This window comes from Hippopotamus amphibius, chromosome 14, assembly GCF_030028045.1.
Source record: "Hippopotamus amphibius kiboko isolate mHipAmp2 chromosome 14, mHipAmp2.hap2, whole genome shotgun sequence".
Taxonomy (NCBI): Eukaryota; Metazoa; Chordata; class Mammalia; order Artiodactyla; family Hippopotamidae; genus Hippopotamus; species Hippopotamus amphibius.
In genome coordinates this window covers 14411417-14699774 of record NC_080199.1, presented here as the reverse complement: position 1 = coordinate 14699774, position 288358 = coordinate 14411417, and the positions used below count along the sequence as shown (strand labels likewise).

The window sequence follows — 288358 nt, the reverse complement described above, 5'->3', positions numbered from 1 at the left end:
GAAGCTATGTTTTTCTTTAAAGCCAGCAGGCAATTTGTGAACAAGGTCTATTTTAATATGTCAATGTGTTTTATGCACAGTGTTCATTTTGGTTTCTATTCGTTTACTTTCATCGCTTGCCAAACTAGAAACCACTGTATTAAGTTCAAAAGGTACTAAAAGTCCTCACAGGAGACACATATTTCAAGGGCAGATAAGGGTCAAATTAATAATCATTTCTGATAGATATTATTATTTACAGTACCCACCTCCAAGCAATGAAGTTAGTAAACTAATCTTATCAATAAGTATTGTAAAAAGAGATTTATGGTAGAACATACAATCTTCATTGTAAATATACACTAAATTTATTGGCCCACATATATTTTTTCTGAAGGTTCACAATTAAACCTCATTTAATAAGAGTCAGCTGGCACAGCAGACTCAGGGAAACAAATACTGTTTTTCAATGTAATATTTTAAATGGAGCATTAGTTTCAAAACTATTTTTCATCATGTTCAAAGTTGATACTTTTTAATTTAATCCTTTGTACCGTATTCAGGAGTAAGTTTTTCCTTTATTACTAGCACATAACAAGTTCATATTAGGCATGTGACCGAAAAATAGCCACCCTGAATCAGAGCATTTAGAGTAGTAAATTGATAATCCTTCAACACAACTGCAAGACTAAACTTCAGTCTTATGGGACCTTCTGTATATGCTGCTGCAACACAAGACTGTCACTATCTTACAAAGAAGCCCCACCCACAAAACTTCTGACACTTAAAATGACCCAGGGCCAAGACCAAAAGCCATACAAGTGGTTACAAATGAGGCAGATAAAGCACAATCTTCACCCTAATCATTTCAGTCCCAAATCAGGAAACTGACCTCTGCTTAAGTATATCAAGAATAGCTACTGCTGTGTTTCCTTCAGTCTTAAGAGCTATGTTCTCATTTCTAATCTGATGACCTTTCTTAAAAGGGCAGCTCATCTCCCTGTTTCAAGAATAAGAGAATCATCTGAAGTCACTTTAAATCTTGGTTTTCTTATTTTTCTTTTTTTTAAATCCTGTAGCCTCTGAATACACCCATCATTATCCATATTTAGAAGAAAAGGACATTGTTCACCAACAAAGGAAAAAGGATTTAAATCCTGTAAAATCCTCTTTCAGGGGCTCCCAGGGAGCAGTTCCAAGGGATTTAATGATGACTTCAGTGTCAGAAACAAAGGGCCAACTGCACTGGGCTAGAACCCAGTTGTGTTTCTTTACTAGGAACAGCATAGCCACCTCCTCTCTTTGAGTTTTGTTCTCAACAAGAAAAAAAGGGAAAGAAAACCAAGCAATCAGGGAGAGCTCTTAGAGAGACAGCTCTGGTTCACCTTCTTCAACCTAGCGAAGAAAACTCAAGGAATGAAAATATCAAAAGTGCACAGTGGGCTGTTTAAAAAGTACTTAGCTTTTGCTTTGATTTAAAAAAAAATCTATTAAATATAAAAAATGAATCTGTTTAATCATGGTAAAGATGATGGCTGTTTATCTGTGCCAACCATTGGGCTGCAGTCATAAATACTGAATTTGTATGGAATCCCTCTTCAAGAAAAACATTTTCTTTGTGCCAATAGGATAAGGGGCTCTAGGTGTAGAAAATCATTCAAAGAAGTTCTGAAATCCATTTTTCCAGATCCTTCCAGATAAGCAAGCTACTCCCAGAATATAACCACACCTTAGTGTTCTTTCTGGAGAACATACATAACTACTTAAGCTCCTGAGCACAAAGGACGCATACACTTCAGCTATCTGTTCTGTTTAAGGAAATTATCTAGGAAGTACTTTCATTTTTTGTTTGTTCCTGAAATTCTGAGCACAAATTAAGGAGTACCTGCTTATGCCTACAGTATTTGTTCTTGGACGTTCCCCGCAGGACTCCAGGACGGATGGTCTATGCCACCACCCCCCCGCCTCTGGTTGCTATGCAGGTCCTTGCTGCTATCACATCTCCCCCCAATTCTGACCTGCTCATGGTGGGGTCAAGAGTGACAGGGATGAACCTGGGAGAGAGAAAGAGAGACATCCCTGGAAGTCCGCTGCTGCTCCCAGGACCACAGGGAGTCAGGGAAGATGAGGTGGGCCTGGCTCATCTAAGAGGGGGCAACTCAAAGAAGCAACACCGAGACACTCTTTGCAGAGTCTGTACTTAGCTTCCTAGGTTCCCTAAATCGGGATGCTGAGACACAAGCAACATGCTTCTTACTCATTTGGGGGAAGAGGGATGTAAGCTTTCTGCACTTAGACAAGTAACTTCAAGTAACCAAACCAACAGATTTTCTCCACCTCCGCAGCCAGCAAGACATTGTACTGAGAAAGGGCTCTTGGCTGGGGAGGGGTAAGGTTTTGAGTATCTTCCCCTGACACTTGTTAGCCCATGACTCATAAGTGAATAAACTCATTTCTAAACTGATACTGTCCAAATGAGGGGCATAGCTGTAGGAGTAGTATTTTTCAGCTTTGCTCTATACTTATTCACTTTTGTTATGGTTTGGTGAATGAATCCCTTTGAGTGGGATGGTAGAGAAAAATGGGGAAAATATCTGATTAGAACATTATTCAGTTCAACAAACATTTATTGAAAAAAATAAATTTGGAATCTGATAACTTTAAGTTCTGCTTCTACTACTTATTAGGTATTAGATTCAGGGTAAGTTATTAATCTCCTCAGACTCGTTCCCTTACTGGAAAATGGGGTTAGTCTTGCAGGGCTGCCGTGAGAATCTGGAACAACAATGAAGCTCCTGGCATGATGCTAACATGGACCAGGAGCCCAGTCCAAGAGAGGGACAGTGAAGGGTGGTGTTTGTCAAACTACAGGTGCAAGCAATGGATCATGAAATCAATTGTGTGCCTGGCAACCATCATCTTATCTTTTATATGAACTAGAACAGAACTGGTATAATAGAAAATATCAGAGCACAGATCAAGAGAAATATTGTTTTGTGGAATTTTTGTTTCTGTGTGTGCGCGCACGTGTGTGTGTGTGTGTGTGTGTGTGTGTGTGTGTGTGTGTGTGTGTGTGTGTGCAGGCACATGAAATCATGATATGAAGCAGTTCTGTGGACCACAGTCAACAGCCAGTTGAAGTCACTAGCAGAGTAGTTTGCTGTTCAGGCTCTGGAGCTGGGAATCTTTTTCAATTAAATTTGAACCCTGTTACATATTTTGGAAATTAATATCTTGTTAGTCACATAATTTGTGAATATTTTCTCTCATTCCATAGATTGTCTTTTTGTTTTGTTTATGGTTTCCTTTGCTGTGCAAAAACTTTTATGTTTAATTAGGTCCCATTTGTTTATTTTTGCTTTTGTTTCCATTACTCTAGGAGATAAATTCAAGAAAATATTGCTGCAATTTATGTCAAAGAGTGTTCTGCCTATGTTTTCTTTTAGGAGTTTTATAGTATCTTGTCTTACATTTAGATCTTTGATTCATTTCGAGTTTATTTTTGTATATGGTATTAGAGAATGTTCTAATTTCATTCTTTTACATGTAGCTGTCCAGATTTCCCAGCACCATTTATTGAAGAGACTGTCTTTTCTCCATTACATATTCTTGCTTCCTTTGTCTTAGATTAATTGACCTTAAGTGTGTGGGTTTATTTCTGGGTTTTCTATCCTGTTCCATTGTTCTATGTGTCTGGTTTTTGTGACAGTACCATACTGTTTTCATTACTGTAGCTTTGTAGTATAGCATGATTCCTCCAGCTCTGTTCTTCTTTCTCGAGATTGTTTCGGCTATTTGGGGTCTCTTCTGTTTCTACAGGAATAAAAAATTTTTTGTTCTACTTCTATGAAAAATGCCACTGATCATTTGATAGGGATTGCATTGAATCTGTAGATTGCCTTGCGTAGTGTGGTCATTTTAAAAATATTGATGCTTCCAATCCAAGAACACAGTAGATCTTTTCAACTGTTTCTGTTGTCTTCAGTTTTCTTCATCAGAGTCTTATAGTTTTTGGACTACAGGTCTTTTGCCTCCTTAGGTAAGTTTATTCCTAGGTATTTTTTTTTTAATTTTTTGACGGTCAGTGGGATTGTTTCCTTAATTTCTCTTATACTTTGTTTTTCGTGTATATAAATGCAACAGATTTCTGCATGTACAATAGCTCATACAGATCAATATCAAAAAAACAAACAACCCAATTAAAAAATGGGCAGAAGACTTATGTAGACATTTTCCCAAAGAAGACATACAGATGGCCAACAGACACATGAAAAGATACTCAACATCACTAATTATTAGAGAAATGCAAATCAAAATTACAATGAGGTATAACCTCACACTGGTTAGAATGGCAATCATTAAAAAATCTATAAATACTAAATGCTGGAATGGGTGTGGAGAAAACAGTGCCCTCCTACACTGTTCGTGGGAATGTAAACTGGAGCAGCTATTATGGAAAACAGTACGGAGGTTCCTTAAAAAGCTGAAGATAGAGTTACCATATGATCCAGCAATCCCACTCCTGGACATATATCCACAAAAGATGAAAACCCTACTTCAAAAAGACATATGTACCCCAATGCTCACAGAAGCACTACTTACAATAGCCAGGACATAGAAGCAACCTAAACACCCATGGACAGAAGAATGGATAAAGAAGATGTGGTACATGTGCAAGTGCACACACGCACACACACACACACAATGGACTATTACTCAGACATAAAAAAGAATGAAATAAAGTCACTTGCAGCAACGTGGATGGACCTAGAGATTATCATACTAAGTGAAGTAAGTCAGGCAGAGAAAGAGAAATATCACATAAGATCACTTACATGTGGAATCTAAAGAAATGATAGTCAGATGCAATCACTTCTGTGAAATTTAAAAAAATGATGGAAATGAATTTATTTACAAAACAGAAATAAACTCACAGATACGAAAACAGGGGGAGGGAGGGATAAACTAGGAATCTGGAATTAATAGATGCATACTACTATACATAAAATAAACAAAGATCTATGATATAGCACAGGGAACTATATGCAATATCTTACACTAATCTATAACGAAAAGCATCTAAAAAAGAATATATATATACATATATATATAAATAAAACTGAATTACTTTGCTATACACTTGAAACACTATAAATCAACCATATTTCAATTAAAAAAATAGACACACACACAAAAAAACTTGAATCCTGGCTCTGCCCCTTACTTGGTAGGAGGAATAATCTCCCAGTGCCTTGGGTTTTTAATCTGTCAGGTGAGGATAACGACAGAAATGTGAGGATTAAGAGGGGAATGGTAGCAAAAGAGGCTAAAATCTGTTAAGAATTCCACAAATATTAAGAATTATTATTAATACCTGTGTAATTTGTCAAGGCCTACAGCATGCACTAGAGCAACAGAAATGAGAGACACAGGCCCTGTTCGCAAGGAGAGTTAGAAAATAGTCGAGAATGTGGGGAGGGCTGAGAAAAACGCCAGAAGTTTTCGTGAGGGACTGGGTACAGGGCAGTGGTCAGGAAAGAAGCTAGTGGGAGGGGAGCCAGAAATCAAAAGAAAACGAAAGTGATCTTTTCTCCTCTTGTTCTTGGTAGAAAACATTAGATACATTTCTGTGTTTTGCTTTTTCCTCAAAATTCCTATTGTGTACTTTTTTTTCTTTACTCTTTAAGTTTATATAAACAATTTGGTTTCTACTACAAACAATAAATATAAAGAAAATCACCAAGACCACAAACACATAAATAGAAATTAAAGAGCAAAATTGTTCCAGAATGTGTTACTCTTTTTATTTAAATAGAAATAATATCTGAAAGGCCAGTGCCATGATTTTGAAGAATAATGATAGTAACTAGCATTTCCAAGAACCAGGCATGGGCACAAACATTTTCTTACCCAGTTACATCTTCACAACAAATCTGTGCAGCAGTAATTCCTAGACCTGGTTTAAGGATGAGGACACTGAAGCTTGGAAGCTGAGTGACGTCATCAAGTCCCCACGGTCATGTGAGGCAGAGTCACAAAAAATGTGGGTCATGTTGACAATCAGTCTACACTCTTAAACATTCTATCCCTGGCTGCCTCCTCAATGACTTCCTGGTACTTTTACACATTGCAGCGTCTCTCCAGATTCTCTCTCTTTAACCAACGAACATGGTACCTTGGAGACAAAGACATTTAAAGTGGAATACTAAAGTTTCTGTGTTTACAATGGTTGCTGATCTTTATCTACATGGATAGAAAGCTTAGCACTATTTTGTAAGCACACTCTCTGGAGTGTGTACATAGAGCATGGTCAAAAGTAGGGTGGAAACTAACAGAACAGAACCCAAACCTGGTGATGTCAAGGTATGCTTAGTTTTTGCTCAGACGTGCTTCCAAAATATTACCAGCAGAACCAAGAATCATTTAATGTTATTTATTTACAGAGTTCTTTTTCTTTTATGTACACCAGCATACAACTTTTTCCTATTAAGAAGCATTAAAAGCAACACAGGGCACGTTTCAAGGACGTGAAAGGACTTTACAGACATGCCCATTATTTCTGCAAACTAGTCTCATTTGGCCATGGCAGAGATCAAAACATAAAACTTGGGAATCTAAACATTTATTTTCTACTGTAATAACTAAATCATGAATCTAATGGCCAGAGGCAATCTTTAAAAACAGGGATTGTCCATGCTACAAAGTTCCTCCCATTTTTCCTGAAAGGGATATATTTGAAAAAAAATTTTTTTAATTGGGGTAAAATACACATATAATTTTACTACCTTAACTATTTTTAAGTGCACAGTTCAGTGGTATTACATACATTCACATTGCTCTACAGCCATCACCACCATTCAACCACTCATTTGTCAATGGACGCTTGGGTGCCTCCCCTTTTTTTGCTATTGAGAATAATGCTGCTATGAACACGCATGTACAGGTGTCTCTTCAAGATCCTCCCTTTAATTCTTCTGGGTTTATACTCTAAAGCAGAATTCCTGGATCATATGATAATTCTATTTGTAACTTTTCTGAGCAACTACCAACTCGTTTTCCACAGTAGCTGCACCATTTTACATTCATACCAACAATGAACAAGGATTCTAATTTTTCTACATCCTCGCCAAAAAAAATCAGCAAGTCCGTCAAAGCAGAGGGCAGGATGGAAGATGTGAGGCCCAAGGCTGGCAGGTACTGGGCCTACGCTGCCCTTGGCTATATAACTGGATGACAGCAATTGCTCAATAAATATTCATAGAATTTATGGCGAGTGGATGAACCACAAGGAATGACAGGAGCTTCTACTGTGCATATAATCCAATCTCCAAACACTCTCTGAAAGTTATACTTCTTTAAGAAGCAAAGCAAAAGAAAACAGAATCAGAGCCCAAGAAGAGATGGTCAGTTCAGTGCTCCACCATGACAGCAACAACACACTGGGTCTATGTGAAGCACTCCACACGCACTGACCTATTTAGTCCTCACAACAGCTCGAGAGGTTGGTACTGTTAGCTGCCTTGTAAGGGAGAGAAAACTGAGGTGTACAGAGATGGAATTCTGTGTCCTGTGTTCTTACCCACTCTTCTGTACTGTCTCCCTGGTTAAAATCATTTATTAATAGCTGAATTCTAAAAGTTTCTCCAAAGTACCCAAACACTCTGTAATCCTCAAAGCTCCACAGTTTCACAGAAAGTCCTCCAGGGAGATAATCACCTTTGAAAAAGTGGCTTTATTTCCTACAGCAAAATTCCATCTATAGACACTTAAAATTCATGTTTCCCTATAGGAACCTCTCCAGTGCTAAAAAACCATTTATCATTTTGTTCTCAGAATTATGTGGTTATCAGTGGACACAATTATATCACCTGACAAAGTCAGAGTCCAGAAATCTAACTGGGTAAGTTACTAAATCACATGCATGTAAAACAAATGAATGAACAAACAAAGCCTGGTATCTGACAAAAATATCTGTTGAGAATACCTGCTGCTAAAAATATGCTCTACTGGGGGAAAAGGGATCAACCTTTTCATGCAATTTGAAAAAAAAATAATCCAATTAAAAGCAATTAAACATAAGCACCCTTATAGAAAGAACTCGTGAGAATGCTCTGATACGAATACCTGAGATACAACGGACATTTTCTTCCTTAAATCATGAAGTCCAATTCCGGTTGCCTGGATCCCATCAATTTGAATGCCACCTTCAGGTTCTGCCAATCTAAAAAGGGCAGAGATGAGAGAACTTTTTCCAGCTCCTGTTCTTCCCACAATGCTGACCTGTAAAGAGATTCAGGAGGGATAAAGAATTAACAAGATGCAACAAACCTGGGAGAAACCTGTTGCTGCAGATAAATTTTAAAAGTTCTAAAGAGTAGTTTCTTAATCATGGCATTGTTGATATTATGGGCCAGATAACTCATTGTTGGGGGGATGGGGGGGCTATCCTGTATATTGTAGGATGTTTACCAGGAGCCATGGACTCTACCCATTAGATACCAGAAGCACCACCCAAATTGTGGCAACCAAAAATGTCAGACAGAGACAAACAGCCCCTGGTTGAGACCCCCTTGGCCCCAAGAAGAGTTAAAAATAACACAATCCATCTGCTGGCAGTGAAAAGCCAGCAGTCTTCTAAGTGGGCCATAAGATGTCAGCTTTTAAATGTAAATTGATACAGCTGCTGTGGAGAACAGTATGAAGGTTCCTTAAAAAACTAAAAATAGAACTACCATGTGATCTAGCATTCCTACTACTTGGCATATACCCAGAGAAAACCATAATTCAAAAAGATGCATGCACCCCAATGTTCATTGCAGCTATTACAATAGCAAGGTCATGGAAGCAACCTAAATGTCCAACAACAGACAAATGGATAAAGAAGATGTGGTACATATATACAATAGAATATTACTCAGCCATAAAAATGAATGAAATGGGGTCATTTGTAGAGGTGTGGATAGACTTAGAGACTGACATACAGAGTGAAGTAAGTCAGAAAGAGAAAAACAAATGTCGTATATTAACACATATGTGGAATCTGAAAAAAATTGGTATAGAATCTTATTTACAAAGCAGAAATAGAGACATAGATGTAGAGAACAAACATATGGATACCAAGGGGGAAGGGGGGGATGGGATAAATTGGGAAATTGGAATGGACATATATACAACTATTGATACTATGCATAAAATAGATAACTAATGAGAACCTAGTGTATAGCACAGGGAACTCTACTCAGTGCTCTGTGGTGACCTAAATTTGAAGGAAATCCAAAAAACAGGGGATATATGTATACGTATAGCTGATTCACTTTGCTGTACAGTAGAAACTAACACAACATTGTAAAGCAACTATACACCAATAAAAATTTTTTAAAAATTGATTTAAACTTAAAAAAAAGGATTGAAGGGCTGATACATGCTACAACATGTATGAATCTTGAAAAAATCATGCTAAGTGAAAGACACCAGACACCAAAGGTCACATATTGTATGATTACACTTACATGAAATATTCTGGAATAGGTAAATCCATGGTGAGAGAAAGCACATTAGTAGTTGCCAGGGACTGGGCTGGGCTGGGGACTTGGGAATGACTACTTCATGGATACAGAGGGGTAAAAATGTTTTGGGACTAAACAGAGGTGATGGTTATGTCACATTTCAATGTACTAAATTCCACTGACTTTTAAGTATAAAATTTACATAATTTTCTTATGTAAATTTCACCTCCATAAAAATAAGCAAATCACAGAGAAAAAAAAAAGTCACCTTTTTAAATTAGTTTTATTTCTACTGTCAGACCTTGAGAATTACGTGGGTAATTTTACAGAGATGCCAACAAGTCAAGTCAGAAGTATTACATATAAAATAGTAGTACTCACTTTCTCAGGGATCTATTATTTAAGAGGAATTATTCTTAAATAGATTTAGTAGAAAAACTAAATCACTTCCTGATATTAAATATCTTAATTATATTCTATCTTAAAGGGAAACATCTTAAAATTATAAAATGCAGGTCTTAGTGTCTTAAAAGACAACAGCTAGTAGACAAAACACACATGAGTTTAACAACACCACAAAGAACATTTGCTATTTATATAGGACCTTTCATCAGAGCAATTCAAAAGGCATTTTATTTGCAAATTAATACTTACAGTTGCACTTTGGAAAGATACATGCCAAATGTCAATCTATTTATTAAAGCCAAAGCAGAGAAAAAATAAGTGCACTAAAAATAAGACTGAGTCTATCTAATGCAGGTAAAATGATGCTGAGGAATAAAACTGCATTCAGGTATGTGCGCAGAAACTGGCCTTTTTTGCCAACGACCTTGCCCAACTGCAAATTCCCTTATTATTTCATTTCTATTTAGGAATTTGAAACTGATGAAAGGTGTAAGACATGCTTTCAGTCATTTGTAAATTAATTCAGTAAATTTTTAAAACTCATGGCTTTAAACAGAGAAGAACTAAAGCTTTCTGAGCATTGCAATCAGGACGTTCATGCTTGGAACTTTCTGTATTTTCTCATTTGAATCCCTCCTAAGTTCCAAATCTTAGTCTGTAAAATCAATCATGGCATTTCAAAAAAGAATTCATCTTTATAGAGATTAAATGTAAGAAAAATGGGCTCAGCTAATTTTATCTTTGTAGATATTTGGTACCTTATGTTAAACCCTAATGTATATAATATAAATGGGCCAGTCTCTGTATATAGGTAGGTCCTAGTGCACATATAAATGACTCGTGTTCTTTGTACAGGCAGACCTTGAAGATATTTCAGATTTGGTTCCAGACCACCTCAATAATGTGAATATCACAAAATAAAGTAACTCATACAAACTTTTTTGTTTCTCTGTGCATATAAAAGTTATGTTTACACTACCCCGTAGTCTGCTAAGTGTATAATAGCACTATGTATAAAAAACAACGTACATACCATAACTGTCAAGTACTTTATTGCTAAAAGAATGCTAACCATCATCTGAGCCTTTATCGGGAAGTAACATTAAAGAACAATGATCACAGATCAGCATAACAAATATAATAATAATGAAAAGGTTTGAAATGTTATGAGAATTACCAAAATGTGACACAGAAACATGAAGTGAGCAAATGCTGCAGGAAAAATGGTACCAATGTACTTGCTGGACACAGGGTTGCCAAAAGTCTTCAATTGGTAAAAAAAAAAAAAAAAAGAAAGAAAGAACGAAAGAAAAAAATGCACTGTGAAGCACAATAAAGACAGGCATGCCTGTACTTCTGGGTGTTCTCATATATAAATCTACACACAGCAGGACACAGGCGAGAACTGTGTTTATGGGAATGTATGTATGTTCTCATACCATCTGTTCTAATGAAACTGATTCAACTGTGCAAACTGGGACATTTGCAGACTTTGGGTAAATAGGCTGAGATAATCAGGGACACAGAGGGCTGCTCACAGCCAAGAACTCTGAGCTCCAAACTCCAGTGAGTGAGAAAAAGGCAACTCAAAGAAAACCCGGCTCTGGCTATTTCTATAGTTAAGTCATCAAAATTATAGTCTGGAAGTCTTTCCCAGGTCACCAATGGGTTTTACCAATTGCCCATGCAGAGTGTCACCAGTATCAGTAAGTTGACCTTCCTAAATCCAAAGACACTTGGAGAAAGTCTTATTTTAGCTGCTTTGGGACGGCCCCTTTCTGTTTTTCCAACCAGGCCAGGGTGGGTCTCTGACGACCACACCATCTTTTTAGACGTGTGCACCTGGATCTCTCTTCAGACACCAAATTCAACATGATCACCACCCAGTGCCCCACACAAAACAGCCCCTTCCTCTGACTTCCCCACTTCACTCTCATTACTTCTTTCCCAGGCTCATGTGCTCCATCTTACTTCCAGCTTTCCCGGAGCCCAACTTGGTGCCAAGCTCTGAAGACTCTACTCCTGCAATGTTTCATAACTCAGTCTCTCATTTTAAGGCCCACATTCAGCACCTGAGCACCAGGCTGCATTACCTTTTAAAAAATAAAATAAAACAAACTCTTTCCTTGATCATAATTAGTGCCAATGAATTTGAAAAGCAAATAAATACTAGCTATCACCTCAGCACTCTGATAAAACCATTCTTAAGATGTTGATGTTTTTACTTTCTAGACTTGTGTATGTGTTCTTAAAGATACAAATTCATAGATTTAAGCAAAATGAGATTAATATGAACATACTGTTACCTTTTTTCATTTAGTATTTCATAAAAATATTTATTTTAATGGCTACATAATATTACAGTATATGTGATCATTCATTTAGCAAACCTTCTACTGGTGGATATTGAGGCAGCCTCCAATAATTTGCTATTATAAATAACTCTGTGTTAAATATCCTTAAAGCTAAGTCTTTGCAAGCAACCTTGATTATTTCCTTCAGATAAATTCTCAGATGTGGAATTGCTGAGAATCAGGTATGAATATTTTCAGAGGAAGCTATTAAGTCCTGCCAACCTACCCTCCAGAAATATGCTACTATTTTCTATTCTCACCCATTTCCCTGCACATTCAGAAACCTGGGTGCTATAATTTTGTTTTAATTGACAACAGTTTCATTCCAAAAAGCGGAATCACTTTATCCCAACATCTTGCTAGAGGCACAACAGCTACAGGCTCCCTGCCTCCTGCATCTGCCCACCCTGGTCCATGTGTACCCACTTCTCAGGTTAAACTCCCAAAGGATGGCTTGGTGCTCATCACTCCACCCAGGGGAGTCTCTTCTACAAAACTGTCCCCACTAACCTCCCTATCCTTCATCTGCATGAGTCAGCTTCCTTGGGATAACTAGTCAGTTGTGAGGGTTTAACACGAAAATGTGTGTTATACACCTGGTAACTCCCCAGAATGCTCTGCAGGTGCCTACTTCTTCACTCACTGAATCAGGGCATCGTGCCTGTGCTCATGCTGGTCCACCTCCTGAAATGACTTTCACAAGCATTTCCACCTGCTGAAAGCGTAACCACAGGTCATTAAGTCTGTCTCACAGGCCTAATTCCTCAGAAATGCTCTCCCTGTCCCCTCAAGTGGACTTTTCTCAACCCTAACAGATGTTACATCATCTTCTTCTAAACTTCTATAAAAATTGTGACCTCCTTCTATTTTAAAAAGCTAACACAGCCATTTTCTTATTTCTTTAACTGGACAGTATGTGTTGATAACAGGATCTGTACCAGATTTGCCTTTGTATTATTTGTGTTACCTGTGGTGGCCTGAGACAAAGAGGTTTCCATAGGAAGCTGAGATTTTTAACTCAGGCCAGAGAACTTTATGGAAAATCTATTTCTATATTGTTTAGGTATACGATAAACTGGAAAGAGAGACAGACATGGCAGATGGATCCTACAGCCATAAACACAAGCTCAAATGGCCAACATTTCATTCTCATAGGACAGACAACAATTTCTGCAGTGTAAGTGGTCATGGTCATTTGACACCCTATGAAAATGACAACCATCTTTGTCTAAGCATTTACTCTGTGCTGATGCCTGTGCTGGGGGCTGTACGTGTCTTAACCTTGCTTAAGTTGTACAACAACCCTAGACAGTAGGTCATATCACTTTCATTTTGCAAAACAGAAGACTGAGGCGTAACAAGATTAGTCTGCCTGAAATAATAGAGCCCATAAGTCACAGGACGGGGCTCAAGTCCGTGTTTGTTGGCCACTCTTCCATTCTGCTGATGGCCTCCTTATCACCTGGATGGCCTGGCACCTTATTATGTTCCTCTGTGTAGCTAGAAGAAACTGGGGAGAGGTGTACTTGCAGTTAAAGGAACAGGCCTACCAAATAGATTCTATGGCCAGAGAGTTAAAGCATGACATGAGTACGGGTGCAGGTATGAGTGCGACGAGAGGGATGGAATCTCTGAGCAAAAAGGGTACCTGAGCAGGTGGGCTGGCTCTCAGCAGGAAGAACCGGCACCCACAGCTGGGCTGGGAGAGAAACCTGCAGCTAAGTGGGGCACATGGTGCCTGCGAAACAGGCCAAACAGACCTAGTGCCCTGCTTGGGGTAGCGAGGCTCATTTTGGATCCCATCAGTCGGTGAAAGAGCCTCACACACACTGCTACACTGGGCTATATCTGACTCGGAGCCCAGGCAGGGCCGAGCCTGTGGTGAAAGACCTCCAGTCCCCGCAGGAGGCTGGGGGGGGGCGGAGGACAGCAGGATGAAAACTGCCTGTGATGAAGACAGACTCCACTGAAAAGATGCAAATAAATGCATTGGAATCACACAGAGCTGGATTATAATGTAAACGCATGATTTGCAGAATATGAAAGTAAGTAAATCTGTAGGGTACATGGCACAGAACGTTCTAGAGCCTCATGCTCAGTCACAAGAGGGGTTTGGGGGATTCATGAGCTCAATTTCAAACTGTCAAAGGATGTTTCTTGGAAATCACAGGTTACTAGTGAGAAATGGAATCTTTCCTGCCATACCAGTAAACAAAGGGTGCCACCGACCTCAGCAATTGCAGCCCTCCAGCAGGACTGGTGAGCCCTGAGGGAACTCAGGAAGGAAAGAACGCCTGCCAATGAGCATCCATCAGATGGCAGCTACTCCCTGCAGTGCACCCTGTGGGAACTCAGGATGTGAAAACACAGGGTACTGGCTCCAGACAGCTGAGGTGCATACCAAAGGAATGATTCCGGTGAGCCCAGACTCTTGTATCTTCCAACACACAGAAAAGCGCTAAATTCCTTAACTTGAGATATCTGGTTTTCTGTAATTAACAATAATCTTTTAGATGTTCTCAGTTACCGGCCCGTTGTTACGAAACTTCTATATAACCTGGCTCCCCACCTCACCTCCTCGGATCAGTTCTCTCAGAGTTACTTGAGATGCTGCCTCCTGGGCTAAGTCCTAAAAATTTCCACTGAATAAAACATAACTCTCAACTTTTAGGTTGTGAATAATTTTTGAAGTCCACACCAGTCATCAAAAATTGCCCAGTCAAGAGGCCTGGGGGGCCTGAGAGTCTGCATTTCTAAGAAGCTCCCAGGCAGTGCAGGTACTGCTGGCCCTGGCACCACAGTCTGAGTTGCAAGGAATTAGGAAGCTGGCAGGGGAAATGGGACAATTTGGGAGTGAAGGGAGGGTTTCTGAGAAAATACTATGTAAAAAGGGAGAAACTATAGTAAACTAACATTTTTGCTCATTATAGCAAAGTCTAGTTAGCATCTGTAAAAATGTATTAACCAAGTAACAGCTCTCAGCAAGAAAAAAAATAACTAAAATCAATCTATCTCTAGTGCTGGAAAATGCTTTTAAATGGCCCAGTACTCTCTAAAATGATCAGATCAACCACAAAATCATCTAAATGAAAAATGCAGCCTGTGTTCAGAATATAAGCCTAGGGTGCTATTTACCGAAGGATCTATTTATTTTAGTTATTTATTTTTACTTGCTATTTCTTCAATGATTTAGAAACCTGCGTAGTACATACTACACTTTTCAGTTGACTCTAAATTCCAGGAATGGAGACAGCAGAGGAAACAATGGAAAGAGAATAAAGCCCCACTGCTGCTGGGCTGACACACTCCCAAGTCCTCCCCCACAGCAGCCTCTTAATCAAATCCAACACCAAACAGGTGTCCCAGAGTAACAGGCGCTGGGACAGGTGTGCAGGAGAGGAAACCTGGGATGTACACAGATCAAGTGAAATTGAGGCAGGAGATAGATGGGTCCCAAGCCAGGCATTTACAACTGGCCTCCCATTTACATTTCACGGGGCAGGAAAAAGTGGGCTTTAAGCTGGACACGTCCAGCTAGTCTCCTATTTACATTTCCTGAGACAGGAGATAGATGGACTCCAGGTTAGACATTTAAAATCAACCTCCTGTTTGCTCTCCGAAATGGAAGTAACAGCAGAAACAAGGTAAATAGCCAGGCGTTGTCTCCTGTGGACACCTTAAGATAACAGTCATGGCAGGAACAGAGAGGGGCTAAACCTTGTTTGAGTAAAGGATCAAGAGGTCATATATGTCCCATCCTTGGGGCAAAGAAGACATTACACATGCACAGAAAGGCTCCTTGGGGGTCAAAAAGGAGGGGGCACCACCCCATAATATGTCACGCTAAGGCCATCCCGCAGGCCTCTGGGCTGAAATCCATCTTGGAAAAAAGTGGGGCACACATGTTGGGGAGGGTCCTAGGGCAGGGCAGGTGTGCAGAAAGAAACCAGATAATTGGCCAAAGGTAAACAAAGACCAGAAGAACTGCCCTGTATAAATGACTTAACTGCCTCTTTATGGCAGTCCTCCTCATTAGGGAGGATGCCCACACCCTTTCTCTCTGGGTGTGCGTCTCTGCCTTCCTTCTGTCTTAACTAAACAAACAGTTTCTCTGTGTGCTCTCCCACTTGTTGTTGTGCTATGTCTCTAAGAATAAATTTTGTATCTGCTTTTACAGTTTTTGCCTTCATGAGAAATGCATTTTTCACTGGGGGCAAGAGCCAGGCAAAAATAGTTTCTAGCCTCTAGCGCTTGCTGGTCTGGTGGCTAGGATTCCTGGTTTTCACCCAGGCTACCCAGGTTCAATTCCTGGACAGGGAATTAAGATCTCGCTTCAGGCCACCGCTCACTGTTGCCTCTCTGAGGTCAAAATGGCTTCATGACTACGTTGCCCGAGTTTAATCTCCAAACACAGAAATGAAGTTAATGGTGATACTGTGGTTGGACCAAGACACAAGTCAAAAGTCAAGTTACAACAATTATGAATTCAGTCTCCAAATTCAATTCTCCCTCACACATTTTAGAAACTCAGGTAATTCTATGATTTGGGGGGTTTAAGATGGAAGAATACAAATCTGCTATGTCCCTAAGTTGTACTATGGAATTTCTTAGATAATTCATTTCTATGGCTTCGGGGGAATTTTAAGATGTGTGCAAATTAATGGAATTACAATTCTTTGGGAAATCTGAGAAACACATTGTCTGCTAGTAAGTAAACATCACCTACAGAGCTCTCAGGGACAGGATTTCACCTGGTTTTACAGCAGACAGGTAGCTCAGGTAGCTAGGAAAGACCTGAGAAATGGGGCCAGGGGCCAGGTGGCAGGAAATCACGCATCTTATAAACAGCGGGGACCCATGGGCAGACAAAGAAAAGCAGGAACCTCCAAACTGACAGGAAACCACACATTTTGGGTAATAAGTGTCTTCGAGGCAAAGAAAGGTGGGGAAAGGCGGGACCCTCCTGTGTCTAGTGTAACCGCCTGCGCATTACACTCTCATCACAATAAAGTCAGCCTTGCAGATAAGAGGTGTCCATCCTGCACAGAGCCCAGGACACGTCCAATAAAAGCTAAATAAGGACAAAAATCCCTCCTCCCCTCGGGAAGGTGGACCTGGGATGAAAATCAGGGAATGTGATCCCCAAACCTCTCCTTCTCCAGTGACTATTCCACCCCTTCATTTGTATGCCCCTCATAACCGGCTTGCGAAAGAAACCCAGGGCCACAGCTCCTCACCTGTCTGTCCACTCTCCCTCTGAGAGAGTATTCTTGCTTAAATAAACTCTCACTTTAATGTCTTAACTTCCCTGCTTTATCTCTGAATTCTTTTGCAACAGAGAAAGAACCTTAAACTCACAGGGATCACTGGCACAGCAGTCCTCACCTTCCCCCGACCTACAGTGAAACTGGAAATAATTAGGAGCCAGTGTTTTGCCATGTGACTAATGGAAGGGGGTCCCTGGTATCATTTGGGCATTAAGGTGAATATTTATTCTTTAATATCACAAGGCTATTGTTCATTAAGTTATGGCTACAGTCCTCTAGATGGGTCTGTGGTGGAGAGTTTTAAAGAGCAGTTCTTTAAATATGTAACACACTCAGTAATCTGTTGTTTACAGAGTTGTCTTATGCGTGTGTTTTGGTTACTGGTTGCTCACACCTGTGTGTTACTCACTCACCCTCCCAGCCAGCAGTCCCTCAGCACCCTCGCTGTGCCCTGCAAAATGCCAGTTTCCAGGGAACAAAGATGAAAACAAGATGCTCCCTTATCTTAAGAAGCCTCAGGATTCTGTGAGATACCAACCTAAAACTACAAAGCATTCCATAGATGCTATGTCTTTTATTTTAATTGTGGTAAAATACACATAATATAAAATTCACCAGCTTCACTATTTTTAAGTGGACATTTTCGTGTTAAGTTCATTCACATTGTTGTGCAGCCAATCTCCAGAATACGTTTTCCCTTGTAAAGCTGAGCTTCTGCAGTCACTACACAACCGCTCCCCAACCCCTCCCCCAGTCACTGGCGACCACCTTTCTACTCTCTGTCTTTATGAATTTGTCTACTCTAGGAACCTTACATAAGTGGAATCATACAGTATTTGTTCCTGGCTTATTTCATATAGCATGGTGTACTCAAGGTTCATCCATGGGTCAGAATTTTCTTCCCCTTTTAAGGCTGAATAATATTTCATGGTAGAGATACACCACATTTTGTTTATTCATTCACTTTCAACATGGACACTTGGATGCTTCCAACTTTTGGCTGCTGTGAACACAGTTGTACCATAAACCCTATCTTAAAAGGATATAGAAGAAGCTATGGAAGCAAAGAGAGACTTGAAGAGGCAGATGCATTAGAGTTGACTCTGAAAATGAGATTTTCACCAGCTAGATGATGGAGGGGAAGGGTCTCTGAGGTAAAGGGGCAGCATGCACACTGGAAGCAGGAAAGACAAGGTTCTTTGGGAGAATCTACACACGACGCAAGTGCAGGGAGTGTGCGCGTGTCAGAACTCCAGGCTGGAGAGGTACATGAGGGAAGAGCTTCCTACCGGCTTGTCTGTCCTGGTTTAGTCTCTTTAAGACCCTGCCCTAGTCCCGGTCCCACACTGAGTGTGAAAGGAACATTGCCAGCAGTCACGGACGCTGGCAGAACCAGGTCATAAACCTCTCTGCCATCTCTCACGTGGATTTTACCTGCTCCTCTCGATTTGCTTTCATCAACTTTGAGCGAGTTTCGGGGCTCTGCCTCAATCTGGGGGCTCTGGTTTCTCACCCCTGACTGAGTCATAATTCCAGACTCTTCTCTGGGGGATAAAAGTTGGCCACACAGTCTCTATGTGGAGTGCACTTGGGGCTGCACTATGGTTCCAGCAGCAGCTCGCCCAGGCCAGTAAGGATCAGATCTGAGCTTCAGAAAGAAGCACTCTGTGGGTGGGAGGGCATGGAGAGCAAAGCGTGGGTTAGTTTAGAAAAGTCTACAGAAAGGGCCAAGGGACAGAGGAGGAGGTTGCAAACAAAGGGCCCCAAGGGAGGAAGAGAAGATTTCAGAAATACAAAGGAGAAAGGATGGAAAAGACTGAGATATTAAAGAGTTAGGGACAGGGAGCCAGGGTTGACTTCCAAGACTCTGCATTGAATAATCAGGTGTCCCATATCGTATCCTGCGTCAGGGTAAGTTCCAGCCATGGAGCTCAGGGCCCATCAATCACCATGAGGGAACTCACGACACAGGGAAGAAATGCTGGGATCCCCATTCCATGGTCAGTTTCCAAGAAACATTCACCTACAATGTCACTGATCTAATCTGCATGCAAAAGGAACAAAGAGTCCCCTTGACACACTGATGAAGCCAACAGGAGATGCTAAACTTTTAGCTGGATTTTAAAGAGGCAAATGGCTTAAACAAACCTTTTCTCTTGAGTTAATGAGTGTGTCCAGGTCCTTCAATACCAGAGGCTCATCTAAGCTGTACCTGAAGTTTACATTGTAAAAGTAAATATATCCGATGTAGGGCCAGGACGGCGGTGGACGATATTCGTATTGCCAGGGCATTTCTTTCTCAAGGTCTGTATATTCAATCACTCTTTCCACTGAGATCATCTGAAACACATCATGACATAAGTTAGGAATGGAGAGTCTTTTTTTTTAAATTTTCTTCCAGTCAATTGAGATATAATTGACATATAGCACTGTATAAGTTTAAGGTGTATAGCATAATGATTTGACTTCCAAACATCATGAAATGATTATCACAATAAGTTTAGTGAACATCCATCATCTCATATAAAGAACTAAAAAAAAAAGGAAAAATATTTTCCTTGTGATGAGAACTCTTGGAACTTAGAACTCTCTTTACAACTTTCATGTATAACATACAGCGGTGTTAACTATATTTATTATATTGCACACTACATCCTTAGCACTTAATCTCATAACTAGAAGTTTGTACTTTTCAACCACTTTCAACCAGTTCCTTCTCCCCCCATCCCTCGCCCCTGGTAACCACAAATTTAATCTCATTTTCTTTGAGTTCGCTTGTTTTTGAAGTATAATAGACCTACAATACTATGTTAGTTTCTGTTACACAACATAGTGATTCAGTATTTCTGTACATTTCAAAATGATCACCAGGGTAAGTCTAGTTACCATCTGGTCACTATGCAAAGATATTACATAGTTATGGACTATACTCCCCACATGGTACATTTCACACCTGTGACTTAGTTATTTTGCAACTGGAGGTTTATACCTCAATCTCCCTCACCTGTTTCTTTTCTTCTTCCACCCTCCTCCCCTCCGGCAACCACCTGTTTGTTCTTAGTATCTGTGACACCGTTTCTGTTTTGCTATGTTTGTTCATTACATTTTAAGTGAAAATTATTGACTTGCTGTAATTATTTTAAAACCATACAGCACATTAGGAAGCATTCTAATTATTATAAAAGCAAAAGAATAAGTAGCAGAAACAATTCTTTTTGTTGCATAAAAATTTCCAGATGTGTTAATGTGACGATACATAAATTCATTAGTCTGAGCGCCACTATTTTCCCCTTCCCTGGTGGCCAGTTTTGGGAATTTCTTAATAACAGTGGAAGGCTACTAGTGGGTGAATTCAGTAGATAGAGGAATGAACTGGAAGAGAAGTAACAAATTCAAAACTTGAAAACTAGGAGTGAGTATACTTTTTTTTTAAGCTCTTTATTGGAATATAATTGCTTTACACTGTTGTGCCAGTTTTTGCTGTACAACAAAGTGAATCAGCTGTATTTATGCATATATCCCCATATCCCTCCCTCCCGCGACTCCCTCCCACCTTCCCTATCCCACCTCTTTAAGTCCTCACCCGTCCTCAAGTTGATCTCCCTGTTTCATGCAGCGACTTCCCACTAGCTATTTTATATTTGGTAGTGTATATATGTCAATGCTACTCTCTCACTTCGTCCCAGCTTCCCCTTCACCCCCCACCCTGTGTCCTCAAGTCCTTTCTCTACATCTGCATCCTTATTCCTGCCCTGTCACTGGGTTCATCAGTACCACTTTTTAGATTCCATATATAGGAGTTAGCATATGGTATTTGTTTTTCTCTTTCTGGCTTACTTCACTCTGTATGACAGACTCTAGGTCCATCCACCTCACTACAAATACCTCAATTTCATTCCCTTTTATGGCTGAGTAATATTCCATTGTATATATGTGCCACATCTTCTTTATCCATTCATCTGTTGATGGGCATTTAGGTTGCTTCCATGTCCTGGCTATTGGAAATAGTGCTGCAATAAACATTACGGTACATGTTTCTTCTGGGATTATGGTTTTCTCTGGGTATATGCCCAGGAGTGGGATTGCTGGGTCATATGGTAGTTCTATTTTTAGTTTTTTAAGGAACCTCCATAATGTTTTCCAAAGTGGCTGAACCAATTTACATTCCCACCAACAGTGCAGGAGAGTTCCCTTTTTTCCACACCCTCTCCAGCATTTATTGTTTCTAGATGTTTTGATGATGGCCACTCTGACTGGTGTGAGGTGATACCTCATTGTGGCTTTGACTTGCATTTCTCTAATGAGTAGTGATGTTGAGCATCTTTTCATGTGTGTGTTGGCCATCTGTATGTCTTCTTTGGAGAAATGTCTATTTAGGTCTTCTGCCCATTTGTGGATTGGGTTATTTGCTTTTTTGGTATTAAGCTACATGAGCTGCTTGTATATTTTGGAGGTTAATCCTTTGTCAATTGCTTCATTGTCAAATATTTTTTCCCATTCTGAGGGTTGTCTTCTTGTCTTGTTTATGGTTTCTTTTGCTGTGCAAAAGCTTTTAAGTTTCATTAGGTCCCATTTGTTTATTCTTGATTTTATTTCCATGATTCTAGGAGGTGGGAGAAAAAGGATCTTGCTTTGATTTATGTCATAGAGTGTTCTGCCTATGTTTTCCTCTAAGAGTTTTATAGTGTCTGGCCTTACCTTTAGGTCTTTAATCCATTTTGAGCTTTTTTTGTGTATGGTGTTAGGAAGTGTTCTAATTTCATTCTTTTGCATGTAGCTGTCCAATTTTCCCAGCACCACTTATTGAAGAGGCTATCTTTCTTCCATTGTATATGCTTGCCTCCTTTGTCAAACTTAAGGTGCCCATATGTGCGTGGATTTATCTCTGGGTTCTCTATTCTGATCTATATTTCTGGTTTTGTGCCAGTACTATACTGTCTTGATAACTGTAGCCTTCTAGTAAGTTTGAAGTCAGGAAGCTGATTCCTCCAGCTCCATTTTTCCTTCTCAAGATTGCTTTGGCTGTTTGGGGTCTTTTGCGTTTCCATACAAATCGTAAAATTTCTTGCTCTAGGTCTGTGAAAAAATGCCGTTGGTAATTTGATAGAGATTGTGTTGAATCTGTAAGTTGCTTTGGGTAGTATAGTCATTTTCACAATGTTGATTCTTCCAATCCAAGGACATGGTATGTCTGTCCATCTGTTTGTATCATCTTTGATTTCTTTCATCAGTGTATTATAGTTTTCTGCATACAGGTCTTTTGCCTAGGCATTTTATTCTTTTTGTTGCAATGGTGAATGGGATTGCTTCCTTAATCTCTCTTTCTGATCTTTCGTTGTTAGCATATAGGGATGCAAGAGATTTCTGTCCATTAATTTACAGGCCAATATCACTGATAAATATAGATGCAAAAATCCTCAACACAATACTAATAAACAGAATCTAACAACACATTAAAAGCATCATACACCATGATCAAGTGGGGTTTATGCCTGGAATGCAAGGATCCTTCAATATACGCAAATCAATGTGATACATCATATTAACAAACTGAAGGATAACAATCACATGATCACCTCAATAGATGCAGGAAAAGCTTTTGACAAAATTCAACACCCATTTATGATAAAAAAAACTCTCCAGATGGAAGAGAGTCTTTTTTATGAATATTCAGAGAGTGTAAGTGAGATGTTTTGCTTTTTTTATCTTTATATCTGCTTTTATATGGTTAAGAGTATCCCTGGTCTTAAAGGACAGAAGTAGGAGTCTGATGAGGCCTTGATGATTTGCCATCTTCTTGTAACCCTTTCACTTACGGCTACTTCCTTCAACATGATATTAAAACTAAAGGAATTAGAAAACTGAATGGTAAGATTTTATTGATCCACTTTTCACACCTGAATAAAAAGCAAGAGAATTTTGTCAGAGAAAAGAATTCTTATGGACACCAGTCAGCAATGTGTGGCTACAGAAGGGCTGTCTGTTATAGACGAGCAGAACTGGATGGTCATCAAACTTCGTTTTAATTAGTCACTTTCTACTCTACTAGAAGAACAAAATGGAAAGATTTCAGTTTTATTTTTTCCCTTTAGAAGAAGGTACAAATATTCAAAAAAGGAGATAATTTACATACTGATTAAGGCCTCCTAAACAACCATACCTCCACACCTTTGATAGTACATTCTGAGAGGGGAGCTTATTCTACCAGAAAGAAAGGACACCAGCAAATTCAGGTGTTCAACACATATAAGAATAAATGTTAAAATTGGGGGTAGGGAGGAGATATTTATTAATTAAACAGCCAACCTTAAAATATTAAATTCTTCTTTTACCAAACATGAAGAATTACCCATTAAGAAACAAAAATAAATAAGCCCATAAGAAATCAGCTTGTATCTTCTTCAGGGTTTCAGAACCTCCCTCCTACAGAGACATTTATTACATTCGAAGGCAGCTTATGATGAATATAAAACCTGCTGAGGTGACAAATATAAGAATGAGGAAAAGATGTATATTTTTAATTTTACATTAATTTTATTTACTTACTTACTTATTTATTTATTTATTTATTTTTGGCCATGCTGTGCAGCATGCAGAATCTTAATTCCCGGAGCAGGGATGGAACCCACGCCCCCTACAGTGGAAGCACAGAACCTTAACCACTGGACCACCAGGGAAGTCCCTATTTTACATTAACTTTAAACAAACGGAGGAAGGATCTAAAAATACTCTGCTAGCTACAATGTAAAAGTAACAGTTTTAATATTTTACATAAGAATTGCCTTTATGCCGTTTAATGGCAAGCAGACTTGAAAAGGCTAAGAACGTTGAGACAAACATCACCATGTTCTCCACTTCGATGCTTTGCCTGAGGCACCACTGGAACATCCCTGTGAGTGTGAGGGCGAGAGACAGCACCAGGCCAACCTGCCCAGCATCCAAAGCTAAATGAGGAAGAAGAAAGGAAATAAATTTTAAAAAACGAAGAATGGGACTGATTTTATCTTATTGAATATAGTTAATTTACAATGTTGTATTGATTTCTGTTCTACAGCAAAGTAATTTAGTTATACATTCTTTTTTCATATTCTTTTCCATTATGATTTATTACAGGGTATTGAATACAGTTCCCTGTGCTGTACAGTAGGACCTTGTTGTTTATCCATTCTATACACAATAGTTTGCATCTGCTAATCCCAAACTCTCAATCCATCCCTCTTCCACTACCCCTCCCCCTTGGCAACTGCAAGTCTGTACTCTACATTTGTGAGTCCATTTCTGTTCCATAGATAAGTTTGTGTCACATTTTATATTCCACAAATAAGTGATATATATTATTTGCCTTTCTCATTCTGACTTACTCCACTTTGTATGACAATCTCTAGGTCCGTTCATGTTGCTGCAAATGGCATTATTTCATTCTTTTTATGGCTGAGTAATAGTCCATTGTATATATGCATCATATCTTCTTTATCCATTCATCTGTCAGTGGACATTTAGGTTGTTTCCACGTTCTGACTATTGTGAATAGTGTTGCTCTGAATACTGGGGTACATGTATCTTTTTGAATTACAGTTTTGTCTGGATATACGGCCAGAAGTGGGATTGTGGGATCATATGGCAGCTCTATTTTCAGTTTTTTGATGAACCACCATACTGTTTCCATAGTGGCTATACCAACTTATATTCCCACCAACAGTGTAGGGAGGTTCCTTTTTCTCCACACCCTCTCCAGCATTTATTATTTATAGACTTTTTTGATGATGGCATTCTGATCAGTGTGAGGTGATACCTTATTGTAGTTTTGATTTGCATTTCTCTAATAATTAGCAACACTAAGCATCTTTTCATGTGCCTGTTGGCCAATGTATATCTTTGGAGAAATGTCTATTTAGGTCTTCTGCCCATTTTTTGATTGGGTTGTTCATTTTTTTTGTTATTGATTTGTATGAGCTGTTTATACATTAAGCCCTTGTTGGCTGCATCACTTGTAAATATTTTCTTCCAGTCCGCAGGTTGTCTTTTCATTTTGTTTGTGGTTTCCTTTGCTGTACAAAAGCTAATAAGTTTGATTAGGCCCCATTTGTTTATTTTTTCTTTTATTTTTATTTCCTGGGGAGACTGACCTAAGAAAACATTGCTACGATTTATGTCAGAGAATGTTTTGCCTATGTTCTCTTCTAGGAGTTTTACAGTGTCATGTATTATATTTAAGTCTTTAAGCCATTTTAAGTTTATTTTTGTGTGTGGTGTGAGGGTGTGTTCTAACTTCATTGATTTACACAGGGCTATTCAACTTTCTCAACACCATTTGCTGAAGAGACAAGGCAGTCCAGTTCTTAATCCCAAGCCTGGCTGCTTCTGTCACTTTATCAAGAAGGCTCCTTTATAATATTTACATCTCTTGTATATAATGATAGTATTATGTATACTTTTACTGTCTCCTTATTGAAACCATGATACAATGGAAAACAAAAGAAAACCCACTATGAATCCAGAAAGACTATTAAATGGTTTTATTAATTCCAACAGGGTTGACATACACTTCAGAGTATTATACAGGTAAGAAAAAAATGTCATTATTCAGACTCTGGTCATTATGGTTTCAAGCACTACTATGTAACTTCACTTTCTATATCCAGCTGCAGGAAGAAACCACAAAAAACAAGGCAATGGGTCCTAAGAGCCACTGCTTTAAAATATAAAATAGCACTCTCATTGTTTCATTATTAAAGACTGTGATTCAGTGCTGTTACTATGGAGAAATTACAGGTGGTGAATTCATGCCACATAAGCCAACAACTGCTAATCTATTACCCACATAGCAGTGAGGATGGTGTTCTTTCCTGCAGAGAATCTTCTCCCCGCCATGCACCAGGCACCCACAACCAAGAGGTCTGAGTAGACCTAAAGCTGAAACCTAAAACCCTAAGCTAGAGAAAGGGCCTAATGGTAAGCTCGGGTCTCTCCTCCCAATACTCAGACGCTACCAGGAATGTTCACAAGGTCAGCTTGCTATAGCTGTGCAGACCTCAACCCATTCAAAGAAACAAAAAAGAAGAAAAGGTTTCAAAAGACCAAATGACTCCTCTACGTGGGCCATACTATGGAATCACATGCTGCGAAAGCTTTAATACAATTCATTAGGATCAAACAGTATATGATATTAGACAAAGTGGCAAGAGTTTAACTTAATAACTGTTAATGCCACTAGAAATTATAATCATACCACAAATAGTTATTCACATCTGTACTTACTTTCTGCCAGAATCAGGGACACAAAGGCAACAACAGTGACAAAGATGGCGCAGAGGACATCCAGACGCACAGCGAGCCAGCGGGACGTGGTCAGAAGCAGGAACCAAGCCTCTGGATGTGTGCACCGTGATAAGCATCATGAATAAGTAGAAAAAACACGTTAACTGCTTCACATGAGGGAGATCATTTTGCTCAGTTGAGCTACAAAAGATTTTTACACAAGGTAGGACAGCAACATTATACATCCAAGGAGCCTAAAGATTCCAGAAAGCTAGGTTCTGACACAAGACGACGTACGGGACACACAGGAATCAGTCCGGGGCCTTGTGGGAAGCAAGCACTGAAAACCTCAACCCACAGGTTACAAACAGAAATACGATCACAGGGAAGAAGATGGAAACAGTGGTCTCACTGACGCGTTTCCTGCAGTGCTGGGCCTCAGCATGAGGCCCCTCCTCTCACATGTCGACTATTTCCAGTTCTCTGACAGCACAGAGCTCAGCACACACTGTTTGCAGCACCTTCTGCACTTACTACAGGGCCCTGCACAGTGTTTACTCTCAGGAGCCAGTATCTAAATGACCATCCGTTAAAAGGATCTGCATGTGGCTTTCAAAATACCATTTTGTCTTCAAGATACAATACAGACTGGATAGTTGGGCCAGAATTTTATAGACATAGAGGAAGTTCTGAATTTTCTACCAAATAGAAAAAAAAGTCACTGATAAAAAGAATAATACATATCAAGTGGCAACAAATCTAGTAATCAGGAAATTATTTTCCTCAGTTATTTCTGCCACCCTGCATGCTCTGAAAAGAGAGTCGGCAAACTACAGCCTGTAGGCTAAGAACGGTTGTGCATCTGCTTTTGTAAATAAAATTTTATTGGAACACAGCCACGGCCATTTGCTGATGCTTTCATGCTAAAACAGCAAAGTTAAGTGGTTGCAATGGAGACAGGATAGTACACAAAGCCTAAAATATTTACTCTCTGGCTCTTTGCAAAAGGATGTTCATTAACCCTTGCCCTAAAGGGACAGAAATCCGCAGGACACAGTGACAGTCGGACAACGCAAGTCAGTCAGGGTAGAAAAGCAGGGGTGTGATGGGAAGAGGGGAGCACAGAGAGGATGCTGAGAGGAGGGGGCGGGGAAGGCAGGTGAACAGAGGGGAACATGGGGCGGCCCAGAGAGAGGTACAGGCCAGCAAGGCCATCTGAGAGGGAGGTCAGCCTTTAGAACACAGCACATTCCATCCTTTGAAATCATTTCTAGAAACTTACAGACCTGAATGCAAATCCTGGTGTGCATTGAACAGTTCCTGAAACCTCTGTTCGGCTTTGTATGCCCGGATGGTCCAGAGTCCCTGGAAAGAAGATGTGAAGTGGGAAAATACCGGGCTCCGTGCTGGGGAAGCAGAGACAGACAAATGACAGAGAAAGTCAGGGAGGCTGGATGCAAGGAAACCAACTGCCTCCCATGCTCTGTGATCCCATGTCCTGCCAAACGGCACACTCCGGCTTCCTGGTGGGCTGCCTGGGGGAGGAAGGACGATGCCCCTTCTGGAGAGGAACCTCCATGCGAACCCTCAAACTCCTGCTCACACCAAGCTTCACTTTAATGACGTGGAAATGAAAGATTCTCTTTGAACCTATCTTTGACCAAATTCAAATTGGAGCTAGATTTACATACTGAAATTCTTTCTTTCCTTACTCATTCATCAAGGTCCTCCTCAAACATAGCCTCCTCTGAAATTGTTTCCTGACATCCCTTCAGGTGGAAATTATTGTTTATGAATTTTTGAGTCAGTAGCATTGTAAAATTTAATTCTCTGTGTGAGTCCTCACCGCACTGAATTTTGATGAACTATCTGTGTGTTATCTCCACCTTAGATTAGTGACTTAAGGGCTGAGATAAGAGTCAGTATATCCTCCAAACTGGACCAGTGCCAGGCACAGGACAGGGGCGAGATAAGTAAGGTGAACAGACAGTCTGCCATCTCCCTGCAATCTGGGACTTTCCCTGCACCTCCTCCAAGAGCCTCTTTACAGGTCACAGAGACACTGGGTATTGCACTGCCCTTGTGCCCACAGGACCCGAGCAGCCAAGGGGTCTTTGAATAGTCTTGACTTTTGCTCCAGGAACCTGATGGATGTTTTTATAACTGCCCTGCCGGATACCTGTCCTGGCATTTGGAGGCCACTGTGGCATGTGACACTCACGTCACCCTCTTAGAACCTGACAGTGGCCTTAGCAGCCATTCTCTTTTGAGTGACCTCAAGGGGGTTTTGGGTCTTGTGTCACACGACTGACCATGTGTTTCCCTACCATCTTCTCTAGGAGCACACTGACCACAAGCACAAGGGTCGGGCTCCTGCACCTCAGGGAACAGGTGGGCTGCAGGCTGCTGGGCAGGGAGGACCCCTTATGGTTTACATTCCCCACCTTGAATGAGGCTGTGACTTGTTATTTTCATGGGAAGATTGTGAGCCTGTGACCTCTGTCTGAGATGAATGATAACCTGTGCTTTATCAGCAGAAAAAACCCTGGGTATTCAGGGGAAGGTAAGATCACTTATCTTACAGGAGGCTACAGAGACCTTATAAAATGATGGAGAAAAAAATCAAGGGGGAAAAAAACTACAAATTATTTTCAAGGCCTGACTCTTTAGCCCAGCATCTGAATGCCTGTCTGGGTGACAGTTCAGTCAGTACCGATTTGCACACAGGCACTGCAGATGTGGGGGTGGCGGGGAGCTGGGGTACAAATGTGCAAAGACACAGAACCTCCTCTGATGCTTAGTGTCCCTGGTTCTACAAACAGGAAAGGAGCAGGCTTCCTCCTGTGAGACACTGGGGATCAGAGAGGGTGGGAAGCCCTGGGCTGTGGGAGGACAGCCTGGGCTGTGGGCCAGCTCACCATCCACTCAGCCCTGGGGATCTTTCCAAATGGGACATCTGACCAGCAACCTTAACTGTGAGGGGCCCTCACCTGTGATATTGCTTTAAGGAAAAACCCTTCTCTGAACCCAGCCATGATCTAACATTTCCCATGTATCTAATTCAGGCAAAGAGTTTTAAGTGACAGTGTTGATTCTCACCGTCCAGATACATGTTTGTGCTTTCACTCCAGCATCCACACTGTTCTCTCCCTTCATTCTATTCAGTAATCTTTTATCTTTTATTTATTTTATCTTCCTATAACTTTGTACTTTTAAGACAATGAAAACAGACTGGGCTCATGGTCCAAATAAGAAAGGCCGGGAGCTCTGTATAGGACTTTTCTGCACCCCCAGCAGGTGTCCCAACCCACACCCAGAACTCAGTCCATCTGGAAGCAGGGTGCTCACAGGGGCGACACAGGAGGATTCCAGGGCCCATTACCCTGTCAGGAGGGTGCTGAGAACCCAGCTCCAGAGAGCACAGAAAACTCACTAGAACCAGGCTCCATTTTCAGAGCAAATGTTGTGACCTCAACTATTCACCACAGACAAGGCTTCTGAGAAGGAAGTAGACGTGGCTGTTCACCTGGGAGAGTCCTGGAGTGAAACTCTTCAGCTTGGCCTCCCTCACCTGCTTCCTCATAAAGAGATCAAAGCTGCAGCTGATTCTCTCCAGCAGGGATGGAGGACGGGGTTGACTTTAGAAATCTCAGCCTTGAACACCAGGGAACCCATACACCCCCACCACCTACCTCACTTCATGCCCAAGAGTCACAGTGGTCCAGAGGGCAACAGGACCTGTGAAAAGCTACCCTGTCTCTTGCATACCCCACTCAGCACTGAGCAGGATGCCAGGATGAGTGAACTGGAGGATCTGCAAAGAAAATGAACTGGTACAGAGGGAGGGGATGTCAGGCTCTGGCATTATCTTGCCCAGTGAAATATTCTCTTTCCCACAAGGACTGAGCTCGCTGTCCTGAAGCAGACCATGTACCAGCCATGGCGTCACTCCGCAGTCACAGACGCGTGTAACCCTACAGCTCACATGATTAACAGCTGTGTTTTCCACAAACCTGAGGACTTTTGGGGACACACCCCACAAGGACTGCAGATCTTCCCTGGAAGGGGGAGGGCAGGGAACTGTATGCAAGAACCCAGGGTGACAGCCTTGCTGCGGGTTATTTTCATTCATGCTGTGTGAGACCTGCTAGTTCTTACTGTGTTCTTAATTCCCTCATGTTCAATGTTCTGAGCCTTTGGCAGTGGCCAGCTAGTACTTTATAAGCACTGGTTCAAGCAATCCTCATAAGAACCCCAGAGACTGCGGGATTAAGAACACTCACTGCCCAAGATTATGTAAATTAACCCACCTAAGTGGTAGAGCTGAGTGTCAGACCCAACTCTGTCTTATTTCCAAGGCTGGGCTTTTAATCACAGCTGCAGTGTCTCAGAGGGAGGATACTCAGGGTTGAGGATGCCCATGTGTGACTACATGCATTTTTCTTCAGACTTCGTCATTTATGTTTAGAAAACCCCCAAATCTAACTTAGCTAATATCCACTAGCCTTTGCCACTAGTGCACATCTTATTAAGCACCTGAGGTTGAACAAAGTCCCTGGGAATCTGGCATGAGAACCCCTTAAAACAGCAGGGTCTGTGTTTGGAATACACGGAGCACACGTGCTAATCCTCCCTTAGCAATGGCAGACATTGCTAGTTGATCACAGCAGCCTTTCAGACAGAATTTGGACATGGCTTCATCATTCAGGCACTGCCAAATGCACAGAATTGGCTAGAGAAAGGCAACCAAATGCCACCCTGTTTTTATGCACTGCTCTGCAACTGACCATTGCTGTGCTCATTTTTGCAAAACTGTGCCCCCAAAACCCCACTATAATCATCTGTAGATTTGTCATTAAGATGACGAATGTCTGCCTAAGGTTCCAGAGGTAGCTAGGCAGTAGGATCTGAAAATAAACCAGGGCACTTCAGTAGTCCTTTAGAGCACAAGGATGAGCAGGTTTATGCTTCTGGCCTGAGCAATTGGGTGTTCTTTTTGCTGCTGGCTCCAGCAGTGGCCTTATGACATACTATCAGCAGCAGTGTTATTATTACTGGCACAGACCCTGCATCTAGAGGATAACAGAAACAGTTCTAATCAATTGACCACCACATTTGGTTACCTGGGGGAGTGGAGGATGGAGTATCTGGGGATTGAATTTATTGTCTAGCGTGTTGCAGCTTACTAGGATGCAAAAAATCCCAGTATTCCAAATGGATGGTGCAAAAGTTCTCAGACTTCCAGATCAAATATTGAGAAAATCCTGCACAACTTCTTGAAAAAAGCCTCAGGTGGTGCCATTCTCTGCACTTCCATATGGACGGGAAGTGGCCCTTCCCCCAGGCAAAATCTCTGTCAAGTGTTCCTTCTGGAACAACCCCTCTTTGAATGTACCAGAGACCTGCTTTGCAACAAGACTGCTGAATGACTCTACTTCATGGGTGGCCTCAAATCATAAAACATCTGAAGCCTTGTCTACACGGAAGACTGGATGGAGCTCATCATTTCCGCTTCTGCCTCCCCAGGTCCTACCATCCTACTGAGTCACACTGGCAGAACATCACACGTATCTGGACTCTACTGCTCTGCATCCCATTTAAACACCTCAGAAAACCAGATTTCAATGTGGTTTAGCTGGTTCTTCTGATGACTGAAAAATTTTTCTATAGCTTTTATGAAAATGATACCCACTATCTTTTATGCAAATACTCGTACTTAGGATAAATGCCTCTCAAGAGTTTATTAAAAACAAAACACACAGGACTTCCCTGGTGGCACAGTGGTTAAGAATCCCCCTGCCAATGCAGGGGACTTGGGTTTGATCCCTCGTCCCGGAAGATTCCACATGCCACGGAGCAACTAAGCCCGTGCACCACAACTACTGAGCCTGTGCTCTAAAGCCCTCGAGCCACAACTACTGAGCCCACGTGCCAGAACTACTGAAGCCCACTCGCCTAGAGCCCATGCTCTACAACGAGAAGCCACCACAATGAGATGCCCATGCACCACAGCAAAGAGTAGCCCCTGCTGGCCACAACTAGAGAAAGCCCGTGTGCAGCAATGAAGACCAAATGCAGCCAAAAAAATTAATAAAATTTTAAAAAAATAAATAGAAAATAAATAAAAGAAACATTGGTTGAATTTATAAAAAAAAAATACAGCAGTTCTACTCTCCTTGTGATTTTCTGTTAATACTGATGAACTATGTCTCTACATTTATAATGGGATAAGCACTGGATTATTTCATCCTCTGTGATTACCTGTAGAACAGAATGATCAATAATAAAATGTGTTCCCCATTATTCTAAAACTAGGAAGTTGGACGGAGTAATAGACTAAATGTGTACTGAAAGTATCTCCCTCCTGTGTCCTACTAAGGGGATTATTTTCAACATCGTTTACATGAACAGTCTTGGGGAGGGAAGACCACAGTGTGGCATCACACCAAACACTGTGATGATAAAGAACAAACCTGGGGACTTCCCTGATGGTGCAGTGGTTAAGAATCTGCCTGCCAAGGCAGGAGACATGAGTTCAAGCCCTGGTCTGGGAAGATTCCACATGCCGCGGAGCAACTAAGCCCGTGCACCACAACTACTGAGCCTGTGATCTAGAGCCCACAAGCCACAACTATTGAGCCCACATGCCACAACGACTGAAGCCTGCACACCTAGGGCCCGTGCTCTGCAACAAGAGAAGCCACCACAATGAGAAACCTGTGCACCACAACAAAGAGTAGCCCCACTTTCTGCAACTAGAGAAAGCCCAGGCACAGCAAAGAAGACCCAACACAGCCAATAAATAAATAAATAAATGTTTATTTATTTATTTATTTTAAAAAAGAACAAACCTGAAAATATCAATGCTTATCTTTTCAATACATTTAACACCTGCAACTAACTTGACATCTTTGGAGTATGTGAGAGAATGTATTTTTCAAATGTATAGCTTCTGACATATGAGTATATTTCCTGATGACTCCTTTCCTTTTCATAGTCTTTTTCTTTCCCTGTCATTTCTAGTACTCTCAGGGGGAAAAAATCCCCTATTTTCCTTCTACATTAGTTCCAACATGATGAAATATTTTGTTTTTTAGAAAGATGTTTATGGAGTGGCTGCTCTGTTAGGAAGTATGTCGTGAACAAGACGGAAGCAGTCCCTGGACCCATGGTGCTCACATTCGTCCTCCTTGTGCTAAATTACAAAGCTGCCATTGACACACTACAGCTCCATTTGCCTTAAGGGCCACAATGACTCACAGTGGCCATAATATCCAATTACCTACTGCTGACTTAAAGAGAAATTCCAGAAGACAGAGTCTGCAGAATTTCAGGGATCTGGTTAATTATGGCATAAATGGAAGTCCACCTGCACTGCCATCCCCACCCGAGAGCCCCGGTACTCACTTGCACATTCCAGGCGTTTGACAGCTCGTGAGGTCTCTAAGAAATATCGCCGAAGAAAAAAGAAAATGATGCCAAGGAGAATCACTGGTATCACCATCCAAGGAATCACCGCCACCATCACGCCCACCACACCAATCACAAGTAGGAATGTCTGAAATAGCGAAAATACAGAGGCCTCCTTATCAAGGATTCTTTTCAAAGACAAACTTTAATAGGTTGTTTTGTTAGGATTAAACTCCTTTCTTTGAAAGACCTGTTGGAATGGCAGGGAATGCTTTCCCATCCAAGGAAATCAAATTATAGGTGGTCCTCATGATATTCACTGTGTGTGTCAAACATTATAAGAACTTTCTAGGTATCAGTTCTTTTGATACACGCAGTAGCCCTATGAGGCAGGCGCTACTATTTTTCACAGATGAGAATATTTGAGGCTCAGAGGGTAGGACTTGAATCCCAAACTATCAGGAGTCAGTAGGCGTTACTGGAGAGAAGAGCAAGCAGGCATCACAGATGAGGAACCCAGAAGCCTCAGCTACACACATAGGGATAAAGAAATGGTTAATTACAAATTCAGCGTCCAGAAAAGGGGGGAAAAATGCAAATGTTGACCTTTGGAAGTTGAAATTCCTCTTTCTTGGTTTTCTACCCATAGTTAACATTTACTGAGTGCTGACAGTACCGAACTGAATATTCGATACTTCACAGATATTAACTCATTACTCCTCACAATAGCCCTAGCAAATAACAGTATTATCTCATTTTACAGATGGAGACACTGAGGCACAGGGAGAGGAAAAGCAACTTGATCAAAGATTGCAAAGCATTAAGTCACAGAGCTGGGGAGCCCACGTCATGAGCCATTATGACATATTTAAGATTGCCCCCAACATACATTCAATATTCTATCATTATTCTAAGTACTTAAATGTCCATTTCAAAGGCTAATGATTATAACAGCAGCAGATGCCATTTACCAGGTGTTTACTGTATATAAGGTACTGTGCTGAGAGTTCCATGAACAATCACTTAATCATCACATCATTGTGTGAGCTGATTTTATTTTGGGAAATGATCTTGAACCAAAAAGACAGCAGCATAGAAACCCAAGGCATTGGCTGATGCTGATTTAAGTATCCATCTTTATTAGCAAAAGTATGATATCGTGGTGTACAGCTTCAGGTGACAGGAATACAACCAAAACTTAGTGTCTGCCTGCTATGAAAGTGGGGTGAATGGTGGGGATGTGCAGATTCACAGGGCCTCGGCCAAGGACTCTGATTTACAATCGCAAATGGATACAAATCCATGGCGATCTGCACAGGGCACAGAGTGCTGGGAAACACAGGGAAGATATGGGAACACTTTTTAGAGGATTCAAAGGAGAGACAGGCTGAATTTCACAGGCTGGTTTAACAGAGAGAGTGGCATGAATAATTTGCAGGTAGTAATCACAGGTGACCAAGAAGGGAGCTGGGGTGTGAAGGTTGAGATGCTTGTCTGAGTTAACACCTGCTGTTCTGTGTCCTCTCAGCACCAGCGCCTGCATCCCGTGTTCACCAGCCCAGGGCCTTCCCCACCTCGTCACCCAGGGCAGCTGGCCCTGGTGCGTCTCCGAGGGATGGATTAACGGGGTAATGCCTGTACCACAGAGACATGGGTTATCACCTCACAGCTCTTCCAGATCAGTTTTCTCAGAGGATCCTCACAACCACCTTGTGAGTGAGAAAAGCAAGAACTGTCATTTCATTTACAGATAAGAGAACATGAAGCTGGGAGGGTGATTGTCCTAAGTTTTCCTGGGGAGGGACTACTGTCTTTCCTGGAGGGAAACCCAGAGTCAGAGCTGCAGGCAGGAGGAGCCTGGAAAGAGGAGGAAACATCCGGAACTGTGGCTTTCTGGGCAGAAGCCCTTGTGAACCAAACTGCATTATATGGATGTACACCCATGTGCTTTTCCTGATTCTCCCCATCTCTGCCATGGTATCAGCATAAAACTCAGAGTGAAGAGGATGGAATTCTGAAGAAATAAATTCTGATCATACGTGGAGAAAAACTTCTCTATTATACCTACAGCTGAACAATTCCTTACAGCTACTGGATTAATTGATGCATCCCATCCTTATAGAAATTGGTAGAGGACAAAAATAATGTCTAAGCAAAAAGCCAACCATCTGAAGAAGGAAACAGACGATTCTGGTGCACAAAAACACCTCTTCCGTGAAGCCAATCTCATTTCTTCCTCCCAGAATTCTAGGAATTTCACAGAGCTTGGTCCAAGCTACACATACAATTCTCCCTGTTTCTGATTGATTCCAGGATCATACAATGACCCACCCAGAGGGCCAGTGTCTACCTGTCTCACTATGGCACAGATGTGTACACAGCAAAAAGCATGTTGACCCACAAGTAAGTGACCCAAGTCCTGAAGCCCCAAGAAATAAGGGGAATCATGACTTTGGTATGTTTATAACCCATTTGGAGCATACCAGTTGGGAATTCTATCCAAAGTCTAGAATCCACTCGAACAAATACAAACAATTCTCAGGTGATATTCTCACTTGAGAGTACACGGTGACTTTCCACAATTCAGAGTAATTCTTTAGTTTGCAGAGAATGACAACCTAAACCTGGAGGGTAAATCCCATTAGCCCAGTATTGGGTTCTCTGAGATAGGGTTTAGGGCTAATCCTCTTGAATATTAACAGGAAGGGTGAGGCATTCCACTACTCTTAATCTTAGTAAAAACTGGGATATACCAACAACATAAAAGGATGGTGGTGGGGTTTAAATGAGATCATGTATATATATAAAGCGCTTACAAGTTCACGCATAACAAACAGAAAATCCAGCTCCATTATTACCACTCTTCAGTGTGCTCTGGATGCCAGCAGCCAAGGGAGGAGGGGTCGTTTATTAATAGATTTAAGAGCCCAAAGAATCTTAAGAATCTCATAAAGTTGGACCCTGAGAGGCAGCTCATTCTAACCACTGGAACAGCTTAGTACTACCCAAGGACCTATCAGAGCAGGTGCTAGTTTCCTAGATGTAGTAATGATGTCATATGTACCAAAGTGACTGTGGCTTTTCTCTGGTCACAGAGGAAATCACATATGAGGTCTACTTTCTATGAAGATGCACTTTAAAAATACGAGCAACAAACCGCATGCCTACTACAATTTCTGTCCCCTCTGTATTTCCTTCCCAACTCCAGGCTTTCCAAAGATTGATAACCTTAGGGAAATGGAGGCAAGCCACCATTTTTTGAGATGTTTCTTTTATTATTCCATACCCTTTTTCTGTTTCAAGTTTTCCTTCTTCTTAGTGAAGACTTACTGCTCTGAGACTGCTGTGGCTCTGTGGGGCAGAGACGGGGAGAGGGAGAGCTAGGACTCGAGCTCGGAAAGGGAGACTGCGGGGCTCCCCACTCCACCCCACTTTAAAGCTACTGACATCGTAAGTGATTACCAGGTGGAATCACACTACCTAAATTGTTTTTTTTTATGCTGCCTTCCTTTTTCCTTTGCAATGGTGAACAGCTCCAATTTGGGCAGGAACTATAATGTGACTGGACAGGCAACATATCTGGTAGTTATAAGAGTCAGTGTACAGGATGGGGCACAAGCTGGTGACCGCCCCTCTGCTGGGATGTGATCTCTGAGTGACATCGCCTGAGGGGATGGACTGTCCTGCAATGTGGACCCACTACTCAGAATCCAGGGTTTCCATTACCCACACTTCCCATTACTACTATTAAATATTAAATAAATTATCTGAGATTTCACTTAAGGAAATGAGAAGGAATTAGATGCGGAAAAGCATATGGAATACACGCTTTAGAATAAAAATAAAAATGAAAATAATCAAGTATTTTTCAAATGTACCAAGCATGAGCAGATTCACAGAAAATGAGTTTGAACACACTTAGCACTACCTGCGTCCTTTAAAACAAAACTGAACAACCTCCTTCAAGCCCCTTCCCAACCCCACTCTCTCCTGATGACAGAGAGAAAGGATTGGATCCCAGGTGGGAACTCAGCTTCCAGCAGCCCCTCCTACCCCACCACCCACAGTGGCCTTTTCCTCTCATCTGGGATCAAATGTCACCTCCTGGAAGCTCCGCCCACCTCCTGGACCAGGCTCCCTAACTGCCTCCAGCCCCCACGTCCAGTTTGTCTTCTAGGACTTCCTCCATGGCGCTCCCACAATTAGGATTCCAAAGGCAGCAAGGGGTGAATCTCTGTTGTCTCTCCCCCTCCCCCACCTTGTAGGGGTTCAAGGAGACCCATTAGGGGAGGGCTTCATGCCTGACTCACCCCTGTACCTCAGGGCCTCAACTCTAATCCCTGTTTGTTGAAGGGAAGGAGGGAGAGAGGGAATTGCCACCCACCACCACACACACCCCCAACCCACAAACTAAAAACCCAAACAACCCAGCAACACCTCCTCAGACCCTACATTCCAGATGGCCGCTCTCCTGTTTCAGTCAATCTCCTTCCAAGAGTAGCATGCCTTCACTTCAGGTACCTCCAGGCCTCTTCCATTTGCAGCCCTTTGTACTGTAGCCTCCTCCCACCTGAAACCTGCTCCTTGAGTCACCAGATACCTCCTGATTTCCAAATCAACCAACAACTTTCCATGGACTTTCCTTCTCCTTTGCATTGAACAGATCTGTCCTTCCTCGGTTCCCTAACCTATTTCCTCTTCTTTTCCTTGCTTTTCTTCCCTGCTTCTCTTCCTGCTTCCTTGCTCTTTTCTTCTTGTCATTGTGTGTCTCCTCTGCTTCCCTTCTCTCTCTGCTTTCTCTCTGAACATCAAGGCTTCCATAAGCTTCCGATCTTTGCTCCTAAAAATGTTTTCCTTTCTCTGGGCAGTCTTATCCATCTTCACAGATTCAACTACTACCTGCTCAGTGAGGCATATGAAGGCACCACACGCATCCCAGGTCTCTCTCTCAAACACCAGACTTTTACTTCCAATGACCTTTAGGAGCCTCCACCTGAAGGTCGCAAACTTCAAGATAATTGAAGTAAAAGTGGCAGAAATGGGATTGGAAATCAGCGAGACTAGAATTTTCTCTCCTCACACTACTGAGAATGTTTTGTGCTGAAATCAAGTAGCATCTATCCCTGTCCCTCTTTACATCATACAAAAATACGTGATGGATTCTGATTATGACAGCTAACTAACCATGTGCTAAGCACACAGCGGGCCAGCCAGCTTTGGAAACCAGACCTTAGCCTAGCTTGCTGTGGCAAAGAAACAACCTTTCACAAAATCTTAAGGTAATTAACAATCACTGCTTGTTAATTACCTTAAGACATGACACTGCTTTAGTGAAAGACTGCTTCTGGGGATAAATAACAATAGCTAAACCTAGCAGGACACATTTATAAAGTAATTTTGCAGAAGAGAAAAAAAAATTAGACATCTTGGCAGTAAAAGTACTCTGCCTCTGAGTCTCAGCTTACTTCATGCTGGTAAACAGTGGAAGCCTTTGCTCACAGGCTGTGCTATGTGCAGTCAGATATTCACTGCTGCATTTGTGTGACTAACAGAAATGCCCAGAATTGTTTCAGGCATATTATTGATTTTTCTGACATAGCTAATTTTCCAAATTAAGTAGTTTTGGCTTCTTTTTGTTAAACAGCAGCTCCAGAAGAGACCCGAAGTTTTCCCTTAAAGAGCTTCTGAGCACTGAAATAAAAAATGGGGGGCACCAGCCTCAAGCCGTAACTGCACACCCTAACTGCAGCATTTCTGCCTCCTGTTCTTACAATAAGTTCATGTAAACTGGCACTTAGGAAAAGTGAAAAAGGTTCAAACTTACTAAGTATTAGCAACAGCAGCTAGGATTTTAAAATATGTGCAACTTTGATAAATGCCTTCCATTTCCAAAATAAACACTTAGAAATGAAAAAGAAAGTCTCTGCAGCCTGAGTCACTGAAAAGTAGAAATAAACAGAAAAAATATTCCATTTCATGAGGAATGAAACTGAATGAGGAGATGAGAGCTGTGATGACCCAACATCATTCCTCAGAACCTCAAGTTCACAGACAAAACAAAGACTGGATAGAAGGTATTTCTGTGGGATTGTTCGCTTTGGAGGAAAAAAATTAAAAAAGACACCTAAAGACTGAGAGTAATCAACATGTGAAAAGAAAAACTGCCTATAAAAACAAAAAAAGATATTTTCTGAGATGACTTTGATCCCATACTCAAATTATTGGCTTAAACAAACTTGCCTTTAAAGGCTTTGTATCTTCTGTAACTGCTCTCCATTGTCCCTGTCAAAGTATTATTTTCACCTTATTATTACTTATCTTTTCTCTGTAAGTAACCACACCTGGCTTTATCAAAAAAACAAAACAAAACAAAACAATGCAATATATATCTGTCCTTTGTGGTAATACAACGCATAATTTAGTTAATCTAGGCTACCTTTCCTTGAGAGGTGACTGTTTCTCTGTTATGAAATGTGCTCACAGTAAAGGGAAGCCAGGCCAGATGCCTGGAAGGCAGAGGGAGAACCACTTACCAAGTTTGTCGCAGCTTCAAATCAACCTTGATGTGACTGTGTAGCCACTCCTACACCAGGTATTACTCATGTTATTTTGGCCTTCCAACCACAACCGCACCTTTTCTTATAAGCATGGCCTTTTACTTAAGATAACATGACACATCAGGACTTCCCTGGTGGTCAGTGGTAAAGAATCCACCTTACAATGCAGGGGACGTGGATTCGATCCCTGGTCAGGGAACTGAGATCCCACATGCCGAGGGGCAACTACTGAGCTTGCGTGCCTCAGCTAGAGCCCTCATGCCGCAAACTACAGAGCCTACACACCCGGGAGCCTGTGCCACAACTAGAGAAGACAAAACCTTCAGGCCACAACTAAAGAGAAGCCTGCGTGCCACAACTAGAGAAAACCCACACACCACAACTAGAGAAACCCACACACCACAGCAAAAGATCCCACGTGCCTCTATGAAGCTCCCACGTGCTGCAACTAAGACCTGATGCAGCCAAAAATAAATAAATAAATAAATAAATAAATAAATAAATAAATAAATAAATAAACCTTAAAAAAAAATACACACCACCAGGCTTGAAAGGCCCACCCTCAACCCCCATGAAAAGACCTTGAAAAAAATAGGTACTTTGGTTTTCCTGTGAGAACTCTGACATGACTGTTACGTTACCTGGATGAAATCTTGAAATGTCAGGGGTAGCAAGTCATCCATTTGCCCAATGTCGTTGGAGAAACGATTTAAAATCCTTCCTGCAAGAACAGGATATGAGAAATCACTCATTTCCCCAGATAGGCCCTTTAAGAAAAACAACTCATGAACAAATCCAAACAGTTTAAATGTATATATATTTAATATATTACAGATTCATATGAAATAAGCCAATGTGTGCAATAAAGAAAGAGAAAGTAGGATGATACTGAAAGAGAAACAAAAATACCACCAAATGGCAGTAGGCAGTGAGTTGAAATTGGGGGAAAATGGGGGAAAAAATCTTATGGCCAAATCAGGAAGGGCTGGTGGATTTTAGATTGTTCCCTCCTTTTAGGTGCACCCCATCTAAGACTTCATTTCAAGGGCTAAATCAGTAAATAAACAATTGCCAAACCCATATATTAATCCTAATTATTACACTAATTTTGCTTCAGTTATCAGAATTTTGCTAAATGATACTTTTTAAATAAAGGTAACTATAAGCTCTGCATTTATTTTTCCCTCAAGATCATTCACAGCTCCTCACATTTTTGGAAATTATGGATTCTTGTCATTTCCAAGTCATGTGTTTACTACTGGGGTAATAAATCATTACTTTCAGAGGTGTCACTGGGTGTGACAAACACAGACTTATGCTTAAGCATCCAAGAAATATGGAGTGAGGAAAACAGAAATATTCCTTAAAGACTAAAGATCACTTCTTATCATTGATTTTATTTCCTTTCTCGGAATCCATGAAAACAGTATATCCTATAGGCAGCAGAAATGGAATATGAGAACTAATTTCTAATAATAGCTAGTCTTTAATTATTTAATTCAACAAAACTGAAGCAACACACACACACACACACACACACACACACACACAGGCTATTTTGATATAGGCAACTTTTGAGAAATGTGACTATCTACACCCCTGAACTTCTTTTGCAACTGAGGCTTCAGGAAGCCAACCTGAAAACAAAATGTGGAACCTCTACCTGCTCTTCCTGAGCTTTGTCAGAGGTGAGTTCCTTCCTAGGCCCTTCACACCAAGCCATAACTGGACCTTGAATGTCCAGAAGCTGGGGGCTGAGTTTCAGCTGCCAGCATGAATGGGCTCTGCTGTCCTCCTGAGGGCACCTGGCTCACTGAACACACCGGGTGTGCCCAAGCCAAGAGCTGGAGCTGCTGGAGACTTTCGTCCTTGGCTAGGCCAGGCCATTACAGGCTGGGCCTCAATTTTTCTGCCTCAGGCTTAGGAAATACAGACTCCAGAAACTGTCTTTTGGTGACACCTTTGGCAGGCTGGGTGACAAATTTCCTGAACCTCTAAGAACGCCTGCTTTAGAGGGTGATTCTCGGGATTAAATGGGTTCATGCAGGGAAAGAATCCAGTCACAATGCCAGGTGACTTTATAGGTGCTCAAACCACCAAGGTGAGATGATGACTCTGACCCCCAGGTTCTGCAGCATCCTGTCACCTGGGAAAGTCTACCAGACACTGTACGAATGTCCACTTGTTAAAATGCAGATTCTGATTCAGGAGGGTTAGGGAGGAGCTAGAGAGCCTGCATTTCTTCCACACTCCCAGGTGATGCCCTTTCTGCTATTACCCAGACCACACTTGGAGGGGGCAAGAGGTTGGGTTATTATTTAATCCATTGTGCTTTGGGAACATTAAAGTCAGGAGGGTGATTTTTCACATATTCTTAGGGATTTTTGTGGTCTGCCTAGTTCTTTTTTAACTTCTTAAAGTAGTAATGCCAAAATAAGGAAAATATATGTCAAAAAGTGTTAAAAGCATAGTTTAAAATCTTGGGATTTCTTCAATGGAAAAATACAACTTTTTAACATAGGCAGGATTCAGAAGCACTGCAAGGATGATTCAGCTTGGAAAGTGTTGAAAGTAACATTCAAAAAAATTTTAAAGATGAAAAGACTATTCAGAGATAAACAGTATGTTAAAACCATTGCTTTACCATTCGCCAGATGTGGGAATCTTAAGATCTGAGACACCCAGGGCTAGCAAAAAGTGTAAAACAAAGGAAAACAAAACCATGAGAAAAGCCACCTTCCCACAGAGCGAATACAAAAACTGAACTGAATATCAAAGATCATCAAAATAAATAAATAAATAAACTCCTTAAAATGGCCATGCTACCCAAAGCAATCTACACATCTGATGTGATCCCTATCAAATTACCCATGACATTTTTCACAGAAGTAGAGCAAATAATCCAAAAATTTATATGGAACCATAAAAAGACCCAGAATTGCCAAAGCAATCCTGAGGAAAAAGAACAAAGCTGGAGGCATAACCCTCCCAGACTTCAGACAATACTAGAAGTCTACCATAGTCAAAACAGTTCAGTGTTGGTACAAAAACAGACATATGGTTCAATGGAAGAGAATAGAAGCCCAGAAATAAACCCAGACACCTATGGTCAATTAATCTTTGACAAAGGAGGCAAGAATCTACAATGCAGAAAAGACAGTCTCTTCAGCAATTGGTGATCGGAAAGCTGGACAGTCTCACGTAAATTTATGAAGTTAGAACACACCCTCACACCATACACACACACAAAAAATCAAAACAGCTTAAAGACTTAAATATAAGACATGACACCATAAAACCCCTAGAAAAGAACATACGCAAAGCATTCTCTGACATAAATCATAGCAATGTTTTCTTAGGTCAGTATCCCAAGACAGTAGAAATAAAAGCAAAATTAAAGAAATGGGACCTAATCAAACTTACAAGCTTTTGCAAAGTAAAGAAAGCCATAAATCAAACAAAAAGACAATTTACAGACTAGGAGAAAATACTTGCAAATGGTGCAACTGACAAGGGCTTAATGTCCAAAACGTACAAACAGCTTATACAACTCAATAACAAAACAACCAAAAACTCAATCAAAAAATGGGCAGAAGACCGAAACAGACATTTCTCCAAAGACATACATACAGACAAAGACATACAGATGGCCAACAGACACATGAAAAGATACTCAACATCACTGATTATCAGAGAAATGCAAACCAAAAATACAATAAGGTTTCACCTCACACTGGTCAGAATGGCAATCATCAAAAAGTCCACAAGTAATAAATGCTGGAGAAGGTGTGGAGAAAAGGGCACCATCCTACATTGTTAGTGGGAATGTAAATTGATGCAGCTATTATGGAAAACAGTATGGAGGTTCCTTAAAAAATTTAAAAGAGAACTACCATATGATCTAGCAATCCCACTCCTAGGCATATATCTGGAGAAAACCGTAATTCGAAAAGATACACACACCTCAATGTTCACTGCAGAACTATGTGCAATAGCCAGACATGGAAGCAATCTAAATGTCCAGTGACTGATGAATGGATAAAGAAGAAGTGGTATATATACACAATGGAATATTACTTGGCCATAAAAAAAGAGTTAAGTAAAGCCATCTGCAGCAACATGGATAGACTTAGAGATTATCATATTAATTGAAGTAAGTGAGACAAAGAAATATCATATGATATTGCTTATATGTGGAATCTGAAAGACACAAATGAACTTATTGCCAAAAAAGAAAGAGACTCGCAGACATAGAAAACAAACTTATGGTTACCAAAGGGGAAGGGGGTGAGGGGAGGGATAAATTAGGAGGTTGGGATTAACATACACATACTACTAGATGTATAATAGATAACCAACAAATACCTACTGTGTAGCACAGGGAACTATACTCAATATTTTGTAATAACCTGTAGGGGAAGAGAATCTGAAGTGTGTGTATATATATATATATATATATATATATATCTCGATATATAGATATATCTATAGATATATGTCTATATCTATATCTGAATCCTTGTGGCGTACACCTGAAACTAACATGATATGGAAATTAACGGTACTTCAACTTAAAAAAACAAAAATAAATAAATAAAAAGTGGCTCTTACAGAAGAGAGACTAAGATCTGGAACCCATTCAGTGACCATTTTGCTACATGTCAAGGGACACAGGTGGAAAGATTAATTCTGATCACTATGGAGTCCATCAACACTCCAGCCTTCTTCCATTTAGAAACACGTGAGGGCAACTACCAGTTCATGGAGGGCTTTTGTGAATCTGAGTGAAGTCAGATCCGAAATAGGCCAACACTCACAGGAACAATGCTTCCTAAGCTTTAGTCTGTATAGGAATCTCCCAGAGATCTGGTTAAAATGTGTATTCTCAAGAGCACTGGGTGAGGTCTGAGATTCTGGATTTCTAATGACTCCCAGGTGATGCTGATGCTGATGTTCCAGGGACCACACTTTGATTAACAAGGAAGAAACTGAATATTTCTGATGATGTTCCTTTGTCACATACCGGCCCCTGAGAGCTAAAGGATCCCTGCCTTGATTTACCTCTGTGTTTGTTTCAAAAGCACCTTGCATTTGACAGAGACATTTTGTATTTAATGTGTACAATTTGATTTTTTTCTTATTAGTAATGTATATATGGCAATCCCAATCTCCCAATTCATCCCACCCCAACCCCCACTCCCTGCTTTCCCCACTTGGTGTCCATATGTTTGTTCTCTACATCTGTGTCTCTATTTCTGCCTTGCAAGCTGATTGATCTATATCATTTTTCTATATTCCCCATATATGCATTACTATACGATATTTGTTTTTCTCTTTCTGACTTGCTTCACTCTGTATGACAGTCTCTACGTCCATCCATGTCTCTACAAATGTCCCAATTTCATTCCTTTTTACGGCTGAGTAATATTCCATTCTATATATGTACCACATCTTCTTTATCCATTCATCTATTGATGGACATTTAGGTTGCTTCCATGTCCTGCCTATTGTAAATAGTGCTGCAATGAACATTGGGGTGCATGTGTCTTTTTGAATTATGGTTTTCTCTGGGGATATGCCCAGTAGTGGGATTGCTGGGTCATATGGTAATTCTATTTTTAGTTTTTCAAGGAATCCCCATACTGTTCTCCATAGTGGCTGTATCAATTTACATTCCCACCAACAGTGCAAGAGGGTTCCCTTTTCTCCACACCCTCTCCAGCATTTATTGTTTGTAGATTTTCTGATGATGCCCATTCTAACCGGTATGAGGTGATACCTCACTGTAGTTTTGACTTGACTTTCTCTAATAATTAGTGATGTTGAACGGCTTTTCATGTGCCTCCTGGCACATGTCTTCTCTGGAGAAATGCCTATTTAAGTCTTCTGCCCATTTTTTGATTGGTTTGTTTGTGCTTTTTTGCATGAACTCTTTATATATTTTGGAGATTAATCCTTTGTTTATTGCTTCATTTGCAAATATTTGCTCCCACTCTAAGGGTTGTCTTTTCATCTTGCTTATAGTTTCCTTTGCTGTGCAAAAGCTTTTAAGTTTCATTAGGTCCCACTTATTTATTTTTGTTTTTATTTCCATTACTGTAGGGGGTGGGTCAAAAAAGATCTTGCTGTGATTTATGTCAAAGAGTGTTCTTCTTATGTTTTCCTCTAAGAGTTCTATAGTGTGTGGCCTTACATTTAGGTCTTTAATCCATTTTGAATTTATTTTTGTGCATAGTTAGGGAGTGTTCTAATTTCATTCTTTTACATGTAGCTGTCCAGTTTCCCCAGCACCACTTATTGAAGAGGCTGTCTTTTCTCCATTGTATATCCTTGCCTGCCTTGTCACAGATCAGGTGACCATACTTTATCGCTGGGCTTTCTATCCTGTTCCATTGAACTGTATTCCTGTTTTTGTGCCAGTACCATATTGTCTTGACTACTGTAGCTTTGTAGTATAGTCTGAAGTCAGGGAGTCTGATTTGTCCAGCTCCATTTTTTCCCCTTAAGATTGCTTTGGCTATTCGGGGTCTTTTGTGTCTCCATACAATTTTAGGATTTTTTGTTCTAATTCTGTGAAAAATGCCATTGCTAATTTGATAGGGATTTCATTGAATTTGCAGATTGCTTTGGGTAGTCTAGTCATTTTCACAATGTTGATTCTTCCAATCCAAGGACATGGTATATCTCCCCACCTGTCTGTGTTGTCTTTGATTTCTTTCATTAGTGTCTTATAATTTTCTGAGTACAGGTCTTTTACTTCCTTAGTTATGTTTATTCCCAGGTATTTTATTCTTTTTGTTTCAATGGTGAATGGGATTGTTTCCTTAATTTCTCTTTCTGATCTTTCATTGTTAGTGTACAGAAATGCAAGAGATTTCTGTGTGTTGATTTTGTATCCTGCAACTTTACCAGACTCATTGATTAGCTCAAGTAGTTTTCTGGTGGCATCTTTAGCATTTTCTATGCATAGTATCATGTCATCTGCAAACAGTGACAGTTTGACTTCTTTTCCAATTTGAATTCCTTTTATTTCTTTTTCTTCTTGATTGCTGTGGCAAGGACTTCAAAAACTATGTTGAATAGTAGTGGTGAGAGTGGACATCCTTGTCTTGTACCTGATCTTAGAGGGAATGCTTTCAGTTTTTCACCATTGAGAATGATGTTTGCTGTGGGTTTGTCATATATGACCTTTATGATGTTGAGGTATGTTCCCTCTATGCCCACCTTCTGGAGAGTTTTTATCATAAATGGGTGTTTAATTTTGTCAAAAGCGTTTTCTGCCTCTATTGAGATGATCATATGATTTTTATCCTTCAGTTTGTTAATATGGTGTATCACATGGATTGATTTGCATATCTTGAAGAATCCTTGCATTCCAGGGATAAACTCCACTTGATTATGGTGTATGATTCTTTTAATGTGTTGTTGGATTCTGTTTGCGAGTATTTTGTTGAGGATTTTCACATCTAAATTCATTAGTGATACTAGTGTATAATTTTATTTTTTGTACTATCTTTGTCTGGTTTTGCTATCAAGGTGATGGTGGCCTCATAGAATGATTTTAGGAGTGTTCCTTCCTCTGCAATTTTTTGGAAGAGCTTGAGAAGGATGGGTATTAGCTCTTCTCTAAATGCTTGACAGAATTCACCTGTGAAGGCATCTGCTCCTGGACGTTTTTTTGTTGAAAGATTTTTAATCACAGTTTCAATTTCATTACTTGTAATTGGTCTGTTCATATTTTCTATTTCTTCCTGATTCAGTCTTGGAAGATTCTACCTTTCTAAGAATCTGTCCATTCCTTCCAGGTTGTCCATTTTATTGGCATATACTTGCTTGTAGTAGTCTCTTTTGGTGCTTTTTATTTCTGTAGTGTCCACTGTAACTTCTCCTGTTTCATTTCTAATTTTATTGATTTGAGTCCACTCCCTCTTTTGCTTGATGAGTCTTGCTAAAAGTTTATCAATTTTATTTATCTTCTCAAAGAACCAGCTTTTAGTTTTATTGATCTTTGTTATTATTTTCTTTTTTTCTATTTCATTTATTTCTGCTCTGATCTTTATGATTTCTCTCCTTCAACTAACTTTGGGTTTTGTTTGCTCTTCTTTCTCTAGTTTCTTTAGGTGTAAAATTAGATTGTTTACTTGGGATTTTTCTTGTTTCTTGAGGTAGGATTTTATTGCTATAAACTTCCATCTCAGAACTGCTTTTGTTGCATCCCGTAGGTTTTGGATTGTGTTTTCATTGTTATTTGTCTCCAGGTATTTTTTGATTTCCTCTTTGATTTCTTCAGTGATCTCTTGGTTATTTAGCAGCATATTGTTTAGCCTCCACGTGCTTGTGTTTTTTACAGTTTTTTTTTCCTCTAATTGATTTCTAATTTCATACCATTATGGTCAGAAAAGATGCTTCATATGATTTCAATTTTCTTAAATTTACCAAGGCTGGATTTGTGACCCAAGATGTGATCTATCCTGGAGAATGTTCCATGTGCACTTGAAAAGAACATGTAATCTGCTGTTTTTGGATGTAATGTCCTATAGACATCTATTAAATCTAGCTGGTTTATTATGTCATTCAAAGCTTGTGTTTGCTTATTAATTTTCTGTCTGGATGATCTGTCCACTGGTGTAAGTAGGGTGTTAAAGTCCCCCACTATTACTGTGTTACTGTCAATTTCCTCTTTTATAGTTGTTAGCATTTGCCTTATGTATTCAGGTGCTCCTATATTGGGTGCACATATATTTCTAATTGTCATCTCCTCTTCTTGGATTGATCCCTTGATCTTTATGTAGTGTCCTTCCCAGTCTCTTGCAACATTTTTTTATTTTAGTCTATTTTATCTGATATGAGTATCGCTACTCCAGCTTTCTTTTCATTTCCATTTGCATGGAATATCTTTTTTCATCCCCTCACTTCCAGTCTGTATGTGTCCCTAGGTCTGAAGTGGGTCTCTTGTAAACAGCATATATATGGGTTTTGGTTTTGTATCCATTCAGCCTGTCTATATCTTTTGGTTGGAGCATTTAGTCCATTTACATGCAAGGTAATCATCAATATGTATGTTCCTATTATCATTTTCTTAATTAATTGTTTTGTTTTCATTTTTGTAGGTCTTTTTCTTCTCTTGTGTCCCCCACTTAGAGAAGTTCCTTTAGCCTTTGTTGTAGGGCTGGTTTGGTGGTGCTGAATTCTTTTAGCTGTTGCTTGTCTGGAAAGCTTTTGATTTCTCCGTGAAATCTGAATGAGATTCTTGGGGAGTAGAGTATTCTTGGTTGTAGGTTCTTCCCTGTCATCACTTTAAATATATTGTGTCACTCCCTTCTGGCTTGCAGAGTTTCTGCTGAGAAATCAGCTGTTAACCTTACGGGAGTTCCCTTGTATGTTATTTGTCGTTTTTCCCTTGTTGCTTTTAATAATTTTTCTTTAGCTTTTGTCAATTTGACTACTATGTGTCTTGATGTGTTTCTCCTTGGGTTTATCCTGCCTGGGACTTTCTGTGCTTCCTGGATTTGGGTGGCTATTTCCTTTTCCATGTTAGGGAAGTTTTTGACTATAATCTCTTCAAATATTTTCTCAGGTCCTTTCTCTCTCTCTTCTCCTTCTGGGACCCCTATAATGTGGATGTTTGTGCATTAAACATTGTCCCAGAGGTCTCTTAGCCTGTCTTCATTTCTTTTCATTCTTTTTTCTTTATTCTTTTCTGCATCAGTGATTTTCACCATTCTGGCTTCCAGGTTACTTATTCGCTCCTCTGCCTCAGGTAATCTGCTATTGGTTCCTTCTGGTGTATTTTTCATTTCAGTTATTGTATTGCTTATCTTTATTTGTTTGTTCTTCTAGGTCATTGTTAAACTTTTCTTGCAATCTTTTGATCTTTGCATCCAGTCTTTTTTCAAAGTCATAGACCATCTTCACTGTCATTATTCTGAATTCTTTTTCTGGAAGGTTGCCTATCTCCACTTCATTTAGTTGTTTTTCTGGGGTTTTATCTTGCCCCTTCATCTGGTACAAAGTCCTCTGCCTTTTCATTTTCTCTATCTTTCTGTGGCTATGGTTTTTAGTTCCACAAGAAGAAATACTGCTGATACTGCTTGACACTGCTGTCTGCCCTCTTGTGGAGGAAGCTATCGAAGAGGCTTGTGTTTGCTTCCTGATGGGAGGGGCTACTGGTTGGTAGGGCTGGGTATTGCTTTGGTAGGTGAAATGCAGTAAAACTTTAAACTGCTTGTCTGCCAAAAGGTGGGGCTGTATTCCCACCCTGCTGGTTTTTTGGCCTGAGGCCACCCAGCACTGGCGCTTACAGGCTCTTTGGCAGGGCTAATGGCAGACTCCAGGAGGGCTAAAGCCAATGAGCACTTCCCAAAACCCCTGCTGCTAGTGTCCCCACAGTGAGCCATAGCCGCCTCCCACCTCTGCAGACAACCCTCCAACACCAGCAGTTAGGTCTGGTTCAATCTCCTATGGGGTCACTACTCCTTCCCCTGTGTCCCGGTGTGTACATTATTTATTGTGTACCCTCCAAGAGTGGAGTCTCTGTTTCCCCCAGTCTTGTGGCGGTCCCACAATCAAATCCCACTGGCCTTCAAAGTCTAATTCTCTCAGGATTCCTCCTCCCATTTCCAGACCCCCAGGATGGGAAGCCTGACATGGGTCTCAGAACCCTTACTTCAGTGGGTGGACTTCTGTGGTATCACTGTTCTCCAGTTTGTGAGTTGCCCACCCAGCAGTTATGTGATTTGATTTTATCATGATTGTGCCCCTCCTACCATCTCATTGTGGCTTCTCCTTTTTCCCTGGGTGTGGGGTGTCTTTTCTGGTGAGTTCCAGTGGCTTTCTGTCAATGATTGTTCAGCAGTTATTTGTAATTCCAGTGTTCTTGCAACAGGGAGTGAGCACACGTCCTTCTACTCTGCCATCTTGTACCGTCTCTCTTCCTCTTTATTTCTTAAACGCATGTAGTTTATAAGGTAAAACTATCAGGTATGAAATATTTAATGCACATAAGTGCCAAGATTCATCTTCAATGTAGAACTAAACCCCAGGAAAATGTATTAGATGTTTGACAGTTTCAATTTCCTTGATTGACAGACAACAGAACTTGCAAGCTTGGATGGTCTGGTTCTATGAACTGCAGCTTTCAAAGAACCAACGTATGTGGTTTTTCTCTTCATGTACCAGAAACAAAGTCCACCATAAATAATCTATTATAAATTCTACTTTTGAAAAAAAAAATTGTATAGGAAAGGGTTCAATTTAATCTACCACTAAAACTTGGCCCCTAAACCTTTTGGACAAGCTAAGCCTATCTTTGCAGTACTTATTAGGGCTTTTATTTTCTTGGAGGAATGAAGTCCTGCTAATAGATACAGGAGGGGGAGGCAAGATAAACACTAGTGTGCTGGCTGCTCTAAGATGAGTGTCCTCAAAGATTTAAACTTGGTCCCAAATCCTTGAATAATAAATACATCAGTGTCTGCAGAAGTCTACAGGTCTTTAACACAAAAAGCCTGCTTACCTGTGATCAGGAGCACTCAGAGGCTGTGATAACAGAAATTCAGTCCCACTTGATGTTCCTAAATTTATGATTATGGTTTTCACATTAACTGACAAAGTAGAGTGACTTCACAGACATAATAGCATGGGCTCCTGCAATCACTTTCTCACTATGGCTTCATAATGTGACGAGATCTGTATGGACCTCTTCGGGTTACCATCCTGTGCGCCACACAGTGCCTGGACTAAACAACATATAGTGAATAAATCTACACAAGATGTTTCCCTGAACAGACTTATTTAGCCCTCAAAGCACTCTTGTGAAACAAGAAAGGGAGTGATTATTTCCATTGCACAGGAGAGGAAGTTCCCAGACACCATGGTGTCATTATCACTAAGACTCATTAGGCACTGACTGTGTGCTAAGTGCTGTGAATGTACTAACCTGCATAATTCTTACAGAGTCAAGATATTGATAAGTATGTTAATATCACCCTCATGTTACAGATAAAAACTGAGTCACAGAGCAATTAAATAACTAGCACATAAGTATTAATATAACTATAACTGACTATTACCATTAGTAACTAGCACCAGGATTGAACCCAGGCAGCTGGCTCCAGAGTCTACACTTTTAAACCAAGGCAGACAACATCCTGCCTTGAGATTCTCCTGCGCAATAGTATCTACCTACTTCAGCCTTGGTCACACAGCTAGTTGATAGCCAGGCCAAGGCTACTCCTGTCTTCCCTCCAGCCCACATCCCTGCCTTGACAGGTCCTGTCGATCATCACCTGCAAAAACAAAGCCACCCTGGGCCTCACCACAAGTCCAACCAACTGAACAGAGGGGCAAGTATGCTAATACTCTTCATAGGAACCCAGGTCAGGAGGCTACCTTCCAAAGCAAGAAAGGTCAAAGGCTTCAGTTTGGAGGAAGGAACCACTGGGAAACCACCAGGGACACTCATATCAAGAAATTTACCATGGAAGATTCACCTGCCACATACCACAAAGCTGATTAAATGTCAGCAAAATTCCACAGTGAAACTATAGAATAGGGAGTTCCCTGGTGGTACAGTAGTTAAGAATCTTCCTGCCAATGCAGGGGACACTGGTTCGATCCCTGGTCTGGGAAGATCCCACATGCCAAGGAGCAACTAAGCCCGAGCGCCACAAATACTGAGACAGAGTGTTGCACCTACTGAAGCCCACACTCCTAGAGTCTGTGCTCTGTAGCAAGCCACCACACTGAGAAGCCCACGCACCACAACAAAGAGTAGCCCCTGATAGCCACAAATAGAGAAAAGCCCCCACGCAGCAACGAAGACCCAATGCAGCCAAAAAGAAAAGAAAACAAAAACTATGGAGTTAATTTCATTCAAGTTGATTTTTACATTTCACCAATCTTATATTTTAATTAATTTTTAGGTAAACCTCAAAGTATCAGCACATGCCAGAGCTCTATGATCTCAGAAATGGATGGGAAATGAAAGAAAGAAACACACAGCCTGTCTCTTGTAGAGATTCATTGCAAGAAGGTCCTTCCTAGGGGACAACCCAGCTTAACACTATGCAACACAGCCTGCATTTTAGCAACTGGTCAACAACATTGAAAAATGTTTGCATTTAACGTAGGGTGTTTCATATGCCACACAACAAATGGGCTCCTAAATCATTCTGCAAAGTGAACATTTATTTATCTTACCACAGACAGAAATTGGGATAAAAGCTAATACGCTTCTATATTCAGATTTTCTCTGGTAGGAGAAAAATATCAGTAAAGCTTTTTGAAGAAAATGGATCAATACACACAGTGATTTTCTTCCAAGCACCTCCTCCATTTTCAAATATGAAAATGTAATCAGGCACTAAATGCATTAACAGAATATATTTACTGAGAAGCTTGGTGTCTGACTTACCCATTGGATTTCTATTGAAGAATAATACCGGAACTCTCAAAATGGACTTCAACATTTTGTTGTGCAAAGTTTGTGAAGATTTAACAAGGATGTAGAATATCAACACAGATCTTGTGATGCCGAAAAGGATGGTACCTACAGTTAGAACTGAAATAAAGAAACATCACTCAGAGAGTATAAGATCTCTGCCTTTCCGTCAATGATGCTAAAGCACGACAGGCAGTTTATAAAGATATTATGTACTTCATTTTATAAATATAATTTATATATAAATCATACATAGACTATGGAATAAATTTATATATATAATGGATTCTATATGTTTAATAAATTCACAAGATATACTTATACAGAAGAATATAAAAATCACTATGTTCCTCTCGTTAAACAGAAATCACATGGGAAAAAAGGTCAGGTGCAAACTACAATTTCAGACTTTCCCAATTCAATTACAAGTTCTAATAAAAATTCAGAACAAAGAAATTTATAGAAAGTAGTTAACTGATCTTCCTTTCCCATATTTCTTACTATTTACAACATGTCCCATAATCTAAAATTCAGGTATGCTTTGATAACAGCATAAATTAACAGGGAACAGGACAAATGATTTACTACTTCCTTGTAAATGGCAAATTTATATGGAAATTTAATTCCGTGTAAAGTAGCTACTTCCATGCCCAAGTAGCTTTAACGAGTATGAAAATACCATATCAAGCTGAGTAGAAAATCCTTTAAATAATTGGATTGCAAGAAAATACAAGTTATATTTTAACATGAGATAATTAATCTAAATGAGCAACTAATCTCTCACTGTTTTACAGAAACACGAAACATTTGGAAATGAACATAATCACTTAGATTTATATTTTATTAATGACATAAATGAGCACCTACTATGCATACAAATATTAAAATAGCCCTCCTAGCATCTTTTGAACTCACAATGCTAAATAGAGTACAGAAAACTTCTGTAATAAATATTCCATCAAGTACTTTTTTTCCATTAAGTTGACACATCACCATTATTTCAACTCTGAAAGCTGCTCAAATTCCTGAATTCCATCAATAGGCATTTTCCTTCACCCACCTTCCTATATGAATGTATAACAGAATCCCTTCCTCCTTCCTTTAAGTCCTCATTACCTACTGAATGGTAAACTGCTAAGGGATATACGATTCTTAGCAAGTGATCAACATAATAAATAGCAAATTTCAGTGAACGGCTTCTTACAAAGATAACACACTCTAGCTTTGCAGAAAGCTTGTGTGAGGGTTTCCTGTGGGAATATTTAATATTTTAGATAAGGATTTCCTTTAAAAAGTATGTAATGCTACATATACTCCAAGCACTGCTGTGAAAACAGAGAGCTGTGTTAATATTAGCCTGGCATGCTACATGTTAATCACACAGTTGAGGACATAACACTGTGATCTCAAGGTAAGAAACAGAAGGAATGCTAATTCCCAGACACCGGATTTCTCCCTGCTTAGCTTCTCTCTTAAGTAATTAGGGAAGCCCAAGAGATAAGCTGTGTGGCGAAAGGGAGATTGCATATTTGAGAGGTTACAATATTTGGGGACCTTGCTGCCAGAGGATTTCATCCAAGGTCAATAAAAGCCAGAGTTTATGCAGACAGAATAGGAACAATCCAAACCACAGGGTGGGGATCTGTTTCTAATCCTCTTAACCCATTCATATAATGATATAAGATTTAGCTAAGGCAACCTGTTAGAATAAACAATAGCCACATGTTTCCAGTGGCTGATTTCCTGAATGTTTAATCCTGGTTGTGGTGCCCAGGCTTCACAGTGCAGTGGCTTCTCTTGTTGTGGAGCACAGACTCTGGGCACGGACTTCAGTAGTTGTGGCACATGGGTTCAACAGTTGTGGCTAGCAGGCTCTAGAGTGCAGGCTCAGCAGTTGTGGCGCACGGGCTTAGTTGCTCCAGGGCATGCGGGATCTTCCTGGACTAGGGAACGAACCTGAATCCCCTGTACTGGCAGGCAGATTCTTAACCACTGCGCCACCATGGAAGTCCCCTCTTCTAGTAGATTTTTAAAGTAACTATTCTAATTAATTCACAGAGTAAATGCAACTCAGACTCTTCATCTGTAAAGACATTACTGAATTACTCCTGGAAGCCCCAGTTGCTCACACAGGCTCACTGTAAGCACCTCAGTCTCTTGTATAGCAGACTAGATGATTAACTTTACCTGCATGAACTGTAAAGTACCAGGCAGGATCAGGTATCACAATTACGATTCCTGTTCCATACAGAGTATTCTGTCCATTTGCCCTATGGAACAGGGGAGAAAAAATATTATGCTATATATAGAATTTAGATAAATAAAAAAAATTAACCCTGATTTAGGAGATGTGTTTTGTGCTGGAAAATGATTCCCATCTCACAGTGAATCTACGTTATAAAATTCAATTTTTTTTCTTTTTTTGGCTATGTTTGGTCTTAGTTGCTGCACACGGGCTTTTCTCTAGTTGTGGCAAGTGGGGTATACTCTTCATTGCAGTGCACTGGCTTCTCAGTGAGGTGGTTTTTCTTGTTGCAGAGCACGGGCTCTAAGCACTTGGGTTTCAGTAGCGGCAGCACATAGACTCAGTAGTTGCAGCGTGTGGGCTCAGTAGTTGTGGCACACAGGCTCTAAGGCAAGTGGGCTTTCAGTAGTTGTGGCACGAGGGCTTAGTTTCTCCACAGCATGTGGGATTTTCCCGTACTAGGGATCAAACCCATGTCCCCTGCATTGGCAGGTGGATTCTCAACCACTGTGTCACCAGGGAAGTCCCTAAAATTCAATTTGAATCATGACTTTTGTTTCTCAAAATTGTCTGTGAGGAAGCTGCTGAGGGTCAGACATAGGGAGAGACTATGGGAGGGTCACACTCCACCAGCAGGATCTTTAATTTTTCTTCAAGGAAACTATGTGAGGATCAGAAGAGGAGGCTGAACAAATCCCACCTCTACCCCTGATTCTGTGGGAAAGTGAGGCTTCGTGTTGATTTTACAGCACTTTGGGTCAGATCAGGAATCACTCACCAGTATGCAAGCCACCAATCCTGAAGGACGTAGGCAACCTGCAGCAGGAAACAACAATCACTCAAGCACTGACATTACTGACCCCCTCAAACCCCCACTCACTAGAATGTGTGATGGAAAGGCTCTACAAAACAGAGATGGTCCTTCTGGCTCAAGTCTGCGCCAAGTCCCACATTCCAGATAACCATATATCAGAGAAGGGAAGATTACATTTTAAAATCCTTAAAAGACATCCTTTTTTCCCTAGAAGCTCTCTGTCGTGTACACACAACACTAATAACCCTCACTTATTTTGCTCACAGATAATGTGTTTCAATGCAAATCCAAGTAGACTATAAAATACAATAATAACAGTAGAAACGTTGGGATTTTTCAAAGGAAAAAAGCTTGACAGATACTGTGATGGTCAGTTTTCTGTGTCAGCTTGGGCAGGCCAGTCTCCAATGATTCAACCAAACACTCAACTAGCCATTGCTTTGAAGGTATTTTGTAGATGTAGCTCACATCCATCATCAGAATTTAAGTAAAGGAGAGCACCCTCAACAATGTGGTGGGCCTCGTCCAGTCAGTCAAAGGCCTTAAAAGCAAAATGTGAGGATTTCTGGAGAGGGAAGAAATTTTGCCTCAAGACTGAGATTGACAGGTATACATTATTGATACTATGTATAAAATAGACAACTGATGGGAACATACTATATAGCACAGGGAACTCTACCTAATGCACTGTGGTAACCTAAATGGGAGGGAAGTCCAAAAGGAAGGGGATATCTGTATGTGTGTAGCTGATTCATTTTGTTGTGCAGTAGAGGCTAACACAACACTGTAAAGCAACCATAATCCAATAAAAATTAATTTAAAAAAAAAACTGCAGCTTTGGCTTCTGCCTAAGTTTCCAGCCAGCAGGCCTGCCTTTCTGAGTTCAGATTCACCCAGGTAAGACCCCATAATCTCATGAGCCGATTCTTTGACATAAATCTCATAACATACATATTAAAAATAATAAAATAAATACAGTATAAATAGTATGTAAATATCAAGCTGAGGGCACAAACCAAAATAAATGTCCTTATTTACCTGAGCTACAATGTTCACTAGAAAAAGGAAAATGATGATAAACCAGTGAGCACTGGCTGTGAAGTAATCCTTGTACGTCTTAAAACCAACTTTCCCATAGAAACAGTCCTCCAACGGTAGTATGAACTGTATATTCTCAGCCTGAGAGGGAAAAATGACAATGAGAGACAAAATTTTAAATAAGGAATCACCAAATTTCAATAGTTCAACAATGCACTCCACTGCAAAGCTGTGGGAAAACAGACACATCTCATATGCTGGTAGGAGCACACGACGTCCATCTCCCATAGAGAAGGGTGTGGAAATATCTAGCCAAACCACATATGCATTCACCCTGGACCCAGCCATCCTACTCCTAGGAATCTACTAGAAATAAGGAGACATCATTTGCACAAGGTTATCCACTGTTGAGTGGCCTTGCTTAAAGTCAATCATGAGTCTCAGTACAGGCACAACATACCTGATTTAAGTATGAATGCAGAAGCTTGTTCCAAAATAAGACACAAAATGATATGGCGCTAATGTATCCCTCTAGATTATCTGTGTCACTCAATGATGAAAACATAAAATATAGTTGGGGCTCAAAATATTAGCCAAATACAGTAAAGTGAGTTCTCACAGCAAGTTGGAGTCATGTGAGTTTCAATAAGAGGGAGATAGCATATGATGCCAATCTATTTGGTTCCTGAATTTCAGAGAGTGATTCCTGTGTGTGGAATATGAGGGACTGATCTGAATACTTATCAGAATTATCCAGGCTCCTGGGTTTGGATAGTGAGGGTTTGGATATCGAGGAATACCTGTGTATGTTTTTAAGGGATATCTAGTGCATTTCTGCATTTCTATCTGGAGGACTTAGAATGCACTATAGAGACACAGGAGCCAAGGATATCTGCTCTATGTTGGCCACTGGGGATTCAAGGTGTATAAGATGTGGTTCTCGGTCTTGAAGAGTAAGAAAGACAGTAGGATTGTATTGCTATGAACTTCCCTCTTAGAACTGCTTTTGCTGCATCCCATAGGTTTTTGCGTCATTGTGTTCTCATTGTCATTTGTTTCTAGGTATTTTTTTATTTCTTCTTTGATTTCTTCAGTGATCTTTTGGTTATTTAGTAGCATGTTGTTTAGCCTCCATGTGTTTGTTTTTTTACAGTTTTGTTCCTATAATTGATATCTAGTCTTATAGCATTGTAGTCAGAAAATATGCTTGATATGATTTCAATTTTCTTAAATTTATTGAGGCTTGGTTTGTGACCCAAGATGTGATATATCCTGGAGAATGTTCTGTGTGCACTGAGAAGAAAGTGTATTCTGTTGTTTTTGGATGGAAAGTCCTATAAATATCAATTAAGTCCATGTGGTCTAATGTGTCATTTAGAGCTTATGTTTCTTTATTTAATTTCTGTTTGGATGATCTGTCCATTGGTATAAGTGGGGTGTTAAAGTCCCCAGCTATTATTGTAACTATCAATTTCCCCTTTTATGGCTGTTAGCATTTGTCTTATGTATTGGGGTGCTCCTATGTTGGTGCATAGATATTTACAATTGTTATATCTTCTTCTTGGATTAAGCCCTTTATCATTAAGTAATGTCCTTCCTTGTCTCTTGTAATAGTCTTTATTTTAATGTCTATTTTTTCCTGATATGAGTATTGTTGCCCAGCTTTTTTTTGACTTCCATTTGCATGGAATATCTTTTTCCACCCCCTCACTCTCAGTCTGTATGTGTCCTTAGTTCTGAAGTGGGTCTCTTGTAGATGGTATATATATGGGTCTTGCTTTTGTAACCATTCAGCCAGTCTGTGTCCCTTGGTTGGAGCATGTAATCCATTCACATGTAAGGTAGTTATCGATATGCATGTTCCTATTACCATTTTCTTAATTGTTCTGGGTTTGTTTTTGTAATTGTTCTCCTTCTCTTGTGTTTCCTGCCTAGAAAAGTTACTTTAGCATTTGTTGTAAAGCTGGTCTAGTGGTGCTGAATTCTCTTAGTTTTTGCTTCTCTGTAAAGCTTTTAATTTCTCCTTCAAATCTAATGAGATCCTTGCTGGATAGAGTAATCTTGGTAAGCTTTTCCCTTTCATCACTTTAAATATATCCTGCCACTCCCTTCTGGCCTGCAGAGTTTCTGCTGAAAGATCAGCTGTTAACCTTACGGGGGTTCCCTTGTATGTTATTTGTTGCTTTTCCTTTGGTGCTTTTAGTATTTTTTATTTGTATTTAATTTTTGATAGTTTGATTAATATATGTCTCGGTGTGTTTCTCCTTGGGTTTATCCTATATGGTACTCTCTGTGCTTCCTGGACTTTATTGACTATTTCTTTTCCAATGTTAGGGAAGTTTTCCACTATAATCTCTTCAAATATTTTCTCAGACCCTTTCTTTTTCTCTTCTTCTTCTGTGACCCCTATAATTTGAATGTTGGTGCATTAAACCATCATGGCTGTATGCCTTAAATATATACAGTGATGTGTGTCAATTACTTCTCAATAAAAATGGAAAAAAGAAAAGAAATTTAATTGTTTGCCTGAAAAAAAAAGAAAAGAGAGAGAGAGGAAGATGGGAACTAACTCCATAGCGGCTGCCATGTGTCAGGTCCTTTGTACCTGCTACCTCTGGCCTATCACAAACCATCTGACAAGGGGGTCAAAATGCTACCATCAGTCACCTGCAGTGTCAGAACATTCCAACATACAGGAAAAGTCACTGATTAAATTTGGGCTACAGCAGGACTCCGTCTGCTGAGGGGGTCTTTAAATTAAGCCTCTGGATGCATAAGGGAAGCCAGGGGCCACCAGATCAAGTAGGTTGTAACTATGGTAAATTGAAGAGTTCCAATATCACCATGAGTCACATATACCCAGGAATTCATAGCAGTGCACCCACTACTGATCTCCATAAGATTCTTCATCCTACACCCAAAGGGGAAATCCAAGCAGGCTTGCTCCCTTGATGCTTCTTTAATTCTACCAATTCCATGGAATTTGGAAACTTAGGGTCTACAGTGGAAGAAACAAAGATGTGAGCAAAGCAGACTGAAGGTCCATGAGGCCAGCAAAAGTGGACAGACCAGGGCATGTTGCAGGATGAGAAACTCACATCTTGGTCCTCTGGAGCAGCATCTTTCAACAAGGAAGACTGCTGAGACTGAACCGAAGACTTGGAGGAGGTCTGATTCTTCAGAGTGGGAGTTCCTGGAAATGGAGATGGTTCAGCCTCCTCCTTCTCCTTCTTAAAAAAGGAAATGACATCTACACTGGATTTCAGGAACTCAGAATAAGTCCCCTTTTTGACCATTTTGCCCTGTAATAGAGAATATGAGAGGAATGCATTTGCATTTGATAATTCTAATCTAATCTAAATACTAATCAAGAAAAGTTAACTGGTCTTAAATTATGATTTTCATAAGAAAATGATCCTTAGGTCTGGAATTCTGGTTGACATTCTAGTTCAGTTCAGCTTGACACAGAACTGCACACTCTCTGTTTTCTGCCAAACCCTGTGCTAGGTCCTGGGGGATATGAAAGAAATGTGGGCTCATGTGCTAAAAACAGAGACCACTGACATTACTACCGAGGGCTTTTAGGGAAGCAAGAAGTACAGAGGTTGGTAGGAGTATCAGGACAGTCTTTTTAAACAACATGGAAATTGACATAAGCCTCATGTCACAAGCAGAACTGAAGAAAAAATAAAAGTTAATTGGGAAAGATTTTCCAGGAAAAAGTTAAGACTGACACAGAGGTGGGCACAAGCACATCTGCATAGGTAAGAGGCACTCATCAAGTCTTTGCTGACCATTGTCACAGTATTATGTGCCCCACTGGGATGAGACATGTAGGAACCAGCCCCAGACAGAGAACCCATAAGCTGTATCTTCATGGTCTTTCCAACTTCCCCACAAATGCAGGAAGTTCCCAACTAAAAATTCAATATTCTACCTGTTAAATCATTTAAACAAGGAGGCCATGAGACTGGGGTGGCTCTAATGCCTTGGCAACCCATGCCAGCAAACCAAACCTAAGCCAGAATCAATGCACTCAAATCTGAGAAAAAACTTAAGAACAACCAACCACAAGCAGCCAACCAGGCTTCCCCTATTCAGGCAAATGCTTAAGGTAGAGTCAATCTAATCATTTTCTTTGAACACATGTGCCACATCACTGCACAGTTTCCCTCCCTTACAAAGTTACATAAAGTGATGTGCAGATGTCTTCACTATTTTCTGACCCCACGAAATGAGACTCAACTGATCCACCCAGTGTCAAACAAAATATTAGGGAAAATCCCAGGATGTAAAACTAAAGAAAGGAGGGCAGCTCTGGTTAAGGCAGGTCAGGAGGAAGAAGGTGGCCCAGGACCCTAGCTGGTAGCCCTCTCGTCCTATTCCCTGAGGTGGTCCCCTGGGAGAAACCCAATGAGGTCTTTGGGCACCATCTGATACTGCAGAATTAGATAATTATTCAGGATATATTGTGCCTTGTTTCATTTGGGAGACAAGATTCACGCACCTTATTTAATGAAATTACCACTTTCTACTTAGTATCTGTAAGACGCACAAGGAAATGACTAGTGGTACAAAGATGGCAATTTCACTCCGCAGCCAAGCATTGACAATCCTGAAAGGATGAGGGGGCAGAAATCCCCTCTCTGCTGTGAGAGAGGGACCAGATAGACAGTAAGGATGCACTCCAACTCACCCAGGAGTGTTCATCAGTGGACAAATAATAGTTATGATAGTACTAAAATTGAGGATGATGTCCTCAAAAGAAGCAATAAGGGGATCCCAAAGCATCTAGGGACTGGCTAAGTAGGTTATTCTGCCCCCACCCCATTCATTCTGTGCTCATAATACTGCCTATGCTGGGATTGTAAACACTAATATCACCCTCTCTGCACGTGAAATTAACTGCTCTCAAGCTTGAGAAAACTTAGCCCCCCATTCCTAAAGGAGTAGAGAAGAGTTGACATATGGAACTGTTTCTAGAGAGGTAGAGGTTCTGCATTTTAATAATCTTTCTTAGAGTAGAAATTCATCTGATAAGTGAGGGATCTGCCCAAGGGCCTGTTGGAACAGACAAGGGTTAATGACGGAGGTGCTGAGTCACAGAGGCAAACGAGACAAGGAGTGAAGCATCAAACCACCACCAAGTCTGAGAAATTCTCACTAATCTCCACCGCATTCTAGGTGTTATAGGTTTAATGGTGGCCCTCAAAAAGGTATGTTCAAGCCCTAAACATGACACCTGTGAACATGACCTTATTTCGATATAGCATCTTTGCAGATGTAATTAAGTTAAGATGAGGTCATACTGGAGTAGGGTGGCCCTAAATCCAATATGACTGATGTCCTTATGAGAAGAGACTCAGGCAGACACAAGAACAATGGCCACATGACACCAGAGGCAGAGACTACAGTGTTGCAGCTGTCAGCCAAGGAACACCAAGGATGGCCAGCAAACATCAGAAGCTGGAAGGGAGGATTCTCCCCTGGAGCCTTCTGGGAGAGCGTGGCCCTGCCAGCACCTTGATTTAGGACCTGTAGCTTCCAGAACAGTGAGACAAGAGATTTCTGTTGTTTTAAGCCACCCCGTTTGCAATTCTTTGTTATGGCAGCTCTAGAAACTGATACACTAGCCTGAGCCCACATTTTGTCTTTTCAACTTTACTAAGACATCTTATTGCTTCTGCTGTCGCCCCTCCAGTGAACATCAGAGGAATCTTTTAAATCCTGCATCAGACCATATCGCTTCTCTGCTCTGGACCATCCAAGGGCTTCTATCCCACTTCCGGGCCCCTTGCCCACTGCTTGGAGACCTGCTTCCTCCATGTCCCCCTGCTCATTGTCCCCAGACACGCTAGCCTTCCTGCCATTCCTCCAACCTGCCAGGTCAGCTCCTTCCTTAGGAACCCCTGCCTCAGACACCCCTACCCCAGGGATCTGTGTGGCCCCCACCTTCATGTCACTCAGGCCCTGTGAGGCACCACCTCCTAAAGGAGGCAGCCAGGATGTCACCCCCACCTCTCTCTCTCTTTCGTCATATCTGTCCCCATAAGAATGGGGGCCCCATGAAGGCAGGGCCTTGTCCTACTGCTGCACAGGCTCCCACACGTACCAGGCACATAAAAAGGCCTGGGCAGTGAGACCACCAACTGGCTGCACCAGCAGAGTGGGTGTCTCTGACCAGGGATGCTTGGCTACTGAACCTCCCTTCTGGTATTAATGGAAGATGCTCTTTAGGCAAACTGAGCATGATAATCACGTGGATACAAACGGGTCTTAGTATCTCTAATTTCCAAATAATACACTTTGACTTAATTTGTGGAAAGGGAAAACAAAAAATTATAAATAAAATAGCATCATTATCGTTAACAAATTTCATTAGAACAGTGATAATTCAGTAACTCTGCAGTAGGACTTTTATATACGTTAGGGCGTATGTGACTTAGAGTGTAATAGTGACACTTCTACATGTCTCTGGAGTCATCCTCAAAGGCATGGATACCACCTGCTCTGAGAAGAAGGGGGCATAAAACTGAGGAAGAAGAGGATGCTTACCCTGAATCTAAGGAGAGCGACCTGCTGGGTGTCCTGGCCTTAACATACCTGAGCGCTAGCAAGTTCCACAGACTTCTAGAAATCACTTACATCTTTCAATATCAGAATCTGACTTGCATCCTTTAGGAACTGCAACTGATGAGTCACTAAGATTGTGATTTTCTCCTTCAGGGCTTGGCAAATACACCTACAAATGTAAAAGGTACAGGATGCAAAAGCACATTAATGGGGGTGCTCCCAAGTGAAAACACATATTTTGAAAACATAATGAGACAAAAACAACACAGCAATCAAAGATCTGCAGTTTAAATACCAAATAAACAATACAAACTAAATACAAATATGAATCAATGATCCCAAGTAGGTCCTCAAAGTTATCAGCAGCAAACTTGAATCTAGTGCTGCTAAAAAAATTCTAAAAAGCAGTCCAGTGAAAGAGGCAGCAGCTAAGTTGTTTTTTCCAAAAACTCAGCTTAACAATAATTTACGTTTCATAATGAAAAATAATTGAGCAATACTGAGATTCCAAAACTTGACTGAACTAAAACACTATTTTATGGCTATGCGGGAACGGGAGAAGAGGGATCTATGTCATAAAAATGTGTACATTTTTCTTAGTTTTGTAGGTCATTATTTATGATTAATGAGGTACACATTAACAATAAAAAATTAACAGGTTCTTGGTAACATTTTCCAGAGTGAATTTCCTAGACACTTCTTTCCAAATAATGTTAGATATAAAATGAATGCTAGCATGGCCTCCATCAGTCTTTAGAACATTCTCAGTCCCATTCAGGAAGCATTTCATTAGGACTGAATACCTTCCAAATATGAAAATGAAAGAATGGAATGCAAATGGCCCAAATCACAGTGGAAATCAACCAGTAGCTCAAAAGACACACCAATTCTCTATAGCCAAGACCCCTGTATGTCAGGCCATCCAAGATGGTTTTCTTGCTGTCTGTACATTCTCTGCTCCACGGGTGCTGGCTCCACCTACACCTACTCACATGACTGACCTTCCTACTTACTCATCCCAGGCCCCAGCTAAGGACTGTTCTAGCTTTAGATCAGAACTCTCCACTAGACTTGTCAAACGGGTGGTGAGGGGCCTGCCCCTTTGCTGGTTTCCATGGTAACCAACAGGCCAACCTGCCCTCCCCCCAGGAATGAAGACTGCCACCATGTCCTGCCCCAACATGGGCCTCACACAGTGGGGTGTCCCTCCAGGACTTGGCTTCAGACACGGAAGCTCACCCTACCCGTTAAACCATCTGTGTCTCCGTCGCTGACTCCAGGCTCTTTCTTAGGTCTCAGCTGGGCAAGTACAGGCCTTGCAGGCCTGCGGGGTGCAGCCCAACAACCCCCCTCAGTATCCAACCTTAAGTGTGTTTTTACAGGAACCCCTCCAACTGCTCCTACATTGTAAATGCAGACCCCTAGGGACTCAGCCCCAGTCTCACCCCACAAGGGTCTACAACCCTCCAGGGAAGCGAGTAGCCTGTCTGGGGCCCCAGTGACCACAGGCAGAGCTCCAGGCATGTACTCTGGGTGCCTGAGACCCTCGCAGAACAAATCTCAGGAACATGGGCCACAGCTCAGCCTGCTGAGTGAGTCAGATGGAGAGTCTGGAGGCAGCAGACAGCAGCTCAGTCCCTCTCACCAGCCTGACAACGCTGGACGAGCTACCAAACCTCAGTTTCTTCTTCAAAACAAGGCCAATGACGACTCATCCCCACGTTCTGAGAAATCAAACCACCAATTCGCTCAGTAAACATCAGCCCCCTTCTCCACTCCTCCCTAACCCACAAGCAGTCATGTGCTTTGGACTCAGGATAGAAAAGTCCTAAGGGGACACTCTGGACACTGGGTCTTTGATCAGAAGCAAGAAGCCAGGATATAGACACATACACCATCGTTTCATTAAGCCCAAAGAAATCATTTTTCCCTTTGACATGTGTTAGTTCAGCATTTGTACCTAAGTTTCTTGACTAAGTAACCCTCTCTTCAGACTTAGTACTAAAGCTTTCAATGGAATTATTTCTCCTTAATTCATAATTACATGCCAACAGTCCCTGAAGGTGGGTGTAAATCAAATCCAATGGATTTTCATGTCCAAGATGGACCAAGCTGAAAGTTCTAAAATGTTTTCTTCCTAACATCCCACCACAGATGAAGTAATATGAATAATTACAATGAAGTGATCAGCTGATGGCTTTGAATTTTTTCAAAATCATGCTTTTTATTAAAATCTCTAGGAAAATGCTCTATTTTCCAAGTTTTTAGAGTAAGATTTCCAAGTCATGCCATAAAAAACGATGGATTCAGCAACAAGTTGCTTAACTGCTATTCCTATATAAGGGCTGTGTTAATCCTATAATCCCATATTCAATCCTACATGCGGGCTGTGTTAAGAGGGGACACACCCCATGGTAGAGGGAACACAAATAAGAAAGACAGAGTCCCACCTTCATTCATTCAATCAGCAGAGGTTTGTTGAGGAGCCAGGCACTCTCCTAAGTGCCAAGGATACACCTGTAGGCCAAGAAGGCAGACAATACTCTGCACCGTGTACAGGGGGACACACTGAACGTAAAGAAAATGCACCATTGGGCCATGATGTGTGCTCTGAAGGAAAAGCAAGGGAGTTGCTGTCTTAGATGGGGTGACACGGGAACCATGAGACTATCGGGAGGGAACATCCCTGGAAGAAGGCACAGCAGCTGCAGGGATCCTGGGACAGGACATGCTGGGCTAAGGCACCTTCCTGCACTCACAGCTTATGGGGGGTGAGGGAGACTCAAAGGCCAAGTGCAGCCCACTGAGGGCTCTAGGAAGACAGAAGGGCACAGGCTCCCCGTGGAGGAACAGGAGGGAAAGGCAGGGGTCCATCTTTCACTTTCCTTCTTTGCCCTGGTGCACTATTCCCTGGTTCTGGGACAGAGGGAGCAGTATCTACAGACCGACAGGAGTCAGAAAGGACCCACCACAAAGCCAGCACAGCTGGAATACCGAGTGGGTGTGGGAACGAGCTGGAAAGGCTGATGGGGGGCAGACAGCAAAGACGCATGTTCTCAATTTGAGGACCTGGAGCTGCATCCTGAATGTGAGGGGGAGTGTGTGAAGGGCTAGAGCAGGAAGGGTGACCTGTGTAGACAGCAGTGTGGGAATCTGATCAGGACAGACCGAAAGAACTGATGACACAGGAGGTGGCAGTCTGGTGATGTGGGCTGAACCATGATGGGACCCACAGCTGGACGCAGGTGAGACACACCAGTTCACCTAAGGCCTCTGACCTTCTGTAGGGGATAGAATCCACTTAATGTTTGTAACATACAGTTGTAAAACTCGCAGACCTTAATAACCTGGGATATAGATTCATGACTGAACCACAGTGTTAACAGCAAGTAGAAGAGTGATTCATTCACTTTTAATACAAAACACTTCCCATTACTAAGCTTCTACACCACCGCCATCTCTCATAGCATATGGTTCCATCCAATTTTCTAATTTGAGAACATTCTCCAGTTGCTGCTGAGTGATTTCCTAAATTGCATTCGTGCTCCCAGCCCTAAGTTTCCCCAGAGAATGTGGTTCTGATTAGCAAATAACAATCTGAACAAGCTTGCTTCTATGAAGTGCACATCCAAGGTCATTAAACCCAAAAGATGGGAGAGGACTTTATAAGGACCTCCTGTGCTTGAAGAAGAACTTGGAAGAGCTTTTGTGATGAGCACCCTGATACTTGGCAATTAAAACGCCTTCAACTCCCTTCCCCATGACACTGAGGCAATGGCCAACAGAAACTGTTCCTGGAGTGATGGAGAACATGTGCAGACTCACACAAGACGAGGTGACAGTCATTTGCAAGTTCAGGGCGGGGCACTGGGAACAGAGAGGCTGAGCTCACCACGATGCCAGAAGGGTGGGGGTGGGGAATCTCTGTCACAGCACTAGTGCCTGTCACTGAACTCATAACAAGACACAAGGCACTTCTCTAAGGGAAAATTCATCAAGTCATGATCAGGAGAGGGTGCGAAAGGCAGCTCAGATCAGAGAGGGGGAGGCCATGCCTGTTCTGCTCTCTTGTGTCAGCTGTTCTGCTCTCTCATGTTCTGAAAGATTCAGTGTCACTTTACACTTTTTTTACTGTGGTAAAATATACATAACATGAAATTTACCATTTCTAAACATACAGTTCAGTGGTATTAAGTACGGTCACATTGTTGTGCAGCCATCTGCAGAGCTCTTTCATCACCTCAACACTAAGCACAAGTTACATACAAACTTTGATGGAACCCACTCCATGACCTGTGCTTAGTGGTTGTGGAATCCCAGCTCCTAGTATCCAGAGCTCAGAGCTCCTCACACATCTCACTCTCCCACTTCTGACTCCACGGAAGTCTCTTTACTACTTGGGACTTGCTGTGAATTAATTCTGTCCCCCCACAAATTCATATGTTGACACATTAACCGCCAGTACCTTAGAATCTGGTGACAGGGCCTTTAAAGAGGTAACCGTTACCCTTATTTAGGGTGGAACTAATCCAATGTGACTCGTGTCCTTAGAAGAGGAGACTAAGACATAAGGACAGAGACACAGGTGCACATGAACAGGGGAAAGACGAGGTAAGGACACAGAGAGGAGGATGTCATTGGAAGCCAAGGAGAGAGGTCTCAGCAGAAACTGAACCTGCCCACACCTTGATCTTGAACTTTCAGCCTTGAGAACTGTAAGAAACTTAATTTCTGTTTAAGCAACCACCATTCCCAACCATCTGTAACAGCCTGCTATAGACTGCATGTTTCTGTCCTACAAAATTCACATGTTGAAACCTAATCCCACTGTGAATGTACTGGATATGAGAGGCCCTTGGGAGATGATCAGGTCACGAGGGTGGAGCCTTCATGAATAGGATTAGTGTCCTTATAAAAAGGACCCACACTGCTCTGTCACCCCTTCCACTGCGTGAGGACACAAGAATCAAACCCTCATCAGACACCAAATCTGCCAGCGCCTTGACCTTGGACTTTCCTAGCCTCCAGAAGTGGGAGAGATAAATTTCTGTTACTTATAAGCCACCCAGGTTATGATCTCCTGTGAAAGCAGCCTGGACAGACACAGCCCTAGCAAACTAACACAGGACCTGACCACAAGAATTTCCAAATAGATTCTCTCTGCTGTACAACCTGCATCCTCCAGGCGAGGATGTGCCTGCTGTTCTTCTCACAGCCTTGCTTATTCCTCCCTCTACACCTGTGCTTCTACTCTTCCTCTAGACTGAGAATCCCATTCTCAGTCTCCACAAACCCTGCCCAGTCTGCAGGCCCACAGAACACTTCCTGCCAAGCCCAGTGCACAAGGAGCTTCCCAACTTCAATGGAAAAGCCTACAGCTGCCCACTTCTGCTTCCATTTACCACTTACTATCCTGTATTGAAACTCTCTAAACCTCGAACTTTTCCCAGGCATCTGTCTTAACAAGCTCCACATAGAGACAGATTCCTTAGAGGCAGGAATGAGAGCTGCATGTCTTAGTCTCCCTTATTCTGCCCAGGGTGGGTCCCTTCCCTCTCCTGGCTCACTGTCCTCCTTTGTAAACTAAGAGGTTTTGTGCAGCAACATCTATAAGGGCATTGATCTCATTACACACAGGGGGCTTTAATTAGCGCAGCTGGAAGGGCTTGTTGGCTTTAACAAGGGGAACAACAGCAAGGTAACTAACCATAGGGTAGATGTGGATGCTGTTTCACAGAAAGCAAGTTCACGAGGCTTTCAAAAAGGCCAGTCTAGGCTCCATCAGAGACATCGGTCAGTGTGTGTTAGGACACATTACACACAGAAAAGTATCAGAGCTGTTCTGCTTCAGGGGTCTGGTGGCCAAGCAAAAGCCACTGAACAAATTCCAGAAACACAAAATGAGAATCAGGACTTAAGCCAGATTCTAGATTCCTAGTTTCAAATTCAAGTTAACCCCACATCGTGGGTCTAAGTATTAATTCTAGAAAGCATCCATGAAGCAATGTTAAATAACTGAAATCATACTCAGATCTACAATAAGTCATTCTTAAATTCTAGACTTTATTATTTCCAAACCTACTGAATAATAAGCATAAACCAACAAGGTTTTCCACGGAAGCCCTACGTCAGTGCTGAAAACTTCACTTCTGACATGCCTTAAACAAATGATGGAGGAAAAGAACTGGCAGCCAAGTCCCAGGTTACCGAGACCCACCCTCTGATTTAACAACCGTGCATCAACAGAGGATTTTTAAGGCGTTGAAAACACTCTGTGTGATACTATCATGATGGATACTTGTCACTTCAGACTTTGGATGTGTCAGTGAAGGTTCATCAGTTGTAACACATGTAGCGCTCTGGAGAGTAATGTTGGTAATAGGCATGTATGGGGACAGGGGATGTACAGAAAATCTCTGAACTTTTCCCCCAATTTTACCATTTTACTGTGAACTTAAAAGTGATCTAAAAATACAATTAAAAAAGAAAAAAAAAAAACAATATTCAGGAAGTGATCACCTGCATGGTTTACTTTTAAGAACTTAAGTGGTTTACCAAAATGTACCTATCATTCATTTATATGTGAAAAGTCATCATGTGAAATGCATTCACTTATTTGTATAAGAGGTTAAACTTTTCTAGAAACTTTAAACTTTAAAAAAAAAAAAAGTGCATCATTGTTCTTATTCCTGGGGTCTGGGTCCACCCACAGTGTCCGGTTACCAACTGCAAGTAGCAGGGGGACATCTGCCATCTACTCCTCAGCTCCTAAAGCACAGGCTCCACTGGCCTCCACACACTGGAAGCACCTCCTGCATTTTCCTGTCTTGACCTCATCATGATGCAAAATTTCTCTATGATGGATCATCTGCGGAGGGAAGGGAGGGGAGAGAGGGACACCACGGCAGAACAATCTGAGTCTCCTGAAACACAAAGGCTTTCCTGAGCTCTCTTCCCTGATGTCTACAGGGTTCTTAGAAAGCAGAAATGACACAAAACAGGAGCAAACTCACTGTTCGAACAAGTGCCTGCTGACTTCTGCATCTACTGCACTGAGCGGATCGTCCAGGAGGTAGATGTCTGCATCCTGATACACGGCTCTAGGAAATGTAGAGAGATGTCAGAAGAACCCTTCACGCTCTCTGGACGCCAGCTCTGAATCATGACAGCGTCCAACAACTCCATGTTCATTCCATGAGCCCATGGAAAAGGCCAAGACCCTGCCTCACACAGCACCCACCAGGTGAGTGGGCTCTGCATGCTCACCTCCACTAGGAGCCACGGAGGAGGCAGGGGCAGGATGGCAACTGAAACATCATTTACCTTGCGAGGCTGACCCGGGCTTTCTGCCCTCCACTCAGCATGGTTCCTCCATCTCCTATCACAGTTAGATCCCCATCCTTCAGAATTTGAAAATCCTACATGGAGATAGAAAAGGGGGAAAAGAAAAAGATTTCAAATGTGTTCTCCTCCTGCCATCCTAACCTTTTAGCATCAGTTCTTCATACAAGTATTTGACCAACAGCAATAGGCTTATTTCACAGTGGCTAAATTATAACTTTGAACATTAAAAAAAATAAACCTCTTATGGCTTTTCATTCATTGTCATTCTGTAGTTTCTCACAACATTTCTTCATTTGTCCATTAACATATATGTATTGAGGATGGACTATAAGCAGGCATTGTTCTGGGCACAATGAATTCAGCCATGAGGAAACAAAGTTCCTAGAGTTTGTTTCCATGGTGGCAGATGGACAATATGGAAAATTAGCATGAGTGCAAGTACTAAGGACTAGAAGGAAAAGGAAGCCAGCTTAGTAGGATGGAGAGTGAAGGAGGGAAAGTGAGTCTATACTGGGGTCGGGAAGGACTCTGTTCAGAGGGGGTGTGAGCAGATCTGGGGGAGGGGGGAGGGTCCTCCACACAGAGCAATGAGCGAGTACAGAGGCCATGGGGCAGATGCCCACGGTTTTCCAGGACAAGCAAGAGGCCAGGAGAGCTGGTGCCGAGTAAGAATGAGGGGGATGAGGGCAGAGACAGAGCAGGAGGAGCCCTGGTGTCACTCCCAGTAATGGGGGAATGTGGTGGGGAGGACTGACATGGTCTGAGGTTTTTAAGGAATCACTCCCAAACTTTGCACAAATTAGACAGTCAAGGGGAAGGGTGAGGGCTGATACAAGTGAGGAGGCTACTGGAATAATCTAGGTGAGAGATGACGGTGGCCAGGACCAGAGTGATAGCAGTGGGAATGGAGAGACAGGTCACACTCCAGACACATGTGGAAGGTGGAGGCTGTAAGACCTGCTGGCGGGGTGGGTGTGGGTTGTAAGAGAAGAGGAAAACTGTGGGGTTTGGGGCGTGAGGATGGGAAAGAACAGGGTCGCCATTTACTGAGTCGGGGAAGACGGTGGATGCAGGTTTAGGAGACTTCAATTGTGGACAAGCTGAGATGACCTCTCAGTGACGTCACAGTGCAGCTGGATATGCAAGTGTGAAGGACTGTGCTAGAGGCACAGGTGTGAGAGGCGCAGGACCCGGCTGGTGAAGGCACAGGACTTATTTTATCAAGGAATGAGTGTGTCTTAAACTGGACATTTTGCTGATCTCGGCCTCAGCTTCCCACTTTTAGAGAAGGGATAACACCTGACCTGTGTCTTCATTTAAGGCAAATGACACAGTGACAGACAAGATCTATATGAAAAATGACAGCAGAAAAAAGCAGGCTGGATAGGAAAACCAAAGGGAAAGACACAGTGTGCTCGAGGGACACCAAGCAGATCAGCTGAACTAAGCAGGTGCTTGTCTGTGGAAGCAGGAAAAACTCAAACTAAGGACATGAAGTTATGACTTGAGGATCTGCGAATCTATCAAAAGTTAAATTTCAATTTTATTTAAGAGGTAAAGAACAAATCAGTCGATCTTCCCCAGAGTACCTGAGGAAAAAAAAGAAAAGATCACAAGAACATCCCAAAAATGACAAGTTAGCAATCAGATTTAAGTTACATAGTACTATACTAGAAATCTTAGGTTGCCTATAATTGTCACTCAACAGAGCCTGGCATAGACAAGCAGAGTTCGGGGGGAGTCTGTTATCTACTAAACCCCTCAGGCATCAATCTAGGATACACAGCAGTGCCTCTCTGCAGATGAAGCCCTCATTTCTCTGTCTCTACTTCAGCAAATCTGGGGAGAAAGCAAGTGGCACACTGGGGTCTCCATGATAAACAAGGCCTTTGATCTCCATGAGTCTCATTTTCCTCTTCTACAGATTGTGCTGCAGAAACAAGAATCACTAAACTCAAGGATCCTGTGAGAATTAAAACAAGTGTATGAACACCCTGCATGTGTGGGAAAAGGACATGAACTGCTTGTAACTTGCTACTGGTGACTGATGCCTATTTTCTCATGAGACTAACAGTGGGACCCCATTCACAGTGTGAATCACAACATGAAAGCACAACACCACAAGAAGAAAGAGACTGTCTCCGTCATAACCCTCCCTGACAGCCACAAAGACACACAGGCACACACAGGTTCCCTGCACACACAAAGCTTAACTGGGTGCATCAAATGAAAGGCAACAATTGCTCTGTTATGAAAATTCATCATGATTTTACCTTCTTTCTTTCTAATACCATGTCTTCCTTTGCCTTTCAAGGAAAACAGTGAGCTATTTTAACATATGTTCCCAGCCTTACACACACACATGCACACACACAGTTTACTGGGCCTCTGTTTCACTGTTGGCAGTCCTTGAAAACTGTTCTCCTTAGTTTTCATGCTTTGAGTTTATGATTTTCTGACGTTCTTCTCAAAATATAGCACCACATTGTAGCACAGAAATCTTAACCATTTTCTAGAAAAGGCACTTAAATCCACTCTTTCATTTGGCATAGTTAAGGCATAAGAAACAGTCGCTCTCTCCGAGTCTGGTAGCAGGACTTCAAGTGTGTTGTTGACTCTGCAAACTATTTATGGACCAGCCCCAGATGGGAAAAACATCTGAAGTAAAATCCAAGTCAGACTAATTTCCCAGCCACCATTTTCTGATTAGGTTGAAGGGAAAAGCCCAAGTTGAGCACAGATTACAATTCCTCCCACTGACAGGAAGGTGTTCTTATTCATGTTGTTTTCCTCTAAGTTAAATTTAACCAATTTTCACTGAAGAGCAGACATACAAACTAGAGGCAAATTAGGAAATGGCTACACTGATTTGATGCCATCCGTCCAGAAATACATTAAGGGCCCTTCAGCAATGGTAGAGACTTACAGTAGAAACACCACGGAGCAGACTGTTGAAATAGTTAATGAGGACAGGACTTGAGGCCCTGGCAGAGGAGGGCTGGACTCCAGAGTCAAACAGGGGGAGGCCCCTGCCTGTCTTCACAGCTTTTCCTCCATTTGGAATTGCCCTCCTCCCATGGCCTGTCAATATCCTGCCCATCTTTTCAGGCTCAGCCCAAACACTCTCTCCCATGAAACCACCCTGGACTCATCTCTCTTCCTGCTGTTCCTAAGGCTTTGTTTACATCTCTCGTGAAGAACCCGTCTTACTCTGCTCCATCATTTGTACGTGTGCACACAGCTTCTCTCAGCTCCTGGAGGGTGAGCTCTGCGCACCAAGCACTGTTCTGGACCCTGATGCTGATTATCTCTAATCCTCACAACAAGCTGCATGGTAAGTACTGGCCCCATTTCACAGATGAGGAAACTGAGACTAAGTGAGGTTCCATCACTGGTCTGAGGATGGTCAGCTGTCAAACAGAAGGGCTGGAATCTGAACCAAGCTCATGTCAACTCATAGCCTTTTGCTCTTTCACATCATGCTGCCCAAGTAGTCACTGAAGAATATATTTGAAATGAAGGCAATACCAAAATAACTCCAGACTTGAAGGTCTTTACTTAAACATAGAAATATCAATAAACTTATTATTCTATGAGTGTCAAGGCATCTTGAAAAGAAAATGTCCAAGTTGGCAGGAATGCGGTAAATATGAGATGAAAGTACAAGCTTATAGGCACCCAAGAGGAGGGTGTAAATTCAAGTGATCTATGTGGGAAAATATTAAACTAGAATTTATCAATGTGATACTTTTAAATATGTATTGCCTAAAAGCTTGTAAAAGCCTTCAAGTTAAAGATAACATGCAGACAAATGTTACATACTATACTCCTTATGTTATGGTAACAAAATATTTTTATTGTTGATTTATATAATGTACTATGTGTAGAGAACCTATGTAAGTGTCAACTCAGTAATGGAAGTTAAGTACTCAGATACTTTCTTCCTTACATGTCACATTTTATGGATGTGATTTTACCAAAAAGCGGCTGAGCTTATAATTAAGGGCTAATTTATTTTCAAAATCATTCTAACACTTACAGAGTGCTTGTTATGTTCCTAGCAATCCGGTGCTTTAAAATCACTGCTGCATTTCATCCTCAAAATAAACTTATGAGGTTGACAGTATTATTATCTCCATCTTACAGATCAGGCTTATAAGGTTCAGACAATCAGCCAAAACCACATACCTAGTAAAAGAGAAACTGAGACTCCATCCCTGAGCCTTCTGACTCCTGGGCCTTGGAGTTGATGTCATCAGCCTGAATCAATGTAGCCAGATGTGATTACTTCTTATCTCCCTATTTTATGACAGAAATGTTTTTAGCTCAAATAACTGAAATGTTTAATTAGATCTAGTATAATATATCTAGTTGTTACTAACATACGTCATACAATAAATATTGCTTTTTTTTTCCTGCTTTTTCCTCCAGGATTTGGGAGAGGCGGGGGTAGGGAGAACTGTAAGGAGAAATTTTTACTATATTTATATGGATGGATGCATGTAGAGGAAAGATCTATAATAGTGACAATGGCTACCATGTACTGAAACCCTGGCTTGTTTGCATTTCCCAGGCATTGCCTGTAGCCTTTACAGTAAACCCCACCCCTCCCCCCATTTAATAAGAAAGGAAACTGAGACGAATACCTGGAGTTACTACCCAGGACTGTTTCTCTCTAAAGGCCAAGCCTTTTCTACTACACATGCAGTCTCTGTATCTACAGGCCAAAATAATTACAGGACGCCACTATTATCTGTGGCCATCTCATGTCCATCCACTGACACATGGATTTCAAAAGGAGATAAGCAGAGGATCTCCTTACTCATTAAGTGGTTCCCAGGTGTCGTAAAGACCTTGCTGATCTCTTGCTAATCAAAGATGGCATTCCAGAGGAGCAGCAAAACCTGTTGGAAACTCTCTGACCCAATGTTCTCATTTTGCTGCAGAAACGTCAGAGGCCCAGGCAGGTAACAGGACATGTCAAAAGTGACAGCGGGCAAGTGACAAACCAAGGCCAGGACTCCACTCTCTACTACTTTTCTGCCCTGGGCCTCCCTTCCTGCCAAGGAGGAAATGGGCACGAGGGGCCCCAACTCCTTGTCCAACCACGAGGCAGAACAGGACAACAGCCCATGTTTATAAATGTCACATCACGTACAGAAGAATCCCTCTGTACCCCAATCCTGTAGGGGCCCTTCCCACCAGAGTCTGTGCCGCACAGACACCCAAGGGTGGGTGAAGCCCCAGAACACTGCCCACGTTACTGGTCCAATCCCCCCATGTGGCTGCGCAAAGCATCAGCCCCCGGGGGAGAACGCTGAATGGCAGCCACTGTTTGCAGCACCTGCTCTTCTCCAGAGATGCTCAGATGTGGGGGAGAAAGACAGGGCTGAGCTTCACCAGAAAGGCAAGGTCGTGCAAAGAAACAGCCACACACTGGCCTAGGTCTCCGGAGCCTGATCTGGGCATCAGCAACTGGACGTGATTAAGGTAAAGAGGAAATGCTTGAGATCTATTTATTCCACATCCCACCTTCCACCTTCATCCATCACCCCCTTTTTAAAAAGTTCTTCCTTATAAACTTCCTCAGCTGAGAGGCAGCACAGCATTATGGAAAAGGATGGAGTCTAGAGTCCTGCAGAAATGGATCTGAACTTGAGCTGCAAATGTGGAGGAGAGCTCTTTCATCTCTCCAAGCCTGAGTTTTACCAACTATAAAATGAGGATGGGGACATGGAAGGCACTCATAATGAATTAATAACTCATACACCTTTTTATGTGTGTGCATCCATACGTATGAGAGGCAGAAAAATGACTGGCACGTGGCCTCTGAATAAATGGGGGCTCTTGTTCTCCTGTTTGACATTTGCGTACCCTTTCTCTTCTTACATAGTCTACACACCATTTAATAAAAGTCTAGCTCATTCCTGCCAACCTGACATCATTTCTGCAAATACACAATTTCCCATTAACAATGACCCAGGAGAAAGAAATAGAAGCCCATTAAACAATAAAGCAATTCTGTTTTGTCCACATCATCCTAAAATGCTATTCACCTGATACAACCCACGATGTTCAAGCCGTTGTTCAAGCAGAATTACTATTTCCACGGTTTGGAGCCTTCAAGATACCTTTGAAAGTCTGTCCCAGCCTTTTTCTCACGTATAAAAGAAGTCGGATGACCAGACTGCACTGAACAAACCCCTGAGGGAGCCCTTTAATGCTATTATTCACTGATTTTTATAACCCAAGAGAGTAACATACTACTTAGCAGTAATTATATTTTTCTTTCCTTTTGCCAAACTATTTTCTCCTATAAGGTAAGTTCAGCTTTCATCATTTATTCGCTAATTTTATTTAAATACAGTTAAACATTTCATCTTTCCATTTTCTGTGAAACTCAATGCAATTTCTGAAAACAATCTCTCCCCAGTGAAAGGATGCAATGTTAAGAAGAAATTTTAAAGCATTCCATTTTCTTTAAACAAAAATACAGTTAAAACCAAGTGGATTGGGGCTTCCTAGGTGGCGCAGTGGTGAAGAATCCGCCTGCCAATGCAGGGGACGTAGGTTTGAGCCCTGCTCCAGGAAGATCCCACATGGTGCAGAGCAACTAAGCCCATGTGGCACAACTATTGAGCCTGTGTGCCGCAACTACTGAAGCCCATGTGCCTAGAGCCCGTGCTCTGCAACAAGAGAAGCCATGGCAATGAGGAGCCCACGTACCACAATGAAGAGTAGCCCCAGTTCACCGCGACTAGAAAAGCTCGTGTGCAGCAATGAAGACCCAACACAGCCAATAAATAAATAAATAAACAAATTTTTAAAAATAAAAAAATAAATAAAAAAAACAAGTGGAGAGGGAAACCCAGAGACTGAGAGGGACAGAGGAGGCGTCAACCAAGTGCAGGGTACAGACCTTACGTGGAGTCTGATTCAAACAATGGTGAACGAGATTTCTCAGTGAGATGATTAACAACATGTAAACATGGACTAGAAGACTGATAATATTCAGGAATTTGGATTATTTTTCAGGTGAAATAATGTGGTGATTTTTTTCCAAAGGCTTTCCCATGTTTTAGAGGTAACTAATGAAATGTTTACAGATGACCTAATCTGAGGTCTGGGATCTGCTGCAGAATAGTCTCGGCTGGGGGTGGGGCTGGCAGAGCGCAGGGGGAGAGACGCAGCCAGACTGGCCTCCAGCTGCTCCTGGTTGGAGCTGGGGGGCGGCACAGGAGGGTTCATTACACTGTGCACTCTGTTTCTACAAACTTTTCTAACTGTCCATTAAACAAATAAGTTAAAAAGGAATGAAACAACCTGCTCGCCTCCCCCTGCAAAAAAAGCCATTCTGTGAGTGTTTTTATCACATCAGGATCGAAACAGCAGTGTATACGCCTGCACATTTACCCAGAAGATCTGTTTAAAATATTAAGCAACAATCCGAAATCTTTGAAATTAAAGAAAAAGAACTTTCAACAAACCTTGTAGTTTAAACCAGCATTATTATTATTTGAAATTCAAGTATATGCAACTCAGAAGTCATTACTCACCTCCTCCAAAGCACAAGCCTTTATTACTTCTTCATATCGGTCTTCCTCATATTTCTTCCCAAATAAAATATTACTCCGCACAGTTCCTGAAAACACCCAAGGCTGCTGAGAAACATACGCGATCCTCCCATGCACGCTGACCAGCCCCTGGCTCAGGGGCAGCTCCCCCAGCACAGCACTTAACAGCGACGACTGAAACAGACGGCAACACACACATATGAACAGGCAGCACTCAGGACGGAACACGCCCCGCAGCACAGCCGTCCCCACCCTGGGCGCTTGATAAACGATAGAACCCTTTCTTTAGAACAGGATAAAGTACAGCCCCGGCAGATGGGACAAAAAAACTGAAAATAACACTACTGGTCAATGTAAACTAATGGTTGATGAGAAATATTAACAAAATACGAGGGTGAGTCAAAAATTATCTGCACTCCGATTATATTAAAACTTCTGTCAATTCTACAGCCGGAGCACAGGTAATTTTTTACTCTCCCTCATAGCATAACAATCTACTCTGCCCAAGTATCCCCCAAATGAAGTTCTATACTGAGCAAAGACTAATTAAGAATGTTTAACATTCTTAACTAGCAGAACAGCCCCTCAGGATGTGTATTTCTTGTATCCGATGTTTAGTGCAGTTGTTCCTGCATCCGGGTATCCTTTACTTGGCAAACACTTGTTCTTAAAAAAGCTACATGTGAGAAGAATATATCCAAAGATTATTAATTTAAAAAACTCTGAAGTGAGTTGTGTCCAAAGAGCAAAAGCCCATCATAGAGGAAATCATCACCCTCTCATGTACATATCCCATGTTTAGGTCTCTGTACTTTGTTACACAGAACACAGGAGACTAAGTACACGTGCACATGTCCTTCCAATCTCTTACAACACACAGACATGACGTATCTGTGTCCACACCATCAGAGCGCTCACCACCCCGGGCTGAAATAACCTGCCTGTGTGTCTATCTCACCCCAGACCCTGGTTGCCTCTGGAGGCAGGGGTGTCGGGGTCTTGCTCACGTCTGTGTCTTTAACTCTAGCACATGGCTGCACACTCACTACACGTGCACTGATGGGACCAAATCAAGTCACATGAGGAAATGCTCAAAGCTTCCTGGAAGAGCCTTTACAACCTCCAGACTTCCTGGAGGGGCCACTGTGACAGAAAGAAGTCCCCACTGTCTACCATCCATCCCGAACAGCTGTCACATAAATAATTTCCTTCACTGAGACGCCCAAATTCCCGACAAGCACTTCCTAACCGTGCAACATGAAGCACCGAGAAGGAAAACACAATGTGCGTTTATCCAGATTTATTTGGCCATGAAACCTTCTTGCAAAACGAATGTTCCATGGAACACACTTAGAGAAATGCTGTTCTAGAAACACCCAGTTCAAACTGGGTTACACACAGCTCTGGGCTCAACTCTGAGAATTTAGTAGGGGCTGTGGCGTTGCATCCAGCTGCCAAAAGGCATCATAACTTACCTTTCCTGCCCCCACAGGTCCAATCACAGCCAACAGTTCACCGGGTCTGACAGTAAAGGAAAGGCCTTGTAGGGTTGGGGTATTTGATGCCTACAAAGTAAAGTTTATAAAAATGTGCCCATTTCAGTAAAGAAGCATAAATTACTTCGGAAAGTAGAGAAAGCATAATAGTCGTTGATATGCTAACAGAGCTCACATTTGTTCCTTCCTATTTTAAGATACTGTGTCCTGGAGGCCTTTTCATCCAATCCTATCTCTTTGGAGGGAGGGGTGGTGTTGAAACATTTAGTTGCCTTTGGGAAGGCTCTTTCCTTTACTAGAGTTCCATATGGAAACAGCACTAGACACCCACAAAATTTAAGTAGTTGAAGTGCCAAGACACCTGCATGAAATGCAAACTGCCTGATGCACACTAGCTCATTAAAATAATGTACTTAAGAGAATATTAAGTATGGGAGATTTTTAATTTATGTCTTCTTTATGACCCTTGGTTTTAACTGTCTATCTCATTAATCTCCACAAGGTGGCAGCATAACTACATGACGTGCCTGGCCCTTCACTAATAAATAATTCGAAATCACTAATCTCTCCATTTTCATTTGATGAAGAATGAACCTCAGTATTGCTCAGCAAGCAAAGGGGCCCTTCATATGATAAAGTCACTCTTGCTAAATTAACTCATAAATAATGGTCAAAGCTCTAATTGAACAAGAGCTCTAATTTAACACTAACAACAACAAAAAACTGGGGAATAAAGAAATTAATTATGACATCATGGGTCAGAGTGATAAAGCCTCAGTTTTATACATGTTACATGCATTCCCTGTCCTGGCTAAGCAGGGGTAATAAAGTATTTCTACTGTAGGAAAAACAAGAAACATGAAGGTACACGCAACAGCACACAATCCAACACAGGGGAGAAGGACAAAGTACTCATCGTGCCAATCAGGTCATATTCCTGAGAGACTTAAGGGTGTGTTTATGTCTTTACATATCCTAAGTGTTAAGAAAATTCTCAGTAACTGCTAATGTTTTTTAAAAAATCAGTGGTTACACTTGATTAGTAAAATGCCCAAAAGACTAAAAGCACAGAGTCTGGATTAAAAGTCTGGATAATCTTCAAAATGAAAAATCTCTCTGCAAAGAACTGAACTAATTATAAAACATTCACATCTGAAAAAATTACAATTGTTTTTCATCACCAAAAACACCCCCCAGATGTTATAGGAATTACAAATCTATCAATAAGAAGCTAGATTTTAATACATTGAAACATTTTTTAAGCTTCTCCACTCCTTTCTTCTTGTCTGACACTTAGGGTTCCTATTTTACTACTTTTTACTCAGTTACAGCAACAAAACAATGAGCTACATACAAACAGCTCCCTGTCCCCACCCCTCACCGTTTGTCAGAGTCAGACACTGAGCTCCCTCCCCGTTCAGGCTTCAGGATTGGACCCTGACTCAACAAGGATCATCGGCTGAGCCCCCACTCTGTGCCAGACACAGTTCCAAACCCCTGCCCCGTGGAGATGTGGAGGCTCCCACAGGACCACATATATTAAAGCTTAAAGACTGAGACCAAGTCCTATCATTTCATGGATGAGGCCTGGGTCCCTGAGACCTTCCCCCACCTGCCCACCTGGCTGTCCAGTGGAGCAGGTTACAGAGCTCATGTCTACCTCCTACCTCCGAACCCAGAATGCGCTTCATTCAGACTCGGCTTCTCTCCAAAACCCCAATGTCTGTGCCCCTCCCCCTCCTGACAGCCCCTAATTACTAATGACCCCGGCAAGGGGCACAAGCCTTCCATAGGCAAGGCCAGGACAGCAGAATAGGGTGTTCTGTAGTACAACAAAAGTTGCACAGGAGTCTGAGAACAGGTTATTAAGTTCTTGAAAGAAGAACAAAATAGCTCATTTTAAAATGCTGCATAGTTTGGTACAAAAGAAATTTGGTAATGGGTCATACAAGCTTAGCATTCATATAGAGTGGCCTTTATAATGCACTTTTAGTGGTGCTTCCCATAAATGCTTCAAGTGTACTATGATGAGAAATACTCAGCAGGAGGTAAATCTACCGTATTAAAGGTAGGAGAAACTGTCAGGTTAGATGAGGCATCTTGTGTGAGTTTCCATGCGCAAAAGGCACAGGGATGTGATTTTACATATTTGGGGACACACTATTGTTTTCTTGGTGGAGATGGCAGGCACTGAATCAGAAGCAGGTGAACACAATGCAGGTGGCACAACAGAGTCACAGGCATGAAAAGCCAGGATGAGTCTACAGGGTACAGACACTTGCTCTGTGGTCCTCACTCCCTTCAGAAGCCAGGCTCCTGGGCTCTGATCCAGAGAGTGGACACTGGTAGGGCCTCTTCCTCCCTGAGTCCCTCCAGCCCTGGGGTGGGAGCAGCTTCCTGCCATTGCTAACCTCTGGGTTGTGTCACTCACCACTGTCTGGCCCTTCCTGCTTTTCTTTCCCCTCTTTCACCGTCTACATAACTAATTCCAGCCTGGACCTCCCTCTCCCGTGCTGTGGGTTGTTTTCCTGCCTAATCCACACCAATACAGGAGGATGTGCACAGAGGAGTGTGGAACCAGGGGGTGGGGGGAGCATTTCAGTTGTCAGTAGCAGGTGCACTGGGTGTGCAATATTGACAACTTATTGAGAGCGGACCCTGTTGCTTTCTCTGTTTGCCTGAATGTTATAAATAAACCAAGTGTTGGAAAATCGCCAGTTCTGTCAGCTTGCCGCACAGTGCAGCCCTTCAACTGGGAATCACTGGTGCTTACTATGTCTACCTGCTGTCTCCTCCCAGCCCCTGGCTGCCACCAAAGTCACCAGCACCATCCAGAAGCATAGGATTGAGGAGACACCACCCTACCCCACAGCAAAGATCCAGATCATGGCTTTACTCTGTATGTAATGAGATGGTCTGAGAATATCAAGGCAAAAAATGTACCCTGACTCCCCAAAGCCTCTTGTCTATAACAACTGGTTGTGTATTTGTTGGTTAACCCTTTCCATACTGTAGCATTTTGTCTGTCCAATCCTGTAAATTCTAACATTTAATTTCAAAATGTGCTAATACTTTGAAAGTTCTCTTGAAAATAAGACAGAGAGCAACATATCACACGTCTTAGGCTGATTTTATACTTAATCTCCATTAGCTGCAAACCTTAATCCTGATTTTGAGATTTCACATGAAAATTATTTCAGAATTCTTTCACACTTTCTATAAATGACCAAGTCACATTTTACTTGCTACATATAAAACCTCGGAATTCTCCAATAAATCTATGTCAAGTTGTCTATTAGGAGTCACGATCTTGGAATAGAAGACTTATTACCTTCTTCCAAAAAGCAGTGAAATCTTGCACGTGCACTATCGTTTTACCATCTGATGGCACCTCAGGGTTGCAATGTGATATCTCATCAAGTAGTAGAAATGTCTACAGAAAAAGGAAAACAGATTGTTCAAACTACAGGAACAAGGCACAAACAAATATAATTGCTTCCTGGAATTTGCAATAAAAAAATTTTATACAGCCTATGTATCATTTTGCCAACTGTATTTAAAGTGTTGGTTCACATCAGAACATACTAAATAATATATAGAATAATACTATTATTATAGTATACAGTATATGCGATCATATAGTATATATACTATGCAGAGTATTTTATATACATATGTATGTGTGTATATAAGTGATGTATTTATATATAAAGTGTATATAAATATTTTATATGTAAACATATAGATACATAAAGAGTTCCTGGCCATGAGGAAAATTGTAACTTGTTCAACAAGTGTATGGTTCCTCCTTAAGGAGAAAATATGGCTCCAAACTCCAACACTTTTAGAACTTGGACATTTTTATTATTTTACTTTTGTGTTACTAACAACAGGGGAGCTGGTATGAAATGATTCCATAAATATTTACTGAATCCCACCAGGTGCCAAGCACCATGCGACACTGCTAGGAACACAGGGAGGAAGGCCGTTCCCAGGCCTGCAGGAATCAGGGGGCACAGGACAGGCTGGGACACAAGACCAACGGCAGAGACTCTGAACAAAACCCCGGCTCTGCCTGTTCTGGGTCGTGACCTTTACCTGCACACGCAAGTACACTCTGCTTTCCTCCTCACGCGTGTTAAACCCATATCACGGCTCGTCATAACTATCACGTGTCACTGTTCTACAAATAACATGCTCTTATTCAGTTTCTATCTCTTGAAAAATCTTTTACAAGCATCTTTTCACAATCACTGTCTCTACCCCTTAGTCAACGCCCTCTCTCCTCGACAGCAGGAATGGTGGCATCTTCCTTCTTGATGTTTTCCACACCCCTTAGCAGCTATCCAAAGGCATTTAGCTGAATAAACCAAGTCCTGTGAACCACTACAAAGCTAACATAATCGTATACAGGAAAATCCCCTCTTGCCTTGCAAATCCTAGACATAATTCAATGAGAAAAGCTACAGTGGTGCAGACATTGAGTAAACAACTGAGACCACTTCCACAGCCCACCCTGCCTCAAAGAACTGTGAACATGTGGCAGAGACTGTCCTCAAAATCTGCTCTCATTCTTCTGTGGTAACAAACCCTGGATTTTAGCTGGCACGTGGCAGCCTGAAAGGAGGCCTTCTCTCTCCAGCCTCCCGAACAGATAAGTGCAGCCAGGTGACTAGATCCAGGCCAGTGGAAACTGACAACGTCCAGGACCTTCATTCACCCCACGGCCTGAGCCTTGGAGGCTGCCAGCTGAGTCAAGGCCACATGCAGAGGAGTAACAAGAAAGAGTCTGGGTCCCTAACACCATGAGGACCATACTAGCCATGGAGCTTGTTACAGGGAGAAATGTATCCCCACAGAAAGATATGCTAAAGTCCTAACCCGTTACCTCCAAATGGGACTTTATTTGGGAATAAGGTTGTTGCAGATGTAATCAATTAAGGTGAGATCACAGTGGAGCAGGGTGAGCCCTGAATCCAACATGACTGGTGTCCTTGTAAGAAGAGAGATGCAGAGACACACACACAGAAATCAGCTCTCTCATGATGGAGACAGGCTGCAGTGATGGCAGTTACAAGCCAAGGAAGCCAAGGTTTGCTTGCAACCACCAGCAGCTAGAAGAGGTGAGGAAGGCTTCCCACTTACAGGGATTCAGAGGGATCGTGGCCTGCTGATTTCAGACTTCTAGCCTCCAGGACTGAGAAACAATACATTTCTGTGGTTTCAAGCACCTGGTTTGTGGTACTTTGTTACTGCAGCCCCAAGAAACTAATACAAAGCCTTACAAGGATTCTTGCAGGAGAGAGAAACAAACTACCCATGTAAGCAAGTTTAACATGGGTAATTCTAGGACTCACAAGCAAACTGAATCCTAAACAACACAGGGGGCAACAGAAACAAGACTTTCAGGATGTTTGAGAAAGAAAACAACACACAAATACTAACCTAGTACCCTAAGCATCATAAACACCCTTCAAGTCCTTGACATCCTTCTCTATTATGCCCCAAAGTCACAAATGTGATGGCAAAATCCTACTTTAAAAAACTGATAAAAACTGAAAGTGAAAACCTGCTTCTGTGCAGGAAAAGAAGACGGGATCCTTGCATTTCTCTCAAAGACCCGCTGGCAGGAGATGCAATCCTCTCGTTCCCTCCTCCTCTCATCCAGGCTCACTGAGAACCTGAACACTGGGCACGGCTACCCCTACCCGCCCTAAGCCTGTGTGCAGCAGGGGGCAGGATGGACGGACGGTGGTCTGAGGACTCCGCTGCAGGCTTTCTACCACCACAGCCTGAGCTCTCTCTCCACACGGCCTCTCCCATCATCAGCCACGTATCAGCTCTCGCCTGTTCTGTCACAGTTCATCTCTCTCCCAATTCAACTCTCTCCCAATTCTTCTTTCCTCTTGAAACAACATAATTTCAGAATCTCACTATTAATCATTTCAAATACTGACACAACTTTTTTTTTCTGGTTCATTCCCCAGCCCTCCCAACACCACTGAACCTATACCAACTCTACTCCATCCTGATCTCTTCACAATACCTCTGAGAATGTCCACCACACTTAACACCCTCCAGTGACCTAGCAGCACCTAAGTCCACACTCCCCAAGTGGCCTCTGCCTGGACACCCTGAGTATTAATGCCATGCATCCTTCTGGGCCCAACTCAAATGCCAATCTTACTGGGAACCAGTTCAGGACGTCCCTGGATGGCACTGTCCTCCCTACCTCTGAATCCCCATAGGGATGTTAAGTCACGTAGAGGGGAGACACTATGTCATTCCTGCACTTACACAGGCCCAACTCCAACTAAAGACCGAGGCTCGCACAGCGTCGGCCCATCGTGGGCATCAGCTAAGGGAAGGAACAGGCTGTAGGGCTGGTTCAAATCAGTCCAACCACTGACTGCATGGCTACCGCCTTACACAGTCTGAGCTAACACAGCAACAAGCAAAAGGTTATACACGTATGTTATACATCTCGTCTAGACAGAAATTCCAATTTCAGCTTAAGCATGTTACCAAGACAAAAAACTTAATACTCAGTGCGTTCATAGTAGAATAGAAATTCCTCAGTCAGAAAGAAAGAAAGAAAGAAGGAAAGAAAGAAAGAAAGAAAGAAAGAAAGAAAGAAAGAAAGAAAGAAAGAAAGAAAGAAAGAAAGGAAAGGACAGAAAGGAAGGGGAAAGAAAAAGCAAAGGAAAGGAAAAGAAAAAGTTATGCCCTAAGCGAGGGATTAAATCTATTGAGCACTTGTCCACAAATAAGTCTGAGTGGGGAAAGACGTCACGATCTTCCAGGGGTTAAGGGAGACTCCATTCAACATATGACCAGCTTGTGAAGGTGCCAGAAGTGCTGGGTGCATTTTTCTCCAGGACTCAGGCTGATGAAGGAGCTGAAATTAAATTGCTATTAGACCCATGACGTGCAGACCCAGGAAAGGTCATGCACGAAAGTATCAACATCAGAACTGCAGCCAAAAAGACTGACTTCCGAGTGGCTGGGAGCAGAAACCCTAAGCAGTTCTGTGAACTGTATAACCTCAGAGACACATGTCACTGGATGTAAAAGTCACTGAAGACTTTCAGTGCTTTGAAGTTAAGATATTTACAATCCTGTTGGAGTCATTCAATGCCAATACCTTCAGTCCCCTTTCCTTACTAAGAGAAAACTAAAGGGATTCTTGAACCTATAACATCATAATAAATCATTCAGTTTCTGTACATGGAAAAAGGAAATTGAAAAGCACATGTAAACAAGAAGACACAAAACTATGAAGCCCGCGTGTAGGTCTGCCCCGTGGGTAGGGACCATCGCACCCCCTCCAAGGTGGGCAGGGGTGGTGGTTTCCCTCTTACGGCTTCCAGACATGACCTGAGTGGAAATCCTGGGAGATGGCCCGTCCACTCTCCTGAGTGCCAGGCTGCAGAAGGCTGTGGGGCAGCAGGGCTCAACACCACACCGTGTGCTCAACTCTGTGTACCCACCACGCCTCCAGCCCATCTATGGTCAATCTCGCCCAGTTCTGACCACCTGGTCAGTAAACTCAGCTGACCTTTTCCTCCACTCCTGCTGCTATTTTCACCTTATAATTGGGTATGAGAGGCAAGGAAAGGAAGAAAAGTGGACATCTGATCATTGCCTATTACCTGTTAGATAACAGGAAAGGAGGCTGAATCAGGCCAGTGGCTGGTCGGTGGGGTGGGTTTTCGAGGAAACACAGACATTTCAAAAGGCTCTCAGAATTCAAAACTAAGTCCGTGCTCTTCACCTCCCCAGATTTTGCAGCCTGAGAACCCAAAGCAGCCCAAGATCCACCTGTCCCCTCCCTCCATACCCAACTTAAGACCTGCCCTGAGTGGCTCTCAAATCTGGCCAAGTCTCTCTATTTCACCCCAAACCAACTACATCATCTCATCCCTGGACTATGTACTGCATTAGCCTCCTGACCTGTCTCCCTGCCTCTGCTCTGGGTCCCCACCCCACCTCCCTGACCCGCTCCCCAGGCTGCAGCCAGGGTGAGCTCTGAGACTAAAAACCTTAATGTTACCTGTAGAATCCTGTATAGTTCCCTGCTGAGGCCTCCAGTCTCTCTACACTGTAGCCTCAGACATTCTGTTTCCTCAAATGTATGGATCCCCTTCTTGTGCACTAAAAGCCTGTGTCACATCACCATCCCCAGGAAAGTGCAAAGCATCAGCCTCACACCTCCTCCACCCCCACACACATAATTCTCCAGGTAACTTCCTCAGCCTTCCCAGGAAGCAAAACCTCCAAAACTGCACCAGTGACTCTGCCAAAGCACCTCATGGCACCTTGGACTTTTCCTTCCAAGGACTAATGACACAGACACACAAGCGCATCCACGGTGAGTTTCACTATTTGATTCTTTATTAACCCCTCACTTGATGAAACACAAACTCCAAGCAGGAAGGACTTCCCTGCATTTGCTTCCCTGCCTTTGTACACACGCATCGAGCCTGAGCCAGGTGTCAGGTAGGTCCTCAGTTATTTGTGGAGCAAGTGATTGGAAGAATAAACTGAAATTTGATCCCCAAAAGTCTAGCATAAACCAAGAAAGGTTTTTTTTCTTAGTCTTAACAAGATCCTATCATCTTTTATATTTGCTAAAGTGCATGTTGGGTTTGTTTGCCTTTTTCTAAACTAGGGCAATGTCTCCAAAATGTGACTTATTTTCAGGTACACAGGGACACTTACTAAAGACATAGATACCTTGGGCGACCTAGTGAATCAGAAACTCCAAGGTGTGATCATTTAGTTTTAATAAGCACACCAGATGATTCTCATGAACTAGAGGCTGTAGCAACTATATGGGCTGAAGAAGGGTCTATGATCTAAAAGAAAAAAAATATTTCACCAATACTTCCACCCACCAGGAAGCAGTCTGCCACGCTAACACCGACTCTTTTCACCGCTCTCATTCTCAGCCATGTGTCCCACCTTTACTGAAAACAAATACTACCCACAGAGCTCTCAATTCCTAGACCACCTTCCTGCCAGACACTTTACGTACATGAGGGAAAATTTAGGTTTCCTTCCCAAAAGTGCTTTCCTCATCAGGACACAAAGTCAGTGCCAGGAAAATTCAAAGTTCTCCCCAGGTCATAATGTTAATGTCACTGCACACACCTACAAGGGAAGGAATCTCAAGCCCCAGACAGTTCAGTTGCATTTTGGTGGAAAAAAAAATAAAAAACCCTACCTAAGTATTTCAGTACAATTCCCTGAAAACCTTCTGCAGGACCCCTTTCATGCTACACCCCTTGGTGCAACACATAATTCACCAGAGAATCAGAGTTACTGCTTTTCCCACTAAAACCAAGCTTCATGGTTAGGCATTTGCAGGAGCCCAGACATAATGGAGCTGGATGGTTCCTTCAGTTGCACATTTTCTGAGCTCGTGCTATTTGGGAGGAGTATGAAGATGAAGGAGGCACTGTACCCGCCCTTTAGATAAATCTGGAGTTCAGGAAGGGAAAGAAATCCACAAACACACAGCTTAGTGAGGACAAAGTCACATTCAGCAGCTCAGAGGAAGAGATGGGGATTCAAGAGGGTGTGATGGTTAATTTTATGTCAACTTTGCTAAACCACAGTTCCCAGACACTTGCTCAAACACCTATTGCAGTGAAAGCATTTTTCAGATGAGATCAACATTGAAGTCAGTAGACTCTGAGTAAAGCAGATTATCCTCCATCATGTGGGTGGGCCTCATGCAACCAGTCAAAGGCCTTCAGAGAAAAAAGACTGACCAACTCCAAAGAGGAGGGAATTCTGTCTCAACATCACCTTCCGACTAGAGATGCATTTTACCATAAAGCCTCATGGTATTGATCTTTTGTTTCATGACAGCCAGCAAGACAGTCAGACTAAGTTTGTTAACAAAGTATGACTGAGTGTTTCTAATTGTCCACAAGGCCCAAGAGCCCAGCCCAGGAGCCAGGCCAGCAGAGTCTACATGAACCCCAGGCTGTGCAGGGACAGCTCCTCTCTTTAGAGAGCGGGTCCACCAAGTCCAGTCAGGCTGGTCTGAGATACACAGACGGACACACAGAACAAGAGGTAGATTCAGACCTATTCCCACTCTGGATAAGATCCAGCTCCCCTGGGGTGAGACCCCTCCCCAAGATCGGATGTTCCAGGAAGGCCTAACTCCAGTCTGCTCCCTCCCCCTGCATTTCTCCAGCTTCTAGTGCAGGTCGGGCCACCCTGGGCCTCTGTGGGGTCCCAGCCGTTTCCTGTAACTGTTGTTTCAGTCCATCCAGTATTTATTTGATACCCATGATGTGTTCAACATGGCCTGGGCACTAACGAACTACCAGATAGAGTCTGCTGTGAATGGGCTTAGAATACTCCTGGGGAGTCAGGATCACCCCACTTGACTTGAGGCTGGGAGGTGCGGGACTGGCCGTTCACACAAATGGGAGCCCTAGATCAGCATGAACGAAAGTGCTGGGAGAGGGTCATGGGGCTGCTGCAGGCTCAGCAGCATTTGCTTAAATCAAGGACAGAAGAGAAGGCAGCCCAGGGGGCCGAACAGAGTGAATCAAGACCAAAAGGAGGGATGAATGTGGCAGGTCACAGACAGCCTCCCTTCCCTGCCAGAGTGAAGGGTCCTGAGCTGGGGAACAAACAGAGTGGTCAGTGGAGCCAAGATTTTAAAATTTTGATTTTGAAAGAAATAGGGAACTTTTGAAGGTCTTCAGAGTAAGACTAGATGATCAAAACACTTAAGGAGATAGTCCACATGCCAGAAGGTACTAGGAGGGCAATGTAAGATGATCAAAACACTTAAGGAGATAGTCCACATGCCAGAAGGTACTAGGAGGGCAATGTAACAATGGTTTAAAAAACCAGGCTTTGGGCAGAATCCCAGTTCTGTCACTTACAAGCTATATGAGGATGGGTGAGCTATTTCGCCTGATATAGGAACCTGTTTCCTTATCGGTAAAGTGGGGACACTGATGCTTATCCCATTCAATTGTTGTCAGGATTAAATGAGATGACCTGTAAAGGCTTCAGGAGCGCCTGGACCACACAGGGAGCCCTGGCAGCAGCGACTGAAGACAGCGGCTGCGGCAGCAATAACAAAACCCCAGCAGCACGACACACGTGTGAAGCCTCCATCTGGACAAGTTACCATGTGACCTTAGAACATCCCTATGGTCCAAGGATATTCCTAAATGTTCTCTTTCAAGATGCGAGAGCTTCATAAAATAAATTTTACTGAACTGCATGGACTACCCCTTAACAGGGTTGCTAGAAGCTCCCATCAAAAAGAATGATAAACTCAGGAGACCAGAATTGACCCCATATGACTCATCTGTCTTATGGGTCATAGTTTTTTATAGTACAGAAACTTCATGACAAAAAAATTTCAGCTTTTATGGCAAGACTGAGAAATAAAATATAATCACACCCAGAGTTATCTAACTTCACTAGAGATCTATTACTGGCCGTCCATCACTGTGGAGAAGTAGGAACAAAACAGATTAGATTTTTTATAAAGTCCAGACACTCAAGCTCATGCCCAGGCCGGCTCACAGAGCCAGTTTATCATGTGAGACCTATTCATAAACACAGGAATACTCAAGCACCTGCTGTGTGCCAAGCCCTTATCTTGGTGATGTAAATTATTTGCCCCTGGCAATTCAGGGACAGTTAGTTAGGAAAAGGAGGCAGTGAGTATTGTGGGAATCACAGATTTGACAGGCAGAGGGCAGCCAGAGAGAGAGGATTAAGCAGTAAGTGAAAAGAGGACAGGGAGGAAACGGCAGATGCAAAAGGCATGCTCAGACATCAACAAGCAAAGCATCTATAGAGGAAAGAACCCATGTTTAAACACAGAGACCTAAGTGAATCTGAGGCCCTTCTCCTGCCCAAGTTGCAGGGACCTCTCAGCAATGTCTTTCCCTCCCGGCCCAGAGAAGAATCCTATTCACACCAGGACTCAACACAGTCACTACCTAGTCATTCAAGTTAGCACAGGAGATGACATTTGCTTCTTCTGCTTTCAGTCATTTTAATCAGCCTGTAATCATCACTTTATACCAAGAACCCTGTGCCGCAGCTATTTATACCACAGCCCATAAAGGAGCAGGGAACTCATATTCGTAATGCACTCTACCTAAGAAGAGAGGGGAGTATGTAAGATATTTTGGAATGACAATCAGCTTTGGCACTGAGAGAGTTAAACCTCACCTAACAGGAACACAGGGACACCAAATAAAAGGAGACATTTTACATAAAATCCACCTACAACTTCAAAAATTATTTGTCACCAAACCTTGATTCTTCGGATGCTGACGACTGCCTCTGACACCTTCTCCACGGCCATGGGGAAGTAGAGGGTGCCCGTCAACCGCACAGCCTCGTACAGCGTCACCACCACAAACACTTGGCTGGCTGTGATCACATTGCCAAGCAGCTCATTGGTGATGAAGGTGACAAAAACCATGACTTTGCTTACAGCAAAAAATGATGCCAAATTCATTCCTCTAAGGAAGGAACTTCTCAGAATCTTGGAAATTTCTTTCCTGGAAAAGAGAGTAGGAAATAGGTTTTAAAAGAAGCCTTGACATCCAAGACATGAATTCAGTGCCCTGTGTGAGAGGCCCCTTTCTAGGGAGTAGACGCAGATTAAGATAAACCATCCCTCACGTCATGCAGACACTACACAGTGCACACCCGGGGGTCTGCCCGACACAAGGACCACACCCTGCATCACCACCTCACTCTCCAACTAAATGGAGGCTTCATGTCACACTTTTAAACTTTCTGGGTCAATTAGACTGGGTTTGAACATTCATTCAACAAGTATTCATAACCATAAGTCCTGTACTGGGCTCCTCACTGATGACAGAACGTCACAGCCCGTCCCCTCCAGGAGCTCATGAACTCGTGGGGAAGAGACTAAGCAACCCCAAAATTGTGAGACACCAAGACATTAGACAGAGGAGCCAGCGCAGCCCCCACAGAGCACAGAGCAGAGGCGTGTGACTCGGAGCAGGGGAGTCAGGGCAAGTCACACACACGTGGAACCTGAGAAGATGAGCGGGAGTCAGTCAGGCCTGGCGGAGGCCAGAGAAGAAGGAAGATGGGAGTGTCTTCCCAGCAGAGGGAGGGGCCCCCACAAAGGTGCAAGGTGAGAGGTGACAGGGAGCTGCCGGAGAATGCTAAGTACCCCGTGCTGGAGGATAAACACTTTTCAGATATTTAAATGAAAGATGGAAAAAATTCTACAAACATAAAGCAAAGCAAAAAAAAAAACAAAAAGCAAAACAAAGTGTTTTTATGGCTCTATGTGGAATGAATAATACTGATTCGTTTGGCCTGATACAAGTATACCCAATCTCCATAATCTGCCCATTTGTGCTATATTAACATAAATTACTGTTTTCTTTTAAATATCATTGTCTCGAATACTAACATCCTAGAATCAGTGTTTATTTGGGATTTGTGGTATTAAGAAATATTTGGAATTTCATTTTGGTATAAGTAAGCAGCACATATATTTTTTCCTTTAAGAAGATGGTAAATGGAAAAGCAGGTTGAAATTAAATACTCCTCTATTCTACCTAAACTCCCTGCCACATGCAAGGGGGTGGAGTGGATAGTATTTAAGTTCACCATAATGTGCAATCTTGGTAAGACTTCTAAATTCATTCAGTAAAAACAGTAAATAAAAAAGTACAAAAATACGGTTTGATATACATAAAAACATACCTTCTCCAACCAGTAATAAGGTCTGCTAATGACTTCTCCCAAGCATACATTTTTATCATTCTGATGCCAGTTATAACTTCGCTCAGGGTTCTGATCCTGTCGTCTGTGAAAGCTGCGGTCTTACTCCTAAGGGGACAGACGTGAGATAAGCCTTAGTGAGCACAGCCCAGCTTTCCATAGCAGCAGCAGCAGAGGGCACAGGAAGGGACCAGGGGTCAAATGATTCCCTACAGCTCTTCTGTGCTGACAACACAGGCAGGTCCTACTCAAAGCACAAATGGAGAAAAACACTTCAAGTAGGAAGTCAACCATTCAGCCCAATTCAAGAAGTAACTTGGAGAACTTGCAGTATCAGCTCAGGAAGACCTGAAATGAGTCAGATACAAACCGTCTGCCCAAGGAGGTCGTGGTCAGATAGGGAAGGCAGAAAGGAATCTAACAGGAAGACAGTGTCTGTGCTGTAATAAAATAGGAGTAAAGTGCTGGGAGCAGAAAAGAAGGGGCTAGAAATTCCCCTGGGAAAGGAGACAAAGAAAAGCTTCAGAGACCTGGTAGCAATGGGACAGGGCCTCAAAGGATAAGGAACATCTCCCCACAGCCAAGAGAGGAAAGGAAATCCCAAGTAGAGAAAGACACCATGCAAAAAGGCACATGCACACACACACACACACACACACAAAGTCAACTAGCTTCAAACGGCACAACATCTCCATCACCTGACATCCTGGACCATGACCCACCTCCAGCCCTCTCAGGTCTAACTCCTCACCATTAGACCCTTCACCACCAGCCACTTTTCTATCATACGCTGCTGGGAATGTGTGGCTTTATAAACACATAATTAAGATCAACCTTGTCCTTGAGCACTTACATATTAATGGAAACACTGAATTAAAACAAAGACATGAACATACATACCAGAAAATCACTCTAACTTAAGCATAACAAAAACATATGCAGCTACAAATGGTGTTATGAGACAAGTACTATTTAATAAGGTTTAAAAAACGTGGACGTGGGTAAGTTCTGCTTAAGGACACTCTGCCTATTCAGGTGCGGTGCCAGGAGGAGCCAGGGAATGCCGCCACCTTTCCCGCTGCAAGATCAGCCTTCAGCTCAAGGCTGGAGCCTCCACTGGCTAAGCCAGAGGGTCTACAAAACACACAAAGAAGAGATCCGAGAAGGCATTTGTTTTGTTTTTGAACAAAAACATCAAGCAGACCATGGATGTTACCAAATATAGCTTACCTCTTTTTTTTTAATTGAAGTTTAGGGTTGGTAGATGTTACCTGTTTTGTTTTTTGTTTGTTTGTGTTCTAAGCTCTTTATTGGAATATAATTGCTTTACTGTTACCTGTTTTTTAAACCAGTGTGTCTCTTACCAGAGTGATGAAAACAGCTTCCCGATGTAGCTTTGCAAAAGCAGAAGAATCATGAGAACCGCCATCCCAGCAAGACATGATATTCCTGTTTCCATCCAGAGCAGGGCCGTCACTGCGATAGCCTGCAGTGGCCCCACCCACAGAAAGTGCAAGAACATCATTACCTTAAAAGACAAAGACAAAGCCTTCTTAGGACTGTATAAAAACAAAACCAGTAAGGACACAGTATGGAAACAATCTGCTCTGAAGAAACAGACAGGAACCTAAACAGACATGACCTCAGTGGGTTTTACACCTGCTGAAGCAGAAATCCAAGCACCCACCTCAGATGACACTGCTCCAGAGCAGCACAGGGCCAGCTTCAGGGATGCCCAGGGAGAACCAGACCAGCAGCACTGAAGGAAGGCTGTTGATTTTGTTCACCCCGAAGATGAGCTCAGGGCTTCTCCAAATTCTCTCTGCCCCAAAATTCAGCCCCCATCTCCCCTGGGGCTCCCCGGCACCCCAGGAAAGCCTATATTATGGTACCTACCACACTCTCCACTATTTATTTGTGTACTTACCTCCCTGACAGGCTGTGGCTTTTCCAGGGCAGAAACGAAGGCTTACTCATCCCTGAAACTGAGTAGGGGCCTTACTTCATGTTTGATGAATGGATAATTCACAGAGAAGGGGTCTCGCGCAACATAGATCTGACCAACAGCTACAACCCCTGGGTAAAAGGTGATCTATTCACAAGGTAAGTGTCAGAAAAAAAGTGTGGGGGTACAGCAGAGAGCAGGTTGTGTCTGGCTATGTTCCAACCCACTTGGCACTATTTATCGAAGGCTCCCTACGCAGCAGGCACCGTACAGGGCACAGGAAAGAACAATCCCTGCTCACCAGGTGTTCCTCACCCAGAGGAGGAGGAGGACAGTTCAGCCAGCAACACCAACACAGCGTGCCGAGAAGGGCCCCCCCAGGAGGACCCTTAGGGACACTCACCAAGCTGGGCAAGAACACTGCTGTCTATTATTGGAAAAACAGAACTCTCATCTATGGGATAACACACACTATCACATCTAATTTGCACACACACGTAATGAGAGTTCGATAAAACGAACTCTTGTCTTATGTCCTCAACAGAATCCTGGCTGACACCAAACATGGGCACCTGGCATCCCCATAAGCTAAACCCAGTAAGAAGGACAGGAAATGGAAGAGGATCCCTCAGGGGCAGCTTACCTGATCAAACTTGTTCACATCGTTGGACAGCAGGTTGACTATCTGGCCTGTGGTGGTCTTGCCCATGGCCAGGCTACTCAGGCGAAGGGCCTGAAATAAAAGAAGGAAACAGAGAATTGGATTCCTATGGTGATACAGACATAAAATAGACAGACATATAGACATAAAATGACAAGCACTTATATGAGGTACCTAGAGTAGTCAGATTCATAGAGAGAAGCGGCAGGATGGTGGTGGCTGAGGGGAGAAGGGTGTTAGTGCTTAATGGGCGCAGAGGTTCAGTTTGGGAAGAAGAAAAGTTCTGTAGACGAATAGCGGTGATCTTTCCACAACAATGTGAATGTACCTAACGTCACTTAACAGTGCACTCGAAAAGAGTTAAAACGGTACACTTTATGTTGTGTATATTTTACCACAACACTTTTAAAAAATGAGTGATCTAAAGCCAAAAGTAATTTTACCAAAGCTGTGGAAAGGTAAATAAATGACACGTCATTTTTATATACGATACATCCCACAAGATCATTCGACATTACAAACTATGACTATGGATTTAGCAGCCATTCCATTTCCAACCCCCAACCTGGTTTCTCCCAGGACCAGGGATGAGGAGGTGGGGCCTCAGCATAAACCACAAGTGTCCAGAGCTGCTCTGCAGCACCAGCTTTTGCCTGAAGGAATCAGCCCACCTGTAACCTGCAAAGAAGTGTCTTATTTCTGCACCATCCAGGACTCTGGATGCGAGGCTGTGCATGAAGAAATTGTTCTTTCCTACATTTCTGGAATTTCAGCTTATGTCTGTGGTTTAACCCCAGCAGTTCCTGACTTTGTACAGGGACAACTCTTTTAGGCAAAATAAGGCCGGTAAATGAACACCTTGGGAGACGTTTACATTCACAAAAGCAATCATGTCAGGTCAGACTTCCCAAAGGTGACGTTCCAGAATGTTAGTGAGATGAGGAAGAAACACAGGCGGACAATGGCTCCCCTGTGCAGCAAAGCGCAAACTTTCTTTGATGAAACAATCATCTCAAATCTAACTTAAGGTTTTGACAGTGCAGTTCTGGTGAAATTTCCTGCATATTTATGGGAGCTAAGCATGGTTCACATCATTGGACAGCAGATTGACTGTAGCCTGGCCATGGGGAAGACCACCACAGGCCAGGAAAGACAAACATCAAGCTAATTTGTGGGGGAATCTGAGTATCTGTCTCCTAAATGTAGAAGGTGAGACAGAACAACAAAGATGATGATGGATGACAATGAGGACCCCTAACTAGAGGGCACATCACCCAGGAGGAAACCAGGCTCACGGGCTGTGGCCAAAACAGACAGTGAGATGCCATGCCCCTGGGTCCACACAGCCCCGAGATTAACAGGACTCTGCTCAAGGAAAAATGAGGAGAAGACACCTAGAATTTTGCCGAGAAAAGTATTCCCAAGAAAAAGAAGATGTAGATAAGTAGCAATTAGGTAAAAGAAGCAACAATTTCAATTTAAATTGTTTGGTTTTAGCTTTCAATAAGAATTTTATTTATTTTTAATAAAAATTATATATATTTAATATGTGCAAAATGATGTTTGATATAAATATACATTGGGAAATGATTACTATAGGAAAACCAATTACATATCCATCATCACATGTAATTATCCTTTTGTGTGTGTGGTAAGGACACTCAAGATCTACTCTTTCAGTAAATTGCAAGTATAAAATACAGTTAAATAAGAACTAAAAAAAAAAGCAAACAGCCCAAGGCAAAAAGATATCCAGGATCAAGTTTATAAAGAGCCCTTCAGCTCTTGACACTGGTGTATCTGTAGCAGTTCCTTTGGAAAGACACCTGACATCCTTACTCTTTTTACACTAGTTAAGACTGGGGTAAACTCTGGAATAATTTTGCGGCATTTCTCAATACAAAATCACTGAACACATCAAATCAGGTCTTACTAAAAGTGCTATAATGCATACTGAAGAAAAAAAGGAAATATTGTATTAAAAAAATAACTTGAACGAATAGCAACAAATTATCTCCAAAATTACTAAAATCAGCATAAAATTTCAAATTTTACCCAAACACTCAACTATATTCTTTAATACCATTAAAAACAATCATAACTAGAAAACACAGTGAGTGAGTCTGTATTTGGCATGGGTTCCATTTACATTTTTCTTTAGTTAACACAATTATATTCAACATGATTAGATGGGTCATTTAAAAATGTAATCTTTCCCTTTCTCAAAGACATTCTTTGCTCCTAGATCTAATTTTATAGATGCAAACACTGAAGTTCCCTTTTAAGTACAACTTTGCTGTAAAAGAAGGTTTTAATGAACAACAAAATTTCCATAAATACCACTATGAGATTTAGGCATGAAAACATTGAAAAATCAATGTAATACTTTTGATACTTATTTTTAAATTAGATTTCATTACAAATTTAGTGGATATTACACAACCGCCTGTGGATAAAAGTTATCAAAGGCAGCCTTGACCTGGTATCAAAAGAAAACTTTTCATTATATATTGGTAAAGCTTGCATAAACAACAAGAACAAAATCAGCTTGATGCAAATAGCAAGCTCCTCTAGAAAGGTGTAAATGACCCCAGTTACAAAATTTTAATTTACAGAGAAGTTTCCTATATTGCTTCTGATGTTTCAGGGAAGGTACACACTTTGGTACCAAGTGACACTTACCTTGCGATAAATCATATGGCACACGGCTACTCTTAGCCTCATGCCCACACGCTGAATGTGATAGAAGTACAAGTGGTGCAGGATGGCCCAGACCAGCACGCAGGCACTCAGCCCTGCAGCATAGCCGTAGGCTTCGTACAAAGCGGCAGAATCGGTGGGATCGTAGTTTTCAACATAACTAATAATTTTCCCCAAAAACATGGGCTGAACTACTTTGGTGCCTTCCTAAAAGAAAAAAGCCTTAATTAGAAATATAAGCCATACCAGTTTTCCTTAACACAAGTTTTACTTTTATTATTAGCATGTTAAAAAGGCATTTTGACAAAATGCTATATTCATGACTAATCTAAAAAAAATATACACAGATGCACTATCTCCTATAAGACAAGCAGAAAACGCTTTTAACCTTAAGCCAAAATTTTACGTTCAAAGCAATAAAGCCTTAGTACCTTGTGCTCAGTACACTGTGGATGCTCAATAAATATCAAACCCAGAGCTTTAGGACACATGTGGCAAAATACCAAGTGAGTCTTGGCCGAAGATGAATAAGGAAAAAGGTGGCAGGGGAAGGGTAAGAAACTTGCTTCCATTTGAACAAGCCCTGCTGTCCTCTCTCCTCTCAATGTCTTAGCCCAACAGAAGGTCAAGGTGGTTCATGTAAGAGAGGCACGCTCTTGCTATTACCTTCTGCTTTAAGAACCTTTATGAATGGAGACATTGGCACAAAAACATCCAATCTTTCCCAACCAGAAATGCATGTGTTAGTCAATCAAGAGAACAGAGTCCAGCTTCTGTTGGAGTATCACAAATAAACCAGGCTTTCAGCCTGGTTCCCAGGCTCTCAGCCCCATGGGGCACTGTGTCAATATACCTTTACCCACTAGAAGCTAGGATGTTCCTTGGAGTCAAAAATTAAACACAGCAGAGACTTCGCTGGTGGCACAGTGCTTAAGAATCCACCTGCCAATGCAGAGGACAAGGGTTCAATCCCTGGGCTGGGAAGATCCCACGTGCCACGGAGCTATTAAGCCCATGTGCCACAACTACTAAGCCTACACTCTACAGCCCACGAGCCAAAACAACTGAGCCACACGCCACAACTAGTAAAGCCCACATGATCCGCAACAAGAGAAGCTACCGCAATGAGAAGCCCATGCACCTCAATGAAGAGTAGCCCCTGCTCACCGCAACTAGAGAAAGCCAGCGTGCAGCAATGAACACCCAATGCAGCCATAAATAAATAAATAATCTTAAAAAAAAATTCATCTTTAAAAAAAAACTTAAACACAGCAGAAGCCAAGCTAAAAAAATGATATCTTCCACAGTGCTCCATCTGCCATACACTGCAGGTGCTGGTCTGGAAGAAATACTAGCAATCATCTCTTCCCCAAGGCAAAAATTAAAATTCTAAACGAATGAGTTAGGAGACATTGTCGCTTCCTTCCACAACCAGGGACAGAATCCAGCACGGGTGGTGCACAAAGTCTCCACAATTCATGGTGCAGCTCTAGCTCCTCCCCTCGGGGGGCTTTGGGTCTCAGTGCCCAGCCCACTGGGAAGGGGGCAGCCCGGGAAAGGGTGTGCTCTTGGGAGCTCTGGGCAGCTCCAGCCCAGACACAGGGTCCCAGGTTCTGTTCCTCTGGAAGGGGAGAGGCAATGATACTTCCTTAGGAAAGCATTTCTCAGATGTGACCTGGTCAACTTAACAATTATTTGCTGAGCGCCTGTAAAATGTCTTATGCTATTGGGGCTCTGGTCCAAATTTACTTCCTCCAGCCCACAGGGCACATATTCCTTGAGGTTGTAGGATCTTCTTTTGGTCAAGAATCACTCAGCATTTATATCATTTACTGATCACCAACAATGTCCTAACATGGTATAAAATATCTTTCCATTTCAGGGCCATCCGCCCATGACACTATGTTTTAATTGGTTAAAAGAAAAATAATAATCTGCCGGAGGTCCAGTCCTTTAAGTATCTGTCCCTTTAAAGATAAATACAACCACTGAGCTACACCATGTTTCCTAGACAAGACTGATCCTCACACCTTAAACCACTGGCCTCTCTCCCACCCGTCCCGTCCATCTCAGTGCTGATCCGCATACACTGAAAAGCAACGCACTGTGTGTAACACCTTTTACCTCAAGAAATGTAAAAATTCCCAAAACTAAATAGGATTTCCAGTAACACTTTATGATTGCTTTCGTTAAAGAAGGCTCCCGTGCGTCCTTCTCGGCTCTCAGAACTTCTTGGTCCCAGTACCTGCGATGAGAAACAAAGCACAGTAAAGAACAGCCCCGCCACAGGCAAAGGGGGGAGGTGACAGAGGGGAGGAGAAGCCTTTACTACAGGGCGCTGTGTGGCTGCCCCATAAAGCCTGGCTAATTGCTCGCAGGGCTCCTGAAAGATGAGCCCTGCAGACCCTGAAGCAACAGGAAAACACCTTTGAGGGGAAGCGTCCCAGTCTCAAGGAAACAAGTTCCTGCCAAGCTTTGCTGGAGTCACAGCACCATGAGCAGCCCAAGAGGGCAGACAGCCTCCTCCAGGGACACCACCTCCGGGGACAGAGCTCGGCGTCCAGGGCCTGGGCTGCTGGCTCCCCCCACGTCCACAAACGCACAGGAAACACGGGGCCCCCAGCCTCCAAAGGGGACTAAGCCCGGGCTCAGCCTGAGGGGGGTGAGCGTGCAGTGTCAGGGGAAGGAGGCTCCAGAAGAGCCCGGAGGAGGCGAAACCCACTCCAAACCGTGAGCCACACGGAGACGTTCTCACTCCTCCTTCCCCTTCTCCTCTCTGCCTGCTGCTCACCCTTGCAGCTCTTCCCCAAGGTGCCTGGAGCCATCTTCCGGAAGCACTGAGTACATGTCATCTTTTTCTAATTTTCGCTTACGACCAATTTTAAACAAGGGGTTTAGCCACCTGTTAAAAATTAAGAGAAAACGAGAGTGACATACCTCCACGCTACAGAGCATCGTCTAATTAGAATCCTACAGTCATGGGCTTCGTAAAAAAAATATAGAAAGAGATATGGGAAAACAAATTAGATATGTGCTTACACAGAGACACACAGACACACTCCCTAGCTCTATATCCTGAAAGACCCTAGAAGCAATGACACACTGGTAGCAAAGAGGATTCCAGCCCCCTGGATCTTGGGTTTTTTTTTTTTTAATATACACGATTACAATATTTTGTGTGTAAGATGAGAATTTTCAGCAGCTTTCAAATATGCAATACACTATCATTAACTACAGTCACCATACTGGACATTACATCCCCCAAACTTACTTATTTTATAACTGGAAATTTGTGCCTTTTAGCCCCTTTCACCCAGATCTTGACTTTTTAATATCCCTCCTCCCTGATAGGGACCAAGGCTCCTTGAAGCAATGGCTGGTTCCAAGGTTGGGGCAGTGTGTGTCAGCACCTGATAATTAGCTTTTTTAATTGCAACGTACGTGTCTGACATCAAGTTTTGGAGACATCCTCTTCAATGACATCCATCTCCAATGACATCCATCTCCAATGAACGCATGCCAGCTACGCAACTAGATAAAGAGTCAGGCCACCCCACCCACTAATTTCTCATTTTTAGAGAGCTCTGGCTGACCCGATACCAGACCATCTCACTGACTGCTTGCTTCTCCCTTCCCGCAGTTTAATTCCCGCTGTTTTGTTTTAAATTCACCAGTAAAGAGTGAACCCAAGAAATCCTAGCCACCCCACCCTAAACCCCAAAAAGGCAGAACTCCAAGTCCAAGCTTGCTCATGTTCTCTCTCTCTCCCCCAGGACCTCACTGTGTGGCCTCAGGTGTGCCCTGTACCCTCCGGGACATGTGACTGATAAAGTTCCCTGATGGTTGTTGCTGAGACGTGTCTCACAGCCATGAAAACCATAAGAGCCAGTCCAGGCACAGCATGGCTCTAAAGGGGGACTGTCCGTGGGGGCTGCTGTAACTAGGAGGGGCCCAGGTGAGCAGTGCCCCAGGCATTCCCAGCAACAGCATCACTGTCTACAGGCCAAGACCAACAGGCAGAGAAAGTACAAGACAGGTCTGGGACATCTTGCACCATAAAATAAGGAAGTGCTCAAGGAATCATGAGGTTATATAGGAAGGACAAGGAAGCCAGCTTGAATGGCTCTCACTACACAAACCTGGGATACTTTGTATATCAAAATAAATAAATGGCAATGAATCTTAACCCATTAAATAATGAAAGAATCCATGAACCCTTAGTGCTACATAAACGAGAGAAAGGAACGCTCTTACAAACAAATGCAAACAAACATAAAAGGAACAATGGAGTCAGAAAATTATCAATAGAATTGAAACTAGCAGGTGAAAGTGTGATGTAGAACACAATATTTACATAATCTCAAATTATTGCTCTGTAAATTATTTATTATAAAGGGAAAAACCTGTAACTGTACAGAAGATCCTCCACCAAACTCTATTCAAATCCATAATGCATTAATTAAATGATAATAATTAATATGCAGAGACAGCCCAAAGATTAACACCATTTTACTGATTTCGCCAGGGTAAGGAAATTTCCAAGGCCAGACAATATTAACCTGTGAAAGCAGAGATCACATTTCTGTTATTCTGTTATTCCTATCACAATATGTGTACAGAGTTGATGCTCAAAAATTATTTGTTGAATAAATGAATGTCCATGAATCGTTAAAGCTGCAATAAGAGAGACTGAGCTTCAGACTTTGCTAACCCTGGTAGCTTGGCACGTCTAAAAATCCCCGGTCCAGGAGTCAGAAGATTGGATTCTAATCCCAGCAGTGGTACTGAGGACCCAGGGCCTCAAGTGTCCTCTGCTCCACTCCCTCCACTCCAGTTCAGCATCTCTGCGACCCTTAGTATCCCCAGGTCTGAGTTTCCTTCCAAAACAAAAGTATACATCTGTGAGCTTTACCACAGATTCTCAAACCTGTTTCTCAAACAGGTTTAAAACATGTTAGGCCATTTATCCTACAGTTATTCCCTTCAGAAAGTGCTCAGGGAATCACCACTGGGACCTACCAAGATGATGACACCCTGCCCTGAAAGACTCTCTTGAAAATTCTGCTTGCAGAGGAAAGGATGCTCAAAATCAGTCATCCTTAGGGAAATGCAAATCAAAACCACAATGAGATACCACCTCACACATATTAGAAGGGCTACCATAAAAAAAGAAGAAGAAGTGTTGGCAAGGATGTGAAGAAACTGGAACCCTTGCACACTGACAGTGGGACTGTAAACTAGAGCACCACCGAGAACAAATATTTTATGATTCCACTAAAATGAAGGTACTTAGAGCAGCCAAATTCAGAGGAAACAACATGGCCCTGTGGTTGCCAGGGGCTGAGAGGAAGAGAAGTGGGGAGTTACTGTCTGATGACCCTAATGTAGGATGAAAGAGTTCTGGAAATTGGTTGCACAAAAATGTAAATATATTTAACGACACTGAACTGTATGCTTAAAAATGGTCAAGATGGTAAATTTCATGTCGTGTGCATTTTCCACAATTTTAAATACTTAATGAGAAAAATTTGCACATGATGTGCCTCAGTTGGAAATCTTCCTGTGTTGGAGTCTAGACTTTGCCACTTTCTGGTTGTATGACCTTAAACTAGTCACATAACCTCTCAGCATTGGCCTCTGGAAACTGGGGAGAACACGTGGAGATAACACCTCCCTGGGCTGCTGAGGGATCAGCTGAGAGGATCAGTGTTGCTCTGAACACAACAAAGTCCTGCCACACAAAGAGCAGCTGTCACCACAACTGAGCTCAAGTAATCCCACGTGGGCCCCAGTAGAAAGCCTCTGATAACTTTGATAGATGAGGTTACAACAATAGCAGAGCCCACCAGGAAGAAGAAAGACTCCTCTTCTTCCCTGGCAAGGACTCCGCCAGTGAAAAGCAATGGACACTGCGTAACAGCCCTCCCAACTTCCTTTCCCCTCTATAAAAGTGCTCTCCTCCCCTTGCCCTTTGGGGACCTGCATGCGGCTCTCCACAGCTGTAAACCTCGTATTGCAATCCTCCGCTGATCCCAGAAGCCCATCTTTGCTGGAGAAATATCTGAGAGCCTAGTTGTGTCAAGTCAACAGAGGGAAGGGGGTCAACATGACTGGGGGCCCCCTGGAAGACAGAAAGGCAAATTATCCACTTGACCCATCTGTGCGGACACTAGCTGACCAGAGGCCGGACTATAAAGACCCATAAAATCAAGAAAAAACTACAAGAGATAAATATGTTAGGCTGTTTATTTTGCCAGAAGGATATGGTAGTAAATTTGACTACACATTCTGGGATGTTCTACATCTTGCTTGGGGCTGTAGCTATTGCATAAAATTACCAAAACTCATCAAATTAAACACTTAAGGGAAAAAAGACAAGGCCAGAGAAAGAGCCCCAGAAAGCTCACCCAGACTCTATCTACAACATTTGGATTTCTGACTGACGATGAAGAACAAGGAGTTTCACACAAGCGGTATTCTGAAGAAGGTGCAAAGAATCCTGGTTTGAAATTAAACATTTCTACACACTCACGATCAATATTTACTGACGGCCTAACAGGACCAACCTCTCTAAACCATCTCAGCCTGCGGCCAGTTCACATTCCCCCTCATGTCATCAGCTTCTCTAAGAAGACTCTCCAGAGAGTCTGTCTTGACACCAGTGGCAGTTTCCACAACACCACTCCCTTTGCAAGGCTATAGTTTACCGATTGATACGTGGCCAGAGTTGGGGGAGCTACAATTTAACCACTCCCTGATGGGCCACGTGCAACTGGTCCAAGACCCTACTCAAGCCTCATCTCTGGGGACAAGTCCTGCACTAACCCCCACCCTGCAGGCCTCTGGGACGAGGGTGGGAGAGAAATGCTGAGCACACCCCGGGGGCCTGCTGTGCAGGACAGTGGGGACATCGCCAGGGAGAGTCTCAGCAGACTGGACAATCTAGTCCCCAGACTGAACAGTTCATAAACTGTGCCACTGACTTCCAATAACGGGGAAGAAGAAGAATCATTCAATAAATCATGATGGGAATGTGGGCTATTTGAAAAAATGGGACCTATCTTATATCAAACACTTAAACAAAAAATTCTAGCTGCCCTTATTGTTAGAAATGAAATAAGAAAAGAGCTAAAATAAAATGCTTACAGAGATTTAGGGAATGCTAGGATTTTAAAAAAATATTACAAAAGCAATAGGAGAAACAAAAAAGAAAAGCTGAATATTATCAATGATATATAATTTAAACCCTCTAACCTAAAGGACAACTGAAAATCTGAAAAAGTATTATATTGCAAATTATTTCAAAAAATATAAATGCCTCGTAGGAAAAATAATCTAATAGACAATTAATAAGCAATTTAAAGAAAGACAAATAAATGGTCAATAGACATCAAAAAAAGTTCCATCTCTACAAGTGAAATAAATTCAAATTACAACTGTTTGATATTATAACTTTACACCTATAAAAAATGTAATTTGGGTACTCAAAGATGGCAATGAAATAAGCACACAACAGTTGTTAAAAGGGAAAATTGGTTCAAATCTGATGGAAAACAATGCAGCCTTTCACAAGTTATCCTACTTCTGGGAATAAATAAAAAGGAAAGATGCCCCAAAATATATGGTCCTGGGTACGCATCACACCATAATTAGTAATAAACCGTGGTGAACAAAAGTGAAAGACTGCATAAACTGCAATTAAATCTCATGCTTTGAACATTATTTAATGCTATAAATAAATGTTAACCATAGAAAATTAAGAAGGAATCAGGATTCAAAGTTATTTAATTTTATGGAAAAATGTGCACGCTCAGGTGTGCACAAAGATTTCCAGGGGAAAGACTAAGAAACCACCAAATGACTAGCAAGTGTACTTGGCTTATAGAAATAAATCCTTATTCCTTTATTCTTCTTCTATAGTTTTAAATTTCTTACAGAAATAGAAAAACGTATTCTTTTCTAAAATCCACACTAATTATCCACAGCCATAGTGCATGACTTCCCTTAGACCCTAATTCCAGCCTCTGATGTGAGGACTACCTGTGTGTAAGTCAGTAAGCTAATCACTGGCATCAGTCACAAGTTGAGAAAGCAGGTGAAATGTGAGAATAAAAGCAAATACCCAATGAGGAGATGAAAACTCAGTTTTTCTCTACACGGTGGGCCTTGTCTCTGGGCAGCACATCCTGGCTGGGCTCATTTCAGCTTTGCCAGGGCAGCGAGTGGGGGACACAAGGAAATCACTAAGGTACCTCAGACCTTACATACAGGATGGAAATCATGGTCATCAACTAACTTCACAAAGTCTGGACCCTTTTAAAAAGTGAATACTGAAGTAACAATGCCAATGGGAGGAGTGGCTTAAAGCACTAGCCAGCCTCCACCTTCCATCAGAATCACCTGGAGCTCTTGTTTAAACCCCATCCCCAGTGTTTCTAACTTTACAGAATTGGTCTAGAATGAATGCAGGAGAATTCGCATTTCTAACAAGCTGCCAGGTGATGAGGTTGCTGCAGGTCTGAGAGCCATACTTTGAGAACAGCCTCCCTGAAACAAAGATGTTTCACATGCATCATCTCCAACTGCAAGAGCTTTAAGAACTTCCCTTGAGAAACTCCTGCCTGCAAGAACAAAGGTGTGTTTGGAATCACCTTCTCCCTGCATTTAAGAACAAGTATCCCAATTGAAACATCTCAGTACAGTAGTTACATACAGGGCAACACAGGCTCGGGAGCCAGACTGCCTGGTTTGGGATCCAACTCCATCACTTACTAGCTGTGTGATAGTAGGCAACTTACTCAACCTCTCTGCTTTAGTGCCTTCACATGTAAAATAAAAGATAATAGCTCCTTCCACTCCAGCAGGAATACTAGAAATGGGTGTCTACCAAAATCAATGAGAAGTCCTCACCTTCCCATTTCCACGCACATATATTTTGAAAATCCACAGACAGAAGGTGCTTGGAGAGTTCCTTGCCCTGCCTGAAGTTAAGTAGATGTTTGACTACTTCATTAGTATTTACAGTAACCACAACCATATTCCTTCTTCTAGGCCCCTCTTTCCTTAAGAGCCACCAAATGGCCAAGAGATGTAGCTACACACACTGAATACACCACCATCAAAACAAGCATATGAGCTCCCATCTCCTGGGAATCCCCAAGGCCTTCCCATTAAAAAAAAGGAAATGGAATTTTGGAAGGATGAAGGGGTTAGGGTTCAGAAACAAACAATCTAATAATCACTCAAGTACAATTAAAGCCCAAAGGTTCAGGCCCACCTCGTTAGTAGTCCTACCTACTAGATGGAAAACTTTAGTTAAGAATTTCACCTCTTTGAGCCATTTTTCATCTCTGTGTTTGCTCCCAGCTTAGGGACCCTTCAGTGGTTTCAGGACCATAGGACTCCTGGGAAGACCACCTGCATCAAGACCATGCCCTGCTTCTCTAAAGGCTAGAGATCCGGATAAGACTCCAGGGGCTTCAGGGATCCCATCCCCAGAGTGGTCCTCAAAGGTGGAGGCAGAAATATTCACAATAAGGAAAAGGGCTGGTCAAATGCATACTCCAGGCTTGGCTGTGTGTCCCAGGGAAAAGCAAAACAGGTTCAAGAATAATGTCCCCATTCATTAAGTAAAAAACAGTGTTGTTTACACACAAGAAACTGTCACAACTAGGTACCAGGATATACAGTGAGACACACATGGAGAGAGGGAGAGAGAGGGAAACATGGTCATAGACACAGGGACAGAGGCAGCATGGTACAGTTGGAACTCAGCTGTCCCCTAAAGAATATGGGAAAAGGTGGGGACATTATTGAAAGATGGCAACTGGTCCAGAGCACTAATTAGATAAAGGAAGCTGTTCATAAGCTGCTTGTTTGGCGGGTGGGAAGGCACGGGGGAAGGTGCAGCTTTAGTTCAGAACTGTGGGTTCTGAGCAGTACTGGGGGAGCCTGCTAAGGATGGAGTGCGGGGTCCAGGCCTTCTCCCACTGGGCGGTGATTCCCACTGGGCAGCCTTGGTTCTCAGCCTCCCTGCCTCCTGCCCTTGCTGCTCCCGGGCATAGGGAGGTTGGCGGGGCTGCGAGCTGCAAGGCAGGGAGACCCTGCACCCCGCCACCAGTTCCCTCTCCAGGCCCTCTTCCCCACTCCGCAGCCCCGCCGGACGCCAGGGCGCAGGCAGGGACCCTGCGGCCAGCGCGGGGCTGCACCACCGGCTACAAGTAGCCCGGCTCCCAAGGCGCCAGAGGAAAGCGCTCCTCGCCCTGACCCTCCCCTCGGCCCCTGAAAGGCTCAGGCTGCATTAGGCACCGGCCCCCGCACGATGTCGCAGCCCAGGAAGGCGCTCACCAGAAGAACAGGCGCGAGCAGAAGTTTGCGTCCTGCAGCCTGTTGGGCTTCAGCTCCGGGGACACGGGCTGCATCTTGCTCTGGCGGCAGTGCCACTGCAGCTGCTGCTGGAGGTGCCAGCGGGGATGCTGGAGGCTCAGCCACAGCGAGGTCTGCTCCTAGGGAGCCGGAGAACCACCTGCTTCTGGCAGTGGAGCGCCGGTGGCCCGCCGGGTCCTGGACCCCCGCGGCTGCAGGCTCTGCACTTCTGCCACAGGCGCCTGGGGCCTGGAGTCAGGGGCGGTGCGGGGCAGCAGGACGAAGGGGCGGCGAGGCTGGAGGCTGCCAGGGGTCACACGCAGGGGTGAGGCGAGGCCCCAGGCACAGCTGATGAGGCAGGTAGGGGAACTACCCGCGCAAGGCACAGAACCTAGGCGCCCACGTTCCAGCACCTGCTGCAAACTCTACCAAAGGGCGTGCTCTGAGCTCAGACACCCACCCAAAAGATGGAAAAGGGAGGTGCAGACTGTATCAGCCCCGTCTGCTCAGAAACATCCCCTCAGCTGTGGTGAAGACCTGGAGAAAGCTGGCGGAAGGAGATAAGTGCCAGCTCTCCGGCAACCTGCCCACATCAGCACCAAACAAGGGGCTGTGGGAGGTTCTCCAACTGTAACATCCCAGGGCCCTTTGCCGCCTTCCAAGGATAGGCCCCACTCCCCCCACCCCCACCCCCATGCCCTCCGCTTTGTAGAAAAGCTTTAGTCTCCCACACCTCCTCTGAGACACAAAAGGTGGCTCAAGAATTAATGATTGAAAGAATGTGAACATGTAGTAACAAAACAAACAAGAATAAACAATAGATCAGCCATAGCACTCACAGAATCCTTAGTTCTTTCCTGAAGGACATAGAGCACAGTGTCTGATGCACACTCTTGAGTTGTTTTGCAGATGCTAAAACCCCCACCAGATGGAAGAAATTAACTGCATGATGACCATGAGCACGTGGCACCCAGGCCAGCTGGGGCCTGAGAACTGATGTTAACCCTTGTGACACCCCCGAGACCAGGCCATCAACCAGAGAGTGTGCACCAGCTCATCACGAACCCTGCCTCTCTCTCCCTCACCTTGCCTTTAAAAGCCCTTCCCTGAAACCCACTGCGGGGAGGTCCAGACTTTTGAGCATTAGCCACTTGTACTCATTTGGCAACTGTGATAAATGCTACTCTTTTCTTCAACACAACCTGGTGTCAGTGAATTGGCTTTACTGTAAGAAGGTGAGCTGGCCCTCAGTCAATTTGGTAACAGATGGAGATCTAAGAGGCCTTGGGGGGCTATTGAACATGAGCAATAATTTTTCCCCCAAACTGCAGCCTGTCAAGCCATCAGGGAGGCTCGTCAAGGAACTCACTATAGGAGGAGAGCCCTGTATAACTGGTTAGTTGAGCTCATGGTAACTCCTGGCATGAAAACTATAGTCAGTTCGAGAGGTGAGACATGCCTCATCTGCACAATGAACACCCCAAATACCAGGCCCCCGGATTAGCCCATTCAGACCAGAGCAACACATCCTGGGGAAGAGTGGCAGACTGACCTCACTGCATGCCGACAGCGTAGGGCAACTTCAGGTATCTCTAGGTGCCAGTGGACGTGTTTTCACGGTGGGTGGAAGGGTTCCCCACTAGAACTGAAACAGCAGCCTAATTGGCTAAAGTAAAAGAGATAACTCCCAGGTTTGGGATCCCAGGATCCTTACAAAGTGATAATGGCTCCGCAGTCCTATCTCAAGTGACAAAGGGATAACAAGTGCCCTGGGCATAAAATGAACCTTGCACTCAGCCTGCAGACCCCAGTTATCAGGGAAAGTAGAGACAGCCAACCAGACCTTAAAAGTCATCTTAGCCAAGCTATGCCAGGGGACTCAGAAAATTGGATAAAGGCACACCTAATTGCCCTGCTCTGCATGCAGTTAGCCCCAAGAGATAAGTGAAAGTCAAGTGCTTTTGAACTCCTGTATGGTAGACCCACTCTCCAAGCTCAAGAGAAGGGACACTTTAGCCCCTTTGAAATGGAACAACTCAAGCGTGCCCTCCAGGTAGGAGAAACCATGGTAACCAGGAGCTGCCCCCACCCGCAGTCCTGCCCTCCACCCCTTCCAGCCAGAGGACCAGGTGTATCTAAAAACCTGGAAAACCTGCAGGCCCGCAAGACCAGTCACTCCTAACAGGAAGGGACCCCATTTGGCGATGCCAACCATCCATCTGCCCGGAAGCTGCAGGGGGTCACTGTGGGGACATCACACTTGAGTGAAGCGGCCCCTGAGCCCCACCCTCCAGAGAGACAACCTGAGACAATGGATCCCTTGACTATTCGTACGAACCTCTCTCTGACCTGAAGCTTCTCTTCCAAAAAAACAAAAGCATGTTCCCAGAGAGCAGACAATTAATTGCAGGATTCACTGCGCTCACAGGGGAGCTAGTGACCTTGGCCGGGGGAACCATACACAACACCGTCACCATAAAAAAGGCAACAGCCACCTTGGCGATGGTGGCCAATGAGACCCGCCTGGATGTCCAGCCGTGACACAAGTCCGCTGCCTCCCTGGCCGGGATGGTCCTGGGGGACTGAGCTGCCCCGGATCATCCGTTAGCTGCCCGGGGAGGGGTCTGTGCCCCGGGCAACACCTGGAGCTGTTGGCACGTGGAGGCACGTGGCCTAATTGAAGGAGGCGCAGACAGACCACGGGGAGAGCCGCTTGGCTGCACACACCAGGCCGCCTGATCTGGGAACAAATCTGGGGCCGGGGTCACGCGGGCCACCCTCGCGCCGCTGGGTCTGAGCCTCTCCTGGGCCCCTTAATGACCCTCAGAATCTACACACCTGCAGACGGCGGGGGCGCAGGGACAGCGCAGTTAGGGCCCAGGCCCGGGGGCCACAGACGCGTCCACAGGCGGCGGGGGAAGCCCTGCTCCTCCCCCGGGCCTGACGCCCCACACCCGGCAGGAAGCAGCGGCAGGAGCCGCACCTGCGCCCCTCAGCGCCCTCAGGCCCGAGGAGCGGGGCGGAGACAGAGGAGGACGTGGCACCGCAAAGCCCAGCAACATTCCCGGGGAGGAAACACAGAATCTGGTCAGAAAGTCAGTCTTACCTTTTTTTCTCTGTTCCTTTGTGCTTAGTCGAGCTTCACTTGCTCACAGGCCGCCTCCTGCAGGGGCCTCACACCCGGCCCTTCAGCCCGGAGTCCCTGGTGCGAAACGGCTGCGCCGACACCTCAGCTCAGCGGGCCGTGTGCAGAGACGCTGCACCCGGCACTGCGATTCAAGATGGTGGTGAGGGGGCCGTGTGCAGAGACGCTGTGCACAGCACTGCGATCTGGAACCTTGAGCAGCACAGCTGAGCCCGCCCAGCGAGAACCCTGCCCGCTCCCCACTGATACAAACCCTTAATAGCAGCCCTGCTGGTTTCTGGGGGAGAAGACGTGCTCTAGACCATGAGCTCCTATCTCTCCGTGCTTTAATCGTAATAACGCTCTCCTCTCCTCTTGAACCAAACTCTTGTTCTATGGGTTCAAGCAACACAGGCCAGAAAGCCCCTTCGTGGGGTCTAACTTTGGAGGGTCGGTAACAGAATAGGAAGAAATCAAACCCTCTTCTGCCCAGTAACGGTGTGTGACACCTCCTAGAGACCTAGATAAGGGAGAAGCACTGGACTAAGAAAATTATTTGTTTGTTAAATACAAATGTAGTCTGCATTGTTCCCTTGAAATGTGATGTCTACCCTTAGGAGCTTGTGCCTCCCCTCCTGAGAGAATCCAGGTGAGGTTTACAGACCTTCCTGTCCTATCAGGTCAAAGATAAACAGACACTCAGGAACCTCTCAGAGGTGGGATTCTTGAAGGAAATACACTGTGTGGGAGACCCAGGCTCACACTAGACCCAGCAGCCAAAAGTATCAAGTGCCTTCAGACGCCCCCACCCTACTGACCTGAGCCCCAGGAAACACCCCTTTCACTCCCAACTGAGTGACAGACTGGAGACTTGGTGACTGTCCAGGGGAAAGGAGCCTGATTCAGGTGATGAGACCTTCATGGGGATGAGGTTTTCCTGTGAGGATGGGTCTCCTGCAGGAGGCGGGTAGAGATTCACGTGAAGAGAGTGGAAGGAGGGCCCTCAATAAAAAAAACAGGGACAAGAGGAAAAGTGTTGACTCCCACGAAGGGACCTTTGTGCAAAGGGCCCAATTCTTTAAGTGATTTCCCTTTTAGAATCTGGTAAAAGATAAATTGTCAAAACCTTTAGCCACATCCCTTCTGCACTGAAATAAATACCCTTTTGAATTTATTCCAGCCCTTGAGTTACCTACATTAGAATATCCCTGCCCAGTGCAGGGCTGCAGTTCTCAGGAGGCTGACGGGACAGGATGGTGAGAGGGGAGAGGGGAACAGTCTCCCCACCTCCACTCACTGACCTACTGGGGAGAGAGCGTCATCCTGTCATGTGGACCCTGACTCAGAACCTCAGGTCTCGAGCAACAGTCCTGTGAAGGGTGATGGAACCAGGAGGTGAGGGGACAATTCCACACAGTATCAGGGAGCTCTCCTTAGTGCACAGCTCAAGACGCCAGTGAGAATGAATCTGTTTGTCACTACATAAACCACCTGAGACGTAAGTGGCTTAGAACAATGGTCATTTATTTATTACTTAGTACAGCTGTGAGGACTGATTAGGCAGGGTTGTTGCTGGCCTCCCTGGGCTCACTCACAGGCCTGCTGACAGCTGGGGGCCCAGCTGGCACTGGGTGTCCAAGACGGGCCTCCCTTCCACTGTGGGCCTGAACTGGGATGGCTGGAAGGGCTGGGATGGCCTGGTTTCTCTCCCCACGTGGCCTTTCCTCTCAGGCTGCTTACAGCTTGGTGGTCAGGGAGGGAGTCTCTGATGGAGTAACCTCTGAGCTGAGGTCTCCTAAAGGAATAGAAGGCAGCAGTGAGTTGGCAAAAGGGGGAGAGACTGGTAAGAGGGAGGGAAATGATTTACAAGAGGCAATAACATGTGTCAAGACCCTGTGAAGGAGGAGGAAATATGATGCTTTCTAGAAAAAAAAGGAATACAGTTAGTTTGGTCACTGCACAGAATACAAGAAAAGAGGGAGGGTGGGTGTCAGGTTATGCAGGTTCAAGGAACTTAGGATTTTTTTTTTTTTTGGTTAATCTTCATACTAAGAATAATGGGAAATGACTGAAAGATTTTAAGCAATGGGTGTCATGACCCAATTTTCACCTTAAAGAAAGAGCATGATTATGTATTTGAGGTATTGCAGTAGGACTGGAAGCAGACTTTCTCAACCTTAGCACCACTGACATTTGGACTAGATAATTCTTTCTTGGTGGGGAGATCCTGTACATTGCAGGATGAGTAACAGCGTCCCCAACCTCTACTCACTAGATGCCAGTTGTCACCTCCCCCCTTAGTTGCCAGATGTCCTCTGGGGGAGCTGATTCCTGGTTGAGAACCACTGGGCTGGAGTGAATGCATGACTGTCTTCCAGGAGAGAAATACTCATCACCTGGGCTTGAGTGATGGAGGTGGAGCTGAGGTAAGCAGATGGGATTCAAAAGACCAGGAGATGAACTCAGCAGTATTTGGGTGCACAGACCCATCACGACTGTCCACTCCTCAATCCTCTCTCTGCTTCCCTTCTTCAACATTCCACCTGCTCTGAAAAAAGAATCTGGTCTTAGGGAGTTTGGGATTGACATGCACACACGGCTATATTTAAAATGGATAGCCAACAAGGACCTACAGTATACCACAGGGAACTCTGCTCAGTAGTATGTAACAACCTAAATGGGAAAAGAATTTGAAAAGAATAGATACATGTATATGTATAACTGAATTACTTTGCTGTACACCTGAAACTAACACAACATTGTTAATCAACTGTACTCCAATATAAAATAAAAACTTAAGAAAATAAACATAAAGGGAATAAAAAAAAAAAGAATCCAGTCTTGTTTGTGTTGGGAAAAACTCATATAGTCAGATGGCAAAAGGATAATGTTTTTTGCTTTTCATTTTCACTCCTTTGTAGATTATTGATGCAACGCTCATGTAGGGTCAAAGGCTGATCAAGGAGTTGATTGGAGATCAGCAAGGCAGGGCATTTCCAGGCTTATTTTTGAGTGAAGGGAGTCTAGGGATTTGGAGGGCAAACCCTGAGACGTGAAGGCAATAGAGAGAGGGCTCTGGGATGAACCTGCACGAGTCACTGGCAGGAACCTTAGCAGTGAGGCTGCAGGTGTCCCACATCCCAGCCATCAGCCCACCTGTCTGCAGAGGCCAGCGTGTGCTTTCTTATTACAGTAGTGCCCTCCTCTCCCTGATTGTTACTCGATGATTAATAATTCTCTATCCCGTGCCTGCCTGTATGGAAGGATTGTGAAGAATGGTGAATTCCCAACCCCAAACACTTGGAATTCATCTGATAAAAGATCTACAGGTAGAGAGGAGGGGAAATATTGTGTTTTCTGCTCCTATAAAGAAAAAAAATAGAAACTAAAACCTCTTTCAAATCACAGTATTTTTCTGCAGTCAAAAGCACATCCTGAGTAAGGCTTTGATAGATTATCTAAACTATCAGAGTTCATAAGGGTCATCGTTTCATTCACACTCAGCTTGAGAAGTCTGTCCTTTCTCTACTTCTCAGGTGCAAAGGAAATATTCATTTCATTTCCACCCTACCCCCACTCTTTTCTTTCTGACAATGATATACAATCATCTTCTCCTGACCTTGGACTGGAAGTTACACCATCAGCTCCCTTGGTTCTCAGGCCTTCGGACCTGAACCGAATTACACCCCTGGCTTTCCAGGGCCTCCGGTTTTCAGATGGCAGAGTATGGGGCTGCTTAATCAATTTCTCATAATAAATCTCATATATATATGGAAAAAGGAAGGTGAGGTGGCTGGGATTGGGAAGCAAGCTATTTGATTCCAAAGTCTACGTTCCCCACTTCTGCTCTGCTCTGCCTCCACGTCTTCAGTCTTCACTCACTTCCTCGCGTTTGTCATATTGTTTTGGTCCCTTTCAGGCTCACCACCCCGCCAAGGCCCCAGAGCCTGCAGAGCGGCCTGCGCAGCGGCAGCCTTGGTGTCTTACCGGTGCATGGCGCCATCTCGTGGCCAAATTAGGCAACTGTCAGGATCAACATCTCTACTGCATTTGGGATACATCAGCGCTTTATTTGCGGTGACAACGGAGCTCTCTAGTTGTTTTCTGTTTACTTTTCTTTAAGCAGAGTAACATTAAGTCACGTATACTCAAGGAAATTCATGTTCCAATTTTAACTGACTCATGACAGGAGCAAGAAATGCACCTGCCGGGCTTCCCTGGTAGCACAGTGGCTAAGAACCCGCCTGCCAAAGCACGGGACATGGGTTCGATCCCTGGTCCAGGAAGATCCCACATGCCGTGGAGCAACTAAGCCCATGCACCACAACTACTGAACCTGAACTCTAGAGCCCATAAGCCACAACTAATGAGCCCACGTGCGGGAACTATTGTAGCCCGCGCGCCTAGAGCCCATGCTCTGCAACAAGAGAAGCCACTGCACTCAGAAGCCTGCGCATCACAACGAAGAATAGCCCCTGCTCCCCACAATCACAGAAAGCCAACACACAGTAACAAAGACCCAACACAGCCAATACATAAAAATAAAATAAATAATGTCTTAAAAAAAAAAGTGCACGTGCTTCCAAAAATGGAAAAGGGGAGGATGGCAGGAGCAAGAAGGGGTACCAAAGAGCATTTTATTATGAAAAGCAGTACTGATGCCTCTTTTTCCATCATGATTCAAAGAGAGAAGTACAAACGTGCATGAGGTATTCTGATAGCAACCCTTTTCAGAAGTGTATTACATTGTGAAAACGGATCTCTCTCTCCATATATGTATATATATTCCCCACTTCAATAAATGTGACCTATAAGACATTACTTTCAAAGCTCATTGCACATTTACTCATCCTTATGTGTACACCTGACAGGTTCCCTGACTCCTCTGGGGAAGTTATGACCACCTTCCCTGTCTGGGTTGATTTCAGGACAATGTGAAGGTGCTTTGTTTTCCCCAAGCTTCTGCTGCACGACTGTGAATGCTGGGAATTCCTTTGATAGAGTCCAAAGCCTGCCTTTCAAGTACCTTTGCTGTATTCTTTGGCAATAGTCAAAAACAAGAAAAGCAGACGGAAAGGATGAAATGCCTAAGTATGGATAGTGGTAAGCAAGTAGCTTATGAAACATAAGTAAACCTAATAGGATATATTTGATATAACTAATAAGTTGATCATCTGAAAGGCATGCAAAAGTATAATGAAAGGAATATGTAACGGGACAAACAATATTTTTCATAGAAAGATGGAGGGACCAAGTCACCGTGCTTGCCCTAAGATGGCAGCTGTGTCATGCACAGGTCAAGCACACATCGGTGACGCCCAGTGTGTCCCATCTGGTCCCGTATGTGCTCTGCCCAAGAAAAATGAATTAAAGCACCGAGCTGCTCAGCAGTCTAACCAGCAGGCTCCAGCCGTGGCAGGTGTGCACGCTCGAGTCTCTCTGATGGAGCAGGTGGTGTGTTGACGCCCTGCTGTCTTTTCGGCCCCCTTGCTCAGCCTGCAACACTGGTCCTCATATCCCTGCTGCCAGGAGGTGACACAGCAGAAAAAGGGAGAGAGAGAAAAGAGAGACAGGACATATGAAATTTGTATGATCTGGGACTCAGGCAGTGTGGTCCTTGTATCCCCTTCCATCCCATCCTAAGCCTGTGCACCTGTTGGACCATGAGTCTTTCTGATCCATGACCCCTGAGGGAGCCTCAGCGGTGCCCTTGGAGGCTAATATGATATTCAGGTCACTTCCTACACAACAAGTACAGGCAAGGGCTAAGATGTTGAGGAACCAGGATTTCTACGTAGGACAACAATTTATTGGAAAAAGAAGCTGGGGGTTGTCTGGAAGCTGCATTTATGTAGCAAACACTATTCAGTGTGATGGGAGTAAGTGGGGGAGGCTTTAAACCAACAGTCATTGAATTTAAAAACATTTATCCTCGGGAGGAACACACAGACTTAAATCCACACTGACCTACAGATGACAGCAGGTCCCCTGCTGAGAGCAGCTTGCGGTTGGGGGGAAGGAGAGAAGGGAGGGGGCACTGATGATGGAGGAAGCCACCCACGAGGAAGGGACAGGTGAGGATAAGGTGGCCACAGTTGGGCTGGAAAGACCTGGGAGCTGCAAACGTGGTGAGAGTCCTGGTCCACACAGGCCTGGTTCTGCCCAGGCCTCTGGGAGAAACCCTTAGTGTGGGGGAGACAGACACAGAGACACTGGAGAAAGAACCCAGGACCCCAACCTTCCAGGAGAGTAAATCTGCACAAGACTCTGCTCACCTCAGGGAAGCAGGAGGCTGCCCCCTGTGGTCATGAAATGCAGTCTCCACTCCACTGACTGATGCTTCTGAGGACACAGAAGCCTTTCTATGCACAGTTCTCAATGCGCATTGTTAATGCTTCTATGATTTCCTATTCTTTCTCCCCCAACATGTTATTTTGAAAATTTTCAACCAAAGAAGTTGAACATCTGGTGCAAAGAACACACAGACACCCTCATCCCAGTTCATCAGTTATCAACAGCCTCTTGCCACCTGTGCTTACATTTCTGAACCATTTGATAGTACGTTGCCTACATTTGACACTGTGATGTTAGGTTAGAATCATCAGATGTGCTCCAAGCAACAGAAGAATGTTCAGAGTGTAGTGTCAAGAAAAAGTAACAGGGAGAGATATACATTAAAAGAGCAATATATTTTATATAGCACATTTTTATAAATTAATAAAACCTACACATAATACAAACATGTACCTTTTAAAAAGAATACAAAACGAAAGAAGGCACAGTAAACACCAGAGGACAGTGGTTTTGTTAGCTGAGGAGAGGAAACTGGAAATGGAGACGAGGGGTAGGTTAAAGGAATCAAACAAGACAGCAGCTTCATGCAAGAGGTTATGTCATAAATCAAGGTGTATGATGAACTCAACTATCTGCACCTAAAATCAGAAATGAAAGCAAGAAAGGAACAGAGAAAATAGAGAAGAAGAAGAAGATGGAAAGAGGAAGAGAGAGGGAGGGAGGAAAATAACAATAAATGAATTTATCCCAAAGGGGGGAATCCTGGAATTGCAGATTTCTGCAAATTTTGCTGTGCTCCCTAATCTCAATTTATATCTAGGTTCATTTAGAAAGTAGTGTATGTTTTTAGGGAAAAGAGCTCTCCTTAAAAAGAGAGAGAGAGAGAAAGAAAAAGACTGCCTGATAAACCTCTTTCTTAGTACGTTATATCGTATTTTTCTTCTTCACGCTGTGAGTAGATTTCCAGAAAAGATATGCGTGTCTGTACATTTACGATGGAAACCAGCAATTCAGAATGAAAAACCATATATTTTCTTACATCATTCAAATGAAATTTTAAACTAGATTCCTTAAAATGTAGAAACATTCATATTCACCTCTTTTGGTCAATGTCTTGACTCCAGGGCTTACTTAGAGCACTGTCAAACATTCTTCCAAATATGCAATAACTAGCAATAAAAATTAAATAAGCAATTCTGTCTATAAGTAGTTATCCGTCTCTTAGTTTGTCTGTCAGAATTTTATACATTTTGATTTTTTTCAGATGTAAATACATATTCAAGTCTCCTTTCTGACGTAAAGAGTCAGAGGATCAGAAAATGAGTAAGAAAACTGAGAGGAACACTGTGGGTGAGTCTGCAAAGGTTTTTGGCACAAGCACGTTCGTAGTTCACCCTCTAGAGGTAGTTTCTCTGGAAGAATTCAGCCAAACTTTGTTCACTATCTCATTCCTAAGGGATACAAAATCTTAAATGTTTTTGATCTTTTGCAGAGCTTCCTGGAATTCCAAAAGCAAATGCAGGTGCGGGTGAAGGGAAGAATCCATTGTAATTAATCATAGAAAGGGGGGGGAAGGATTAAGTCTGCAAAGACAGAAACATTAAAAATAGCCAGTTTAAATAAATCATGGAACGCTCAACTAGAGGGATGGCAGTAGGGTGCTGTGAGCAGAGCTGGATTTATAGAGTTTTCTTTGTTGGGGGGGAGGTGGCAGAATCTGTGAACTCTTGCAGGCTGATAACTTGTATTATGTCCCACATACTTCCCTCCTAAGTTGGTGTGAAGATTATGACATACTACACGTGGAACACAGAGAAAGTGCTAAACTAATGTCATCTATTGTTGTTATTTTTATTCCCAGAAAGATGAGGATACTGAGATCAGCGTGACCAACCCTTTCGCTTTGCCCAGATGGTCTAGGTTTTAGCACTGAATGTCCTGTGTCCTGTGAATCCCCTCAGCCCCGAATTCAAAAACAGGCCCAGGTTTTCAGCTTTTATTGGGGTTGAAGAGGGTGGAGGAAAGCAACTGAATTCGTATTTTCCACAATCAAACAATGATTTCCTGTCAGAGGCCCAGCATGTCCAGTTTCTACCCTATCTTCCCCTCTCACTGCCACCTGCCTGCAGAAAGGAACTTCTGGTCTTGGGAGACAAGTCAGCACGCTGCCCTGAGGAGGGCTGCCTGCGGCTCTGTCTGGACGTGGTGTTCTCGGCACCACTTGGCAGCTACCAGCAGAGGGCACACTCCTACCTGCTCACTGTCTGTGTTCAGAGTTCCTGTCCTCTCACCCACCTAGAGTTTCTGCTGCCTGTGAAGTCTTATACCTTGCTCTTCCAAGCTTAGATGTGTGCATCCTTTTTCCTCTCCCTTCCTTCCCTCCCTCCTTCCTTCCTCTCTGCTTCCCTCCCTTTCATTTCCATGAATAAAATTGAAAGGAACATGATCTCACAATCACAAATCACAAAGTACATGTTTTAAGCCACCATGAGTTAGAGAGTCAAACTTCTAGGAATTTTAGGAAGAAATATAACTAACCCAACCTTCAAAAACTACAGACATGAGAATAATGAGATACAGAATATAAAATAAGCATCTTTAATTCTTAAAATAAAATATGGCCTTTGAATTATGACTAAAGGACAAGAGATTAGAAAAAAGAAACGGGCAGATTTTGAAAAAGAATAAAATGGAACTTCTAGAATTTATTTTTATAAAGGGAGAGGAATAGAAATTCGATGCTCTAGGTGGGTTAACAGCAGATTACACATAGCTGTAGAACAAAATTAAAAATAGAACATATGTCTGAAAAAAATCCCAGAATGCCACGTGGAGCAATAAAGAGATAAAAAATGTTAAAGAGAGTTTGAGACATCGGACCAACTAAAAACACGGAGTTTATCAGAGCACAGAGGAGAAAAAGAAAGAATACGGACAGAGGCGCTATCTGGAGAGGGAAGGGACTAATGGTTGTCCAGAATTTTATGAAAGATACGAATCATCAGTTTCAAGAAGTTCAGTAAAGCCCAAAGATTTTTTTTTAATCCGCACTTAGAAAATTAGTGAAACTGCCAAAACCAAAGGCAATCTTAAAACCAGCCACAGAGGAAATACATTAACCTACAAATATATGACAAGCCAAACTCTCAATTTCTCAAAAACAACAATGGAAGCCAAATAAAAATGGGATTATATCTTCAAAGTACTGAGTCAAAATGATTGTATAACCCAGCAAAATTCATTTAGTGACGTTTTACATTCAGCTGTAATAATCAGTGAACCATAGCTACATTTCTGAACATAGATAAATTAATTTTACAAACATAATGTGTGAAAAAAATAGGTCACAGAAGAAGCCTACACTATGATTCCATTTATATAAGATTCAGAAGCACCCATGACTAAAGCAATGGGTCAAGTAAGACCTAACTGTTACTGTATAATTTGTACTTTGTAACATCTGGTCCCTGCATGGTTCATTACGCTTCAGGCTAACAGAAAATTAAGCATTAACTATGGTGCAAGGAAAAAAATCTGCGAACTCAAAACCTTTAGAATCCATCTACAGAGTTTCAGTAAATATCCTTGTAGGAAGTTAGAAGGATCATCTTAGGCTACCTATACAATGCCATCGGTAAATCAGACTTTATCCTAAATTCTGGTCCTTCCTCAGGCCACCCGAGCATGAAGTACTGTCACCTACCCGCATTAACTTGCTGCAACAACACTGGTCCAAGCGGGTTGTGTCCGCTGCATGCCTAGACCACGGCAACCATCTGTCTAGACCGTGTCCCTGGAGACGCCTGAGAGACATGTCCCGGGCACAGATCTCAGCTCTGGTGTTCGGCGTCGGGGGCTTTGGTGCTCTCGTCGCTGCCACTGCATCCAATGAGTGGAAAGTAACCACCCGAGCATCCTCGGTGATAACGGCCACTTGGGTTTACCAGGGTCTGTGGATGAACTGCGCAGGTAACGCGTTGGGTTCTTTCCATTGCCGACCACACTTTACTATCTTCAAAGTAGAAGGTAAATATCATAGCTTTGTGTGGGGTGGAAGTAAAATGTTGCTTTTCCCCTCACTGTGTGGAAGTGTCTGCATGTAGTCGACTGTTAACTGAGTGCTTAATCCAAGTGCCAGGATTTTCCTCAGACGGATGGGGTGTATGAATGTTGGCTGAAAGAATTAAATCATGTCTTTTATAAGCCAAATAACTTTGTGGATCTTTTAGAAATACCTAATGTGAATAATCAACTCCAAAGGAAAGGGCAGAAGTGACTGGTATGTTTTAAGACTAGTTTTGATTTGCCTTGTGTCATGGAGATTACCATGCAGATACAGATGGTACACACACGCCATCAGTATACTGTTTTGTTTTTTGGCCTCACCATGAGGTACGTAGGGATCTTAGTTCCACCTCTAGGGATCCAGCCCACACTGGCTGCAGGGGAAGCACAGAGTCTTAACCACTGGACCACCAGGGAAGTCCAGATCATATGTCATCCTAAATCCCTGTACGTCCTCAGGTCATTTTAACATGAAGCTCATCACACATGTGTATATAATCATATGTACGTTCACAGTGATAGAAACATATGAGAAGGTGGACAGTGTTGAGAGAGGTAAGGAGTTTTAGAGGAGTTTCCATATTTTGGGAAAAAATCACATTTAGTGATAAAATAGCAGAGCAAGAAATTTTTTTAAAGTAGTTAAGGGAAATAAAATGCCCAAGAACTTTTTGTTAGTAGGTTTTATCAAAAATATGTCTGTAAAGCTTTCAACATTATGCATGTTAGAAACTATCAGAAGTATATGCATCTTAAAGAGGGAAAAAATTTAAAGGCATTTTCAGTATAATTTACAAGAATACCAAATCACTGGGTTGTACACCTGAAATTAATATAACATTTAAATCAACTATACTTTCACAAAAAGTCATTTTCATACCACAGGATACCTCCGGGGTAACAATTATTTATTATTTGCTTGTATGTCATTATAAGAAACACTACCTGCCTCTGCTTTCTGCCTATTTGATATGTTTGCAAATCAGCCACAAGTTGTAAGTTTATTATATTAAAAATTGCCCCTGGTGTTTTATAGTATATAGACTTTCCACAATTAAATGGCAAAACTGTACCTTGGCCCCAGTAAAGAAAATGAAATAAAATTTTAACTAGGAAGTTACTAAAGCATAATATTTTACGGGATTTTATGTCAAGTATTCACGTCATTAGTCCACAGCGCGTGCCAAGGGATAAAGAGAGGATATTTAGTTAAGCCAGGAGGTTCTAATGACAATCAGGGGAAGTGTTCAAGCTAGGACACCCCAGTTACGCCTCCAAATAACACGGACTTTCCTGAGCACCCATTAGAGGAATCAGTGCTAGTCTCTCTTCAGTTCTAACTTCTAAACGTACTTGGGGATATTTCAAGATTGTTCCTTCTACTATGGAAGGTTTCCCTAGATACAGGGAAAATTGTAAAAGGAGAGAGCGTTGTGGGGACACTGTTGTTATTCCACAGACCTCTTGGTCCGTTCCTACCTTGGGCAGCAAGTGGAAGCTATCTCATGTGGGTAAGTGTATTTCTTTGTTCTTCACTGGGTTCATCCTTTAAAATATATATATATATAGTCTTATTATCCTTTGTTCTGTATTCCTTAATGAAGCCCAATCGTTATGAAAAATAGGCATTCAACCTTAGCCCCAAAGTGGGATGAAGAACGGAGGTAGATTCCTGTTATGATTTCGGCAGCTACTCCCCCAAATGCATCTTAGAAAACATGGAGTAAGAACTTTTGCTTCTAAATAGTGTTGATGGTGGTCCAAATAATCTCCCACCTGCAAAAATGTATCCTCTGGTTTCGGCTTCTCAGTAGTGAAAATAACGTATTCTCTGTCAGCTGTGTACCCTGCACAGGAGAGGGGACTTGGAAAACCTTGTCCACTGACAATGCTTCAATTAGAATTTGTAAAATTCACTTAACCTAATCTCTCCAGTTTCTTCATCCTGAATCAAAATCTTGATCAAAGATACAGGTTACTACAGAAACCCATATCCACCATCAGGAACACGGACTCGTATTTCCCCAAGAAATGGACACTCACCACGTTGGACGTCCTCATTCACACAGAGTCATTGCTGATGGTGCCCGTTGCTTTCCTTTATTCCTATCTGAAAACATCACAGTGGGGATATTCGGAAGCGTTCTATGCCAGTAGGCTCTCAAACATCACAATAATTCCAAACTGAGAAAAAAAACTCAGAAGCCAAAGAGGAATAAAAATGGTTTTATCACATTTTAAAATAATACACTGATGTAAGCCTACATTGTCAATTTAAGACAAATCTTCTTAGATGTAGGCCAGATTAATCCTCCTCTAAGAAAGAAAAACAGAAAATCTTTTTAAGCTGCCAGATTTTTTTCCCTTGCTGTTTACATAACTTCACTGCCAAAGTCATATCTTCATATTGCTAACCTCTTAGATGACCCAGTATGGCTACAGTTTTTTAGGAACTCATTTTAGATTAATAGTGACTACATTCTTAAAAGATTTGATGTAAGCCAGCACCTCTTTGGACAAGGGGCATTTCCAGTTGTGAAAAATATAGGCCCCCTTCGACTATAGTTCTATGGAATCAATTTCAGGAGAACACCGTAGCGACACTTGTAATTCACTCCTCATTGTGGCCTGAAAGCTTCTTGACACAATTTCAAAAGCACTTCACTGTCTTTAGATGCAATATCCACTCTAGGCCGTGTCTTGTGTTTTGTCGTGTTTTGTTTTCCTCTCTTGTCAATGTTAGTAGAGATATTTTAACTGTGAAAGCAAAGCATCTCTCACAGGGAGAGCAGCAGTCATTTCTGGTGGGGAAGGCTGGATCCAGAAAGCATTGCTCCAAGGAGAGACTGAAGCTGGATTGTGGTCACCTTGAGGGCAGGGACCTCACCTGTGATGTTCTCCGTGTGCTCTTGGCACACAGTGGGCTCTGGATACATGTTTGCAAAATGACTGAATGAACAAAATAATGAGAGACAGATGGTTTGTGATGAGGGCAAAATTGTATGCCTAGAGGAAGGCTGGGATGTCATGAATGAAGGAGTGATTTAGGATGGGTACTCAGGCAACAAAAAGGAAGATCCCTGGGTTGCAATTTCAGCAGATGGAGCTTCAAGTTCTGACTCTCTTATTAACTAGTCTCTAGACCTTGACTTTGGTAATTAAATTCTGTGCCTCATTCATAACTTTCTTCCTCCATATATTGAGACAGCTGGATGCCAGCAGTCCCTTACAATCCTTCACCACCTCGCAGTAGAAGTTCACTGAAGAATGATGGCTGTAAAAGTCTCCTCTAACACTATTGCTCCTGAGAATAGTTCTTCTTCTCCCCTGATCCATTATCTTGCTGGCTTCCTGCTTCCGGACAGTATAGAATCTTATCTGCATTTGAGTGGAGATAGGTCTGAATGACCTAAATGACCATGTGACCCCAGTAAAGGTGCCAGGGTTTCAGTGCAATGAAGCTAAAGGCCACTCTGGAAGCTGGAGGTCACAGGATGCTGGCTGCCTATAGGTGTATGGACCTCCTCTCCTCACCTCCCAATCCTTCACCTCTCTCCTCATCCCCTTATCAGCCAGGCCATAAAGATGGGGATAAAGAAATGGCATTTGCTAAAGAAAAGGGGTTTTATGGGTGTTTATTCTCACATAGGGAACAGTTGGGAGCCATCTGATGTTATAATTTTAGATTTCTTCCTGGTTGAAATGTGTGCCTTGGCCCGCAATTAAATAACAGTAGTAAATAAATCTCAAACAACAGTAATATATAAATTAAAACTAATTACAGTATCAGTGAGGGAAATTGACTTGAAAAACATGGATGCTTCAAAAATATTTCAAAAGTAATACATTTGTTAGAGCTCCACACCTTAGAAAGCATTTACCCTTAATCTCAGGACAATTGTCCATTTGCTAAGATTCTGAGTGCTTTCTGAGACTTAATTTTGTCAAATAAACCAAAGGTTAACTTTAGAGGTACTTTCTTGCTGTCTTCCAAATGCATGTAAAGTTATTTAAAAGCGTTTAGAAAAACTCAAGTTCTGTCTCTAGCAATTCTCACCCCAAACGTAAGTGTAAGAAACATTCGATGTGTTCTTATCCCAGCAAAAATGGCATAATTTTATATGTTTACTGACACAATCGATGACCCAAGGTAGGCGAATTGTATTTTCACAGTAGAGTCTGGACAGGAGGAGCCACTATAAAATTTTCTCTGTGCCAAGAGAATTGGACCCACATGCTGAAACATGCCCACGCCTTGTGGTGGTGAGGATGGTCCCAGAGTCAAGGCAGCCCACGACTGCACTTGATCCTAAGTCAGTCTGCTGCAGGTATTGAGAGGTTTTCAGGAAGCCTGTGTCCATCAATAGCTCCTCGTTAGAGACCAGCACCTTATTTATCGTGGTGTCCTTGGCACCCAGCACTGTGGCTGGCTCCTAGCAGACTCTCAATAAAGGTATGTGGAGTGAACAAATGGAAAAAGAAATCATTCACTGAGTTAAATATAGCATTTAATACGTACAGAGGAAATCTGTCGTGTCACCAAGCTCTGGCAAAGAGAGAGGCCCTAGGGAAGTGCTTAGTAGAAGAGCTATGGTTGGTTTTCTTTTTATTTATTTATTTATTATTTTTGGGGGGGTACACCAAGTTCAATCATCTGTTTTTATACACATATCCCCGTATTCCCTCCCTCCCTCTAGTCCCCCCCCCACCCTCCTCGAGTGCCCCTATGGTTGTTTTTTATGATGCGATTCAAGAAGCACTTTTCAAGGAACAGAGTGATTTAGAGCCTTGCTTCTTGAAGCGTGGTCCTCAGATCAGCAGCATGTATATCACTTGGGAGCTGGCTAGACATGCAGAACCTCTAGTCCCACCACAGACCCACAGAATCAGAATCTGCACTTTAACAACACCTCCAGGTGTCTCCTATGCACATTAAAAGGTGAGAAATTCTGCATAGAGTCTGAGTCTTTGAATCTAGGCTTTGAGTCTGATGGACTCACCATTTACTAAGGGCCTTAATCTCCCTGTGCTTCCGTTTTCTTACTTGTTCAATGCTGATGAAACGAGATAACATAGACAAAGTGCCCTATACAATGCCAGACACAGAGCCACGCACCATAAAAGGCAACAATCATTCCTATGAATACAGATTTCGATGCCTGGAGAGCTCACACCTCAACGGTAGGGAGGTGGCCATTACTTCTGCTCCATCTATTTGTTTCCAGCCAGGACTGCAGTAACTGCTTCCTTGAATCCAAAACCCAATAGAAGGATGCCTCTGATCTCTTGTCACATGTCTTATGTCATATTTATAGCAAAATGAAGGCTATTGTGTTCACTGAAATACACTTTATGCTTATCCTACTGGTTAGGATTTGCTGTAGCTCATAAGGCAAGACCACACTGCATCTAGAAGTTAGGTTCTCACCACAGATGTGGGCCTATTCATTGTGTCAGCCTCATGTTGCATCTGCTGGAAATGGGGAGAAAAGGCCCCTCTCGGGCTCCATCGTGGGAGGTAGTGCTTCACCAGACCTAGGATGTGTTTGTATGCTGAGCAGTCTAAAAAGGACAAAGTTTACTCAAATATTCCTGGTCCTGATAACTGGGAAAAACTTTGTGACAGTTTAATATATTGATTTGAATCATATTTGCATTTTACAAAGTGCTTTCACATATATTATCATATGTATCCCAAAGATGGTATTCTATAGTCCCCATTTTACAAAGTAACTAAGGCTCACAGAAGAACGTATTTATAACTTTGTATGGTTCTCTCTAGAAATTTGGGGGAAATGTCCAACATTTTGTACCAGCCCAAAACCTGTGTTTCAATTCTAGCTCTGCCATTAATTTCTTTTTTTCCATTTATTTAATTTTTTATTTTTTGGCTGCATTGGGACTTCATTGCTGCGTGCAGTCTTTCTGTAGTTGCAGAGGATGGGGGCTACTCTTCATTGCAGTGCACGGGCTTCTTATTGCGGTGGCTTCTCTTGTTGTGGAGCACAGGCTATAGGTGCGTGGGCTTCATTAGTTGCGGCGCATGGACTCAATAGTTGTGGCTCGCGGGCTCTAGAGCACAGGCTCAGTAGTTGTGGCACATGCGCTTAGTTGCTCCGAGGCATGTGGGATCCTCCTGGACCAGGGCTCAAACCCGTGTCCCCTGCATTGGCAGGTGGATTCTTAACCACTGAGCCATCAGGGAAGCCTGCCATTAATTTCTTGTGTGACCTTGGATAAGTCACTTAAATTCACTTTGTTTCCCTTTCTTAGCTATAAGATGATGGTGATGATGTCTAGTTACATACTTCAAAAGTTTGTGGGAAGATCAAGAAAAAGAATCCTATCACATGAAATAGAGTAGTATGTGTTTTTAAATATACCTGGACTTTGTTTTAATCAGGGATGGTAAGACACACAGACACGAAATGCTGTCATAAAGGAGGCTGTTTTTACACTCACAGATCCCTAGAAGTAGCAGGCCTGGTTTCCCACACAGGACCAGTTTGGGAAGCACCAGAACTGGTCAGGAGGCAGAAGGACTGAAAGGAAAGCACAGACGAGAGCCTTTATTGAGTTGTCTGGCACCCGGCCCTGGGTTGATTAGGGTGGAGGAATATTGTCTTGATGTGTGAGAGCTTGATAAAGGAGGCATTGGGATGTGGGCTTTGGGTTAGTTGATTTGTCTCTGAAAGCTGCACTTGCGTGTTATCTCTAAGAATCCACTGGCCCTGGGAGGGCGGCCTCCCCCTCTGTTCACCTGACACAGCGAGGCCCGAGACGCCAGAGCATAGAGAATGCAGAAAATGAGGAAATACGGTAAACGCAGTATGAATACGAGATCCTCTGGTGGTGTCTGCACAGGTAGGTCAGCGAGGCAGGTGCTTTGCTATCCCACCTCCCCTTTATGGTTTCTCAGGCTTACCTGATGGTCAGTATTTTCTCGTGGTGAATATTTTGTGCAGAAAAGGTTCGGGTGTGTTTCTCACCAGGTCCACTGCTCCTCTCTCGCTTATCGCATGTCTGGACACACACGCGGCGAGCTGGTGCTCCTGAGTCTCCGCCGCTCGATTCCCTTACTCACAGACTAACTCGCATCCTAAAGGGGAGGAACTCAAAGGACATCTGAGCAAAGAGCATGCTGGGGTTGGTAGTGTTAATGTCCCGCCGCTGTGCATTTTTAGACGATTCCGCAGCACTTCAGAAATGCTCTTAAATAAACTCAGGACAGTTGAGCTGATTCTTGGGAGCCAGCTGGTTTACCACTAAGCTTTGGCCAGGTTTTTGTACACATTACAGGAAAAACGGATGACCAAAAATTGACAATTTGGCAAATGGCTATGATACCATATGACAACTGCAAAAGGAACCCTGTAAGTAGTTAATTCACTTATTCATTAATGAGTTCCTTTCATCAAAGCATTCATTAGATACCCAACACAGAATATAGGTTCTGGGGACTCAGTGAGGAAAGGACAGAGGCCTATCCTCCGTGGGTGTGCTGCTTAGAGGGAGATGATCATTTAACAAAAAATTAGCCCAAAATGATAGCTGTCTGGGGTTAAGTTCAGGGCACAGGCAGACTTCCCAGAAAAGCCAGTGCTTGAACTGTCTTGAAAGATGGGTAGAAATTCATTTCGGGTCACAGGACTCATCCAGCTCTACAACTTATTAACTGCATGACTCCAGGCAAAATGCTTGACATGTGAGCTCCCCCGTCTGTAAAATGGGAGTAATATTATCCACTTCAGAGGGGGGTGGTGAGGATGAAGTGAGTTAACTTGTGTAGAGCCTTCAGAGCAGAGCAGGGCCTGGCACCCACGAGCAAAGACCTCAAGGCAGGAAGGAGCCAAGCGCATCAGGGACCAACAAGCACATTGGAAAGGCTGACACGTGGATGTGCAGGAGGAGGTTAAGATGGGGTGCAGATGCAGATAGCAGGGAACTTGCAAAGGGACCTTGAAGCTCTGTGAGGGGGGTTTAGACTTTGTCTTAGAGGAGCTGGAAAGCCACTGAAACATTTTGAGCAGAGAATATCTGCAGGGACTTGCATTTCAGAAAAATGCTGCAGTATTTCATGTGAGAACCCAGACCACGAGGGCAGCAGTGGGAACAGACAAGGAAGGTACTTAGAGGTAGAGCTGATGAGATCGAGTAACCTGGTGACTCGTGGGGGATGAAGGGGTCATGGATGCTCCAAGGTTCCTGTCCAGAGACTTGTGGACAGTGGAAGCGGAAGCTGCTGCAGAGCAGGTCCCCACCTAAGTTCCATCCCTTCTCCCAGGACGGTATTTTCCAATACATCCCAAGATCTCAAGCAATCAGATTCTCAACTTAATATTTAGCTTTCAAAATCAGTTGGATCGAATCATAGAGAACAGTTTGACTAAATTTCATTTTTTAAAAACTGTGCTTTTTAGATGTTTAATAAAACCAACAGGAAAAGGTAACACATAAAGATTAATGCAATTCAGATTAACCTCTGAATTAGGAGGGTAATTGCTGCCCCCTCTCCCCACGTTCCGTAGTTCAATTGAACTGGGCCAGCCTCCCAGCTTTCCCTGGTTAACCTGGGCTTAGCCTCCCGGCTCTCCCTGCTGTACTCGATTGGGATCAAATATCAGAAAGACAGTTCCTGCTCTTTGACTTACTCTAATCAAGGCTCTCCAGCACTGCCAGATCACACGTGCAGAACAGAGCTTCCTCCAATTTCATTCTGGGCTTTATTCAGCCCATTTAGAGAGCACTCCCTCCGTGCCAGACACCACCTGACGTATAGCCTCCCTTACTCCCCAGAGTGACCCTCCGTGTTGGGCACTATAACCATGCCTGTTCTTCAGGTGAAGTAACTAGAGTTTGCAGAAGTTACGTAACTTGCTCAATGTCATGGTGAAGGTGGTGGCGTGGCAAGGTTCATGCCAGACGGTGTGTGACTCCTGAGCCCAAACACATATCTGAAGGACTCCCTGTGGCTGGTTCCCAGCGAGAGGAATGCGTCACAACAGTCCTGACGTGTCTTTCTTGTCCCCCTGCTTCCATCAGACTGGACTTTGTGCTTAATCTTTTCCCTAGTCTGCGCCTCTGCTCACAGCCTGTAGGGCAAATGCCTTTCTTCATCACCCGCATCTCTCTCCTGCTGCAGACTCCGCCCCCAATACCATCTCCCATGCAGAGCCTTCTTAGTCTCCTAACCAGAGGGACCTTTGTCTCCATTGATCCCCCCATGGCACTTGGTACTTTTCTTTTTGTGATTTTATTTTTCTGGCTTGGATTGTGGTTACTTGTGTACTTGTCCTTCCCCTCCACTAGCTTATAAGCCCCATGAGGACAGGGATTGAACGATTTCTTCCTATTCCTTTCCCAGAAGATAAAAACGCATAAAATCCATGCTCAGTAAGGTATATGTTAAATTAGTGACTTTTCTGTTGGGATGAATGAATGGGAGCAAGCATGGGACCACAGGGCCTGGTTCACCATCCTGGGTACCATTATTGAGTCTCTCTGGATGGTGACCAGGCCCATGTTTTTCCTTCTTGTCCAACAGCACAGCATGATAGAAGTTTTGAAGCATCCAAGTAAACTCATGAAAAGAGAAAGTGTCTAATATGGTGTTTCTTGCTCTAAGGGCATCATGCTGCCTCCTATTGGGAGCCTCTTGCTTTACTAAGAGCTCTAAAACCATCCCTTTAATTATTCTAGAATTTATCTGGGATTTGCTACCAAGCTTACCAATGGCAATTTCTGAAATGCACCCTTTTGAAATTTGGGGCATTTTCTTGACCCCTGCTCTTCTCCCTGTCATTGCCTTCATTCCAAAATCATACCTGGTCCTTTCATTCAGATATTAACATTATGAAAAATCTCAGGCACCATTCACAGTGTCTCCTCTGGGCAGTAGAAAACAGCTTGTATTTGAAAGGGGCAGCTGAGAAAGAATGTGACAATGGCTCCGATTGTTCTGATTATTCAAACAGATTCACTCTTTGAGGACTTTCTATCCCCTGAGTGGTTCTGGGCTGAGTCCTTCTCTTGGTAATTAATGACTCTGACATGTGGATGTGGCTGTTGGCCTTGACCATGAATCATCCAGCCATGCGTGACCACAGTCAGCAGAAAAAAGAGCTCTGCAGCTCCTCATCTGCTGGATGCGGAAGAGGGGCTGGACTGCATGGGCGTCTCTGTGAGGGGTTAGCTTCTGCATGTTATAAGCAACTGGGTGAAAAGTGCAGGGGAAACATGAAGTGCCATTCACTGCCAGCAGACCAGATGACCAGACGTAACCTTCTCGAGATATAGCCTGGTGCCACTCAGGTTATCTGTGTTACAAAACAAGTCTGAGGATGATTGCTTTGGAAATAGTTCTACTTTCATGGGTCTTACTTTATTTTAACGCAAAAGCTTGAGATGAGAAGTAGAAATCATTTTCCAACAATAAGTTATTTCCTTCCTGAATTATTTTTCTATCAGGATTTTCTCTTTGTTTCCCTGTTCTCTGATCACACACACACACACGCCCACCACAACTCAACTGCCCTGCCTTAGCTTCTTAAAATATTTGTGATTATCTTTGATTATTAACTTAATTGACAGGTCTTCTCATTCTATTTAGAAATCTGGATTTTTTCCCCTTAATCAGCCTGCAATCTTTTTTTTTTAACTTTTTAACGTCTTATATCTTGTACTTTTTATTTTATTCTTTTTTCTATGTGTAAAAGTTATGCTCTACACTACATCAGCCTGTGGGAACAAATGCTGTATCTTTACATTTCTGCCCCGATTCAAATGGAATCCAGGCAGAAACTCCAGACTTTTCCAGGCAGGGCCCTCGCCCTAAATATCTCCGAGCTTTCTGGCAATGCTTGTAATGATCACATCTCGGGGGAGAACTCAGATTCAATAGGGCTCAAGTCCCACCACCACCACCACCACCACCACCACCACAACCATCCCTCCACCTCAAACTCCATTAGCCTTTCCTCTAAGCAAACACAAAGGAGAGTAAAAACTATGCTTTCTATGCAACATGGCTTCTAGAAAAGACCGCGAGGCATGCCTCTCCCAACAACGTCACTGTGGATCCGCTCCTCCCACCTACAAATCCAGTGCCCTCATTTCTCCTCAAGCTCATCTTCCACCACTGCTGGCCTCTGTGTCCACCCTGTCTCCTTCTCCCTCCCTCCCTATGTCAACTGCAGAGAGACTTGTTCCAAGGGTCCCAAGATGGTGACACTTTCAATTCACCTATGGGTAGGTGTTTCCCACAAATACACCCACAGTCAGGATGGCCAAGTCAGGATACATTTTAGTGTTGGTGCCACATTGGACCAAGGCCTTGTCCTCCTCTCCAACAATTTAAACAAGATCGATGCTGAGACCACATCACTGTTCGGGTCCCCTCCCTCTCTCCCCACCCTTTTATGGGGTTGATGGCAGGGTGGGAAGGGAAGTGCTGTCCTTTCTACACTCCGGCCTCATCTTAGAGTTTCAGTGGAGATGGTAGTAGAGCAGGTGGTGAGTGAAGATGGAAAAATGGAAGTGGAGTCTGGGGGATGATGTTAGTGTCCTAGTGCCTCTCAGAAAACTTGACTCCCATGAACATTTGTGAATACAAATAGATATTGAGGGCAAAGATGCTGTCCAACTCTATAGGACATGTAATAATTACATGTAATGCAAAAGGACATTTGGGGGCCTAATTCTATCCCCTACTTTGACATAAAGTTTGAATTCCAAGGCTACAAGTCCAGTTAAAGAAAAATGCCCCTTGACAGAAACCCCTGGCTAGTGGACTTTTTCTGCTAGTGAGACTTGACCATTCTCTCTGCAGTTTGCGCTATACTGGCCAGTCCCTGAAGTCACATGAGGAGATGAACATTTCTGTTCTAGAGGCTTTGATGACTCCTGAGCTCCTCCTGTCTTCTTATACAACCTTTTGTGGTTCTCAGAGCCTGCGTCTGATTCTGGATTCCAGAAAACAGACCACAGTGACAGCCTCAGGCAGGCAGTGGCCCCCTTGTTGCTAGAAAGGCACCTCCCTTCTCCCCTTAGAAACCAGTTGGACAAGCAAAGCCAAGAGCCTCCAAGGAAATGGTGCCCTTGAGTTCTTCTGCCTCCAGCCTCCTCTGGTTCTCATCCCCTCCGTGAAGCCTGTGAGAGCTTCCCTGTCTCCCAGGGAATCTGCTTCCATAGCTTCGTGCGACTCTCTTATGGCATTTGTTACTGTTCACTCTGTTTTTTGGTTTTGGACAGTGGTGTGTTGGTAAGTGTTAACAACCAGTGTTCCAAAAAAATCCAAGTATAAGTATAGATATAAAGATATAGATACATATACACATATGCACACACATGCATGTGTAAATACATATGTATGTTTATGAGAGATTTTACTGGTATAAAGAGTATATAGCACACAATCTACAAAGAGTAATAAGATGCACAGTGTTCTTTCTCATAAATTACATGTAGCCAATTGATTCTCAAAGAATGCTTTGATTGATATTTGCTGAATTTTTGTATTCATGGCCAACTAATGGTTGTAGTTGATGAACAGGTATAATTCCTACATGATCGTTGCCTGATATGTAGCAAGTCACATGAAAGCAAAACAATGAAGAAGCATGTTGGTGTATCACTTGATAGTCAACATCTCGAGTAACTTCTTTGCTGTATTGGATAAGAGTTTTGAATCTTGGAGGAATATTTCCTCAAACTTTTCTGTGCTATTCACAATGTAATGGCTTAGACATGACATCCTTTTCAGTTTAATCTGCATTTTAAACATTTTCTACATCATTTTCTAAAATCTAGAAAACAAAAGAATAAGCAAAGTCCCAATTTGTAGCATTCACCAATTTCTGTAGTGTAAATGGTGTAAATACTTCTACCATGGCAATTTCAAGCTACTGATGTTATGTCTTTGAATGAGGAATTGGGAAAATGTGCCCACTAGCACACAATACAGATACAGTCCACCTAAAATCCTCAAGAGCACAGATAATTTAGGAAGTGAGAAGTTTTGAGTACTTATTACCTTTGTTTTCAATGTGATTTATTTAATTGTAAATTTAAATTTTTTTAAATGGCTATGTTTAAAAACAGGCTTAGCAATTGGCTCCCGAGAGCTGGTAGGAGCCAGAGCAAGTCAGCCTTGGCACAGCACTGGTCTTGGACAGATGGGCTCCATCTCCCCTGCTAGACCACAGATCTAGGAGGACAGGCTCCAACCTCCAATTGCCTTTTTTCCCAGCAGCATCTTATATGTATCAAATATGACATGAAGCTACCCAAGACAGAGAGAAAATGTTTCCTCCTTTGGATCCACCTCATAGGTTATTAGACTTTCCCTGTCACTACTTTGTTTCTTACTATAACCTGTACATTTGTTTCATTTTTCCTGTTACATATTAGCTTCTTACAGCTGGGAACTCAGACTTACTCGTGGTCCTGGACTCTTGGGAGTGAGGGCATATAATTAGACCTCCCCATTCGTCGATCTTTTCTATGATGGACAGTTCACCTTTGTCCAGTCATAATTCACCTCACTTAACTATTGTTCTAATTCCCCCCTATCCAGAAACCCTGCTAGTTCTACTTTTCACATTTGATATGCATCAGTTTCTTTCTCTTCTTACCTCTCCTCTGAGTCCCCTCTTGGAACTGAGATTGTATGCTCTTTAAGAGCTCATATATTATCCTTTTCACCTTTATAACACCAGCAAGTAGCAGAGTACTAGGGAAACAAGGCAGATTCAGTGAAAGTTGCTGGATGGATGGATGGATGAAGTCTGTTAGAGGAAAGTCAGGGATCACAAGAGTCACTGATGAAACAAGGAAGTTCCCTTTCTTTGGTCTTTAGCACTGGAGCCAGTATTTCTTTTTCCAGAGCAGGAGAAACATTCATTTCCTCATTCATTCACTCTACAGGTACTAATGGAGCCCCTTCATGTACTATTCATTGTTTACTGGAAACACAATAGAAAACAAAGCAAAGATTCACTAACACCATGGATAAATATAAGCTCAAAATGGAGTAAAGACCTAAATGTAAGACAGGAAACCATAAAATTCCTAGAGGAAAACATAGGCAGAACACTCTCTGACATATATCATAGCAATATTTTTTCAGATCTGTCTCCTAAAGCAAAGGAAATGAAAGCAAAAATAAACAAATGGGACCTAATTAAACTCAAAAGCTTTTGCACAGCAAAGGAAACCATCAACAAAATAAAAAGACAGCCTATTGAATGGGAGAAAATAATTGCAAATGACATGATTGATAAGGGGTTATCATTCAAAATATATAAACAGCTCATAAAACTCAACATTGAAAAAACAAACAATGCAATTAAAAAATGGGCAGAAGAACTGAATAGACATATTTCCAAAGAGTACACGCAGATGGCCAACAGGCACATGAGAAGATGCTCAATATCGCTAACCATCAGGGAAGTGCAAGTCAAAAAGACAATATCACCTCACACCTGTCAACACGGTTATCATCGAAAAGAACACATGCAACAATTGTTGGTGAGGATGTGGGGAAAACAGAACCCTCTACATTGTTGGTGGGAATGTAAATTGGTGTAGACACTAAGGAAAATAGTGTGGAGGTTTCTCAAAAAACTAAAACTAGAACCATATGATCCAGAAATTCTAGACCTGAGTATACATTCAAAAGAAACAAAAACATTAATTTGAAAAGCTACATGCACCCCAATGTTCATAGCAGCGTAATTTACAATTGCCAAGATACAAAACAACCTAAGTGTCCATTAACAGATGAATGGATAAAGAAGTGTGGTATATATATACACATAATGGAATACTAGTCAGCCATAAAAAAAGAATGAAATTTTATCATTTTCAACAACATGGATGGACCTGGAGGGCGTTATGTTAAGTGAAATAAGTCAGACTGAGAAAGACAAATATTACATGACATCACATGCAGAATTTAAAAAATACAGCAAACTAGTGAATATAACAAAAAAGAAACAGACTTACAAATATAGAGAACAAACTAATGGTTACCAAGGGGGAGAGGGAAGCGGGGAGGGGTGATATAGAGGTAGGGGGTTAAAAGATACAAACTATTAGGTATAAAAATAAGCTACAAGGGTGTATTGTACAACACAGGGAATATAGCCAATATTTTATAACTATAAATGGAGTATAACGTTTAAAAATTGTGAATCACTATATTGTACACCTGTAATTTACATAATATTGTACATCGACTGTACTCCAATCAAAAAAAAAAAAAACAAAAAACAAGGCAAACAAAGTCCTTGCTCTTGTGGAGCTTGGGTTCCAGTGAGAGCAGGTGGAAATGGCTGGGGGGTAAAATGCACTGAATGTTTGTGTCTCAAAAAAATTCTTACATTGAAATTCTAACCTCCAATGTGATGGTGTTAAGAGATAGGGCCTTTGGGTGGTTATTAGTGTCTTTATAAAAGGGACCCCAGAGAGCTCTCTCCCTCTCTCCCCACCACATGAGGACACAATGGGGAGTTGACGGTCTGCCACCCAGAAGAGGGTTCTCACCAGAACCTAACCATGCTGGCACCTTGATCTCAGGCTTCCAGCCTTCAGAACCGTGAGAAATACATTTCTGTTGTTTATAACCCTCTAGTCCGTGGTACTTTTTCATAGCAGCCCAAACTGACTAAGACACGGGAGCTTGGGAAATAGCCCTCAAATGCCATACATGTCATAACCATCCTTTCTGGATGACTGGTCATCAGCCTCATCTCCCTCCACCTTCTCAGTAACACTCTATTACTGCATTTCTGTTGCCTTCCATACCTTCTTTCACTGAATTTTGAAGAACTACCGTTTGACCAACAAGGAGCCAAGATTGAGAAATAGATGGATTAAATGGAAATTTTCTCAGTATGTTTCAGAACTACAAGAACATTTGGTCCTACTTGTCAATTAGTTTTTGCTAAAGATCATTCCTTCTAAAGCTACATAGACTCACGCCAATGCTCAAAGAAAAAAGTATGCCTGATACACTGTACTAAAGCTTATTTTCTACAGCCCCTAACGAAAAATCATATTTTAAAAATTCTCTTCCTCTAGCCTACTGACTAGGGGCCCTGGGATTCAATCCAATCAAAACACATCTTATCCAGTGGTGTAGCCTTTTCCCACACGGAATGTTCAACATCTCCTTAAAGGTGCAAGGAAATTGTTCATGGTTATTTCTTTGTGTAGTTTTTGATTGGATTAAAACACCAATATAAATTGAATTTAAACTGTCCAAAGGCAAATTTTTTATAAAAAATAAAACAAATCTAAACTCCTGGGGAATAGAACCAGTGGCTTCTATTTCTCTCTCTATTGCACAGCACTTACCCAGCTCCGTGTCTGGTACAAATAAGAGCTCTGTAAGTTCATTTGTTGGATGAATGAATTAATTTGTTCATGAATAAACATTCTTTATTCATGAATGAACTTGTTTATTCACTCATCACTTTTCTTCCTTCCTTTGCATTTTCTCTCCCATTTTCTTTATTCTTTGAATTTAGTTATAATTTTCATAACATTTTCAATAAGAGAGCTGAATAAATGCATACGGACCCGACTTGAAAAGAGTGATTGAAACAGAGAATCTTTTTTTTTTAATTTTATTTATTTATTTATTATTTTTTGGGGGGTACACCAAGTTCAATCATCTGTTTTTATACACATATCCCCGTATTCCCTCCCTCCCTCGACTTCCCCCCCACCCTCCCGGTCCCAGTCCTCTAAGGCATCTTCCATCCTCGAGTTGGACTCCCTTTGTTATACAACAACTTCCCACTGGCTATCTATTTTACAGTTGGTATTATATATATGTCTGTGCTGCTCTCTCGCTTCGTCTCAGCTTCCCCTTCACCCCCCGCACCCCTCCCCCCAGACAGAGAATCTTTACCAAATTGGACGCCAAATCTCCGTGAGTTGCAAATTAATCCAGGGAAATGTTCTGGATGTTTTGGATGAGGGAATTCTGTGTTAGACAGGTCACACTCTCTTACTAACCTTGGAACTTGTTGAAGGAAGATTCCTCTAATCCAAAACATCCTGCGATTTTTATTTAATTACAAAACAACACATTGTGCAAGTTAAGTTGGACTTTGAGATGACTTAGCAGAAAGTATCTGCTTTGATAATGAAAACAGATGCCGTCTAGAGCAATAAAAATGACTGCAGCAGGCCAAGCAATCAGAGACAGGTCCAAGCAAGATGGAATGGCTTTTATTTAACACGATGTTAGGAACAACAAAATTCTGTGTCATTTGGGGTTAAACTTTAATTTCATATTCTTTAAATATAAACTACATTTGCTATTTGCACACCAAGTAGACCATCTAGCCATCTTTACTCTTTTTCCTTTCGTCTCAAAACACAAGTTATTTTTAGGTTCTGCCAACTCTTCTTTCTGATCTTTTACAACTGTCTGTTTGTTGTCTCCATAAAGATCCCAATTATTTTCAACCTCTGCTCTCCTATCCTGTCCCACTTTGCTCTAAGGAACTTTAAGAAGCAAAGGCAAAGCCTCTCCTTAAGAACATTTGAATATCTATACATCCATCCATCCATCCATCCATCCATCTATCCATCCACCCATTCATCCACCTATCCATTCAACATCCATTAAGCATCTTCTACATGTAAGGCATTTTGCTTGGTTTGTGAGGGCAGATCAAAGAAAACCAAGCTATTGTTTCCATTTTTCAAGAGGAATTTAAACTTGAAGGGTAACTTGAAGCAGAAGGGGGAACAGGAGAAAGATGGAGCTGATACCCATAACTATAAGACACGTAGAGGCCCTACCAGGTCGTAAATATGTGCCGAACAAAACTCATCATGTCCCCCCACAAACCACTTCCTTTTTCAGCCATGTGTGGTCATGGTCCCACAGCTGCTCCTCTGTCTTCAGGTAGCATTTTATTGTCCCCATGTCATGTCCACCTCTGTTGCTGTCATGTATGCATCTGCCCAGTTCTTGAGGAGGATGATACCTGAAACCTGAAATCTGAGGGCAGAGCTGATTCCTAGTCATCGCCTCATCTCTGGAGATGACTCCAGTTTCCAGGGGGAAGGACACTTCTCAAGGCCTTGACTTATACTCAAAACCACTTGACTTTTTTCCTTCACCATTGATCCCCATTCACTCGCATCTCTAAATTACTTGGCTTTCTCGTTGTGTGGTTAAGTCCCAAGAGTTCTGCATTAGAGTTCCTTCCACTCTCCCACATTGCACCTCAGCACCATCAGCAGGACCATTGCCTGACCTATTAGTGGCTTATGAAGCCCAGAGTTCCCCTGGGGTCTGCGTTATTCTAGGGAAAAAGAGAACTTTGAAATGAAACAACTCCAGCTTTATAAATCAAATTCCTGAAGACAACTCTGCTTTTTAAATCAAAGCTAACCATTCCTACCATAATGCAAGTGTTTAAACTCTGTGTACTTCTGTGAGATACAGAAGAGCAGAACCTGCTCGTTAAGGAACACTTTACATGCAGTATTTAAATCCTATTACTAAATAGGCCTTTTTTCCCCCTGCATTTTTATAAAAGGTTTACAAGCATTTTCACACAGTCCATAATACACACAGACAACATTTATCCAAGCCTAGGATTGTGAATTGGGGGGAAAAGCAAGGGATAGGGATGAAAACGAGATGGAGAGACGTTAATAAAATAATCACCACTGAAGGGAAAAGCTGTGAAAGATGCTGGAATGGCAAGAGAGGCTATAGAATACCTTCTCAGTGGAATGCTGGATTATGATCTTTGCAGGGTTGTTTTATCCTGTATAGGTGAGCACCTTTGCCTTTCACTAGGCTATTTTACAGCTCTGTTGAGGTAGAAGTTAACTTGTAGAAAACTGATGGTGATACAAATGATTCCTGTTCACAGCAGTGCAAACGATCTGTGATAGAAAGGAATTTGTCAGGGAGAGACTATAAAAAATGAATTGCAATACCTTACTGATTCCATCAGGAACTAATAACAGTTAATAATAAGTATGTCATGAATTAATAATGGCCATTTATTATTTGCATGAGAATCATGATTTTACCTTTTGTAAAAATTACCCTCTAATGCTTCATCGCTGAGTTGCTTTCAGATTACAATCCCTACGGTCACTTCTGCTTATTTTGTTCATTCAGCCTGTAAAGAAAAGTGTTTAAATTTTATTAATGCTGTAATTGATTTTCTTTGATAATTCTCTGGATATTTTTCAGAAGTGAATAACTTTAAGGAAGGCAAAGGATTTGCTATCAAAGGAAACCGAGAGGCCCAGAATGAGTAGTCAGTAGCATGGAGGGATGGAGATGGTTCTATCACATGTGCTGCTTTTGCACAGGTGGTTGGGAGCCACTCAGGAGATGGAACGAAGGGAAAGGAATCAGGGCTTGATGACTTCTTGGCAGAGGAGTTGGCTCTTAGGCCAGAACACACTAAAGTGTTTAAGGCCTAAGTGCTTAGAAAAGCAGACCAAAAAAAAAAAAAAAGGTAGTTAAGTACCACCTTACTCTAAATAGCAGCTAAGTGCTAAAAAAAAAAAAAAAGAGGGGAAGAATTTGTGAAGGGAGCTGGAAGCAACCAGAAATGGGGAAGAGATAAGCAGCTCTAAGGATTCTGTGATGCTACAATTCAGAGCTTTTAGCCGTTCAGTTCCTGCCAAGGATTTATCTGATTGGAAGGAGAAAGACCACCTATGGGTTCAGGGGTACAAAAGAGAAATACCTGATTTATGCTTGTTCCACTGATCAGAGACTATAAACTGCTTGCCCAGGACTGAGGCCCCTGCAACCTGTTTATTTGGCTGGTTGGTGGCTCTGAAATGTTTTGAAAATAAATGCTTTTAGACAGGGCGTGCCCTCCAATGACAGGCCCCCTCCTCTCTGCAGCAGCCCATAGGGCCTCCCTCAGTTGTTTCACCCACGGAAACATTTGACTAACAATTGTATCTGTAAGCAGGTTTTGAAACCGTTTACACAGATTTAGCCAGAGCCGAAGTCAAGTCAAGCTCTGTCCCTGTATGAACAAAATCACCCTTTGGCAAAGACCCAAAATGCATTCTGAGGACTCACCCTACAAAACCCTCTTTTTTGGCAACACCCGGCCAGTGCTGTCTATTGCCATGTATGTGTTTACTTTAAATGCACCACTGCTAAAGTTGTCCAAATTAAATTTTATTCTGTGACCAATGTTTTCTTCAGTTTTCAAGGTTATTCGAGCAACAAGGCTAGTCCTTAAACAAGAATATGTGTCCCTTTAGCTTGTTGTTATGAAGTCCCCTAGCCTGACATCTATCTAAGCGGCAGACGTGATTGTCCCAAGACAGACCCATGATTTATACCATCTTGGATGTTTTTCATCATGATAAACACTTCCACGGCCCAGGCACTAAATACTTCATAGGTATTACTTTTTAAAATTCTAATCTTACGGTCTTAGAATCCTAACTTCAGATATGACGAAAAACTAAAAGAACCCTGAGACTCATAGTTTAAATGACTGACCTACAATCACAGAGCCAGTGCCAAGTCTAATTCTAAACCCCTTGCCCTAAATCTCCAAGCCACTCAAAGGCCCTTTAATTACAGTACCACAAAAATACCCATGGCCACCTAGCAGGGAATAAGTATACCTGCAGCACCGGAGGAATACACACATCTACCCTTTAAAAGTTTACCCTCTGTAGGCCTTTTAGATCTTAGGTAAATCATTCATGCTGTCCTTGTCCACGATCGAGGCAGATTTAAGAAGACTCTTTCCAATAGATTCAAGAGAACATTTTTTCCCCTTAAATCCACCTTCTAGCCCTGGGATATTTCTTCACTCTCCTTTGTCATCTGCTATGTTGAGCGACTTTCCAGAATAGGTGTTCTCAGGCTGGGGGTCCATGAACTTGGATTTTGTCAAATGCTTTTTCTGCACCTGCTGAAATGATCCTGTGATTTCTGTCACACGCTGTGTTACATTGGTTGATTTTCTGATGTTAAATAATTCTTGCATCTCTGAGATAAATCCCATTTAGTCATTGTCTATAATTATTTTTATTATTTTGCTATTTTTATTGTGCTAAAATATATATCACCTAAAATTTGCCACATTCACATGTATAATTCTTTTCATATGTTGCTGGATTTGACTTGCTTGTAGTTTGTTGAGAATTTTTGTTTACATTGAATATGAATATTGGTCTGTAGTTTTGTTTTTTGTGTGATGTCTTTGTCTGGTTTGGTGTCAGGGTAATATTGGCCTCATAAAATGTGTTTTAAAGTGGTTCCTCTTTTCTATATTTTGGAAGAGTTTGTCTGACATGTAGGACGGAGTTTGATTATGCTGGGCTTTGTTTGTTAGAGTAGGGGGGACCTGCATTTTATCCCACGGGATGAGGAAATGTTGAAACTTACACTATAGAATATGCATTTCAATACAATTGTAAGATTCACTACAAGTAAATATAACAAAATAAATGAGAGCCCTCTTCATGAGATACAGAGAGTTAAAAAACATATTGTACAGGAGGTAAATGAAAATATATTTGCAATAGACAAAGAAGGAACAGGTTTTGATTGGTGCCTTAAAAATATGTCAATGAAGAAGTAAGCATTTGAAAAAAAAAGCATTTACTTGTAAAAAATTTATTATGGAAATAATATACAAAAGTAGAGGAAATAATATAATCAGCTCCCATGGTCTTATCTTCTATCCTTCAATGATTATCAACACATGACAACTTTTGTTTTTTCTATACCCACTCTACTCCTCACCCTTACTCCTTCCCCTGCTGAATTATCTTGAAGCAAGTGTCAGATACCAAAATTATTTTACCCACAAATATTTCAGTCTATATCTGAAAAAATGTGGACTTTAAAAAGCATAGTCACATAAACATCATTGCCACCTCTCCCAATTTACAATATTTCCGTCACACCATCAAATAGCCAAGCAATGTTTTGAATAACCCGCATTTTCTCATAATTTAAAATTTTTTACAGTTGGTTTTTTTTAAATCAATCTCCATATAAGACCCCTATATTCACTGTATTGCATTTGGCTGATATGCCTCTTAAATCTCTTTTAATCTATAGGTTCCCTGACTCTCTCTCTTTTCACATGCAGTTTCTTTGTTGAAGAACAATAGTTTCTATAGATCTGTAGAACATCCCATATTGGTTTTTTGTTTGTTTGTTTATTATATCCCTATGGGGATATATTTCCTTTAAGTTGGTGGTTCCTAATGAAAAAATATACTGAATTTCTTCTATAACTAAATATATTATTGTCAAATAACTGTACCTTACTATCAGAAAACATCATAATATCAGGAGGGAAATCATGCTAAAAAGTAAATTACTGAAAACCATTTGAGATTTCATTGCAGTTTTGGAGTTGTTTCTTTTATCTTTTTCTCCTTGGCACATACTCTACCAGGACTCTACAGTCCAATTACTGTGGTTTAAAAATAGAAGCACTGAAAGAGTTCAGATTCAGCTGACACCCAGAGGGTTTTAGCTAACTTTGAAGGCAGAAGTGATACGCCCTGGAGGTGGTATGACCCCAGTGCTGTAACCAACTATTTATTAACTCAAGCTCCTGCTACTCCAGGAAAGGGCATGCAGATGGTTATATTTAAAACAATTGCTTTAATTTAACCATCTATATTTAGTAGGAGTTAGAATCTTGCTAATTATCAATTACCCAACTGGCTGAGAATTCATTTCACTCGTGAGGCTTTGGTCCTTAGGAGGACAGTACAAAGTCCTAGAGCCATGAAGGGCTGGCGTGTTACTGAACCTTACAGGTCACCTAGTTTAACAACCTCAGTTTGCAGAGGAGGAAACCAAGATCCAGCAGAGTCTAATAACCTGCCTGACATCGCACAGCTAGTTAGCAGCAGGGACAGAACCAGAAACCAACCTATCACCCTTCCATATACTGTGCTGTGCTCCCTTGCTCTCCTTGTGTGAATGCTGAGGCTATTGTTACTTTTGCAATGAGCAAAGAGGCCCAGTAGAAACTTTAACCTCAAGACTCAAGATAATCAATGTTTATGAGAATCTGCGCAGTCATTTGGTAGATATTTGTAATTGACTCTTAGTATATAGCAAGGCAGCCTTTATTGTCTTTTTTTCTCCTATACAGGTGATATATTGAAAGAACATGTATTTGGTAAAATATTAAGACAGGAGACTCTTTCAAACACTTAAGACAATTTTCCCACAATCTTTTATCAAAAAACATTATATTCCTTTAAAATAATTTCTACTGTCCTGATTGTAAATTTTTTCTGTGTTTATCTAATTTAATAAACCACAACCACATACAAGGCACTGGGCTAAAGGGGATTTTCCAGCAACCAGAACTCTCCAAATACGGAACTGGCTGCCTTGTAAGTTAGTGCAGTGGGGAACGGAAGACTGTGAGTCATCATCAGAATTTGCAGAGGGAATTGCTGTAGAAAGAGGTCGAAGGACAGGACTCAATGACATCCAACATCCTTTCTACCTGGGAGTGGATGAGAACCTTGTACACTATAATGTGTGGGATGTCCCTATTAAAGTGGCTTATTTGGGGTGGAAAGTAGCAACCATTTATACAAAGAGATGCAACATGTGTTTCCCTCCAAGTTTAGTTTCCTTTCACAGCCTTGTCCACAGAGACTCAGCATATCAGAGAATCAGCCAGAGGGAGCCCTTAGGGAAAGTCTCCACAGCACGTTTATTCTGGGAGCCTACTACACACACAACAGGACAGGCTTGATGCAAATCACAGCAACTTGTAGTTAGCCACAAACTTCCTGAACTGCCAAGTTCTCTTCTACCTCCTTTCTCCAACTGTCTTCTATTTAAATCATACACCTGTCCTTATTCTGATACCCTCTCCCCACCACACCCGAAGTTTGTTAGCTGCCAAGTTCTTAGTCCAAAGGGAAAAGAGAAGCAAGTGGACATATTTGGGACTTGGAATGTTGTTCCCCTACAGCCTATGTGCTTTCAATGTCACCCAACAAGGACTGAGCCCTACTGTGCGCCAGGCTCCCAAACAGGTACTGGGGGTCTGCGGAGGAGACACAGCTGCTGCTCTTCCAGGCGGGAGGAGGAAGGAGACGAGAAAGGAGCAGACACAGGAGAGTCAGGAGAGGGAGGACAGGAAGGGGGCCTCATCTCACGGAGGAGGAGGAGTCCTGCTGGGCAGAGGGATGTTTCACTTGTGACTGAAAGGAGAGGAAGAGTTGGTCAATGAAAGACTGGAGGGGGGTTTCCAGGCAGCGGGAAGACAGGTCCAAAGGTCTGGAAAGGAGAGGTTGGTGAATTCGAGGAACTGAAAGAGGTGAAGACATGTTGGAGCTCAGCCTGGAGAGAGAGAGAGAACGTCTGGAGATGAAGCAGAGAGGAGGCAGGACTCAGATGGTGGAGCCTGTCCCCGCACCCTCTGGACGGGCTCAGAGTCACTCCCAATTCCTCCTATGGACACAGTCTTCAGTCCTAGAGGAGTCCTTCCCCAGCTTCCTAAATGCCCTATCAGAGGTTTTCACTGAGTAGTTAGAATCCAACCTTTGCTCAGCACCTACTAGGGGCAGGCATGGTACTAGACCTGAGAGAGAAACAGTAATAACAGGCGGCCCTTCCAGTAAGGTGCTCATAACATTTTAAAACATGAAATATTAACCACAAGAAATACATCCAAGTTCCAAGAGAAAAAAAATTAAAGACTAAAAAATTAAAAAATGAAACATTTCATTAACTCCTTTAGACTAAACTTTAAAGTAGAGGGGACACATCACTACAGGTAAAATCAACACTCTAAGGCAATAAATAGGGTTTTAATTCCCTTGACAAAAATTTTTTTAACTGAGGTGTAATTGACACATAACATTACATTAGTTTCAGGTATACAACATAACGATTTGATATTTGGATATATTGCAAAATGACCACCTCCTGGAGGCTAGCTAACATCCGCCACCACTTTTAAGATCTACTCTTAGCAACTTTCAAATACACAACAGTGTTATTAACTGTCATCAGCATGCTGTATGTTACAACCCCATGAATTATTTTATAACTGGAGGTTTATATCTTTATATTCCCTTCAACCATTTCATACCCCCCCGACACACACACACACACACACACACACACACACACACACACACACTTCAACCACCAATTTGTTCTCCATATCTATGAGTTCTGTTCTGTTGGGATTTTTTGGCTCTTTGTTTTGATAAAAATATTTTAAGAGTGTGGATGAGAAACCCGACACCAGGAGCACACAGTGCAGCCTGACTGCACCAACCATGGCGCTTAGCATCCAGGGCTCCCCTGGACTTTGGGTTTCTCCTCGGGACACTCCTGAGACCTTTGTGTGTATTAACAACAGCCTGGGGAGGGAATACAACACAATCCGATGCTACAAAAAGGCCTGAGGGAGAGATGGGCAGCGGGCACCCCAGGCAGCCATGACGCCCAGTGATTCCAAGTGACAGGGACCTGGGGAGAGCTCTTCTCTCAACCAGACACCATCCTGTGACAGCTCAGTCTAGGTTGAACACGAATAGCAAGTTCCCTTCACATCCTATTTCCCGAAGCTCTCATTTTTAAAATTCAGCTGCTCTTGAACTTGAATGTGCATCAGAATCACCTGGAGGGTTTGTGAAACCTGGGCCCCACCCCTGGAGTCTGACTCAGCAGGTCTGGGGAGGGGCTGGAAATCTGCACTTGTGACCAGTTCCCAGGTGATGCTGCTGCTGTTGGTCCAGGGACCACATTTGAGAATCGCTGATGAACTCGTTCCACAAAAACTGCTCAAGGCCTGCTCTGTGCCAGGGTGTTAAGCTTTGGTGGACACAAACCTCTGCCCTCCAGGCGCTCACACAGTGGTGGAGGAAACAGAAACAAAAAGGAAGTAGTGTAACACAGTGCAGTAAAACAAGGCACTAATGCGGTTAGAAGAGGCTGTGATGAGTACGGAGAAGAGGAATGGCCCCATCAGTCCAGCGGAGCTGAGAGCAGGTTAGCCTGGGCTTCCTGCAGGGAGGGGAGTGGATGCGAGACCAGGAAGAAGGAGCCACGTGCACAGAAAGGGCAGGAGGTCCACAGGCAGTGGCCTGTGTCTCAGTGGAACTGGGAGGGAGGGGTAACACTCATAGGAAGTGACCAGGGATGAGGATGGAAGAGGCATCAGAGACTGATATAGGTCCTGAGGGGGGTGAAACCTGATAGGATTTGCCTTTTGGGAGGGACATTCTGCTGGTAGAGGGGATAAAGGTGGGGGTGGGGTGGGGGAAGGGACAGACCTGTCTGGAGACTGTCCAGGGGCACAGATGAGACAATGATGCTGAGTTTGGGGGTGGGGGGGTGATGTGGAGAAGGGATGAGGCTGACAGAACCCAGTGACATCTCAGCATAAATCACAGTCTTGGTGGAGAAGAGGGTTAAGCCTTACAGGTCCCCTGGGTTTTCAGCTTCCACAGGGTGAACTAGATCCTCTCTGCTAAGGGGTCAAGGACACACACACCAGTGCCTCACGCTGTGAGCGGGAAGTACTGGAGTCGCTGGTGTGTCCACAGCTTAGATGGGGCGGCAGCAGCTGAGGGCCAGTGTTTAAGGACCCCCCTGCTCCCCACTCTCACACGCTCTACATATTTGTGGGCACAGGGCTCAGGGAACATCCGAGGGACTGTGGAAGCTCCCTTATGGGAGAAGTGATAGCTGAGAAAGGGGAGCGTCTGGAGCTCAGTAGGGACCAGCCTGCTCTTCGGGGACCTGTAGGAGTTTCCTGGAGCTGCCATGACAAGCTCCATGGACTGGGCGGCTTAAACAGCAGAAATTTGTTCTCTCACAGTCCTGGAGGCCAGAAGTCCAATATTGGGGTGTTACAGGGGCGGTTCCCTCTGAGGCTGTGAGGACAATCCGTTCCCTGCCTCTCTCCTAGTTTCCTGTGATGTGTTGACAATCTCTGGATTTCCTTGGCTTGGAGACACAGCACCACCATCTCTGCCTGCATCTTCACCTGACGTTCTCCCTGTGTCCAAATGTCCCCTTTTCATAAGGACACCAGTCATACAAGCTGGATTAGGATCCGCCCTAGTGACCTCATCTTAATTACATCTGCAGCAACTCAAGGTCACGTTCTGAAGGACTGAGAATGAATTTGGAGGTGGGGGTCATAATTCAACCCATAACTGGAACCACCAGATCTGCTGCCCCAGCTCTGCTGAGTTACTACAACTTGGGAGGAGATGACGTCTGTGGCCCCATCTGATCTTCCAGCCGTTCTCTGAGACAGAATGTTCCTTAACAGGCATTTGGTTAGACATACAGAACTCAAGAGGGAAGTCTGAGGTGGGGATGGACACGTGGAGACTGAGTAACAGACGGGACATGCCAGGGAGTGTGTGAAGGACAAGGCTGGAACCCTGGACAAGGGTGACAAGTAGGAGAGAGGGTAAGGCAGACGCTACCACGTGGATGGAAAGGAGCTCTCGCACATGCAGCTCCTTCGCACCTTACAATGAAATTACGAGACAAATTGAACAGGCTAAGGAAGTCTTGGAGAGGCTGGCAGTTGGTCAAGTTCTCATCACTTGTAGGAGGCAGAGCAGGGTTCTAACTCCAGGTTCAGAACTTTTCTCACCACGTTTGTTCATTCATTCATTCAACAGTCATTGGCGAGCTTTCCGTGTGTGTGCAGGTCTGTGTCCACGCCGTGGCCAGTGTGGTGGGGACCCGAGTGGGATGAGAGGCAGGATGGGGAAGAGCTGGAAACCAGCCGCTCTCCCCATGCGGCAGGGAAGGCGGAAAAGGAGCCCAGAGCAGCTGGAGAACAATCGCAAAGGCGCCCGTGCAGACAGAGGCTGCTCTCCTACAGCCCCTGCCCCGTGTGGTCCCTGCACCAGCAGGGGGGCAGCCCCTGGGAGCTTCCTAGCCATGCAGACCCTGGGCCCCACCTGGACCTCCTGAGTCCAAATCTGCATGTTCACAATCTCCCCAGGTGACCCGTAGGCACGTTTAAATATGGAAAGTGCTGGCCCCACCTACAGACAGACCCGTGGACAGATGGAGGAGAAGAAGTGTGATTATTAGGAAGGCTTCTTGGAGGAGGCCTCTAGCAATGAAAGCAGCTGCCATTTGGGAAGACATGAGATCTCTGGCCTCCAACAGTGGCTCTCACTTGGCTGCAGGGTGGAATCACTGTGCTGCTTTAAACAGTGTTGATTCCTGCCTCCCCTCCCCAGAGAGTCTGATTTAATTAAGGTGAGGCTTCAGCACTGGGATTGTACAGAGCTCCTCTGGTGATTCGAATTTGCAGTCAAGTTTACAAACCACTGGCCTTTGCCATATTTAAGACATGATGAACTGTATCTGGATGAGGAAACAGAGTAAACAGAGATAAGGTGATTCTGCAGGATCAGAAGTGTGTTTTTCTGTGTGTGGAGAGTGGAGTCAACTAGGAGGGTGAGGCTAGGGCCCTCCATCACTCTTTCTCCCTGTGTGGCCTTCCTGGCCCCTCATTCCATGGCCTCTCCACTCTCCTCACCTGGACGCCTGGATTCTGCTGCCCCCTAGTGGTGGATTTTCAGTATGGCACAGCTGTCTCAGGAGGTTTCATACAAGCCCAGCACTAGTTCATCACAAACCTGAGTGTGAGTCCCAAGGTGTGGCTCACTGGGAGGAATATCTGGGAACTGTACACAACGAGCAGCTTGGCAGTAGATTCAGGAGTTGCTCCCGCGCAGGGAAGCTCAGGGAGCTCTAGACCACTGGCCAAGCACAGGGCTGGCTCAGGCTGTGACTGGAGCCTTCCTGTGCTGGGGTTTGAGGAAACTGGTCTCATCACCAGGGACAAGTGCCTATGATATGAAGCATCAGGAAGAGCAGAGATGCAAAGTGACAAGCTTCCCAATAAACAGCAGCCGCCCCTTATTCTGTTCTGTGTGGCAAGGTTGTGTTTTTACTTAATTCTCACATTTAATTACAAAACAAGTGTAGAGGGTGTTAGGATCCCCTTTTTACAGACAAGGAAACAAGGCTACAGAGGTTAATGACCTTGCTCAAGGTCATACAACTCATAAGCGACAGATGCCTCCTCTGCACCCAGGCTGGTGGGACCGCACAGTCTGTCCCAGCTCCTCCCACGTCCCGTGCAGAACCCAGGTCTCACCTGCCCAAAGGTTTGCACAATGTCTTCAGCCTGATTCCCCGGTTGGGTCCACCTGGTCCCTCCAGGCGCCAACAGCCCCTTTGCTCCCTATTTTGCCCTGACTCAGATACTTCTTTCTTGCAGGGCAGCGCCCTGAGAGCCCCACGTTCAGCAGGACATGCTTGCATCGTTCCGGCAGCTTCTCCCTGCAGCCAACTCCCAGGGGTGGGGTCAGGCCAGGTTATGAGGAGAACTAATGAGAGAAGCAGGAAGCAGTGTGAGCTCGTGGTCAGCACCTCCCTCTCTTCTCCCTGACGCTTCCTGCCACTTGGGGCAGCTCTTCTCCACGCTCCCCCATTACAAGTGCTCCTTAACTCTGCTGTGGATCAGAATCACCAGGGGAGCAGTTAGAATGTAGAGTCCTAGACTCCAGCCCCAAGGATTCTGATCCAACAACCCAGTGGATTCTGATGCAGGTGGTCCTTTGAATACATTTTGAAAAGCATTTAACAGACCTGCCACTTACAGTGGGCCCTGAGTCAAGAGTATCAATGAAGCCCATACTATATATCTGAATATTTAAAAGTTATAAATTAAGCTAACAAACTCTCAAGTAAACCTCTGTAACCATCTGGCAGGCTGGGATTCCTGGACCCTGGACCTCCAAGCCAGAAGGTAGAACAGCAGAGGGAGAGCTGCCCCCAACCCCCCAGCCCTCCCCCTGCTCTTCCCACCTCTGGCTCTGACCCTCTTTGTGCCGTGAGGAATCCGCTGCTCAAGCAAGACCCCACCCAGCCTTCAAGTCCAAGCTCAGGCCACCCTCTCCCTGCCCCATAAACAGCTGTATCTTGACCACCTTTTGGACTAGGAGATGGGCCACAGGAAGGAGGCCTGCGTTGGCACAGGGAGCAGGGATTCTAGGGTTTAGGTGCTCAGAGCATGGCCCAGAGGGGAACGGGGACTCCAGATGGATGCACCCCCTTGTCCTCTCTGGCTGCCTGCACCTTAGGGAGGGTGCCACCAGAGGGTGACCTGAGAAGGGCCCTATAAACCAGTGCTTCTCAGACTTTAATGTGAGCAGGACTCACCTGGGATCTGAAGATTCCAAGTCAGTATATCTGGGGTAGAGACCAATATTCCACGTTGCTAACAGCCTCCCAGGCAAAGCCAACATTGCTGGTCCACAGGCCACACTTAGAATAGCAAAGCTCTAGGTCAGGGTGGGTGAAGTTTTTCTCTAAAGGGCCAGGAAGCTCATTTTCAGGCTTTGCCAGCCCTGTGGTCTCTGCAACTCCTGAGCTCTACTGGTGTAGCACAAACTTGGCCTTAGACAAATGCCTTAGTAAATGAGCATGGCTGGGCTCCAATGAAACCTTATTTCTTGACACTGAAATTGGAAATTCATATAATTTTCCTATGAAACAAAATATTCTTCAACCTTTTAAAAATGTAAAAACTGTTCTTAGCTCACAGACCGTAAGAAACAGGTAGTGGGCCAGACTTGGCCCTAAATCTCAGTCTAAAAGATAAGGATGCTTTAACATAACACACCAACATCACAACTAAAAATAATTAGCAATCATTCTTTAATATCATCAGATACTCTTTCAGTGTTTGAATTTCTTTCATAGTAGATTCAGCCCCATTCTTAAATATATTGATATAATCACTGTCTAATCAGTTCTTTTATCCTTTCCCTGTCCCCACAGTAGCTCAGTGTCTTGCATCCCATAGATGTTGTCATACTACATTTCACCAATAGATGGCACTATAATCATGTTTGCTAACTCTGCTTAGTATTTACATATGCAAAACATCAGTTGTATACAATTTACAATTATAGGTGAATATATGATCACAAAAATTGAAACTAGTCTGTTTGCTCTGTGTAACATGTGATAAACCTCAAAACATTCCAATTTCAAGAAAAAAATATTGATGTTAAACAAATTTCAATTAAAAGAGAGAACATGGGAAGCCCATTTCTCTCTATTGAGGTTTATCTTTACTATGTCAAAGTTTTTAGTGTTAAATAATGGAGGCCCTTATGTCTTTATATTCTTCTGCTTAAGAAAAAACCAAATTGATTCTATTCACACAATTGATCTGTGTTAAATACCCATTACAAATGTACTGTCTGAATTATATTGTGTTTCTACCTCTGAATAAAACAATGTCTTTTCCAAACTTGCTCTAGCGTGTTGTGAAGAACAAGGACTCAGAATGTGAGATTTGGATGGAATCTTTAAGGCCATCTAGTCGAGCCAGCTCAACTAACAGCAGACTGAAATCTCAGTGTGAAATCACACAGCAAAGTGATGGTTTTCTGTACAATTTGCCATCTTTCTTCTAGCAATCTCCCCTTCTTCCCTCCATCCCTACCCTGCAATAAGCATAAATATTTAAAATATCTAACTACTCAATAATAATTATTTCATTTTAATGCAAATATCTTATATTTAGGAAACATATGCCAATATTTTTTTTCTTCCTCAGCTGGGTCTTCCATTTGAGCTCACATCTTGTAATTCCCTAGAAAGAAGTTAAGACAACTTCAGGAAATCAGCCTGTATTATATTTCTAAGGGGTAGCATATATGGCTCTTTCCAGCAGATGTCATAGTAGTTCTGAGAGTCATTTGTTATCCTCTTCTCCTGTATTCAAATTAACACAACACTGGAATGTCCTTTCTGTTCTGAAAATCCAAGTCCTCTGTGCAGGGCAGGCCCTAAACTTTCCTCTAGACAGTTCTCACCATATTTACCCCAAGACCACCTTCCTCTTGGTAGGTCTTCCCCGTGTTCTGGACCATCTGGGTTCTTCTCCCCCTGCAGTACCTCTCACTGTCCTCTTGGAAGCAGCCCTCTGCTCTGCCTGCACTGCTTCTCTCCTCTTGGGCTCACCTACCAAGCCTCCCCCTACACAAGCTTCTGGCTCCACTGGGCAGTTACATCCCACCTGGAAACAAGCACGCCATCTCACCTGTAGCCCCTTTCAAGTATGATCTGTGAAGGATTCATAAGTGGGGGGTGTTCCATAGTAAAAAAAAAAAAAAAAAAAAAGTTTGAGAAGCCATTGGTTAAACAAATTTAAATAGCTTTCATCACTGCAGAACTTTTCACAGCCTTTGATTTCCTAACAGACATTTTGGGTCCTTTAAGATAGGGAGTAAGTACAGAGCATTTTCCAAATTGATCTGGTTAAAGAGCCCCCTCCCCTGTATTAATCAGCTCAAGCTGCTATAAAACAAAGTAATGATAACATGGCTTAAACAACAGACATTTATCTCCCACAATTCTGGAGGATGGGAAGTTCAAAATCAAGGTGCTGGCAGTTTTGGTTCCTGGTGAGGTGCCTCTTCCGCCACCTTACTGCTGTGTCCTCACACGGCAGAGGAAGAGGAAACAAGCCTCATCTAAACCTAATTCCCTCCCCAAGGCCCCTCTCCAAAGAGCATCACACTGGGGGTTCGGGCTTCAACGTATGAATTTGAGGGGACACAAACGTTCAGTCCACAACAACACCCCCTTTCATTTTTCTCATTGCCTCGTCTGTAGTGCGTTGTATGGGATAAACCTTGGGACACGTATTCACGGACCGGCGCTGGAGTCAGACAGCCTGACTCAGAAAACAGACCACTCCAATTCAGCCCCAGCTCCCCCGCTTCCTGGCTGTGGGACTTTGTACAAGTTTCTGGATCTCTCCTTCCTCTAGTCTCTTCATCTGATAAAACAGGGTTAACTATGGTTCCCATCTCATAGGGCCATTGTGAGGGTTAAATGAGTCTATACAAAGCAATAAAGTGCAACACAGCGTAAACACCAAAATATGTTAGTTATAATTCTGAAATATTGTCATTGACAAGGAATTGTATAATTGACCAATTTATCGTATGAAGTAGTACTAAGCATATTAATAATTACTAACACATTAAATGGCAATATTTAATTTCTGTTTAGGTTGAATATTACATTTTATCATTGGGGCAGGGTCCAGCCTCTTTAGTTTGTTCTATTTTTTTATTGAAGTATATATAGTTGATGTGCCATACTATATGAGTCACAAGTATACAGTACAGTGATTCACAATTCTTCGAGGTTATACTCCATTTATAGTTATCATAAAATACTGGCTATATTCCCTGTGTTGTACAATATATCCTTATAGTTTATTTTACACCTGATAGTTTATACCTCTCCATCCTCTACCTCTATAGTACCCCTCCCCTCCCCCCTCCCCGCTGGTAACCACTAGTTTATTCCCTAAATCTGCAAGTCTGCTTCTTTTTTGTTATATTTGTTAGTTTGTTGTATTTCTTATATTACACATATAAGTGATATCATACAGTATTTGTCTTTGTCTGAGTTATTTCACTTAGCATAACGCCTTCCAAGTTCATCCATGTTGCTGCAAATGGCAACATTTTGTTCTTTTTTTAGTCAAGCCTCTATTTTAGACTGCAGACTCCTAGGGCAAAGTAGCCCTGAGACAAACAGCAAGAGGAGACCTTGAAAACATGTGCCAGGAATCTGAAGTGGTGTGGCTGGGTTTAAGGGAGAAGGGGCCGCTTGTCTTGGTGCCAAAGCTCCGTGCCAACCACCACAGCCCTGGCAGGAAGCGAGCTGTGATTCTGCAAAGGACAGACCAGCCACACAATGAGGGTGGCAGGCCTGCCCAACACCCTTTGCTCTCAGCTGTAAATAATACTGCTCTTTGCATCATCTTTGAACTGCATAGCAATTTCTCATCCATATCTACCTTACCCAATAATCCTAGGACAGTGAAACTTCAACACAAATAGGTCCCCCTGGAATTTCAAGGATGTGGCGGGGGGGTCCCTTTATATAACAAGGCAAGGGATCAGTGCCATCTGGGAAACCCAAGCGTTTAAAACTTGTTCAACATTTCTGCAGCCAAAGAGTAGTTGCTAAACATTTCTCTCTCAAAAGGAAACAGGCCACTGAATGAATTCTAGACAAAGGAATTCTGAAAAAAATTGAAGAGAAGGGAAGGGATGTCTTGAGAAACTCAGAGTGACATTGAACTTGAATTGAGATGATATTGAACTTGAACATATTCAAAAACCACACAAAGAGAGAAACAGAATAAAGCTGATTTTATAAAGCTAACCAAGAGAAAATTTTACAATCTATTAACTTCTGGATGTAATCAAACAAAAAGCATCAGTTCTTTGTTGGAGATCCTTAGAGCACTCAAAGAGTTATGGAGTCAGGCTGAGAAGTGATCTAAAAGGTCAAACTCATGGTCTGAGGCAAATAGTTCTTTGAAACTCACAACGTAGCTCTCATCTCCTAGCATCGCAGCATCCCCCTGTCCCACCCTGTTATTATTTAATTGAATTCTCACAGGATCCACAATGCCCAACTCCAGATCTTCATTAGATACTCCTCAAGTAGAAGCAGAGGAGAACCCATGCTCGAGGAGGAGAACTGGAACTGTCACTGACAATTGCTGGAGGCTCAGTGCAGACAAGTCTGAGAGTTAGAAACTCCAGGGGTTATATTCATTGCAACACTATTTACAATAGCCAAGACACAGAAGCAACCTAAATGTCCACCGACAGATGGATGGATAAAGAAGATGTGGTATGTGGGATGTTCCTGGAGCAGGGATCAAACCCGTGTCCCCTGCATTGGCAGACGGATTCTTAATCATTGCGGAGGTGGACAGACCTAGAGACTGTCATACAGAGCGAAGTAAGCCAGAAAGAGAAAAACAAATACCATATGCTAACTCATATATATGGAATCTAAAAAAATGGTACTGATGAACCCAGTAACTGGGCAAGAATAAAGATGCAGATGTAGAGAATGGACTTGAGGACACGGGGTTGGGGGGGTGAAGGGGAAGCTGGGACGAAGTGAGAGAGTAGCATAGACATAGATACACTACCAAATGTAAAATAGATAGCTAGTGGGAAGTTGCTGTATAACAAAGGGAGATCAACTCAATGATGGGTGATGCTTTAGAGGGCCAGGACAGGGAGGGCGGGAGGGAGTCACGGGAGGGAGGGGATAAGGGGATATATGTCTAAATACAGCTGATTCACTTTTGTGTACCTCAAAAACTGGTACAGGAGTATAAAGCAATTATATTCCAATAAAGAGCTTAAAAAAAAAAATGTAGTATATGGGACTTCCCTGGAGGTCCAGTGGTTAAGACTTCGCCTTCCAGTGCAGGTGGTGCGGGTTGGATCCCTGGTCAGGAAGCTAAGAACCCAGGTGCCTTGGGGCCCAAAAACTAAAACATAAAACAGAAGCAATATTGTAACAAATTCAATAAAGACTTTAAAAATGGTCCACATCAAAAAAAATCTTAAAAAAAAGATGTGATATATAGATAGATAGATAGATTGATGATGATGATGATGATAGATAGATAGATAGATAGATAGATGATAGATAGATAGATAGATAGATAGATAGATAGATAGATAGATAGACACAATGGAATACTACTCAGCCATAAAAATAGAATGAATAATACGATTTGCAGCAAGCATGGATGGACCTAGAGATTATGATACTAAGTGAAGTATCAGAAATAGAAAGACAAATATAATATAATATCACTTATATGTGGAATCTAAAATACAACAAATGAATTTATATATGAAACAGAAAAAGACAGACATAGAAAACAAACTTGTGGTTGCCAAGGGGGAGAGGGGTGGGGCAGGGAAGGCTTGGGAGTTTGGGATTAGCAGATGCAAACTAGTATATATAGGATGGATAAGCAACAAGGTCCTACTGTACAGCACAAGGAACTGAATTCAATATCCTGTGATAAGCCAGAATGGAAAAGAATGTGAAAAAGAATATATATATATATGTATAACTGAGCCACTTTGCTGTACAGCAGAAATTAACAAAACAATGTAAATCAACTACACTTCATTAAAAAAAAACTCTGGGGGACCCAGTCGTGACAAGGCCTCATTATATATGTAGCAGAGCCGTGGAGCGGCTTGTGGGATCTTAGCTCCCCATCCAGGGGTCGAACCTGCTCCCACAGTACTGAAAGCCGAGAGCCTTAACCACTGGACCGCCAGGGAATTCCCAACCCCGAAATATTTTGAGATTTACCTCCAAGAGGTCGACCAGCTTCCCACAGCACACATTGGAGAAAAATCCTCTTGTGCTTCCAGCAGGGAGAGAGGGAAAGGAATCCTTCTGAAATACGCCAGCGCACTCGGTTCTTCTTAACAAGGCCCACCCTCAGAGGCAGCTGGTTAACCGGCGCCTGACCTGCTGGGGTGGTATCAGAGAGGGCAAAGGAGAGAAGTTTGTTTCGTTAAGATATGCAAGGCCACATACAGGCATCCTTGCACACAGAAAAGGAAAAAACGTTCTGTTTGCCTGTGTTTTAATTCTTGCACAAATCCTCTGCCGGAGACACTAATCACATTTACCAAAATACGGTGTGACCATTACACATTCTTTAAAAGCATCCATTTGCTTATCTGCATAAATTACTGTTGAAGGGACTTCCCTGATGGCACAGTGCTTAAGAATCCTCCTGCCCATGCAGGGGACATGGGTTCAATCCCTGGTCCAGGAAGACCCCACAGGCCACGGAGCAACTAATCCCGAGCACCACAACTACTGAGCCTGCTCTCTAGAGCCCATGAGCCGCGACTACTGAAGCCCGAGTGCCTCGAGCCTGTGCTCCGCAACAAGAGAAGCCACTGCACTGAGAAGCCCAGTCTCGGTCATGAAGAATAGCCCCTGCTCTCGATAACTAGAGACAGCCCACAACCAGCAACAAAGACCCAACACAGCCAAAAATAAATAAATAATAATTTTTAAAAATAAAAATTACTGTTGAATATTATAATGTTGGAAATTCTCACCAATTTCAAGGCACTAAAATGTAAAATCAGATCTTCTGATTCTATTTCTCTGGAAATTTGGCAGAACCCATGAGCCTGATTTTTTTTTTTTGGCCACGTGGCATGTGGGATTTTAGGTCCCCAAGGACCAGGGATCCAACCTGTGGCCCCTGCAGCAGAAGCACGGAGTCTTACCCACCGGGCTGCCAGGGAAGTCCCAGAGCCTATGCGTTTGAAAGGCAGGCACTGCTGTAGTCACACGGTTCATTCATTGCTGAGATGCAGAGCCGTACACAAGGGACATCTCAGATTGAGCCCAGCAAGATTTTGGTTCTTGACTGACCTGTTTCAGTGCTTAGTTATTAGCTCTTATTAGCATACACACCATGGTCTTTGGAAGTTGATTTTGGTTCCAACCCAGGTCAACAGTCCCTTTGTGGCTTATCTGAAGGAGAGTTTTGGCTCCGTGAGCAAAGCCAGGATGGCTGTTGGCAGCAGGAGAAGCAAGTGCGAGAGCTCTCCTCTACGCATTGGATTACTGCCACCACCGTTAAGTGCACCAACGAGGGAGTGGGCACAGCCGACGTTTGCAAAGTGAGGGCGACCTGTGCTAATGCTTGAATGAAACAAAATAGACACGCTTTGTAATCTCGCTTGTGGCAAGGCCCCTTTTTAAAAAGGGACCCAATTAATCGTTGATAAGTTAGGCAGAGGGAATTCAGCCTCACTGCCTGGTGTCTCAAAGGGCCTTCTCTGCTGAGCCAGCCTGGAGGTCTGTGCAGCTGCTGGTGTGTGTGTGTGTGTGTGTGTGTGTGTGTGTCCCTGCAAAATGAAAGGATAATCTCTGTTCTTCCTGCAAGTCCCTCCTATCACATCAACCTTCCCTTTCCAAACACACAATGAATTAGGAGGAGTTTTCTTCAGGAGAGTCAGATCTCAAAAGAACCGCCCACTCTGTGTAGGAAGAACAAAAGGTGGAACTTCATCCTTGAAGACTCAGGCCTGCAGAAGGAAGGGTGTCCCCATGGCTGCTTTCTCCTTCCCATCTGTTCTTTCTCGAGCCCTCTCTCAGTGTCCATCCTATTTCTGAAATCTCAGCTTTTAAACCCCATCTGCTGCCCCTCTCCTCAGGAGACTCTATTCCCTCTGCCTGCGGGGGAAGTTCTGTCTTCTCAGCCCCATTGTCTACAGACCCCAGGGTCTCGAGCTTCAGCCCCTCACTCCTCACTAAGGGTTGCCCGTCTGTGCTCAGTAAAGGGGAAGGTGGGCCTGGTCCTGTTGGTGAGAACAGGAGTCAGCGGGCCAAGACTAGCTCAGTCTCTTTAGCAGCACAAGCCGATTTCTTTACCGTTTTATCCAGAAATAAGAATATCTTCCTAAAGCTAACTTTTTTTTTTTTGAGGCAAAGAAACATTGCTTTCTTTATCAGTTGGCCCTGGGAATTCACATTCCCTTGTCACACCAGATGGCAGGCCTTGAGGCAGCCCTGTGGTCACACTCTCTCCCAGGATCTCCATCTTCCTTCATAACCCAGCAGCGTTTTGCACTCAGACAGTGCAGTGGTCAGACCACGCGGTGCTCAGCAACTTTCTGATGAGACGATCTTCACTCTCACCCTGATGAGAGGCATGGGCTAGGCTCCACCCACCTTATAAAAAGATTGCAGAATGTACCAGGTAAAATCCCCTCCCCTTTTGGGGAGAGTTCCAGTCTACAAACTCAGCCTCCCCTCAAAAGGTGACTTCCCTTCTCTCTCCCTGTCCTCCTCTCACACTGATGTGGGGAGTGGGCTGTCAGGGGGCAACAGAGTTCTTGAGATGGAGTTTTTCATTGGGCTGTGAGGAACAGGGGCAGATCTGAACAGTGAACTGCGAGGACCTAGCTCTTTAGTTTCTCACCGCGACCCTTGGACCCTGATGCTATTCTGTCGCGTGTCCTCGCAAAGCCTCAACAGTGTCAGGATGAGCCCAATGAGCACAACTTTGCATGGAAATTAAACAGAAATATAGAAAGATGTGCTTACCTTTTTTTTTTTAAGTTTATTTATTTATTTATTGGCTGTGTTGGGTCTTCGTTGCTGCGCGCGGGCTTTCTCTAGTTGCGGAGCGTGGGGGCTATACTCTGTTGCAGTGCACAGGCTTCTCATTGCGGTGGCTTCTCTTGTGGGGCACAGGCTCTAAGCATGTGGGCTTCAGCAGTTGTGGCACATGGGCTCAGTAGCTGTGGCACACGGGCTTAGTTGCTCCACGGCATGTGGGATCTTCCCGGACCAGGGCTCGAACCTGTGTCCCCTGCATTGGCAGGCAAATTCTTAGCCACTGCGCCACCAGGGATGTCCCTGCTTGCCTTTTACATCACCTAAGTTTCTCTGCTGGAGAAAAATATTCCATTGATCCAGTTGTGAATTTTAGCTATCATCCTAATTTCCTGCCACCTTCCATGGATAAATGTTTTTGAATTGAGGGAAGAGTGGGGTTGAGGTTAAATTCCACCACCTTAATTCCTACATCCTTTCCTACTACAGTAGGGAGTCTGGGGCAGGGACGAGTGTGTGGTTTTATGAAAGAATAAATCAGTTTGAATCCAGATCAGCCATTGAAAAGGCATGACTATGCATCTGCCATTTGAACCTCTGAGTTTTAGCTTCCTTGTTGGTAATTCTTTTTTTATATATATAAATTTATATATTTATTTATTGGCTGCACTGGGTCTTTGTTGCTGCGCGCTGGCTTTCTCTAGTTGCAGCGAGCGGGAGCTACTCTTCATTGCAGTGCACCGGCTCCTCATTGCGGTGGCGTCTCTTGCTGTGGAGCACAGGCGCTAGGTGCATGGGCTTCAGTAGTTGTGGCACATGGGCTCAGTAGTTGTGGCACACAGGCTTAGTTGCTCCGCAGCATGTGGGATCTTGCCGGCCCAGGGATTGAAGCCGTGTCCCCTGCATTGGCAGGTGGTTTCTTAACCACTGTGCCACCAGGGAAGTCCTGGTAATTCTTTTTATTTCTTACTTTTAGATTTTTAGGGATAAACCTATTTCATAGAGTGGTTGTGAGGAGGACGTGAAAAGGTGTATGTAAAGCATCTGGAACATTCGGAACATCCAAACACGCGTTAGCTTCCTGGCCCCCATTCCCATCCCTCTGCGCCATTCATGTTATTCCTCTGAAGCGACCTGTCCTAAGGCCTCCATTAATGTCCTTGTGGCCAAGTCCAGCCTTTCCTTCACCCTAAATCTCTTCTCTGCATCAGTACTCTCACTAAAGTGATCCGCCATGAAACATTCCATCTTTGTCTTTCCAACCCTTACATTTTGGAGGCAAATACATATTACTCCCCATATCATGTTGCTGCCTGCAACATGCGCAACCCTGCATTCTCAAGCTACCTGCCTTGGCTACAAGGAAAATCAAGTCCACAACTAACAATTACTCAATCCTGTGTCAAGCATCAGCTAAGTGCTGAGCAAAGGGGACACAAGGCCAAAGAGGACGTGGTTCCTGCCATGTAGGAAGGGAAGCAGACAGGTACCCGGCTGTGTGACAGGAAGAGTGATTGAAATATACACAGGTACCATAGGAGCAGAGAGCACAGGAGAGAGACCTGTGAATCAATCTGGGTGTCATAAAAGATTTCCTTGTAGAGGTGATTTTGAGCTGTATTCTGAAGGACGAGTCAGCTAAATAATGAAGTAGGGGGTGGGAGGTGGGAATTCCTGGCTGAAGGCACAGAATGTGCAAATCTCCTGAGGTGGGAACAGCAGGGAAGATCTAAAAAGGTCTGAAGAGCTGGACCAAATGGTGGCTGTGGAAGAATCAGAAGGATGAGACCAGAGGAGTAAATAAACCTTGTTTCACGACGTTGCTGTGTAATAAAGGGAGATCAACTCGATGATGGGTGATACCTTAGAAAGCCAGGACAGGGAGGGTGGGGGGGAGTCACGCAAGGGAGGGGATATGGGGATATATGTCTAAATATAGCTGATTCACTTTGGTGTACCTCAAAAGCTGGTACAAGAGTGTAACGGAATTATATTCCAATAAAGAGCTTAAAAAATAAAATAAACTAAATAAAATAAAATTTTTTTTAAAAAAGCCTTGTTTCATGAGGCCTCGTGGGCTAATGTGAGGAGTTAGAACTTTATCACAAAAATTCTAGAACACTTTTGGAGGAACAGGGAAGTGACATGATCAGAATTGTGCTTTCTAAACATAACTCTAATATGGAGCACAGATTGAAGGATGGGGAGGTTAAGGGCACAGACCCCAGATAATGAGGAAGATTTCATGGGACTCCGGGGAAAAAGCAATGAGGACTTGATGTAAGTCAGTAGCAGTGGCAACTGGAAACAGATCCTAAAGATATTGTCAACTGGATGAGATGTGGCTGGCGAGGGAGATAGAGAAATCAGAGATAATGCCCAAGTTTTCACTTGGGGTAACTGCTCAGATAATGATAAGCAAGCCTTGGACTGTACGAGAAGAGGCGAGTCTTAGGGGAGAGACCGTGAACCTGGTGTTGGACCTGCTAGGTCTGTTCAGCGACGGCAAACATGTAAGGGTAGCACACTGTGTGGCCCGTCAACCACGACCTCTACACACCACAGGGAATCCGGGGACGGAGCCGACATCCTCCTGTGAAAACTGAGTGTAAAGAGATCATTGCTACCTTGACGCAGAGGTGAGAGGAGGAGTGTCTGCAGGCAAGGCCAATGTTCTTTAGGAATTGTTCTGGATCTGCTCCAAAGAGCAGAGAAACAAGCGGTCAGGCCACACAGTGAAGCCTCCGTACTTTCAGCTTCATCGACATGCCAGGAGTGGGGAAGAATATAACCAGATTTAAAAACAAACCGACTTAATTCACATAACACAAAGCTCTAAGCAATTCTACTGTCACCTAAAGATGTAATGTGGGTGATTCCACTCCACTCTGGACACGTCTCTGTCCAGCTCGCTCCCTCACTCTTCTTGAAAGTGGCCTCCTCCACCCTGTCTTTGTCACCACCCCCGCTCCTGACTCCTCACTCCTCTCTCCTGCCCCCTCTCATGGACCTCCTTTCTCCTCCTCACACAACTACCCTAAGAGCTCCCTGACTGTAAAACGCCCACCTTCCAGATGTGCTGGTACGTGTTTAACAGCTGGTGGGTGGGGTGGTCATAAGAGGCTGGTCTGTAGCGTTTGCCAATTTCTGTGCTTGTAAATACTCCCACCTTGGGAGACTGCAGACTTCCGATGGTGTGTTGTCAATGGCCTTGCAAAATTCCCAAAATGTTAACACGGGCAAGCTCTCCTAAGCCTTTGTGAGGGTTCCAGCACACACCCCTCCCCGTCACTTCTGAAATGCAGAAGAGTCATGGCGGATGTGGTAATGTTCCTTCCCTTCCCCTTGGGGGAGAAGCTGGAATGAAATGGAGAGTCTGGCTTGTAAGTGAGGATGTTCTCAGGGGATGAAATTTAAAATTTTCTTTTCTTTTCTTTTTTGGCCGTGCTGCAGGGCATGCAGGGATCTTAGTTCTCTGACCAGGGTTCCAACCCGTGCCCCCTTTGGTGGAAGCGCTGAGTCATAACCACTGGACCACCAGGGAAGTCCCTGAAATGTGAAATATTCTACCTTTGACTTTTGCTTTGACCAATCTTCTCCTTCTCCGTCAACGCGCATATTCACTGTGCTCTTTTTAAAAAAACTTGAGTGATTTTTCCGACCCCTCTGAACACACGTTCGTTTATGAATTTATTCTTTATCTTGCCATTTTGTGGACACGTATTTTGCACAAAGACACTAGTCCGTTGTTCTAGCATCAGAGAATGTTTGTTCTATGTTTTCTCAGACTGATCGTAAACTTCCTAAGGGTAAGGATCTTATCTCTACACAAGATTGATTCTTGAATGTTTGATTGGCTGCTTATTTGTTAAGCCCTGATTTTCCTTATTCTAATCTTTACTAGGCACTACATTTTAAAAATTATGTTCATGGCTTAATATTAAGCCATATGTATAAATCTTTTATATACAATGAAAATTTAACTATTTTTGTAATAACGTAAAGTGTCTGCATAATAAAGAAATCATTCAATGTTGGTAAATTCACAAATTATGTTGTAGAGAAATATAAGTGATAAGATATTCTGGTCCTTTGGAGACTCCCCTCTATTACTGACTGCCTTGCTACCTGAGGCAAGTTATTCAGGCCTCAGGCTTGCAGGTTAAAAAAAAAAAAAAGAAGGTAATAAGAAAACTTTAAGGGTGTTGGAAATGTTATGTCAGCTAAAAAATGTACAGTAGCTGAACTCTAGTGTAAAAGTATTCAATGAATATGATATATTGGTCAAGCATAAGAATTTTATAGAAAATAAAATGTTTTGCACTTCAGGGATCATTTTTTTAAAACTCAGTGATTCTTGGAACAGCTACAAAATTTAGGATTTGACAACCAGTTTTACAAGAACCTGGTCCAATCTTTTCATACATCCAAAAGTCAGTCAACTGTAAGAACCACCAGCAGCATTAAGTGAAGTGAGATACTATAAATACAGATTAGTATCATTTGTCCAAGCCATTGTGGGATTTTCTTTAGCTGAAAAAAAGCAAAACGGATGATAGCATGGCAGAAAACAAAAAGGCAAGAGAAAGAAAGATGCCTGAAACAAGGAGGTCTTTGAAACCTATGTCTGTTTATTAACAGAAACGGTGTTAAGAAACCTGGGTGATGTAAAGGGAACTGGTTTCACAGAAAAGCGTTCCTTTGTGCCAGAGTTTTCTGTGCTAGCAAAGGTGAGAGAGACAGGTGAGGCATCCTCATGGTGTTTCAGACACAGGCCAACAGTAGACTTAGAAAAAGCTGTTTAATGTAAAGATTCACTCTTCCTTCCTTCTTTCCTTCCTTCCTTCCTTCCTTCCTTCCTTCCTTCCTTCCTTCCTTCCTTCCTTCCTTCCTTCCTTCCTTCCTTCTCTCTCTCAATCCCTCTCCCTCCGCCCCCGTGTGTGTGTGTGTGTGTGTGTGTGTGTGTGTGTCCCTCCCTCCCTCTCTTTCTTTCTTTTTTTGATGTAAATGGGAACATGTTTGGCAAACCCACAAAAAAGCTTGGAAGAGAGGCATGGGCAAATGCAGCGGTGGTGAATGTTTTAACTCCCTTGAGGTAGGTGATTTCACCAGAGGACAATAACTCAGTTTCTGCCACAGAAGATGCTGTCCTGGGAATTTCCCAGGGGCCTAGACACCAGGTGCCATCTTCTCTCTGCCACCTCCACCAGCTGTGCTTTCAGGCGAGCTGGGAGGGGGTGCTTCTGTGTCTGGGCTCCATGGGCCTACGGGCTTACTTGGGAAAATGGGCTGAATCAGAGTGTAGAAACTCCAGCTTTCTGCACATAGAAAGCACCTAAAGTTTTTTAACAATATCTGATGCACACTCAATACGTGTTTTCTTATCTCGATTGGGAACTTTCCTACCATTGTAGAATGGCCCTTACAGTTCAAAATCAAGAGCTTCTACATTAGTCATTACTCAATAAATACATGAGTAGCCACTATCTGCCAGGCACTGTGCTGGACATGGACACAGTGTGAAGGAGAAACATCTTACACAACAAAAGGCAAATGTGCCCTACACTGAAGATGGGCTTGTTTTCTAATCAACATAAAGACTAAAAATCATTTCACAAACTCATTCCTCTTCATTCCATATAACACCTTCTACCTCCTCTTACACTCTCAGCCCTTCCTCCCTCCACACCCTCCTTGCCCAACATCCCAGCTCCCTCTTGGCCTTCTGAATTTCAGATTTTTTGTTTTTTTGACGTGGACCATTTTTAAAGTCTTTATTGAATTTGTTTCAATACTGCTTCTATTTTATGGGGTTTTTTTGGTTTTTTAGCCACGAGGCCTGTGGGATCTTAGCTCCCTGACCAGGGATTGAACCCACACCCCCTGCAAGGGAATGCAAAGTCTTAACCACTAGACAGCCAGGGAAGTCCCTGGCCTTCTGAATTTTAAAAGCAGTAAAATACATTTTTTTTTTCTGAAATAAGAAAACCTTTTTAGCTTAAGAAATCTAAGAAAAGGAAAAGGCTTAAAAAAAAAAAACCCTTGTGTGTGAAAAGAGCATTTAACATTAATTCATAAATATTTTTTGAAAACTTATAATTGATAATAATTGGGCTACGGCTGAGAGAGACCCTCCTTCCTAGACCATACATTCTAATCTCTGGAAACCAAGAAACAAATGTACAAATACACAGAGTTTTCAGGTTTCCGTGGGTGCCAATAAGGAAATACGCAGATGTGTGTGATGGAGAAGAACGCAGTGGTGGGCTGGAGCCAGCTCACCCAGCTCACGAGAGCTGATTGTTGCATTTCAGAAGTTTGCCAGGCCAAGGACTTCACATTGGTAGCTTGAAATCGGCTATGGGAGCCGTATTTACACCACAGAAATAAGCAAACCCTAGCAGTCAGGGATTCTTCCTATTCCCCGGAGAGCCGGTTGTTAAACATTTACCAGCACAGCTCTGATAAAAACATAGAGGAATTGGCCTATTTTTTAAATGTAAGGTGCCCTGTCCAAGGAGATAGCATTTAAATGGAGACCTGTGAAGAGTCTGGTTAAGTGTTTCAGACAGAAGTTTCAAGAAGTGCAAGGTAGTAACACAGGTGACCTGAAGGATCTTCTAGGAATTATGAGTAGATGAGGGTGGTTAGAGAGCAGTGAGTGAGGGGGGATAGAGACCAAGAAGAACTATGGATCAGCTAATATGGGGCTTTGTAAATCAAGGCAAAGCGTCTAGCGTTCTTTCAAGAGAAGTGGAAAGCCATGGAAGGGTTTTAAGCAGGTGAGGGGTATATGTGACCTGGTTTGATTTTTATGTTAAAAGGCTCACTTGGGCTATGGTGTGGGGAATGAATTTCAAGGTGATGGATGGGGCAAGCATGGAGGGCATGGCGGTATCTGGGGTGTAAGATGATGTCATATGGTCTCATATGGAGGTGGCACTGAAGACGGAAAAGAGTGGACAGATTTGAGAGAAACTGTAGAGGAAGACCTGGCAAGAGACTTGGCAGCAACTTGCAATCACTAGTATTATCTTTTAAGAAAGAAGAATCTTGCACACAAGAACGGAATGACTACCTCTTGTGGCCTGAATATGAGTCTTTCCGCTGCTAAGAAAGAGCAGCTGGGGTAACTGTGCTGCCTTGGATTAACCTCAGAGCTTGCCTTCTCTCTGTCCCATCACCCAGCCTTATCCTTTCACCTCCACACACTGGGGGAGTGGTAGTTCCAGCTTGGTCGCTTTGGTGGCACCTTGAGGAGCACTGGTCCAGAGGGACAAGTGCCACCTGCTGAAACCCTGGACCCTGACTGGCTTGAGAACAGTTTCCAATCCTCCACTGAATTTGTACTTATTTGGCTCTAAATTGACTTAAAAGTGTACTTCCTGTATGTACCGCTTTCCTGAGAGAAACTCCGTTCTTTTTTTTCTTTTTCCTTTGAAATGTAAGCACCAAAATTAGGTGCTATAAAATCCCCACACTGAGGAAACTTATTTATGAAAATGATGTTTTGTTCCTTGTTCCGATAACCAAAGTTATCGTGGTCCTTGGTGGCCACAATGCAGACAATGGGTCCAATATTGCTATTTGACACACTGTTTTTCTTTTTTTTTATTGAAGTGTGGTTGATTTACAATGATGTTCCAATCTCTGCTGTACAGCAAAGTGACTCAGTTATACACATATATACATTCTGTTTTATATTCTTTTCCGTTGTGGCTTATCACAGGATATTGAATATAGTTCCCTGTGCTCTACATTAGGACCTTGTTGTTTATCCATTCTAAATGTAATAGTTTGCACCTACCAACCCCAAACTCCCAGTCCATCCCTTTTCCTCCCACCCCTTGACAATCACAAATCTTTTCTCTATGTCTGTGAGTCTGTTTCATTCATTTGTGCCATATTTTAGACTCCACTTATAAGTGATATCATATCATATTTGTCTTTCTCTTTCTGACTTACTTCACTGAGTATGATAATCTCTAGTTGCATCCATGTTGCTATAAATGGCATTATTTCATTGTCTTTTATGGCTGAGTAGCATTCCACTGTGTGTGTGTGTGTGTGTGTGTGTGTGTGTGTGTGTGTGTGTGTATAAAATGTAATATACACCACATCTTCTTTATCCATTCATCTGTCAATGGAATGGACATTTAGGTTGTTTCCACGTCTTGGCTATTGTGAATAGTGCTCCTATGAACACAGGGGTGCATGCATCTTTTTGAATTATAGTTTTGTCCGGGTATATGCCCAGGAATGGGATTGCTAGATCATATGGTAGTGTTGCATTGTCTGAGGAGACACACGTGCTGACAAAGGAAGAGACTTTATTGGGAAGGGCGCCTGGGCGGAGAGCAGGAGGGTAAAGGAACCCACGAAGACTGCTCTGCCACGTGTCTCACAGTCTCGGGTTTTATGTGAGGGGGTGGGTTTCCGGGTTGTCTGGCCAATCAGTCTGACTCAGGGTCCTTTCCGGTGGTGCACACATCTCTCAGCCCAGGTGAACCCTGGTGGGGAGATTTCTGGGAGGTGGGTAGGACATGTGGACTGGCATTTCCTTTTGACCTTTCTCGTATTCTTCCAGTTGGTGGTGACCTGTCGTAAAATAACTCATGTAAGTTGTTACTGTCTGCCTGGCCAGGGTGGGCGGTTACAATCTCTGTTTCCCCTAACAGTAGTTCTGTTTTTAGTTTTCTGAGGAACTTCCATACTGTTTTCCATAGTGGCTGCATCAACTTACATTCCCACCAACAGTAACACATTTTTCAAATATTCAACTCACCGGAAGAAAAATATACAAAGGAAGGCCTGGAGTTTGTTGTTTTTGTTGTTTGTTTGTATCGAGTAAGGAGGGGCTGCAGGCTATTTAGGGGAGGATTTTGTTGTGGTGTTTATATAACGCTTTTCCTTTCAGGAATAATAGGAACTGATCTGTCACATAAGTGCATTCCTGATAGCTATTAGCTGGGTAAAATAGCAGGCTCCCAAGCTGCCTTGTTTTTTAAAGTCTTTTTTAAACGAAGATCCATTTTATGACTTTGAGATAATATGAATTAAAATATCCAAATAAATAATTGCTATACATGTATATTGACTAAACAGTGGGAAAGAACTAGAACTTCACAATAATAGATTATTTCTCATCTGTATCATTTGGCCCACAGTATCATGAAAGCTGCACGGTATCACTACATTCTAAATCTTCAGACAGATTAAACAGTATTATAAAAATATAAGAAACAACATGCAAATCCAACCCTCTGAGAACTTTGAAGATCATAGCTTAAAGCAGGAAGGATTCATAGAGAAGGAACAGTAGACTTCAGGCTTGTGTTGACTGGAGGATTTGGATTTAGGCTAGAGAGACATACCTTTAAATGAATGGCTGTGTTAGGAGAGCCCGTTACTTTGTGAAGGCTTTCAAGCCCTTTCTTTTTTTATCTTCCTCTGAAATACAAGAGGATAATGTTTTTACCAAAAATATTTACCAGGAAATGGGAAACTTACGTGATTCCCAAAGAAAACTAATTTCTAAAAACCCTTAAAGCCTCTATTATTAGGCAAATGAATGCTATACAGAGATTCTGTCTCTTTGCCATTCTCAAGGACTTCTTTGGGGCTGGCAACAAAACCTGTCGGGCAGCTAAGAAAATAACTTTGGATCTCTGTGTGTGTGTGTAGAAGGGCACCAAGGGAAAGCCTACCTTCTTGTGGTCTTCATACTTGTGTTATGAACCCATTACTATACAAATTAAGAAATTAATCAGAACTTATGGTGGGATGGGGGGAGATTTTTTTCTGCCAGATAAATGACTAACCATATCTACTAACCACAGGCAATATTTACCTATAGAGTCATTTGTGATGATGTCATTCTCTTGGTTAAAAGATCATTTCCTCCCTCCCTCCCTTCCTCCCTCCCTCCCTTCATTCCCTCCTTTCTTTTTCTCTTCTTTTCTTTCTTGGGTTTTTACTAAGCACTTACTCTTGCACTATGCTAGGAGCTGGAAATACAGACACAAATGAGGCAACGCTTGCCCTCTGGGAACTCCTTCCACAAATAAAAGGAGCGTGAAGGCATAAACACCTATTGACCTTGGGGATCTGGCCATGGGAGAAGACGCAATCAAGGGGAAAAGTTGATAGTTACATTGAATATTAAAAGATTATATACAAAAAATTATCAGTGAGACAAGTGGAGAATAATTGGTCTAGGCAGAAACTAAAATATATGCTATTTTTTCCTGGTAGAGTTATAAATAGGGATCATATTGATAGCTGTGCTAATCTTTCCTGGGAAGATACTGGGAACCTTCGCTTGTACATGTAGGCAGTGTGAACATATCCAATATTAAAAAAAAAAATTTTAAGTCTATATGCTTTCTCTTTTCAAAAGAATTTCAAAGCAGCTTTTAAAAATATGTAATATAAAAGAAAACATGAATAGATGAGGCAAGAAACATAAGGAGAAAATACTAGGAATATGAAATAAAGCTTACAGCCTGCATGCCATGGGTCTGTTACAGTTAGTGGAAGTGGTCAGCAAATAGAGTGTCGAGTATCCTTCTTACCACATGGTGAACCCAATCAGGTACAATGATCACCGTGTCCATAAAACAAAATCAAGCCAGAATTTCTCCCACAAATACATAAAGAGGACTAGAGTGGAGTGTGCTGGTTTTGCTGTCTACACCCATCCACTCTTACTCTGATAACTAAACACAATTCTCCTCTGGGGGAACATCCTCTACTCACCCATGATCTACATGCACCTCTGGATTTGACTCCAACTTCCCCCTTGACCAGAGGTTGAATACGTGACACAGACAAGACCACTGAATGCACTGCATTCCCCTGGCTACAGGGATTGGTTCAGAGATAAGCACATGACCCAGTCAGAGTTAATCAGACCACCTGGACTTCTGGGAAAGAGATTCCTAACTTGCACATGAGAAAGTGTGAGTCCTGGAGATGCTGCTGCTGCTATTTAGAGATCTCAAGAGCAGAGCTTATCCAAGAATGGGGATCAAGATATAGAGAGATGGAAGGAGAGACAGTAAATCCTCCTGACATCATTTGAGCATGGATCAAGATATTCTTGGAGCACATTTAGGCTTTTCAAATCCATGAACCAATCATTTCCAATTTCGCTTTAGCCAGTTTGTGTTGGATTGTTTGTCCTTCGCTTATGTAATGACATTATGTGATGGAGCAGAAAACACTTCCAACAAGATCATTACAGTAAACACAAAGGCTTTGTAAAACTTTCTTGTACCCTCAACACAAGTCAGTTGCAAAATACCAAAGCACAGTAAAGTCGATTCTAAAGGGAACTAAAGCAACATGGTCCCAAATGACGACGCTGACATGAGCCAAGAATATAGATACACTTCATATTCTTTAGAAAATTCTGAATGAATACTCTATCTTGATACCACAATTGTAACATGCAATGAGAGTTTTCTGAGGGGACGCAAGTGTAGCTATTTCAAGTTACCAATTGAGACACAGAGAGTATACTTTGATAATCAATGAACACTCTCTTATTAGACAAGACGTACAGTTGGCCCTCTGTGTTAGTGGATTTTGCACCTGCAGATTCTACCAACCTCAGATCGAGAATATTAAAAAACAATTCTGAAAGTTCTAAAAAGCAAAACTTGAATTTGCTGGGTGTCAACAACTATTTACGTAGCATTTACATTGTATATATAACTATCTATATTGTATTTACACTGTATTAGGTATTATAAGTAATCTAGAGGTGATTTAAAGTATACTGGAGGATGTGCATAGGTTATACGCAAATACTGCATCATTTTATACAAGAATCTTGAGCATCTTTGGGTTCTGGTATCTGTGTGGGTCCTGGAACCAAGCTTCCTCAGATATTGGGACAAATGTATTCCTAGAGTCAGCCTTCCAGAGTTCAAATTCCTTTTCTGTCTCTTATTAGCACTTCAGAAATGTGGGACAAGTAACTGCATTTGTTGGCCTCGGTTTCCTCACCTGAAAAATAGAGATTATTGTATTACCTGCCACAGAGTTGTTGTGAGGACAGAATGAATATGTAATGTGGTTGTAAAGTGGTTAGAATTGTGCCTAGTACATACTTAGCACTCAAAAAAAATGCTTAGAAACCACTATTTTTATTGTTATCACATCCTTACAAGAATCCTTGAGGGCAGCGCCAAGATTTTACTCTAATGCCCAGAAAAACTGATGAGCTAGTTCCCAGAGCTCTGTCATAGATCATATCCCTAGTTATTTACATGGGAACATTTGCAAAACCTAGACTTACCGGTTGCAACCATGACGGAAAAAAGGCCACACGAAGAACGTCTGATTTTCGAGAGTACAACTTCCTGATGACACTGATAAAAGACAGAGCAGCCGCAAAATGGGCCCCAGGTTACACCATCAGGTCGATGTGACCAGAGCTATAGAATTGTTGGGAGATGTTGGTCAGAAAAAATGTTTTCATTTAGGGTGTGATCCTGTATCACATTTCTGACAGTAATTAAGTAACTGAATCAATTGTTGAGGCCTCTGAGAGTACGTGACAGCCACCGCAAAGCCATGTGACATTGGGGGCATTGCTTAATCACCCCAGTCTCCTGTGGGAGGGCTGTCACGGGATCAAAGAGCATAACACATGCCCGGTGCGTAGCACAGAGCCCAGGACCCAATTCAAACTCATCCGAGGTCAGTGTGTCAGCTAGGGATTGAGTTCACTTGCACATAACAGAAAACACAGGTAATGGTGTCTTCAACATCTGGGGTTTGTTTTTCTATCACCAAATAAAGAATCTGAAGGTTGGTGGCCCAAGGCTGGTCCGGAGGCTTAAGAAAACAGGAGCCAGGTCTCTGTGACTCTCTGGGCCTCCCTCTCACGTCTGGTCACAGGATGGTTGCTGTAGCCATTGCATCTACGCTTCAAGTTTTAAGCAGGAACATCAAAGTCTGAGGTCTGTTAGTTTTTTAAAAAGAGGGAGAATTGATATGGCAGTCTTTGCTGCAGGCAGCTATTAATTACCTAGCAGTTTATCACACCAAATCTTCCTAATAGCCATGGAGATAGGTACGGAAGTATTATCGCCATTTTACAAATGTGGAAACTGAGACTATAGAGGTGAAGAAATTTACAAAGGCCATACAGCAGTAAGTGGCAGAAATAGGCTTCTGACTCGGGGTTCCCATTCTCCTAGCTTTTTGTTTGTAACTCTTTCCAGCATACCATACTGCCACAAGGGACATAGGCACATGGATGAGTTTTAAGACAACAAGGGGCTAGTAAGACAATATCATTAGATGTAAATTAAGATAATGTGTTATGAAATACTCTGAGCATCTCAGGGTCTAGGCGAAGAGGAGAGGGAAGGGCAGAACTTAAAGATTAAGATGGGAAGTAAATAAGAATCGTATATGAAAATCATCTATGGAAATCATCTATGAAAATCAGATAGGAAAAACAGATAAAAATCTAAAGCTCAAAGAAAGAGTTGTTCTTATAATCATGACTCTATTTTCCTTCAGCATACAGTTTGAAGAATAGTGTGTGTGTGTGTATGTGTGTGGGCATGAACATGCATTCACGTGTAGAGATGAACATGCTTGAGTGCATCCCCGTGCCTGATAATAGACACAACCATGTTAATAAAATCAGAAATAACACTAGATTAAGTTTTCCAGCTTTCAGCCCATGTACATCAATTTTGTGCAAAATATTCTATATTAAAATAGATTTCCCATATGGTATATAACATGTACATTACATTTGAATGATTTAACTTTCAATATTCAAATAAATATTTTATATGAAATAACCCCATAATAACAGAACTCATTTTTGTGTATTTTAAAAAGAGAACTATCATAATTAGAATTATCATAAAAATTAATCTTACCAGAAATTAAAGTTTAATCAAAGAATTTCTTCACTGACGAAAACAACTAGCCTAATAGAAAGAATGGTGGACATTGTGACCAAAGAGAGCTGCCTGGGTCAAAATCATGGTTCCATTTTTTGTTTCCTCTCAGTTTTCTCATCTGTAAAATGGGGATATTTGCCTTACAATGTTGGTTTGAGAATTAGATTTAATAATGTTTATAAAGTGCTCAACACCATGCCTGGCATATAGAGGATATCCAACATTAGTGAATTTCCCTTTTTCAATAAATGGATTTTAATTTTTCTAATCTTTATTGAATTGGCAAAAAGTCCTCAAATACTGGCATTGAGGTTTTTATGTGGCATTTGTAGGGGAACATTTTCTTTTTCTTTTGGTCATCAGCTGCTGTAGTTGAATTGGACCAGTGCCTGAACTACTGGTCTCTAAGATCAGTGACAACCTAAAGATTTCTCTGATTCTATGATGGGGGCTATGATCTGAAAGTATTTGGGGGCGACATGAAGTACTTATTTGCATACTTCATTCAAAGTCTTTTTTCTTCCGTGGTGCGGCTATATTTCTATCATACCATTTGTGTAAATGAATCGTACATTTTGGTGTCAAATATTTCTTGGTTTTCACATACAATACAGCAGAGAAGGATATCTGCTAAAGGAAGCCAGGAGCTGGGTGAATGAACCATCTGCTAAAGACTAAATTCAAAGATATTGGTAACAAGTAGAATCAAATAGAAATGAACATGATTTTCTTCTCCCAAAGGATGGACTGCCAAACTGAGTGAAGCAAAGTCTGGGGAAAGGAACATGTCCCTGCCAGTCAAGGACGGAGCTCATGGCAGTAGAAACAAGACCAGACACCACAGCAACACCTGAATGAGATTTGACTGCATTCATAGGTCATTTTATTTAATGGGCTGTTGGCAAGAAAAAAAAAGTCCGTTCAGTAAATTGGTAACACCAAATTAAAGAGAGGAATTAACTAGGTCATTAAGACAACACACAAACTGATCTCTAGAGCTAGAATATAGCATGAATTGATGTCTGCAGGAAATTTTAAAAGGCACCAACAGATATGACTGATTGGTGGCCAATTTGGGACATTTCATTTCTTTTTGAAACAAAGCTGCAAACCAAGTTTTTTTGTTTTTTGTTCTTTTTTCATGTAGAACTTCAGGGACATATCGCTGCCCACACTTCGGTTTTTCCTTTTTGTGTGCATATGATTCTGTGGACACCTGCTCTACCTATAAATTTCTAAAGTGAAAAACAAAGTCCTCAAAATAATCAGGAGACGGAAACTCAACAGACGTTATTAAAATCTCTTCGTGCGTTGCTTATGGATTTATTTCTTCAACTAGTAAGTTAGGGGTGCTTTCCTTTTCCATGATTGGGAATGTTTCCATCCGATCTTGGGAAGTATTTCTTCCATGGCAAGTGAGATTTCCAACTAACTGAAGTGAATAAACACGCTTCTTTCAAAAGAATGTGCCATATTACACAGAAAACAGGACTTGAAAGGAATTGTTAGGAACCATTAGCCTTATTAATATGTTATTTTTTGGTACCGTGAAGGGCACTGGAAACGCCAGTCTTTCACAGTAGAATTCTCAGCTTCTAGGTGAGGCTGCCTCCAGGCTGGAATAATTTAGTCACCTGACTTTCCTGTAACTTTTATTATTTTTGGCTTCATGAGGCAGCATTCATGCACAAGTGGTCCTTTTCCATTCCCCAAGAGTCTTTTGTAGGACACTGATAATTTTTTTTCTCTCCCCTCTTCCCTGCATGAAGTGTGCAAAATTCCCTGGTCATATCCCAGGCTCATATACAAATAACAGATATAATTAGGATTCTGATTTTGCTGTTATCTGTTTCAAATACTTTTGGGTTAAACACTGTTATTTCTTGCTTTAGCAAGAGGTAGCTCTCCCTTAAAACTAGCTTATTATATCTGATCATGTGGTACTGTTTTTGATAATTACGGTGAGGAAAACGTTGCAAATTATCCTAGAGTCAAATCCACTATAACTGCAATGGAAGATCACTTGCATTTTCTGAAACACTGTTTGTTATACTTAGAAAAAGATACTAGGAGTGCATAACTTTCATACACTAAAACGTCAGGCCACATTCATATAACGATTTTGAATGTCCATCAACACCCAACTGGAAAATATGTTATTTCTAAGCACTTACATTCTTTTGTTCTTGAAAACTGGAGGGAGGGGGGAGCATCAGAAAGTTTTCACAATGCCCCGTGAGTTATTCAGCTCCACCTCCTGTGCAATGAAAGCCCTGTGGCATTTCCAGAGCAGCTGTTTATTTTGGGAGGTGAAGGATGTTAAAATTCTTTGTGCTTAAACCACAACATTTATGACTGGTATGAGACAAAGACTCAGGGCAGGGTGTAAGTGGTCAGCCAATCCTTACCGGAAGGAAAGAGGCTATTGAATTACCGGAGTCAAGAGCGGGGCAAATCCACCTGAGTTGGCAAGCCTAGCAGAGGTGGCCAAGAAAGACTGACATCCTTCTTCCTTCCAATCTAAAGGAGCAGCATGTTTTTCTCTGTGTTCTCACGTAAAGGAGAGTGTTAATACACTGATTAGAAGCTTTTACACAAAGGGGAATACCTGCTACACGGATGTTCAGTGAAAACACCTTGTATTTCTCATAATATATATTTTTGACTATTCTATCCATATGTTTCACTACATTATTCCCTGAACTCACTATCTTTACAGTATCCCAATTATAATAGGAACTAAGAATTACTTTATTTTTTCTTACTTTCTTCAAGTATAATAATTTCAGACATACAACATAATGATTCAATGTTTGTATATATTGTGACATGATCACCACAGCACATCTAGTTAACATCCATCCCCATACAGTTTTCTTTCTTTTCTTTCCTGCATTTCTTTCTTTAAAAATAGAAAATAAAGGAAATCAGTTATCTAAGTTCACATGCTAAATTCTTAGAAATATCCCTTGCCATTCAGCCACATTAGATCCTAGTAAGAGAAAATGGATCATCTTGATTAAATAATAAAATATGGTGAAATTTAAATTGGGATGTAATAGCGGTAACCTAGTTCTTTATTTTGCATTTTAAGGCCTTCTTCATTTTCAAATAGGGATTCCAATATATTTGATTATCAGTATGAATGTGAAATTCCTGAAAGAGAGAGAATCTGATTCATACTTTATAGTTACAGGGTCTCAATTTTCCTAATAGACTATTTATTAGAAGTCATTACATTCTCCTTATGAAATTCTTATTCAGATTATGGTATGTAGAGGTGAAATAAAGAGATAATCTTTAAGGAAGAAACTTCTGGATATTGATTGCTCAGTATTTACATTTTTTAAAAGATAGTAAATAGATCTACACTTACTCAAGCATTTGATTTTCAACAAAAGCACCAAAGCAATGGAAATTTAAACAAATGGTGCTGAAATAAATGGAGAGTCATGTGAAAAATAAACCTTTCCCCAAACTCACACCAAACACACCAGTATTAATTAGAGGTAGATCATAGGCTTAAATAGAAAAGCTAAAACCATAAGGTTTTAGACAAAAATATAGGAGCACATCTTCATGACTTGGGGTGAGGCAAAGCTGTATCAAATAGCTCACAAAAAATAACTGTAAGAGAGAAGGGGGGATATGTATTATATTACATTATATATTATCTCACATACTAGGCTTCATCAAAATTTAAAACTTCTGCTCATCAAAAGATGACTTTAAGAAAACAGATAAGCCACACACTGAGAGTAAACATTCACTAAACATGTATCTGTCAAAGGGCTGGTATCTAGGCTACATAAAGAATTCCAACCATAGATAAATACACCAATAAAAAATGGTCAAAAGATTTTCACACACTTCACAGAAGAAATGTTTGAAGGGTAATAAGCACACAGGTGTGCTCAATATCATTAGTCATCAGGGAAACGAAAATTAAAACCACATGAGTTATCACTGCATTTCCCCCCCCCCCACACACACTAAAATGGTTAAAATAAAAGACTGGTGATGTCAAATGTTGCCAAAGATGTAGAGCAGCTGGAATTCCCATACATTGTTGGTGGAAATGTAAACAACACTTTGGGGAAAAAAATCAGGTAACTTTTTACAAAACTAAACACATACCTACTCTATAACCCAGTAATTCTGGTCCTAGATATTTACCCATGATAACATATGTTCACAAAAAAACTCATGCAAGAATATTCATGGCACGTTATTTGTAATAACTCAAAACTGGAAACAGCCCAGATGCTCAGCTATGAAAAAAAAAATGGATAAAGAAACTGTGATACCTCCAGATGATGTTCAGAGGAAGGAAGGACGGAAGAAAGGAAGGGAGGAAGGGAGGATAAAACTACTTAAACATACAACAACAGATGAATCTTAAAAATATACTGAATGAAAGAAGCCTTGTATTTACAAAAGAACATATACTATTTGACTCAATTTAGATAAAGTTCTAGAACAGAAAAAACTAATCAATTTTGTGGAAACAAATAAGAAACATGGAGAGGTGGAGATTGACTGGGAAGAGGTGTGAGAGAAGTTTCCGGAGAGAAGGTGGTATTCTATATCTCAGTAGGGGCTTGTTTTGCTTACAAAGATGTATGCAGTGTCAAAAGTCATTACATGTACACTTAAGATGTATGCATTTCATTGTATTTAAATTTTACATCAAAAGAAAAACACCTTTTAATCTCTAGTTAATGATATGCATATTGAAGTATTTAGAAGAAATTGTACTGATGCCTACAATTTACTCTAAAATGCTCCAAAAAAAAAAAAAATATGGATTGAAGGATGGATAGAGGGAGAGAGGGAGAGAGGAATAGGAAAAGAGAGAGAAAAAGAGAGGGAGAAAGGCAAGCAAAATGTAATGGTAGCATCCAGGTAGTGTGTACAATATACAGGTATATTAGTCAGCTTGGGCTGCTTTAACAAAATGCCACAGACTGGGGGGCTTAAAGAACCAAAATTTATTGCCTCACCGTTCTGGAGACTGGAAGTCCAAGATCAGGTGACAGCACAGTTGGTAAGTGTCTGGCGAGGACTCTCCGCTTGGGTTGCAGACGCCTTCTCCGTGTGTCCTCACATGGCAGAGAGACTGCTCTTCCTCTTCTGATAAGGCCACTAATTCTATCAATTAGGGCTCACCATTACAACGTCATTTAACCTTAATTACCCCCTAAGAGCCCTTCCTCCCAATGCAGTCACATTGCAGGTTAGGGCTTTAACAGATAAATTTGGAGGTGGGGGGGAGTCAAGGCTGTGGACAGTCCACGGCAGTGGGTGTTCACTGTAAAAGTCTTTCAACGTTGCTATATATTTATGTATTCTCCTAAGAAAATGTTGAGAAGAAAAAGAAGGTAGATTTTTAAAGGAAAGAACTGGTCATCCAGTGATCTTTAGATATACCACCTTCCCAATACTATTTTGCAGAATTGCTTTCTGCTGAGACACTTTGACAATAAATAAGTGACGAATTTGTTCAATCCATTAAAAGATAATTCAGGTAGGTATTTTTGAGTGTCTTCTAGTAATTGTAGAGGTATAAGAAGATGGAAGGGAAAACCCTTAGGTCAGATAAACTAAGCATTCACTGAGCATTCCCTACCTGCACACACTGAGGGATGAGAAGACACTGAAGACCTAGATCTTACCTGCAGTGCCCATGCTCTCATTGAGCAAAGTTCAGGCCTGGAGGTGATGCGGCTGAAGGGTAAATACCCAAGTGCCCAGCAAAGTCTTCAAGCCCCAGCAGTGCTGGCGGCTAACCCCAGCTTGACTGGTCCCTCCACACTCTCTGGCTGTGACTTCCTTCCCACCACGGGTCCCTACACAGGCTGTTGGCTCCCTTCAGGGCTCTCTGTTCCACCTCATTCATCAAGCCCAGCCCCAGCCCATTTCCTCAGAGATACTTTCTTCCTGACCCAGAGCACAGACCAGGTTTGTTACACGGCTTCAGAGGACAGTAGTCCTTTATTCCAAAAGCACTGATTCAGTTCATAATGCTACGGTCACTGGAGGGATCATTTGAGTACTGTTTGTCTCCTCTACTAGATTTTAAACTCCATGACAAACTATATTTCCTTGTTAATTCCAATCATAGCCCCAGCAATTACCAGCATCTGTTACACAGAAGGTTACACAGGAAAACACATATAGAGTGTTGGTTTTGTTGTTTTTTTCCTCTCTCAATAGGAAAGAAAAAAACCCATACATGGTTATAACCATATAAATCTACTGCCAAGATAGCTTGTTAATAAAATGAATTCAAGAAAATATTTTTTAAAGTTAAAGGAAGGAAAATGTAGAATCGTAGAATCTCAGAATCCTTGTAGGCTGCGAGGGACATTGTAGGTCAATTGGTCCACCCACATTTCACTATATTCCTGTGGAACTTATGAATGTCTTCAGTAAATTTTTTGAAAAAGAACTATTTATGTCAAACTGTTGAAGAATTGAAACCAAAGCAATTCTCAACTCTTCAGAAACATCATTATATAAAGCACTTTGCACAATGCTGATTCACACTAATAACTGTAACAATTATTATTTGTAGTAGCAGTATTATCAGAAAACCTCTAATTCTAGGTCCTCCAGATGGCCATTTTTGCCTTGTGGTCACAAAATCTTTGCCTTGCAGCCCCGTTAGTGCTGTCTTTGCAATGTCTCTCACATCTGTTCTTTCTTCTCCTTTCCCACGGTCTTTAAGACAAAACTGTGTTTATCTTTAATAAGCTGTTGACTGCATTTTAGTGTTCACATTGAAATGTCTTAACAGTCTTTATCCAAAAGAGGGCGCAAATTTCTCATGAAATATGATATTTCACAAAATTTGTTTGCTCCTAGTAGTATTTAAATTTCACAGCTGCTGTAATGTAATGCAGAAAGGTTATTCCAGTGACTTGCATATGAATTAAGTCCTGTTGTGCGAGTGCTAATTAAGAGCCTTTTTCTTCTTCAGAGTAGCTTCAGAGAAGAGCCAGACTATTGCTGAAGTAAAGAAATAAGTTGCAGCTAATGTTTTTCTATTTCGGGTAGCCAAGTCAAATTAAGTAGACATTTTAAAATTAAACATTACATGGGATTAAAAAACAGTTTGCTTACAATCTTCTAATTTTAGGGTGTGTTTCCATCTACCACTGGCTTAAAGAATGACCAGTAAAGCAATATAGTTCAGACCTTGTGTGTGGGTGGGTAATAGGTACTCACAGGGTGTTTTTTGTTTTTGTTTGTTTTTGGTTTTTTTGGCCATAGCTGGAATTGTTCGTATTTTGAACACTTGGTATATATGGCTCTTCTTACATGCAAGAAGCAGTATGCCTGTGAATAGTGGGGACAATGTGATTTCCAATCTCAGCTAGTCCTTCAGGTTGAGTCTCTGTGGTTTGCATACATTTTTTCAGGGGAATGATGTGCCAAAGATGTGCTGAAGTACTTGTGGGCTTCATAAATTCAGGTTATGGAAGTAGAAGGAAAATGCAATGGTGGGAATGTACTACAGGCTCCCTTATTTAACAGACATACATTTAACAAATTCTGTATTTGAAATGTATAGATTAAGCTACCACCTCAATTGTGCACTTGCAAATTTGAAGGTCCTATGCATTTATTAGCCTATTCTTGCTTCTGTAACTGGCTTGGATTCCAAATTCCAGCTTCTCTCTCCATGATCCCTGACAGTCAGGTAATTTACTGGTGCATCATTGCAATGAATGCTGACCCAGGGAAAGCAACACGATTTTGATTGGTTTCCAGCCCCTAAAAATGAAAGCCAATGATGAGTTGAGAATCAATGAAACTTTGTTTGCTAATTGATCAATCACTGGTGGCTATTACTTAGGACCAAAACAACTCCATCCTCTAGTGGCAACATACAAATAGCCCTAAGTGAGAGTAAGAGCTGAATTCACCGTCCCTCTTTTTGCACCAGTCTAAAAGGACATTGCCAAGATTTGCATGCATTTTTGATAGGGAACCAATATGGCAACAGTAATCAAGTATTATTTCCAGTTTTCATTTAATTACAAATCTACAATCCATTGCCAAATTATTTCCAAGACTTATCGATACATGCTCACAACTGTCATACGATCATAGAATGCTACAATCTGATTCATCATGCTGATTTCTGCTTGTGACCGCCCCAAATTTTCCTTCATCATGCACCCCACCCAACCGCAAGGTCAATGTGTGTGTTTACCCTTGAAATTCCCGTGCTGCATCTTATCCAGCTTCCTCCTTATCTGACCATAAGATTCAATCTCCTCTAGGGCACAGCCCGGACCACATTCTCTTTTTTGGATTTTAGGGGCCCATGACTCCTCCTCTTCCTCTGCCCCTGACACAGCCAACAACCTTGTTCTGTTGTACCCCTTATGGCAACACCCAAACCCGCTTAGACTTCCTATAGAATCCATCAAGAAGGCAATTATGAAATACTCATTTAATGATGCCAAACTTTGTTACATTTCTGAAACTTTCTATCGCTCTTCAACAATGAAAAGCAGATCAATCAACCACCAAAAATGTTTGGGGACAGTTATGTGAAAATGGAGGGTACAAAGGCATCTAAGACATGAGTACATCTTACAGCAATAACGGACAAAATGCTAAGGAGCCTGGTGATAGGATTGGTATCGAATCTGTTTTCACAACCAGTATTTCTATGGAGACATTTGGGAATATGCATTGTTTCAATATATCTTCTCTGAAATAATCATTTTCCAGTTGGTACATGACGTTAAAAGGTATGCCACATTCACTGGTGTAAAACTCACATACCGAAATCAATCCGTTTAGAAAACGAATCTGACTTTATAATAAAAGTTTAAAAAAAGATTCAATTAGAAATGTCCAGATGAAAGAAAGCTGTTGCATTATTTAAGAGCATTAATTCTACATAAAGGTAAATGGGTAATAAAAGATGGTTTTATACCTTATGGAAGTTACATTTTCTACCTTCCCAAAATATTGCCATGACAACAGTTACACATTCCAAGCTCCCCCCCTTTTTTTGAGAAAATCTGTGGAACTAAGAAGATGCTTATTAATTTGAACTCAAATGACTATGATTCCTTTGGTTCTTATCCAGCTTCCAAAGGATAATCTTGATCCTTAGGCAAATATTTACCTTTAAGAACTATTTACCACTGAAATCTAGAAGGATGTATATTAAATTACAAAAGAATACTTTCAATTGGTAGTCTAAATGAGATAAGAAACACATGGCAGGGACTTCCTAGGTGGCGCAGTGGTTAAGAATCCACCTGCCAATGCAGGGGACACAGGTTCAAGCCCTGCTCCAGGAAGATCTCACATGCCGCAGAGCAACTAAGCCCGTGTGCCACAATCATTGAGCCTGTGCTGTAGAGCCCATGAGCCACAACTATTGAGCCTGTGTGCCACAACTATTGAAGCCCACATGCCTAGAGCCCATGCTCCACGACAAGAGAAGCCACCGCAATGAGGAGCCTGTGCACCACAATGAAGAGTAGCCCCCGCTCTCCGCAACTAGAGAAAGCCCATGTGCAACAACGAAGATCCAACACAGCCAATAAAATTAATTAATTAATTAAAAAAGAAAAGAAAGAAAAACATGGCATATATGCAGCCTTTGAAAATACCAAAACACACACACACACACACACACACACACAAACCCTAAACAAAAATTAGATGCTGGTTAGTGGCTCCAAGAAATATTAATTTTTAGAGTTGGCTCCCTTTGTTACCTGTAAAAATACGATCACATCTCTAACTTAAGAGCTTGAGAGAAGTGTTATATATGTTGGAAGCTTGCTTCTCCCCACTGACACTGGCCACACCAGTTTACTACCCTATGACACTTTCTTGTTTAGAACTTTAAGAGATAGGCAGCATTTTAAAAGTTTTGCAATGTTGGTATTTAGGCTCTCTAGGACATGTTATGTTTAAGAAAGCTTGTTCACAAAAATGGACATAAGAGTTTCCCTGCAGTTGACAAGTGTGTGATTTGGAACACGATGTGGAGCAGCCCCGTGGCCGGGTGGCCCAGGCCCCACACTGAGAAATCAGCAGCTGTGCATGCTAACCCTGGCTCCGTCATTAACCTGCTGTGGCACCTTCTACAAGTTGCTTAATTCCAGCCATGAAAATAAACATAGGCACCAATGTCCTAGAAAAGATCCAAGGGAATCAGACCGTGTGCACATAAAACCGAAACTCGCCCTGCCTTTCTTTCTAATGCTATTGGGGACGGGGAGTGACCAGGCAGTAGGATACTGTTGTTTGCTTCCAATTAAAAGAGGCAAACATAAGCAAGCAACTGTAACCCGGAGGAAGTGGGGCAGCTGGGGTAAGGATGAACAAAACTTGAGCAAACTTGGGAACTGAAGGGTAAACCTCTGGGGTGGTGAGAAAGATTTCTCAGTGGTTCTAACTCTCTGCTGGTTCCATGTGTGTACAACAACTCCATCATGCTCTTACCACTTTTGTTCTGTGTTTGAACCTTCTTTTCAACCCCATTCTCTTTCTCTGTCTCTCCCATTCCTTCTTGTTTTTTCCTCATCAGCACTGTTTGAAGGGGAGGAGGAAACAATATTCTCCCATGGCATTTTTTATTTCCTCCCTACATTGCTGGAGCTAGGCAGAATTTTATAGACTCTCTTCAATTCCACACACTTCTTAGATGGAAAAATGGGCCCAAGTACATGTAAGTTAACAAAGCAGTGACAGAGATACAACTAGTTACCAGGTCCTTTAAATGCCAGTCCAGTGCTATTTCCATACATCGCACCCAAGTGTAATGCTTAAAAAAACCCCAAACCCCCAAGACTTCCTATGCTGCATTGATCTTCTAGTTTTCATATGTAAAAATGGTATTCTATGTTCATTACTTTACAACCATAGGAATTAGGGGCAGGAGGAGGGTTTGATGGCATTTAAACTCTACTGTTTCATTTATGTACGGCTTATTTGATTTAGAATATGAATGTGTATACTTCAAAGGCAATGTAATTTTGAATTGTAGTCACAAATGTAGTTCATCTTTGACCCTGTTTGGCCAGCAATAATGTTGCCCTAGAAACATGTATGCTGCATTCAGGAAATAATCAAAAAAAGTTATAGTAAAAGTCAGAGTCACGTTCATAACCATCGTAAAAAAAAAGGTCATAATCAATAAAGATCCACGTTCGTCCAGTGATCAGGTAAAGCAAACGCTAGGCTCTGTGGGGGTCTCAAATCCATCCTTTTGAGAAGTCTTCTGCCCTGACACTGAGTCTGCTAGAACTTTCCAGGTGCTGAGGAAAGAAGACTATTGTGATTTTTAAATAGGATTGTGGAGGTGCACACCACTAGAGCCAAGCTGGGCTGTTCCCTAAGCCAGCCAAGGACAAGCATCTTGAACATCAAAATGAATTGGCAGTTAGGAAAAAGGATACAAGAAACTGATGGTCCTAATCTGTGAGTTAAGTTACCTTGTAGCTATTCCTGGCAGATGATAGGTAGTCAACTGGCTTCCAACAGGGCAAAACAAACAAAGGAAAAAACACATTTTGTGATTCCGAACCATCTGTAGAAAAGTTATTCAGTCATAAATATGTTATTTATATATGTATATTAGGTTTTAAAAAACAAAAAAAGAGCAATTATTTGAGGAATAATTTGATCATTTGAAGTATAAAATAAGGCCCTGTTTTTGTTGCAAGATTGTAATTTGAAAGGATATGACTTCGTCATTTAAAAACATAATTTTCTTGAAAAAGCAAATAAAAATTAAACATTGACAGATAGTTTTTGTTATGCTTAACATTCCATTCAATATTTTAAGTATTTAAGTGTTCAGTATTTAAGTATTCCATTCAATATTTTATCCTTTTTGACTAATGAAATTAAATTCAACAACTATTTGTCAAATACCTATAATAGATCCAGTTTTATAGCATCCATGCTTTAATTTATGTGATCCTCTCTGTATTTGTATTAGTATTTGATAAATACTAATTTATCTGAAAATTAGTATGAAATAATGGAATTTTATTATCTGCTTTTCTCCTCTATAGTATATAAACTTTAGTAACTAACAAACACAGTATCATTCAGTTTGATTAAACAAATTACACTGGCTGCTTTATTTAACATGTCAAAAAATTACAATATAATCCTTCATGTAGCATTTTGATTGGGAAAAAAAAACATTGCTTAACTCTAGAGGATTACATACATGGGTGAATTGTGTGGGGAAGTAGTTGTCTTAGGGCAGGTTTGTCAGAAAGATTTATGTTCAAAATCCTAGAGGTGTGGCAGTTATAATTGTAGGCAGATGTAATTGTAATTACATCAACTTTGTTCTTTAGATGTTTTTACTAACTCTTCACAAACCCAAATGAAACATAGAAACAGCTATTGCTTTGAACCACAAAAAGGTGTGTCTATTATTTGTCTACCATATTATCAGCATACAATTCCATTGTTATTTCCTTTCTTTCCATGTTACTATTCAAAAGCCATTTGTAGAAATGACTGCATTAACCTGAAACAAAAAACCTCCTAGTAACATACTTGTAAATATGTTATAGGCACAAATATATCACTGAGGAGAACCTGTATGAAATACAATCGTTTTCAACTTTTAAGTAATCAAACCTTGCTTATAATTCAGATTTTTCTTCAACTCAAATCATTTTTCAAATTCACACGTGTTTGAAGAATAACACACACAAAGTGTTATTCCAATTGATGCACTACTCCAATATACGTTCTATAGTTTAATATACTTTTAAGAAGTCACTTGGGGACTCCAGTCTCCTCATTTGTAAAATGTTGAATTAAATATTTTCCACAGTACTTTCTAACTCCCATTTTCTAGAACTGTAAAACATGTGTACCATACTGTTTTTAAATGACATAAACTAAGACTTATACAGACAGCCCTTGGTATCCGCTGAGTAATTGTGGATTTGTTATTCCGGATGGGTCCCGGAGCCAATTTGCATTTCAGTACAAAGTGAAACAGACATAAATGTGGATGGAAAAGCTGCATCTGAACTACTTGTATAGAAGTCTATTCCGTATGGAATTTAATCACATGACGGTACAGTGGCTGCACATGGTGGGGCTCTGCGTCCACACTCTGCTCCCCCAGCTGCGAGCCCTGGTGTGGGATTGCAGCCACACAGGGGAAAGGGCACCTTTTCTGAATTCATACAAAGGTGCCTTACAGGCCAACAGGAGGCCCTGAAATGTGGTTATTTTTCCCATCTTAAAAAATACAAAATTTAAAAAAAGAACAGCCTTTCATGATCCCACTTTTCTTCCAGCCCCCACGCCATTTCTCTCCTTTCTTTAAAAAGCTACTTCCTCTTACTGTCTGCATTGTTCCCTCCCACCCTGCACTGATCCCGCTCCCATCTGGTTTTTACCCCACCCTCTCCACAAATCAGCCCCGATTAAGGACCTCCGGAACCTCCATGGTCCTTCTTCTTCAGTCTTCCGTGGCTTGCATCCTCAGCAGCCTATGACGTCACTCCATTGCTTCCTCCTTAAACAGCTTCTTCACGTCGCTCCCAGGACTTTCTCTCACCCAGATGGCTGTGCCTTCTCAATCTTTGTTGGTTCCTCCCTATCTCCTAGACTATCTCTTTTCTATCTACACTCCTGCCAGAGGATCTGGCTAGTTTCATGGTTTAAATGCCACCTGACCACAGATGACTCCAAAGTGTACATTTTAGGATTGCACCTCTGCCCTGAACTTGTAGGTTCATTTGTCTGCTTGGCTTCTCCTCCTGGATGTCTGCTGGGCCCCCCAAACTCAACATGTCTAAAACTGAATGAACTCCTGATATTCACCTCAAACTTGGGTCATCTAGAGCTTTCCTCATCTCAGGAAATAACTCCATCCTTCCAGTGGCTGAGGCGAAACCGCTGGTGTCTTCCTTGACTTCTCCTTTTCACTCATACATCTCAGTCAGTCATCAGCAAATCTTGTCAGCTCTGCCCTCAAAATAGATCCCAAAGGCAAAATTTGACCATTTCTTACCATCTCATTTCTAGTCTGGTCAAAGCCACCATCACCACTCAGCTAGACTGTTAAACTCACCTCCCAACAGGTGTCCTTGCTTCTGCACTGACCTCCCTTCAGGCTCTTCTCCGAGTGGTGTTAAAACCCAAGTCTGATATCCCCTCTCTTCACAAAACCTGCCAATGTCATCCCATCGCACTCAGTGTAAAAGCCAGAGTTGTTATGAGAACTTACAGGGCCCTCCACGAGCTGCCCAGACTTATACACACCCCCCCCACACACACACAAGAAGACGCACAGACACAGACACTCAGATACGTACAGACACACGTGGACACACACACGTGGACACACACAGACACCCCATTACCTCTCTGTCCTCATCTCCCACTGCTCACCCCTTTGTTCCCTCTGATGCAGCCACTCCGGCCACCCCAGTGTTGCTCAGACAACTCAAATGTGCTCCCCGTCCAGAAATGCTCTGCCTGAAACTGTTCACGTGGCTAACTCCCTCATGTCCATCAGGTCTTTACCCAAAAGTCATCTTCTTAAGGAGGGCTTCTCTGGCCACTTAACTAAAATTTAACTCACCTACACAGCCTCCCCCCCGACCCCGCGCCCCCCCCCCCCCCCACAGACATGCTTTGTATAACATCCCCCTTCCTTGCTGGCTTATTTTTCCTCTTTAGCATATGTCATCTGCTTTACTAAATCTTTTTCGTACCTTGTATTGGTCTCCTCCAGTAGAATGTCAGCTGTGTTAGGGCAGAGATTCTATGTATTTTATTCACCATGTCTACATTGTGTGGAAGGATGCTTGGAGCACAACAGGCACTCGATAAATGTATTATGACTTGTTTCAATGAATGAATAACGCTGTTTTTGAAATGGGAACAAAACCTGAGTGAACTCTATGGACTGTTTAATCTTCTCATGGCAATGAATCCCAACTTCATACACTGGCTTCTCCAATCTCTTCAAATCCCCAGAAGTCAAAACAACTGCCTGGCTATCACTCTTTCAGGCCACTATTCCCATAATTGGTCATTCCTCCCAGGTTTCAGTGATGTCCAAGGTCTCTGATCACCTCTGTTCTCTCAGTCATTTCCTTAAAGTTACCTCCAGCAAATTCCCTGGCAGCTGGGCTGCCTTCAAGGATATGGTAGAGGAAATGAAAGGCAAAAATCAGTGGGCAAGAAAACTTGCATTTTGGGCACACCTAGCAATTAAAACACCCTGTTTGGTGATGAGGAGACTGTGATTGCAAGTTTCCTTTCCAACACCCAGACAATTTAACTCAAAGGAAAAAAGCAAAGAAGAAGTTGGTCATGTTGACATGACCCAAATGCCTAATGCAGTCACTGTATTTTCCCTTTTCCTCATCAACCCAAGCACAAGAACAACAGCACTAATATTGCTTTTTAGATGCATTAAATCTCCAGTGCTCAGATATATGTGCATATATGTCTGTACATGCAGATGGCTAAAGCAACCCTGCGAAGCAGAAGCTGGTCAGTGGTCCTGCCTCCCCCATCATTCCACACAGACACACAAGCTTATGTTAAAAATCCCTTCACCATTTCCTACCCTTATCACCTTCACTTCCAATCAATGTTTTACAGAGAAAACATTGTCCTTTGTTATTATACTTTTGTCTCCCTTCTACTTTCATCTCTTAGCCTCTATTCCCTTCGCCCTTTGTGTGTGTGATGCACAAACACTCACAAACACACATTCACACGTATACCTGTTTCTCTGACACCTCAGTGCAATATTCCAAATTTCTCTTACCATACCCCTATTTTTCTCTTATAATCAGGTAAGAGGAGAAAAACAAATAGTAATGAACCAAAAAATATTCAGGTAATGACTTATCTTTTAACTCTGGTTATAGTAATGGCTGGAAATTTTTAGTGTTTGTATTTTTAATCTTTAAAAACATGTCTGAATGTCTTCAAAACTTGGATGACTGTGCTATCATTTAAATATAAGAACATGAACATTGGAGATAGATAAACTTGGGTTTTGCAGTAACGTAACAATTATATAGTCAGATAAAACAAGTTTGGAGAGAATATGAGAAAACTAGAACCACCCTGCAGTGCTGTGGGCATGCCATGGGGTACAACCATTCCAGAAACAGCGTGGCAATAACTAGTGGGGAAAAAATTTGCATCCTAACATCTGAATGGGACACTTTTGCTTTGTTTTATTGTGGCACAGCTTTCATTGGCTAATATGGGTCAAAACTTCATCAGAAAACAAAATAAACATAAGAAGCACAGGCCGTGCACGGTAAACAACACACACCACAGAACTCCCCCAGTTCAGGATTGCAAGGTGGAAGGATGGGTGCTCATTAAAGCATTCATAGTGAAGTCAGCTGTGTTAGCACCGAGTGGCTGAAGGTCCAGTATAGGACCCAAAGCATGGAGAAGACCGGAATACACTAATGAACCGTTTAGTGTGTGTGTGTATGTGCGTAGATACATATATATATATACACACACATATCTATATACATACATATGCACATGCATATATACAGCACTAATGTTGCTCTTTACATGCATTAAGTTTCCAATGCTCAGATATATGTGTATATATGTCTGTATACGCAGATGGCTAAAGCCATCTCCACATATGTGTATGTGTGTATGTATACACACATATACATCTTAAGAAAAATGTTCCAGATATAAACCGTGATATAGTGAATTAGCATTGCTCAGGACAATTGTTAAGCAGCATGTTCATGAACTTCAACTCACCTGTTACAAGAAATAGTCCCATAATGAAATTAAATAAGGAAATTAGGTACCCTGTTCAAATACTTGTGATTATAAAAGCCACTCTCCCAAAAAATAAGTACAAAGGATATAGAATTATTTTATTGAATTGTGTGTGTGTGTGTTCATTCTTATGTTCAGTGGATATTCACTGAATACATGAACTACACACTGTTGTCTTGGTAGGAGGCAAATGACTGATGACAAAGGAGTGTAGACTCTAGAACTAAACTGGCCAAGTTGAAACTCTGCCTCCACCACCTTCCAGAACCAGTTACTGCATCTCTCTGTGATTCAATTTCTGCATCTGTACCATGGGAATGAGAATGGTACCTACTTCATAGGGTTGCTATTAAATCAGTGCAGTACTTAGAGTGCAGCACTTGGTACCCAAAAGGTACCCATATATGTTTTAATTAGACAAAAATAGGAGAAAGTCTACATTTTGTAAAAAACTCACAATTAATTATTTGTATATGGGTATGTTTTTGTGAAAATTTTCATCTTTTACCCCTAAAGAATTCATTATAAACTTCCACAAATGTTTCCCATGAAGTGAGCCAAATGGTAAACAGGGGACTCCTGAGTGCTCTGAACCAACTTCTCACCAGCTCTACTCTGAGGCCCAGGGGAGGAGAAAGTCTCTTCATTTGTAACAGGCCCTAGACTGTGGCCTATCCCACTCCTTACACTCAGTGATACAGAAAAGTGAGGGCTGTGAAAACAACTCCACTTCTCCTCAGAGCGCACCCATCTTCCTTTCTCAGTGCTCTCTTATGCCTCCCTTCCGTCCTCCTTCCTCCCATCCCCACCCTGGGGCTTCCCATCTCTATTTTTATCTTTTTACCTCTTGTTCCTTTCCTTTCTCCTTGCCTTTGTTACTCTTATTCTGTCTTTTATTTATTTATTTATTTTTGTTTTTTAAAAATTTTTAATTAATGAATGAATTTATTTATTTTATTGGCTGTGTTGGGTCTTTGTTGCTGCACATGGGCTTTCTCTAGTTGCAGCGAGCGGGGGCTACTCTTCATTGTGGTGTGTGGGCTTCTCATCACGGTGGCCTCTCTTGTTGCAGAGCACGGGCTCTAGGCACGTGGGCTTCAGTAGTTGCGGCACGTGGGCTCAGTAGTTGTGGCTCACGGGCCCTAGAGCACAGGTTCAATAGTTCTGGTGCACGGGTTTAGTTGCTCCGTGGCATGTGGTATCTTTCTGGGGCAGGGATCAAACCCGTGTCCCCTACATTGGCAGGCGGATTCTTACCTACTGCGCCACCTAGGAAGTCCCCCTTATTCTGTCTTGTAGTTGTTCACTCCCTTTTACCTTGAACTATTCTAGTTTTACTTCTCACTTTTGCTGCACTTCCCTTTGAACACCCCCCACCCCTCAATTTCTTCCATCTCAGACTAATCTCATCTTCACTTCCTGGTTTCTCTCCCTCTGCTCTCAGCATCAACCTCTACCATGTTGGGACCCTCCTGAAGACTTTCTGTGTTTTTTATTTTAAGATTTGCAATACAGTTTATCCTTATTTACTTACTGTGTGTCAGTCTAACTCTGACTAATATCACTTTTACGGAAAATGCAATTTCATAACTTTAAAGAGAGGCAAAGGAATGAAAGAGCATGAGTGAACCGGAACAGTACCCACGTTTTATGGAGTATCTACCATGCTCCAGGTCCTTTATGTATATTGTCTCTTATCTTCACAGTAACTTTGAAAATGCTATTATCTATTCCCATTTTATAGTTGAAGAACAGATGCTGAGCGATTAGGTGACCTGCCCAAGGTCACACAGAGATAGAATTTCATCTCACACCTTGATGGCTCCTCCCTCTGCCCTCTGCTCAACATCACCCTGTTTCATAAGTGAATTAAACTACTGCACTTTTTCCTTTTAATTTTTAAAATTTTTGTACAATTCTAAAGGTTACTTTCCATTTACAGTTATTGTAAAATATTGGCTATATTCCCCTTGCTGTACAATACATCCTCGAGCCTATCTTACATCCAGTATCTTGTACCTCCCACTCCCCAACTCCTATATTGTCCCTCCCACCTTCCCACTGGTAACCACTAGTTTTTATGTACTGCACTTTATCATGTTTCTAATGAACAAAAACAAAAAAGAATTGAAAATGAGATTTTTAAAACATTATCTTCATGCACCACCCCACGCAGCCGTACACATACACCCCCCTTAAACACAGCAAAGGGGGGAAAGTAATACCAGGAAGTGGGTCGAAAAGAAAGGGGCAAGGACACCAAGGAAAACTCTTGCCTGTTTTCTCTCCTTGTTGATTCTGTCTGTGATTGGTTGAGTTCATCAGGAGTCATGGGCTCAGAGATTTTCAGAGTTCAAAGTGGTCTTGAAGACCATCCAAAATAACTCCATTTTTCAAATGAGGAAGCTGCTACTCAGAGAAATGAAATGACTTGTCCAAAACACATAGATTTACTTGCTGCCCAACCTGCATGTATAGGTTGAATTAATACCCATAAAATGCATATTAACCAGCAAAATGCAACCAACCTATCTGCAAACCCTAGAAAGTTCCACATCCCAGAGTAAGAATCTTTCCAGGCTGGAGGAGTATTCACCAAGACAGCCGAGAGTTGCTGGGGCCCCAAACTTACCTCTCCAGGTGTTCAAGAGGAATCTAGACAGTCCTAAGATACCTCAGAATGTCACCAAGTGCAAGTTCATGTGCCCAAGGCACAGTGAGGCCAAACAATAGGGAAAGGTCGGAGTTTGGAGCAGAGAAAGGTTTATTGCAGGACTATGCAAGGAGACTGGTGGCTCTTGCCTAAAAAACCTGTGACCTTTCTGAAGGGTTTCAGCAAAGCATTTTTAAAGGCCAGGTGAGGGTGGGGTGTGGGGGTCACAGGATATGTGATCATCTCGTGTACAATTCTCTGATTGGTTAATAGTGAGGTTATAGGGCAATTAACTTTATCAATCCTTAGGTGCCAGTAGGTCTGGGGGCCACCTCATGATCATCAAGTAGTTAATTTATTCCATTTGGTGGTGGTTTTTAGCAACTGAAAAACTCAGGAAATAGGCATGAGATACAATTACCTGGGTACTTCAGAGAGGAGCTACAGCAGAGGTTATGGGGGAGGGGGCCCTGCCCCATTACAAGAATTGGGAATGAGTGTGTCAAAATGAATGTATGAAAGATAAGTTCATAAGATATATGGCATCGGCTTCTGATGCAGTACAGCCTCAGAGGGTACCAGATGTCAAAATAAGCCACTGTTTGTTTCCTTATAATTTGCAAAAAGTTATATATATACACACACACACATATATGATCAATGATGCAACGATGAGCATGTGTTCATTCCGGTAACTACTCCTCTCCCTCTGTAGCTTTCATGCTAAGTAGTTACAAGTATCATTGAGTTATTGTACAGCATTATGATAAACTAACAGTGTTAGGGAAAATGAAGGGAAAAGAATACAGATATGCTATTTTGCTATCTTGGTATCGGTGTTAATGTCTTCCTTCACATGCTGTAATGATAGTTGGCTCCTGGGCAGTTGTTTTTTTAGTTAATACCGTATTTATCAGGACTTTAGTTTCTTCCCACCTAATCAGCAACACGCCACCTCACTGGAATCTAGGAAGGAGCTAATGTATACTGAAACCAAATTTGATGCTTAGAAAATCCTTGAGCTGTTGAAAGGCACACCTGTGTTGTTTGGCAGGTGAGTTGAATCTCAAGTAAAGAATTTCTGCAAATCTCTGGTTCAGTCGACTAAACTGGTTTCACTCCTACTGAACAATGCTGGGCTGAGGGAATCCTCGATTTTTCCTTAATATCCATAACAATGCCAAGGAAATAACTTCCAATGGAAAACTCAGTGGTTTCGGTCTCAAAAGTGGAAAGGCTCAGAATATATTTCAGGACAGTAAATGTCTTTATGTCAAATTTATTATAGATAAATTAGTACTTTTCATATTGGAAAAAAACTATGGTTTTTTGTAAAGGCCAAGTTATTGTTAAATCAGATGTTACTTTGAACAATTTGGAGAAGTAACTTTCTAACTGTATTCACTTTTATATTTAAATTAAGAGTGGTTTGTTATGAATAGTTAATAAAAATTTCAGTGAACTGAATCCTAAAGAAAATAAGGAAGCATTTATCAGTTGAAAGGTACTCTGTAAATGGGTTTGCAGATTAACTGCAAAGGTTATTCGGGACTCTAGAATCTTAAAGTGAAACAGGCCAAATTATCCATTACTTCTTTTTTAAAAAAATCTCTGTTTGGTCTGTTTTCCTTTCCTGGACATTCTTATGTTGTATTATGTGGTTTCTTCTGACTAAACTGGTTTTGAAAAGCTTAAGATATAAGACATTCTAAAGTAAATGCTTGATCCCTTACATAATATTCTTTAGGGATTAAAGAAAATTAACATTTTTCATCCTTTGATCAGGCACTTGTGGGCTCTAAAATGTAACTCTCCATAGTTAATATGCAGTACATGCCAGGGAAGAGAAGTTTGGGGCTGTCAAACCTCATAGAACAGACAAAGGATAAAAGTAAAAGACAATTAAGTCCACAGGCATGATGACCCAAGTCTGTTTCAGCCCGCAAAAGAACTAATAGTGCTGCCATACAGGTCATAATTTATGGGTTGTTTGTGGTACTTTCAACCCTTCTAAGTTGAAGCTGTGTTACAGTCTCTATAGTAAAAGAATATTTCTTTTCTCAAAGTTTTCAACCAAGAGATGAATATTCTTTTTCTCTATAACACACACCATCTGGTTTGCATAACTGACTGTTTATGTACACATACATGCATCTCAACTGATCAGAGCTGTGGTTTCAAACCTGGGTGTACATTAGAAGTTTTAGAAAAATCACTACCAGAGCCACCCCCAGAGATTCTGGTTTAAACTATCTGGTGATGTAGCAGAGAGAGAGTCTTTCTTGCAGCTCCAAGTTATAATTCAGAATTTGTTTCTTCTGAAAGCTATATCGCAATGGTGGGTTTGTGGATATTTTAAGTACAGTTGGTAAAACTACATTATCTGTTAAATAAATTGGTGGGGGGGGGGAACGGTCTGAAACACCAAACCATTCTTCACAGGCCTTTTTATAAAACAAAGTACCTTTGGTTCCAAACAATGGAATTTATAACCAATCTGTTGGTAAATTAGGAGCTGTGTGAGTTTTCAAGGTCATAATACTGGACTTTCTTGTGTCAAAAGTAAGTCAGGGTTTTGTCTTGCAAAAAAAAGAATCAATAATTTTAGTGAGAAACTACCATGAGGAAGACATTAGCAAACAAAGACACTCAAACAAAGCTAGGAAATAAACTACAAAACCAACATTTGTGCAAGTTTTAACTTTAGGATAAACTCCACAGGGAATGTCCTGGTTCATGACTTCTTGTGTTGTCTGAATAGTACATTGGATTAGAAATAAGCAGATGGTTCAGAAAGAAACATAGCATAGAAATAATAGCGGAAATATGCTGGAGGGCAAGAAACCAGACAATAAAAGCACTTTAAAAAGGCAAATCATGCAAAAGAATAGAGGACACTTTGTTGTCAATACTCAAAGGTGATTGATTTGAACAGAAGGGAAGATGAAAAGGATGAGGTTAGGTAGGTTCTTCTCAAACTATTTTTAAGCTTGACACAGCAGGACAAGTTGGGACCAAGAGGAGCACAGTAGTGGAACCATGTCTGCATTCCACCAGGCAAACCATCTTCACCTGTATTGCCATTCACACAAGCCGTGAGATGGCCATGCACACACAAACACACTTCCCAGGAGTTACTGCATGGCCCAAAAGTAGGACTTTCCCTGTGTCGTCTCAGTGCAAATCACAGCAGTTGAATGGATATTAAGACAGCCAGATTTGGGCTCAAAAGAAACAAAAACTTGCTAAAAGGCTGTCAGTTCAAAACAAAACCAGAACACACACCTTCCCATGCACTGGCCCTGAAGTCCAGAAGGTTAGAGCATGGACTGAATATTATCTCTAGAAATAGGATGAGCGTGTTGAGTGCAGAGTATGTCCATACAATCTCCAATGATCCTTCCAAATCTGTTTTTATATATATTTATATATTTTATTTATTTATTGGCTGCATTGAGTCTTCGCTGCTGCACATAGGCTTTCTCTAGTTGCAAAGAGCAGGGGCTACTCTTTGTTGCAGTGCGCAGGCTCCTCATTGCTGTGTCTTCTCTTGCTGCGGAGCATGGGCTCTAGGCACATGGGCTTCAGTAGTTGCAGCACATGGGCTTAATAGTTGTGGCTCACAGGCTCCAGAGCAGAGGCTCAGTAGTTGTGGAGCACGGGCTTAGTTGCTCCGCAGCATGTGGGATCTTCCTGGAGCAGAGATCGAACCTGTGTCCCCTGCATTGGCAGGCAGATTCTTAACCGTTGTGCCATCTAGGAAGCCTCCAAATCTGTTTTGATATTTCTGTAATTCAACCTCGTCTCTTCTTCATAGACATTGAATCACCTCTAATTTCATTCTATACCCATTTGGTTGTTTTTGTTTTGTTTTGTTTTTGTTTTTGTTTTCTTAAGTGACAAAGGAGAATTAAGAAACTTTTCACAATGAACCAAAGTGTCCCTGCATAAAGATAGTGGAGCAGGGTTAGCAACTGGCTTTATTACAGCAGAACTGATTTGGAGGTTTTAGCCCTTGGTTACTTTTGGGAAGAAGTAAATCCTGAAAGTTCATACCACGGACTGCAAGATCTTTAAATGGACAAATAATAAACCCACAATAAAGGCAGAGTGTTCTCTGTCACACATTTTTGCTCAAATGTGTGACCTCTGGAGCCAAAGGTACACCCTGATCTTTAAGTTTGCTTTGAGACAGCAAGGAAGGAATAAGTTTATTCCTCAATTAGGTGCAGAAGTGGAGATGGTGAAAAAGTAAAACAAGATACAGAGCGGCTGCGATAGACCATCAGCTCATAGAAGAGACTCAGAACTGGCAGCTGGAAGAGACCCACAGGAAAAACGTCTTAAATGCACGTCCTACGCACAGTGCATTCTATCAGCAGGCCAGCCTTGTGGCTGGAACAGTCACGACTGCGATTCTAAAGAAGACCCCAATGCAGCCTGTGCTCTCCATAACCTGCTGTCCTGAATTTAGGTTTGTGCCACGCATCTCTTGACCGTGACCTTCCATATACCGCCGGGCCGAAAGGAAGTGCAGAATTTCAGGGCAAGGCCGACTTCAAGCCCAGAACTGCAATGATCCCTCCTTGACAAACCGAACTGGGTCACCCAAAAGAGCGTGGCGTGAAAACCTTTAGAGTTCAGCGGCCCAAGGGCTGCGTTAGCAGGCCGAGCGAGTGCTTTCCGGGCACACAAAAGGCTTTTTCTGCTCTGTTTTTACAAGGTACTCTGGAAGCCAAGCTACTGCCAGTGGGTAGGGCTGGGGAGGGGAAGGGGGATGGACGCAGCAAGTTGTCCACATCCGGCTGCCAGTCTGTCCAACAGGGGAGCCATTCTCCGCCCCGGAGAGGCGGTAGCGGGTAGGGGGAAGCTACAGGGATGCGCAGGCTTGTGTTCCTCCCGACCGCGGGCGGCTGGCCAGCTGGCTCGAGAGAACCCCGGGTGGCTACCGTAAAACCTCCCCGCGAGCCCTCTCGGCCCCAGAGGGCGCATCCTGGGGTCCGCGCGCGCCCTCTAGCGCCGCACCTGCAGGTGGGCGGGGCTGGGCGAGGCGGGATGGGGGCGGGGCTGGGCGACAGGGGCGGGACGGGGCGGGGCTGGGCGGCGGGGGCGGAGCCGCGGGGCCCGGCGCACTGGGGTCGACGCGCGGAGCAGGAGCGCCACAGCGGACGCGGCGGCAGCGGGCGGCATGGCGAGCACGGCGTCGGAGATCATTGCCTTCATGGTCTCCATCTCCGGCTGGGTGCTGGTGTCCTCCACGCTGCCCACCGACTACTGGAAGGTGTCCACCATCGACGGCACGGTCATCACCACCGCCACCTATTGGGCCAACCTGTGGAAGACGTGCGTTACCGACTCCACGGGCGTCTCCAACTGCAAGGACTTCCCCTCTATGCTGGCGCTGGACGGTCTGCATCCCCTCGCCCACCACCCCCCGGCCCCTCGCTCCTCCCCGGCCTTCCGGCGGGGCGCCCGCTAACCCCACGACCCCACGGCCGGACCCCCGGGCCGGACTCCTCCGAAGCCCGGCCCCGCTCTCCCCCTCAGCGCCTGAAGGAGCCGCGGAGGGTCCCCATGGCCCGTCTTCTCCAGACGTCTGTCCCGCGGGGGCGCCTGTCCGAGCCCGGAACCCCGGGGCGGGAGAGGGGGGCACGCAGACAGGCCTGGGTGGGGTGGGTGACTCTCAGGAGACAGGGATGGAGGGAAGCAGCCTTGCCGTCCTGAGAGTTGAGGACAGGGCTGTGGGGCCCTTGTCTCTTTTGGGGGCTGTTAGAGCACGGAGTCACGCAGAGGGGGCTTGTCCTCTCCAGCCAGCACTCCCCAGAAGGGCTAGATTCTGATTTGAAAGGACTTGTCAAAGCGACATCTGCTTGCTCTGAACTCCCTTTAGCCATTTCGTTAGTTCTTTTAAAAGTTGGGGAGAGGGAAGGAAACATATTGCAGGGGAGAACCCCCCCCAAAAAAAAATAATCCCACGCATCTACAAAAGAGTCTTCTGGGCTTTAACTCTTCCTCTAAATTTTAGGACAATAAATAGCCCTAGCCTGTGCCGCAGGGGATAGAGAATCCTGGCCACCAAGAATCTTGTGCGGGAAGCTGAAAAGTTTTGTGTCGCGCCTCCCAAGTCCGCTCTCCGCGTCTCCCTCTTTTTGTGCTTTAGTAGATTGTTTTCTCTGCTGTTCTTTTTAGCGGGGCTCTATACTGTATTGTATCAGAACAACAGGTGTTCACAAGGAAAACTGGCTCATTTTAGTTTCAAGAGGACAGTAGATGACAACCCGGTCACAGTGATTGCCCAAGTTCTAGGCTCCTTTCTTCCAGGATTTTACAGCACATGAGTAGATGGAACCCGGCAGAAACTCGAGAGTCATTTACATTAGTTCTCGATTTGAGGTGTTTTTCTTTTATTACTGCACTGCAAGTTTTTATTTGCGTAGCTGAGTAAATAAAAGACAAGATTTAATTCCCCTAAGATGGTGCTTGCCACGAAAAGCAAACTGTTGCTCAACGGAGATATTTGATGGAAATTCCGTGTAAGGGAATACGTGTCTGGTTTTAAATGAGTGACACCTGGGTCTGCGTCCTGGTGTGTAAAATAAGTAGCTGGAACACTGTTGATTCCCTACAGTTACCGTCGAATTTCCTGTGCACTGCAGAGCATACATCCAGGTAGATGCTTGAACAGGCAGGCTCTTGTGTCTGGGGTTTACATTCAGGAATATGGGATTGACAGTTACTGTCCTAAACACATTCTTCTGTTGTAACTGCGTGGTCACTGAGATAGCCTGCCAGATAGGCATACTTCCTTCTGTAGGACAGTTGGGGGAAAAGAGAGAGGATGGAGAAATGAATACTCCATGAAGATTATTGGGTGCAGAATAGTGAAGCTCTCACCTTATGTGTCTGAGCTGAGGATGGATATCATGGTCTCAGGATTTGGGGGCAGGTGGGGTAGTGAGGAAGGAGAGCATAGCCTTCAACCATCCAGCTCTAGAGAGGAGGCGTGACATTTGTATACAACCCAGCTTGCAAAATGGCCTTCCACGTGTGCTCATGTGTCTAGAAAATGACTTTAAAAGCATAAGCGACATCATCTCTTGTTCTGCATTGTTAAAAATTAATAACATAGCTTTCCAAGTCAGTACATATAGAAGTAACTGTTTTTAATGATTGTGTGGTATTCATTATTCTGAACAAACTGGTTCATTTAACGACTTGTCCATTGTTGGACATTGGACCCTTCCTAGTTTTCATCGTTCTTAGCACTTTACTGAAAATCTTTCTATTTGCCTCTTTGTGCATATGTGTATTTCTGTAGTGTAGATACTGAGAAATAGTATTGTCAGAGCAGTAGAATATTCATTTTATTATTTAGTTTATACTGCCAAGTTAATTCCACCAACAGTGTATAAGAATACCTGTTTCTCCACATTCTCATTCAGTTTTTCATCCAGTTTAATGAATGACATCCTATCATGTTATTATTTTAGTTGGCATTTCCATGATTACTGTGACTTTTGACCATCTTATGTACTTATTGGCCATTTTTTTTCTTTTGTGAGTTGCCTGTCCACATCTTATGCCCATGGCTCTGTTGTTTCCTCTTGGTTTAAATGATTTGTTTTTTTAAGTTCTGGATGTTAGTCCTTGATTTGTTATATATGTTGCAATCTCAGCCCATTGCTTGTCTTTTAATTGTGTGATGTCTTTTCTCATACAAAACATTGAAATGTGTACTATAATCAAATTTAAAAGTCTCTTCCTGCTGGCTTGGCTTAAGAAAGCATCCCCTGTGGCAAAGTGATAAACTTACTTTTCATTATCTCTCAGAATACTATTTTGTGGGGTTCAACTATGCAGCTACATTTTCACATAGAAGTCAATTCTCGCACTTACAAGTGGAACTTCCCAGAGCAGGCCCCTCTGCTTGTTCACGCTCTGCTGTGTATTTTCAGGGCAGCCACATCTGCTGGTTGCTGGTCCTAAGGCAGGTCCTGCCCACAGCGCACTGTATGTGGATTTCCTGGTATTACATGTGAAGCGGAGGGAGAAAGCTGCATTTCCAGGGATTGTGGTGGCCACAGGCCTGACTAGGCCAGTCCTCCCCTTAAACCAAGCAGAAAAACCCAAGAAGGGAGAGTAAAGGCTCACAGCTCTCCCCTGTCTAGTCTTAGGTGGAAGAACATGCCTCTTGGACACAGATGATGGAGTCATTATTTCTGACTTTCCTATGTGAGGTCAACGCTCTAATTCCTCATGGGGTATCATTGTTACCCCACTTTTCCCTGCAAGGAAAAAGCTAAATGTGCAGATTGAAAGTTATGTCATGTTAAGATTTCAACTCTAATTTCTGCTTAGAATCAATCTTAGAGTTATGGAAGGGAAGCTTTGATGTGTTTCTTACCACTCACCAGACATTTAGTTCATTATTCCTCCTGTGAAGTAAGTGCTGTTATCCTTGGGTTTTACAAATGAGAAAACGGGCGTGGAGAGATTAGGTAATCAAGGATACACAGCAGGTAAATAGAAGAACCAGAGCTGAAATTCAGAGTTCATGTCTGCCCCTCATACAACCCTTCTCTCAAAGGATTTGCAAAAAGTACACAAAGCTACTAGCATAAGAAAAGCACATTCTTTTTTTCTTCCTTTAATCAGCAGCTACCAAGTGTGCTGTTAGGGAACTGTCTCCACCAAGTGGATATTTTCATTTTTGCTAGTGGGAAATGGAAAATAAGGTACATTTGGAAAACATTTACCTTTTGAGGGACACCTTGAAGGTTTCCTCCAACAGAATTTATTAAAGTCACAGTATTTTACTAATTGAAAAACTCACGGTTGAACAAGCTGGTGATTTCTCTTTATTGCTAACCCATATTCCTTTCAAAGCACCACTTGAACTGCAGCTGAGAAGTATTTCCAGCCAGGTTTTTTTTAGTATATGCCATCTATTTTTGTTAGTGGGAATGTTTGCCATTTCTTCCAAGGGAGTTAACTATAAATTATACTTCAGAGAACTTCTGAGCAAATATGTTCATGCCTCAGCACTTTAATGTGTTAATTAGCTATTAACAGTGTCAGTAAATTAGACCTGTCAAAAATAATGGCCTCCTTGACTAAGTTTTTACCACCACTTCACTTGAGGGTGTTACTTATAAGTTTTGACCTCCAGAACTGTTCAAAAAGCAAAGCTGTAGAGGTCTGCCTTGCAGAAGATAAACTCTGAGAGGGTTTGTGGGAAGTCACCCAAAACTTGAGTCTGTGGATGTTTTAAGGACTGGTAGCCCCTAATTTGCAGACCTCAGGCTTACCAACAACTTGATTCCATTTATGGCTGACAGTGGAGTTTATCTCCAGGAACTCCAGACCCTGAAGTGCCTTCTTTTGTGCATGTGATGAGTTAGCAATTTATTGCTATTGTTCCCACGCCAGAGAGAGTTACCTTCCCCTCCAAATCAGGGTTCTGGTTGGTTCCCAGGAAGGACCTGAGCTCGTCACAACCTGCTCTGTATCTCTCCTCTTGTGCTGAGAGGGCAGAGTCGGTCCTGCTGCAGGTATCTGTGCTGAGACAGGAGAACTGAGTGAGACACTAAAAAAAAAAATGGTATGAGTCATGGTTAAAGTGTAAAGCCTACTGTTATTTTCCCAGTCATATTAAGAGTTGAATGCATCAGCCTGGGATTCTGACCACTGTGTGCCATCTGGGAAAATGCATTCCACGTTCTAAGGGATCAGATTGTAGACTTAACCTTTTGCAAGGCTTGTGTATTTTCTGTACATAAAGCCTATAAGATGACTAAAGTAAAGGCAAATGATGATGCATAAGGTTCTCTAGAATAGTTTTTTTTTTTTTTACCTGTAGAATAGAGGTTACATCACACACACACTTTCTTGTCTGTTTAGGATTGCAGTAAGCATCAGCTAAAAACCTCAAAACCACAAATTGAAACAAATCTCAAAAAATAATGAGACTACACTGCCATCACCACAGTAGCTCTGGTGGTAAACGATGAGTCACTTGTGGTTATCCTGGAGAACTGTCTAATCTCACAAGGAACTAACAGGCTTCCTCCACCTGTGCTTCTATTGCTCCCTGGGTTCTAGCTGGGGGACCTGAGGGTTGAAGTTTTTTTTGTTTTTGTTTTTTTAAGAACTTTTATTGAGATACAGTTAACAGACAATAAACTGCATATATTTAGAGTGTACAATTTGTTTTTTCTTATTAGTAATGTATATATGGCAATCCCAGTCTCCCAATTCATTCCCCCCCAACCCTCTCTGCTTTCCCCCCTTGGTGTCCATATATTTGTTCTCTACATCTGTGTCTCTATTTCTGCCTTGCAAACCAGTTGATTTGTACCATTTTTCTATATTCTGCGTATATGTGTTAATATATGATATTTGTTTTTCTCTTTCTGATTCACTTCACTCTGTATGACAGTCTTTAGGTCCATCCATGTCTCTACAAATGTCCCAGTTTCATTCCTTTGTACAGCTGAGTAATATTCCGTTGTATATATATACTACATCTTCTTTATCCATTCATCTGTTGATGGACGTTTAGGTTGCTTCCATGTCCTGGCTGTTGTAAACAGTGCTGCAGTGAACATTGAAGTGCATGTGTCTTTTTGAATTATGGTGTTCTCTGGGTAGGGTTGAAGTTTAAAATAGAGCGAGCAGATAGCCCTGCAGCACTAGTATTGCTACCAAATAAGCCTCCATTATCCTGTTTCGCTAAAAGTAAGTTTCTTTTGCTGTTTTTGATAGCCTCCCCATCAGCGAAATTATTTTCTGTCTGGAAGTAGTTTACACTGTAAAATAGAAGATCATTGTCATTGCTTTCTGCATTTATAGGGGCCTAAATTTGTTTACTTAATTAGAGCATCTTCTGAGTACTCTTCAAAATGGATCCTAGGGGTAGGACTAAAACTTAAAATTTTATTCTTTCTCTAAGAAACATAGACTGGAGGCCACCTTCCAGCATTATTCCCTGAATAGAATTATCATAGCCTTAGAATTATTTCTCATAGACTTTGCCTAAACACAATAATAAATGACTTGGTGTATCTTGGCACTTAATGAGTTTTTTCAAACTAAAAAATTTAATGCCAAATGTAAACCTGATATATATGTATGTTCATTTGCTTAACAAATATTTACTTACACCTAGTATGTGCCATCATTATTTGAGATTGAAATAGGGCACTGTTTGAGGCTAAAATGAAAATGAAGACTTGCTAAAAATGTATTAGTTTAAATCCTGTTAATTTAAAATTTGTTAGTGTCTGGACAAAAGCTGGGCTGAAGTTTACCATCACCCTGGCTGTGCAAATAAAAATACGTGACTAAGAAAATGAATGGTTTAGGAGGAATGATCAAACAAACCAACAGAACAAGCTTTCAGGATACTTTGAAAGCATTCATTTATATGCAAACAGTTAATTTCATAATTATAAAATGTTCTTCCAGGAACCAACCAATGCTTATTTAAAACCCAGTGTTATTATGTGTGCCCTGAAAATTTTTTAAAGGTCATGAAAATACATCTTGATTTAGGCTCTCCTCACAGTTCATGATGATATTCCACTTGGTCTCATTTATAATCTTTCATTGATATTAGAAGATGTGACTTTTTGCGAGCTCTGCCCAATTATAAAGTTTACAAAACCATTAAAACATCCATTTTAAAGATCCTGATATTCAAAGGAGTAAGAGGGTTGAGATAGTGGCAGATGAGGTTTCTCAGGGTGAAAGGTAGTATTGCATGGGTTTTGTAGTCAGATCTGGACGGAATCCATTTCAGTCTCTTACTAACTCATCTCTGGCACATTACTTATATGACTGTTTTGTGCCTCGGTTTCTTCATCCATGAATATGGGAATAATAACACTCAGAGATATATCCTGAGGATCATGCATATGCCAGACTGAAAGGTATGTGATATAAAACAGGCACTCCATACAGATTAACTTGCTTTCCTTTCTGGCTTGTCTTAACATGTGTTTTAACCATTATGGTTATTTTTTCGGAAAACAGAACAGTCATTCAGAAGGACAATGTCAAATGAGAGTTTCTCCCTGGACAACCACATGTTTTATGCTAATATAAATGGCCTACTCTAATTGCAGGTTACATCCAGGCATGTAGAGGACTTATGATTGCGGCTGTTAGCCTGGGCTTTTTTGGTTCCATATTTGCCCTGTTTGGAATGAAATGTACCAAAGTCGGAGGCTCAGATAAAGCCAAAGCTAAAATTGCTTGTTTGGCTGGCATTGTATTCATACTGTCAGGTAAATAGTAACTTTCTTCCAAACAAGGTGCTTCAGGATGTTGATGAAACACCAGTAATCATAGTACTTTCCCTCTGATGCTCTTTAGGGCTATGCTCAATGACCGGGTGTTCCCTGTATGCAAACAAAATCACAACGGAATTCTTTGATCCCCTCTTCGTGGAGCAAAAGTAAGTACTCTTCTTAAGTCTGTATGCTTGTGGCTCACAGGAAATGGATGTAAAATCATCTCCTAAATTAAGGTACATAAATTTCCTCCATGGCTTCGGAATGTGAGACATACTAATAAATGATATTTGATGACATCATTCAAGAGCTACATCATTTTATGTGCTGCATTGGCAAAAGATGCATTGAATCACTGCATTAGTGTTACAAAGCATCTTGTCTTTAAATAGCTGAAGGCATAGGGTCTAGAATGCTAAAGGTCACCTATTTTACATCGTAATATTGAAGTCAAGTGGAGAAATGGTGTAAGATGGGGAAGAAAGAAGGAGAAAGTGTGACAACAGAAAATTAAGAGCTTGCCTTGATTGTTGTCCATCCAAAATGATACTTGCCAGATGTCCTGGGCTGGTTTCCATCTCAGACATTGAGATGAACACTGAGACTGTGATCCTGAAGTTTAGAAACATTTAAATGATATTGAGTGAAATATTATTTTTCATTTTTGAATTAGCCTTTTACATTTGTTCTGTTGACTACGACCTTAACAAGTTCCACCTAGTAAACCTTTGTAAAGAAACTGTACATGATGCAGGGTCTTTAAAAAATGCTCTAAGAGTGGCTCAGACACCCAAATGTGACCAGTCTCAGCTGCGGGTGAATGGTTTGGCACTTACAGACCAGTTTGTTTGTTGTTGTTGGTTTTTAACTATGGACTGTTGCTTTTTATAGTTTTCCTAGGCTTATTTCTTTGCATTGGGAAAACCTAAGGAATACCAAATTAGAACTAATAATAGATCAAGTATTTTGTCTTCCGTGAGAATATTCCCACAGACTTCTGTAGGAAGCCGCGTGTGTAGGCATGTGTACTGCTATAAACTGGGCTGGGGATTCTCTTTCAGTCTTCAGATCAAATGTTACAGAATTTTAAGAGAGTCATTATTAAATGGCTGATCGAGGTCCATTACTTTTTTCTGATGGATTTAGAAATCTTTACGAAATGATTTTTCTAGTACTGTCTTTAGTATAGTTTATGCATAAATAGTAAATGCTTGTATAATGAAATATAATGAAAATAATAGCTAACAGGTTTGGAGCCCCTACCATGTATCAAGCAGACCATTGTGAATATTATTTTATTATTTTACTCTTGCAGCTTCCTTATGAAGTAGGTTGTCTCCGTACTCCCTTTTTTAAAATTGGGGAAAGAACTCAAGTAGTATGTGCAAGGGAACTTGGACTAAACTAATAGGCTGATTGAACTATGATTCAAACCAGGCAACCAAACTGTAGCACACTTACTCTAAAATGCATGATATATAATATTCTGCTATTTTGTAATTTTTGTGACAGTATGCCACATATATTTTTCATCAAGGAAGTTTCTTTGGTGCAGTAGTGTTTCTTGTGACGTTCTATTAAATGGAAAACAAAAATGACTGCTTCAGGCCCCAGTAAAATAACATTCACTCCCCTACCTATATTAGAAAAATGTGTGCTGATTTGTAAACGTTGTCCTAATTAATTTTTGATGAGATTTGCACAGATATGCACGACACCAAACTTTGAGATGAAAACCGAGACTGTTCTCCTGAAGATTAGAACCATTTTAATGATATTTAAATGAAATGTCATTTTTCATTGAAATATTATACTTAAATGATACATTTTTATTTCAGGGTTTGGTATCATAAATATACCACAAAATCATATTTCTCATGGTTTATTTTATTAAAGACATTCCTGACTTTTCTGAATTATCTTTCCTACATCACTGTTTTTATTTTCCTGACAATCATTATTCATGTCTTTGTCAGAATCTTAAAAATCATTTTCATCTTTCCTCACAAGGCTGAGTCTAGTATCGTTATCTATATGCACAGTAACTTAAACCTTTTATGAGATTTTGTGTTCTGTGCTTGCTATATGCTCAGTCAGCTAACTCAGTTTAGTACCATTGAAATTTCTTATTGTTTCAGATTTTGGTTAAACTCCGTTCTGTAATTATGGACTCTGAGAGGTTTTCCTCTTTTCTGCATTCTTGGTGCTACATCAAACTATTCCATTCCCTCTATGGATTTCCCAGCATCCTCTTTCTGTCTGTGCCTACTCTCTCACTCTGCTGTTTTCTCATCTGAAAAATCAGGATAATCATAGGGTTGCTGTGAGAGTTAAGAGAATGTGTATGTAACCCTTAGAACTGATTAGAAAAGAGGGAAAACCTTGTATTAGCCATTACTGTATTGTGTTAGCTGGTATTAAGATTGCTTTTTAATTGTGTGTAGTAGTTAAGATGTGGCTTATCTTTATGGATGTCTTTATTAGCTCTTTTCTTCAGTGACTTAAAAATATAACACCTACAATTTGCCAGTTTACCTTAGGTCATTAAAACCACAAGAGCAAGGGTTATGAAAAACATCATGGATTACAAATTGATAATATTTGCAAATAACAGGTCCTTCACACCTGCATATTGCGAACATGTTAGCTCCTTGAGATCAGAGCTCACTCACATTTGCCTCCCCGCAGTGCCTGGCACAAAGAAAGGCCCTCCATGACTTACATACAAGGAATTATCAACGCCTATTGAGAATGGTTAAATATGATCAAGTACTAATTACCCACAATGGTAGAAAAGAGGCATGAAGATGACATGTGACACCTACAGGAGTTCACAGACTTCATTTAAATAAAACTCACTTCTGTAAAAACCAACCAGTCAACTAACTTGCTGTCATCTCTTTTCCTTTTATCAACGCCTCTAGTAGAGGAGAAGGAGGTGAAAATTAGCAAGATTAATAAGCTGCAAATTGGGTATCAACACAAAGTAAACTGATTCCATGGGTCTTAAAATATCATAATTTTTAAAGCGAGATTTAGATTTTGGCATATTCTAGGGGATAGGACTTCCTAAGCTGGCATTTGCTAGAATTTAGTAATCAGTGCCTCTGATGTAGTTTGTGCATGAACGCAGAGAGGAATATGTTGGAGAATCACTGCCAAAGGCAGGGCCAGCCCTGGGGGAGCTGAGATAAGGCCACCACTCCAGGGGGGTTCTGACTATTTCTTTGCTATCTTCATTGAGCTGCATGAGATCCTTGAGGTCAGAAAATACCTGTTTCATCTCTTATTTGCCTAGCACAGTGCCTGGTAAGTGAAATCCTGATCTGTAGAGCTAGTCCTTTCAAGATTAGCAGACTGAGGAAGCCTCTGAGAGGATGGTGCTAGAAGGCAGGCTCACCCTCCTCTTCCCATCCTTATCATGTGTTCCTCTTCCCGCAGCAGCATTTGCTCCCTCCAGTCCTAGACGGCATGGCTGTGGCTCAGGTGCGTGTGTGTTTGGCCCTTAGAAAGGTCAGTGAGGAATAGTTGCTTGCTACATACTCTAGTTTAAATTTCTGGTGAGCAAATACTTGCCCAAAAATGCACTGGAAAACAGTTCAGGCCTCAGAACCTGGTTTTGTTGCTTTTGTTTTTCTTAAGGATTTTCTACCATGTAAATTGAATCTTTGTGGATTTCCAGGACATCGCTACATAAGGCTCACCTTGGTTACCTGAGTTAGAAATAGGTAACCAAATAGGCTCATCCACAGATACCCACCACATTCCTACTATGTGCAGGGAACTCAGTATGTGCTTTATTGATGAGGGAACAAAATGAGTGGCTTCTGATGTATCGTTGGAATAAAGATTGTGGCAGTAGCACTGCAAACAGTAGTAGGCTTTGTGTTCAGTGCCTAATTATTTCTGAAACCCTTACTTTCCCACAGCTTATATGGGAAGATTTTTCTTCCTACCTACAGCCATTTGACAGACTTGCAATCTTTAAAGAGTTTCACCTGACCATGGTTGTGTTCTGCTGTGTTTTCTTTTGTTTTACTTCCTTGCTTTCATTCAAGTTGTGATTATGTTTTATGGCTCCAGGATGAGCTCCTGCAAAGCCTTGAAAACTATTTCTCAACTCTTCCCTTTGGGCTGTTTCAAACCAACTTCCTCCTTTTTATTAAAGCAAAACCTACCAAATAAAAAAAAATCTATCCTCTTGCAAGCTTATGGTCACAAGCACCTCTTGGGGTGATTCACCCTGTCATCGTGTTGAAATATAATTACATTATCCCCACCATGGCTTGTTGTCCAAAGCACTAACTTCCTGAGTGTCTTGCTTTGTTTTTTCTTAGCTAGACTGTTCCAAAGAAGAGTTGATTGGCACAAAGAAACTTCTTTTCAAATCATGCAATGTTGGAGCCCTGAACCAATTTCCTTAATTGAGGAAACAGGACATCGTGATCTTAGATTTATTCTCTTTTAGTCAGTGAGATTTATCATTAACATTTTGGCTCAGATATTCATGTTCGGGTCTATCATACTCCAGTCTTTTTATTTTCAGAGTTTTTAAAACCATGCAGTTATTTATCTCTAGCACTCTTCATTCTGTTAGTTTCTACTTTAGTATCTAAGTTTTACTTTTCACCATTGTGCTTATTTAGTAGTTAGAAATAAACAGCTGTCTACTTCCCAATAAATTATCTCATTCTTGTTATCTGTCAAGTTAAATGGACAATAGACAATTCAAGAAGTACGTTTCTAGGTTACACACATTTTCCTGGGTGAAGTTGAAAGGAATATCGATCTCACTAGATGACCTTGCCTAGATATTTAACTTCTCTCTTCTGTCCTTATTATAATTTAATGAATTATAGATGCCTATTTACTTAAGCATATTCCAGTCCTGAGGTTATTTGGAGAATGAATTAATGTTGGTAAAAGGCTCACAGATTCTCACATAAGGGATTCCATAGAAGTGACAAGGGTTAAGAACAAAACAAAATTTGACTGTTAAATATTAAGAAGGTGTTATTCTTTGATTTCACTTTTCGTGGTAGCACCAGCCACTTCAGATCATCAGGATTGCTCTGATGCTTTTGTTATGCTGGGCAGGACTTTAAAATATACTTGGAAATCAAGTGTTTGGCAACTGTGTTTTGTTCTCACTGACCAGTATATGAAGTCACAATTCCTTCCAGTTTGCCATACTTTCTGGTGACTCACCTTTTACCACCACCACCCCTTTCCCTCTCCTTTTCACATTCCTGCTAACCCCTGCGTATCCTGCAGGACTTGCGTTCTGGGTGAGGTGCCCGCCTGGGGGCTCCCTTTGCCCCTGTTGCTCCTATCATAATCCTACTGGGAGGTAGCACTTGCTTATTGGTCCATCTTCCAAACCAGACTGGGAGCATCTCGAAGCAAAGACCACATCTTGTTGATTTGTGCATCTCTTGTAGGTAGTCCATGCTCTGTGACATTTACAGCCAGGGTGATCAGTCAGCAGTGGTGCACAACTGTCTACATCTCTCCTAGAGTGGAAAGACTGAGCATGCTTGGGGAGATTTGGTTAAAGGAATGGGGAGGGGAGGCAGCATACACACTGGTTAAGAATGAGGACCCTGGGGGACATCCCTGACTGTCCAGCGGTTAAGACACCGTGCTCCCAATCCAGCAGACCTGGGTTTGATTCCTGGTCAGGGAACTAGATCCCACATGCTGCAACTAACCCGGTGCAGCCAAAAAAAAAAAAAAAAGAATGAGGACCCTGGATCTGGGCTTCTTGGGAGGGAACCCAGCTCTGTCATTTATTAGTAGTATAACCTGGAAGAAATTCCTTTCCTTTCTGTGTCCTGTGTTCCTCATCTGTAAAATGGAAAGAATAAGAACTAGGAGGTTATTGTGAATACATTTCAGCTGTTTAGAATGGTACCTAGCATATAGTAAACACACAATAAATACTAGCTATTATTTTTAAGGGTACTAACCCTTAAGCAGAGGATATTAGTGTAGCAGTTCATTATCTTATACGCTGTATTAAGGGTGCCCCAGAGAAGTTTATATCGAAATGTTGGAGCCCAGTGGAAAGGATAATTGTTGTAAAACACTTGACTCTCAGGTGGGAGGCAGGTAAGGGACTTAGCATGAACCCATTTAAAAAAAACAAGGCTTGTGTAATCCCTTCTCTTTATTTCTGATCACCTCCATCACAGCTTTGAGTTAGAGATACACACAGCTGTCAAATGGGTAGATACTCCTGAGACCCTTCTCATGAGAACTCATCCTGTGTTCATCTTTTCAACACTAGGTTTGCTTCTAAACTGTTTTCAGGTCGTCTGCTGAGGATTCTGAAGATCATGCTTTTAATACCTGCGCTTTTTTGCTGTGAATCCATCTGTGTATTCTTCCCATCACAAACAGTTGTGCACACCTACCTCCACACACACAGACTCTTGCTGTTCATGCCCTCAGGTGTCACAGGACAGCCCTGATTGTTTTAGGAATTTCCTGTCTTGGAACACAGCCCCCTCTGCAGTGTCAGCTTATTGAGACTTCAAAGTTTGGGTGAAGACGTTATTGTGCCTACTTTGGGTGTTGTGATACAGCACATCATTTCCCACTTAAAATAAAGGCCCAATAAACCCCCAATTATCCACACGAATGGAGGTCAATGGCATGGACATTGCTCAGTAACAGATTTATTTTTGAATTGAACTGAACTGTGTCATTTGGGGGACGTGAGATATTCCTCTTAAATTATAATTTACTTTGACTAATATTATATTAAGTTAGACTGTGGATGGTTTTTAAAATTTCCATGAGTAATTGGCAAGATTCAGAACCCCTATAAAGACACTCACTGTGCACTTTACACACAGTGCAGAGAAGAAAGGTGGCAGAGAGGTTGAGGCAGGTTTTCGAGATCGATCTCTGCTCAACTCCTGGCCGTGGCCCTTGCTTCTCTGTGATCTTAGGGAAGATGCAGTTACTTCATCTGGATAACAAGGATAGCACCTCCTGCTTCTGAATGTTAGGGGGATTAAAGAAAATAACATATATACGGCACCCCCCACAGCGCACATGGTAGGTGATTAGTAAGTGTTACCTATTCTTAACATATACAGTCTGTAGAATTCGGAACTAACCTAATGATAACTCAACTCACAGAAAGGTAATGCATGCATGTCTGTTATAAACTATAAACACAGAAAAGAATGCATGTCTGTTACAAACACTGAAAAGCAATTTAGAAATGACACACACACATGCAAATCAGTCTTTATTTTGCATTTCCTAAATTTAAGAATTCTCCATGAAGGTTCCATATGCAAGTAGGTGCTTATTATTTAAATTATCCCGTTCTAGCCACCCTTTGTGAGGCACCTGTCACTGTTTCGTAGTCCTCCGGGAAGCCTGGGGTAGGAAATCTTGTGGCATCTTCCACACCATTGAGCGAACTGTTAACTAATGTGAATGGCATAAGGCAGAGGAGACTGCAGCTGCCTTGAGAGATACACGGGTCGGTGGGCACTAAACAGCCTGCTTCTGGTACCTGGGACCCCAAAAGGAGTGTGCAGCATGTGGGGGAAATGTGTGTTTGTAGATAATGCCTGTAGAATGCTTGTTTACATAAAATCCATCCACGCAGTTATAAAGATTTAGGATTATATAAGCCTATGAGTTGAGGAAAGTTTCTTTTTTGATAGTAATCTTTAAAAGATTGGGATACCAATGGAATTCAACTTTAAAATGTTAACATTGATAATATGTAGGTGTACTTCTTAAACTTTTTAAACATATTTAGTTGTTTTAAGGTAACTGGAATGTTTTGGCTGTTACCACCTTTGATTAAAATGAGGAGTAGGATAGTAGGTTTGAAAAAAAACTATCTTTGGTGTCAAAAGACTTGGCTCCTAGCTCTGTGACGTTCAGAAGCTCACTTTTCTTTGGGGATCTTAAAAGGATGAGGATTTTTTCATTTGTTAAACAGTTTTTGTTTTGTGTTTGGAGGAGCTGCACTTTCTTTATTCAAGTCCATTACTACTCTCACCTCTTTTTGTGCTGGATGAAAAGACAGCCTGAGGGAATTCTGAAAAAATTCCATACCCTAGAGCCACTGAGAACACTGTGAGTCAGAGAGAGAGAGAAAACACATCTTTCTGAAATGACAACTGGAAATGCATTGCACTCATTGTTTTTCATATTGATTCCATCTTTTACTTAGCTAAAGTGTGCATAAAAGGGAGAAAGAGTGATGGTTAAGAGCTCGGGGATTAGAATCATAGTTATGGGTTTTAAATCCCGGTTCTACTATTTACTTAGCTGAGGTATGGGGAGGAAGGTAATTTAATCTCCCTCAGCTTCAGTTTTCTAATGTGTAGAATGACATAGGAAGACCTCTCTCTCAGGATTGTAATGAAGATCAAATATGATAATACATGCCAAAAAAACTTAGCACACAAAACAAAATCCTAGTACACTGACCTGACGGTAATAGTAGCTATTGTTATGGTGAACTTTTACTTGAACCACATCCATGTGGATTTGGGAGAACAGGTAATGTTTACTTTGCAGAAGCATGCTCTTCTGCTTCTGTTGTTAAGTTTCATCACACTTTACTGTAATTATTTGCTTAATGTCTGACCATCCCCACTAGACTGTAAGATCCTTGAGAACAGAGCTGTGTTCTCTCATCCACCCTGAAACACATGATTCGCACAATGCCTGGTCTGTCACTTCTGTACTGGTGACCAGGGTAGGCTACATCAGCTCCCCATGGATGGCAAGTCAAGTCGCAACAGGGTTGTGGGTGCAAGAAAGACAGAGATAGTAGTTGAAAATAAGAGGTGTCCCTCAATCCGTTCCCTCAGGATTGCTGTGCAGGTTACAAGGCTAAAATAGGAGGTGAAGTATGAAATGCATCAGAATTTAAGCCAAGTGTGGTTCTAGCCCAGGCTCTCTCAACAGGAAATGAAGACATGAGCAGTAGCTGGGAGCCCCAGGCACAGCAAGGGGAATAAGAATAACATCATCTAGCAATTCAGGGTACATTTTTAATGCCTTAGATTTTTGTAAAAAATAAATTTATTTATCTTTATCTACTGGCTGCATTGAGTCTTTGTTGCTCACAGGCTTTCTGTGGTTGCAGAAAGTAGGGGCTACTCTTCGTTGCGGTGCGTGGGCTTCTCATTGCGGTGGCTTCTCTTGTTGCAGAGCATGGGCTCTAGGCATGCGGGCTTCAGTAGTTTTGGCACGCAGGCTCTAGAGCACAGGCTCGGTAGTTGTGGTGCACAGGCTTAGTTGCTCTGCAGCATGTGGGATCGTCCCAGACCTGCCATGTCCCCTGCATTGGCAGGCGGATTCTTAACCACTGTGCTACCAGGGAAGCCCAGTGCCTTAGATCTTTATGGTTCTTTTTTTGGGGGAAAATCTTAAGTGATTAGCCTGTGTTTTACTTTCTCTGTATAGAAGTAAAAGTTTTCCCTATTGCTTACTAGATCCACATTCAATTATATACATGAATTAAGGTCATAAGGCAGCCTTTATGAGTCCTATCTATTGAGCAGAATGTCTGAGAGACATGCCACAAACAGCGTTCTAATCTGTAAAACAAGGTTCTGTCCTCAGCCTGATGGTCCTGGATCTGTCTGATGCTAAGCAGATCAATAGCCTTTCAGAATAATGAAGAAACTTTGGCGATTGTAACAGCTCAATAAAGAGGCTGCTCTCTGAGTCGGAAAGCTGGTCTAGGGCCCGGAGGATACTGTTAACAAAAGACAGACCTGCAACAGGTCATCTGAAATTTGGATAATCGTCTGAGGTGTTGAAGCCAGCTTCTTTGTGTTACCGAAAATGAAGAAAGATTTCCAGGCAGAGATGGAGTTTCCCGATAATGTCAAAGGAGGCGTGGCCGGAACAACCTTTAGTGGATGTCATGTGGCTCACCCTCTGTCCTGTCTTTCAATAATGCAAGTCCACTTTTGCCAGATCACGTACACTAATGGGTGTGAATTCAAGTCACTGTTGAATAAGTTTGCTATACATGTCTTTCAACATAATGAAGAAGAAAAAGTCTCTGTAAGGGAAAGAACCAAGTCACAAAAGCCCTCACATCCAAATTGTTAAAAATGACTGGTATAGACATGGAGTCTCTTAAAGACTTCAGCTCTAAAATGTTTCTGTTTATTAGATGTTTGTCTCTCACAGAATTCAAAAGAAGTTCAAAAGGAAATGATAATTCTCCTTGGAGTAGAGTCTATATGTAGTGACCTCAAGGAAATCTAAAAATATATTTAAAAACAAATAAGTGATCCAGTTTTTCATATAAGCCAAACTCATGATTTTTAAGTCCCTTCAGAAAGTTTGAGGATACTTAAATGAATCTAAAGACATAGTTCCCAACATTTGAGCTGCCTGGGTAATTTATCCTCTGATGTCTACACATTTGTATGCTCTTTTTAAATGAATTCATAGTGCTGAGTTGTGGTTTGACTTCTACCACCCTAACCCCTAATGGGCCGCGCTATTAATAATTAGAGACTATTTTTAACCATGATACCTGGCACTGGCATCCTATTTTATTTTTATTTTTTTTTTTTTTGGCACACGGGCTTAGTTGCTCCGCGGCATGTGGGATCTTCCTGGAGCTGGGATCAAACCCGTGACCTCTGCATTGGCAGATGGATTCTTAACCACCGCGCCACCTAGGAAGCCCCTGGCATCCTATTTTAGAAAGCTAAATATTTTAAGAAAAATCTCAGACCATTTCTTCCAGGAGTATTTACACTGAGAGTTAAATACTAACGCATAGTTTCAGGAGAGACGGCAGCCTAAGCTCTAGGAGGGGGGAAGAAAGAAAAATAGAAAGTATTGTTAAATTGTAATCCTATAGTCATGTCCTCCAAGTAGAACGTTTCAGGGTGTTCATCCTTTAGTTGTCTCTTCAGTGAAAGGATAGCAGCAGACAGACTCACTGCCAGCTTGCTGTAGGAACTGCAGATGTTTTAAAGAGGTCCAGGGACAGGCACCTACACGTGGGCAGCCCCTCTGCTCGGTTTATTTGTGTAATCTCATCCAAACATCGTACAAGAAGGGCTGATTGTGGAAACCCAGGATATCCTTTTTAGATGTGTAATGTGGTATTTAATGAAGGTATTTTTTATAACACTACCACTTTTACACTCTTGACCTGGCAGTTCTTTTCACCTGTGCCCTTCACTCTTCAGTCCTCTTTTGAACTGGTTTTTGTGCAGACCGAAGGGGTTTTCTCCCACTTACACCAACCTTCTGATTCTGCCACTGCCTCTGATTGGAATAGTTCGAGAAGCTTCTCAGTTCCAAGAGCCTAATCAGTGTTCCAGTGCAAGATGAGGTGCTTACAGCTGTTCCTTCCTTTAGCTCTCACCTTGATTTCCCAGGACAGGCAACACAGGAGTGAGAAAAAGAAAGGATCATAAGGCAGTGTGTATGGTGTACGTCACCCCTTCCCAATTGCGAATGGAGGCTGTGAAATTACCTTAAAAGCCAGATCTGGTAATGGGACCACAAGGCCCTCATCTTGTGTAAATGTTGCTTCCTGTTCCCCTTGGCTGGCGGTCAGAGCCATACAACTACTGCTGCCTGCCCCTGCCCAGATGGGAGGTCAGACGTAGCGCCACAGCTCGTAGAAAATGATGAGGCAAAGCTCAGGACAGGTACAGGTCACTCAGGCCAGCTGCTGTCCACCTCAACCTGACCTTGGCCCTTCACTTAGTTCAGGGAGACAGGCTGACCTTGGCCCTGACTTTTCCCTCTTACTCTCATGTCTTGCTTTTTGTTCTCAGCCCCTCTGGGTTCTGTATGATCAAAACAGACCCTTCCCACTCTGACTTCATTTGACACTGAAAAGTACCATTTGGTAGGGAATGTCATCCATTAGTTTTTGCCTTGTGATGGCGGTCTATGGGATAAAAAGTTTGAGAGTCACTTCTTTATTAACAACAAAAAACAAATTAAAAAAAAAACCCTCTTCTTTAGGAAAAGGATAGGCAGCTATGAAAACACCACAGCCCCTGAGATTTTGGTATAATTTTCTCATTCCTTATTTGTTTCTCTGAAACATACATACATACATATATATATATATATATATATATATATATATATATATATATAAACATACATACAGATATCTATATAAACATACATATATCTATATAAACATACATATATATATATATATATTCCTCCCCTAAAATGATTTCTTCCAGCCCTCCACTGTGATTTCTTTGTTGTTCTCAGTAGCGTTATCTATACCTTTGTATGGTGACCTCTTCAAGGCAGGGGCTGTCTTACTTATCTTTGCATCTGTTCTGGTCATCAGAGTACCATGTCCTGTCACCTAGGAGATGCTTCACAGTGGTCTGTCACTAAATGATAGTTATTTTTTATTCATCCCTCACTAGTTTGTAGTGATAAGCAAGTTGAGGCTGTGTCTCTCACTGGCCTTTCATGGATACTGCAGAGGAAGGAAAACTATTTTTTCCTCTACTTTCCTAGGTTCCCTGCTGGGACCCTATAAATTAGACTGAAAAAAGATAGATTAATAAGAGAAAATCAGAATTTATTAATGTGCATCACACATACACATGGGAGTACCACGTGTTAAGCATAACTTAAAGGGGTGGCTGGAACTTGAGCTTATATAGCATCTTCACAAAAGAACAATACATTTGTAGATAGGTGACAAGACGAAAAGGACTTTGAGCTTCTAGAGGCACAAATTGTGGGAAGGCACGTGATGAGGGAACTAATGGAAGATGAGAGTTAGTGAAGTTTGTTACGTAGGTTGCACTGGTGCCATTGTAGGCTGAGCAGGGTATACAGTGTCTCTGGGAATTGACTTCTGTTCTTCCTGGTAGAGAGAGGAGAGTGCACAGCTTTACAGATTTATGTCCTGCTTTTAGGCAAATGGGGGGAAGGCAGAGAGCTTTCCTTGTATTTGTTTCTTCTCAGTTGCTTCCAGCTCAAAATAATCCTTATGCCAGAGTGGCATATTTGGGGGTGGCATGTTCTGCCACCCTTCAGCACCTTGCACGTGACTGTACACAGCAGGTACTTAATAAACACTAAGTTGAACTGAAACAAAAGCAAAGGCAACTTTCGGTTTTCTAGCTGGAGTCTGCCTAAATAATTTAGTCCACGTGACAGAATAAATAGATGGAAACCTTTGTGAGCTTCAGGCAGAGCCCAGAGGAAAGATGTTGGCAGAGCCAGGAGGCCCCAGCTTGAGCTGACTGCCTCTGCTTTGCCTGCAGGGATGCCTTCATCTTCCTTTTGGGATGTTGGGAAGATATAGTCAAGTGATGGCTATGAAAACGCTTTGAGAAAAGTTTAAAGCATTATATAGATACAGATGTTAGTACTTCCTGTACAAGCTCCAATAGCAAGAACATATTATGAGCATTTAGTAAGTGTTGGCTAGTAGTGTTAAATGCTGTTTACTCCCCAAATAAATAAGCTCTAATACTTGTGTGATATTTCTTCACAGGTATGAATTAGGAGCTGCTCTGTTTATTGGATGGGCAGGAGCCTCACTCTGCATAATTGGTGGTGTCATATTTTGCTTTTCAATATCTGACAACAGCAAAGCACCCAGGTATGAAAAAGAGACAAAAATGACCTCTTAAAAAGTACAGTACTATTCTAAATTGTTACTTGTGGGACAAACTATACATTGTTCATATGATTCTTAGAAACTTCAAAAACCCAGAAGTGGGAAAGGTTGGGAACATATAGTAAATATAATATTTAATATAGGTTATATTGTATTGAATAGACTAAATATAGGCAATTATAGTTAATTTTTAAAAAACAGCTTGACATTCTTACATTCCAAAGCTGTTGCTGTAAGTAGAAGTCCAGGTCTCACTTTGGGGGCATGCTCTTCACTTTGGCCTCATCATAGTTTTCATGTAGGCAGAAATTGCTGATTAAGGTCAGCACAGTCTCCTAGGTTCCAGGAAGATAAGTTTTAAATGAGTTTTGAAGGAGAGTAACTGAACAAATTAAGAAGCCATGAGCTTCTTCTGCAGATTCTCTTGGTCACACCAGCTATTCAGAAATGACATTGAACTATTTCTTGAGGCGAGAGAGAAGGGAAGAAAGCTGAAAGTAATCAGGGAAAGACAAACTTAGCTATGACAGAAATAGGGGGAAAACGGTTTCTTCCCATTTTTGTTTGCCCTGCGTGTAAAAGACAATCTACCAAACTGTGTTTTGCCTTGCAGAATGGGATACGCGTACAATGGGGCCACATCTATCATGTCTTCTCGGACAAAATATCATGGCGGAGAAGGAGATTTTAAAGCCACAAACCCTTCAAAACAGTTTGATAAAAACGCTTACGTTTAAAAAGAGCACTGCCCACAAGCTGTGTCTTGAGCTTGTTATATACATGAACTGTTCTCAAAATGATGCCATCAAGGCCCTCCTGTAATTAACACTCAAACTATTTTTAAAATATGCATTTGAAGAATTTGTTGATTATTGGATGTAAATGTTCTTACATAGTTACATACTAATCATTTTCTGTTGTGGCTTTCTATGAAAAAAAATAAAGAGGCTATTTACAGGATATGTATATATTTTACACATCATAGAACCTGTAATGTATTTAGCACCAGCGATTCCAGTATTTGTAATGTAGCCGTCTTCATCGTTCAGACCTTGCAGTCTTTGTCCCCATTTTTTATGTTTCCTTTTCCTTCATATATTAAACAGAGGTGTATAAGGAGTTGTGTCTTGTAAACAGTATGGGGCGATCTGAGACTGTTCCTCAGGAGATGTCTGGGTTGAGTGGACACGTACTGGCTATGCAGAGCCGAGTTCTGGGTTCTGATACCTGTTAGCACTGTATTTCTCAAAGGCCGCCCCAGGAAGGGCAAACGGGGCCAAGATGCTGTTGCCCATTAGTTGGCACGTCTGCCTGAAATAACTGCTCCGGCTTCTCTGGTACAGAAAACAGATCCTAGGGTGGGGCGTTGGCAAGAGCAGAGCTGGAGACGCTGGTCATGGCCGACTTTGGGGCCAACAGAGGAAAGCCTGGAGCCACGTGGTACCTGCCTCACACAGAAATAATGGACCAAGCTCCGGTGTGTCACTCAGGTCGTGTATGTGGAGCTAACTGGTAATGGAGAGGCAGCGTTTTTCGAGACGTGAGTTGCTCCATTGATCTGACCAAAGACGGTGTCTTATTTCTAGAGCCAGCCCTTTGACCTCGTGCCCGTAAGGGCGATAGTTATCTCAGTCTGCGTGTGCCAGGCGCCGCTCTAAACGCGCTGTGCCCTCACGCCATCCTCACAGCCGCCCTCTGAGGTAAGTACGGTGGGAACCTGAGCTGGCAGAGGATGAAATGAAAGCAGAGAGTTGAGATGACAAAGCCACAGCAAGGGACAAAACCAGGACTTTGAACTGAGGCAGTCTAGGGGAAATACACGGTTTCAGGCTTTGGGTCGGAAGTGGGTATCCGTTGTCATCTGAATCAGACGCTTTCTAATGCTAATCACAGCCTGGGTGACCCGAACATTTCCATTTTCCTCAAGCATGAAAGACTTAAAAAGGAAAATCACATCGTTTGGAAGTGCTCAATGAAAGCAAAAGAAATGAACAAGTTTATTACGTGTGTGTGTGTTTGTGTGTGTGTGTGTGTGTGTGTGTGTGTGTATATATATATATAAATGGGTTTTTTTCCCCCAGACCATGGTAATACTTGAATACCTTTTCCAGGGATACAAATGAACTGAAAGCCATGGAGGGAGGTTAGGTGCTAGAGGCCAGTGTGGGGACAGGGTTTTGTGAGTGTGTGTTTAAAGCAAATTTTTAAATTTCAAAGCTGTACTGGTGAAGATACTATATTTTGATTGTACTGAACTATTCCAGCTTCTGAAGAATTTAGGGAGAGAAGGGGTGAAAGTACAGAACAACTATGTCAGTAGCCAGAAACACATTAGCAGTGTGTCAGTGAGGAGAAATGTAAGGTGATGGTCCAAAGGAAAACGAACAAACCAATTCTAGTGCAACTGAAAATGACAGGGCTGAACAGATAAGGCACCGGCCTTTACAACACAGGTGCATAAATACTGGGTTTATTTAGCAGACATTCATTGTATTTCCCCAACCCTTGCTGTTCAGGAATAGAGACCCGGCAGACCCAGGACTTGGATTTGAGACCTGGTTTAAAGCCTGCTTTTTCACTTTCTAAGTGTATGGCTTTGGCAAGTTATTGTATAACTCTTTCTCATATCTTTAAGAAGATTATAATAACTATGTCTCGAAGCTGTTCTAATTAAATGAACTAATAATGCGTCTTAAAAAAAAAGGGCTCCACAGATGTCTGCGGAGTAAGTGACCGAATGTAGGGACCCGGGTGTCATCTTAGGCGTTGCTGTAGGTTGCTTACCTCTGTCCTTCTACAATGAAGACTTGATTCAGCATTTATTAGGGCTTTTAGAAACATATATAAAGTAGTACATTTGCATAAGATGGCCTTTGTGGGAAGTTTTTAAAAGGGTGAGAGTGGCCCACAAGTAAAAAAGACCCTGGTGGGGCAGAAACAGATAAAACATTGTTGTAACTTTTAGGTCAGTGTGTGACATAGCGGAGCTACCAAGACAAGCTTCAGTCCTCTAGTGAGACAAGCCTAACTCAGATCAGCTCTAATAACTCAGCCACAGGCACAAGGATGGAATGGATGGCTTTACTTGACAGGCTGACAAAATGAAGAAAGATCCAAAACCCAACAAACCATGTAGTTAAAATGTTACTTTTTTTTTTTTTTGGAAACAGAGTACAGATAGTACCACAAAGTATAAAAAAATGCAGAAAACAGTTTGTATGAACTTTTTGACTGCTGACAATGTCATTGTTAAGAATAAAACTAAATTAGTTTTGAGGTATTTTATAATATGGGTTGGGCATTTTAAAAAAGTGGAAAAACTACAGACATGAATTCAGTATTGACTCAATCTGTCCTATTCATAGTACAATAAATTAATCAACATTTAAACTGGCTATGTTTTATTCATAAAATAGCCAAGGTAAAGATGCTGCTGCAGAAATAGTATTTAAAGTTCTAAAGTAAAACAACATGCATATGCTAAAGTCCTTCTGGAAAATGTAGTTATTTAACATAGGCCTAGCTATATTTTTATAACTCTACACTTCTATATGAAAAATAAGCAGTCTACTCTTATGATTTCACTGGTTCCACTAATTCAATTTTAAGGATACTAACAGAACTCTATAATAACACACTTCCAACGTGACAATGTACATAAAAAGATTTAAAAATTTTTTTTAATTCAAACCAAAACCTGCTATAAGTTAAAAAAAATTCACTTAAAAATTAGTTGAAAAAAATACACAAACACTAGAGTACTATTCTGAAGAAAAACGTCATGCTTTCAATTATTTTTAAGCAGCAGCAGTCTTCAACACCTTTATATGCTTCAAAATACTGTTGACACTTTGTTTTTTAATACTGCATTAGGTGCCATTAAAGGGACTCTTGTTCTCTGAGAGCCAGCTTCCCTGTTATCGTGGGAGATGCGGTCCTGTAGCAGCGCTAGAGCCGTGCAGGCCGAGTACTGAAATACTGCGATACTGCAACACTGCTGGCATCTGGAAGGACCTCCTGACGCGTGGGGTGACGGTTACACGTCTGAAGAGTCACTCCAATCAGTCACGGTTACTAAGCTGCTCTTCAGTGTGCTGGATTCATCCTGAGGTCCTGTGGAGGGAGAGAGAGGGGAAGGGAGGGGAGGCCCCAGTGATTAAATGAGCGCGTTGTCCAGCCTGTGCAAAACTCCGTAACTTCGTACCGTGATTCATCACTCACGTCTGCGTGTGCTCGCCAGCCCCCACCCCCAGCTCCCACAAGCTGTGCAGGGGGCTGCGGACAGTCCCACCATGTCTTTGGGGTAGCCTCACAGGGCCCCCGTTAGGAAGCGTCTGCCCAGCCTCTCCTTCCCGGCATTCAGCACGGGGCCTGGAGGCTGGCAGAGGTAAAGAGAGGAGAATAAAATTAACAAGCCAAGGGGGGGATTACGTGGTAAAAACAGGCTTTCTAGAGTAGATGAAGTATGAAGTTGGCTCAAAAGTGCCGTGAGCCACTGCAACAGAGTGCAGAGAATTCCACCTGAGCATGACTCCAGAAATGTTTTCTTTGAGGGGCGTGGGGTCATGGCATGGGGGAGGAGGAAGGAAATGTACTCAGGGCATCCTCTTGGCTCTGTGTCCTTACAGAGTCGCTGTAGCGGAAACATGTCTTTTGCTTTTTCAATGATTAGGATGGATCATGAGACAAAGCACAGAAAACGTATGACAGTGATAGAACAGAAGGCCAGTGTTATGACGGACACGCTGGTGGAGAGAAGAGGCCAAGTGAAGGTAGAGGCAGCAATGGCTCATCTTACAAAGGGAGGTGAGGGGGGCGGCAGGAGATCCTCCTACAAACAGAAAGAGCAAGTATAGAGATGTGCATGTGTTCATTTAAAATTACAGATATGAGGGACTTCCTAGGTGGTGCAGTGGCTAAGAATCCGCCTGCCAATGCAGGGGACACGGGTTCGATCCCTGGTCCGGGAAGATCCCACGTGCCTCAGAGCAACTAAACCTGTGCGCCACAACTATTAAGCCTGCACTTTTAGAGCCCATGAGCCGCAACTATTGAGCCCATGTGCCACAACTACTGAAGCCCACATGCTTAGAGCCCATGCTCTGCAACAAAAGAAGCCTCAGCAATGAGGAGCCCGTGCACCACAACGAAGAGTAGCCCCTGCTCGCAGCAACTAGACAAAGCCCACGTGCAGCAATGAAGACCCAACACAGCCAATAAACAAATAAATAAATTTATAAAAAAAAATAAAATTACAGATATGGGAACAAAAGTACTGAAGAGGGGGCATGAGAGGTGCAGGGAGTGGCGAAGGAGCCAAATCCTCGTGTGTGTTAGCAGGACGTCGACAGGTCCCCTCTAATGTCGATGAGTCTAGAAATAGGGGTCCGAGCCTGTTACTCAGAGGCACAGCTCAGGGGACGCATGGATGCAGAATGGCTGAGAGGTGGCACTGCAGGTGGGAGAGGTGGCGTGGAGAAGAATTATTCTGATTAAAAAAAACATTAGATTTTCTGATTTTAAAAATTAAATGAGAGGTAAGTTACTGGGCTTATTATCCAGACTCTAGCCTGGATGGATAGGAACAATGGCAGTGAATGGTTTCACTGGTCATTCATCCCACTGGTTACAATGCTATAAGAAGAATCTTCCTTGGAAGACAACAGAAATATTTAATATGTAGACAGATGAATACAGGAAGACAGTCAGAAAAAAAGGGGCCTCATTTAGGTATCCGATCAGAAATTTAAATTTCTATGAGGCAAGCATGAAGAGAATATTTGTATGGGCGTTTTCAAAAATACATATTTTAAAAATTTAAAGACTAAGGATTAGGGACTTCCCTGGTGGTGCAGTGATTAAGAATCCTCCTGCCAATGCAGGGGACGTGGGTTCGATCCCTGGTCCGGGAAGATCCCACATGCCATGGAGCAACTAAGCCTGTGTGCCACAGCTACTGAGCCTGCACTCTAGAGTCCGCGAGCCACAACTATTGAGCCCGTGTGCCACAACTACTGAAACCTGAGTGCCTAGAGTCCATGCTCTGCAACAGGAAAAGCCACCGCAATGAGAAGCCCACGCACCACAACAAAGAGTAGCCCCTACTCGCCACAACTAGAGAAAGCTCACGCAGCAATGAAGACCCAATGCAGCCAGTAAATAAATACATAAGTAAAAAATTTTAAAAAGACTATGGATTAGACCTAAAATTAAATTTTAGAAAATTAGTAAATATATACAAATCAGTAAGTTGTTCACATTCAGTCCTTATTAAAATAATGTGAAGAAAGCATTGAGATCTTTGTTATGCCAACAGTGTTTTCATCTGAGACTATATTAGCATAGTTTAATTAGACATTTATAAAGGCTTCTACTAGACACCAAAGCAGCAAACCTTCTCCCTTGGGCCCTTTCAGGTTAGTTGCACCCCAGGCACTTGGCACTTGAGTAGAATTTGATTCGTTCTTCACAGGTGGAGGTTCCTTCTGTTCTCTCCCAATTCTCCCCAGAGATTTCTCTTCCTCTAAGGATGATATGTCCCAGTCGTCATCGTCCACATCTTCACACTGAAAGGAATACGTGGAGAATAGTGAATGTTTCCTAAAGAATCTGTGCGTGTTAGAGCCCCTCCATCACTTCGTTGGCCGGACTGAGCTGCTGACACTAAATGATAAGAAGTTGGGAGCCTCAGAGGATCCCTATCTGGTCATTTGGTCCATCTCTTGAGGGCAACAAAACGGATTTGGAAATCTGTGCTTTGGAAGCAGAGGGAACCACCTCTTTTTTTTGTTCCTTGCTGTGGAAATGTACATTTCCTACTCAGCAATCATGAATTTAGAAAATTCCAGAAATACTACATTGCAGAAGTCAAGTCAGGATGCTCGCCAAGGAGCAGCTATGCTGGCTCTGGGGCTCTTACCTCTGTGATACTAAGACATTTAACTGTGGGAGACATCACATGGCGGCCCTGCAGAAACAGCCCCGACAGAAAGGACAGCGTGTTTCTCCCATTCGAAGAAAGATGCACGGCTCTCTCTTGACTGATGTGACTTTTTGTCATTTTTGGCTTGTGTAACGCAAATGGCACTAACTTATGAAAGTAGTCTGACAAAATACTCTGGATTCCACAGATGACCAGGGGAAGAATGAAATCTAATTTAAGTGAAAAATTAAGAAAAGAGCAACTACTACTGGCAGACCCCGTCAACAGAGATGAGTCCGCCCGGGTCTCCATCCACAAGAGCACTTCCAGTGCCTGGTGTGGGATCTCAGAGTGTGTTAGGGCCTCTCCTCCACTCAGGGAGGGGAGCTCGGCTCTACCCTGTGCTTGGGTCATGGACCTGAAGCATTTCTCCACGGACTCCAGCTCCCAAGGGGGTAAACCCTGAAAGTCCCTATTTCACTTCCAGGTCTTGCCACGGTGGCAGAAAGGTTCCTGGACTCAGATCTGAAGTCCCCAGATTCTAAGTCAGGCACAAGTTTCTGTGAACAAACTACCTAATATCTGCAAGCGTCAAATAATACACAGGAAAGGATTTTGAAAACCTGTAAAACTTGATAAGCACAGGATGTATTATTACCAGTTATCCTTTCAATATCTTTGATTCTCTATGGGATAGAAAGAAACACAATACCGAAAACAAGATAAGGTAAAAATCTCAACCTCTACTATACTAATTACACTTCTTTTACATTTCACTACAAAAAACACAATCATTAAGGTATATTCATTAAAAGATGAATTTGTGTATGTTTAGCAAGTAAAAGTGATTTCACCTTTAGATCTTCTTTTAGTTCTTTTTTGATGAACGCCTCAGCAACATTAATCCAGCCAACTGGCTTATTCACATTTCTGTGATTTGAAACCGTCTTTTCAACTTTTCCAGTTAATGTTTTAATGGAGGTTCCTACAGGACCCATAGAAAATAGGTAAAGTTTAAAAAAAAATTATATCTTCAGTTCCAAAATAACCTTACAAATAATTTGAGAGAGTCTAAGCTTTGCAAATAATTCTCTTAAAAAATCATGATCCTAGACTAGAAGAATAAAATCTTTATTTTAAATCAAAGAAGGATGGTCTCATTCAAATATATGATCAGAAACCTTAATTCCAGTGAAGGCAGCCTGCATGAATGGGATATTCCTATGGTGTTTTCAAAAACAATTATTTTTAAATGATTAGCTATATTTTACATAATTATATAAATACATGGTATATGCAAATTATATACAATAAACTAATTATATCTGACATGTTTAAAATATATAATTTTTAAATTGTAGTAAACAGAATTTCTTTTTAAAAAAAATGTCCTTCAGCCTTACTTCTCCTCAGCAAATCATCAGCAGTTACCGACTTGGACCTTATGTTCTTTTAGGATTGCCTCATATCCAAAAGGCAGCACAGTGCATTAGAACAGTCATTCTCAAGGTTACCCAGTGTTAGGGGCTGAATTGTGTCCCAAATGCATACGTTGAAGTCCTTACCCCCATCACCTCAGAATGCGACCTTATTTGGAGATAAGACCTTTAAAGAGGTAATCAACTTAAGGTGAAGTCATTTGGGTGGACCCTAATCCAATACGACAGGTGTCCTTATAAAAACGGAAAATTTGGACACAGATGCACACACAGAGTAAGTCAGTGAGACGAGACACAGGGAGGATACAGCCGTCTACACGCCAAGGGCAGAGACACAGAGCAGGTCCTCTCCTCACAGCCCTCAGAAAGAACCAACCTTGCCACCTTGACTTTGGCCTTCCAGCTCCTGTGAGACACTGAGTTTCTGCGGTTTAAGCCATGCAGTGTGTGGTATTTCATTACAGCAGCCCTTGTATTTGTTACTAATACACCCAGGCATCCCCACCCACTTCCCTGCCTTCCGCTTGAACATCAGTTACTTGCTAAACCCTGTCCATTTTCCTCAGGCAGCAGCAGATTTTAGATTAGCCCCATCCTTTCCTCGGGCACTTTCTCAGCTCAGACTCCCAGTGCTTTGTGCCTGCGGTTGAGAACCACTGTCCTAGACCAAATTTCCAGAAGGATTTTCAATAATAAAAGCTTACCTGTGGGCTTGGGGGGAATATCAGAGCCCTCAATTTCACTTCCCTCGGTCCAGTCAGTGTCACTTTTGACAGTACTCCTTCCAAAGCTACTCTTGTTGCTTTTAGACGACAGCACAGGAAGTAAGTCGGGGGAGGCATAGGCCTGGATGAGGTCCTCTTCGTCCAGCTCTTCCTCGGAACTGAAGGGAGGGGTCCTAAACAAGTCAACCCAAACAGGGGATGCTGCGTCCATAAGTTTCAGAATTTATGGACAATATGCCCCTTAAAGCTGTGGGAACTTTCGCAAGAGAGCGTACCAAACGCCCATGTGGCCACAGAACAAGATAGCAGCCAGGCCCACAGAAGGGTGAAGAGTCATTTCAAATCCAGACCTGCCAACCGCACGGCATATTTACCAACATGGACTGAAGTTATGACATTACTCCTCTAAGCCCAAATTTGTGTGTTCTTAATATTGGTTTTTACACACCTGAGAAAAATATTTCACAGTGGAAAAAAATAATTTCTGCAATAAAACTATGTCATCTTTTACAATATTATCATTACTTATGGCTTACTTTTACACTGCACCCTACCAAGTACTTTTACATAAATATTCAATCTCATTTATATTATCACATGAATTAACACCCCATTTTAAAGTGAAACAGAAATTCAGAGCGGTATTCACTCATTCTAAAATACTTACTGAGCACCTAAATTCCACACATGTACAGTTACACTACAGCCCATGAAATAAGGCTCTTCCCCTAAGATTATGTATATGGAAAGTGCTTTTGAAGAGTGAAATATTATTTATATTGCCTTTAATATATTTATTCTGTCTCTACTATATACACAAAATGCCTTAATGAAGAGACAAAGCATCAATATATCCAGAATAAGTCAATGATTATGAAATTCAATTATTATAAAATTAGTTTTACTCATAATTAATAACAATAATATACCTACAATTTATTGAGTACCCACATGTGCCAAGCACTGAGGCCGAGCCCTTTTCATATGTTCTCATTTAATTTGTAGAACTATTCTGCGAAAAAGGCAGCATCATCCCTTATTACAGATAAGAAAACTGAGGCTTAAAACAGGTAAGCAAATGAACCAGTGTCACACAGTTAAGGAATGACTGAGCTCAGGTTCTCAGTATCCTAAGAGAGCCTAAGAGAGTCTGTCAACTTCCACAAGGAGCTAGAACAGTAAAATCTCCAGCTACACTAGCATGGATCCAGCCACTAAAAAGCAACATCAGGGACTTCCCTGGCCATCCAGTGGTTAAGACTTCTCCTTCCAATGCAGGGGGTTCGATTCCTGCTTGGGCAACTAGGATCCCACATGCCTTGGGGCCAAAAAACCAAGACATGGAACAGAAAAAACATTGTAACAAATTCAAAAAAGACTTAAAAAATAAATGGTCCGCATCAAAAAAGAAAATCTTTAAAAAAAAAAAAAGGCAACAGCATGCATTTATCAAAAATTAACACTGGGTGGTGGAGGTGGTGGTGGGGAAATAACAGAAGTGACTCAGGTGTGGTCCCACCTGTTAATGGAGGCCACATGGGATAAGTGCTGTTGACTCAGGTAATATCTGATAAAGAAACAAAGATGTAACAAAGGAATCACACATTAAATATGTGTAATAATAATGGCTCTGGTGAACCACAATGAACACACAATGAACATAAAATGAAAGGAATGTTCAGTGAAAAGAATTTTTAAAAAATCACCTCCCCCTGCTCCCTCAGTACTCACGCAATAGTTGAAGACTTTCTGGGAAAATGATCTTCTGGGATATTTTTCTTAACTCTAAAAGCAAGAGAAAAATATTTCTGGCATGAGTAAATAATGTAATTTAAAGTCGATTTCTAAGGAATTGGTGATTTTCGCTTTATTAGAGGGTGAGCGGCAATGAGTCTCCCTGTGCCAACGAGAGACGGGTAGGCCTTCCAAGTGTGATTCTCGGTTGGGTCAAACATTGCTGTGGGCTGAATGTGGCCCCCTACAATTCATATGTTGAAGCCCTAACCCTCAGTGTGATGGTATCTGGAGATGGGGTGATTAGGTTTAGTTAGATGAAGTCATGAGGATGGGGCCCACGTGAAGGAATTGGTGTCCTTGTAAGAAGAGGAGGAGAGACCAGGGCTCTCTTGCTTTCCCCAGCGTGTGAGGACGCAGTGAGAGGGTGGCCCTCTATGAGTCCTGGAAGAACCTGACTATGCCAACACTCTGATCTTGAACTTCCAGCCTCCGGAAGTGTGAGAAAATTAAATTTCTGTTGTTTAAGCCACCCAGCCTATGGTGTTTTGTTATGGCAGCCCAAGCTGACTGAGACAAACATTAATTAAAAAACTTTAGGCTTGAAAATACTCACTTTGGAACAGATGTCCTATCAGTAAAAACAGGTCTTTGTCTAACCAACTGTCTGCTTCTGGGAGGAAGATGTAGTGCTCTGGGTATTTCTCCAGTTGAAAGGGCATCCACTTGAGAAGCACTGTACCTGTCTGGAATAGTAGTGTCATTTGTGAGTCTCCACTGTGTGAAAAGCAGAATAAAATACTACAATACTGTCTATGCTGGCACTGAAATGAACAAGTCTGTCTCAAGGGTCTAGAGTCCACACGGCAGGGGGTTTTTAATGTAAAAACACAATCTAAGACCCAACATTTAACAGTTCAAACAGTAATAGAGTTGTCAATTAAGTGCCAAGGTTTTTGAACCATTTAAAATTATAAAACGGTTGTTCTATTTCACTCCCATCTGCAGAAATGAAATGGCAGTCGGTAACAGGCCTACCTGTAGACAGTAGTGTTCTCTCCTCAATTTTACAGCTGACCTGACGTTCGAGGAATTCACGAATTTGCTGAATGTTAGGTATTTGTCTTTCTCGCTCATGTCTTACGGATTCCACGGTTCTTAGCACTCTATTCAAGTGATCACTTGTAATACCGCGTATATTCTGAAGGAAAAAATTGTTAAGTTAATCAATTATCCTGGGATGTTTTTCATCTCACAGACATTTGTCAGCATTAACCATGCCAACCTTTTGTCCTCCCTGCTGCATGTAAGGTGAGGGATGCCCTGACGTATCAAACACAGTCCTGGCCCCCAAAGGAGCTCACGGGGCAATGAGACACATAAGGTGTATGACTGTACATGACTGGTTAGGGGAACGGGGCCGTGGGAGCTGGGACCGAATGCACGGAAGGCGTGTATGTGATGGATTATGATTGATTACCCAACAGTGCAAGGTGTGTGATAAGGTAATGGGTCCACAAGGGCCAGAGGAATTCAGGGAGAGAAGCTATCAGAGGCCCCAGGGGCCCAAGAAAGCTTATGGTGGAGGCTGGGCTGTGCCCTGAAGGATGGGTGGAGTGAGACAGGTAGAAGAGGGAGTGTTCCAGATGGGTGGGATCGGGAGGGGGAACCTTGTGGGAAAGGCAGGCAATGGGACAGAAACAGTCAAGGTGCCCAGTGGTTAATGCTACAGAGGCCTACGTGAGGAGGGCAGAAAAGGAGACGAACATCCAAATGAAAAGCTTAAGGGTTGGTTATTCCACAGGTAAGAGAAAATCCTCAGAGGTTTTCAATTATGAAAATGCCATAATTTAAGAGGTGATCTGAGAAAATTAATCTGGATTTGAAGGGTATCTAGACAGAAGAAAACCAGTTAAAAAGCTGTTTATTCATTTGTTCAATACCAGAGTCACATGCACACTCCCATCTCCTCCCCTGCCATTCCCTCAATCTTCCCCATCCCAGGAAGCAGCCCCACCGCCCACCCAGCTGCCCAGGACAGAAATCTCCATCATCATATCAACTGCCACCTCCAAGAAGTTTCCTCTGGCCTCAGTTATTCAATCCCCTCTACTTTTCCTTCATTTCACATCCTACAATCTATCATTGTGGATCCACCACCTGTTTGTGTGAGCAGGTGTTCAATGCCTGTCTTCCTATACCCTGTAGCTAGCTGGATGGAAAGACCCAATACTGTACAAATGTCAGTTCTTCCTAAATAGTACACAAAATTTAAGGCAACTTCAATCAGAATCCCCTCAGGGGTTATTCTGGAACTGCAGCAGCTGTTTCTAAAGTTCACTGGAAAACAAAATATGGAAGAACTGCCAAGAAATTTTTGAAGTAAGACTAATGAAAAAGGCATGGCCTGTAACAGATACTAAAGTACAGGACAAAGTTACTAAAATTAAAATAGTATAGTGTTAGCAAAGGAATACAAAAAACAGTTGAAAGGGCAAAACCAATGAAAGTCCAAAAATAAATCCAAATATATGTAAAAATGTCCTTTATGATAAAACTGCTATTTCAAACAAACAAAGAAAGCGTGGATTACTCAACAAAAGATATTGAGACAACTGATCCAACTGGAAATAAAGTTAGATCTGCAACTCACTGTTTCTAAGCTTAATTATTAAAGCCCAGATAGACAAAAAAAATAAACAAAAAAACTATGCAAGCATTAGGAAAAAAAATATAATGTTTTTATAATTTTAGGATAAAAGGAAATGTCCCAAATAAAATATATAACCCCAAAACCATATGCAGACTGGAATTGGAACTCTCACACACTGATAGAGATAGTGTAAATTTTTACACTTTGGAAAATTATTTGGCTACACCTACTAAAACTAAACATGTACGCTCTTAGACACAGCAATTTCATTCCTAAATATACATCCAAGAGAAAGGAATGCCTATGTCCACCAAAAGACATGTACAAGAATGTAATGGCCAAAAAGAGCCAAAAATGGAAAATCTAAATATCCATCAACAGGAGAATAGATAAAATATAGTATATTCATACAATGGAATACTACGCCACAAACTACTGCTAAATGAAACAATAAGTATGAATCTTACAGAAAAAATCATAAGCAAAAGCAGTGACACAAAATACAACATAGTGTAGGATTCCACTCATATGAGGTTCAAGAAGAAACAAAACTAAGTCAGAATAGCCACTACCTCCGGCTGGGGAGCACGGAGTGATATTGACTAAGGAAAGCAAAAGAGAGTCTTCTAGGGTACTGGAAATGCTGGGTCTCTTTCTTGATCTGTGTGGTGGTTACAGATGATACACACCCCACACACCTGTACACACAAATCTGTATATACACATATACGTACACACACATATATTCAGATACACAGAGGTGCATATACATGTGTATATACATGTACATATATACATACATAGGTTTGTGCACATATACACATATGAATATATAATATCCACACAAACGCATACAGAGACCTGCATATACACACTACACACATCTGTGCATATTCCATGCATGCACACATACTTTTGCATACACATACATATATGTACATGTGATAGGTATACACAGACGCACTTAACAGGTATATAAATTCAGGCTGTTCAATTAAGTCTGTGTATTTTACGTATGCAATGAAAAATATAAAAAGCAAAGAGTATGTATAGCAGGATGTACAGAACTATTCAACCTGGCAACAATATGAAATACAATTCATTCACCCATTCATTTTATAAGGGTAGCTTAAGTGCTGATTTTGTAATAGGCAATAATTTGGAGTTAACATCAGAATGGAAGCAGCCCTGCAACTGCCTAGATGCAAACCCTGGCTCCTTCATCACAAACATGTGACCCGAAGCAAGTTACTTCACCTCTCTGTAAAATACAGATGATATTGTCACTTACCTAAGAGATTAGTTTCTATGTTTAAATGAGTTAATAGTTGGAAAAGCTCTCTAAAGGTGCCAGGCACACAGTGAATGCCAGCTAAAGTGTTTAATGAATCATGTCACATTAGCCTCTGGTGTCCATATGTGACAGGACTGACATGCCTTCTTCTATTCTCTGATCCTTTCTTATTTAGAAAACAAAATAAGGAATTCCCTGGTGGTCCAGTGGTTAGGACTCCATGCCTTTTTCACTGCCAAGGGTCTGGGTTCGATCCGTGGTTGGGGAACTAAGATCCTGCGAGCCATGTGCAGCCAAACAAAACAAAACCAAACCAGCAAATATTTCGAAAGTGGGTGAACTTACTGCATTAATCCCCAAGGTCTCCAGTTTCTCCAGCAAACTCTGCTCCAAGACTGTTCTTATTTCCTTAGTGAGGGAAGGGTTATTCTTCAAAGTTTTCCTTAAATGTATCTTGTCATTATTTAATTTCTGTTCATTTTCTCTTCCTGAAATAATGTTTTTATGACGTGTTAAAAAGGAATTAAACAAATACATTACACCTCTAAGCAGAAAATGACAAAATACAACTTCTAAACTGCAAGCAAGCATTTATAATGTTTTAAAGTTTTTGAATATTTTAGTCATTCAGCACAATATATAATGCTTAAGTATTATAGGTTTTAAAACTATCTTAAGTCTGCTTCAAAACTTCAGTATCTTTAAAGACATTTTCTTGAACACTTATTCAAATTACAGCTAGACAAATAATATGAGAAATACGTCTCTAGAGACGCAAAATGGAAAAAGCTTATTTAAAAGTTTAATGTTTTATCCTAAAATTATTTTTACTACTTTCTGAAGAATTCCTCTCTCCTAAATTCAGTTAGAATTTAGGTATCATTTGGTGAAGAAAAAGCCCTATTTCTTTCTTTCTCTTTTTTTTTTTTTTTGGCGCACGGGCTTAGTTGCTCCGTGGCATGTGGGATCTTCCTGGAGCAGGGATCGAACCCGTGTCCTCTGCATTGGCAGGCGGATTCTCAACCACTGCGCCACCTAGGAAGCCCCCTATTTCTTTTAAATAATTAAGTTTTTACATAATAAATGTAGTGGTGGTGGAGTTCACATAAAATTTCAAAATGTGAAGGTTATTATCCCTCTCAAAATACTTACCAAAATGAAAAAGAAATTAGCAGAAGTCTTAGGGAAAGTATATTTTGTTTAAAACAACCAGTAATTACAAACAAAGAAAAAATAACAGGCCAGATTCTCCTAATGTTTCCTTCCTCGTTCCTTTTATTTCCCACAAAGAAGGAAAAAAACATCAATTCTGAGAGGGTATGGAAAAAGGGGCATGATTACATGACCTTGAAGAACTCGGTCCTTATGTCAAAGGGAATTGAAGGCTCAAGGAAAGAGATGCAGTGCCAGGCAGTTCAGACCCTTAGTGAACATCCACAGGCATATCTGGCTGAATGTGACAATGGTACTATCATCATTTTGAAGCCTATTCTCTTAACAAAAGCATTTCACCCAAAGAAAGTGGCACCAAATGCCATTGCCTAGGCCTGGGGCTGCAGGCGGGTCCCCACAGGTACTCCACTCTTCCACGGACTTATCCACCTCGGCAGATGGAATTTTTAGGTTCCAATGGCACGTGGGTTTGCAGAAGATCTTGAACAATATGCCTTTTGGTTAAGAGGTTTTCTAAATACTAGTTCAAGTCCAGTAGTAAAGAATATTTCTGTTAACAGTTTTGCTGAAAGCAAAATTAGTCAAATTACTGTTTGTACCTTAAATAGGAGGGAAAATCTCCATGATGATGCTTTTCTATACTTTGCTACTATGGCTTGGTAAACAGAAATTATGAAATTTTATGTGATTCTATGTGAATAAAAGTCGGAAGTAATCTTAAACTTTATATTCTCAGCATTCATGCTGCTGTTTTCCCACCAATGTTTTTCCAGTATTCTGAAACCACAAAGAAAGAAAGAAAGAAAGAGAGAGAGAGAGAGAGAGAGAGAGAGAAAGAAAGAAAGAAAGAAAGAAAGAAAGAAAGACAGACAGACAGACAGACAGACAGACAGAAAGAAAGAAAGAAAGAAAGAAAGAAAGAAAGAAAGAAAGAAAGAAAGAAAAGAAAGAAAAAGAAAGAAAGAAAGAAAGAAAAGAACACTTCTGTCCTAGGAACTGAATCTGTCAAAACCTAGAGGGCTTAGCCACAGCCATGGCTATCACTGGCTTTGGCTGCTAGTTATCCATCAAGTCTGCAACTGTCTAGGGCTAAAAGTAAAAAGAGGTACCAGGACGGGGCTTCCTAGGTTGCACAGTGGTTAAGAATCCGCCTGCCAATGCAGGGGACACGGATTTGATCCCTGCTCCAGGAAGATCCCACATGCCGCAGAGCAACTAAGCCTGTGCACCACAACTATTGAGCCTGCACTTTAGAGCCTGTGAGCCACAACTATTGAGCCCATGTGCTGCAACTACTGAAGCCCACGTGCCTAGAGCCCATGCTCCACAACAAGAGAAACCACGGCAATGAGGAGCCCGTGCACCACAATGAAGAGTAGCCCCCACTCACCGCAACTAAAGAAAGCCCGTGCACAACAAAAAAGACCCAACACAGCCAATAAAATAAATAAGTAAATAAATTTATTAAAAAAAAAAAAAGAGGTACCAGGAGAGAACCCGGAAGTCATGAAGCTACCACTGAAACAGATGCACCTCCCACCCCAATGAGGCAAAGATAATTCTTAGTCCAGCATCTCAGATATAAGCAGCAACACAGATGCACAGCCTGAAGAGAGGCTCTAGAACATGTGGCCACACGCATGGGTCAAGCAATGCCCAAGTGGATGGCCACAGTCTAGTTGAGTTGCAAGGCTTTTGATAGCAGTAACTGAATTCATTTGCTGGTTGGTTTAGGTTCACCCTCAACCCCGATGACAAGTTCATTTTGATGTCCAAGTTCCCCCAAATGATGGCAGATTAAACATTTCCCTCTGTCCTCAAAATTCCTTTGTAAGTTGATGCTCACTTTGGAAAGCAATTTGTGAATAATTAGAAAACCCTTGATAGGAAGAACTCTTACAAGGCTGGGGCTGGCCGACAGAAGCGAGAGAAAGAAGGTAGAGTGGATAGGAAATAAAATAAGTTTTTATGTAAAGGTGAAATGAATTACTTAAAGACCATCAGAGCTGAAGATTTTAGGTAAAGCACATATTGCTCACCAAGATCAAGACAAAATATTCTAGAGATCAGCATTTCCTCTAATTAAAAATTTTAAAGCATGCCCAAGCAGATGGCCAGGCTAACGCACAAGAGCCCACACATGTGATCAGTTATATCAGACTTCCAACACACCACTTATGGTAAGCAAATCATTACAGCGCAAAGCAAGTAGTCAAAACAAAACAAAAAGCAAAAAAAGCAAAACACAACAGAATTTCTGAGTTGGAAGGGACTTGATCATCTAGTTCTCAATCCCTTCATTATTCACATGAAGTCTCTAAAACCAGAGAGGTAAAGAGACTTCCCCAAAGGCCACCCAGCCAGGCCTGCAAAGGCTGGACCCGTTTGCCTTCCTCCATTACTTTGTTCTTTGCATTAAATTACCGAAAACAGAACTGGACTTTAGTTCCAGCACTGTCACTAATTAAACTCAACGGCCTGGAGCAAGCTCCAAATTCCGCTGTGTTTTAAGTTTCTGAAAAATAAAATCGTCCCTAAGATCCCTCCTGGCCCTCCCATTCTAACATCCTACAGAACAGTAAGATCAAGTCCACCTGGACACAACTGTCAAAAAGTAAGGATGAAGAAATAGTCTCCTATGAGTTACTCCTTGGTAAAAAGCTGCAGTGTTTTTGCAAACCATGGCCAAATTTTAGCTGCACAGGCATTTGTCTGCAAATGTCAGTACAGGCTGAAGAATCTATTGACGGCAACTCATTTGCTGCCAGCGTGCTCACGCCACAGAGGCACTAGAAAGATGCAGTCTCTGGTTTCTGTGACACTGCACTGGGACTTGGCTATTCTCAGCTCTCTCCCATCCCCCACAAGAGCTGTGTCTGAACACGGGGAGGGTGGCAAAGATGATTTCCTTTCCCAACTCAGCTCCCTAAATGTGGCCACAGACAATGATGTTTGCCGTCAAGGATCCCTAACTCGTGCTTTACATCGTCTGGGCAGAAGAATCCTAAAAGAAGCCCAGGCAGAATATGCAGTGGGTGAAACCTGGAACTGAAATGGTGACGATGGACAAATCAGGATTCTTCTTGGAACCCAGCTGACTCGTTTTCAAATGACTGTTAACTATGTGACCTGAGATTCCATTTCAAAATTTTGGACCCCATCTGTGACCCTCCTGACACATCTCATAGATTCTTCGGAGAGTAAGGCATTTTGTGTTCCAGACATCAATAAATGACACTTATGCAGGAGAGAGAAAGCATGTTGCGTGCAAGAAAAATGAAAATACACATCATATAGATGTTATAGATATGCTTGATTTAGTCCCTTCTCAATTTGTGGCCTTGTACAAACAAACTTGGAAAAAGTCTAGAGGACACATAGGAAGTTATAACAAACATTAAGAATTTACATATTAGAATATATAATTTTACTTCTCTTCCTAACAAAAATGACAAAACCAGAGTCCATATAAATATTAACAATTTGCTTTCTTTTAAAGGAGTGAAATATGGTAAAGCATTATTATTACTAAGGAGAAAATTATGATAAACTGTTTAAAATATAATTGCTTTAGGGTAAATCTAGCATTAGAAAATACTCTTAATAATGTAAATAAATGTTCATAAACTTCAAAAATTAGCTGATAGAAAATAATTTTTATTATTACTGCCAAATAAAATGAAGAAGCAGTAATAATTTTAATTATCTCCCCAAATCTGTAATAGCTCCCAAATTCTGCCATTAAGATATTCTGCTCGTAAATATTCCATATTCAGAGCTTAGACATTATGCCTTTCTTGCTACTAAAAACAATTTTTGCAATGGGCACTTTACCTATTCATTTCACAGATTCAGGGCATGAGAAATAACTACTGTGATATGAATATTTTTGTATAATCTGGCACACAACATGCGTGTCGACTTGTCATCTGATCAGAAAATCTCTGCATTGACATAATGGCTTAAATTTTTTGTCAAGTTCCCTGACACAGGAAATTTCTTACTCATATGCTAAGAAACGGTAAAGCAGGAGAAAAAATATAACAGTACATTAGGGGAATAGGATGACAGAATACTACATATAGTAGTAGCTTGAAAATGTAATTCAAACCTAAACGCCTTCCCTAGTTTTAATACACTAGGATAAAAACCACCGAATCATACTTTGAAGGCTTGGGCTTCAGCATCTAAATGTAATTGATGGAGATATAAACCCTGATTAAGCTCTTTGTTACCTTTTTCTTCCTCTGAAAGTTCTTCTATTGGTTCCAGTATGTGCGATGAGAATGCCTGTTCTATTAATGAGGAAAAATAAGAATAGTACAAACAGGACAATAGCAAAGTAAGATTAGTTCCTTTCAAACAATTTTGAAAGACATAGTTCCACAGTATTTTAACCATGCCTAAAATAGCACAAATTTACTGGGAAAAAAATATTAAGGCAGTCAGTTAAAGCTGGTCACTTTTCTATAGTATCTTCCCCTCCTACATATTTTCTGTTAACTCCACTCTCGGGAAATTTTAATTTTAAAGGAGTTAAAATTTCTTGCTCAACAACTTAGTGCCAGACATTATTTTTTTTCTTAAGGCACAAGGACACAACTGCAAAAGATCTTCTTCCCTTATCCCTAAAAATATTTTCCTTATAAAATATCTTGATCAGGTGGCTAAATAGAAAATTACTGAAAATATTTCAATTTCCAAAGATAAAGACATAAAAAGTTCCCAGGGCCCTGGGGTTCCCCCTTCTTGCTAGCCCAGGGCCTTCAAGTGGAAGGACCAGAATGGTGAAAGGGCAAGGGGAGGTCTCCTGGGTCAGCAGCAGGACTAAGACACCTTACACACCTTCGTGTCCCTAAACCACACTTCGAGACCTAGTCCTGCTCCCAGAGAGTCACTGGGGTGGAGCTGTGGACAGATGAGAGATGAAGATGGGCTTTTCCCAATCCCACCCCAGAACAGTGGCCAGGGGAGATGAGGCTCTGGGTGACTTCCCAGGGAAATGTCACTGTGCCCACACAAGGAAACCCGTGGGCAACATAGATAAAGCAAACCCCATCCAATCAACAGAGAGAAAGCTCCTTCATGCAGAAGGTCAGGTTTTGGCTGCAGGTCTGTCTGACCCCAGCAGCCAGGCAATTAGGCATGGAATGAAATGCAACCAAAAGTCTGGCTTATTTAAGAGGTGCCTGGTTCCCTCATCTTCGGCCTGGAGACTGACATGGGGCGCCTGCCCAGAAAGCTCTCCACCTGCTCCCACAAAACGGGGATCATGGGGCTTCCCTGGTGGTGCAGTGGTTGGAAGTCCACCCGCCAATGCAGGAGACATGGGTTTGATCCCTGGGCCAGGAGGATCCCACATGCTGCGGAGTGGCTGGGCCCGTGTGCCACAACTACTGAAGGCCGTGTGCCTAGAGCCTGAGCTCTGCAACAAGAGAAAACACCGCAATGAGAAGCCTGCACACCACAACAAAGAGTGGCCCCCGCTCACCACAACTGGAGGGAGCCCATGTGCAGCAACAAAGACCCAGTGCAGCCAAAATAAGTAAATAAATAATAAAATAAACCTTTAAAAACAAGCAAACCAACCAACCAAAATGGGGGTCATTTCATCCTGCCATCAGACCCCAGGGTGGGTGACTGGGGAGGGTATTAGTGGCCAAAAATGACTGAGTACTCACTGGGTTGCCAGGCACAGATCTAAGTGCTTTGCATGTATTATCTCAGATTTACTACCTCCTACTTTGAAGGTCTGGCTTTTAATTTATTAAAGGGTATAATAAATTAAATAAGTTAATAATAATAATTTAAAGGTACTCTATTTTAGGCATATACCAATACATATACACACACACCTATCAGCAATATAGTAAACATCTCTGACATTGACTGTATGGGAGAAATGCATTTTAAATTACTTTCAAATGAACTTTTGGAACACAGCCTATTAGTAAATACGAATCCACTTTAATTTTGAAACATAAACTTGGCCTCGCAAAGGAGCATGTAATTCTATCCATGTAACACAACTGCTGAACACCAAAAAGGTGCTTCCAAATTTGTTATTCAGCCTCAAGATTTTAAAGTTATACAAATAAAGAAAAAAAATGTGCCACCTATGTGGCAATGGATGTTAACTAGACTTATTGTGATCATTTTGCAACAGATACAAATATCAAATCATTATGCTGTACACCTAAAACTAATACAAATGTTATATGTTAATTATACATCTATAAAATTTTTTTAAATTAAAAAAATAAAGTTATACAAATAGACTATTCTATTAGTTTGAACTGCTGAAAATAGATTTTAGGAGGATAGCTTATTTCATTTTTTTAAGTCACATGGTTTATATTTTTTATACTTTATAAAAATGACAAGAATAAAGTTACAAGGAAAAGTTCTATAAAATCTTATAAAATCACATATGTATATTTATTATTATAGTACAGGCATAATCCTATGGCTTATTTCTCTTGAGTCAGGATTAATTGTCAAGATCTGACATTTCCTGCAATGGTGCAGAAGGCATGCGAGGGGCAGATTCCTGAACCTGGGCTCCTACAATAACAAAGTGTAATAAAAAGTGAAGTCAACCAGACCCCAGCTCCCCAAACAAGCAGGCTGATGTGGGAAGGGAAGGCCGGCCATTCTCATGCTTTATAAGCCACAGGTCCAGCCTCCAAACATCCCAGTTCCCATCCTGAACCGAGAACTCCAGGGTGAGAGCTGAAACTCTCAGAGGCTTGAGTTTCCCCTCCGAACTTGCCAGAGGCTTCCAGAAAAACGCATATGTCAGTCTCCCACCATTTCCTCCAGAAGAAAAACTCCCAGTCTTCACCAGCCCCCTCTCCACTGGCTGACTGTGTTGGACTTCATCACCCCTGCCCTAGAAGCTAACTTCAGCCAGTGCTTGCTCAGCGGCTTCTGCTCCAAAGGCCTTGCCTCATTCTGCGCTTCCTGCAGCCCACTGAAGTGGCCAAGACTCTCCTCCCCATTTGGCAGGCAAGGAAACCTAAGCCTAAGGAAATCACCACGAGTCACCCGTGAATCCAGACTGTCTGCTTCCAAACCCAGGCTCTTGGCCACAAAGCCCCAACGCCTCCCTACTGGTGCTCGCTGGGTTTGTCTGCTGGAATTATCTGAATGGCACTACTGTCTACCCAGTACCTGAGCTTATCGTGTTCTGACCCTTCTCTTGCCTTCTCCCCCCAGTCACTTGCACGGCCTTTCCACCAGTCCCACGGAACAGCTGTCACGTCCACTCCCTCCTGCTCATTACCACAACCCGATTCCTAGGTGAGGGGTCTCTTCGACTGTAAACATCCCCAACTGATCTCCCAGCTCAGATTCTTTGAACACACCAGTCAGGCTAAGCTTCTTGCAGCCCAGCTCCCCAGTCCCGCCACGCCTAGCCTCAGAACATTCGGCAGCTACAAAATGCCACCAGAACAACCCAAACAGCTTCAGCCCAGCACTCAGTGGTTGCCGTGAACAACCTCAACCAGCCTTTGTCCCTCAAATCTCTTCTGCATACTCTACGCTCAGCCAAATCATACATCTGCACCGATAATTCCCATTCAGGGTTTCCTGCCATCTTTTGCCCCTACTTTTTGTTTTGTTTCAGTGGAAAGGAGCCGCCAGTGCCCCCTCCGTGGGGCAACCCACACCATATAACTGATTGCCTCCATCCAGGAAAATTCCAATAGCGCCATCCCAGCTCTAAAGCTCCGGGTCAGACCTGCTGAGCCCTCCACTGAAGCTGCATCTGGGATCAATCTTTAACGCCCAACCCGGCTTCTCTCACAGGTGTTGTCCGAGAACACTGTCCAAATACCACCCGCAAACCTCCACCCCAGAGTCTGTGTCTCAGGGAACCCAACCTCAGCCAGTGAGTAATCATGAGATTTTTCACGGTAAAGGACCTCGCCAAATTTTGAGATGGAACAAAAGGAAAGACAGAGAGGAAGTTGGGCTAATTAATGTTGTGCAATATGTGACCAACCCTCCCCATCCCCCTCACCCCCAAGTACCTGGGGAAGCTGCCATGGCTGGGGGTGAGGGCAGGGCAGTGGGCCCCCGCCAAGCCCCCTCCTTTGCTTCTGCCCATTGAGATGCTCACAAACCAGCTTTGATCCCAATCCAAGGCCTGTGGGCCTCATGCCAGGTCTGGCTGGCATTCAAAACGAGCATTTCAATCGTGGCAGATGCCAGCAAGGGGGCCTGGCTGATCCACGCAGCCCCCACCCAGTCAGGGCAGGGTCCACACAGAACACAATGCTCTAGAACTGCCGGGTTTGTCAGGACCTTGGAATCAGCCCCAGAGAGCATGACATGCCTACTGTGTGCATCCTTTATCAGGTACCAAAAATATAACACAAAGAAAATATGGCCCTCGTGTAAGATGAGATAGGAGGCTAACAATAACAAGGTAGGAGACGAAAGAAACTAAAACACACATTGAGGTACAAAACAGAAATAGCCAACGATGCCTTCTAAAAATCAACACTATTACTGAATAATAGCACAGGGAACTCATCAATACTCTGTAATGGACCTATATGGAAATAGAATCTAAAAAAGACTGGAAAAAAAAATTTACCCTAAACAAGGAGGCAACAGAGAGATTTTAAACCTGACATAAATAATATGAACAGAAAACAATTGCCAGAGATCATGTTGTCATATATTCAATATTAAAGAAAGTTTATCATATATTCAATATTAAAGAAAGTAACAGATAAAATGTATGTTACTGATTCAAAGGAAAAAACCCTGCATGTTGTACACACTTGTAAATAATAACATCTAATATATAGCAAATTTATGCATTTACATATTATAAACACATGCCCAAGGGAACCGATCCACCTGAAATGATCTTAGGAAAAAAAAGAGAGGAAACAAAACACCTCATGAGTCAGTCAGTGAGTAGAAACAATAATTACAAAGGCCATCATATATGAACCACAATATTTATGAAGACAAAAAGAAAGTCCAACTTGACTGACCATGGAGTTAAGTCCTAACTAAAAGACTAAAAAGAAAAGTGGAATGAAGTAATCATTAGATTTGAGAAGCATTTGTAGCTAAGACAGGAAAAAGGTGGTTTCCCCCTCCAATCTTAATATACAGCAGACCACAGGAAAACAATATATTAAAAACATACTATAAAAACTGTTAGCACCTTTGCTGTATAAAAATAAAATATGGCTATAAATATTCACCCTGACTACCAGATCATATTAACAACCATTACCAGCCAGTGGCCTGGTCCAAGAACTGGATCCTGGCAGCAATTTTATCTAGTGGTTCCTACTTTTTTCCTTTGGTTTCTATCACATGTCTTTTCTAGATTTTCCCAACCAATCGCTGAAACTGTTTGTTTAAAAAAGGTGACTTGCTGCCACATTGAAAGTTATAAAAACAATCACATATGCCCTGTGGCATGTGCTGGTTGGCTGGCCTAGTAGAAAGTCACCATCTTACCCAATACCTACTATTTTCCCCCAAATATAAATGATCCAAGTACTTCAGTGTTAAAATCTCTACTTGTGAACCCAGCAATAGATACATTTAATACTTTATGACTTTGGTAGCTATGATCAGATCACAAAACATTACCTGTATAGGCTGCAGTTTTATTAACTGTTTTTCATTCACCAAAATGTTTTGTTTGCATAACTTCCCCCACAGCAGCACTTTCAGTTAATAAGTTATCTGACTCAGAGTAGAAACGGTACATAAAACGCTGAGACTTTGCTGAAACTTACCATGTGCCATTGTTAGACTTGACTTAGCATCCAAAGTCTGTGGGGCTGGGGCGGTCACTGAAAAAGCATAAAAAGGAAAAGCTCACAGGGTTCTGTAACTATAGCGTTAGCAACTGAACATGATGATAACTAAATATTCATCAAATTAGTCAAGGTGAATACACACGGTGAGGGACAAGTGACAAAGATATTACCAACCAACCTAAACCAATTTTTAAACAGCAGCCTTATGGAAATATAATTCACCCTCTTAAAATATACAATTTGGTGGGTTTTAACATAGTCAAAGAGGCAAAGTATTATATACAGGATGCATAAACAACAAGCTCCTACTGTATATCACGGGGAACTACATCCAATATTCTGTGATAAGCCATAATGGGAAAGAATATGAAAAAGAATATATATGTATAACTGAGTCATTCTGCTGCACAGTAGAAATTAAATACAACATTGTAAATCAACTATACTTCAATAAAATTTTAAAAAAAATAGTCACAGAGTTGCACAACCATAACCCCTATCTAATTGTTGAACATTCTCATCACACGCACACCTCCCAAAAATACCTGTATCTCTTAGCCCCATTGCTCCCTCCCTCAGTCCCTGGCAACTACTGATCTACTTTCTCTCTCTGTGGATCTGCCTATTCTGGTCCTTTCATATAAATGGAATCATACAATTAAATATGTGGTCCTCTGGAATCGGCTTCTTTAACTTAGCATCATGTTTTCAAGGTCCATCCATGTTGTAGCGTGTGTCAGCACCGGCATGTATTTTTATGGCTGAATAATGTTCCACTGTATGGAGAGACCACGTTTTATTTTTCTCTTCTTTAGTTGATGGACATTTGGGTTGTTTCTACTTCTTGGCTATTATGAATAATGCTGCTATGAATATTCACGTACAATAAACCAACTGAAAAAACTATCCTAATCAATAAGCTGGAAAGCACTGTGAGAAGGCATTAGTTCAGCCACAGCCTTTGGAGGGGAGTATACCTAGTTCAAGTAAGACTGGACACTCTCTACATTAAAATATCTCAGAATATCAGATTATACAGCCTTTCTTCCAATATTTTACAATTCCTATCTGAGGTTCCTCTCCCAACTATCTGTCTATTAGTTAATGACTTTTCCCCTAGCTTATTAGAATAGATCTCTAATTCTAATCTTATTCTACAGAATACTGGCCACAAACCTCAGCTACCCTATAGGCATACAATTTTGTCTTTACAATGGCTGGTATGAAAGTGTTCAACTCCTAACTGAGGATAAACTGCTAATAATTCTGGAAATATGGCCTTCAAACCCTTTGCAACTTGCTAACCTAGATCCAGGTTTGCTAAACCACAGCCTGAGGGACATACCAGCCCCTGCCAGTCTCTGTAAATAAAGCTTTACTGGAACACATTATTGTTCCAATATTGTGCTAAGTATAATTAAAATACAAACAATAATAACTGAGTGTCTTTTAACTTTTCCATACTTCTCTGAAATCCTTCTACTCTCCCCTCAGCTCTACTCCTGGCATTTAAACTACCCTCTCCTCCTGAGCACCTCTCAACCTCTTCAGCTTCCAGAAGCACCATCAAGAGGCCGAGCAGTTAAAGCACTTAGCACTTTCCAGTTAATTGTGCCAAATTCCTAAACACACTCAACAATGTCCTTTCATCATCACAAGTCCTGGGCCCACAGGAATGGTCACTCGGTGCCCGGCCTGGGTGCATGCCTTCCCCCTAGTATTCAGATCCTGTTCACATCTTTCTTGAATGGAAACAAAAATATTTCAACTGTTTATTATTAACAAAACAATCCATCCATTTCTGAACTGTACAGGTTATGTCTTTTTGGATTCTGACCAAATCCTGACAGCTTCGGAAGACAGCTGTGCTGAGCTGACTTCAAGTGAGCGACTGGCGGGGGTGTCAGGTCAAAACCTGCAGCGCTGAGTCTCAGTGATGCCAAGATGCGGCGGCTCCCACACAGAATCACATCGTCACAGTGTTTTACCTCGGGAAATCCACGAGTACAAACTGGAGCGATGCCAAAGAGTTTTCAGTTGTTCCTTTATTAGGTGAACTGTAAGGTAATAGGTATGGCTAACCAAAACCACCACAAAATCACACAGATATTTACAATAGTGGATTTTAGAACTAGGTCAAAGCCAGGAACCAAAAGAGATCATCATATAATCTCCAAACACACTGATGTTCAAAGAAATGTCTCTAAAAATAATAAGAAGAAGTTATATACGGATTTAGCACTTTAAAAATATCTTTAGAACCCTGAGCCTACTACAGAAACTTACTAGGTACAGTTGGGGCAGTTGGCTTAGATTCAAAAGGTTGCCAGGTTAAAGGATTCCCTGAAATAACAAAAAAAAAAAATTAATAACAAAAATCACAAGCTATGGGTTATATTTCGCTAGTGCATATCCTAATATTTTCCCCAGAAAAATAGTAAATGAAATTTACCAACATGTCGCAACTCACCCAACAAAGATGTTTAACATAAATCTTTCAAAGCTAATTTTTTGCTTAAATTATTTTTCAGTCAAATATTTATGCTAAGTAATTATACAGGTATGCCTCACTACCCGAACTCATACTATTCTAAGAGAAGTTATAGGGAACCATCACCATTCCCAAAGCTTTATCTCAAAACGAGGGAAACAAATGTGTAGGTCAATGTACAGACATACCTCGTTTTATTGCATTTTATTATATTTCGAAGATGCTGCATTTTTTACAAATTGAAGGTCTGTGGCAACCCTGCGTTGTCAGGCGATGGTTAGTATTTTTAGCAATATAGTATATTTTAATTAGGATATGTGCATTTTTTTAGACATAATGCTATTGTACACTTAATAGACTAAAGTATAGTAGAAACATAAGTTTTATATGCACTGTGAAACCAAAAAAATTTCTGTGACTTGCTTCACTGTGATTACTGGCTTTACTGCAGCGGTCTGGAACTGAACCCACAATATTTCCGAGATATGTCCATATCTTCCATGGCCCCAGAAACAGGGAGGAAAACCAGCTCCTATACCCATCCTATACCTATCCCCAGATGGCATCCCTCAAGTAGACAAAGATGCCTTAGTAACCTGAGATGTACAGGAACCAAGACTGGGATCACTCGGAAACCAGGCAGAAGGCAAGCTTTTTGCTGCACTGGGAGACCCTGCACTTCTGGCTCCCAGCCCTGCTTCTAGACTAGCTCTTGAATGATACAGAGATGGGTGGCTATCATTGCTACTGTCAGTAGGTTGTATATTCCACTATGCTTAGAACAAACCCTTAACCCCAGGCTTCCACAATGCAGAATCATGCAGTAAGCCTCTATAGCATTTTAGAATAATTAAGAGTTTAAGATCAATAACGCTAGTCAACACTAATGAGTGCTTAACAGATGCTCTTTATACATGTTCTCCCACCTAATCCTCGTAACAAGCCTATGATGTAATTACTACTAATACTCCAGCTTTAGAGCTGAGGAAACTGGGGCACAGACTACTACTAAGTTCTGGAGGTAGGAGTTGAACCCAGTGCTGCCTCCAGGCCCTGTGCTTTTCATCATAAGTCATCCAGAGGTACCGTTACTGAGCATGTATTACGTGCATAACAATATTCTGATAAAAACGACAGGAGACCATTCAGTGATAGTTCAGGTATTTAAAATTCTTCCATTCTCTGGGTTGTGGTAACAGATCTTGCAAATTAAAATAACTAGAGGAATGTCATTTTAGCACCTGGGAACCATCGCGGCCCAACATTCTTCTGAAGTCCAGGGCATGGTTAGGGAGGCCCACCTTGCCTCTAGCGCTGGGATCCTGGTCCACTTACCTTTGGGTTCACTGACACCGTTTAATGGTTTACTGGTAAACTCTTTAATCTGCGAAGAGAAACAGCCTCTCAGTGATCCACGTCTGAAACTAGACAGGGATGTGCTGAATAATGGACACACACTGTACTCAGTAAATGAACCTTTTCACTAAATCCTCTGAAGACACAGGACGTGTGGACTTTAGTGACGGGGAGACAAATGATTTATAAAAGCAGTATTTGGCTATGGCTGCTTCTTGAAGGAATAACCAAAAGCAATGTTTAGCTACCTTTACATTTATTCTGAATTCTAATTGAATAAACCTGATTGCTCTCCAGTATTTCAAAATACCTTTAAAAATTATTTTATTTACTTTTACAAACAACCACAGGGAAAAAAAATTCTATGTTCTTTATCGTATCCAACTTACAAATGCTCTACAATAACAGCACACATTCTTAGATAAATTGCACTGCTTACAGAAAAACGGTGCCAACATACACCCCCAACCACCTGCTGTCTCTGAGTGATGATGAGCTCGTTCTGCTCCTGGAGCCTCTGCCCCAGCTCTTCTATCCTCTTCTTGTAGAAGACGTTACTTGCATTTAGATCGTCTATCATTGAGGTTCGAAGTTTCTCTATATGTGACAGGAGCTGGAAAAAGCAATGAAGAAAGGCATCCATTGGGAAGCTGCATGTAAATTCCTACTTTCTGCAGGTTGTACGTACGTGCCCTGCCTTCTTGCTGGCCTGTGTTATCTACACAAGGAATAACTCTCCGATCACTGTGTCCTAAGGCCCTGGCTATACAAGGGGCTTCATCTCTGTTCCCAGGAAAGCTCATGGCCCAAGACAGGTGACACTGATAATGTGAACAGCGGAGGGAACCTGAGCTATTACGTGAAATCACTCAGGGAGGAGCAAGGATAGAGGATCAAGGCGTCTCCCTCACAGCAGCTCCGACTCCATGCAGTCCTGTTCCCCAGGCCGGAGAGCCCACTTTAATTATTTTATACACTAAGCAACTAGCACAGCCTCTGGCTCTTAGCAGGTTCTTGATAAATATTTGCTGAGAAATGGGAGGTGGAGGGGTTTGGGGGTAGAGGAGGAGAGGAGGGAGGGAAGGAGGAAGGGATGGATGAAGGGAGGGAACTGAAGGAAGAGAAGCAGAGAAGAGACAGGCCCAAAGATGCACAGATTCGTCGTTATAGACATCAGGGAAGATCAAATACTGGACAAGAATTCAAGAACTTTTTTTTCAATAATTTAAAGAAACATTTTTAAAGCAGTTGCAGAAGTTGCTTAAACAGAGGAGAAAAAACCCTTGGTAAATGGCACTAAGGACATTGCAAGCGGAATGTCTCTGGAAGCGGAGCCAGGGAATTGCAGGTCAAATAAAGGGGGGTAAGTGCGTCTCACAGGAGCACAGAGAGTACTTGCAGCAGCATTTCCTAACTGGAGAGGCTTTTTTTTTTTTTTTAACAGACACTCAACACGTTTTAGAGGCTGCGTTAAGCACATCTTCTTGTTGAATCCACACCACAGCCTCATGGATACATGTTTTGACCCCATTATTCAGATGGGTAAACTCAAGTCTAGAGAGGTAAGTAGCTGACCCAAATGTAGACAACAGGGAAGAGCCCAGACCTAAACTTTCTGGTCTTCAAGGTCAATGCTCCCAAACTTAGTGTCTATGTCATGAAATGTATTAATAAAATTATACTTGCAAAAAATCAGCTTCAGGACTTTAAGTAGTATACGCACTACTATATATAAAACATATATATATATATAAGAACCTGCTGTATAGCACAGAGAACTCTACTCAATACTCTGTAATGGCCTATACGGGAAAAGAATCTAAAAATAAAAAGAGTGGATATGTGTATATGTGTAACTGATTCACTTTGCTGTACACCTGAAACTAACACAACATTGTAGATCAACTATACTCCGATAAAAATTAAAAAAAAGAAAAGAAATAAATCACCAAAACAAAAACTAAAAACAATGTACCTATAAGAATGGCCAAAATTCAGAGCTTGACAACATCAAATGCTGACGAGGATATGGAGCAGCAAGAGCTCTCATCCAGTGCTGGTGGGGATGCAAAATGGTGCAGCCACTTTGGAAGACAGTTTGGCAGTTTCTTATAACACTAAACATACACTTGTCAAATGATCCAGCAACTGTACCCCTTGGTATTTATCCAAAGGAGCCAAAAACTTACGTCCACATGAAAACTGCACATGGATATTTATAGCAGCTTTATTCATAACTGCCAGAGCTTGGAAGCAACCGAGGTGTCCTTCATTAGGTGAAGAGAGAAATAAGCTGTGATCCATCCAAACAATGGAATATCATTCAACATTATAAAGAAATGAGCTACCAAACCATGAAAAGACAACATATTGTATGATTCCAAGTATATAACATTCTGGAAAAGGCAAAATTATGGAGAGAGTAAAAACAAAATAAAAATCCAGGGTTGGGAGAGGGAGGGAGGGAGGAACAGGCAGAGGGCAGAGGATTTTAGGGCAGTGCAACTATTCCCCATGAGACCATAATGATGGCTGCATGTCATTATACATTTGTCAAAACCCGTAGAATGTACAACACAAGACTGAAACTTAATGTAAACTGTGGACTTTGGGTGATACTGACATGTCAGTGTAGGTTCATCAGTTGTCACAAGTGTACCACCCTGGTGCAGGATGTTGATAACGGGGGAGGCTGTGCACAGCGGGGTGGGCAGGCAGTATTTGGAAACTCTGTGTACTTCCTCCTCAACGTTGCTGTGAACCTAAGACTACTCTAAAATAATCTATTTACACTTAACAGACAAACAATAAAAATCACAACAAAAAGTTAATGCTCTCAACACACAGTAGGGTCTTCCCTCTGAAGCGGTCTGTGTTCATATGAGGCCGGATAAACAATAGGTTGAATCAAGTTAAAAACGTTTCCTGAGTAGGGACTAAAAAGAACCCCACATATCCCAGTGGATGCTAAGAATCTCCCTCCTAGGAGGCCACTGTCAAGAAACATCTACACATTTCTAGAGACCGCTGGAAGAGTGCCCCCAAAAGCAGTTTGAGAAATCCTGAGCTGGAGAATAGAAGGAAAAGTCAATAAAAATATTGGTTTAGGTTTAGGATCGTTTAGGAGGTTTAGGATCAACAATACGGGGACTCACTGCAGGGCCCAAGAAAAGGGGACATAAGAAAAACTACAGGATGGCATCATTTTGATACTGGGATTGAGAACTGTCCAGAAAATGTGACAGTCTAAGAAGGGGATAGCCAGGGATTATTTCAAAAAGCTCATGGCAAGGACTTCCCTGGTGGTCCAGTGGCAAGAGTCTGCCTCCCAATGCAGGAGACACAGGTTCCATTCTCGGTTGGGGAACAAGATCCCACATGCCGTGGGGCAATTAAGCCCACGCACCACAACTAGTGAGCCCGTGCGCCTCAACTAGAGAGCCTGCATACCATAAACGACAGAGCCCATGCACCACAACTAGAGAGAGAAAAAAAACCCACACGCCACAACTAGAGAGAAGCCCGTGCACTGCAGTGAAGAGCCCGCAATGCCACAACTAAGACCCAACACAGACACACACACACACACAAAAGCTTGTGTCCCTGGAGCTCATTTCTTGCAACCTTCTACCATTCCAAGTTTTATGCTTTTTTCTCTACCAGCCACATTACCCCATCCTCCTCTGCTTTCACTGCGTGACCATTCTACTACCTCCCGGGCTCTAAGAGTCTTCTGTTGGGTGGAAAAGGGCATGCCATTGTTTATCTGTGGTTCCCTTTGAACTCCTACCAATGTTATTTAAAAACAAAACCAAAAAAAAAAAAGACTGCCAAGAATCTAGGTAAAGCAATAAAAAGTTGGCAAACACAACTTCCCTCAAACAGAGAAATACAATATGTGCATTGGAGGAACAGGAGGCACCAATCATGTGGAATAATTAATGGTTTGGTCTCGGGCACAGATTACTAAACCTGATTGAATTTGCCCCTCTGTTAGGGTTTAAGAGAAATGAAGGAAGACGCAAGCAGCTTCTGAACAAGCAACACCAGCGGACAAGGGGGCAGCGTAGCCTGGCGGTGGCACAGAGACTCCGCGCTCCCAGCACGCGGGGCGAGGCGCCTCACTCAGAGCCAGGCCAGGCTGCCCCTTCCTCCACACTGCCAGCAGTTGGTCTTTCTCTCTATCACCACCCGCAGCGGTCAAGTGGAAACCTCTACAACTCACACTGTATTCCGGCCAGAAGGCCGCTGAAATTCCCACAGCTGCCTGGAACACAAGAGGCTTAAAGGAGCAAGGACTAAAATCACCCCCTGTTAATAAGGAAGCCTGAATTCTGTCCCTAAACCCCAATGCTCTAAACATGCCTTGAAGAATAGAAGTAGACCTTCAAATTATAAGAGCAGTGGTTCCAACCATGGATGCAAAACACAATCGTCTGGGGTTTGGTGGTGCTCTTATCATTGTTTTTTCCAAATGCTGCATGTCCCAGACTTACCTATTGAATCAGACCTCCAGGGGGTAGAGCAGGACACGTGTATTTTCAAAGAGCCTTGGGTCGTTCTGAAGAGTGCCCCTGGTTAGGAACTGCTCCCTTAGAGCATCTTGAAGGAAAGATTCAATGTTCTTATAGAAAAGCAACCACTTTAAGTTGTCAGTGGTTATCCCCTCCCCATCTGGCTAAGTGCCCTAAAGCATGACAGGTGAGCAAGGCATCGAGGCAGACGACCAGGGCCCTGAGGTTAAGAGGACCTGGGTTCAAATATCACGTCACACCAACACACAGCGCTTTCCACCCTGCTCTTCTGAACCCTACAATCAGCACTCCTCCATTCACAAAAAAAAAAAAAAAAAAGGCTGAGTGATCCCCTTGTTGGCCACCTAGCAACCTTCTGCATTCATTCAGCAAATATTTAACAAATGCCAACCACACGTGAGATACACTGTTGGATGCTGGGAATACAATGAAGGAATAAACAGATAGAGCCCTTCCCTCTCAGGGCTAGCGATCTGGTTGAAGAAACCGACAGTAAACAAACTATTTAAAGCAGTGGTCAGAGCTACAGTTGTGATGTGATGAGAATAATAAAGGAAGGGGACCAGCTTCTTGGATGGAGTGGTCTCGGGTGACTTCAGGTCTCTTGAAGGAGGAGAATGAAGTCAGGAGAGATGCTCTCCTACTGGTCTTGAAGAAGTCACAGCCAGGCTGTGAACTGCGGAGCTCAGGGTCTCACTCCCATGGCTGACTGTAAGGAACTGCACATCGTCAGTCACCTGAATGGGCTTGGGAGAGGCCCCGGAGCCCCAGATGAGAACACAGCTCAGCTGACACCTCAAATGCAACTTGTGAAACCCTGAGCAGACAACCCAAGCAAGCTGTGTCTGGACTCCTATCCCATGGAAACGGTGATATAATAAATCTGTGGTAATTTGCCACACAGCAGGGAAAACTAAATCAGAGGGGAAGGAGCCAGCCACCTAAAGAGCAAATGGAAGGACCTCCCAGCAGCGAAAACCATGTCTAAAGGGAGAAAAAGGCCACATGTTCTATAAGTTACCAGAAGGCCATCGCAGCTAAAAAGAGTAGGTTCAGAGAGTGGATCAGGATGAGGTCAAGCAGCCATGCTGTTCTGCCTGCTCTGCAGAGAGCAGATTACAAGAGGGGAAGGTTGGAATTGGGAGACTGGTTATGGGGCCCTTTTAGAAATGGTGGAAGCTCAACGGAGGGTAGAAGCAATAGAAATGTCCAGAAGAACATGGATATGAGATACGTGGCAGGACCTGCCGATAGCCTGGAACTGGGAGTTAAGGGAGAGATGGGAATTGAGGTGTGCATCTCAGTGGACTAGGATGCCATCAACCAAAAGAAAGACACCTCTAGGAAGAAACCCAAGAACTTCATTTTAGACATGTTCCATTTCAGAAGCAGTGGAGATGTCAAGTACAAAGCCGGCTATCTCGTCTGGAGCTCAGAGGGTGGCTTAGGCTGGAGAAAGAAACGTGGGCGTTATGTCTACGCATAGCCCAGACACTATGCCCCTTTAACAAGTTCTCTCTGTCCAGTTCCTGCAGCACCTGAACTATGAGGTAAGTTTCTATTGTTTATAAGCCACCCAGTCTATGCTGTTTGCCTGAAAGGGGATACAAAAGGCTACAAAACACATACAATTTAAAGTGAAAAAAATTAACAGACGTTTTCCTATCTTAAAATCACAAATGAATGTACTTTACAATTTGGGGGCTAATGTAAAAGCATTTTAACACTTAAATTTCTGATGTGCTCCGTGGAAAGGGAACAGGTGTTACAATTAATTTTTGTTTTCATTAAAATGACTTTAATGTGAACTATCCTTGTTTTTACAAGCAGACCTCAGATATGCTGTGCATTCAGTTCCAGACCACAGCAATACAGACAATATTTCAATAACGCGAGTCATATGAATTTTTTGGTTTCCTAGTGCATGTAAAACTTATGTTTACAGTACACTGCGGTCTATTAAGCATACAATAGCATTATGTCTTAAAAAATGCACATATCTTAATTAAAAATACTTAATTGCTAGAAAATGCATCATCTGACAATGCAGGGTTGTCACAAACCTTCAATGTGTAAAAAATGCAATTATCTGCAAAGTGCAATAAAACAAGGTATGTCTGTACTCAAAACTTATTTGGACTGCCACTCTGTAATGTGAAAAAATTAGAAACATATTCAACAATGAAGAAATGATTAACTAACTGATAATAAGATCCATACGATCATGGAGCCATTGAAAAGTCATGATTTTGAAGAATATTTTAAAACACAGGAAAATTTTCATGATATATTAAAATGAAAAATGTATAAATTTATAGATATAAAACATAATTCAAAATTTGTAAGATATATGTATGGGTTTCTATCCTTACAGAAACAACATTTACAGCGTAGAAAAAAGACTGAAAGAAATGATAACAAAGCAGTAGCACTGGTTATCTTTGGTACTGGAATTATTAGTAACTTTAATTTTTGTTATACATTTCTCCACAACTGTTTTAAGTGCACAAATACTACCTTTATTATAAAGAAAAACAAATATTCTTTTCAGAAAGACCCACTTTTTATAGGCCGTTGGTTTCTTAATCTTACCCGGCTCTTCTCTTTCTTGTGTTCTTGATGAAGAGCTTGAACTCGAGCTGTCCACTTGCTTTCCTACAAAACAGTAAAACAAGAGTAATGTAGTGCAACTTTAACAATGACATCTATTCAAAATGGAAGCTTCCTTTTTAGTGAGTACCTATGAAGGCCAGCTATCTGGTAAAATTATAGCAGGCATTTTAAAAGATGAATTCAGTCAAAAATGTTTAAAGACTTAGCACTTGGTTTTCATCTGATACTCTGAGGCAGGGGTCAGCAAACATTTTCTGTTAAGGAACTAATAGAAAATATATCAAGACTCTGGGGCTAGATGACTATAGCAGTAGCCACTACTACTGCAAGTAGGAGAACTTGTAATACGTAATATGCAACTGAACAGCCATAAATGGTAGGTAATAGCGGGGCTGTGTTCCAATAAAACTTACTTTAAAAAAAACAGGTACTAGCTTGTCATCCTAAGAAGCTAAAAGGAAACATCAAGATTTCTGAGTCCATGGGTTCTAAACTGATAGAGCTCACAGAAAGGAGTGAAAAGAAATTTAGGTGGGACCTGAGGATTTCAAAACTGGGTCCCTCAACTAGTGAGAGAGCAGCCTGCTGGGAGCAACCGCCAACAGTTCAGTTCAGGACACAACTCCTGGTCCCCGACCGCGTACCAGGCACCTCGCTGGGCAGCCACCGGCAGGCTGAGAGGGGACTAAGAGACAGGACCTGCCTGCCCTGCCCGGGAGAAAAGTGGACATACAGTGGAGGGTTCCCACATAATGTGCACGTGATCAGGTCCAGCTTGGAGGACTGTGGCAGTGTAAGAACCCAGAGGTCCAGGAGAACACTCCAGAAGAGATGGCATCCCAGCTGAATGAGTAAGTGACAGGGCCTGAAAACCAAAAGGGTCATGACAAAGAAAGCTGCAAAAACAAAAGCAGAACTCAGACTGCGTGGTCCTGGGAACCAGGAGCTCTCTGGTGCTGCTGGAGTGTCAAGGTAAAGCCAAGAATGGTGAGAGACGGCAGAACCAGATCCTCAGGGACTCTGAATGCTGGTTACGGGTTCTAGACTGTTCTGCGAAAGATTTTAGACAGGATGATGTCATGGTCAGCCTGCCTGCAACACAGAAGGTCGATCTGGGGGACAGAGGCAAGACAAGAAGCAGTGGCAGTAGTCCATATTCAAAAACACACTTACTTTTGTCTTTTTAACTTTTGGCTGCACCACGAGGCATGTGGGATCTTAGTCCCCTGACCAGGAATCAAACCTGCACCCCTTGCAGTGGAAGCGTGAAGTCGTAACAGCTGGACCGCCAGGGAAGTCCAAAAACACACTTACTTTTTTTTTTCTTTTTTTTTAAATTTATTTATTATTTTGTGGGGGGTACACCAAGTTCAATCATCTGTTTTTATACACATATCCCCATATCACACTTACTTTTTAAAATGACATAATATTGCTTTTTAAAAAATTCTGAGGGAATTTCCTGGCGGTCCAGTGGTTAGGATTTGGAGCTTTCACTGCCATGGCCTGGGTTCAATCCCCGGTCAGGGAACTAAGATTCCTCAAACTGCGTGGTGCAGCTAAAAAAACAAAAATAAAAAATTCTTAATTCATAAGCTTTAATCTCTATTTGTTTCCTGGCTAAAAAATAAAGAAAAAAGTTCCCCTAAATCAGTGTGACCAAAATAGCCAGGATAAAGGCTGTACCGATTACTGAGGTTCACTTCCAGATGATAGCAATTTATTTGATAAATGTAAAAGATCATCCGTTCGCCAATGCAGCTGTTTGTTTATGCTCTAAAAAAAGAGTCGGTGCTTCAATGTGCTTTTCTATGCCTTTTGAAAATGGGCCTACATCTGAAATACGAAAAATAACCACTAAGGTAATATGAACCAATTCAGATAGGTATTATTCGAGGAGAAATTATACAGTTTTGCCAACTGTTCTGCATCCACAGCTATTAGCCAATCAGTAAGTATCTAATGAACACCTATGATGAATTACACGTGTTAGGAAACAAGCAAAAAAGAATTAGTCACCTTCACCATCGCTGAAAGAGACACTTTTTTTGTAGATGATGCTTACTGTAAATTACTTCACCAATAAAAACCATCACCCACTTTCACATACCTGACTATCAAGAAGCTGCATCACATTTTGGAAATCCTGGGGATGCTGAGGACGTTCTTCTTTAAACTCATGTGCGTCTTTTAATGTGCCTATGTTAGACTTGATCTGCATATTGGACTTCTGGATTTCTGACAATTGCTATGAAATAAAATTCAAAATCACTGGTTCAGATGTTCATACTTTTATATACGACTGAAACAAAGAACAAAATTGGGGAGCACCTGACTGTCCTCCTGGATGGTCATCGTGCCTCTCCTGTTTCCCCTTCCCAGTGGTTTTCCTGTTTCATTTCTTCCAACAAAAGAATATGGACCAGGTGAGAAAGGAAAAGGAAAAAGTTTTTTTTTAATTAATTAATTTATTTATTTTATTTACTTATTGGCTGTGTTGGGTCTTTGTTGCTGCACACGGGCTTTCTCTTGTTGCTGTGAGCGGGGGCTGCTCTTCATTGTGGTGCATGGGCTCCTCATTGTAGTGGCTTCCCTTGCTGTGGAGCACGGGCCCTAGGTGCGTGGGCTTCAATAGTTGCGGCACATGGGCTCAGTAGTTGTGGCTCATGGGCTCTAGAGCACAGGCTCAACGGCTGTGGTGCACAGGTTTAGTTGCTCTGTGGCATGTGGAATCTTCCCAGAGCAGGGCTCAAACCTATGTCCCCTGCATTGGCAGGTGGATTCTTTAACACTGCGCCACCTAGGAAGTCCCAAACCTAACTTTCTAATCTTAGACAATCAGTCTTCAAAACTTTAATGGGCAGGTAACAGTGCCAGAAACAGAGGAACTAGGTGCAGCTGATTCTCAGGATGATTTAGTGAGGAGCCGGCATCATCCAGGGACCACTAGGGACATAAGGTTTTAATTTTAACATTTGCTTGTAGGTTATTCCCAAAGTTACTGGCAGTAAATACCCTTCGAAAAGCACAGACGGTAACATGTTAACTTCAAAGACAAAAGGATGGGGGAGCATTGTCCCCCACTGTTTAAGTCTGGGCTGCACATGGTGACTTCCTTACAAAGACCACAGTATGCAATGGAGGCAGTGGGGTGGGAGGGAAACCTGACAAACACTACCTCAGCCAGGTGATCAAGGTCAACATCAATAGTCACAAACTACGTAGATGGTATATACATACCCTTGATATGATGTGATAGAAACTGTACTTTATCTCTGCGGACTTCTTCCCAAAAACCCACCCACCCTGTCTAACCATGAGAAGGATATCAGGTAAATTCCATTAGAGGGGCATCCTACAATATACCTGACAAGTACACCTCAAAATTGTCAAGGTCATCAAGAACAAGCCTGAGCCTAAGGAAAGAGGACAACTAAATGTACTTAGGTGTTCTGGATAGGATCCCGAAGCAGAAAAAGGATGGTAGGAGACTTCCTAGGTGGCACAGTGGTTAAGAATCCGCCTGCCCACTCTTTACAATAGCCAGGACATGGAAGCAACCTAAATGCCCATCAACAAATGAATGGATACAGAAGATGTGGCATATATATACAATGGAATATTACTCAGCTATAAAAAGGGATGAGATGGAGCTATATGTAATGAGGTGGATAGAACTACAATCTGTCATACAGAGTGAAGTAAGTCAGAAAGAGAAAGACAAATATTGTATGCTAACTCACATATACGGAATCTAAAAATGGTACTGATGAACTCAGTGACAAGAACAGGGAAGCAGATACAGGGAATGGACTGGAGAACTCGAGGTATGGGAGGGGGCGGGGGGTGAAGGGGAAACTGAGAAGAAGCGGGAGAGTAGTACAGACATATATATACTACCAACTGTAAAATAGTCAGTGGGAAGTTGTTGTATAACAAAGGGAGTCCAACTCGAGGATGGAAGATGCCTTAGAGGACTGGGGCAGGGAGGGTGGGGGGGACTCGAGGGGGGGGCGTCAAGGAAGGGAGGGAATATGGGGATATGTGTATAAAAACAGTTGATTGAACCTGGTGTACCCCCCAAAAAAATAAAATAATAATAAAAAAAAAAAAAAAAAAAAGAATCCGCCTGCCAATGCAGGGTACACGGGTTTGATCCCTGCTCCAGGAAGATCCCACATGCCACGGAGCAACTAAGCCCATGTGCCACAACTACTGAGCCTGCGCCCTAGAGCCTGTGTGGTGTGCCGCAACTACTGAAGCCTGCACGCCTAGAGCCTGTGTGGTGTGCCGCAACTACTGAAGCCTGCACGCCTAGAGCCCACGCTTAACAAGAGAAGACGCCACAATGAGGAGCCTGCACACCGCAATGAAGAGTAGCCCCGACTCACGGCAACTAGAGAAAACCCATGCGCAGCAACAAAGACACAACACAGCCAATAAATAATAAGCAAATACATAAATTTATTTTTAAAAAAAGAAAAGATGTTAGGTAAAAGCTAGAGAAATCTGAATGAAGTATGGACTTTGGTTAATACTAACGTATCTGTACTGGTTCATTAATTGTAACAAATGTACCATACTAATTTAAGACATCGGTAATATGGACAACTGTGCTAGGATGGGGGGTTTACATGGAACTTTCTGTACTATTTGCTCAATTTTTCTATACAGCTAAAACTACTCTAAAAAATGAAGTCTGTTATTAATAATAATTTTTAAAACCCTCTATAGTCAAAACAAACAACCCAATGTTCACTGACTGATGAATGGACAAATAAAATATGGTATATCTGTAAAATGAAATATTCAACAATTAAAAAAATAAAATATTGGTACGTACTACAACATGGATGAATCCTGAAAACATTACACTAAGTGAAAAGAAACCACTCACAAAAGATTATATTTTATATGATTCAATTCATATGAAATGTCCAGAACAGGCAGATGCATAGAGACAGAAAATAGAGCTGTGGTTGCCCGGGGTGGGGAGGGAGTGCCAATGGGTAGAAGGTTTCTTCTTTGGGTGATGAAATGTTCTAAAACGACTGTGATGATGGTTCCATAACTCTGTGAACATAGTAAAAACCACTGACCTGTACACTTTAAGTGGGTTGAATTGTGTGGTATGTAAACATCTCAAAAAGGCCGTTTTAAAAAATATATATGAATATTAAAATGGTCCTAGGTGGGGAAAAGTCCAATTCCACAATGATCCTGAGGGCAGGGATAACCACAGAGGGAGTCTCAGGCAAAAGAACCATAATTGGCCAGTTTATCACAAGGAAAAAAAATGAGTGTGGCCTTGATGGAGAAGACATAAAAAGCCAGTCCAATTCGTTAGTATCAAAATCCACTACTGTGAGAAGATGCCAAGGGTATACGTTCAGGAGAGGCCCCTGGAGCAGGGGTGGTAAAAGAAATTACTACTGCCCACAGGTTCTGATGCTTAGAACCAAGAGAGGTGATAGGTGATGGCTGAACCAACAGGGAATTGCCTGAAGGAAGCCCTAGAGAAAAAGACACAATGAGCCACCCAAGTTAATTTCCCCTCAACTTTTTATTTGCAAATTACAACTTATGGAAAAGTTGAAAGAACAGTATAAAGAACATCCATTTCACCTTCACCAGTTGTTCACCTTGTGCCACATTTGCTTTATAAAGATATGACAGCTGGCAAGTTTTTCTGTAAAGAGCCAGATAGCGTCTGACTTTGGGAGACATAAAGTCTTGGTCACAACCACTCAACTCCACGCTCCAGCAAAAAAGCTCCCCAGACAAAGTGTAGAAGAAAGAGCATGGCTGTATTCCAAAAAAACTTCACTTGTGGCCACTGAAAGGTAAATGTCATACAATTTTCATGTGTTGTGAAATATTTTTTCTTTTGACTTTTTTCAACCACTTAAAAGTGTAAAAACCTTTTTTAGCTCGAGGGTCATACAAAATCAAGTGGTCTGTCAGGTTTGGGTCACAGGTCATCGTTTGCCCATCCCTGTGAGAGGGTTCAGGGTGTGTTAGAGAGGAATCTCAGCAATATTCCAAAACTATCCCTCTATTTTAGTTTGTAAACATGTTGGCCCCTAGAGGGGGCTCAAGCACCTTCCTTCGCCTCCTCTGCTTCACAGTGACCAGGGCTGCTCCCACAGAGGAGTCGGGGTTGCACTGAGCCACATCCAGCTCACTCAGATCCCCCGTCCTCCTCACCAGCTAGGCTCGGGGTGAGGAAGGGGCCCAGCAAAGGGCCTCCTTCTGTCTTTCTGGGTCAGCTTCCTTCTCCCACACTGGTGATCTCTGTCAGTCTTTCTGGAAAGTTCTTTTGGAACTTTGGAACTTTCTACAATTCAGGGAGGGAGTTATGGTTTTGGGCTATCTAAACCTAACCAGCTAAGAAAGAGGGACCTTCTTCTCTAATCTGACCAAAATGTACCAAGTGTTCTGCACTGGGGTTTGGGGCCAAAGTTCCCACCCTCAAGGAAACGACTTTTCTGACTTGCTCTGTCTTCCGTGTGCCCCAAGCTCCCCAAGACGCTCAAGGAAGAGGGGTGTCTGGGCCAGGGCACAACAAAAAAGATTCTGGATCCGGGGGCCACACTGCCACTCTAATGACACCTCTCAAGGCCACAACTCTATCAATGCTATGAGGATGCCTACGTTTAATACTTGCATATTCTCAACTTTTTTGTGGGTTTTTTTGGGCGGCACCACAGGGCTTGCAGGATCTTAGTTCCCTAACCAGGGATCAAACCCATGCCCCCTGCAGTGGAAGCTCAGAGTCCTAACCACTGGACCACCAGGGAACTCCCAATACTTACATATTCTAATGCTGAATTCTTAGAAGTCAGTTCCTTAAACTCCTTCATAAACATTTCCTTGACTTTCTCCATTTCATCAACTAGTTTCTCCTTTTCTTCTTCTTTCCATCTATCGAATAACTTCAGAAATTCTTCCTCTTTTGTTTTCTGCAGTTCATATTCCTGAAATTGATTTAATAACATCTTTAAAAGCTCTGATATGAAGCAAGTAAAATTCTGATATGCAGAATTTTAAACAAATGGACATAGCTTCCCCTCAAATGGATCAGCTAGACTTGCAAATTTCAGTTAGACTTTTTCTGTTTGTTTTGTTTTTTTACAAAAACACTGCTTATAACGGTAGGTCTGTGCACAATGATTTTTCCAAACCAAAGGCAGCACATAGCATCCTCTTGTCCTTACATCCTCTAACATATAAACACAGAGGCCCAAAGTCTCAAAAGTTCAATGATCTGTGAACTTGTAGAATAGACGTGCAATCTTACATAAAATGTAAACATATTTTAAAAGTCTATTGAGCATAAGAACTTTTCTTGATACCATACCAATTTGGGTAGAGTAGCCCCATCTCACCCCTAATAAACAAAAATACATTTTTATGTAAGCTAATTCAAGGTCTAGTCCAATCAGCCTTTGATTTCTTGATGACCTTCTGTTGTTTTTTTCCACCTAACTGGGGGCCTGAACAACACTACAAGTAAACTCCACCTAACAAACATGCAGAATACTGAACTCAACAACAACAGAATATACATTCTTGTTAAATGCATGTGGAAGATTCACCAGGATAGACTACATGTTAGGCCAAAAATTATTTTCAATTTTAAAAGGTTGATATCACGCGAAGTATCTCCTCCAACCACAACAGAATGAGGCCAGAAATCACTAACAGAAGGAAAACTGGAAAATTCACAAATATGTGAAAATTAAACAACACACTCCTGAATGCCGAGTGGAACAAAGGAAAAATCAAAAGGGGAATCAAAAATATCTTGAGAAATGAAAATGGAAACACAACATACCAAAACTTATGAGATGCAGCAAAAGTAGTTCTAAAAGGAGAGTTTATAGCTATAAATGCCTACATTCAGAAAAAAGAAAGGTCTCAAATAAGCAACCTAACATTATACCTCAAAGAACCAGGAAAAAAAAGGAGAATAAACTAAGTTCCAAGTTAGCAGAAGGAAGGAAATAATAAAGGTTAGAGCAGAAACAAATGAAATACAGGACAAGAAGACAATAGAAAAGATTAAAAAAAAACTAAGAGTTGATTTTTTGGAAAAATAAACAAAATTGACAAACCTTTAGCTAGACTAACAAACAAAAGAGAGGACTCAAATAAATAAAATTATAAATGAAAGAGGAGACATTACAACTGATACTACAGAATTACAAAGGATCATGATAGCCTACTATGAACAATTATATGCCAACAAACTGGATAATCTAGAAGAAATAAATTCCTAGAGACATACAACCTACCAAGATTGAGCCATGAAGAAATATCAATAGAAAATCTGAACAAACCAATCATGAATAAGGAGACTGAATCAGTAATCAAAAAACTCCCAAAAAAGAAAAGCTTAGGACCAGATGGCTTCATTGGTGAATTCTACCAAACATTTAAAAGGAATTAACACCATTCCTTCCCAACATATCATTGTTTCAGAATTTAGCATCATACCTTAGAGAATCTGACTGCATGGGCGTGCTGTGCAGCCTCTAGCTGAGACTTGGTGAGCTGCAGCTGCTCCTTCAACATGTCAATCTCATTCTGGAGCTTGTCAGTCTGCACTCTCGTCTTATACTCTGTTGCAACAGAATTATCTCATTAAAATACCATCTCTTAGAAAACCTAGCTGAAAACTTACGGGGTACAGTCCTACTGCTAAGACAAAGGAAACTGCGTTTACTTTTTTCATGCCACAGGAACCAACTCTTACTCCCTACTATTCAACATTTATTTTCCATCCTTCATATTGGATATTGAATTATTTTTAGCAGATTTTTTTCAGCCACTGGGTTGAGGTTGGATTATTCTACGGAGACAGGGTGAGAGCCCGTTCTGGGAGCAAATAATCCAGGACACGGAGTAATCTTGGGCTCTTCTTCAAAAGGCCTCTCTCAATCAGAGAAGGGAAGCAACAGCTTCCACGGCAAGTACCATAAAGTGAAATCTCTATGGTCACCATCCTCCTGGCTCCCATCAGCAGAGGCTGGTATTCAAAATGCAAACTTGGGCCATAACCCGTCCACGGGGCAAAAACGAACTACTGAGAAGTTGTTAAAGGAAACAACAAGTGAAGGGAAGAATACTTATGTACATGTACTTACATGCAGATGTACACATGACTGAATGGATGTACAAGTGTCTGTGAGTGTAGACATGAAAGGTATGGAAACCAAAGTAGAAAGTCAGAATCTCAAAGATGACCTGAAGAAATAATACTCATTTCAGAGTCTGAAATACTCTCTGAAACGAGTATGAGATAGAATAAGATACTGAAACAGAAGAGAAAGAAGGTCAGTTTCACACTGAAGAATGGTAGATTCATTAAAATACTTAATCTTCCCAATTTGTCCAATACATTGCTAAATTGTATCAGCAGTCTATGGCTTATAAATGGAATTTTATGCTGTTGATATCGCTTATACAAAGTTTAGCTATATCCTAAACAAATCTATTTATCTGAAATAGGCAGGAATGGTAACAGACGGGCCCACAAGGGAGGGGAATGCAGGCACTGAGTAGTAACAAGCTAGAAGTACACACATCTAGATACCGAAAACATTTAAGATCATAGTGAGAATGTCTGTGGGGTACTGCGGCAATCTGCACAGTGCTCCAATCTTCTCATGGAGAAATAGACCTTGCATTCTTTGCTTCTGAGAACATTTAAATTAGCAGAAAACCTGGTTCCTTGGTAAGCCACAGCGCCCCTCCGTTCTCTTGCTTCTTCAATGTCCCCTTCTATACACTGGTTAATTCATGTTGGCACCCAAACACTTCTTAGTCTCTCCCACTTCAAACAAGACAAAAATTTTCCCTTGGTCTCACGTTTCCCTCCAGGCATTGCCTCCTGTTCTGGCTTTCCTTCCCAGCAAACGTTACTGAAATAAATGCGGGTAATGGACATGACCACTTCTTTGCCTGATTCTCAGCTCAGCTCACTCTAATGCGGCTTTTGTCCCCAATAATTCACTGAAGCTATGTCAAGGGCACCAACAGCCACTGTGACAATAATGGTCAATTCTCAGTCTTCAACTTACTCTGTGCTTTAAGAGCATTCGGTATAACTGCCTCCTTGAAACACTCATGCCCCTTGGTTTCCATGACAACACACTTCCCAGCTCCCCTCCTGCCTCCATTACTGCGATTTCTCACTCTCCTCAGCTGGTCCTCCTGAGCTCCTAGCGTGGGGCTGGCCCTGACCCGTCTTCTCTTCTCTGTCTAGATGATCTCACCCAGCCCAGTTCTGCTAATGACTCCCAGGTTTCATCTCCAGCCTGGGCCTCCACTCTGACCTCCAGACCTCCAGCATCTCCACTCGCACGGCAACTGTATGTGTGACTTAACTGTACCCACGGCCAACACAAATTCTCCATTCTCCTTCCTCCCTCAATCTGCTCCCCTCCTGCTCCATCCCTCAGTAAACATGTAAGCCATTCACCCAATTGTATAGGACAAAAGCCCAGAATCATCTTTGCTTCATCTCTTGTTCTCATGTTGAGTCATGTCTCTGTGTCTAGAATAAATCCTCTCCATCTCCACTTCTCCCACCTCCCTGGTACTGTCCTGGTCCAGCTGCCACCTTCTCTCACCTGGGCTACTCGTGTAGCCTCCTCATCCTTCCACCTGCTTCTACCTATGCCCCTACAGTCTGTTCCCCACCCCTAGGTAGAGGGGTCATTTTAAGGTACAAATTAGAAGGAATTCCCTGGAGGTCCAGTGGTTAGGACTTGGCACTTTCGCTGCCATGGCCCAGGTTCGATCCCTGGTTGGGGAACTAAGATCCTGCAAGCCATGCGGCACGGCCAAAAAAATTTAAAAATAAAGGTACAAATTAGCTCACGTCCCGACCCCCACAACTTAAAATCCTCCAGGGGCTTCCCACTATGGTTATTGAATCACCCACATTCCTGCCCGGGGCTCTCAAGGTCCTGTGTGACCTGGTCCCTTCCTAACGCACCACTGCTTTGCTCACTCTGTTCCACCAACCTTCTATCTGTTCCCCAAACACGCCTCCTGCCTCCCCCTCACACCCATCACAGCGAGAGTTCCCCTTGCCTGGGATATTCACGTCCCAGATTTCCCACAGGCTGGGACCCCCTCATCATTCTGGTTTCTGATCAAATATCGCCTCCTTAATGAGGCCTTGGCTGACCACCAGGAGTCACTCTCCATCCATTCTCCTACTTTTATCTTCTTCATTGCACTTGCTGCCATTTGTAAAGAATCACTCATTCTTCTGTGAAATGTGTTTAAACCCTTCATCCCTCCCATTAGGATGTAAGAGAGCCACACAGGGTCTTGCTTATGGCTGTATCCCCGACCCCTAATGTGGCGCGTGGCACATAGTAGGAGCTCAATATTCACTTAATGAGTGAACAAGGACTATGACGCTTTCTTTTAAAAGGATAGAGAGATGCTTTGGACCACGTCTCACTGGAAAAAGAAAACAGTACCAGAAAGAAAACAGCTCTTTGAAGTAGAGCTCACAACTTACCAAGATGAGAATCTTCAGGGTGGCGGCGCTGAATGTGACTTTGTAGAAAAGCTTGGTTCATAAAGGCTTTGTCACAAAAATGGCACTGAAAAGGAGAGAGCGACAAATCCAAGTGTCTGTAACAAGTGCCCTTCCGCCTAATTTGAACTAAAATCTGGGTACCTGAAGCACTACCTTTTGGGGGCTTTCCCCCAAAAGATACCACCCTGGCAAGTGATACTGAAAGCATAACTAAAAAGACATATAAAACTAGAGTGTTCTTCCCAAATTGAACACAGGACAGTGAAAAGCATCTCTTGAGAGTCAAAGTAGCCCATCATGGCGGTTTCTTGGAACCCCTGATGCTGCCACCGTTAGACTGGTGGTTCCCAGCCCGCCAGCACCAACTTGTTCATGACACTCCAGCCATACCAGCCTCCTTCCTGTCCTTCAAGCAGGCCAGTTTCAGTCTCCCTGCGCTGGCTGGCCCGTTCCCTGAATCTTCCCCAGAACTTCCCATGACTGGCTCCTTCTCAACATTCAAGATGATGTTTATGGAGCATCTTCCAAGCTGGGGCTGAGCTGTGTGTCTTTAACAAATCTTTCTGGATGAGCCTCCTGCTGGGCACTGTCCCATCACACCATCTTGTTTTCATCATTGTACACCGCACCAGTTAATATTTTCATGTTTGTTTATTTACTTCACTTGCTTTTCATCTCCTGCCCAATCCCTCTAGGTTCTAGAATGTCAGCTTCCTGAGAGCATGAACTCTTTTATTCACAGCTTTATCTCCAGAGACCAGCATTAATAAATCATTGAGCACATGCTTAGAAATATTTGGCCTCCTAAAATGAATTTACTGAGGAAACAAACAAACAAACAAACAAACAAAAAACCCTACCAATATCTCTATTCTCTAACACAATTTTTAAGCAAAAATTTCAACTTGTTCTTCTATATTCTCCACGTGGATTACTCTGAAGTAAATCCTGGATACTGTATATTTCATTTGTCAATATTTCAGAATCTATCTCCAAAACAATTTGCTTGTAACACAATCATAATATTATGACCCCACCTTGTAAAACGTGAAAATCAATTCCATAATTATCAACAAATATCCAAACATTTGCTTATTTTTTCCCCAATACTCCACACATGGTCTTAAGAAGCACTTTTGCAGTTCGTTTTGAATCTAAGGTCATGTCCTGCAACTGGTTGTTTTGTCTCTTAATTCTTAGTCTACAGGCTGAGGCTCCAGCTCTCTTTTCCCTATAATTCTTTTGCTAAAGAAACTGAACATTTGTCCTGCAGTTTCTATCAGTCTGAATTTTGCTGTTTCATCTCTACTGTGCTATTTACATATTCTCCTATTCAGGTTTTGCCTTACTCTTAATCATTATAATTGCAACAGAAAACTTCAGGTTCTAGTTTCCCAGAAAATTAACATTATGGCATATTTCTCAGCATTACATTTTAGAGGATCTTTAAAGCATCTTTTATAACTTCTCTGCTCATGAGGACTACTCTGGTTTCCTCAGGATACTTTAGGGAGGGCCCACACTAACTCAGATGTAAGTGTGGCTCTAGGGCTACGCATAGCACTGGAGAAAGGAAAGGAAGAGGAAACATGGAAAGTGTAACTTTTAGTTTCTCAAAATAGAAAAAATGTATTTTAACTGTTGGAATAATACAAAGGAGTCATGAGCTCAGGGTAAGAGGGGGTTTCTGCTCCCAAAAAAGACTCATATTTTGACTACATCAAAATGAAAAACTTCTATGACAAAAATACCAAAACAAAGGTAAGAGGCTTCAGTTTCTGGATCTGCATGTAAGGAGCTTGAAAATCGCCACTCCATCCTAACAATAATTAAAAAGCTAAACAGAATGAAAAATCAACAACTCTTCTTGGATCTGTAAGAGAGGGGAGGACACGGAGCAAACCACTGCCCCTAAGTATGTTTTTCAACATTGCACTTTACGTCCTTGCTAATGCAATAAGGCAAGAAAAAAATTTAAAGATATACCAACTGGGAAGGAAGACACAGAACTGTTTTTGTTCACAGATGACATAATCATCTATGTAAAAAATCCAAAAGAATTGACAAAAAACTCCTGGAACTAATAACCAGGTATAGCAAATTTGCAGGATACAAGGTTAATATACAAAAGTCAACTGCTTTCCTATATACCAGCAATGACAAGTGGAACTTGAAATTAAAAACACAACACCATTTACATTAGCATACCCCAAAATGAAATACTTAGGTCTGTTGGTAATGGGGAAGGCTATGCATGTGTAGGGGCAGGAGATATATGGAAACTTTTTGTACCTTCCCCTCAATTTTGCTGTGAACCTAAAATTGCTCTAAAAGAAAGTACTTCAGTTTAAGAATGTTTACAGCAGCATTATTCATAATAGCCAAATATTGGTACCAGGCAAGATATCCTACATAGGTAAAAGGTTAACAGACTCTGATACTGTACACCATGGAATACTAGTCAGTTTGTTTGTTTGTTTGTTTGTTTTTGGCCACACCACACGACTTGCGGGATCTCAGTTCCCCAACCAGGGATTGAACCGGGCCACGGGTGTGAAAACCAGAAATCCTAACCATTAGGCCACCAAGGCACTCCCAAAGTCAGATTTTAAAAAATGAATGGATTATTGATACCTGCAACAACTGGCCTGTCAGGCCCCAAAGCCAACACTATCTGATCTACCATCACTGGGATTAAAAGGTACTTTATATTGCAGGATACAAAATTAACACACAGAAATCTCTTGCATTTCTATACACTAACAATGAAAGATCAGAAAGAGAAATTAAGGAAACAATCCCATTCACCATTGCAACAAAAAGAATAAAATACCTAGGAATAAACCTAACCAAGCAGGTAAAAGACCTGTACTCAGAAAACTATAAGACACTCATGAAAGAAGTCAAAGATGACACAAACAGATGGAGGGACATACCATGTTCTTGGATTGGAAGAATTAACATTGTGAAAATGACTATATTACTGAAAGCAATTCACAGATTCAATGCAATGCCGATCAAATTACCAATGATTTTTTCACAGAACTAGAACAAGAAATTTTACGATTTGTATGGAAACACAAAAGACCCCGAATAGCCAAAGCAATCTTGAGAAGGAAAGACGGAGTTAGTAGAATCAGGCTTCCTGCCTTCAGGCTATACTACAAGGCTACAGTGATCAAGACAGTATGGTACTGGCACAAAAACAGAAATATAGAATAATGGAACAGGACAGAAAGCCCAGAGATAAACTACGGTCAACTAATCTATGACAAAGGAGGCAAGGATATACAATGGAGAAGAGGCAGCCTCTTCAATAAGTGGTGCTGGGAAAACTAGACAGCTGCATGTAAAAGAATGAAATTAGAACACTTCCTAACACCATACACAAAAATAAACTCACAATGGATTAAAGACCTAAATGTAAGGCCAGACACTATAAAGCTCCTAGAGGAAAACATAGGAAGAACACTCTTCGATGTAAATAACAGCAAAATCTTTTTTGATCCACCCCCTAGAATAATGGAAATAAAAACAAAAATAAATAAGTGGGACCTAATGAAACTTCAAAGCTTCTGCACAGCAAAGGAAACTATAAGCAAGACAAAAAGACAACCCACAGAATGGGAGAAAATATTTGCAAACGAATCAACAGACAAAGGATTAATCTCCAAAATATATAAGCAGTTCATCCAGCTCAATACCAAAAAAACAAACAACCCAATCAAAAAATGGGCAGAAGACATAAATAGGCAGTTCTCCAAAGAAGACATACGGATGGCCAAGAGGCACATGAAAAGCTGCTCAACATCACTAATTATTAGAGAAATGCAAATCAAATCTACAATGAGGTATCACCTCACACCGGTCAGAATGGGCATCATCAGAAAATCTACAAACAGTAAATGCTGGAGAGGGTGTGGAGAAAAGGGAATGCTCTTGCACTGCTGGTGGGAATGTAAATTGTTACAGTCACTGTGGAGAACAGTATGGAGGTTCCTTGCAAAACTAAAAATAGAACTACCATATGACCCAGCAATCCCACTACTGGGCATATACCCAGACAACACCATAATTCAAAAAGACACATGCACTCCAATGTTCACTGCAGCACTATTTACAATAGCCAGGACATGGAAGCAACCTAAATGTCCATCAACAGATGAATGGATAAAGAAGATGTGGTACATGTATACAATGGAATATTACTCAGCTGTAAAAAGCAATGAAACTGGGACATTTGTAGAGACATGGATGGACCTAGAGACTGTCATACAGAGTGAAGAGAGTCAGAAAGAGAAAAAATAAATATTGTATATTAACACATATATGTGGACTGTAGAAAAATGGTACAAATCAACCAATTTGCAAGGCAGAAATAGAGACACAGATGTAGAGACCAAACATATGGACACCAAGTAGGGAAAGCAGGGAGGGTTGGGGGGGAAATGAATTGGGAGATTGGGATACCAAACTGTACACTCTAAATATATGCAGTTTATTGTAAAAAATTAAAAAAAAATTTTTTTAAAAAGTACTTTATAATAGATTTTACAGTAATTAGAAACTTAAAAGTCAGATCATTCTTTATGATGAAAAATAGAAGGAGGTTCAGGAATCTTACTTATTGCACAAAGACTCTGCCTTAAAAATAATAAAGTTCCCTTTTAAGATAAGTAGACAGGAAGGAATTCTACGTCACCTAGAATCAACTTTCTCCATTAATCAGACAATCATAAGACTTTAAAAAATACTTTAAAAACTTTATTCTCTAACACTTTTCATTTTCTTAAAAAGATAGTTTTATATACAGATTAATAATATAAACTTCTATTTCAAAAGAGTTCCCTTAAAGCATTTTTAGGAAAGAAAGTTACATAATGAATTAAGAAAAATTAGGTACTATTAACTATTCATAGACAGGAATGTAATACTCTTTCCATGACAACCCAAGGATAGAATATGTCAAATTATGTTCAGTATACTTGGTTTAAGACTGTAGACTACATGTAGGTTATATGCTATGTAAAGCGTGTAAATGTCTTAATACAACTTCTATCCAAAATAACTAAAAAAAGAAAAATATTTAGTGTAATGGAATTAACATGAGAACTCAGGATTCCTTTACCAAAATGAAGTGGGATGGAGGTTCTCTATTGCTCCTGATGTTTTTTGAGACCTCTCAAAGACAACGGCTAAGAATAGGAGATAAAGATTTCCACTATGCCCACTAAGAGCTAGGCCCTGTTACATTGCTATCTTTTTAAATTTCCATGGCAACCACTTTATCCATGAAGAAATCAAAGCTCAGGAAAGTTAAGTCGCAGCCTTATCAGTTGCATAGTTTGACCCATGTCTCTCCGACAGCAAAATGCATGCTTTTTTACTCCCGAATACTCATCTCCACCTCCAAGGGGCTCAATGATTGGAACAAAGGACAGAAATTCACTGACAGATTCCAAAATCTATCTGTGTTGCTGAAGTGTGGGGAGGAATCTGAGTCTCCCAACTATGAAAATAAAAGGTCTTCTTAGAGTCTAAGTCCTATTATGATCCATTGGAATTTTTTAATTTTTAAAGTTTTAAAAATAATTTGATGAGCTTCCTAGGTAGTGCAGTGGTTAAGAATTTGCCTGCCAATGCAGAGGACATGGGTTCGATCCCTGCTCCAGGAAGATCCCACATGCCGTGGAGCAACTAAGCCCATGCGCAAAAAAAATAAAAAATTTAAAAAAATTTAAAAAAAATTAAAAATAAAAAAAAATAATTTGATAGCCAGATCATTGGTACACACTGGCCTTTACACATGGCTATCAAACTTCCCCAGCTGTTGGAGGTGTCTATTTAAATAAAAATTCACACTACAGACTAAAGTCAAATAACTAAAACAAAATCAACTAACTTCCCATAAATTTTATTATAGGCCAAATATTCCTAGCTTACAAATCTATAACAAACATTATAACACCATGGAATCCCAGCTAGCTTACAATCCAACTATTCTTAGCAGCAATCTTTGACTACCCCTCCCTGAAACACTGATATTTACAGCATTAGCACTGTGACCTCTGGCCTTCTGGTCTGAGGATTCACAAAGAGAGAAATGACAGGTAGCCACAGCTCACTACAGGGAAGTCACTGCAGAAATTAACATCCACTTATTGGATGCTATTTACTGAGCCTTCCTCATGCTATACATGCATTACCTCATGGGATTCTCAGAGCAACCCTAAAAGATAGCTACTACTAACACTCTGATTTTCCAGATAAGGAAACAGGTTTAGAAGTTAAATGACTTGCACAGAGGAATAGCTGGTATTCAAACCCAGTCAGTCTAACTCTGGAGCTGCCACCCTAAAGGCTCTCACTGCTCAAGAACTCCATAAAGAGACAAGGGCGAGTCACTTAAGAGAGGGCAGAGTATACCTGTACTACACCAAGTAGGAAAAGGTGGCAGGTAATTTCTTTTTTATTTTTTATTTTTTTTATTTTTTATTTTTTTGCGGGTATACCAGTTTCAATCATCTGTTTTTATACACATATCCCCGTATTCCCTCCCTTCCTTGACTCCCCCGCCTCAAGTCCCCCCCACCCTCCCTGCCCCAGTCCTCTAAGGCATCTTCCATCCTCGAGTTGGGCTCCCTTTGTTATATAACAACTTCCCACTGACTATTTTACAGTTGGTAGTATATATATGTCTGTGCTACTCTCTCGCTTTGTCTCAGCTTCCCCTTCACCCCCCGCCCCCTCCCATACCTCGAGTTCTCCAGTCCATTCTCTGTATCTGCATCCTTGTTCTTGTCACTGAGTTCATCAGTACCATTTTTAGATTCCGTATATGTGAGTTAGCATACAATATTTGTCCTTCTCTTTCTGACTTACTTCACTATGTATGACAGATTGTAGTTCTATCCACCTCATTACATATAGCTCCATCTCATCCCTTTTTATAGCTGAGTAATATTCCATTGTATATATATGCCACATCTTCTTTATCTGGCAGGTAATTTCTACCTCTTCTCAGCCACACCTGGGCACACCATACAGCTACCACTGCCATTCAGAGAGTCTGCTGAGTGGCCAAGAGTTGGCAAATGTCACTCATTTGGTAAAAGTGAGTCATTACTTTTTTATCCTCATAGATTATTCACATTTAAACTCTTTACTTACAGCTATTTCTATGATAACCAACAGAACCAAAAAAAAAGTTTATAAACAAAATTTTTATGTTACAGGTTTTAATGTTTCATTGATTAATACCAAAGCCAGGTAAACTTTTCTTAATGTTTTAAACAGAACCCATTCTATCCATTTTACAATAAATACATTCATAAATAGCCATCTCAGTACTATTTATAAATATGTAGTTTTTTAGTAGCATTTATGAAACAGGCAAGTATCGACATCAGGTATCATTTGATGATTATACCTAAAAGTTGTATACCCAAGGCTAAACATTAGGACTTTCTAACAGTATTCTTTCCCGACTGGTCATCTAGTTTAAGTCCACTTCCCTCAAGGCTCCAGGCTCCTGTTGGGTCAGTCCGAAGGACTATTCTTTTTTCAAATTTTTTAACATTAGCACAGTTTATTTTTTCAGATTTTTGTCCGCACCCACAGCACGTGGGACCTTAGTTCCTCAAACAGGGATCGCACCTGCGCCCTCTCCGTTGGAAGGAGGAGTCTTAACCACTGGACCACAGGGGAAGTTCCAGTGCCAAGCACTATTAACCACACTGCTTTCTGCACCCTACACCCAGTTCACACTCACTCCTGCTTTGACTCCACCACTACCTAAATCTTCACTGAGGCCTTTTAAGTCCTAGTTAGCCAAAATGACTGGAATGTAAGGGTGTGAAATCAATCCTGTCAGTCTATTGCTTACTTTGATATCTTCATCAGACATTCATTCTTTGCTTCCTCCACTTAATTGATAAAAAAGGTATATACACTGATTTCTGTTACACTCAAAAATTACAGTATTTATCTTGGGTTCAATGTCTACCCCATAAGAGCTGGAGATTAAGAACAAAAAGGCAAAATTTTTAAATTTTTAAAATAATGTTGTATTAGCAAATATTCTCCTTCTTAGCAAATACACACTGAAATATCTAGGAGTCTGCAACTCACCGCCAAATGGTTCAAAAGTAATAATGTGATATAGAGACAGAGGAAATAAAGCCAATGGGGGAAATGTTAAGAATTGGTGAACTTAGTTGAAGAGTATAAGGAAGTTCTTGCACTGCTCTTGCAATCTTTCTGTGAATTTTAAAATATTTCAAAATTTTAAAATGAGAAAAAAAATCTGCAAGCATTAAAGCATTTAAGCGTTCCATATTATTTGGGGCCCGACCTCAACAGCATTTTGTACCTGGTTTATTTTTCATTACAGCGATTAGGAGGAGGAAAAAGGCTTCTTAAACAACCAGCTTTTAGATAATTCAATAAAGCACTTCGGACAATGTTACTTGTTTAATTATTAACTCTATGTTAGTCTACACAAGGTAATGAACCATGTCATCTGCGGGTTAAAATTACTTTCACTTAAATGTGCTATTTCCTCTGATTTAGAGTACAAATCTTAGGGAAAAAAAAAAAAAAAGCATAGGAAAGGACTGCCAATATCCCAGCCAGCAGGAATTGAGGGTTTTATTGGATAATCACAAGGCAGCTTCCCACCTGGTAATAGCTGGCTTTGGCCTCAATCATCAGCTGCTGGGTGGAGATCAGCTTTTTCCTGCGTTTACACTCTTCCTTGAGTATCTTGATCTCGCCGGCCTGCTTGGCATAGAGCTTCTTGCTCTGCTCGCCCTCGGCCAGGCTCAGGCGCAGCCGCTCCTCCAGGCTGTGCAGCTGCGACGTGAGGAACTCCTGCGAGTGCAGCAGGTACTCAATGGTGAGCTGCGCCAGGCGGATGAGCTTCAGCAGCACCGGGTCCACCCCCGACTGGCAGTGCGGACACTTCTCGTCCTCCAGCTTGCAGAAGGTGATGTTCATGATGTTCTCCTGCAGCGTGAGCACGTCCACGGCGCCCGCCACCTTGTCCACGTCGATGGCGCTCAGCCGCCGCCAGTCCACGCTCTCCAGCCGCGGGCGGAACTGGAAGAAGGGCAGGGGGCCCGAAGCCGCGCTGGGGGCGCCACAGGCCATGGCGGCGCCGCCCGCCGCGGCGGCTGCGGAGGCGTCCGGGCCTTCCAGGCCGCTGGCGAGCGGGTAGTAGACGTGCTTCTGAAAGGGCTGCGGGAAGGAGACAGAATGAGGGGAGGCGGAGGGAGCTGGGAGTCCCGTGGAGCCCCCGCCGCCCCCGGCCCGGCATCCGCAGGCGGGCATCCCCGGCTGCCCAACTCTTACCATGCTTGGAAGCAAATCCGGCGGCTCTGCTGGCATCGGAGGAAGGGGCAGTCCCGTCTACCCGGCCCGGGCCGCCGCCGCCGCCCCACCTCTCGGGAGCGGGAGAAGGCCGGGTCCCGGGCGGAGGCGGCCTAAGTTCTGGGCGTCCAGGCCGTTGCTATGGCAGCGCCCCAGGCCGGGACCGCGAGCAAAGTGAGAGCCAGTCAGCGTGCGCCCAGGGCCCTGTGGGACCAGAGAAGAACTCGTCGTGGCCGAGCCGGGGACACACTGGTCCACTCTGAGAGGGCACACTTCCTGCGCGCCGGCTCCTGGGGCACCACCTCCAAGTCCCTAAGGCATGGGGAGCCACATCCTAGTTGCCAGCCTCTGATCCTCGCCTTAGGTTTTGAGATTAGAAATATCCGCTCATCCTCATCTTTCACACACAACTCAGAAAATGTTAAGTAACAAATCTGTGTAAAATTAAAGAGGATGTAGAGGGGCTGGCTGCAAAAGGGCACGAAGACACTTTGGGGTGTGATAATAACAAATTTTCTCTATTTTGATTGTGCTGTTGACTACCCAGGCATATACATTTGTCAAAACCGACTGAATGGTACACTGAAAATTAAGGGTGCATTTTGTATATTATACTTCAATAAAGTTGTTTTCAAAATTAAATTTGTAGTGTAAATTATATTTGATGGAAGGCTTCCTAAATTACTTACATCCAAGATACTTTTTAAAATGGAGTCTTTCTTCCTCTCTGGGTTGGCCACCTAAATATAACATTCTGATAGAATTACAAACCAAAGAACTTCCCCACATATGTAATACATTACTTGTCTTTCCAAAAGGATACATTTTTTCAATATGTTAAGATAAAAACAATTATATGCAGGGGGAACTTTACAGGGCCCTGGTATTTACCTTACAAAATTGTGTAGCAGCTGCATTCTGTTTTCTGGAGATGCTAAAATATTTCTAGTAGCAACTTGTAGACCTCAGGCCTCTCATTCTCGAGGTCTTCTGGGGGCTGTCTGTGGCTACCACAGAGATGGATGAACTGAGGAAAAGCCAGCCATTCCTCAGTCCACAGGGGAATCCCTGCTTGGACCAACCATCAGGAAAATTTTTGTCTTTCCTAACAGCCAAAGAACAGAAGAAAGGAAAATACAATTTAGAGTAACTGGAAGCAAAGTTGTAATATCAAACATTTCTAGCTCTTTCTAGACACTGAGAGCTAGAAATAAGCCCATATGAAAGGATCCAGAAATTAAGTATACACTTCATAAGACTTCATAGAAGCTGTACATCCAAATAATCTGGAATGGGATTTTAGAAAAAAAAAGAGCTATTACCGATTCACTACAGCCAGCATGAAAGTCTTAGAGATCTAACTTCAAAGTCTTGATTCTTCCATTTACTTGCTGCCTGACATAGAACAAGTTACGTCAGCCCTAGGTCTCAGTTTCCCAGTCTGTTTAAAGGGCATCAGGATACCGACCTGGCAGGTCCCTCTACCGTGGACTCCATCCACTGGGCTGCAGGACCCGCGCGGGAACAAGGGCCGTGGTCTCTCTTGCTCACCGTTCTATCCCCAGCACCTGGCACAGGGCAGGCACCGAGAGGCGTTAAGAATTTGCCAAAAGGACACGTGGATAAAGAATGATCCGAATGAATTAGGCGCTCAGTTAGGAAACGTCAGCTCTCGACCCCGGTCCCTCATATTTCCTGTGCCTCTGGCCTGTTAGGGGAATTCACCCGGGCTCTGGGTCCCAGCCCTTAGAACTGAAGGTGGGGGTCTATCCGCGCGCTCCCACTGCATTCGGGGGAGGAGGCGCGCAGGGCCAGAGGCGCCCATCTCCGTTCGCAGCCACCACTCGACCCGGAGCGCCGCGCTGTTGGCCACCCTCACCCCTAGGCTAAATCTGAGTCGCAAGATGGCCGGAACAGGAAAGAAGGGGACACGCTTTCGTGTTCCCTCCGCCCCCCAACCCCTCAGCAGGGCCGCCCCGCCGAACCCGCGGAGACAAAGGCCGAGGAACGCGGGCTCCAGTGGGGCCTCGCCGCCGCCCCTTAGAAAGCAAGACAAACGGTGAGTCGGGGCTGCGGAAGCCAGGCCAGCGGGGTCTGCAGCGCCTCGGCTCGCAGCGGGAAAAGAAAGAGGAGGGCCCGGCTTCGCGGGCACCGAGATGCCCCAGCCTCCCCTGGGCGCCTGGCGCATCGCGGACCTCGACTCACCCCAGCTGCGCGCTCCTGGGCGGGCGCCGGGCGCTGCAGGCGGACGGGGGCGAGGCTGGGGACGCAGATTCCAGGGGCGCGGCTGGGGCAGGCGGGCCCGTGGAGGCCGAGGAGCAGCCGAGCGGGAAGTGGAGGGCCGGCTCCTTCTTCCAGGGAGCAGGATGAGGCCTCTCTGTTCTGGGCAAGTTGTGGCGAGGAGAGCCGCCTGGCGCCGCTCCGGGCCCTCGCAGATTCCCTGCCGCCAGCGCCTCGGGATCCCCCACCCCCCCTCCCGCCCCCTCCCCTCCGCGATCCCCCTCCGGCCTCTTCTCTCGACCTCCCGGCTCCTCTGGCAGCTGGGCGGGACCGTGCTCGTCTAGACCGCAGCGCGAAAATGCGCTCCGCCAATCCCGCTGTTGGTGCAGACACGTGGTGCCTGGGCGAGCTCTGTTGCTGGCGCGGGATGCTAGTCCCAGGAAGGCTTTTCAGAGAGAAACCAGATTCACTTATACGCTGCCGTTAGCCTAACCCTCAGCTAGCTAATTTCCCATAGAGGCAGGAGCTTTATGTGAATTCCTTCTAAGAAGAGATGCGTTTTAATCGCAGAAGTCTGCAGATGCAAGAGACCTTGAGGAGGCTGTCTAATACAGCCTTGCATTTGAGTGACATGGAAAACAGAATTAAAGACCATATGCCGAAGAAAACAAGGATTCAAACCCACCTAGGTGTGCGCATCTCTTTTGGTTATGCCCATTTTTGGAAGAAAGGCATGGATCTCTGTTGGCAGAAAGTTTGTTGGTGGGGGAAAGGGGATTTAGTGGGTCAAGAGTCAGGTGACTATTTTTTAACCTAAAATTGGAATACGTGGTCTAACAATGGGGCAAAATTCCATATTTTAAAATAATACGTAATCCAGAAAGTATGCACATACCATTTTCACAACCACGAAGCTGACACAGATTGAGAAATTTGCATCTTTTGCAAAATCTTAGTGTCTGTTGTAGCAAAACTGTTCTTCAGTTAGAAAGGAGTAACTACAGAATTTTTGTTGAATGACATATTACTGTAAAATGCCTTTTCTTGTGTTCCTCCTTGACTGAATTAACTTTATAGAATACTTTATTGAGCACGAGGCTTCAAACATAGAAATAGCTCGATAAGTATTTATGTGGAATTCCTTACTTGTTTTAGTTTTTACTTAAAATCATAAGGCCTAGGACACCCTTAACAGGTTTTTAAAATTTGTCCAATTTCAACTGAATGCTTAAATTTGAAAGATCCAAAATCCCATAAAAATGCTCTAAAGTAGTATGGGTAAAGATTTCTAGATAGAAATTTCAGGCGATGTGAGGGAGAGATGGCCACTGCTTTGCAAAAATCTATACTCTGTAGCCTTTTGTGGTGTGGTGTGTGTGTGTGTGTTACAGGATAATTGCTTAATTAACATTATTTGATAACACACATCATTTGTGTTACAGGTATGCGCATTCCCAGCTCTCGGTATGTTATGCCACATGTGCAGAATTGGAAGAAGTAAGATGAACCAGTTGGCTTTGGCATGGCAGAGCAGCAATCACACATTCTTGATCCTTTCAAACCTCTTATACCAATTCTCACAGCTGAGCAGGGTGTTGCTGTAGTAACTGAATAATTATAAAAATTTTAAAATTATTTAGGTATCTGTCTCTTCCATCAGACTGTGAGGACCTCACATGTTCTAGCACACGGAACACATAGTAAGTGTGCAAATAAATATGTGTTTTTTGAAGACAGATGATTCTAAAAAAGGAAAACAGAAATATTGGTGACTATTGATCATTTTGTATAGTTAGTAAATAAAAATGTTATATCTTAATTTATTTTAAATTTTTGTTTTCATTTTTCCTGTTTCAAAACAGCAAGTGTGAGAAAATGAAAATTACATTGAGGCAGGCAGTTGGGGTTGGTGGTTAGCATGGTATCTATTATTAAATATTATCAGGTCTTATAAGAGTAAAACCAAGATTAGATATTCAAAGTGGACTTTGAAGCAAAATAATTAAAAGGTATTAAAGCAGACAATATATGTCATTTCTGCCCTTTGTTTTTGATCACCTGGCTAATGTCTTTTAGTTATATCATATATAGTATACTGAAAAGCATGTAAAATATATACGTACAGTTTAAAAAGTAATCAAATAAGCATTTGTATACCCACCACCCAGGTTAAGAAATAAAACATTCTAACATTTTGGAAACTTCTCTCTGCACCTCCCCAATCAAATCCCTTTCCATCTTTCCACTTAACAGTTGTCCGAACTTTTGGGTTAAATCATTCCCTTTTTCCTATGGTTTACACATTATATTGTTTACATATTATGTAGACATTATATTATTTACTTTTGAAAATTTGAGTAGCAAGCACAAATTGTGTAAAGATGAGTCAGATGAGTGTCAGGGTCCATACTGCCTTTTAAGGCAAGAGGGCTTCTACCCTGGCCTGGCCCTTTAGAAAAGTCCAAGAAGCTAATGAACCAGGTCCTCCCATAGCCTGTGCTCTCCCGTTCTAGACCATACTTCATAGAACCTCAGAACGTCCTGCACAAACAGTCCATGCCAACTTCCAGAGCCTGTACAGGCTGCTTCTCCAAGTCCATCTTCTCAAAGATGGACTGTATTGCTTATGGTTAGACACGCGGGGTGGCCACAGTCAGCAGACTTTTTAGAAATACTAAATAGTGCAGGTATGTGGGTTGGAAGCTATAACGCTGAGGCACACGAGGCCCCTGTCTGGTCGGGGTGGTGCCAGGATACAAAGAGAAGAGTTGCTGCCTGGGAGCTTGGCTGAGTCCAAGAATTCTAAATTCAAACCTGGCTTTGCAGCCTCAGCTTCCTTTGAGTAGCTTAAAATGTGATGCTGCTGGCAGGCAGTTGTAAATGTAAATTGCAAACTCCAGGGCAACCATTAAAAAATTAAAAAGAGGAGTATGATTAATATGCTTAATATAAGAGAGGGGTTAAATGGAATGGTATAAACTGCTCCATTAAAATCAGAAAAGGCAGAAAAAGAGGGTGAAAAGACTGAAAGAACAAGTGAAATGAATAGAAAATGTTACAAACATGGAAGATATTAGCTCAATTATATAAATAATTATTTTCAATGTGAATGGTCTAAATGAAACAATTAAAAGACAGAGATTGTCTGAGTGGATTAAAAAAAATAAGACCCAACAGTGTGTTACCTATAAGACATTCACTTCAAGTATAAAGACAGTTTAAAGGGATGGAAAAAGATACATCACTAATCAAAAGAAATCTGGAGCAGCTGTATCAGTTTCAGACAAAGCAGACCTCAGAACAAGGAAAATGATTAGGAATTAAGAGGAATACTGTATAATGTTGACGGGGTCGATGTTCTAAGAAAACATAAACCTTAACATGTATGTACACAAGAACAGAGTATGAAAATAAATGAGGCAAAACAGAACTGCAAAGAGAAACAGACAAATCCACAATTATACTTGGAGACTTCAACATTCCTCTTTAACAATTAATAAATCAGGACGAAATTGACCCAAATATCAATAGTTTATCCATCAACCTGATCTAATTGGCAATTATAGAATACTCCATCCAACAACAGGAGAATACACATTCTTCTCAAACTTGCATGGTACATTCAGAAAGATAGACTACATTCTGGGCCATCCAACATAACTTAACAAATGTAAAAGAATAGATATCATACAGCATATGTTCTTAGACCACAACAAAATTAAACTAGAAATCGGTAGCAGAAAGATAGCTGGAAAATCCCCAAATATTTAGAGATTAACCAACACACTTCCATATAACACATGGGTCAGAGAAGAAATCTCAATAGAAATTTTAAAATATTAGGAACTAAATAAAAACACAACTTATTAAAATTTGTGGGATGTAGTGAAAATAGGACTTAGGGGGAAATTTGCTCCTTAGAAGTTTGTCCCTAAGTTTGACCTACACCTAAAGGGAGGGGAATCAGGTTTGCCTTTTTGAAGGAAGGGTGCATCAAAGATTTTTAGGCCATATCTTGAAACTACACCACAACCAGTACCATAACCTCCCTTTCTTTGATTGTTCTGTCATGGCTTAAATAGAGAAAATGAGTTGGTGGCAGTCTCAACTTACAATTCGATTGAACCATTTATGTGTTGCCTTGAACTGACTAGGGTCTGGAAGGTGGGTTCAAAAACAAAACCAAAAACCCAAACCTAACTCTCATGGAAGGTGGCTCAGTCCTTGTGGTTTGATGGAATGCTGCACTTTGGAGCCCCTGATTAATTTATACAAGCAGATACTCATGAGGGAGAGTCAGACTATTTTTATCAGACCCTGATTGCCATGACCACGGTAGGATTACCAAGCTGGGTTTACCTCTGGTGGTCAACAGCCTCTACGTGGGCACAAGCATCTTGGGCTCCTCCCGTCCCCCCCTGAGATATGAGAGTCCATTTCAGTGGTAGCTCTTGCATCCAGCGTTCCAAGTCTAGAGAGGGATTTTTGTAAAGAGCTTCCCTTAGGAGATGGATACAGAATTTTAGTTCACTACACTTACAAGCCCTCTTCCTTTAGTCTTCTTGCTCTGCAGAGGCTAAAAGGCTGAAAACCGTGCTTCCCAGACTCCTTTCCAACTCATAATCTGGAAGCAAATTGGTTTCTGCCAATTAGACACACTCTTGTATGATTTGAAAGACAGGAATGAGACAGAAGTGATTTTCCTGTTGTAATTTTTGCTGGCAAGCAAGGTCATGTGCTTCAGAGTGTCAGTGGGTAAAGGCAGCAGCTGAATTCCATGTCTCGTCACAACTTTCAACATGTCAAGTGGCTGTTGAGACAGCAGTGACTGCACTGCCTTTTTTATCAGAGGGTCAAACTCCTGAACTTAACAGTCCCACTGCTGCCACTCCCCACTCCACGCTGCTTTAGCCCTTTCCATGATTTTGCAGTTATCTAATTGGGAGCAAACACCTTGTTGCTTTAACTACTTGGAGTGGCTTCAATGATACCCTCTTTATTACTAAAGTAAACATTTATATCAAAGATGTGGTGAGAAGGTGACTGGACTACATGGGCATAAACTATCCAATCTTTATTCCCTTTTCCTGAAGTCTTTGAATTCCTTCCTTTACTGGATAAGGGATTTCTAACTTTGAGAAGGTAAGGGATTGTGAGACAAAGTTCTGTGCACATTTGCACTGAAGTCTTTCCCCCAACTTATACACTGAATACACAACTTCTGGGGAGGGCCCATATCTACCTATACATTCAGCCTGACCCAAAATAGGGACCATGCTCCTAGGTCTAGAAACCTCAAAATTTATTCCCACATTCTCTAAATTTGGGGGAGATATATATTAGCAAATTCCTACAACGTCTAGATTTCTAACTCTTCCATACCAATGTTAGGGATTGTCTCACCTGTGCTCCCCACCCCCCCAGGCCATGCTAAATTCGCATTCTGGTTGCCATAGTAATAGTGTGGCTTGGCTCCTGAGAGGGAACTAATTAGTTCTCACCTACAAAGGTGGCAGGCTTCCTAGGGGGAAGGAAAGCAGAATGAGGAGTTATTTCAGGATGGTTGGAGGACTTCAGATCCTCTACCTCAATTGCTCTCAAAGTTTCATCAAAGTCTGCTGGGAGACTTGTTACAACACAGATAGCCATGCCCACTCCTAGAGTCTCTGATTTAGTGGGTCTGGGCTGGAGCAAGAAATTTTGCATTTCTAACAAATTCCCAGTTGATGCCACTAGTCTAGGGACCCCACTTTGAGAACCACTACATTCAGTCCTACCAGTCCTCTTCAATGTTACTCTTTCCATCTGTCAGGGTCCACTGTCTTCTGATCAGTTCTCCAACTTTCATAGGAAAAGACTTAGAACGACTTGTGAACCCAGCTCACAAAATCCGTTTCTGGGTTTTGTTTTTTGTGTGTGTG

General features: G+C 42.1%; 3 protein-coding genes across 5 annotated transcripts in view; 1 reads left to right on the top strand and 2 right to left on the bottom strand.

Annotated features, from left to right (window-relative positions):
* LOC130835857 (ATP-binding cassette sub-family C member 4-like) overlaps nucleotides 1-110755 on the bottom strand; it is a 148323-nt gene extending 37568 nt beyond the window's left edge. The window contains exons 1-26 of the mRNA XM_057707725.1: nucleotides 110682-110755; nucleotides 103126-103236; nucleotides 102459-102579; nucleotides 100317-100541; nucleotides 97617-97706; nucleotides 96393-96556; nucleotides 95011-95136; nucleotides 93572-93821; nucleotides 84593-84694; nucleotides 81241-81330; nucleotides 79748-79939; nucleotides 72171-72265; nucleotides 71861-71947; nucleotides 64920-65016; nucleotides 61373-61576; nucleotides 58275-58415; nucleotides 57201-57238; nucleotides 56365-56447; nucleotides 54151-54297; nucleotides 41378-41457; nucleotides 34177-34327; nucleotides 28056-28175; nucleotides 26770-26880; nucleotides 24355-24455; nucleotides 19660-19851; nucleotides 8104-8259 (exon numbers count right to left, since the gene is read on the bottom strand). Coding sequence (XP_057563708.1) covers nucleotides 8104-8259; nucleotides 19660-19851; nucleotides 24355-24455; nucleotides 26770-26880; nucleotides 28056-28175; nucleotides 34177-34327; nucleotides 41378-41457; nucleotides 54151-54297; nucleotides 56365-56447; nucleotides 57201-57238; nucleotides 58275-58415; nucleotides 61373-61576; nucleotides 64920-65016; nucleotides 71861-71947; nucleotides 72171-72265; nucleotides 79748-79939; nucleotides 81241-81330; nucleotides 84593-84694; nucleotides 93572-93821; nucleotides 95011-95136; nucleotides 96393-96556; nucleotides 97617-97706; nucleotides 100317-100541; nucleotides 102459-102579; nucleotides 103126-103236; nucleotides 110682-110755 — 3348 coding nt within the window. The remainder of the gene's footprint in view (nucleotides 1-8103; nucleotides 8260-19659; nucleotides 19852-24354; nucleotides 24456-26769; nucleotides 26881-28055; nucleotides 28176-34176; nucleotides 34328-41377; nucleotides 41458-54150; nucleotides 54298-56364; nucleotides 56448-57200; nucleotides 57239-58274; nucleotides 58416-61372; nucleotides 61577-64919; nucleotides 65017-71860; nucleotides 71948-72170; nucleotides 72266-79747; nucleotides 79940-81240; nucleotides 81331-84592; nucleotides 84695-93571; nucleotides 93822-95010; nucleotides 95137-96392; nucleotides 96557-97616; nucleotides 97707-100316; nucleotides 100542-102458; nucleotides 102580-103125; nucleotides 103237-110681) is intronic.
* Nucleotides 110756-123712: 12957 nt separating this feature from the next.
* On the top strand, nucleotides 123713-223589 carry CLDN10 (claudin 10). Of its 2 annotated transcripts, none has more exons than XM_057707890.1 (5): nucleotides 123713-124143; nucleotides 208747-208908; nucleotides 208997-209078; nucleotides 222425-222532; nucleotides 223164-223589. In XM_057707890.1, exons 1-5 carry the CDS (start codon nucleotides 123930-123932, stop codon nucleotides 223285-223287), a joined length of 690 nt encoding a protein of 229 aa, XP_057563873.1. In that variant the 5' UTR covers nucleotides 123713-123929; the 3' UTR covers nucleotides 223288-223589. The 2 variants fall into 2 exon arrangements, with proteins under 2 accessions (XP_057563873.1, XP_057563872.1); XM_057707889.1 differs by lacking the exon at nucleotides 123713-124143 and adding an exon at nucleotides 201710-202029.
* A 2040-nt stretch (nucleotides 223590-225629) lies between these two features.
* On the bottom strand, nucleotides 225630-282677 carry DZIP1 (DAZ interacting zinc finger protein 1). Of its 2 annotated transcripts, XM_057707660.1 has the most exons (23): nucleotides 282423-282677; nucleotides 281686-281785; nucleotides 281109-281322; nucleotides 280200-280421; nucleotides 279528-280085; nucleotides 270828-270912; nucleotides 267785-267909; nucleotides 266101-266262; nucleotides 261396-261533; nucleotides 259265-259327; nucleotides 252610-252750; nucleotides 252117-252165; nucleotides 250577-250633; nucleotides 248267-248323; nucleotides 242726-242785; nucleotides 237663-237805; nucleotides 234409-234571; nucleotides 233987-234116; nucleotides 233368-233421; nucleotides 231616-231809; nucleotides 230327-230457; nucleotides 228945-229116; nucleotides 225630-226663 (listed from the first exon to the last, which is right to left on the bottom strand). In XM_057707660.1, exons 4-23 carry the CDS (start codon nucleotides 280233-280235, stop codon nucleotides 226587-226589), a joined length of 2595 nt encoding a protein of 864 aa, XP_057563643.1. In that variant the 5' UTR covers nucleotides 280236-280421; nucleotides 281109-281322; nucleotides 281686-281785; nucleotides 282423-282677; the 3' UTR covers nucleotides 225630-226586. The 2 variants fall into 2 exon arrangements, with proteins under 2 accessions (XP_057563643.1, XP_057563645.1); XM_057707662.1 differs by lacking the exon at nucleotides 242726-242785.
* Between the last annotated feature and the right edge of the window lie 5681 nt (nucleotides 282678-288358).

What these genes read in the sequence shown, in the direction of transcription:
- CLDN10 (XM_057707889.1), top strand. Translation starts at nt 201,810, where the DNA reads ATGGCGAGCACGGCGTCGGAGATCATTGCCTTCATGGTCTCCATCTCC. An exon ending in CTCTATGCTGGCGCTGGACG is followed by an intron (nt 202,030 to 208,746) that starts GTCTGCATCCCC and finishes CTCTAATTGCAG; the next exon opens with GTTACATCCAGGCATGTAGA. An exon ending in GACAACAGCAAAGCACCCAG is followed by an intron (nt 222,533 to 223,163) that starts GTATGAAAAAGA and finishes TTTGCCTTGCAG; the next exon opens with AATGGGATACGCGTACAATG.
- DZIP1 (XM_057707660.1), bottom strand. Translation starts at nt 280,235, where the DNA reads ATGCCAGCAGAGCCGCCGGATTTGCTTCCAAGCATG. An exon ending in AGAATTCAGCATTAGAATAT is followed by an intron (nt 261,534 to 266,100) that starts GTAAGTATTGGG and finishes TTTATTTCATAG; the next exon opens with CAATTGTCAGAAATCCAGAA. An exon ending in GAGAACACTACTGTCTACAG is followed by an intron (nt 234,117 to 234,408) that starts GTAGGCCTGTTA and finishes CTACTATTCCAG; the next exon opens with ACAGGTACAGTGCTTCTCAA.